This window comes from Phocoena sinus, chromosome 3 (genome assembly GCF_008692025.1).
Source record: "Phocoena sinus isolate mPhoSin1 chromosome 3, mPhoSin1.pri, whole genome shotgun sequence".
NCBI lineage: Eukaryota > Metazoa > Chordata > Mammalia > Artiodactyla > Phocoenidae > Phocoena > Phocoena sinus.
Window position 1 is genome coordinate 6,349,089 of NC_045765.1, and position 279,700 is coordinate 6,628,788.

Consider the following 279,700-nt stretch of genomic DNA (forward strand, 5'->3'; position numbering starts at 1 on the left):
CAGCATCTCCTTCTGCCCAGTCCCCCGCTTCGCCCTCCACCCTCCTCCCCAGGCTCAAAATCTAACTGGTCCGTCCACATCCTATTAGTTTCACCACCTGAGTAGTTCTGGAATTTATCCGTCTCCCCATCTAGTTACTCAAAGACCCCACCATCCCAGGCCTCCCTGCTGCCCTCCTGCCCCCCACGCCCGTCCCCAGCTTTGAACAATCCATGTTTATCCCCAGGCAGGAACGTGCTGGGGTTTCACATATGCGGATGCATCTCTTTCTGAGCCTGGTTGAAATTTACATGGACGTGCATTTCATTGTTACTCTTCCCACTTCACATGTATGTTAGAAGCAACCTTTTCAGCCTGTTCAGTATTTATTTAAAGCAGTTATTAAGGGACTTCCCCGGTGGCACAGAGGTTAAGACTCCACGCTCCCAATGCAGGGGACCTGGGTTCGATCCCTGGTCAGGGAACTACATGCCGTGTGCATGCTACAACAGAGTTCGCATGCCACAACTAAGACCCGGCACAACCAAATAAATAAATTAATTAAACAGATATGAAAAAAAATTATTAAAATCAGGACAGTTGATTCAGGCCAGAATCCTCAATGGATGAGACAGTCAGTGAAAGTTTCATGAGGAAACAGGATATTTGTGTAGTTTCAGTGTAACCACCCATAAAATACACATTCATGACAGAGGAAAAAGTTGTCACTTCACAGAGGAGAAACAGAGAGATAATGCTTCATCAAGTGATAATAGTTAAGATGACCAGGAACGGGGCAAATGGACAAATCAAATCCTAATATACTGCATAGAGAAGGACGCACCATCACTTCTGTGGTATTTCTTCCAAAGATGCTTAACCTGAATCTATTCATGAGGAAAATCAGACAAATGCCATGTCCCCAATGTCCCAGACAGGGACGTTCTACAAAACGACTGGCCTATGACCTTCAAAAATGTCAATGTCAAAAAGTCTACAAATAACAAATGCTGGAGAGGCTGTGGAGAAAAGGGAACCCTCCTACACTGTTGGTGGGAATGTAAATTGATACAGCCACTACGGAGAACAGCATGGAGGATCCTCAAAAAACTAAAAATAGAGCTACCATATGATCCTGCAATCCCACTACTGGGCATATATCCAGACAAAACTCTAATTCAAAAAGATATATTCACCCCAATGTTCATAGCAGCACTATTTACAATAGCCAAGACATGGAAACAACCTAAGTGTCCATCAACAGATGAATGGATAAAGAAGATGTGGTATACATAAATACAATGGAATACTACTCAGCCATAAAAAATGATTAAATAATGCCATTTGCAACAACATGGATGGACCTAGAGTTTATCATACTAAGCATAGTAAGTCACAAAGGGAAAGACAAGTACCATACGGTATCACTTATATGTGGAATCTAAAATACCACACAAATGAACCTATCTACGAAACAGAAACAGCCTCACAGACATAGAGAAGGATTGGGAGTTTGGGATTAGCAGATGCAAACTATTTTATACAGGATGGATAACAACAAGGTCCTACTGTAGAGCACAGGGAACTACATTCAATATTCTGTGATAAACCACAATGGAAAAGAATATGAAAGAGAATATATATATATATATATATATATATATATATATAAAACACTGAGTCACTTTGCCGTGCAGCAGAAATTAACACAACACTGTAAATCAACTATACTTCAATAAAATTTTTTTAAAAAGTCAATGTCATGAAAGACAAGGAAAGGAGAAAGGACATTCCAGGCATGACATCTGTCTACAATGTGTGATCCTGGATTGGACCAGAGACCAGAAAATAAAAATTACTAAGATAGACATTATTGAACCTTTGATAACATTTGAATATCTTGTAGTTCAGGTAGCAAGATTAGATCCGTATTAAATTTCCTGATTGTGATCATTATACTGTAGTTATATAAGCAATGGTTCTCCACTGGTTGGGGGAGGGGCACTGTCTGTCATCCAGGGGACATTTATGTAATGTCTGAAGACACTTTTGGCCGTCACAGCCAGGGTGTGTGTGCTACTGACACCTAGTGGGTGGAGGCCAGGGAGGCTAAAAATCCTACAGTGTAGGACAGCCCTCTACAGCAGAGAATTATCCAGCCTCGGTGTCAATAAGGTAGAGAAACCCTCCGTAGGAGGAGGTCCTTTTTCTCAGGAAATATAAATTGAAGTATTTAGGAATAAGAAAGAGTCATGTCTGTAACCGGCTCAAAAAAGGTTCAGAAAGAAAATGTGTATCTATATCTATACCTCTCTCTCTATATATACACACCTAGATGTGTGTGTGTCTTCCTTACAGCAAATGCTAACCTGTTGCCACATTTGCGTATTTTTTTCTCTGTCTGATTCTGCCCCCAGCCCCCCACCGCCAACCCAAACTTCTTAGTGTTCCTCGAACTCATCAGGAACATTCCTGCCTCAGGAACCTCAGGGCCTTTGCACTGGCTATTCCCTCCTCCTAGAATGCCCTTCCCCCTGATATCTGCCTGACTGACCTCTTCACATCCTTCGCTTCACTACTCACACACCCAGTGAGATGGTTCCTGATCACTCTAGTTTAAATTGCCAACATCCCCCCATTCTGTGTCTCCCTTCTTCGATTTATTTTTCTTTTTAGTACTTATCACCACGTAACATGCTATATATTTTCTTTGTTTACTGTGTCTCTCTCACACAGCCATTGTGCCAGCTCCATTAGGGCAAGGCCTTTGTCCCCGGTGCTTAAAAAGGGGCCTGGGGCTTCCCTGGTGGCGCAGTGGTTGAGGGTCCGCCTGCCGATGCAGGGGACACGGGTTCGTGCCCCGGTCCAGGAAGATCCCACATGCCGCGGAGCGGCTGGGCCCATGAGCCATGGCCGCTGAGCCTGCGCGTCCGGAACCTGTGCTCCGCAACGGGAGAGGCCACAACAGTGAGAAGCCCGCGTACCGCAAAAAAAAAAAAAAAAAAAAAAGGGCCTGACACACAGTAGGCGCTCAGTTCATTGATGAACGGATGAATTGCTGGTAAGTAAAAGAGATGGCCTGAAAGGAGGAGGAAGTTGGGGTCGGGGAGGAGGGGGTAAGAGGAAAGTTGCTACTCATCACCTCCACATCTCCCTTTGCCTCCTCCTTTGAATCCTTCATCTTCTAGGACAAAACCTCGAGGCCACTTCTGGGGGGGCCCTCGGCCCTCAGGAATCGCGCACAGGGGGCGCTCAGCAGCCACGGGCACTTTCCTTCCCTCCCGGGAGCCCGTGACAGCGGAAAGGAACGCGCGTGAGCTGCTCTCTGATTCGCCACCAGGAGGCCACTTCGGGTAAGAATTATTCTTCAGAAAATTTTTAAAAGAAAGAAAGGAAGGAAGGAAGGAAGAAAAGAGGAAGAGAAGGAGAAAAGAGAGAGAAAGAAAGTAAAGAGAGAAAGAAAGGAGGGAGGGAGGGTGGGAGGAAAGAAGGAAGGAAAGAGGCAATCTCTAGCTTTTTCTTATTGTTACAAAAATACTTTCTTAAAATTAGCACATTCATGGGATTTCCCTGGTGGTCCAGTGGGTGAGACTCTGCGCTCCCAATGCGGGGGGCCGGGGTTGGATCCCTTGGTCAGGGAAGTTGATCCCACATGCATGCCGCAACGAAAGATCCCTCATGCCACAACTAAGACTTGGCACAGCCTAAATAAATAAATATTTTTTAAAAATTAGCATATTCATCATAGAAAATTAAGAAACTAAAGAGAGAAATAAAAATTGCTGCGCTAGCCCATCAAAATTGGATCTACCAGGGACTTCCCTGGTGGTCCAGTGGTTAAGACCCTGCGCTCCCAGTGCAGGGGGCCCGGGTTGGATCCCTGGTCAGGGAACTAGATCCCTGATGCCACAACTAAAACCCGGCACAGCCAAATAAATAAATAGTGGGGAAAAAAATTGGGGGACTTCCCTAGTGGTCCAGTGGTAAAGAGTCCGCCTTACAATGCAGGGGATGAGGGTTTGATCCCTGGTCAGGGAACTAAGATCCCACTAAGATCCCAGTTGAGCCCCCGGGCTACAACTACTGATTTTGGAGACTTTTAAACCAAAAATAGTAGCAAAATGTACTTCATGCCACTAAACTGTACACTTCAGAATACTTCAAATGGTAAATTTTATATGATGTATATTTTTCCACAATGAAAAAAAAAAGTAGATTGTATAACATAAACACCAGTTATCAACTCAGTCTTGTTTCATCTCCTCCCAGGTTCCCACTTCCTCCCATCTGGATTACTTTGTTTTTGTTTTTTTTTTAAGTGTTATTTTGGTGAAATCACATACAACTTAAAAAAAATAAACTTATTTATTTTTGGTTGCATTGGGCCTTCATTGCTGCACACAGACGGGGCTTAGTTGCAGAGCTGCCTCCCTTTTGTGATCTGGGCATCAACAATTATCTTAATGAATAAATGAATGTTCTCACAGAAACCCTGCCTGAGATTATTAGTCCATTTCTCTGTTTCTCGCCAGCCTCTTTTCTCATAAACACATTTAAAAAGAAACATTGGAACTGAAACACTTTGCTGTACACTTGAAACTAACACAACATTGTAGACCAACTGCACTTCAACTAAAAAACAGGAACGGAAGAAATATTGGAATGCTACTGGATACACAGTTTGGATTTCTTGTTTAACACACCCTATATTTTTCCTGGGTCACTAAGTACTTCCTTGAAATAGTTTGCAATTTGAAATCTTGTTGCACTTGATGGCTGTTCCTTAATGTTGGAACACTTAGGTTGTTTCCAGACTGTCAGCCAATCACTGTTACAATAAGTCATTGGTTAGGGAAGTGGTGTAACTGATTCATTAAGATGTTGTAATTTCAATCAAATAACTAAGCATGAAAATAAAACCATAAATGTTCTGCAAGGGAAAAAAAGGGAGAATTTTATCTTGCAATAAGGATTTTCTGTGACAAAACCTAGAAGACCTTTTTTTTTGGTCTTTATTTTTTACTTTTTTTTACTTTTTTTTATTTTTTATTTTTTTGGCAGTACGCAGGCCTCTCACTGTTGTGGCCTCTCCCGTTGCGGAGCACAGGCTCCGGACGGACGCGCAGGCTTAGGGGCCATGGCTCATGGGCACAGCCGCTCCGCGGCATGTGGGATCTTCCCGGACCGGGGCACGAACCCGCATTCCCTGCATCGGCAGGCAGACTCTCAACCACTGCGCCACCAGGGAAGCCCTGGTCTTTATTTTTTTAATTGAATTATAGTTGATTTACAATGTAGTGTTAGTTTCAGGTTACAGAAAAGTAACTCAGTGATACATATATATGTATACATATACATTTGTATATATAAATGTATACATATACATTTATATATATATTATTTTTCAGATTCTTTTCCACTATAAATTATTACAAGATATTGTATATAGTTCTCTGTGCTATACAGCAGGTCCTTGTTGGTTATCTATTTTATATATAGCAGTGTGTATCTGTTAATCCCAAACTCCTATTCTATCCCTTCTCCTGCAATCTAGAAGACATTTTTAAAAATTGATTAGTTTGCTCTCTCTCATACACACATAAAATTTCTGTATGGCAAAAAATATTTAAAGCAAAGTCAGAGACAAATGAAAAGCTGAGAAAAAAATTTTGCAATTCATATCACAAAGACTTAATCTGCCTAGTAGAAATCAATAACAGAAAGAACAACACAAGAATTTTTTAATAGGGCAAAGGAAATACAAATGGCTATTAAGCATCTGAAAAGGTCATCTCATACTAAGACAGATGAAAATTTAAACTATGTGAGGTGCCGTTTTCCACGTATCAGAGTGGCAAAACTCCAAAGTTTAATAAGGTAATTTATTGACAACGCTGAGAGAAAATAAGTGCTCTCATAAGTGGTCTCTCATTGTTGGTGCCAGTGTATACTGGCCCAACTCCATGGAGGGCAATTTGGTAAAATTCATCAAAATTACGAATATATATCCCTTTTGACCTAGTAATTCCACTTTGGGAAACTCTTTCTCCAGGTATAATTGCACAGGTACAAAATGACAGTCTGCAAGGTTATTCATTAGTGTATGGTTTGTAATAGCAAAGGATTAGGGACAACGCAGGTCCTTAATAGGGACCTGGTTAAATATAGTACAAACATAAATGGAATACTATTCAGCTACTATATAAAAAATGAGGAACCTTCTATGGGCTGATAAGAGCTCTGAGATTTATGTCAAGTGAAAAAAGATACAAAACAGTGCATGTGACATGCTATCTTCTGTGTAAAGATAGTGGGGAAAATTGCTTATATCTGTATAAATAAATGCAAGAATGACAGAGGAGAAACTATTGACAGTGATTTTGGGTATGAGTGAGGGGAACTGGACAGATAGGGGACAAGAGTGTTAGGGAGATTGAAATTAAAATTTTTAATTAAAAAAATTTTCTGGACTTCCCTGGTGGAGCAGTGGTTAAGAATCCACCTGCTAATGTAGGGGACATGGGTTTGAGCCCTGGTCGGGGACAATCCCATGTACCACGGAGCAACTAATCCTGTGTGCCACAACTACTGAGCCTGCATGCCACAACTACTGAAGCCTGCGCACCTAGAACCCATGCTCTGCAACAAGAGAAGCCACCGCAATGAGAAGCCTGCACACCGCAATGAAGAGTAGCCCCTGCTCGCCGCAACTAGAGAAAGTTGCGCACAACAACGAAGGCCCAACGCAGGCAAAAATAAATAAATAAATTTATTTTAAAAAATTTCCTCCAAGAGAAATGAAAGCACTCTCCTACCAAAAACTTGTATGTGACATTGGATGCAACTAGAGATTATCACACAAAGTGAAGTAAGTCAGAAAGAGAAAGACAAATACCATATGATATCACTTACATGTGAAATCTAAAATATGGCACAAATAAACTTATCTATGAAATAGAAACAGACTCACAGACACAGAGAACAGACCTGTGGTTGCCAAGAGGGAGGGGGGATGGGGGAGAGAGGGATTGGGAGTTTGGGATGAACAGATGCAAACTATTATATATAGGATGGATAAGCAACAAGGTCCTATTGCATAGCACAGGGAACTATATTCAATATTCTATGATAAACCACAATGGAAAAGAACATAAAAAAGAATGTATATATATGTATGGCAGAATCACTTTGCGGTACAGCAGAAATTAACACAACATTGTGAATCAACTATACTTCAATTTTAAAAAATTGAAAAAAAAAGTGTATGTGAATGTCCATAACAGCTTTATTTTTATTTATTTATTTTTTTAACAGCTTTATTTTTAATAAACAAAGACTGGAACAACCCCAATGTCCTTCAACAGATGAATGTATACAGAAACTGTGGTTTATCCGTATCAACGTTAAAAATAAATATACTACTGATACACATTCCAACAGAGATGAATCTCAAAATAATTGTCTTAAGTAAAAAAAAAAGCAGGCAAGAAAGGAGTACATTCTATGTACTCTATGTGATTCCATTTATATAAAATTCTAGGAAATGCAAACTTACCTGTAGTGACAGAAAGCAGGTCATGGTTACCTGGGGAAGGTGGGAGGAGCCAGTGGGAGAGGTTCTTAAGAGGCACAAGGAAGCTTCTGGGTGTGATAGAGATTTCCATTACCTTGATTATGGTGACAGATTCACAGGTGTTTACATAGGTCAGAGTTGATTAGATTGTGCACCTGAAATAGGTACAGATTATGGTATGTCAATTACACTACAATATACTGCCAAGATGCTTTCCCCACCATTTTTGTCTTAGTCCTCTTGGGCTGCTATAACAAAATGCCACAGGCTGGGTGGCTTAAACACAGAAATTTATTTCTCACAGTTCCGGAGGCTGGGAAGTCCAAAATCAAGGTGCTGGTATATTCGGTTCCTGGGGAGAACTTTCTTCCTGGCTTGCAGATGGCCACCTTCTCGCTGTATTCTCATATGGTGGAGAGAGAGAGAAAGCTCTCTTCTGTCTCTTTTTCTAAGGGCACCAATCCTATCATGGGAGTTCCGTCCTCATGACCTAATCATCTCCCAAAGGCTCCACCTCCAAAGACCATCACACCTGGGGATTAGGGTTTCCACATAATGAATTTTAGGGGAACACAGACATTCAGTCCATAACAGTTTTGAAAAGGAAAATGTTTAGACATACAAAAACACTTCAAAAGTGATTATGAATAAACCTGGATAAACATTCTCAAACAAAGTTTTAGGTGGGCACACAATTAGGAAAAGGGGGACTTCTCCAGCTATGGTTTTTATTTTTTTATTTTATTTATTTTTAAAATTAATATTCTCTTTTTAAAAAAAAAATTTATTTGTTTGTTTGGCTGAGCCAGGTCTTCGTTGCCGCATGCGGGATCTTTAGTTGCAGCATACGAACTCTTAGTTGCGGCATGTGGGATCTAGTTCCCTGACCAGGGAGTGAGCCCAGGCCCCTGCATTGGGAGTCTTAGCCACTGGACCACCAGGGAAGTCCTCCAGCTATGATTTTTAGAGTTTTGGGGTTTGGCACAATGCACATGCCTTCCCCATTCAAAATTGTAACTTACAAAAGCAGACAGGATTAAAAAAAAAAAAAAAGATTCATTAGTTTGGAACTAGAGAGAACTAGGTTGAAATCTTGGCCTTTCTAAGCTGTCTGTCTTTGGCCAAGTATGTGAACATCTCAGAACATCACAGTTTTCCCGTCAGTCCAAAAGGGAAAGGAATGCTTTCGTTTTCAGGGCTGATTAAAGGGTGACAAACCGTAGATTATGCACGTGCCTAATGGGGTAAAGGTGAGAGCTAAATTAATGTGCACTGTTATAACTAGTATTCTTACCTGAGCAAGTTCAGGGCCGTTTGCCCTGGTGTCCAAAGGCGGCAGGTTCACACACACGCAAGCTCCCAGGCTGGGAGGACTCTGGGAGACGGGTGGCGATGGGGAGAGTGTCTTGGGCAGAGGCCACTCCATTCCTTTCTGGAGCCCCAGCCCAGAATCTGAGTCATTCTTTCTGCTCTGAGATTCTGAGGCTCCTGCCCTAAAACTGACCTCTCCTGATGACCTGATGTGACTAAAGGCTGACAGGAAAGGGCATGGGCAGTTGCCAGGGGTGGCGGGGGCCACTCCTGGCGGGGGGCCAGCAGCCTTGTTTTGGGATGTCCACATACAATGTCCCTCTGGGCTCGTCTGGGAAGAATCAGTCACGTATCCCACGCTACAATGCATTATTCATGCGCTTCCCCAATCTGGGTCACCCATTCCATATCCTTTTCATCTGGATAATCTTACTGTTCCTCAGCCCCAGGGCCCCTGCCCAAAAAGCCTTACCTGCTGGGATAGGTCCCTTCTCTGACCTCTTCTAGGCCCCTGTGCTTCCCCATTACAGCGCTGATCATCCAATATTAAAGTTAAGTGGTTAAACAGACATAGAGAACGGACTTGTGTTTGCCAAGGGGGAGGAGGGGTGGGACAGGGAAGGACTGGGAGTTTGGGATTAGCAGATGCAAACTATTATATATAGGAAGGATAAAAAACAAGGTCCTGGGCTTCCCTGGTGGCGCAGTGGTTGAGAGTCCGCCTGCCGATGCAGGGGACACGGGTTCGTGCCCTGGTCCGGGAAGATCCCACGTGCCGCGGAGCGGCTGGGCCCGTGAGCCATGGCCGCTGAGCCTGCGCGTCCAGAGCCTGTGCTCCCCAACGGGAGAGGCCACAACAGTGAGAGGCCCTCGTACCGCAAAACAAACAAACAAACAGAAAAAAACACAAGGTCCTACTGTATAGCACAAAGAACTATGTTCAATATCCTGTGATAAACCATAATGGAAAAGAATATGAAAAAGAATGTATATATACATATAACTGAATCACTTTGCTGTACAGCAGAAATTAACATTGTAAGTTAACTATACTTCAACAAAATAAATGTAAAAAATAAAAATGCTTAAAATAATCAAAATTAGGTCAAAAGATACAAACTTCCAGTTATAAAATAAGGAAGTCCTGGGGTTGTAACATACAGCATGGCAACTATAATTAATAACACTATTATATATTCAAAAGTGGCTAAGGGTAAATCTTAAAAGCTGTCATCATAAGAAAATAATTTTTATTTTTTGGCCGCTCCGTGTAGCTTGCAGGGTCTTAATTCTGTGACCAGGCCCTCAGCAGTGAAACCACAGAATCCTAACCACTGGACCACCAGGGAATTCCCAAGGAAAGAAATTTTGTAAATCTGTATGATGATGGATGTTAACTAGACTTATTGTGGCGATCATTTGGCAATGTATATAATGTCGAATCATTATGTTGTACATCTGAAACTAATATAATATTATATGTCAATGATGTCTCAATGAAAGAATTTTTTTTTTTTTTCCTGCGTTGGGTGTTCGTTGCTGAGTGCGGGCTTCCTCTAGTTGTGGCAAGTGGGGGCTACTCTTCATTGTGGTGCGAGGGCTTCTCACTGCAGTGGCTTCTCTTGTTGCAGAACACGGGCTCTAGGCCCGCGGGCTTCAGTAGTTGCAGCACGTGGGCTCAGTTGTTGTGGCACTCGGGCTTAGTTGCTCTGTGGCATGTGGGATCTTCTCGGACCAGGGATCGAACCCGTGTCCCCTGCATTTGCAGGAGGATTCTTAACCACTGAACCACCAGGGAAGTCCCAAGAATAAATTTTTAAAAATCACAATTAACGGTGCTAATATGGGCAAACAGATTTGCCCCCTGGTACTATGCCCGGAGGTCACAATATCACTGCCGAAAAATGCATAGTAATCAGGAGGAAGCATCAGACAGAGGCAAAGTGAGGAACATTCCACCAATAACTAGTGTGTGCATTTCAAAAAAGTCAATGTCAAAAAAAATGGTACAGGGCTTTCCTAGTGGTTCTGTGTTAAGACCCCACATTCCACTGCAAGGGCCATGGGTTCGATCCCTGGTCGGGGAAGTAACGCATGTCGCAAGGTGTGGCCAAAAAAAAGAAAAAAAGGTACAAATGAACTTATTTACAAAACAGAAATAGAATCACAGATGTGGAAAACAAACTTATGGTTACCAAGGGGGAATGGAAGAGGGATAAATTGGGAGACTGGGACTGACATATACACACTACTATATATAAAATAGATAACTAGTAAGAACCTACTGTATAGCACAGGGAACTCTACTCAGTACTCTGTAATGACCTATATGGGAAAAGAATCTAAAAAAGAGTGGATATACGTATATGTATAACTGATTCACTTTGCTGTACACCTGAAACTAACGCAACATTGTAAATCAACAATTTTTAAAAAGTCAATGTCGTGAAGGACAAAGAAGGATTGAGGAGCTGGTCCAGATTATGGAGGACTAAGGAGACACAACAAGTAAATGCACCATGTGATCCTGGATGAGACCCAGAGGGGGGAAAAACAGCTGTAAAGGACATGATGAAACTGGAATCTGGACTGAAGATTAGACAACAGCAATATGTCAGGCTCAAACTTCCTCAAGTTGCTATCTGCGCTGCAGTTACGTAAGTGAAAGGCCTTGTTCTTAGTAAAAGCACTAATCATGTCTGCGGCATACCCTCAAATCATTCACACACAAAAAAGCGTGTGTGATTATCTTTTTATCTATGTGTATTTTATATATACATGTATATGTGTGCATTATACATGTGCATGTGTATAATAGGCGTGTGTGTGCATATTATATGTATATACATGTGTCTTTCTGTATATAAATGTTTCTCTCTCTCTCTCTCTCTCCTCCTCTCTTTTTTTTTTCGGTACGCGGGCCTCTCACCGCTGTGGCCTCTCCCGTTGTGGAGCACAGGCTCCGGGCGCGCAGGCTCAGCGGCCATGGCTCACGGGCCCAGCCGCTCCGCGGCACGTGGGATCTTCCCGGACCGGGGCACGAACCCGCGTCCCCTGCATCGGCAGGCGGACTCTCAACCACTGCGCCACCAGGGAAGCCCTACTCCTCTCTCTTTTGTACAAGAATCATCTCTGTTTTATTTATTTCACAGAGTAATGATTTTAATTGAATACATTTGGGCACAGTAAATATTTGACATGAAAAGTAGTTGTATCAGAATGGGCATCAGAAAAATAGCAACTCATCTTTACGCATAATAAGTAGAAAATATTTTTTCTGTCTGTTCATATAAGTGTTACAAATCCTGAGAATGTTATACACTGAACTAGGTACTACCTTATAATTAAATCTTGCATACATATATATATAGAGAGAGAGAGAGACAGAGACAGAGAAGAGAAATATATATGGAATATATATATATATATATATATATATATATATTTGTGTGTAATATATATATGCCTCTCTTCCTTTATGTGAGGGAGGATCACCAGGGAAAAGAACTGCTCAGCTGAGTCCACTGGATGTGGTTTTGAGCCACTAAGTTTGGGGAATGTTTGTTACACAGCAAAAGAAAACTGATTGGGCTTCCATGGTGGTGCAGTGGTTGAGAATCTGCCTGCTAATGCAGGGGACACGGGTTCGAGCCCTGGTCTAGGAGGATCCCACATGCCGCGGAGCAACTAGGCCCGTGAGCCACAACTACTGAGCCTGCATGTTTGGAGCCTGTGCTCCGCAACAAGAGAGGCCGCGATAGTGAGAGGCCCGCGCACCGCGATGAAGAGTGGCCCCCTCTTGCCACAACTAGAGAAAGCCCTCGCACAGAAACGAAAACCCAACACAGCAAAAATAAATTAATTAATTAATAAACTCCTACCCCCAACATCTTCAAAAAAAAAAAAAGAAAAACCACAGCTTAAAAAAAAATGCTCCTGATTTCTAAAAAAAAAAAAAGAAAACTGATAAACTAATGCTGTTAAATAATAAAATATGTTCTATCCTCCCAGTTTTTAAAATATACCTTCAAAACAATATGAAAGGCCAGATTCAAATTTATTACTTCTTTTTTGTTTTAATGAGATTTGTTTTTTTTTTAGATTAGAGTTTTTAAATTGTGGTAAAACATACATAATAGAAAAAGTTTAACCATTTTAATGTATACAATTCAGTGGCATTAAGTACACATACAATGTTGTACAACTTCTACCTAGTTCTAGAACTTTTCCACCAGCCCAAATGGAAACTCAATGGTCTAAAAGGAAGTCTATGGGCTCCAGTAAATATACCCATTGCTCCCACAACTCCTTGCCTGGTGGAGGCATTCACCCTCCAAAGTGGAGTGCCATAATAGAGGTCCCTCTTGCCCTGGTCTGAGGCTGGCACTGGCAACAGAAAAACATCAGCCCAAAGGCAATGATCAGAGGCTTAAAGGATCTGCAAAAAAACAGAACATGGAATGGCCTGTGTCGCACAGCAGTGATGGGGCGGGAGGGCTTCCCTTGGCCAAAGACGGCAGCTCCCCTTCAGCTTTGGACCGTTGCAAAAAAGCAGGACTGCAGACCACTCCTGTTGGACCTTCCAATTTTGCAAGAGAAGCAGAAATTCTGGATTTTCATTAGAAATCTCCTGATACTCAAAATTCTGGGCAGAACAAACCAAGCATATCTTCAGGTGGAGTTTGGCCTGTGGGGTCCAGCATAGGATCATGCAGGATCTGTGCCTAAAACATGGGGGAGGGGGACTTCCCTGGTGGTCCAGTGGGTAAGACTCCATGCTCCCAATGCAGAGGACCTGGGTTCAATCCCTGGTCAGGGAACTAGAGCCTGCATGCATGCCGCAACTAAGAAGTCTGCATGCTGCAACTAAAAAGATCCCATGTGCAGCAACGAAGACCCGGCTGAGCCAAAAAAAAAAAAAAAAAGGGTGAGGGATGGGGTGCGTGGGAGAGCAGAGCTGGCAGAGGGGGCTTGGCTTCTGTGCAAATTTGAGCAGGAGACAGGATTGCAACTCATGGGAGCAGCGTTAGTTGCACTCCATGTCCGCTACTGGCAGAACTCAAAATAAACACGGTTGGAGCAGGTTTAAGCTCAATAATAATCCTAGTCTTCCTGGAAAACTTTATTCCCCCCACACCTCCTCTCTCAGACTATGTGATCTCTGTGTACCTCTGTTTCCTCTTCTTTAAAATAGAGACCTTACAGGATATATTAAGTGAATGAATATATGTAAAATACATAAAATAATGCCAAGTGCAGGGTGGGCACTACTTAAATGTTGGCTACTGTATTAGCTGCATAATGAGTGGCTTAAAACAACAAGACACATTTATTATTTCATAGTTTTCTGTGGGTCAGGAGTTTGGGAGCAGCTTAGCTGGGTGGTTCTGGCTTGGAGTCTCATGAGGTTGCTAACAGATGCCAAGTGAGGCTACATCATCTGAAAGCTTGACTGGGGCTGGAGGATCTGCTTCCAAGATAGCTCCCTTGCGTGGCAGACAAGCTGATGCTGGTTGTTGGGTGGAGGCCTCAGTTCCTTACCCTGCCGATCTCTCCAAAGGGCTGCTTGAGTGTCCTCACAGTATGGTGGCTGGCTTCTCCCAGAGCAAGTGAGCTAATCAAGAACAAGAAGGAAGACACATGTTTTTTATGACCTAACCTCAGAAGTCACACACATTGTCATTGCAACAACATCCTCTTGGTTATATGATGGAGAGGAACAACACAAGAGTGTAAATATCAGGAAGCAAGGATCACTGCGCTATTACGAATAAAGGTAGCATGGCTGCTAAGAGCAGAGCTGTGAGTCAGGCAGCCTGGTTTCAAATCCTAGCTCTTTCTAGATAACTGTGAGAACTTGGACAAGTACTTAACCTGTCTTTCACTGCATCCTCATTTATAAGATAGAATAACAGTATCTGCTTCATTTGCAGTTGTTATTGGGATTAAGGGAATATATAATCACTTTAGAACAATTCCTGGCATATAACAAGTGCACAATAGTGCAAAACTTTTTGTTTTTACTTGAGTTGTACACTTCATTATTTATTTATTTATTTGGTTGTGTCAGATCTTAGTTGTGGCACGCGGCTCCTTAGTTATGGCACGCAAACTCCTAGTTGCGGCATGCATGTGGGATCTAGTTCCCGGACCAGGGATCAAACCCGGGCCCCCTGCACTGGGAGCATGGAGTCTTAACCACTGCACCACCAGGGAAGTCTCTGCTGCTACTTTTTTATACACAGCCCCTCCAATGACAGATCAGCTCCTCCCATACAACCCACCAGAAGCCCCAATGATTGAAGACTAGTAGAGAGGGACTGAGGGGTCCCCAGTAATCTAGGTCCTAGACATACAGATGGAAAGACACTGTTCATGAGACTGTGTCCTGCTCCAGACTGAAATTTCCCAAAGGCAGGGATTTCCTTTCAGCTGCCCACAGACAGGCAAAAAAAAAAAGTCAATTTTACTGCTTCTCTTTCTGATGAGAGACTCCAGCCCGCATGTCACCTTTCTAATGCCATTTACTTCACCAAGAGTAGCCTACATTGGGTGGAGGGGGCATCTTGCCCACCATTATGGACCCAGCATAGTAACCAGCACACAGCAGGTACCAAAGAAACAATTGATCACGGTGATATGTTATTGCTGGGTCAGAAGTATATTCCACAGAGAAGTTTTTAAAGATATAATTCAGGGCCAGCTCTGGGTCCCTGGACAAATTCTTTTGTAGCCTACTCACTGCAGGTGCCTCTAAGAGGCTTGGGTGTACTTTGTGCCCTCTGAAACACAGCACAGAGGTAGAAGCCCCTTCAAAGTGGATCAGAAAGAGGCCTTCAGGTTGGGAAGGTAATTGATCATTTTTCTCAGTGCAAGAAGCCAGGGAGGAGGAGAGCTCATTCTTGGATAGCTATGTCCTCCACTCAGAAGGAGGCCAGGGGCTGGGGGCTGGACAGGCCGGCTGCCAGGGCAGATGGTGGCTATCTGGATCTATTCCTTGCCAAGGTTTTCCTCTGTGCCCTTCCCACCTGCCTGTCACTGCTGCCGGGATCTGCTATCCTGGCATCTGGCCCAGCCAAGTGTATGGGGCACACAGTTTTGGATTCCAGAGGCTGAGCTGGCTCGGAGCCCTGCTGAGTCAACTCTGTTTTTCTTGCCTGTTCTCTGAGCCATCGTGCCCTGGGTTTTTCCTGGCAGGCAGGTTTTCTATGCCAGCCTCAATTTTCAGGCAAGGTATAGGGAAGTTGGTGGGAATGGAGGGGGAGAACTTTGGTAAAAGTTTGTTGAATAAATGCTTAGCCTTGTGAAATGAAAGTGGTCCACCTCACAGCCTCACTCAGTTCTTCCTCTGTCCCAACTCTGTCCCTACCCAAGGCTCAGAGTGTTGGGGTCTCTCCACCAGCCTGGGAACTCCATGTAGGAGAGCAGAGGACTGTTTATTGAATGAATGAATGAATGAATGAGGGAGAATGGGGAGACCTTCCTTCCATGTATCCCCTCTTTCTGTTCCAAGGTTCCTGCTTTGATTCAGGCAAACACTCTGAAGACCCTGAGGGTAGAGTGTGGGCAGTGGGGAGTGAGGCACCCGCTGGAGACTGAACAAGACAAATCTGGTCCCTGCCACCTGGGCACTAAGTTGTGCGGAGTGGGATGAGGGACGTTAAAGAATCCCACAAACACATCTGCAACGACCAAGCCTTGAGTGGGAAGGAGCGCGAAAGCCCGAGATTGTCTCCTCGGGAGACCAGCCTGGTCTTGGGATGCTCTCCGGGAGGCGTTCCGGAGGCGGGGATGTTTGAGGGGTCCCGGGTTTCCGCCTAGCCCTGCTGGACTGAGCGTACCAGGACCCTCTTCCCCAGCTTTTGACTTGGGGAGGGGGTCAGGAATGCAGCCCGCACGCCCCGTCCCCGCTGACACCAGCACCTTTTCCCCACTGGGCGCGGCGGGGGCTGGGTGGGGCTCGAAATTCTAGCGCTTGGAAAGGGACCGCGGGGAGAGGAAGTCACGTCTCCCACGGTCAGCAGAGAAGGCACGGCTGACCACGCACGTCCGGGCCTGTTGGGAGGAGCCAGAGTTTTGCACCTCCCAGGGCACCCGTCACCCCCAAAACTTCCCGGCCTCCAGCACACTGAACCCCACCCCCGCCCCACGCCCCGTCCCCGGAACTCCACGCGCCCGTCCTCCCAGGCTCCGCCTTCTACTCCCGCACTGTGCTTATAATAGAGGGCGTAGCGGGCACAAGCCAAGCTGTGATTCGAGTCTTTGCTCTCTGGCTTCTGCACCCAAGCGAGTCTCCACCAGGGCCCCCGCGTCTCCACCCCTCTTATCTCGACCTCCGAGTCCCCCTTGCGCCCCCTCACCCCTGCCTCTCCGATCCCCGCGTCCCGGCGTCCACACCACCCGGAAGGATGCGCTGTGCGCCAACAGCCGGAGCAGCCCTGGTGCTGTGCGCTGCCAGCGCCGGGCTGCTGAGCGCGCAGGGCCGCCCGGAGCCTCCCGAGAAGCCGCGCTTCGCCTCCTGGGACGAGGTGAATGTGCTGGCGCACGGGCTCCTGCAGCTCGGCAACGGGCTACGCGAGCACGTGGAGCGCACCCGTGGGCAGCTGGGCGAGCTGGAGCGGCGTCTGGGCTCGTGCGGGGCCGCCTGCAAGGATCCTGAGGGGTCGGCCGCACCTCCGTTCGCCCCGGAGAATCTGGTCCCTCCCGGCGGCGATGCAGTCCCGGAGACCCTCCGCAGCTTTCAGGTACGTACGCTCCTACTGCCCTGGAAGGGTGTGGACGGGAGGGGGCGCATCCCGGACTCCCTGGGCTCTCCTGCCTGGGCCTCAAAGGATGGAGAGATGGGAGTAGGACCGGGGATGAATGGAGAAGTTGGCGGCGGAAGGCCAGATCCTTACCAGGGTTTTATACTCTCCCCAGACTCAGCTCAAGGCTCAGAACAGCAGGATCCAGCAACTCTTCCAGAAGGTGGCCCAGCAGCAGCGGCACCTGGAGAAGCAACACCTGAGAATCCAGAATCTGCAGAGCCAGGTGCCCGATGCTTGCCCCAGGTGGGGAGGGAGGTTGAAGTTGGACCTATGGGTCTGGACGTGGAGCTAAGCAGGTCGAGCAGCCTGAGCCAGCCAGACCTGACCCCCTCCTCCTGTCCTGTCCCAGATGGGCCACTTGGCCCCCATGCACCTGGGCCACGGGGTGGCCAAGCGTGCCAGGAGGAAGAGGCTACCCAAGATGGCCCAGCTTGCTGGCCCAGCTCAAAATATCAGCCGCCTGCACAGTGAGTGTCCAGACCTTTGCTGTTCTCTGGAAACCAGCCCCCCCACTATTCTTGCCCCCCACCCTTGTCAGGTCCACCTTACTGAGAAGGAGAGAGGCCCTGGCCCTGCGTCCCTGTGGGCTGACGGGCCTCTGGTGAAGGGGTGACTGGGACACCCCCTCCTCAGCCCTCTCCCTGCCCCACGGGGCCACCCCACCCTTCTTCCCAGCAAGCCACTGGGATTTCCCACGGGCCACTAACTGGAGCAGCAGGCGGCTGGGAAACAGGGTCCGAGGGGGACTTGAGCTGCAGGGGTGTGGGAAAAGGGGTGGTACAGCTCAGGGACACCTTCCTGGAGGTTGGAACCTTCTAGGAGGGACAGGATGGGGGACGAAAGGGTGCCAGCTAGGGAGGCTGGAGGCTGGAGCCCTCGTTGGGTGAAGAGAGAATGGCGGCCTGGGAGGGGAGGTTCTGATGTTTGGCCACCACCCACCCACCATGGGCTTTTAGAGTGTGGATCTACGAAGGGAGGCTAGGGCAGGGAACCCCCATCTCCTGGGCCGGATGCACCACTCTTGCATCTCTTACAAATCCAGGGCTCCTGACTCACACACCTCTTCCGTCCCACAACCTTCTATTGGCCCGGAAGTCCCTGATCAGCCCTTCCCACGCCCCCACCCCCAAGTTCTGGTTCCTTCATTGTTCATGCCCCATAGCACCCCAGATCTCCTAACATGTCTGTAGGTATCTGACACAGATTCCCAGCTCCCCGTGTCTCTGTCCTACTGCTCCAGAGCTGGCTGGCTTCCTTGTGGTCCTCCTACCCCATCTCCTACCTTGGCTTCAGCAGCAGTCTGCAGCCAACTGGGTGAAAGTTCAGATCTCCCTATTCACACCCTCGGGCTGGTTGCTGGCTTCCCGCCCTCTAGTCTTGAGGGCTCTGGCACCTCCCCGTCCCACCACTTTCCCTCCCCTCCCCAACCAGGAAGGGTCCATTACACCCTCCCAAACCGTAGCCCTGGTATGAGTGGCTTCTGGGTGGGGCCCGCAGGCATAGATCCAGGCTGGGGAATATGATGGGGAAGGGGGGGGTCATGTGTAGGTTTGGGGACTCCAGGCTCGCCCCTGCCAAGTATGGGAAAGTTCAGAGCTGAGGAGACAAACAGCTGGTGTTAATGGAAGCCACATTGGTGGTTTGGCGGGCTGCCTGTTGTGATTGGAAGAGAGGAAAGTAGGGGAAAGGGGAGTTGCTTCAGGGGCCAGAAAATGCCTCCAGTCATCCGGGCCCGCCCCCACTCCCACAGTGTGGACACATTCACCCCGCGACCTGAGCCTTCCCCTCCCCCTGCGACCTTTTCCCTACTTTCCGGGCTGGGCTGGGGCTGGGCTGGGGCTGGGCTGGGGCTGGGCTGGGCTGGGCATGGGACGGGCTGGGGGCGGGGACTTCCCCGGTCTGCCGACGTGCCCTGGCCATCCTTCCGTTTTTTCCTCCCTCCTCCCTCCTTCCCTCCTCAATCCTTCCCCCTTCCTCTCTGATACCTGGGACCCCAGGCAGGGCCTCTGTGGTGTCCCCAAGCCCCATCCAGGCCTGATTCCCCTCCCGCCACTGGACAAAGCAGAGACCCCTCCTGTTTATCGCAGTTCTTGCCCCATCCCCACTCTGGTCCAGTTCCTTCAGTCATTCCTTCATGGCATCTTTAGTAAACACCTGCTGTGGGCTGGGATCAGCCTGGGCACCGGTGCCAGATGGTGGGCAAAGAGCCATTCATCGTCTCTAGCCTCATGGACCTCCTTCAGTGTGGGGAGTTGGAGAGAGACCATCAGATGACCCCAGTGTTGGGGAGTAGGAAGTCCTCAGTGCCCCTAACCTGGTCTGGGTGGGATGGTCAGGGACATGATCCCTTTCAGAAGCTGGGACCTTTAATATGAGGCAAGGAAAGGCATGAGGGAAGTGGGTCTCAGAACAGTAGCACGTGCAAAGTCCCTGTGGCAGGAGGGGGGTGTGGTACCAGGAAGGCTATGTGGCCAGAGGGTGGGCGTGCAGTGCAGGAGGAGGGAGGATGGGTATAGCAACCAGTCCTGGGGTGCCTTGTAGACTGTGTCGAGGAAAGGCATGGGGTACTATGGAAGACTTTAGGCAAGTGGGGGGGTGTCTCATGAGCTCTAGATTGCCCCCTCCCATCCCTGTCACCTGCTGCCCAGCCCCCAGACATGCCTGTTTCCTGGAACCCCCAAGACCGCTCTCTGCTTCAATCCCCCCACCCTTGTCTGCCCTGCAGGACTGCCCAGGGACTGCCAAGAGCTGTTTGAAGAGGGAGAGAGGCAAAGTGGATTGTTCCAGATCCAGCCCCAGGGGTCCTCCTCATTCCTGGTTAACTGCAAGATGACCTCAGGTAGGGATGCTCTGGCCCCCCAGGTACCCCAAATATCATGGGCCCAGTTGTCTTTCTGTCAAATGCAGCTCACCCCCCCTCCCTCCCTTGCTCCCTGCTTTCTCCTTCCCTGCTGGATCCTTGGGACAAAGATCCAGGCAGAGCCCTCCGCCTGCTGACCAGCCCATCTTCCTCCTTTAACCATCTTCCTCCAGTCCTGCTGTGATGGATGAGAGGAACATTGCTCTCCCTTGGTTTAGAGGTGGTTTGGGGTTTGGGAGCCAGATGGGGGAGTCAGGGTCTCTTGTAAAAAGAATCCTCCTGGTGACTTTGCACCTTTCTGGGCAGATGGAGGCTGGACTGTAATTCAGAGGCGCCAGGATGGCTCAGTCGACTTTAACCAGCCCTGGGACGCCTACAAGGATGGCTTCGGAGACCCCCAAGGTGGGTGTTTCCTGCAGGCCAGAGGCACAGGGGGAGGAGGGGGCCACGGAGGTGGGTCGTTCTCACAGATGGGCCTTTCCCACTGTAGGTGAGTTCTGGCTGGGCCTGGAGAAGGTGCACCGCATCATGGGGGAGCGTGGCAGCCACCTGGCTGTGCAGCTGCAGGACTGGGAGGGCAATGCCGAGTCCTTGCAGTTCCCTGTCCACCTGGGTGGCGAAGACACAGCCTATAGCCTGCAGCTCACGGCGCCCGTGGCCAGCAAACTGGGTGCCACCACCTTCTCGCCCAGCGGCCTCTCCCTGCCTTTCTCCACTTGGGACCAAGACCACGACCTCCGCAGAGACAAGAACTGTGCGAAGAGCCTCTCTGGTGAGCAAGCAAGCTCTGTCCCTCCTTGTCTTGCCCTTTGCCACACAGCTGGGACCTCCCCTCCCTACCTTTCTGCATCCGTCCCCTGCCTTCACCTCCATCTATTCCCTCCCCACTTTTCTCCTTACGTGCAGCATACCCTTGGGCAACTGACTTAACACTCACTTACTCCATCTTCAAAATGGGTATAACCATACTGTCCACACCGTAGGATTATTATGAACATATGATGAGATGACGTTTGTGGGATGGTGGCTGGTCTGTGGCAAAGCCATCGAGACAGACCCCATCTTGTTCTAATGAAATCGGAGGCAGAGCCCGGGCCCTGTGAAGCGAAATATATGAAACCGCCTTTTGGTGGGTCAGAGAAGGATGGAATAGTGGTTAATTTCATACGGTTCAATCTAATATAAACTAGTGAGATGCATGACAGTCATAGAGAGGCTTTAATAAATGTTTGCCATGTGCCAGGTGCGGAGAAGTCACTCGCCAGGGTCACAGACATAAAAGCTGCAGTTACCGGGAAATGGGGTACCCAGAGCCCCTGAGGTGCCTTTGTCACAACCTGGGGTTTCTCAGAACACAGTTTGACAACCACTGCCAAAGACATCTCATCTAAAGTGTGTGACATCCAACACCCAGCCTCATCCCCATCCCGGGCCCAGTGGAGGCCCAAGGACCCATGGGCCTAACCAAGTCCCCTTTTTTCTGACCCCGGCAGGTGGCTGGTGGTTCGGTACCTGCGGCCACTCCAATCTTAATGGCCAGTATTTCCATTCCATCCCGCGGCAGCGGCAGCAGCTTAAGAAGGGCATCTTCTGGAAGACCTGGCGGGGCCGCTACTACCCGCTGCAGGCCACCACCATGCTGATCCAGCCCACAGCGGCCGAAGCAGCCTCCTAGCCTCCTCGCTGGGGCCTGGTCCCAGGCTCCTGGAGGACAGGGACTCTGATTCTGGCCCAGCATGTGGCCACTCCCTGCCTGGGCAGGGGCTCCGAGCAGGGGCCACCTGAAACCTCATGGACAGAGAAGATGTCCACGACTGGAGATGCCCCCGCGATGAGTGGGGGGCTGCAGGAAATGCCCTCTGAGAAGAACGGAGCTGCAGGGCTGCAGGACACAGACCCCGAAAGCGTGGGACACGGGGGCATTGAAGCCCACTCCTCGCCCGCCCGAGGAGTATGGGACGCAGAGGGACCATTCAGGGGCAGCCAGGCCGGCCCTTGATGGCGGATTCAGTCACGTTGACTGGCTGGGGGACCAGGACTCCCATAGGCCCCGGGCGCCCTTGTGGTGCTGTAGCGTGTGGGTGCTATAGGCGAGCCCGCGCCGACGGCATCTGGGCTGAGCCCACGGAATTCTTGGAATAAAAACAACCTCAGAACATTTCGTTCCTTTTAGTCCTTTGTTTTTGTTTTAAAAAGTGGACAGTTCTCAAAGTCCACATAAACATGTTCCCAGGGTGGAGGGTGAATGCTTCCGGGGCTCTTGAGGGCAACGCTGGTTATCCCTACCACCTCCCACAGCTGATTTCAGTTTCCCTCACTTATGATTTCATGATGTGTATCTCATTTTTTACTTTCAAAGTTACAAAATAAAACCCTCATTCAGTCCTTCTGGAAGCAGGTAATAGAGAAAATAAGAAGCTTTTCCTGACCATACTTAGGCATATGAATCACTATTAACTTTTTAGTGTCCTGCCATCTGATAGAAATATGATGTGAGTTGTGTGTTTAATTTTTTTTGTAGCCACATTTTTTAAAATATTTATTTATTTTTGGCTGTGTTGGGTCTTCGTTTCTGTGTGAGGGCTTTCTCTAGTTGCGGCGAGCGGGGGCCGCTCTTCATCACAGTGTGTGGGCCTCTAACTGTTGTGGCCTCCCTCGTTGCGGAGCACAGGCTCCAGACGTGCAGGCTCAGTAGTTGTGGCTCATGGGCCTAGTTGCTCCGTGGCATGTGGGATCTTCCCAGACCAGGGCTCGAACCCATGTCCCCTGCATTGGCAGGCAGACCCTCCACCACTGCGTCACCAGGGAAGCCCTGTAGCCACATTTTTAAAAAAGAAAAAAAAAAAAAAAAAGTTTTACAAGAAAGTAAAAAAAAAATTTAGGAATATACTTCATTGAACCCAATATTTCCAAAATATTACTGTTTCAACATGTGGTCAATATAAAAGTTATTGATAACAAAAAAGTTACTGATGAGATATTTGACATGGCTTTTTGTACTGAGTCTTCCAAATTCAGTATGGATTTAACACTTACGGCGCATCTCAGTTTGGACTGGCCGTATTTAAGGGCTTAGTAGCTACAGTGGCCAACGGCCACCATCTTGGACAACCCAGCTCTACTGTGTGACATTAATGCAGTGTTTTGGGTAAATTCTTCCCATTTTTGGCCGTGTCTGCAGAAGTTTTCCTTTAAATTGGCTTTAAAAAAAAATATATATATATATATATATATATATATATATATACATACATATGTATCTTGGGACTTCCCTGGTGGTCCAGTGGTTAAGAATCCGCCTTCCAATGCAGGGAACGCAGGTTCCATCCCTGGTCAGGGAGCTAAGATTGCACATGCCACAGGGCAACTAAGCCCGAGCGCCACAACTAGAGCGCCTGTGTGCTGCAACTACTGAGCCCACGCACTCTGGAGCCTACATGACACAACTACAGAGAAGCCTGCTGGCTGCAACAAAAGGTCCCACATGACTCAACTAAGACCTGATGCAGCCAAAAATAAATAGATATTAAAATATATATATATGTATCTAAAATTCAGCTAATATTTCTTGAGCACCTACTACGGGTCAGGCCCTGTCCCAAGTGCTTGGGATACTCTAGTGAACAGAATAGATCCCTGCCTGCACCAAGCTTGCCTTCAAAGCCCCTCCCATTACAGAGAAGGTGACCTATAATTGATGGTCTAAACTGGAGACACTGTTGAGAGTGAAAGGGGGGGTGCTGTTAATATTGAAGCCAGATGACAGATGTAAAGCAGCTCACCCTCAGGCATATAGGGACTTACTGACCCAGTTTCTAAAAATGTAGTCATATATCTTACAGTGTGTGGAAAACCCTGCCATAAATAGGTTAGTAAAACTAAACTCGGTGAAAACAAAACAATGCAAATGCTTTCAAATTCCAGCTAGAGGGAATTCCCTGGCCGTCCAGTGGTTAGGACTCCATGGCTTTCACTGCTGTCAGTGTGGGTTCAATCTCTGGTGGGGCAACTAAGATCCCACAAGCCCCGCCGCCGGGACAAAAAAAAAAAAAAAAAAAAATCCAGCTAGAAAACTGACCTATGGTGAAAAAAAAACCCCACAATAAACGAATAGTGGTTGCCTCTGGAAGGGTGGGAGGTGGCATAGGGATTGACTCGGAAGGGATATAAGGGAACTTTCCAGTGACGGTGATGTTCTGAACTCAGTAGAGGTGGGTTACTTCCAGATTCACCTTTGCCTTGTGAGTATACACTTAAGAGTTGTGCATTTCATTGTATGTAAATTTCACCTTAAAAAAAAAAACTACAACAGTCATAAAAAGACATGGAACTCTAGTTAATGGTATGCATGCTGAAGTGTTTTAGAGGTGCAGTGAACTAATGTCTTCAATTTTGTTTTTTTAAATTTTTTCCAGCTTTATTGAGATGTAATTAACACACAATAGGACTTCTCTGATGGTGCAGTGGTTGAGAATCCGCCTGCCAATGCAGGGGACATGGGTTGGATCATTGGTCCGGGAAGATCCCACATGCCGCGGAGCAACTAAGCCCGTACTGAGCCTGTGTTCTAGAGCCCACGAGCCACAGCTACTGAAGCCCACGCACCTAGAGCCCGTGCTCCACAAGAGAAGCCACTGCAGTGAGAAGCCCGCACACTGCAACGAAGAGTAGCCCCTGCTCACCGCAACTAGAGGACGCCCGCGTGCAGCAACAAAGACCCAATGCAGCCAAAAATAAATTAATTAAAAAAAAACATAAAACATTGTGTAAGTTTAAGGTGTACGACATGTTGACTTGATACACACATACTGTGAAATCATAAGCACCCTAGCAGTAGCCAACGCCTCCATCACATCACACAATTACCTTTTCTGTTTTGGTGGTGAGAACATTGAAGATCTGCTCTCTTAGCAGCTTTCAGGTACAATATAGTGTTACTTGTAATCACCATGCTGTCCATTAGATCCCCTAAATCTTCAACTTCCTTTGAAATGCATCAAAAAATTAGATGACGGGTGGCTAGAGAAATAAAGCAAAATGTTAATAGTGCGATCTGGGTCTGGGTATTCTCTGTACAATTCTTCCCATTTTTCTAAATGTTTAAAAAATTTCACAATGAAATGTATGTAGGGAAGAAAATCCTGACAAGATCCTGTTGCCTTCTAAAGGCTCTCATCCTTCATCTGAGCTCAAAAAGGGAGATGAGGATTAGATAATGTTGAAGAGATATGAGCAAGAGAGAGTGAGCCTCTCTCCTTAATGGGTAATAAAGGTTCTTCAAGAATTGAAAAAAAAGGGAGAGGGATAAATTAGGAGTTTGGGATTAGCATATACACACAACTATACATAAAATAGATAAACTACAAGGACCTACTGTGTAGCACAGGGAACTCTACTCAATATTTTGTAATAACCTATAAAGGAAAAGAATCTGAAAAAGAATATATATATGTGTGTGTGTGCGTGTATAACTGAATTACTTTGCTGTACACCTGGAACTAACACAAAATTGTAAATCAACTATACTTCACTAAAAAATTTAATTCATTAAAAAAAAAGGAATTGAGGGCTTCCCTGGTGGCACAGTGGTTAAGAATCCGCCTGGTAATGCAGGAGACACGGGTTTGAGCCCTGGTCCGGGAAGATCCCACATGCCACACAGCAACTAAGTCCCTGCGCCACATCTACTGAACCTGCACTCTAGAGCCCGCGAGCCACAACTACTGAGCCCGTGTGCCACAGCTACTGAAGCCCGCGTGCCTAGAGCCTGTGCTCCACAACAAGAGAAGCCACCGCAATGAGAAGCCTGCACACTGCAACGAAGAGTAGCCCCCTCTCGCCACAACTAGAGAAAGCCCATGCACAGCAACAAAGACCCAATGCAGCCAAAAATAAATAAATAATTTTTTTAAAAAATTGAAAAAAGGTAGGACTTTCACAGTATGTGGTTCAATGTTATTTAATGCACTGCTACGACCATCACCCGTATCATATGGCACATTACCATAGGGCACATTTGGGAGAGACAGCATTTGCCTGTGCCCTGAGCCCAGCTGCTGTTTTAATAGAGAACCTATTTTTTTCCAATCTTCCTAGGGGTTCCTTGGGAAGGTAGTGGGGGCTTCTTTCACTAGAGGAGAGCCTCTGTGTTGAGGACACACTAGCTTCCCTGGAGCCCTGGCTGAGCATGGGTGACGATCTCCTCAACACTTGGAGGCCAGACCCTCTTCAGGATCCTTGTTTGGGGGTGCTCTGTATCGGGCAGGCTTGGAGGGTCTCCCTTGAGACCACTGTGGCTGAACTGGTGGGGAGTCCAGTCTGTTGAGGTGGGGGCAGAGCCCTCCCAGTTATGCACTCTTTATTCTCAGGTTCTGCCAAACAGGGCTGATTGCTCCAATGCTGCTGCTGCTTCTGCTATCACCTCCTCCTCCAACACAGTATTTCCTGCCCCTCCATCACTGGGAATGACAGAAAGAGTAACCACCATGGCTGGGAACCAAACAAGAGCCAGGAAGTGAATCCTGACCCAGCCAACTTCAGAGCTGGCACTCTTTTTTTTTTTTTTTTTTTATTTAAATTTATTTGGTTGCGCCGGGTTTTTTAGTTGTGGCAGGCGGCCTCCTTAGTTGTAGCGTGTCAACTCTTAGTTGTAGCATGTGAACTCTTAGTTGCAGCACGCATGTGGGATCTAGTTCCCTGAGCAGGGATCAAACCCTGGGCCCCCTGCATTGGGAGCGCAGAGTCTTAACCACTGCGCCACCAGGGACATCCCTAGAGCTGGCACTCTTAACCATATCACTCCCCTGGGGAGGGGCCAGGACAGGACACTCAAGCTCTGTGGCCTCAGCTCCTGCATCTGGAAAATAGGGATGGTCTGGTACCCCACCCTCCCATCCACACCACCCCTTCCTGTTCTCCAGGTACTGTGAGGATTTCATGTAGCATCACATGAAAAGCAGTCTGAGTAGTGTTTGACTCAAGGTGGGCACACAACATAAACGGGAGCCATCATTACTAACACTATCATTACCATGAGCCATGCTGGATGGGCGCGGGAACAACATGACCCAGACAGGAGAAATGCCTTCATGGTGGAGGTCACTTTTGAGTCAGTTTTTTTTTTTTTTCCTTCTTATTTAAAATCATGTTTATTAAGAAGGGTTTACTTTTTAAAAAAACTTTTATTTTATTGAAGTATAGTTGATTTACAATGTTGTGGGGGTTTTTGTTTTGTTTTTTTTGGCATATGGCTTGTGGGATCCTAGTTACCCGACCAGCGATTGGACCCAGGCCCTCGGCAATGAAAACACGAAGTTCTAACCACTAGACCGCCAGGGAATTCCCTACAATGTTGTGTTAATTTCTACTGTACAGCACAGTGATTCAGTTATACATATATATGTATAATTTATATATATATATATATACATATATATAAATTCTTTTTCATATTCTTTCCATTATGGTTTATCACAGGATATTGAATATAGTTCCCTGTGCTATATAGTAGGACCTTCTTGGTTTTTTGTTGTTTTTTTTTAAGGCCTTTATTGAATTTGTTACAATATTACTTGTTTTACGTCTTGTTTTTTTGGCCCCAAGGCATGTGGGATCTTAGCTCCCTGACCAGGGATGGAACCCACACCCACTGCATTGGAAGGCGAAGTCTTAACCACTGGACCACCAGGGAAGCCCCGACCTTCTTGTTTATCCATTCTATGTATGATAGTTTGCATCTACTAATCCCAAACTCCCCATCCATCCCTCCCCCAGTCAGTTTTCAAAGGAGAAAAATTCTACAAAGATGGGGGAGGGGTGCGGCACCGCAGGAGGAGAGCACTGTTTGAGAGCAAAAGCCTGGCTGCCTTGGAAGGAAGCACAGCTCCTGTCTGGAGAACCAGTGCATTGCCCCACCTGGCTGCAGCGAGAGGCAAGAAGCTTGGGTGGTGAATGCCGGTGGGGTGGGGAGGGGGTTTGGGTGGGAATGTGCTGGGCTTCAAGCCAACAGCCCAGGAGTATGCAAAGGCCACTAGGGTCCTCCCTGGACTGGCTTCCAGCCTGCCTCACCTTTTCCCCTAATCTCATCTCTGGGCCCTTGGACTCAACTCTCCAGCCACTGTGGCCTCCTGGCTGTTCAGAGCCATTGGGCTCTCTCTCACTTCTTTGTTTTGTCTGTCTAAAATGCTGTTCCCACCACCTCCTCCCCCTCCCTCGGACTCAGTGTAAATGCCACCTCCTCCGGGATGCCTTCCCTGCCTCCCTAACTAAGTAGATCCGCTGTCACATAGCCCAGTTTATTCCTGGGCTCACTGCACTCTGAAATTTCTTGTGCGTGCTGTTGTTTACTTGCTTCTTGTCTGCCTGTTCCACTAGACTGTCAGCTCCCCAAGGGCTGGGACTTGGTCTCCTTCAACTCTGCATCTCCAGCCCATAGAGCATTGCCTGGCCTGACTTATGTTTTAAAAGACTCTCGGGGGTGGGGGGGATAAATTAGGAGTTTGGTATTAACATATACACACTACTGTATATAAAATAGATAACCAGGGACTTCCCTGGTGGTCCAGTGGTTAAGACTCTGCCACTCCCAATGCAGGGGGCCCAGGTTCGATCCCTGGTCAGGAAACTAGATCCCACACGCCGCAACTAAAAGCCGCATGCCTCAAAGAAGATCCTGCCTGCCGCAACTAAGACCCGGTGTAGTCAAATAAGTAAATAAATAATTTAAAAGTATATAAATAAATAAAATAGATAGCCAACAAGGGCCCACTGTATAGCACAGGGAACTATATTTAATATCTTGTAACAACCTATAATGGAAAAGAATCTGAAAAAGAATATATATGCCACTGAATCACTTTGCTGTACACCTGAAACTAACACATTGTAAATCACTATACTTCAATTAAAAAAAAAAAATTTATTATTTATTTTTGGCTGTGTTGGGTCTTCGTTGCTGCGCACGGGCTTTCTTTAGTTGCAGTGAGCGGGGGCTACTCTTCGTTGTGCTGCACGGGCTTCTCATTGTGTGGCTTCTCTTGTTGCACAGCACAGGATCTAGGTGCGCGGGCTTCAGTAGCTGTGGCACGCAGGCTCAGTAGTTGTGGCGCACGGGCTTAGTTGCTCCGCAGCATGTGGGATCTTCCCAGACCAGGGCTCGAACCCGCGTCCCCTGCATTGGCAGATGGATTCTTAACCACTGTGCCACCAGGGAAGCACCCCCAATTTAAAAATATATATATTTATTTATTTATTTGGTTATGCCGGGTCTTAGTTGCAGCAGGCAGGCAGGCTCCTTAGTCGTGGCATGTGGGCTCCTTAGTTGCAGCATGCAGGCTCCTCAGTTGTGGCACACAAACTCTTGGTTGTGACATGCATGTGGGATCTAGCTCCCTGACCAGGGATCAAACTTGGGCCCCCTGCATTGGGAGAGCAGAGTCTTAACCACTGCGCCACCAGGGAAGTCCCTATACTTCAATTTAAAAATACATAAATAGGAATTGCCTGGGGTCCAGTGGTTAGGATGCAGCTTTCATTGCTGAGGGCCCAGGTTCAGTCCCTCGCTGGGGAGCTAAAATCCCACAAGCCATGCAGCGTGGCCAAAAAAATTTTAATTTAATTTTAAAAATAAATAAATAAAAGACTCCATGTGGCTGCTACGGGAAGAACAGACTGTGTGAGGTGAGCTCAGATCAGGGAGCTTTGGGAGCAGGAAACTACACAGGTCCGTGAAGTGATGACAGGGCCAGTATAGGGGTGGTGGCAGTGGTGAGGGTGAGAAGTGGTCAGAAATTTAAGAGGGAGGAGGGACAGAGTAAGGCAACTGAGGAAGGGGTTGGGAGAGAGGGGCAGGGGAGTAAAGGATGAGGAGGAGAGGGGAGTCCACCACCTTTGATGATGTGGGTGAATGGATGGAGTCACAGGAGGAGGAGAGGATATGGGAAAAAGAGGCCAAATTTGTGTTTGGGATGCCTGATGGACATCCCAAGGATGAGCTCCAGGAGGCAATAATTATTATTATTATAATTAGCACATGAGCTATACTTACATGATCACTAATCAAACATTTCTGTGACTTTCCTGGTGGTCCAGTGGTCAAGACTCCGCACTCCCAATGCAGGGGGCCTGGGTCTGATCCCTGTTCAGGAAACTAGATCCCTCATGCCGCAACGAAGATCCCACGTGCCACAACTAAGACCCGCGCGGCCAAATAAATAACTATTTTAAAACAAAACACAACGTTTATTGCCCACTGGGGACACAGCAGCGACTGCCACAGAACACAGCCCCTGCCCTCACACGGCTGATGTTCTGTTGGTGGGGACAGAAACTAAATAGGATTGTGAAAATTTAAAAGAGGAAACCTTAACTAAAACTGGAGTCAGGAAGTCTTGCAGAGGGAGCTCTTATGCTCTGCCACTCCTCAGTTACCCCAAACAGGAAGACATCAATTACAGACCCCAACCAGGAGATGTACGTACCTTGCACTCCCAAACAGTAACTGCAATTACTTTACTAAAACTGGAGAAGAGATTTTCTTCCCTCCCAGCAACAAGCCCAGCCAATGGAAACACCACAACTTAGCCAATGAGAAGCTGCCCTCACCTGAACGCTTACTTTCCTCCGAATTAACTTTCATTTCACTATTGTCCATGACTTCTTGTCTCACCGTCTTTTCTATAAAAGGCTTCCATTTTGTACAACCTCTGGGAGTATCTCTGCTTGACAGATGAGATGATGCTTGATTCATGAATCTTTTAATAAAGGCAATTAGACCTTCACACTTAGTAGAAGTTTGTTTTTTAACAGGATCGAGAAAGAAATGCATACTTTAATGTCAAGTAGGGATAAATCCTTGGGGTGGGGGATGGAATAAAACAGGATAAGGGGACAGAGAAGGGCAGACAGTCTGACGCCGAGTAAGGATTTACAAATATTTGTTAAAGACTTAATGACAGTGGGTGGTTGATTTAGTATGTGTTTAGGTCAACGATCTAGTCATACTCCAAAGATTCCATAAGGTGAGTTTCTCCCGTTTTACAGAGGGAGAAAACTGCAACCCAGAGAGGAGAGGAGACCTCTAAGCTAAAAAAGTCCCCACTCCGATGTCCCCCCAGAAACTGCCATTTCTGGGGGGCAGCGGGCGTGGGGGTGGGGGTGGGCGGCCCGCAGAGCAGCGCGCATTGACCTATGACGTCATCGGGACGGTAAATAGCGCAACACTACCTGGACTTAGCCCCATTTCCCCTCCCGGACAGGTCCTCTGCTGGTCCTGTACTGTCTGAATCAAACCCCTCATTGGCTACTCTCTCCGTCAATCCGTTTCATTCTTCCAGTTTTCCGCCCCGCCTTCCATATCTCGCCTGTGATAGGTTGGCGAGGCCGTCACTTCATAAAGGTCCGCATTCCTTCCGCCTTTCTCCAGGAGACCGAGGGAGAAGAAGGTGGATCTCCGGCGGCACCCACCCCGGGGGCTCTGCTTCCGCCTCTTATTGGCTTCTCTGGGTGCCGGTCGCTAAGCCATCTATCGCTGATTGGCCATCCGGCCGCCACTCTGCGCGGCGCCGGCTCCGCCCCCGTCGGGTGTTTGTGGTGGGGCTGCGAAGTCGCCAATCCCGCCGGAAGCGCCAGGACAATGGGGACTCGGGACGACGAGTACGACTACCTATTCAAAGGTGCGGTTGGTGGGGCACAGACGGGCGAGCGGGCGGCGGCGAGGCGCCGGGCAAGCACCCAGGCTGCGCTCCAAGCCTCTGGGCCCAGGCCGGAGCCCGAGGCTTGGGGCCTGGCAGGCCAGGCAGCCGGGATGGCCAGTGCAGGCCGGGCTTGGTCAAGTTCGGGCCGGGATGCGCAGCCATGCGGGTCAGGCTGTCCAGAGAGGTTTGGGGGCCCGGGATGCTCCGAGGCGGGGCCAGGGCCCAGGGGGGTGGGGCCCGGGGCAGTGGGAGAGGCCGTTAGGGGCGGGGCATGCAGAGGGGCGGGGCCGCCCCAGCATTTGGCGGGCCGGGCTGGGTGGAAAGCTCCCTTCGTGATGGGGGCGTGTCCGTTGGGGGCGGGGCTAGGATGTGGTGGGCGTGTCCAATAAGTGGGCTAGGGTGGGCGGGTGGGGGTGGTGCTCTCATGGAGTAGGAGGGGCCAGCCTTGATTGGTGGCAGTGCATCTGGGGGCGGAGCCCGGAAAGGGAGGGGCGGACAATGGGGGTTGAGGTGCGTGTGTGGCAGGGGTGGGGGTGTTTACCCTGGATTGGGGAGCAGAGTCGGAATTGCGTGTAGGGGCACCTGGGGTGGTGGCGGGGGACTGTGTGTGCTGAACCCAGGCCTGGTGGTTAACAGCAATAATTATGTCTTAACTCTTAGAGCTCTTGAGAGCGCTGTCCAAGCACCTGCACTTCTCTAAGCACTTTACACACATGAATTCATTGAAATCCTCACCACAACCCTGTGAGATCCAAATTATCCAGCATCTCTCTTTATGGACCTGGAAAGTGGAGGGACAGTTTAAGTATTAAAGCAAGATTTGAACCCAGACCACTTAAGGAGTGTATCTGGGGGGACTTGTGGCCAAGATCTGGGACTGGGGTTGTCAGACGGTCTCCTCCAACCTGCTGGAGGATCTTCCCTGCCAAGGCAACAGAGGACTCTAGGAGCCTCAAGTAAGGCCTAGGAAGGTCAGGCAGCTTAGGGGTCACTGACTTTCCAGTACCTTCTCTGCCAACCTAGGCTTTGGCCAGGTCCTGTGCTGCTGTGCTGGGCTCCCTGGCTGGCATTGGTCACCCTTGAGAGCTAACCCCTGGATGCACACAGGACACCTTTGCCATGCTGCCTGCTGCGTGAGGGTGTGCTTCCCATGCCAGCCATTGACATCTTTCCCTCGTTGGGGGAGCTTGGCCATCCCTGGGAGTGTGGCCTGTGTGACACTGTGTGTCTATGGTATTATCCCTGGTTGGGTCTGGGGTTCTGGGGACCTTGGGAATGTAGAAAATGGGATGGAGCACTTCCTACCTGGGATATCCACGTGGTAAAAGGTTTCTGGGCAGAGCGAGTCCCCATGCAAAGGTCCGGAGTTGTCACACAGCACCATGGGCTCGAGGAGCTGCCTGCAGGCTGATACGTTGCTGCCAAGTGAGGCTGTGTGGTCGGCAGGCATTGGGCCCGGGCCCTTGTGCCGACTGAACCTTGGGGTCTCACTTTAGAGGCAGAGGAAGCTCTGTCAGGGCCTTGGGGACGGGTGATAGGTGGACTGGACGCCAGTCCTGCTGCAGCTGGTGCCTGTCTCTACCCAGCCCACCCTGAGGCAGCTGCTCCCCAGGTCCTGGCTGGCACCCACCTGGATGTGTTACTACAAGGGCAGGGGGCGTTCCTCCCAGTGTTTCCGTGGTCATTCCCCACTTGTTATTTTCAGCCGTTTGCTGTTGTAAATAACCCAGCTCCAAGTGTTTGCACGAGTCATCGTTTGCCCTTTGGGTTATTTCCTTGAAGTATGTTCCCAGAAGTCCAGTTATTGGGTCAGGGGCAAGGGAGCAGGCTGTGCGCTTCTCAGGATTCATCTCCGGAGTCCTCTTCCTGGAAACACTAGTGCCACGGCGGTGGGGGGGGGGGGCGGTGGGGGGGGGGCGGTGCCTGCCTGCCCCGCTGCCCTCTCCCACTGGGCTCCTTTTCTGAGTAGAGCAGGTGCCCTGCTGACTGTCTCAAGCCAGGTCAGAAGCGAAAGTGTAACTCACAAGGTCAGCGTTTACCAAACTGGTCCTCTGAGACCTCACCTTTACACGTAACGCCTTGTTGGAGGACCCTCTGTTATCTTTTAATATTTGTTTGTTTGTTTTTATAAATTTATTTTTAATTTTTGTCTGTTGCTGTGCACAGGCTTTCTCTGGTTGTGGCGAGCGGGGGCTACTCTTCGATACAGTGCGCGGGCTTCTCATTGCAGTGGCTTCTCTTGTTGTGGAGCACAGGCTCTAGGCGCATGGGCTTCAGTAGTTGTGGCACACAGGCTCAGTAGCTGTGGTGCATGGGCTTAGTTGCTCTGCGGCATGTGGGATCTTCCCAGACCAGGGCTTGAACCTGTGTCCCCTGCATTGGCAGGTGGATTCTTAACCACTGCGCCACCAGGGAAGTCCCCTGATATTTGTTTTTAAATCCACTCAGTTTTTGTCTCACTTAAATAGGAAAAGGAAATTCTTTCTGACTCATAGAAGGAAGGAAGGAAGCCAGCAGGTAGGCAGGCCGCCATCATGGCATCACTGGCCATAAATATGGCAGGTAGACTGAAACGTGAATACACTGCACCCCACAGACCCTCCTGAGACCCCGTGGCCTGCAGAGGGTCAGGCCTAGGCAGTACAGAGGTGTCCAGGACACAGCTGTGCCAGAAGGGTTGACAAGGACCAGAAGGGTTGACAAGGACCGGTACTCTCACCGTACATCTCCCCAGCCCTGCTGCCCGGTGCGGGGAGTCCTTCAGGAGTGGAGGGGGGATGTGATCCTCTCATCCCCCATCCCGTGCCCAGCCTCCCCCAGGCTTCAGTCACCTTCCCCTGGCCCTGCCCTGGGCACAGAGGGGCCACACCTCTCACGTGGGACACTGGCTGCCCCCCCTCTCCAGCCTTCCCACCACTGACTTGCTTTTTTTGGCAGCCACGTCACAGGTTGGCTCCCCTGACCCCCCAACAGAGGCCAGCAGATCCCTCTGGGTGTTCCACCCCCCCCACCACAGTCCCCGTGTGGCTTGTTTTCCTCCCTGCTCATCCCCCCCCAACCCCCCCCCACCCCCGCCAGGAGTGAGGTTGTTTATTTGTACCTAATTATAGATCCTCACATTTATCCTGCTAACATTTTATCCTTTTCAGCGAAGGGCCATTTTCCCAGCCTGCCGATCAATCCCCGGGGGCGCCCCAAACTCTCCTCTGATGGACTGGGCGGCAGGGGCCACAGTGCGAGCAGCTAGGTCCCCAAGGGCCACCAAGGCCTTCCCAGAGCTCCCACCACTCACTCACTCCCAGGGAACAGGCCGGCCCCAGTGCTCACCAGGTGCTCCCGAGGCAGCCTCCTGGCTCTCCAGCCTGAGCAGACCTCACACTTGGCCAGCTGGTTTGGGACCCGAGCACACCAGCTCCCCCCATTATGAATGGTGGCCCTGCCTGTGCCCCGGTTTGGGGCACCTGTCCTCTGCTCTCTGATTCCCCTGGGGAATAGCTCTGGCTCTTCCTCCCCTGCCAGTCCCTGGGGCCTGGGATCTGCAGGGCCTGCTTCCTGGGGGAGGGGTGGAGCCCTGCTCTGCCTGGAGTCGGGGAGCCGAGCGCCCCCAATGGCCACTCGGTGACCTGAGTGTCAGAATGGGGGCCCCAGATGTGCCACGCTGTCGTGGGGCGGGCCAGAGGACCAAGGGCTTCCAGGAGGTGCCAGCTCTTTGTTTTTGCCCACTGGGCTTGCCTGCTCTGCCAGCCAACTGGTGTGCCCACGGGGGACCGTGTCCCGGCCAGTGATGCCACCAACTCCTGTGGAAATGCTGGGGGCTGCGTCCTCAAGGGCCCTTTCTTTCCCGGAGACAACAGATGACTTGTATCTTCGACAATGCCATTCTCATTCCCAGCCTGCACACGGGACCAGCCCGGCCGCTGCCCTGCTGGCCACTTCTGCATTGGGCACCGCGTGCCAGGGACCGTGGGGGCAGCCCCGCCTCCCCGCCATTTGTCTGGGCAGCGGCTGGTGGCCGTTGTTCTGCTCTGGCCTCCAGTGTTCTCACTGGGTGACCTTGGGCCAGGGAACTTGGTCACTCTGTATTGAGCGTCTCCAACTGTACACGATAACGTGAACATCTGTCGCTGGGGTGGCCCTGAAAGCTCCGTAACAAAGCCTTTAGGGCTGGCCCGGCCTGAGGGGCTGAGGAGATGGTTGGCTGGGCCGGGGCAGAACCCCGATGTGGCAAAGGGGACCCCGAGGCTGGACAGCTGGACAGGGCTGGGAAGGGAGTGAGAGGGTGGGGAGGATACAGGCAAGGGCCCAAAAGGACCCTCCTCCTCATTTCCTGTTCTGTTCCTGAGGATATGAGAAGTATGTACAGACCTCCCTGGCTTTGGCCAGCTTCCTGCAGCTACTGTGGGCACGAGGTGACGGGGTGAGAGTGTGGACAGTCAGTCCAGTCATGGCCCCACTGGCATGGCTGGGTGCCCTTGACCCTCAGCCCCAGGCCCAAGTCCATTCACCTCTTTCCACCTTTCTCTGAAGTCAACTTGACATTCTTATGCTGGGTACCCCCAGTGTCAGGGGAGGACGCTGACACTGCCATCACAGGTGTTGTGGGCTAGGCCACGTGGTGGTTTGGGAGAAGAGAAGAAGCCTGCACCCAGGGATTTTGAAGGACAAATAGGAGTTTGCTAGCTACTCTAGGGGTTCAGGATACCCCAGATGGTAGGAGAGGAGGAAGCCGAACCCAGACCCCTGAGCTCAGCCCTGGATCCAGAAAACCTGCATTCACATCCTGCTGGACCACTCTCCAGCTGGGTGGCCCTGGGCAAGTTGCTGCGCTTGGTTGGGGGGTGGGAGTGAGCCTGCAGTCATGCACGGACTCAGACCCCAGCTCTGCCTTTGGTGGCCACGTGCCTTAAGCTGGTCATTCCCTCGTCTGCACCTCAGTTTCTCATCTGTAAAATGGGTCATGTGATGCATATGTGAGATGATGGCACATCCAGAGCTTTCTCAGCACGGGACGCTCTTCCCGTTCTTGTTGTTCTTGGCTCTAAAGCAGCCTGTCCAGAGAGGGTGCTGGGTCCTGGGGGCTGCCTGGCCCGCCCCCTCCTTACTTGTGGCCCAAGGATGGTGACCTGGCCATCTTCCAGTGTCGGGGGAGGTGAGCCTGGGAAGCTCCGCCAGCCACTTTGGCGTTTGTTCATTCGACAGGCATTGCTCAGGTGCGTCCCGTGCGCTGGGCAGTGCACCAGGTCCTGGGGATACAGCAGGGAGCCAGACTGTCTGAGATGGCTGCCCTCGAGGCAGAATGACAAGAAAAAGTCTATAAGGGAAACCTGGTGAGTGTGAGAGGGTAGGGAGAGCTATGGGGGAAAGGTAGGGGAGGGGAATGGGGAGTGTTGGGGGGGTGGGTTTTGGGGTTTTTAAAAATTTATTTATTTATTTGGCTGTGCCGGGTTTTAGTTGCGGCGTGCGGGATCTTTAGTTGCGGCATGCCGGCTCGTAGTTGCAGCGCGCGGGATCTAGTTCCCCGACCAGGGATCGAACCTGGGCCCCCTGTGGTGGAAGTGTGGAGTCTTAACCACTGGACCGTCAGCGAAGTCCTGGGAGGGGGGTTTTAAGAGGATGGCTTCAGGGAGCCTCCTCGATCAAGTGCCATCCGAGGGGCCGCACAGAGGAGATGAGGGCAGGAACCTGGTGGGTACCCAGGGAAGAACGCTCCAGGCAAAGGGTAGCGTTGCAGGGAGGCCTGTTTGTCTGGAGCAGAGTGAGCGGGGGAGAGAGAGGCAGGAGGTGAGGGCAGGGAGGGGACGGGGCAGGTCATGCACGGCCCAGAGGGCTGCCAGGAGGACTTTGGAGGTGGGAGCCCTGGAAGGCTGTAGGCAGAGGAGGGATGGGACCCACGCAGGGTGCTCACAGGCACCCTCTGGCGGCCAAGAGGAAAACAGCCTGTTGGCTGAAGCTGAGAGTAAATTTAAGGGGGGGCACCAGGGAGGAGGCTGTCACAGCAACAGGGAGTGACGGGAGTGATGATGGCCTGAGGTCGGGGAGCAGTGAAAGTGGTAAGAAGCAGCAGGAATCTGAACACATACACGTAGAAGTTCTCATCAAGGAAAAACTTTTCATCGGGGCCTTGGGTGACCAAGTCTGCAGCCCCCGTGGCTCCCCACAAGCCAGAGCCACCCTGGGGTACCAGAGCCTAAGGCCCACACTTGGGGGTCCCTGTGGTTTCCAGCTGGGACGTCCGGAAAGAAAGGCTGTTTCTTCTGCGCCGCACACACACCTATGCACACACTGACACAAGTCCCCATTGTGTCCTGGGTCTGAGCACAGCCCTCCAGGCCCGGGCCCCTCCAGGACCCTCCAGCCTAGAGCTTGGAGTGGCTGGGCCCCTAGAGGCAGGGCTTCTACAGGTGGGGGCAGGAAGCTCAATAAAGGGAGGGATGGAGGGAAAGACCCGCCTATGCCTGCCCTGCTCTGCCCTGTGCTGCTCAGGAGGGCCCTTGTTCCCACCTCCCTATAGGACGATCTGACCCCCCCACCCCCGCCCCGTCTTAGCGTACGAGATGCTGGCTGAGTTCTGATCCCAGGCATTCCCGTGTCCCCCTCCCCGAGGTGGCTCTTGTTACTGTCTCCCTTTTCACACCTGTGGAAAAGGCAGCCCAGAGACGTTAAGTGATTTGCCCAAGGTCACCCAGCCCTGGGGCTTTCTCAGGCATGCCTGGCTGCCCAGGTCACCAGGGCACTGTGGAGGTTTGGGAGTTGATGGATCCCCAAGCTGCCTTCTGCTGGGATGACTGGATCCCTGTGTCCCATCAGAGCAGGGGCAACCCTGCTCTGAAGGACCCTATTCGCTTCTGTACCAGGAAGCGTGGTGCCTCGGGCCAGTGGCCCCAAGACAGCTCCAACTCTGCCCCGTCACTGGCTGTCGCGTGTCTGCAGCACCTGGGGCGCCACTGTGAAGGTTCTGCGGGTGGACGTGGGCAGCGTGTGGGGTCTTGGCTCAGGGGCGCTGCCCCCCTCTGACCCAGGGAGGCTCACTCGTATCCCTCCCCGCCCCCACAGTGGTGCTCATCGGGGACTCGGGCGTGGGGAAGAGCAACCTGCTGTCGCGCTTCACCCGCAACGAGTTCAACCTGGAGAGCAAGAGCACGATCGGCGTGGAGTTCGCCACCCGCAGCATCCAGGTGGACGGCAAGACCATCAAGGCACAGATCTGGGACACCGCCGGCCAGGAGCGCTACCGCGCCATCACCTCGGCGTGAGTGGCGGGGCCCCAAGAGATGGGTAGGAGTTGTGCTGGGGGGGGCGGGGGAAGGGGGGAGCACAGACCCGAGAGCAGGGGGCACACGGTGGAGGGACAAGACCCCCAGGAGCTGTGGGACCCTCTGAAAGGCCAGTGCCCAGGCTTGGTCAGGCTGTGACCCCAGGTGGGCATGTCCCACAGCCCCTCTGACCCCTGGCGTCCCACTGAGGCACTGCAGTGTCGCTGGGTGCTGGCTACACGGTGAGGGCTGTTATCAGGCTCTGCCCGCTCCCCAGCCTGCCTGCTCGGCCCGCCCTGCCCAGCCGTGTTCTCAGCCTTCCTTTTCCAGGTGCAGCCCTGGCACCCCTGGCCCTCCTGTGGCCACCCCACCATCAGGACCCCCTCGACTGCCTCCTTCCTGACCCTCCCAACTCCTGGCCATTCCCTGTCAGTCACTTGCTGTCTTCTGGAATCCCTCCACCGAGGCCTGGTCACCTTCTCGGCTCCTTGATCCCTTGGAGTGGATGTGCGTCCATCCATTTCCTTGGTGCTCTGGGCGGGCAGGGCCACGGCAGGCGTTAGAGCTTCTGCCCTTTCCCTGCATAGTCACTGTTTTCCTCCTCCCCTTTTGATGGCTGACCCCGTGGGTGTCTTCTGATCCCAGATCCCAAACCTCCCTCCTTAGGCCTCCCCATTCCTGAGCTGTATCTGGGGAGTGGAGCCGGGGCCTCAGGACACGCACCCCTCCCTCGAGGCCCTGATGGCCACCCCTCGGGCCAAGGAGCCACTGCCCACAGAGCCTGGGGGGCCCCCAGGGACGCGGGCTCGGCTCATGCCTGGGCCCTGCCCCCATCCCTGCAGGTACTACCGTGGTGCCGTGGGTGCGCTGCTGGTGTATGACATCGCCAAGCACCTGACTTACGAGAACGTGGAGCGCTGGCTGAAGGAGCTGCGGGACCACGCCGACAGCAACATCGTCATCATGCTGGTGGGCAACAAGAGCGACCTGCGCCACCTGCGGGCCGTGCCCACGGACGAGGCCCGCGCCTTCGCAGGTGAGCGCACGCCGGGCCAGAGGGCATGGCCAGAGGGCTGCTAGGTGTCAGTCCGGGCCATCTGCTCTGGCCAGGGCCTCTAGGTGCCACACTCCTGAGAGCAAGACTCTGACTGAAGCATCCGAGAAGCATCTGGAATGCAGGCAGCTCCCCTGCACCAGGTGCATCTTCCCTGGCCGTGCCCATGGCTGCAGGGGTGGGCATCTCCATCCTACCCCTTCGGCCCCAGCCCTTCATTTCCTGGGCCAGGTGAGCGGACAGGCAGCCACGGTCCCCAAGAGGAGGGTATAGGGGACCACCCTCCCCCCCCCCCCCCCACCAGCTGACTCACCTGGGCAAATATTCTCTCTTTCAGAAAAGAACAACTTGTCCTTCATTGAGACCTCAGCCTTGGATTCCACCAACGTAGAGGAAGCTTTCAAGAACATTCTCACAGGTGGTCATAGGGCCCAGCTGGGATCACAGAGGGTGGGCGTGGGAAGGGCACCAGCCACACGGGTCACGTGCTTCAGAACGCAGCCCCTAAACCTTCCTTCCTTAAAACTGCTGTTCAGTCTGGACACGAGGACAGACAGGGCACCTTCCACAGCGTGAGGCCAGATCCCACCCCTGCTGGCACTCAGGGCACAGAGACCCTCTCAGCCCAGCTCCCGTAGATGGGCACTGCCATGGCTTCACTAGAGAGCAGCCCACAGGGTCAGCTGGGGAGGCAGGTGGCCTCAGGGTCCCAGAGCCGCTGGGCTTCTGGGAGTTTCTCCTGAGGGAGGAGGGCCTCTGATCTTAAAGAACGAGATACCTGTGCTGGGAGTTACATCTGCAAACAGATATGGGTCCTTCCCTTGCTGAGTACACAGCCAGCATTGGGGATGGGCAGGGAGCCTCCAGGAGCCCAGCCCATGGCATGGCTCCCCCTGACGTGATGGGGGCGCACAGGGCACAGTGGGAGCCTTTGGAAGGGGTTCCAACTCAGCATCCAGGGCGCTACCGTGAGGAGGTGACATCCAGATGAGTCCTGTGGGAAGGGGAGGTAACCGAGATTGGGGGCACACAGTGCATTCACCCTGTGCCGTTCTCCCCGCCCCCACCTACCGCAGAGATCTACCGCATCGTGTCACAGAAGCAGATCGCGGACCGCGCAGCGCACGACGAGTCCCCCGGAAACAACGTGGTGGACATCAGCGTGCCACCCACCACGGACGGACAGAAACCCAACAAGCTGCAGTGCTGCCAGAACCTGTGACCGCCCCGCGCCTGGTCTCAGCGTGCGTGCACGTCCTCGTCCTCCGCCCACCCCTCACTGCCCTGTCCTCCCTGCCCACCCCCTCCGCCCCTCTGTGACTGGCTCCTGCCCTCCCATCGAGCTCCGCACGAAGAACAGGAGTTGAGCGGCATCTCCTGTCCCGCCCAAGGAAAGCTAGAAGCCCCGGCTGCTGCACCTGCTGTCCTTGGGTCCCAGTGGGCATCTCAGCGGGGCAGGGAGGGGAGGGTGGCAGGATGGACCGGGCCGGCCAGAGGCCAAGAGGATGGGCACACCGAGCAGGCTTCTCCAGTTTTCCACGGTAGCCTCCGGGGAGCAATCGCCGCCCTCCCTCTCTGGCCCAGCTGGCCCCCGGTCCCCACCCAGAGCCCCATTCCAGGCTGAAGCCCGAAGAGCAAGGCGCCAGGGGCCAGGCAGACGGACACTCTTGGCTCTCGGCATCCCGCTCCCCCGCGCACAGCCAGCAGCGCACATGCCTTCGACCTCTCCCGTGCGTGCGCAACTCCAGCTCCTGCCTGTAGATTTATGCTGGGAGAAGACCCTCTCCCCACCTTACCCTCCTTTTTGCACGCGGCGCGCTCTCCGCCCACCACCCCCTCCCTGTGCCCTTCTCTCTGTCTTGTCTCCCTGTCTGGTCAGGAACCTGTTTGCAAGTGAAGCAATATCTCCATGTTTTGTATATACAACCGCTCTTGTAGCCTTTGGTTTTTTTGTTATTGTAGAGAAACACAGATTCTTTATACACTTTGTAAGATTTATGCCAAACCCTAGCTCTCGATCTCTTATTCTTCCTGTGGCCCCTGCACTGTTGCCCCGATGCCTCGTTTCTCTCGCCCGGTTACTAAAACGTATAATCCGACTTCCTGTACAGAAACCTGCCGCTGCGCCTTTGTCTTCTTTCTCTCCACCAGGCGGCGCTCCCGAGCCAGGGTCCCTCGCTGCAAGCTCCAGCAGCCCTGGCTCAGCCCCAACCCCCCCCCCCCCCCCCCCCCCACCGCCGACAACGCGGAGCACCCTGAGCTGACCACGGGGTTCCTGGGGTGGGTGAGGGTGTGGTTGGGTGGACATTCTTCTTGCTGCCCGTGTGGCAGGGAGGAAGGGAAGGCGAGGGCTTGGGCAGGTAAACTCCCTGGCCCTAGACAGCCAGCCCTAAGACTAGAGGGTGCCCCTTGGGAAGGGGTGGGCTGTGCCCGCTGCTCCCTGTTCTCAGCCCCCCCGGTTGGGGTTCACTGCTTTCATCCACTGCCCACCCACCTAGCCACCACCTCACCTGTCACCTTGCCCAGGGAGGTTGGCGATGCCAGTCCCACCCCAGCTCCCTCCATCCCAGACTGACCTATGAGGAGGGCCCACGGTGGGGGGTGGGGGGGACACACTGGTGATAGAGGAGAAGTGCACAGGCCGGGGGGCAACTGTTGCTCTGCCTCTCCTCAGGACCCAGCTTCTCCCGCTGGTCCGGGTGGCAGGGCTGGCTTGAGGGCCACTTGCCACTGCAGAGGAGGCTTATAGCCATCCCCCCAGGCCTATATGGGCCCTCCACCCTACCCTGCACTGATCACATGACCCAATGTGTGTTTCCTCTCACCTGAGTGCCTGCAGCTGTTCTCGAAGCTCCAGCCTCTGGCTAAAGCCACTTGTGACCTTGACCCCTAGGAGAGCCACCAGAGAGGGGGATGCACGCCCTCCAGGCACTGGCTGCCCTGCCTGGAGGGATGGGTGAGCCCAGACGCATCTCTCCCGAGGAGCTCAGAGCCACAGGGAATGTTCCGAAAGGGGTGGTGGACTAAGTCAGGGTGTGTGGTCCAGGCCAAAGGGGTATCCTGGGCCAAGGCCGTTGGTGGGAGAGCTGGGGGTCTGGTGGGGGCCGTTCATAACAGCCCTTGGGGGCGCTGACTCCCCTGGGTTTGGACGGGGCAGGGCGTGGAGAGGGCGGATGGTGGAAGGAGAGGTCGGGGGGGGGGGGGGGGGCCAGGAAAAGTGGTGAGGCACCCTGAAGGGTTTCAAGCAGTCAGAAGATGAAATCTGGGACTTCCCCGGTAGTCCGGCGGTTAGGACTCTGCGCTTCCACTGCAGGGGGCACGGCTTCATCCCTGATTACGGGAACTAAGATCCCGGATGCCCCGCAGCGTAGCCAAAAAAAAAAAAAAAAAATCAAATCTTTCTGGAGCCTCTGTGATTGGCCAGCCCTGGGGCACATACCTGAGAACAAGAATGATGTGACCCTGTGCCCTTGGGGGTCACAGTACAGAGCTGTTGTTTCAGTTACTCTACATTCAGTGATTTACTAAGCACAGCGTGTTCTCTCTGTGCCAGGCACTGTTTGTTTTTTTTTAATATAAATTTATTTATTTTATTTATTTTTGGCTGCGTTGGGTATTCATTGCTGCACGCGGGCTTTCTCTTGTTGCGGTGAGTGGGGACTTCTCATCGCAGTGGCTTCTCTTGTTGCGGAGCACGGGCTCTAGGCGCGCGGGCTTCAGTAGTTGTGGCACACGGGCTTAATTGCTCCACGGCATGTGGGATCTTCCTTGGACCAGGGATCAAACCTGTGTCCCCTGCACTGGCAGGCGGATTCTTAACCACTGCACCACCAGGGAAGCCCCAGGCACTGTTCTTAAGTCTTTTTTTTCTTTAATGGTAAAATAAACATAATTACCATGAAGTATACATAACATAAAACTTACCATCTTAAAAACAAAACCATCTTAACTATTTAAGCGTACAGTTCAGTGACATTAAGTGTCATATTGTTGTGCTAGCAACCGCACCATCCATCTCCAGAACTCTTCATCTTGCAAAACTGAAACTCTGTCCTCATTGAACACTAACTCCGCCTCCCCCCTCCTCCAGCCCCTGTCAGCCACCATTCAACTTTCTGTGCCTATGAAACTGACTCTTCTAGCGACCTCCTATAAGTGGAATCAGACAGTATTTGTCCTCTCGTGACTGACTTCATTCACTGAACATCATGTCCTCAAGGTTCATCCATGTTGTAGCAGGTGTCAGACACTCCTTCCTTTTTAAGGCTGAATAATATTCCATTGTGTGGATATTCCATTTCATGCGTATCCATTCATCTGTTGATGGCCACTCGGGTTGCTTCCATCTTTTGGTTATCGTGAATCATGCTGCTATGAACATGAGTATGCAAATATGTTTGAGTTCCTGATTTTATTTCTTTTGGGTCCATAACCAGGAGTGGAATTGCTGAATCACATGGTACTTCTGTGTTTAATTTTTTGAGGAACTGTGTTAACCTAAATAAATTATGATACATAAAAGATAAGAACATGATTCCACACACATACACACACACACACACACACACACACACACACACACACACACACACAAAAATAAGTTTTGGACTTCCCTGGTGGAGCAGTGGTTAAGGATCCACTATAGTGACTTTCTTTTTGCTTTTTTAAAACTTCGACATAAAATTCATATAACATAAAATTCGCCATTTAAGTACCACTTTAAAAAGTACATTCAGTGGTTTTTAGGATACTCACAGTGTTGTGCAGCCTTCACCACTCTGAAAAGAAACCCAGCATCCATTAAGCAGTTACTCCCTCTCCCCCCATCCCCCAGCCGCCGGCAACCACTAATCTGCTTTCTGTCTCTATGGACCCAGGGTGACATTTAACGTGTCCCGTTTTCCCCTGAATTTCCTGTAGATGCATAGTTAGATCTAGAGATTGATCGGATTTAGGACTGGACACTTCATAGGTGATATCGTGTACATAACCCCAGGAGGCAGGTAATGTGAGCGCATTTCTCATTCGTGGTGGTTAGCGCCTGCCGATAAGCATCACCTAGATTCATAATCCATTAAGAGTTACAAAGTGGTGAGAGTCAAATCTGCCAGTTCTTCATTTACTTTTGGAATAGGTCTATAAAGAGAAATTTCCCCTCATCTATGTGGTTGCCCGGAGGTACAGATGGCGGTGTAAGTCAACATAAATACTTAATTCTCTCTTTTGCTTGTCAATTTTCAACTTCCATAATTTTCAAGATTTTGAGTTGGTTCCCAAGTAGCCTTCAAGAGTGACTGTTTGGACGGGGGAGGGATAAATTAGGACGTTGTGATTAACATATATACACTACTTACATAAAATAGATAACGAACAAGGGCCTACTGTATGGCACAGGGAACTATACTCAATATTTTGTAATAACCTATAAGGGAAAAGACTCTGAAAAAGAATTTATATATATACATATATATATCTGAATCACTGTGCTCTACATCTGAAACTAATATGACATTGTAAGTCAACTATACTTCAATTAAAAAAAAATACATGGAAAACAGTAAAGTAAGCAAAAAATTTAAGAAAAGATAAGCTAGGGATAACTGCCGATCAGTTTTTGATTGACATATGATAACCAGTGTTACTGATTTTATATATAATGCCATAAAAATTGAACAAAACAAAATGAAAGAAAAAAACAGGTTTTCCAACCTGTACTCCTGTAAAATAAAATAAAAAGGAATTACTAGAAAAATGATAAAAAGTTGCTGGTTATTTATTTTTTAGTTAAAATGCATAGATTTAGCTCCTCTGTCGGGGCCAAGCTTTCAACCAGTGTGCCCAGTGGGGGTGGAATTAAACAGGAAGTTTATATCTGGGACTGGGCCTTGGCCAGGGTGTCTAGGGTATGGTTACAAACTGGGTGGGGGTCAGGGGTGGGGTGGGGTGCTGGGGAATGAGCACTGAGTGTCACAGGAACCAGGTTTTTAATTTTATCTATTTTATTTATTTATTTATTTATGGCTGTGTTGGGTCTTCTTTTCTGTGCGAGGGCTTTCTCTAGTTGCAGCAACCGGGGGCCACTCTTCATCGCAGTGCGCGGGCCTCTCACTGTCGCGGCCTCTCTTGCTGCGGAGAACAGGCTCCAGACGTGCAGGCTCAGTAATTGTGGCTCACGGGTTTAGTTGCTCCGCAGCATGTGGGATCTTCCCAAACCAGGGCTTGAACCCGTGTGCCCTGCATTGGCAGGCAGATTCTCAACCACTGCGCCACCAGAGAAGCCCCGGGAACCAGGTTTTTCACGGTCACAGAAGGACTTTAGAAACATGTAAAGGGGCTGGGATAAACCTTGGTGTTGAATTCGAATTACAGATATTGGTGTGCACTCGTGGGTTTAAAGACATAAGATAATATAGGGACATATTGTAACATATTACAATGAGAGAAGCAAGAAATAATGACACTGGCCTTCCCTGGTGGCGCAGAGATTAGGAATCCGCCTGCCAATGCAGGGGACGGGGGTTCGAGCCCTGGTCCGGGAAGATCCCACATGACAAGGAGCAACTAAGCCCCTACACCACAACTACTGAGCCTGCGCTCTAGAGCCCCGTGAGGCACAACTACTGAAGCCCGCGTACCTAGAGCCTGTGCTCCGCAACAAGAGAAGCCACCGCAATGAGAAGCCCGCGCACGACAAAGAAGAGTAGTCCCCGCTAGCCGCCACTAGAGAAAGCCTGCGCGCAGCAACGAAGACCCAAGCAGCCAAAAATAAATAAATAAATTTGTTTTTTTTTTTAAAAAAAAACTTTAAAAATTTAATGATACTGTGGTAGCAATGAGCCCACCTGGCACCCAGATCTTGGTTTCTAAATATCATTCCCCACTTAACAGAAGGAAAGCTCCTTGGAGAAAGGGTGGAGTCCAGAGCTGGGGCCGGTAAAATTTCAAGAAAAAACCACTCTGGAACATCTTGTTGAGCCAATAAGGAAGGAAGTGCCAAAGATGGAATTAGAAAACAATCATCATTTAGCAACCATTATCTGATAGAAGAGACAGACATGGTGGACACCTCTGTGCCACTCCCTTTTTCCTGCCTTCATTGAGGATGTGCTGCCTGGAGCCACAGCAGCCATCTAGCTACATGAGAAAAAGGCCAAGAGAATCTAGGTCATTAACCCTAATATCATTTGACCAAATCAATGCCAGCAGCCATCCTCCTCCAGAATTCTTGTAAATAAAAATAAAACCCTCTTTGCTAACAACAGCAACAAAATTTAATTCAGGCAAGAATCATCAATGAATATTAAATCTGGTGGGTGAAGGTGTGTTGAGGAGCAGATATTTAATCAGTTTCATGGTATTTTCCAATAAGGCACTTACTGATAAGTGCAACATTAACTCATGTTGGAGAAACCTGGAAGACACCATTTAATTAATTAATTAAAAAAATATATATTTTTGATGTGGACCATTTTTATTTTTATTTTATTTATTTATTTTTGGCTGCGCCGGGTCTTCCTTGTTGCGTGCACACTTTCTCTAGCTGCGGCAAGCGGGGTCTACTCTTCGTTGCAGTGCGTGGGCTTCTCAGTGCGTTGGCTGAGCACGGGCTCTAGGCACGCGGGCTTCGGTAGTTGTGGCTCGTGGGCTCTAGAGCGCAGACTCAGTAGCTGTGGCGCACGGGCTTTGTTGCTCCGCGGCATGTGGGAACTTCCCGGACCAGGGCTTGAACCCTTGTCCCCTGCATTGGCAGGCGGATTCTTAACCACTGCAGATGTGGACCATTTTTAAAGCCTTTATTGAATTTGTTACAATATTGCTTCGTTTTATATTTTTGGCCGCCAGGCATGTGAGATCTTAGCTCCCTGACCAGGGATGGAACCCACACCCCCTGCATTGGAAGGGAAAGTCTTAACAACTGGACCTCAGGGGAAGTCCCTGGAAGACACCGTTTTAACATAATCAGGTTAATATAATTAGGGTAGGTTATAAGTAGTGGAAGAAATCAACATTCTTTGCCTCCTGATACATGCACTGAGAATACAACATCACTTCTGTGGTTTCTGTCCTAAATGCATGTCATGAGGAAATATTAAAGAAAAGCAAATTGAGAGGCTTTCTACAAAATAACTAGCCAGTAATCTCCAAAAATATCAAGGTCATAAAAGACAAGGAAAGAATGAGGAATTGTTCCAGACTGCAGGAGACTGAATTAGACAGCAAAATACCACATGTGATCCTGGGACGGATGCTGGAGATTTAAAGAACTTTACTGAAACTCTGAATGGGATTTGGGAATTACCTGGTGATATTGGATCCATATTAATTTCCTGATTTTGAAGATCATACTGTGATTATGTAGAAGAATGTGCTTTACTTAAGAAATAAACTGGGGGGCTTCCCTGGTGGCGCAGTTGTTGAGAGTCCACCTGCCGATGCAGGGGACATGGGTTCGTGCCCCGGTCCGGGAAGATCCCACATGCCGCAGAGCAGCTGGGCCCGTGAGCCATGGCTGTTGAGCCTGCGCGTCCGGAGCCTGTGCTCTGCAACGGGAGAGGCCACAACAGTGAGAGGCCCGAGTACCGCAAAAAAAAAAAAAAAAAAAAAAAGAAACTGGGACTTCTCTGGTGGTGCAGTGGTTAAGAATACGCCTGCCAATGCAGGGGAAACAAGTTCAAGCCCTGGTCCGGGAAGATTCCCCCATGCTGTGGAGCAACTAAGCCTGTGCACCACAGCTACTGAGCCTGCGTTCTAGAGTCTGCGAGCTACAACTACTGAGCCCACGTGCCACAACTACTGAAGCCTGCGTGCCTAGCGCCCGTGCTCTGCAACAAGAGAAGCCACTGCAATGAGAAGCCCGTGCACCGCAACGAAGAGTAGCCCCTGCTCGCCACAACTAGAGAAAGCCCAAGGGGAGCAATGAAGACACAACGCAGCCAAAAATAAAAATTAATTAATTAATAAATTTTAAAAAGTTAAGAAAACTAATCGGTTAAAAAAAAAAAAGAAAGAAAGAAACACTAGGGACTTCACTGGTGGTCCAGTGATTAAGAATCTGTCTTCCAATGCAGGGGATGCGGGTTTGATCACTGGTCAGGGAACTAAGATCCCACATGCCTCGGGGCAACTAAGCCCGTGCACCTCAACTACTGAGCCCACTTGCCACAACTAGAGAGAAGCCTGCCTGCCTCAAAGAAAGAAAGAAACACTGAAGAATTAAGGGTTAATGAGACGCCATGTGTGTATCTTATACTCAAAGCATTCAAAAATGTTAACAATTGGGGAATCTGGGCAAAGTGTTTATGGGAGCTCTTGCATTCTTTCTGCAACTTTTATGTAAATTTGACATTATTTTAAGATAAAAAATTAAAAACCCAAAATGCACAAAGTTGAACATTTGATGCATTTTGATCTGCAATCATTATCCTTATTGAGGATCAAATTGTCCAGTTTGTGGCCAATGGAAGCTTCTTATTGGCTCCCATTGACATTATCTTACCAGGTAATGTCTTTGATAACTCCCTTTCTGGTATATCAAGATGTACCATTTTTGTCTGTACATTTCCTGCCCCTGACTCAGAATCAGATTTTTCCTCAGTGTTCCTGGCTTCTTTCAATTGGAAATGGTATTTAGAGACCACGATCTGGGCTTATGGGGTGCTTATTAAGAAGGTTGGTCTTTGTTTCAGACTTTTTTTCAGTGGACAGAGGTAGGAAATGTTTGCTTTTTATAAAGATAAAATATATCATGATACTCCCAATTCAAATTCAAGACCACAGGGTTTTTCTTTAATGTGATCAATCTTACATCTGTACCTCCTTCACTCCCTCTGAAAAGCTCAGTTCTTGACACCAACATAATCACTCCTTTTCTTTGTCCCAGACTAAATGTGCAACAAGCTCAGAATAACAATTTTAACACCACCACCACCAATATAGTGGTATGTACAATCAAACTGGAGTTTTAAAGTCACTAGTTCATCTCTGTGTTGTTTTGTCACCAACTGGATACACAGGTTAATTCGTTTTATCTTATTTTTGTTTTTAGGGATATCTTATATTTAAAATTTTGTTTTAAAGTTATATAAAATATTTACATGGTTGTAAAGTCAGATATCCAAAACAAGGTACAGTTTTAAAAGTCTAGCTTCTATCTTTGTCCCTTCTATTTTACCCCTTCCCTCTATAGGTAACCTTTTAAAAACTGTTATGATTTATTGTTCCTTTTTTTTTTTTTTTTTGCGGTACGCGGGCCTCTCACCGTTGTGGCCTCTTCCCTTGCGGAGCACAGGCTCCGGACGCGCAGGCGCAGCGGCCATGGCTCACGGGCCCAGCCGCTCCACGGCATGTGGGATCTTCCCGGACCAGGGCACGAACCCGTGTCCCCTGCATCGGCAGGCGGACTCTCAACCACTGTGCCACCAGGGTAGCCCTTATTGTTCCATTTTTGAAAAATGTAAGCTAGTACAGCACAGAAGAATTTGATTAAGGTAATTGAGCTGATCTACATATTCAATAAAGGCAGGGGAAGGGGAAGAAAGGATTATTGAGGCCATTCTCCATCCCACCTCAAGCTCTTTGCATCCCACCTCAAGCTCTTCACCATTGTCAGTTCCATTGCTTCTTTAGGGAAATATTTTTGGACTTTCCAAATATTCCATGATATGCCTCCCTCACTCGCTATAATTTATCACCTTTGTAATTAAGAATTACATAATTGACTGCTTAATGTCTATGTCATTCCCTAGACTGAGGTCCATGAGGGCAGCAATATTTACTCAACATTGTGTCCACAGCGCCTAGCACAGTGCCTGGCTCATAATAGGCCCTCTTATTGATGCTTATTACATCTAATGAATGAATGTGAATGATAAATAAATGATGTTGGCTTTAGGCTCTTCCACGGCCCCTTAACCTCTCTAGACTTCTGTAGTTCCTCTCTGTAAAATGTAATCGGACGGTTCATCCCTCCCCCAGGATTGGCGAGAAGCCTAAGAGAGGTGAGGAACACTTACAAATCCCTTCGCTAGTGTCGCGTTGAATTCTTTTTTTTTTTTTTTTAACATCTTTATTGGGGTATAATTGCTTTACAACAGTGTGTTAGTTTCTGCTTTATAACAAAGTGAATCAGTTATACATATACATATGTTCCCATGTCTCTTCCCTCTTGAGTCTCCCTCCCTCCCGCCCTCCCTCGCGTTGAATTCTGTAACGGTTTTTTTAATTAACTGGTCTTCTGCAGGTGGCGCCACGTGCCCCGCTCGTGCCCAGAGTCGGTATGGGGCGGGGCCAGGGATGGGGGCGGGGCATAGACTGGGGTGGAGCCAGGACGCAGCAGGGGCGGGGCCAGCAGCTGCGGCGCCGCCGGGCCTGTGCGGCCCAGGACGTCCCCGTCGCCTCTGGCCCCGCCTCCCAGGGCGGGACTTCTACGGCGATTGGCCAGTGTAGGCGAGAGGCGGTCGCCATTGGTTCGTGGCGCCGTCTGCTTGGCGGGCGGTGTCCCGACGCAGGTGCCGGCCGGAGCGGAGCTAGAGGCGCTGACGAGACCGGCCGGGCCGGGATCAGGGCCCGGGCAAGCGGAGGGGCCTGCGCGGCCGCCCGGCCCGGCCGCGGATCAGGTAGGCACGGGCGGGAGGATGGGGCCGGAGGGTGCCGATCCGCGGGCTGGCCCCGAGTTTGAGGCCCGAGCCCGGCCCCCAGGCGGGACGGCCGGGCTCGGACAGTCGGCCTCAGCCTTCCCAGGGACTAGGTGATCGCAATTTCCGTCTTTGCAGAAGGCAGGAGGTCCTCTGGGGGCCGGCACACAGTAGGTGCCTCTCTGAGCCTCGGTCTCCTCATCTGTGAAACCGGGTCATCCTAGTACCAACCTAATTGGGCTGTTGGGAGGAATCAGGAGGTGGCAAATGAGGAAAGCGCTCTGCACACACAGTAGGCGGTCAGTAAATGACCAGTCACCTTCCCCAACCTCCTCCTCAGAGGGGCTCTGCCAGGAAAATAGTAAATATAATGACCCAGGCACTTGGTTAGCAGAGTGCCTTGCTGTTCGTGGGTGCTCAAAACGGGGTAGCCAGAATTTATAGGATTAGGTCATTTAGTCCTCTAGCGACAATATTAAGTGGAAGTACTAGAAACGTTCTCTGCTATACGGATGAGGAATCAAGGCTCAGAGAGGTCAAGCCTTTTGCTCAGGGCTACACAGCGAGTAATGATCAGAGCTGCGATTAGAGCCTGGCCTTCAGTGCAGGGCCATTCAAGTACTGAAGGGCATACAGGAGCCTCTCTGTGGTAAGTGAGGAGGAATGACTGCATTTCACAGGCTCCATGTTTATCCTAAAAAATAATAGCAGTGAGCATTTGTTGAGCGCTTACTGTGTGCCAGGCACTGGCTGTGCCTTGTTTCATCAAACCCTACCAACAGCTCTGTAAGCTGATGACGGTAATTATCATAAGAGCTAATATTTATCGACTTTCTCATATTTATGCATGTATGAGCTGGGTTTCACTGGGACCCCCATTATACAGAAGAGAAAACTGAGGCCCAGAGAGCAAGGCAGCTGGACTGAGATGACACTGTGGGGATCTAGGGCCCTCTGACTCTTCTTCCCTTGGTTTCCTACCCTCAGAAAAAAGGAGTCTGGGTAGGTGTGGAAAGGTTGTGGTTCCCCAGCGCCACCCCAGACGAGCCTAGCCAAGGGCGAGCTTCGCTGGAGGAATTGAGCCTGGCTGCTCCTTCCCAGGAAGCCCTCAGCAGACACAGTCCACTAGCTTCATCAACTTATTTGACAAAGGAGAAAAATGAGGCCCAGAGAAGCCAAGTGTCTTGTTCCAGGACAGACAGCATTAGTAACAGAGTCAGGACTTAAAAGAACCCAGATTTCTTGAGTCCCAGACCCACTCACTGGACTAAGTTCAAATCCTGGCCCTGTCCTGACTTAGCTGTGTGATCTTGGGCAAGAAGCTGCCCCTCTCTGAGCCTCAGTCTCCTCACCTGTCAGATGGGGGTAATTATTGGACTTATGTCATAGTTTTGTTGTGAAGACTCAGTGAAATCCATCTCTCAAGCACTGGGCCAAGTTTGCTTGAGGCATTGGCTCGCTCTGCCATCCCGGCAGCCCCAGAGCTGCAGCCACCCTATCCTTGCATCCAGCCTCGAGTTTGGCCTCTTGCAAGCCCAAGCCTCTGTGCTTTGCACAGATCTCTAGCCTCTAAATATTTCTGATTCCCATCATGCGTGCTGGCCGACCAGGGTCTGGGGGGCGGGGTCAAGAGACCTGGCTCTCCCAACCCTGCACTTACACAGAGGAGGAGCTGAAAAATTAATGCAGGAACTCTGTACTAGACACAGGGCCAGGTGCTGGAGACACTGATGAGTGGAAGACAGACGTGGTTAAACCAGTAGATGAAGAAATAAGAACATTTCATGGGAATTCAATGGCGGTCCAGTGGTTAGGACTCTGCTCTTTCACTGCTGAGGGTCCAGGTTCAATCCCTAGTCGGGGAGCTAAGATCCCACAAGCCGTGCGGCGCGACCAAAAAAGAAAAAAAGGGAAAGAAATAAGAGCATTTCAGGCCCGTAGGCAGAGAGTCTTCCGCGCTGTTCCTAAGGCCGCTGAGTCACTGGACCCCCTGGGTCTGGCCGTTGCCCGGTTCTTGAATGGATCGAGAGGGAGCCCACTGTGGCCGTATGCCTGAGCACTCTCTCCAGTAGCTGCTGACTCAGGAGTAAAGGCGGCATTGGCCTCTCAAAAAAAAAAAAGGAAAGAGCATTTCAGAGAGGGGTACATTCTGTAAGGACGATCATGTGGACACCAATGGCACTTTGACCAGAGTGGTCAGGGAAGGCCTCTCTGGGGAGGTGACCTTTGAAGGGGACACTTATAACAACTCTTTGAGTTCAGTAAGCTTAGCACAGTACCCGGCTTGCAGTAGCTACTTAATAAACAGTAGCTGCTATTATTATTTTGGTGACTTGCAGGCCTTGCATTAGCAGATTTTACCAGTGTTTTTGTTTTTCCCCTGACAGTAAAAGAAATGATAGAACTTAATATACAGTAGCTGTGATGTTTCTTGTGATGCCCAATTACTTGCAGAAATGTGAAGGCCAATCCTTGGAGGGGCAAGAGGAGTGGATTCCCCTCTGCCTGCATTCCCTTGGGTAACCCAGCGACTTCCCTGCTGGCCTCTGAGCTGGAAGTTCTGGTTGCAGGCACTCGGAAGGGACAGCAGTGTACACAACATGGCAGGCCTGGCCACTGCCCTGAGGATGTTATCTCAGTCATGCAGCCTTCCTCCCAGCCTCCTCCTGCCTCTGGGCTGACACTTGCTTGTGTGGCCAACAGCAGCTCAGCTATAGAGGCTCAGAAGGGCCTGCTGAGCCTGGGGGTCTTCTGGCTGAGCTGTTCAGAGACTGTTGATCTGGCAGCAGACTGTCCTGGTGCAAAAAGTTAGCCGGTGACTTACACTGCTTCCCTCCCACCCCTCTTTGGGTCTCAGAGTTTGACTGGCAAGGGTTGGTAAAAAACAATTGTGGGGGGACTTCAGCGAGTGTTTCAGGGGGTCTCTGGATCATAGTTCCTAGGGACAAACGGTGGAGTATGAGACAAGTTTGGGACAGAGATCCTTAGCTCCAGAGCACCTGTATTGGCTTCAAGAGGCCTCTGTTACTTTCATGAAATTCTCGAAACACACAAGACTCGCTGGCTGGTTCTGTGACGGAAGAAGAGCTTGCCAAGGGTTCCTTTTGTCAGGTCAGACCCTGGGATGGGGGACAGAATCCTGCTGAAGTCTCCCACCCAGAGCAGACTCCAGATTGCTCTGGTGGCCTCTCCTTGGGGACAGAGGCATGGGTTAGAGCAGCTGCTCTGGTGGGTGGGGACAGAGACTGCCATGGTCCTCCCCAGCCTGGGCCACTTCCTTGATAGCCTGAGTTATCAAGGAGTTCAGAGCCCCACAAGAGGCCGTCAACCAGGAGGGTCAAAGTGACTCACCATCCTGGTCTGCTGGGCCAAGTTTCTAGCTCAGTTCTGGCCCACTCGAAGGTGGGCATGAGCCCAGGCCCAGCAATCCAATCCATGGAGAACAGTCTCTACATGGTTGGCGGGCATGGTTCTGTTCCTGGAAAGCGCCAAGCACAGGGCCTGCTACACAGAAGGTGTTCAATCACTGTTAGGTGCTGTTATTATGTCTGGAAAGGTGATATTGGGAGTGACCTGCATGCTTTGCAGGCTGGGCCAGGCTGGCCTTTCTTAGGAGGGTCAGAGGTAATATAATCAAGCCCCTGAGATGTGCCAGGCCTGGGCTGAGCTGCATGTGTGACCTTATTGAATCCTCACAGCCCCCTCCAAAGCCCCATTGTACAGATTGGGCAACCGAGGCTCAGAGAGCTGGATTCGGTGTGTGGCTTGCTAACCTTGTCCTTAATCTTCCTGCCGGCCTCTCCCCAGGCTCCTGGGACCATGGGCCTCGGGCCCTGAGGACGCGGGGCTCCCTGTGGCCATGACGACGGGTGACTGCTGTCACCTCCCTGGCTCCCTGTGCGACTGCTCCGACAGCCCTGCCTTCTCCAAGGTCGTGGAGGCCACGGGCCTCGGGCCACCCCAGTATGTGGCACAGGTGACTTCAAGGGATGGCCGGCTCCTCTCAACTGTCATCCGGGCCTTGGACACACCGAGGTTAGTGGTGGCCAAGCAGGGATCTTTGCCTTCACTCACGTCGCTCTCGGGCCCAAGGGATTTCCTCCCAGCCCTGCCTGGGGTCAGAAATCCAACTGCGGGAATTCCCTGGTGGTCCAGTGGTTAGGGCTTGGTGCTTTCATTGCCGGGGCCTGGGTTCGATCTCTGGTCGGGGAACTAAGATCCCACTAGCCGCGGGCCAGAAAAAAAACAAAAAAGAAATCCAGCCACCTAGAGGGGCCAGGTGGGCAAATAAACCAGTAATCACCACGTGGAAACTGGCTAGCCAGGTCTGATTCTTCACGAAAAGCAGAAACTCCAGATTACTGGGTAAAATCTGAAGGTCCGATGTTGGTGAGTAGCTCACGTCTTGGGGAGGCTGCTTGAGGAAATGGCTGGCTGTGGACTCAGGGTGCCTGGGCTCAGGTCTTGAGTAGAAGCCTCTCTTCCTGTACAACCTGGGAAAAGTTGCTTCACCCCCGTAACTTTAAACTGGGGACACCTTCCTCACTGGGTTGTTTTGAGAGTACGTGGCCGTGGTCCACATAAAGTGCCCGCAAGGGGCTTTGCCACCTCATAAGCATTTGATAAATGTATTTAAACCTCAGTGCCAGCCTTCCAGACCCACGTGTGAGCTGAGTCTGCCTGGTTCATCAACTTGTCACCAGTTCCAAGGAAAAGAGATTTAAGGAAACCCCACACAAATTTAAATCCACTTTAACTCATTAAGATTTAATCTGGCCACCAGTTTTTCAAGTTTAATGTATTTTCATGATGTTTACTTGAGACAATTTAATTCATAAGCTTTTCTTTCCAATTTTTTTTTATTGTTACGATATAACACAATTTAGCTTCTTGGCCATTTTATTTTTACTTTTTTAAAATTTATTTATTTTATTTATTTATCTTTGGCTGTGTTGGGTCTTTGTTGCTGCACGCGGGCTTTCTCTAGTTGTGGCGAGCAGGGGCTACTCTTCGTTGCGGTGCGGGGGCTTCTCATTGTGGTGGCTTCTCTTGCTGCAGAGCATGGACTCTAGGTGCGCAGCTTCAGTAGCTGTGGCATGCAGACTCAGTAGTCGTGGCTCGTGGGCTCTAGAGCGCAGGCTCAGTAGTTGTGGCGCACGGGCTTAGTTGCTCCGTGGCATGTGGGTTCTTCCCGGACCAGGGCTCGAACCCGTGTGCCCTGCGTTGGCAGGCGGATTCTTAACCACTGCGCCACCAGGGAAGCCCTCTTGGCCATTTTAAAGTGTACAGTTCAGTGGCTTTAAGTACATTCACAGTGTTGTGCAACCATCACCACCATTCAACCCCATAAATGTTTTGATCTTGCAAAACTGAAACTCTGTCCTCATTAGACACTCACTCCCCAGCCCCTGGCCCCCACCATCTACTTTCTGTCTCTGTGGATCTGACTCCTGTAGGGACCCCCTGTGAGTGGAATCAGACAGTATTTGTCCTTTTGTGATGGCTTTCACTGAGCATCATGTCTTCAGGGTTCATCTGTGTTGTAGCAGGTGTCAGAGTCAATTCATAAGCTTTTCATTCAAAACATAAAAAGAAGCAGATGGAAGCCTTGCAGTGCTTTGGAGGGAGCCCACTGCCAGTCACCCTTTAAGTCTTTGCCTGGCATCACTTCTTTCAGGAAGCCTTGCCTAAGCCCAGATGAGATTGGAGTTCTCCTTCTGGGCTTCCTCCAGGGTCTTGGTTTTTATGTCTGCATCTCCATCAGACCCCCTGAAGTCAGGACAGGGTCTGTGCTTCTTGAGCCAGGCTGGGAGCAAGGGGACCCTTGGTGGGCCTAGGGGCCTCCTAGCCAGAGCTGCCGGGGTGGGGGGCAGGGAGGAAGTCTCCCTCCATGGGGTTCCTGGGGGCCAGTGAGTGAGTTGACGTCACCTTGCCCCACCCTCCCTTTTTACACCTGGGGAAACCGAGTCCCAGAGGGAGCTGGACCCCTGCCAGTGTCACTGAGCAGAGCTGAGGCTTGAACCTAGGGCTCCCCCTTGGGTGTGGGGGGAAGGAGGAGAAGCCTGTTCGGTCCCATCAGCCTCCCCTGCAGCCCTCAGAGACCCAGGCAAGCAGCGGTACCAGAGTGGCCCCTCTGCGGGCAGCTGGTGGTCAAGACAGCTCTGCCCACTGAGACCCACCGCAGGGCCCTCCCGATCTACCCCTCTGCCATTTTTTATTTTTTTGGCTGGATTGTATGGTAGTGCTATTTTTTTTTAATTTTTAAATTTTTAATATAATTTTTAAAGGTTACTGTCCATTTACAGTTATTACAAAATATTGGCTCTATTCCCGGTGCTGTACAATGCATCCCTGTAACCTATCTTACACCCAATAGTTCGTACCTCCTGCTTCCCGACCCTCATGTTGTCCTTCTCCTCCCTCTCCCGTCTGGTAACCACTAGTTTGTTCTCTATATCTCTGAGTCTGCTTTTTGTGTTGTTATACTCACTAGTTTCTTGGATTTTTCAGATTCCACACATAAGCATATAGTAATTGTCTTTCTCTGTCTGACTCATTTCACTCAGCATAACACCCTCCAAGTCCATCCATGTTACTGCAAATGGCAAAATTTCGTTCTTTTTGACGGCTGTCTCTTCTGCCTTTTTGTTTTGTTTTGTTTTTGGGCTGCACCGTGAGGCATGTGGGATCTTAGTTCCCCCGCCAGGGATCGTACCCGTACTCCCTGCAGTGGAAGCACGGAGTCTTAACCACTGGATCGCCAGGGAAGTCCCCCCTCCGACTTTTTTTTTTTTTCTTGCGATACGGGGGCCTCTCACTGTTGTGGCCTCTCCTGTTGTGGAGCACGGGCTCCGGACGCGCAGGCTCAGTGGCCATGGCTCACGGGCCCAGCCGCTCCGCGGCATGTGGGATCTTCCCGGACCGGGGCACGAACCCGTGTCCCCTGCATCGGCAGGCGGACTCTCAACCACTGCGCCACCAGGGAAGCCCCCCTCTGCCTTTTGATGCAGCTCAATCCCAACTTGCCCAGACTGAAGGCCAGGGCAGAACAACCCTTCCCAGAGAGAGGGCTGCTGTTTTCCCAAAGGGTTGTCATCATCCAGGGACGGGGCCCTCTTTACAGCCTCCTGGCCGATCTCCCCAGGAGGAAATGAGGATCCTCCTCTGCCACTGCTGGGAGGCGCTGGGATCGGCAGAGGCCACACAAGCAGGTCACTGTCCCCCTCCTTCTCTTCACTCACCCTGTAACTCCTCCTCCCAGCCAGCCTGTACCATCTGGGAGCAGCAAGGGTGGGGCTGAAAGATACTGTCCCCAGCACCTGGCTGGTTCCATGACCATAAAATCAAGCCTTCCATTTAACTTCAGAGGAGACCCTGATTCCTGGGGGCGCATGGCACCCCAAGTGGGGCAGAAAGTTCTGGACCCTGAAACCTTCAGAGGACAAAGAGGAAGGCCCGGGAGCTATCTCCAGGGCCCAGGACAATCCACAAAGCCTCAGGCTTGAGGGCCAGCATCTGGGGCCCCTCTGGCCTCTGTGAGGCCTCCGTTCTCTCCGCCCCCTGGTCTGTGAGCCAGGCCCTCCCGGAAGCTGCCCTGAGCATTTCCACACCCCCCAGCCCTTCCACCTGGCCTCCTCCCGCTGCCCGATTCCCCATGGCTTCCGTTTCCATCTCCCTTCTGCCCATGGAGCATGCTCTGGGCAGCCCCACTGGGATCTGTGGATGTCTCACCCGCTCCCCCGTCCCATTTCCTCCTCAACTGTATCATTTGCATGATTTTCCTGCCAGAATTTCGGGAGTAAAGCCCATTTCTCTTGCCCTACTATCGGTGGCAGGCAGCCTAGTGGCTCAGAGTATACAGGCCCTGGAGTGACTTCCTGGGTTCCAATCCCAGCTGTGCCCGACGACTGGCTGTGTGACTTCTGCACAAACAGGTTAACCCCAGGGCTTCCCTGGTGGCGCAGTGGTTGAGAGTCCGCCTGCCGATGCAGGGGACACGGGTTCGTGCCCTGGTCCGGGAAGATCCCACATGCCATGGAGCGGCTGGGTCTGTGAGCCATGGCCGCTGAGCCTGCACGTCCGGAGCCTGTGCTCCGCAATGGGAGAGGCCACGACAGTGAGAGGCCCGCATACTGGAAAAAAAAAAAAAAACACAAAAAAAACAAAAAACAGTTAACCCCTCGATGCCTCAGTTTCCCTGTCTGTAAAACAGGGGCAAAAAGAGCACCTTCCTCCCAGGCTCCCTGTGAGAATGAGAAAAATTAACCCAGATGTTGCCCTCCAAATTGTGCATGGGACCTCATCAGTGCTCAATCATAAATCAGTGTGTGCTTTGTTTTCTTGTGTTTTGTTTTCTCTGAACTTGCACCTCTGAAGTAGGGTTCTTCAGGGACAAACCCCAAAACCGACGTGGCTCTCCCTCAAGGTCCTCGTCACTTCCACTTCCCAGCTTGGTTTCCGGAGCAGGGATCCCTTTCCTGTTCACTTGATGTGTGTGGGGAGTGTGGGAGCAGAGGGGAGCCGGGCATGCCCTTTTGACCTTGGAGGAAAAAGTAGCAGCCCAGGCACAGGATTGAGGACCAGAAAGCAGACCTGAGGGGTCAGCTCAGCTCTTGGATTTCAAAGCAGCCAGGCCCCGTCCCACAGCAGGAGACACTGAGAAAAGGATAGAAAGTTTCTGAGGGGAAACTGGCGTTATCTGGAAAACAGCTCTCCTGCTCCGCCTCCTCCGTGTGTTCCCGCAGTCCTCTCTCTGGGCAGAAATGTCTGGAAAACAATGACTCATGTGCTGGACAGCCGCTGGGGCCACCAAGGCCACGCCCCTGGCCTCCTGAGCTGCCCCAGGAAGGACCCAGCATCCCCAGAGACCAAGCTGGGGCTGAGACTTCCCTGAAGCAGCTTCCTGCAGACGCTTTTTATGTCTGTTTTCCGAGCCTCACTAGAGCAGAAGAGCCAGGGAGCTGTTCTCCCTGGATGCACAGGTTTCTTAGGTAGCATGGCCTTCAGGTGCGGCTGGATCCAGAGCTTCTGATGGTGTCCTTGAGACGCTGCTTCTCCTTATCTCTTGGCTCCACCTTCCTCTGTTTCCCTCTGTTTTGGCATCATTTACAGACTCCATGTGGGGACCAGGCTGCTGCCAGCAGCTCCAGACTTACATCAGCCATGCTGCCTGTAGTTCTGGAGTTTAGGGGAAAAAAAAAAAAAAAGAATTTCAGGAATCAATTCCCAGTGGCTCTGATTGCATCACACATGCTGTTCCCTGAATCGGCCCCTGTGACCAGGGACGTGTGGTGTTTTGATTGGTCAGGCCTGAGGTCATTAGGGGTGTCGTCTTGAGGACCAAGAGTTGAGAGTGGATTGGTTGCCCAGCACAATCAGGGTGGCATTGTAGGAGAAGGAGGAGTGGACGCTGGGCAGGCAGGTACAAGTGATGCTCACCCTGGGCCGAAAAAGGTGCCATGGGAATCTTGGGGAGGGAGCACATCACTCCACCTGTGGGAGTCTGTGAAGGCTTCTCAAGGGAAAGGATATTTGGAGCCGGGCATTGAAGGATGAGTAGGAGTTTGCCAAGTAGCAGCATATAGGGGCGATGCTGAGCTTGTGATCCAGTGCATGTGAAGTAGGCATAGGCAGGAAACTTGATCGTTACTCATGTGTCCCATCTCTGTGTCTAGCGATGGTCCATTCTGCAGGATCTGCCATGAGGGAGCGAATGGGGAGAGCTTGCTGTCTCCATGTGGTTGCACCGGCACACTGGGCGCCGTGCACAAGAGCTGTCTGGAGAGATGGCTTTCCTCATCCAATACCAGCTACTGTGAGCTGTGCCACACGGAGTTTGCAGTGGAGAAGAGGCCCCGGCCCCTCACAGAGGTATGCTTGGGAGCCTGGGGTCGGAGTGGGCAGAGGGGAAGAAGGTAGGTGTGGGGCCGGAGGAGGGAATTGCCCTGGAGGATCCTTGGGGGCTGGGGAAGCAGCTTCTCTATAGGGAGGAACCTCTCTCCTGTCCCCGGGGTCAGTTCTGCTGATGGGGGTGGGGAACCGGGCCTGAGGTTCCAGACCTGACAGACCCTGTGCCTCCTCCCTGTTTTGGTCACTTCAGGTGACCCTAAGGCTTAGACCTGAGGAATGAGAAGGGAGGGAGTGCCCAACCTGAGGAAGGGCCGTCCTGGCGGAGGGCACAGCAAGTGCAAAGGCTCTGAGGCCAGGAGAAGCTTGGTGTTTTTGACAAAGCCCACGTGGCTGGAGTGGAGCTAGTTAAAGGAGGAGGAGAGTGGCCCAGAAGGAGGGGTAGTGGCCTTGCCAGGGGACTTTGTGGGCCAAGCCTGGGAGCTTAGACTGTAGCCTGAGTGTGATGGGTGGGGGTTGAGATGGGATATTCCCAGGCATGACGGGAGCCACATGGCTTTCCAGAGCATTGCTGGTTGCCCGGGTGCCCTCCAGGCTCCTCTCTGCCCAGCTTGGCTTGGCGTGGGGCAGCTGAGAGCTGCAGGGGGATGTCACTGTGCCGAGGTGTGGGCTCCTGGAAATGCCCCTGGCCCACCCGGGACATTGGGCCCTTAGGAGAACAGTTGGAGGGAGAGCCAGCCTGCCTGCACCGCTCCCCCCCACACGCTCCCACCCCAGTGCCTTTGCACATGCTCTTCCTGCAGCCTCGAGCGCCGTCCCCCCCATTCTTCACCAGGCCCCTTCTGCTCATTTGGTCCTCTGTGGTTTCACCTCCTCGGCATAGCCTTCCCCATCTGGATCATTCACCGTGTTTCCCGACTAGCGTGGGAGCTATGGGCAGGGACTTTTTCTTGCCATCAACTGTGGCAGGCAGTGTAACATAGAGGCCAAGACACACAGGTCCTGGAACAGGACTTCCTGGGCTCCAGTCCTGGCTTTGTGGATGACTAGCCATATGAGTTTGCACAAATGGGTCAGCCTCTCTGTGCCCTCAGTTTCCCCCATCTATAAAACAAGGTCATGGGACTTCCCTGGTGGTCCAGTGGTTAAGACTCCATGCTTCCACTGCAGGGGGCATGCGTCTGATCCCCTGCATGGCCAAAAAAACCCAAAGAACCAAAAAACAAAAAACAGGGGCAGAAGTGCCCCGCACCTGTCCGGGCCTGGCCTGTCATCGTCATCGTCTCCATAAATATTTGAAAGAAGGAACGAACGCAGGGAGGTGCCAGACAGGAAGCTGGTCCTGCAGGGCCCAGTGATGAAGATGGACGGCAGCAGAGGGGGCGGAGGGCCTGGCGGTCCCGCACCCCATCCCCCCGCAGAGGCTCGAGGGAGGGCGGTGCATGACGGTCTCTCTCAGCGGCTCCCCCTCCCTTCTTCCCCGCAGTGGCTGAAGGACCCAGGGCCTCGGACAGAGAAGAGGACACTGTGCTGCGACATGGTGTGCTTCCTGTTCATCACGCCTCTGGCTGCGATCTCAGGCTGGCTGTGCCTGCGTGGGGCCCAGGACCACCTCAGGCTCCATAGCCGGCTGGAGGCGGTGGGGCTCATCGCCCTCACCATCGCCCTCTTTACCATCTACGTCCTCTGGACGCTGGTGAGTGGCTGCCCGCCAGAGAGCAGGCATCTGTGAGCAGTCAGGCCCGGGGTTTGGTCAGTGGCTTGGAGGGGGTGGGGGGCGCCCTGCCTGCCTCGGTTTGTGGCTGGCCCTCGGGTGGAAGCAATTCCCAGCATCTCATGGAGCTCCAGATTCCAAGTTGGTCCAAGGTCCAGGGAGCCAGGCGTGAACCTTCTGCCCCAAGGATACAAGGGCACGTGATCACCTCTGCTGAGTGCAGGCCCCGCCAGCCACGAGCTCCACCAAGACTGTACTGGCGGTGGAGGGGGAGTGAGGGGGTGGTGGGGGGAGAGGCAGAGGGACACCAAAAGGCTGCGGAAGAAAGAGCAGGAGAAAGAGAGACAGAGAGAGAGGACCATCAAGAGACAGAGAAGGGACTTCCCTGGCGGTCCAGTGGTTAAGACTCCACGCTTGCACTGCAGGGGGTGTGGGTTGATCCATAGTCCGGGAACTAAGATCGATCGCCCCACACGGGGGTGGGGTGGGTGCTGAGAGAGAAAACGACTGGGGTTGAGAGAGAGGGAGTGTAGTGGGGTGTTGTCCCCGGCTTCTGGCAGGCATGAGAACCCTCACTCAGAAAGGAAAGGTCCCCAGAGTCTGGCCCCTCAGACAGAACCACTGGCCTCCAGCTGTGGGGCACTCCCTCCTCAAGAATTGTTTCCCAGCACATCCACCAAGCAGGTTTTTTTTTTTTTTTTTTTTTTTTTTTTTTGTGGTAGCGGGCCTCTCCCGTTGCGGAGCACAGGCCCCGGACGCGCAGGCTCAGCGGCCATGGCTCACGTGCCCAGCCGCTCCGCGGCATGCGGGATCCTCCCGGACCGGGGCACGAACCCGTGTCCCCTGCATCGGCAGGCGGACTCTCAACCACTGCGCCACCAGGGAAGCCCCAAGCAGGTTTTTTAATACAAGTAGGATGAAATCATAGGTCCTGCTTTGCAGTCTGCTTGTTTTCACTTTGCTAATGTCCTTTAAAAAAAAAAAAAGGCAGCCACCCAACAATCCTTGATTGTATGGGCATGCTGTATTTTTTTAACTAATCCCTTTTGATGGATGCTGGGATCATTTCCAATGTTTTTTTTGTTTGTTTGTTTGTCTTTTTGTTTCCCTTTTTTTTTGCCATTATAAACTGTGCTATGGGTGCCACCTGTGCAAATGTTTCTTGGAACTGGCTTGGTTAAAGAGTATGAACCATTGACATTTATTGGAAAAAAATGTTTTTTTTTAAAATAGATTTGACTCATTAGAGCAGTTTGAGGTTAAACAGCAAAATGGAGCAGAAAGTAGAGTTCTCCAAAATCCTCCCCCACACCTACAGAGCCTCCTCCACGATCAGCAGGGCACCAGAGCAGTGCATTTATCGCAGTCGATGAACCAACACTGACACATCATCACCCCCAGCCCATAGTTTACATTAGGGGTTCACTCTTGGTGTTGAACAATTTGTGGGTTTAGACAAATGTATAATGACATGTATCCACCATTAAAGTGTCATACAGAGTATTTTCACTGCCCTAAAACCCCTCTGTGATCCTCCGGTTCATCTCTCCCTCCCCCAAGCCCTGCTAACCACTGCTTCTCTGACTGTCTCCATAGTTTTGCCTTTTCTAGAATGTCCTATAGTTGGAATCATGCAGTCTATAGCCTTTTCAGTGAAAGCACCGAGTCCTAACCACTGGACCGCCAGGGAATTCCCTGTAGCCTTTTCAGATCTGCTTCTTTCCCTTAGTCATATGCATTTAAGGTTCCTCCATGTCTTTTCATGACTTGATAGCTCATTTCTTTTTGGTGCCAAATAACATTCCATCGTCTGGATGTCCCACAGTTTATTTATCCACTTACCCACTGAAGGACATCTTAGTTGCTTCCACATTTTGGCAGTTATGATCCACTGACGTTTGGCCCCTTCCAAGAGGCTTTATCATTTCACTGCCACCCTCTGAGAGACAGAAGGGGATGCCCCCCTTCCACACACACACAGACCCTCTCAACTTTGCAGGGCCCTCAGTGCTGGTGGGGAGGTTCCCCAGGTGAGGGAATGGGTGTGTGTGCACTGTCTGTGTGAGAAATGCCCGGATGCTGCCCCTGCTTCTGCAAGCAGGAGCCTGGTCCTGGTTAGGTCGAGGCAGATGCCTCAGGGGCCCACTTTTCCTCTCTCGGGGGTAGAGGCTGTATGGCCAGAGGCTGGCCCTCCCAGTCATCTCCACCCTGCCCTGCAGGTCTCATTCCGCTACCATTGCCAGCTGTACTCCGAGTGGAGAAGGACCAACCAGAAAGTACGCCTGAAGATCCGGGCCACCGATGGCCCCGAAGGCACTCAGCACTCCCCTCTGGCAGCTGGGCTCCTGAAGAAGGTGGCAGAGGAGACGCCTGTGTGAAGGACGGGCTGGCAGGGCCAGAGGCAGCTGGCGATGCCCTGGTGTTTGGAAGGACAGAAATTGCCCGACACTTCCGCACGGCTGGAATGCTTCTTAGGCCAAGAGATGCCAAAGTGGAGCTGATTCCGAGATTCCCGTGTGAAGCTATTCTCAGATCATTTTGCACACTCTTACACACGAGGAGAACAGACGGACGTGGTCCCGAGCTTCGGATGGAGCAGGCATCCTGATCTCATTCTGAGGTCTACCTGGCCCCTCCTGGGCCAGCAGCCATGGCCAGAGGCGAGTCGCGGGCACCCATCGAGCTGGGAGGTTCCGCAAGCTTCTTGCACTTTTCTGCACCTGGCAGGCTCACATTCCCGGCACCCTCAACTTTATAAAGTTACACCGTGTTTCAAAACCCACCCCCCTACCCCACCCCACCCCCAATGAATAAAAGGAGCCCTTGCTGGTCAAAACGGACCTGTCAGTCATGTTTCTGAGGCCTCAAAGTGAGGGCATGGGGACCAAGGGGAGTCAGGACCACACAGAGCTAACAGCAGCAACAACCAATGCTCTCGGCTGGTTTGAGGGATCACAGGGCTAGAAGCAAAGTGCGAGTTTTCAAGTGAAGAGCAGGTAGCAGGGCTATGTATTAAATGATTTAAAATAAATATACATAAGAATAGCGTCTACTTCCTGTGTGTCTCCCGTGGGTCAGATACCCCGCTGGGCCCTTTACACTCACTAACAAGTAATGTCCACACTTACCGAGGGTCACCCTGAACAGGGCCCAGTACTTTTTTTTTTTTTTTTTTTGGCCACATCATGCAGCATGTGAGGTCTTAACTCCTCAACCAGGGATCGAACCCTCGCCCCCTGCATTGGAAGCACAGAGTCTTAACCACTGGACCGCCAGGGAAGTCCTGAGTTGTAGTTTGGTGCTAGGCTGACTTTCATGACCCTTAACCCTAGCAGAGAGAGAGCAAGTCTTAGACTCAGATCCTTTGGCAGAGCGTATGACTGAATTTACACTTTAATAGCATCATTCTCTTATTTATTTTTTACAATAAGCTATTTATAGTAGGGTTTCAATGTGCGCTGTGAGGTAAAGCAACATTTTAACATCCTTTTTTTCTTTGACTGCACTGGGAGGCTTGCAGGATCTTAGTTCCCCAACTAGGGATCGAACCCAGGCCTTGGCAGTGAGAGGGCAGAGTCCTAACCACCAGACCGTCAGCGAATTCCCAAAACATCCTTCTTTTAAAGAAAATAAAGTGTCAGTTACAGGAAAGAGTGAAGGAATTAATAGTGCAGGCGATGGCTAAACCCAGGAATCTGGGCAGTGTTGGATTAAATCAACCAGCCCATAGAGGAGCACAGCCTAGTAGAAAGTTTGTCTCCTCAGCCTGGGCTTGGCTTGTGGCTGATCTCCAGTCACACCCACTGCCAGAGAAGGGATCAGAGAAAAGGTGGCTTCTTGTCCCCGCTGCTTTGTATTCAGCCTCCTCTCCATGATTCTGACAGACTGCTGTGGCCTCTTCTGCTATTTCTGAGCCCTGTTGGGCAAGGGAATTCAGAGATTCATGAGGCTTCTTCTGGTCCAGGGGCCCCTCTGGTCTAGAGAGATCTAAGGGGGAGGGGGGAACTTCCCTGGCTGTCCAGTCCAAAAAAAAAAAATAGAGAGAGAGAGAGAGAGAGAGAGAGAGAGAGAGAGGTCTAACAGGGAGGAAAGGAAACTGAGATTCCAGTGGGACCATGTGAAGAAGGTTGGTGTGCACAGGGGATTTTAGTAGATCAGAGATTTCTGGGGGGAGGGGGCGGGGTGGGTGGGTGGAGATGAGAGGAGGGGCTTGCAGATGGGCAAGAGAAAGGAGTTCTGAGACAGGTGAGTCTGGGAAGTTCTTGGGAATGGGAGCTGGAAAGAGAGGGTGGGGCCTATCCTCTGCCTTAGCCTGGGCTATTGGACTTATTCTCTGGGCCTGGAGTTCTCAACCTGGCTGGATTAAGTATTTAATTTGGAGGAAGGTGTGGCAGGTGAGATAGTTCCTCAGAGCCTGATGATATGTGGTTATTTTGTGAGATAGGGGGAAAAAAACCCATTTTTCCCATTGTGAGCTTAGAGTTTGGTGGTTAGATGGGAACTTCTTCAAGATCCAGTGAAGCATTTATTTCAAAGTACCAGAGACAACAGAGACCAGGGGTGGCTGCTGGCTAAGGGAGCCTGAGACCTCTGAATGCTGGGGGCTCTGGCCTCTTCCCAGGCCACTGTGGCTGTCCCAGGACATGGTCCTGTAACAGCCCTGAAAACCCATTTGGGGACAGGGCCAAGCTCTCAGGGCAGAGGGACCCACGGTCAGGCAGGAAGGAGCCTCCATCGTGTGATTTCTATCACCATGTTTGGCTTCTTGCCTGTTCATTCACTCAAGAAACATTCATAAGCACATTCAAAGTCCCCAGCTAGGCGTCTGGTTGTTGACGGCTGTTAGTGAGAGAGACCTAGGCCATGGGCTCTGCACCCAGGACTTCTCAGAGTGGTGGGGAGACAGGTCGGATAGAGCCCAGATATTCTTGGTGCAGGACGATACTTGCTTAGAGAGAGAGCATTTTACACATTTGTCCTACGGCCTGGTCCTTCAGTGTCCTACCCTTGCCTGCCTAACTCCTTTCTAGCCTAGTAAACAGAACTTTCGCTGCCCTTCTGCCCTAGCTCTGATTACAGAAAGCTGGGAGTGACGAGATCCACGTGTGGGGGGGTGGAGAGATGGTGCCTCTACGAGACCTGGAGAGCGGATGGAGTATCCAGTAGGCGCCAAACGCAAGTTAGTTGCGAGAATGAATTAGTAACAGCTGACGGTGCGCGCCTGCGCGCGGCGGGGGCGTGGCCCGGAACAGGGGCGTGGCCCGGGGCTGGAGGGAAGGAGGCGGGAGGCCGCCGCGGCGCGAGCAGACGTTACTGGTCGAGCTGGATCACGTGAGCACGCAGGCGCAGCGCCGCGCATCCCGCTCGCTCACACAAAGCCCAGACGCGGAGAAAATGGCGGCAGGGGTCGAAGCGGCAGCCGAGGTGGCGGCGACGGAGCCCAAAATGGAGGAGGAGAGCGGCGCGCCCGGCGTGCCGAGTGGCAACGGAGCTCCGGGCCCGAAAGGGTGAGTACTCCACGGCTCCTTGTCCCTGGCCGGGCACTTTTGCGGCGGCCGGTGGCGGCTCTGTTAGGTCTTGGCGGCTTCCCACCGGCGCGGCCTCGGCCGGGCTTTCCCCTCAGGGTCTGCCGAGGGTGGGGGCCGCCTAGGCCGTGAGGGGTGAAGCCGGGCGGCCCCGGGAGCGCCTCTAGGACAGCTCCTTCTTCCCAGGCCTCGGGCCTCAACTCCCCCGGTCCCTCCAGGCCGGGTCCGACCCCGACCCCGACGCAAAGGCCTCAGGCCGGGCCTCTGCGCGCGGGGATGATGGCGCGCGGGCCACGGAGCCGATGAGCCCCGGAGTCCGCGACCCGCTCGCCTGCCGGGTGACCTTGGTTGGGCGCGTGGTTTCACGTCTCTCCGCAATGGCCCGGGGCCTCAGTTTCCCGATCGGTAAAGTGGGGGGAGGGGAGGGATTGCGCACGCAGGATCTCGCCCGTTGTCGGTCCGGGTAAACGGTAGCAGAGGCGGGTGGGTATCGGGAAGGACCGCGAGGCCGGCTCCGGGAGCCTCCTCCCCCCCCTCCCGCCCCCCGGCGCGCGCCGTTCCCCTCCTCTCCAGCCCCCCCTCCCCCGTCCCCGCGATAAGTGCCTCTGTCGGAACCGCCCCTCGCTCCACACTCTGGCCACGGCTCAAGTCCCTTACCTCCTCCCCAGGTGCGCAGTAGGTATTTGTGGAGAGATCGGACTTGCTGCTCAATGTTTAGCCGTAGAAACAAACTGTAGGGGAAAAAAAAAAAAAGGAAACATTCTCTTCCGTGTTCCAGGGGAAGATTTTTCCATCATCAGGCGGGTTCACCCATTTCCAAACTCCGTCACCCTTTCAGTCCTGTTTAGAGGTCTGTCTCGGGTCCTCGGTTTTTAAAGTTTCCGTAAAGCTTTAAAGCATCACCTTATGTCCCCTTAAACCCCATTCATTCTGATTACAGGCGCCTGAAAGATGGAGAGACGTTTTGCCTCCTCCCGGCAGCTGTCGGGGGGAGGACAGGGGAAGGCTGGGCACACATTTGATTTACCACATACGTTTTTTAAAAATTGTGGTAACATACGTAAGGTGAAATTTACAGTTTTAGCCATTTTTAAGTGTACGATTCTGTGGCATCAACTGCATTTGCGGTGTTGTGCAGCCATCACCAGTATCCACATCCAGAACTTTTTCATCATGCCAATTAAACAGTAACTTCCTCTTCTCCCCCTCTCCTGGTTACCTGTGTTATACGTTCTGTCTCCTATGAATTTGCCTTCCCACAAATTTTTAATTGGAGTTCGTGGGGACTAAAAGTGAATGTAGTTAAAACGCTTTGTTAATGAACACTCACTAAATACTAGCTATGTTGTTGAACTTTCTCTCCTTAGGTGGGGAGGAACAAAATACCGTGGTTACTGGTCCTTGGAAGTCAAGAGAAAGGCATCTTAGAAGTATTCCCAGCCCTTTATTATTGAAAACTCTGGAAAGGGATGTGTTCATTTAAACTTTTTTCATTACCTATTTCCTTTATTTCTTTATCACAGGATGGAGTGCTGCTAGAATCGTGCTAGGTGAGAAGTTATTAGTTATAGATTATAGCATCTGGGGTACATTTTTCAAATTTCCCATTTTCCACTGTCCATTTCCAAATAGTCATTTTGTGACGAACGTTAACACATGGGCTATTAGAAAGAATCTGAAGGTTTCAGAGCTAAAAGAACCCTTGTTGGAAAGAACCTCAGAGTCTAGGACTGCTTAGTAGAGACTATTTTAGAAAGTTACGAACGCTTAGATCTGTTTGGGAGGGCCATTGGAAAAGTTTGTGTTCGTGGTGTTTTTTTTTGCATCACAGAGTTTTTATAAAGCAGAGTTCTTTAGAAAACAAAGCCCCCCCACCCTCACAGGGAAGGCCAAGGAATATTTTTGTAGTAAAGTAATTGTTCTGTGGTATTAGTAAAAGGAGTTACTAGGTAGGGAGCATGGAGGGGCTCCCCTCCCCCCAACCTAACCTGCTGGGGGCAGTTAAGAGGTGTTCCTCTAGGGGGAGGAGGATGAAAGATGATGGAGAGAGGCACAGGAGAGAGTCCAAAGACTAGGGATTTTTATATATTTGATACGTATTTATAAAGAACCCAAACTGCTGGAGCACTGGGGGCCAGCTGGTGGGCAATGAATTCCAGACTAAGGAATTTAGATTTTTATCTTGAAAGCCTTTGAGGGATGGGAAATGAGTGAGACTGGATTCTTCTTACCTTTGTCTCCACCAGGAGTGGAGTGTGCTGTAAACCAAAAAGGCAGTGAGATAGCAAGCTTGATGAGGACCCCAGATAGGACAGCTTGTTTTGCAGTTCCTTTTCTTCTGGGTATAAGAGGAGGATTTGTTTTATTTTGATGAGAAATCTGTTCCATCTAAAGACAGTCAAGGGACTTCCCTGGTGGTGCAGTGGTTAAGAAGCCACCTGCCAGTGCAGAGGACATGGGTTCAATCCCTGGTCTGGGAAGATCCCACATGCCGCGGAGCAACTAAGCCCGTGCGCCACAACTACTGAGCCTGTGCTCTAGAGCCTGCAAGCTGCCACTGCTACTGAAGCCCGCGTGCCTAGAACCCGTGCTCTGCAACAAGAGAAGCCTCCACAGTGAGAAGCACGCTCACCACAGCTAGAAAAGCTTGCATACAGCAGCAAGACCTAATGCAGCCAAAAATAAATGAATAAAAAAAAATAAATTAAAAAAATAAATTCTGAAGTTAAAAAAAAACAGTCAAGATTCAGAGTTAGAGTATATTAGTCAGGAGGTAAAAGCGTTTATTTTAGAGGACTATGTAGGCTTAGGTTTGATTTTTTTTTTTTTTTTTTTTTTTTTTTAATTTAAAATTTTATTTTTTAAAAATAAAGCTTGCACTGTCCATTTAAAATCAGTGACTTAACCTCCACTTTCAGAGTAACCTTGTGGCTGAATCAGAAAACTGAGAGAGAGGCTATTTTAAAAATGAAACTTTGTATTTAGTATAAATTCCTGGGGATGTAATGTTAGTGTTGACACTGTTTTACAGTCAAGAAAAACTTTTTTTTTTTAAACAATTGAGAAGACCCAGGTTAAGGAAATTGACCCAAAGAATCTGGGGGAGGCCATCTTGACTCCAGGTCCTTTGCTGCTTCCACACACCACCCTGGTAACCTCTCACTGAACACAGTTATTTAAAGTGTTTTTTTTTTTTAACCAGATTGCTTTGCAATGATTTGAGTGTTTGCTGTACTTTAAAAAGTGATGGTATACTTGATAATAATTTTGAGGCACATTTGATTGTGAGCTCAAGATTAGAATAGGGGCTGTAGGTTGTTTGAATGCATGCTGCCAGCTCTTTGCTTTCACTTTGCTCTTTGATTTTATTCATGGCTAGGCAGGGAGATGCTAGTCTGCAAAGATTAGGTTGCTTGTTTCACCTAGGAGTTCGCAGATGGTCTCTCCCATCACCATGTTTTGCAGTCACAGAGGTGAAAGCTGAATTGCTCCTTTGGTAGTCTAATGAGTACAGTGCCTAGGTTTCCTCAGCCACGGCCCCAGTGGGCTTATTTTAAAGCCTAATCAGTAGGTGCAATGGTAGAAGACAAGGAGTGAATCATTCTCCAGAAAATTTTTGGTACAAAAATATATCATTGCCACAGTTAGTGTGCCAAGTCTCTCCTTTAAACTTGTCGGTGTGGATAAGTAACCTCCTTGCACAGATGAAGGAACTGAGGCCTGATAAAGAGTTGGTGACATTGGGGTTCAGACCTAGATAACCCTACCTCTTAGTCACCCGTAGTACTGCTCCCTTAGGTATTGTGCTTAACATTTACCAACCTGCTTTTTGTTAGGCTGATTGTTGATTCTCACACATCCCTGTGAGCTACATGGATACAGGTTATGCTGGTTTTGCTGGTAAAGAACCAGAGATGGAAAGAGCTTAAGTCACGTGGGTAGTGAAGAGGTGGACCTGGAGCTAGAATAGTGCTGTGAATAGTGCTCTCCACATCTTAAATGCATTAGGGGAAACTCAGGATTGAAAGGATTTCTGTGAAGAGTCATTTTACATAAGGGATGGTTCTCAAGGGAATATGGGGGGTGGGGGAGTCTTTTCCCTCAGGAGATGTGGTCAGGATTTCAAGGTATCGGGGTTGCTGTTTCAAACTACACCCGATTGAAAAACTGAGAATAATGAGAGTATTATACGTGAGAGGGAATGCCATGGAGGCGTAAGGGAGGGTAGGGATTCACTGTTTTACATGGTGAATGTGGCAGCCCTTGGTGAAGTAGGCAGGCACTCAATCTTTTTACTTGTGATCTTTATGTACAGTATAATTCTAGTATGGTGGAGCAGTGACATGTTAAATTATCAGTTTTCAAAGAATGCAGTCAGTGAAACAATTCCAAAGCCATATTAAACATACTTAATCTTATTTTAATGACTTGAGAGGTTCTTGCAGATACTTTGGCCTTATCTTTGTTGATGTATCATGAATTAGGTTGATAGAATGTCAGAAAAAGTTTTTTAACGTATTGGGTCTATTTAGAACTTCAGGTAGATGATTGGGTGCTAGAATCAGATGGGGTGTTCATTGGGAATCGGGAGCCACTTAGCAAGGAGAATATTGGTAAGGCATTTAGCTTGCTTAGGTAGCTTCAGTTTCTTTGAAAGATGACAAATTTGTTACTTTATATGGGAGTTACAAGTCAAGTTATATTGGGGTTAGGTTTGAAATTTAAGAAACTAGTGGAAACTTAAAAAGTGTATAATTGGGGCTTCCCTGGTGGCGCAGTGGTTGAGAGTCCGCCTGCCGATGCAGGGGACACGGGTTCGTGCCCCGGTCTGGGAAGATTCCACATGCTGCGGAGCGGCTGGGCCGGTGAGCCATGGCCGCTGAGCCTGCGCGTCCGGAGCCTGTGCTCCGCAACGGGAGAGGCCCGCGTACTGCAAAAAAAAAAAAAAAAAAAAAAAGTATAATTGGCACAATAAACTGCATAAGTTGGAAGTGTACGATTTGATACCTTCACTGAATCAAGATAATAAATACAACCATAACCCCCTTTGCTCCCCCTTTGTAATCCTCTGAGTCTTTTTTTCCCCACCCCCAGGCCATCAGTATGCATCAGTGGTTCTCAGTGGGGTGATTTGTTCTTTCCCTTCAGGGGACGTTTGGAAGTGTCTTGGAGATATTTTTGGTCTTCATTTTCAAGTCTGAGGAATGGGGCTGCTACTGGCCTCTCTTGGGTAGAGGTCAGGGATGCTGCTGAACATCCTACAGTGCACAGGGCAGCCTCCCACAACAAAAGGATTATCTGGCCCCCAAATATCAGTAGTGTTGAGGTTGAGAAAACCCACTATAGGTTAGTTTGCCAGATTAGATTTTCTCAAATATAGTTGTATATGATGAAATATTACCATGTGTACTCCTCTTTTGTCTGATTTCGAGTGTAAGTATTTTGAGATTCATCCACGTTGTGTGTAGTTCATTACTTTTTGCTGAGTAGTATTTCAGTGTATGGATATACTATAGTTTGTTTATTCATTTACCTGTTAGTAGACATTTAGATTTCCAGTTTTGGGATATTACAAATAATGTTGCTATGAGCATTCGGGTCTAAATTTTTGTATGGATATATTTTCTTCTGGGTAAGTATCTAGTTGTGGATAATGTATGGTAGGTGTGTTTTAACATTTAAGATTCTATAATCTAAATTTGGGGTATTTAGGATAAAGCAGTTTATTTCATCAGTGTAGCTAAATTATAATCTACCTATAAAAATGTGCTTCTAAAAGATTTTCACAGTTAAGTGTTATATGTATTTTAGGGCTAGAAGCATATTCCCCTAATTTTATCCCGAAGGTAAGTGAGAAAACTGAATTAAACATTTAATAAATGGGCTTTTCTTAAATGTCACATCATCTATACTTGAACACGTGTCACGTGAGGTTTCTTTGAGGGTGGTTTTCTACAATTCTGTCAAGAATAGAGTTGATGGTGATTATTAGAGTTACAAAAAGGTCAATTTTTTAAGAAACTGGAAGTGATGAGATAGGAGGAAACTTCTCAGAGAGAGGAAATGATTAATCAGAGAAAGACTTGGGTGCAGTAGTGCTTTGCTCACACCTTGGCCATAACCCATTTGAGCTGCTTTCTTGATGATGAGCCGTGTGATGTGGATTAACTCCAAACCAAATCCCCAGCTTCTGGGGTTAGATTGGGTAGTTTATTCTTAGCAGTAATGATGCATGGCAGAATATGGCCTAGACACTTTGTTACCTACTATGTCTTGTAATTCGTTATTTATACATTTTGTAACTAATAAGGTGAGCTGGGCAGTCTTTGAAAACCCAGGCTGGAAGCATTACTGTGTCATAAACCCTGTGTCAGAATAATGTTTTTTAAGGTAGATTGTAGAATATTTGGGTTTCAAAAGAAACCAGTTCTAAAATATATTCTACCCACAGACCCTCTATGAAATGTAGGTTGATCTACATTTTATGAATTGTTGTAACACACTTACTCCTTACGTAGGGAGGGTGAGATGCATGCTCTGTCTGGCAGACGGGTGCAGGGCTTTCATATGGAGTGGATGGGTGGACTGTGCTTGCTGTGTGCAGTCAGCCTGAGGAGGGTCTGTTGTGAGCCTGGGTAGACAGAGTGAAGAATTCTAGGAATCTGGGGATTGGTGTGGCCCTACTCCCCCTCCCCCATCTGCCAGCCCAAGTGAAGGAGGTCTGTTTATTGCATGTTGGTATAGTTCAGATCATAGAGGAAGTTGCTTTCCTTAGTTTTACCTAGGGTGATAACTTCACTGGGTTACCACTTGGCACGGCTGTGTTTGGATATGAGGGACCAGTAGAAAAAAATACTTTGGGGACTACAAAAGGTTGCTGACTTAAATTTTTCCAAGTACACTGAAAATCCTCCAGCTACCAATGATGTTTGAACAGTACCCCTCCCCCACACAGGGAAGACATATCCTAGAATAAAGATCAACCCTTTACGTTAAAGAAGGTGGTCTTATAAATCATCAATACTGTAATCTTGACTTTTTGTTTTCTTTCCGTTTTTGTTGTGGATCACAACGTCTCTGCTAGAATCTGTAGTTTGGGAGTCCCTTGATTCTCACTGGTGGAAAGCATAGGGCTTGGGAAGCAGAAAGTGCTGGACTTAGTGCCCTGAGAGGACTTCTGTGGCTGCTGCCTCCCCAGTTGTTCCTGGTCAGCTCTCACAGGTGTCTGCCTATGGTCAAAGGGGGCTCGGAACAGCCACACGCAGCCAGCACAGGGCCTTGCCCCGCTGTGCACACCCTGTCCGGTTCCTGGGCTATGGACTGGGTTTCCAGCCTGTCTGGTTCTGTGCTTTGGGAGCCTGCATTTCTTGTGAAACTTTTCCTGCCCACTCTTAAGCCAGATTCGTACCTGCAGAGCTTAGAAATGTTACTCCATGGAAGCACCTAACACACAAAGGTAAAGAGTATTACAGGAAAGGCCATGTCAGAAAAACAAATCCACCCTTCTTTGCCAAAGGTGGAATTGTTTGTGTGCTGTCTTTTACCTACCAGCGTTGCTCAGACTTCAGTTTCCCTAGCCTCAAAGTAATAGGGTTGAGTAGAGAATGGTTTCTTTCCCTTAAAAATTTTGTTTTTAAAAATTGTGGTAAAATATATGTAAATTTTGCCATTCTAAAATGCTTACGTGTACAGTTTAGTGGCATTAGGTACAGTGTTGTACGCTATGCCAATAGCCACTCGCCATTTCCAGAACTTTTTTCTTTTATCATCCCAAACAGAAACTCTGTAGCCATTAAACAGTAACTCGCCATTCCTACCTCTCCCCAGTCCTTGGTAACCTCTATTCCTTTTGTCTCTATGTCTGGCTTATTTCACTTAGCATAATGTTTTCAAAGTTCATCTGTGTTGAAGCATGTATCAGCACTTCATTCTTTTTTTATGGCTGAATAAGTAATATTCCATTGTATGGATCTACCACATTTAGTTTATTTCATTCATCTGTTGGTGGACACTTGGGTTGTTTTCACCTTTTGCTATTGTGAATAATGCTGCTAATGGTGTACAAGTACCTGAGTCCAATTTTTTTCCGCCCACAATGAAAGACACTTTTATTTGTAAAGCTAAGATTGGTTGGACCTATGTGTACCACCTCATTTCTGTTCCATGAAATCTTATAAATCTTCCTTCTCTTTTCCTGTTTCTGTCTTGGCGTTAAAGCACCTTGGGCGGGGAGTTGGCCTGTCTCCCCCACCTCTGTTAGAGCCCCACAGGAGTGTGTGAAGGCCTAGGAAAGCACACTTGTCTTCGGAATGATTTTTTTTTGATAGGTGGGTTTTAAGGAGCGTACTACTGCACTATTCTGCTGTATGGACCACTTTAGTTTGTCTCAAATCAGAATCAATATTAGTCTTGTGTTACATGTAACTTTGGGATTGTAAACCTGGAAAATCAAATATTGTCTTTAGTATTGTGCTAACATATGGACTTTTTTTCCCCCTCTCTTTTGAATTCAGTGAAGGAGAACGACCAGCTCAGAATGAGAAGAGGAAGGAGAAAAACATAAAAAGAGGAGGCAATCGCTTTGAGCCGTATGCCAATCCAACTAAAAGATACAGAGCCTTCATTACAAACATACCTTTTGATGTGAAATGGCAGTCACTTAAAGACCTGGTTAAAGAAAAAGGTAATGGTACTGGTGGTTGAGTAGGGTCAGAAGGTTGGTGTGTCATCTTCTCTGTGGATAATTCCTTGGTTATTTTTTTGTCAGTGAAGCTGTTCTGGGTAGAGCATGTGTTCTCTCCAGGCTTGAGAGTGAAGCCCCCCCATCCTACTTTTTTATTTTTACTTTTTGTGGTCATGCACTTGTGTGTCAAACAGGTTGTTTGTTTGATCCCTTGGCCTACGAATGATTTTACTGGCTTAATATGGTTAATAGGGCTTTGATTAAGCTTGAGGGGAGCCTCTTTGTGTTAAGGAAATTTTTTGAATTCTTCATATGAGGTGGGAGAAATTTTTTCTTTTTCCTTTTTGTTTTAAAGTTCTGGCGGGAAGGTAGTTTGTTTAAATTTTGTGGCTGTCTTCCTGGGATCAAAAGTTGGTAGCTGGAACTTGTGCTGCTCAGATCCTAAATTATAAAACCGTAGCTTGTATTTAAACTGTTAGGCTTCCCCACCCTGGGGAGGAAAACACAGAGTAGATTGGCAATTGGATAGCTCAAAATAAAGCATCTGCTGTGTAATTTGGTGCCTTTAGGCACACATCGGTCACAGCCCTGGTGTTAAAGTCTGGCCTAGGGCAGAGGAAGCAACTGAATGAAGCTCTGCTGCCACCAGGAGGTCCTAGGGGGTTGGTTGCCCCCATGGTCCTCTGCTTTACCCACCCCCCAACCCCCATTCCCACCCCCACCCCCGTGCACACCACGTGTGTCTTTCTTTTCATACTCTTGTTCTGCTTCTTTTGTCGTCTTTTCCTGATTCTGGGCCCTGCTGGTGGCACACAGGGCTAAAGAGATTGCTCAGCCCAGGTTTAAACAAAATTATTGATAGAGAACCATTTGTGTAATGCGTTGAGGTCTCCCCTCACCCCTACCCCAAGGGAAACCTAGAATCAAATTATTCTTAAATGGAGTCTTTTTGAAGGACTGAAAGGTACTGGTTTTTCTGGAGCATTCATAATGAAAAGAGATTTGAGCTTGATTTGTCAAATGATTAACATTTCAGTGACAGATGCCACTTGGATAGGCCATTTTGGTATGTGTACTGGTGCTCCCAGCATTGGGTTTTGAAATTATGAATGGCCCACTGCCATCATTGTCCCATCACTTAATTCAACCATGACATGCCAGAAGCACTAGGCACCATGAACCTCTGTACAGTCATGTAGGCTGCTCCCATGTAGTATTTCTCCAGGTAACATGGATGGAAAAACGTTTTGGTGTGAGATTTGTTTTCCTGCCTTGATCAGCCAAATCATTCCTGCCAATGCTCCTAGGGCAAGAGTGAAGTTTCTTCTTTTTGTCTGAAGGGCGTGTCATGTGGCATCCCAGATGCAGTGTTCTTGGTTTTTGGGACTGCTGCTTCAATAAAGCTTAGAATTTCTGTACAGTACAGTTGGGTCTCATTCGAATTAGTTTTTGGAATAACCCCCAAATTTGTGTTCTCGTGATTTGGTTGAACCGCTGAATTGATACTTCCATTGATAATAAGGTATAGTAGTTCCAAGAACCAGGAATGTGGCTTTGAAAATGCAATTGTTAGAATTTTGTAAGAGATTGCAGGCCAAATTATTTTTCTATTTTTAGGAGTGTGTGAACCAGTTTTGGGACATGATGGATAAAGTAGGTGACATTTTTACTGCTTTACCATTCAGTAATTCAGTTTTGGAAGCCTTAAAGCTGGTAGCAGCAGCAGCCATGACGTTTCTGGATGTAGAAGCAGTTCACCTCAATTTCCTATTTTGCACTGTATTAAGTGTGGAGCCAGCCTGGTGGTTTATTCGGATACTTCCAAACTGGTTCTCATATTCCCTTGGCATACTGCTATTAATGCCCTGGCTCAGCCCTTTCAGTGTATTTTTGGTGGTGTAATTTAGAATTACAGGTGTGCAGTAAATCAGTTATTCTTAACAAACCTTAAAATGTTCTTGTTTAGAGCTCCCCTGTACAGGTTAAATTAATTACTTTCCTGTTTAATTAAATTATTAGAAGTATTGGATTGTGGTTAAAGGGATGCACAAGAGAAAGGTAATCTTTTTATGGTAAATCTTATACTCAGTATGTGAAGTCTAAAGAAATTTACTGTTTACATACGTATGGTTTCTTAAAAATGTCCTTATTTTCATTATGTGGTTTTAAAAAATATTTTAATTCATGTCTTGGTATACCAAAAATATGTTTCAATTATTATTTGAAATCTGAAATATTTACTTGAAATGCGTTGCACATGTTTTAAGGTTTTTGAAGACTGTTGTTGCATAGGAAAACAAAGTTGCAGATAGAGGCACTCACACTCTAAAAGTATTAGTCTCAAGATAGTCTCTGAAGTGGGCAAACCACAGAGATTTGGGCTGTTATAATCCAACCACTCTTTATCAGTCTGCATTTCAAGAATCTATTCCTGATGAAATCATAGTCCTGTTGTTTCAGGAAACTAGTGGAAGAGCTAGAATTAGTTGTCCTCGGCTTAAAGATCTGAAAAATGCTCTGTCATTGCAGCACTGCCTGTAATTGCTGCCTGTCAGAACTCAAGTAGTAGCTTTGAGATGGCAAGACGAGATTTTTTCCTAAGGATAATCATGCCTGAGAGTGCCTCATGTACCCCTCCCTAGTTCCCGATCTTTTCCCCCTCCTTGGACACCAAGTATATATTATATTCTCCATGTTTGTTAGCATTTAACAGCCTTCTAGGAGATCCTATTAATAACGCATGTATTATGTGAACAGGCCACTTATGCCTTTTCCCCTGGATGGGATCACAAAGCTTGTTTGGTGGCACTATCATGAAATCAGCATTGCTGACTTTAAAGAGAAAAGGTACTGAGAGCTTTGTTCAGTTCTGTGCCAGGGTGCTTCCCCCGCCCCCTCCCCCATCATATCATTCAGGGGACAAGGATTAAACAGCCTGCAGAATTGAGCTTGAGCTTTCCCTGAGCTTTCCCCTTCCTGCTCTAAGTGTCTGATGGAGCAAAGGAAAGGTTTCTATTGTCCGTCCTTTTGATCATGCTTATTTTTAACGGAGATACTACATGGAACGAATGACTGCTGTGAACACTGAAGAGTGGATTTGAAACAAAAATTGAGAGCCAGTGTAATAGGAAATTTGAATTGGAGATTGCCAAACCAGGTTTGAAAGTAAACAGTCTCAACAGCTACCTTATTTTGATCACTGGATCGATATTGGGATACACATCTCAAAAGTGTTTGACCATAAGGTCTGGGTGCAATATTAAGACTTCTGTGAACAAAAGGTGATTGATCTTGGGAATTCTAAACTTAAATAGTGTTGTGCTGCATTACTGAGAAGTCCTGTGTGGATGAAGAAAGCTCGTCGTCGGGCTGTTGTTCTCCTGGCGTAACCAGGGAGCCAGCAGCATTGAGGTGGGGCAGCTGCAACCTAGGCAGGACTGAGCTGCACGAGCAGTGAGTAAACATGGAGAAGAACAGTTTGAGGAGGAAAGAAAGGAGGGTCAGTGATACAGCTTACTCTCAATCAGTCTCAAGTTTAGCAGCAGTCAGTTTAACTTGTGTAAGCAAAGATTTCTTAAGAACTTAATCCTTCTGTTTTTATTGAGTACATCACTTTAAGTCAGTTTCAAATTCCAGCTGACAGAAAACTGAGGCCCAGAGGGCAAGTATAGTCCAATAGTAAGTCTCTGTTGGCTCTCGAAGATCATCTACATTGTGGGTCTGTGGAGCAGAACTTTATTTTCAATTTAAGTAAAAATCCCTACCCAGTCTGTTTGGCTCCTTCATATTTTCCTTTGTTGGAAATTCAGCCTGCGTTTTGGAAAGGCCTGTTGATGCTAAAGCATTCACATCTGTGGGTACTTGGGTTGAACCTTAATAGTGCAGCCTGCCTGGCTTATTTGTTGGTTTTTGGTCGAGTTAGAGAGGCAGAATTCTGTTCTCGTCCATGGAATTAGGAGCAAGAAGGTGCTTAATCATTTTCTAATTTTTCCATAAATTGAGTAATCGTTGTATAGTATAATTATTTTGCCGTGTTTCAAGTTGTCTGTATATTAAAGAAACAGGCTTTCCAAGTTAAAATATGCATTTATTCCATGCACCCCTCCATTAGAGCATGCCCTGCTTTGGAGCTACTCCCCCACCCCCCCTTTGAATTCTTTTCAGTGAAGCTCTAGCCCCTGTACTAGTGTGTGTGTGTGTGTGTGTGTGTGTGTGTATGTGTGTGCGCGTGCGCGCACGTGTGTGTGCATGCGCGTGTTTGTTTCAGCCTTGAGCAGTAAATGAAATGAGAATACAGAAACAAATACTCTTTGTGATATAAGTATGTGCAGGAGTGTTAAAGTAGCTCCAAGGGACTATGTGAATTCTTTTGGGGTTGCTCATTATCTTACCCTCATGATATGTTTTATTCTTGGGGTAGTATTTTTAATAATCCACCTAAATGTCGGTTAATTTTCTTTGAGCATTTTAAAGTAAAGGTAGGGACTTCTTGGTGGTCCAGTGGTTAAGACTCTGTGCTCCCAATTCAGGGGGCCCGGGTTCGATCCCTGGTCAGGGAACTAGATCTAGATCCTACATGCCGCAGCTAAGACCCGGAACAGTCAGATAAATAAATAAATAAATATTAAAATATCTTACCTTAAAAAAAAAATAAAATAAAGGTAGGTGATGACATTTGGCATTAGATTTTTCAGTCTTAGTTTTTTCATTTAGATATTTTGATGTTTAAAGCTGCAATAGAATTTGTCTTAGTAGCCTGCTCTTGGGATTCCATCCATGTTCAGGAATGAGAGGAGCAGCAGTATTTTTCATTAATACCTGTGAATTCCATGTCTATGAGACTTGCTACTGCCAATTTGTTAACTCTGCCTCAGTCCTAACTGATCTGCTCTGGTTGATTTGCTCTTTTAAACTTCATTTCATTGAATGTGACCAGACTATGAATAGTTGGTAAATTTTGCCTTCAAAGTTTTGTTGATAGTTGTACTGACTATACTAAACAGGTCTTTGCTTTAATAATGTAGAACTAAAAGAGAGGTGGTGTTTTAAAGGTTTTATTATTCTCTTCCTGTACGGAAGTATGACTTGGCAACTGTTGCAGATCCTGTAACAGTGATTTGCTTACATCTCTGACTTGATGTGGTCTCTCAGGGTAGAGATCAGAAAACTACGAATTCATGAGGAGCATGCTCATTACTGATGATACTCGGGAACAACACTGCTCGTGGTAGAGCCGCAAGGCTTGCCTAACCTATGGCTAAACTGATAGGTTGGAGGCTTTTTTAAATGTAATTTTTTGTTTTTAATAAACTATACCATTTGGGGAAAAAGAGGGAACATTTTAAGAAGAGTATTGGTGCAGAGGATTGAAGTTGGATTTGTGCTGTCTCTAGAATGTTAAGTAGAAAAAGTCCTAATTTCTAAACCTGGCTTTTTATAAAAATGGTTATGACCATGGAAAAAAGTTTGGTTTGGACTTGCTTGGTTTCTGGGTTGCAATGACAGCTTTTTGATATAAATCAGTGTCTTTACGGGCACAAACTAGAAACTTTGAAAATGCAACAATATTTGAATTCTGACAACATAGTTACAGCTGTCAGTTAGATACTGTGATTGTTTTAGTTATTTTTAAGGTTATTAGGCGGTAGTCATAGCTCTAGGAAGTAAACTTGGGGTTGGGTCTCTTTACTGTCTTGACACTGCTTGGCATTTTCATCAACGTGGAGACAGGGGCTGTTGGTCCTCAAATGGCTGCTGCTGTTGAAACAAATGGCTTTTAACATGGCCTCAGGAATGACCACAACATTTTGGGAATTGCTTTATTTTTGTAAGGATAACAGAAAGCCAATTTGTATGACTGTCCCTTGGTTGTGATCATTTTTCAGTTGTACATAGTCCAAAAGTTAAACTATACCAGTCCCTCCTAATTCGTTTCTTTGCACTGATTCTCCTTCCTGTTTTGTGCAAAGTGCTGGTTTGGTTTGTAATATTTCAGGAAAGGACAAGGGAGGTGAGGCTGTACAGTTAAACTTTGAACACTTGGCCTTCTTGCTGTCAACTGCCATGCAAATATACTACTAATAAATATGCCCTTCAAATTTTTAAAAATACTTTTATTTTACATTTCAGTCTTTCCTTGGTGTATTAATTTTAAAATCTTCATAATAATTTTAATATCCTTTGAACAAAGGAATTAGACTAGGAAGGACTTGGGCCCATTAAGAGGGTTATTTTTACCCTTGGCTGCTAAACCAAGTTGAAAACTGAATGAGAGAAGGCTTTACCATCATAAAAATAATCGTTAAAAAAGAAAAAGTATTTCTTAGAACAAAAGCCCTTTCTTGACTTTGGAGAGCCTGCTTAGATATTGTTTCCACAAAGTTAACACTTAAATTTCTGGGGGTTTTTTGGTGTCTGTGTGCCATCTTCAAGTTCAGCAGCCATTTTGGTGGTTGTCTAGGTGGGTTCTAACATCTGGTTGTGGTGGTCATGAATTGGCAATCCAAACCTTGAGGAAAATCTGCAGAATCTTTTGAAATGCTTTGTTTTTCCCCTTTTGTATAGATTAGCATCCTAAGTGAGTCTGTGTAGCTGTTTAGATGCAAACTGAGCTCTAAGTTTGCATTTATCTGTGTCCTTAAATGAGAAGGTTGAGAGAGCAGCAAGAATACAGCCTGGCTTAATTTTAATTCACTGAAGAGAATCCAGATGCTGCTCTGGTTTTGTGATAGAGTATTCACACATCCTACTTGTGACGGTTGTGGAGCCTAGTGCTGTGTGCAGGACCAGCCACAGAATCTGTGGGGCCCAGTGCAGAATGAAAACACAGGGCCCCTTATTTAAAAATTACTGAGAATTTCAAGACAGCAACAGAGCATTAAACCCAAGTGCATGGCCCTCAGTGCAAAGTCCCATGCGATTGGACAGGTTGCACACCCACGTAACCGGCCATGCCGTGTGTGCGCCTTTGAGGATATATATTATACATATACGCATCTTTGTAGTTAGCATTTGAGCTCAGTTCAGTGGCATTGCAATTTGTGTGCTGTTCACCTTCTTGCAATATTAAGAGTGTATTTGTAAAATTGTTTTCCTCTTTCCCCAAAAAAGTGAATCACGCAGACTTCTTTCCTGTAGATTTGGATTGCCTCTAGTCATGAATGAGTATTTCAGACAGGGAAATTGATATGGAAATCTGTGGAAATAGCTTGTTTGAGGTGGGAGGAAAATCAAGGACATTGTTAACAAGTTTCACCTACTTTTACTGCACACCTGTAATGCCTAGTGTGGTGGTTTAGAGAATATGGAGTGTTTCTGGGCTTTCTTATAAGGCAGAGGCTCCATACAAGGTTGCTGATGATTGTTCTAAATTCCCATTGTTTTCTTGGCTTTTCTCCCTTGGTTTATGTGTCGTCTGGAAACTGATTTGTAGTTGGTGAGGTAACATACGTGGAGCTCTTAATGGACGCTGAAGGAAAGTCAAGGGTAAGTGTCTGAGAGAATTTCTTCTGTGGATTTACTACATGAAAAATGTAACTGTATGGTGGCGTGGAATCGAATGAAATCAGGAAGGCAGTGAGTGCTCATGTTATAGTAGCTATGTTTGATTTTGCCAAACATTCGAGTGGGGCGGGAGGGGATTTGCAAACGGGAGTCCCGCTTTTCCAAATGGCTGGGCAAAGAGCTTTTTGGTATTCTGTTTGGATGCCCAATTTGGATAACTGGGGACCAATAGCAGCATTGTCTCTTTGTTAACAGAGGAATTGGCTGTGTGTGAATTATGCATGGAATTTTAGCGGTGGTATATTAATGTAAAACGTGTGTTCTTGTCTAGAAAATGTTACTTTTGGTTGTTTGCTGTATTTGAAAGTTGTGTGAACCAAAGATTCTGAAAAGTTGCCTTTGTGCCAGTAAATTGTAAAACAAATACTAAAACTTGAACGTTTAAAATTGGCCTAGTTTAAAGAGAAAATTAACTATTTTCTGTCGTGCAATAGAATGGCTTAGAATAATCAAAAGGATGAGCTTAATTTATGGAAGGGATGGATTTAGGAGGAGTATGATAAGGAATTGATTGAGTACAGAGAGAAGCAGATCTAAAGTTTGTGTGATTTCTCGGAGAACCTGAATTTAGGTCTGCTCATTATAACTTCAGCAGCTATAGTGCAATGGTAATGTGAAGGAAGAGGAGATACCAAGGAGCTGAGCTCTTAACAAGGAAGGCTAGGCAAGACACTTCTGTCAGCTTCCCCTTAGAAGGGTTAATTAAAAAACTGTTACATAAATCATATTTTAAATTTATAACTGTCATTGAAATTTACTATTTTTTTCTTTTCTTTTTTTTCCCTTTGCTCTTCTGACTGTCTGTGGCTTCTTCCAAAGGGATGTGCGTAAGTATTGTCTAGTTACTTATTGGCACTTGAACCTTCTAAGTTGTAGGACTGGTTTCACTTATTTCCTTTTGACTCTTCATAGCGTTGTTGAATTCAAGATGGAAGAGAGCATGAAAAAAGCTGCTGAAGTTCTAAACAAGCATAGTCTGAGTGGAAGACCACTGAAAGTCAAAGAAGTAAGCTCATGAAACACCGTGGATACCATTTGTAGTTGTCGAGTGTCCCTGTTTCGAGTTAGGAAAAGACAGAATAGTCCTTGATGACATTTTACGGAGCAGAACAACCAGTTGTCGTTAACGAGGAGGGTCAGCCACAGGCTTCAGCAGTCATTCCTGTAAGCACTTTGGGATAGTGGCTGAGCACATCTTGAGCCACTGCTGACTGCCTTCCTAACATCTCTGATTTGTATTAGGCCAGCCTGCCTTGGTTTTCTCAGGGGCAGTCAAACTGAGTCCATGGTTTTTTTTTTTTACTGTGTGTGTGTGTGTTTTTTTGTTTGTTTGTTTTAAGGTATTCTACATCTACAGTTTTACTCAGTCTGAACCCTGTTCTTGGCCCATCTTTTTTCTTTTTTAAAATGAGTTTAAATCCTTTTTCATAGCTAATCCAAATCAGGTATCTTCTCTCCCTGGAGGGAAGTGGGAGACTTTTTGTTAATTCAATCCTTCCTTGACTTATTTTTACCTCTTATTCTTGGAGGAAGATCAGTATATGCGAACTCAGAGAGGAAAGCATGGTAGCGCTTAAGTTCTCTTGTGTCAAGGTAGCACGCAGAAGGGCAAAGAGTTTAAGAATATTGTCAACACCAGAGATGCATAAACCTTTCCAGACTTTACACATGAGTCAAATGCCTGAATACTTGAAGGATGGAGTACCTTGGTGGTCTAGAGCTGTGTTTTCAAACTTTTGGGAAAATCACCAGTTGGGTTTGCAGAAAGTATAAAACCCCCTTGAGTTAGTGAGATTCAACTGTACCAAGCCCTTGAAGATCTTATTTCAACCTGGAAGTTTTAATCATGTCATCCCCCTGCCCTCACTTTTTTTGTTTTTTTACTTAGTTAATTGAGAGCTAAATTCTGCACCCTTCCTTTCTTCCTCATTCTTTTGGCTAGAATTGTTCCTGGCCTGGTGGTTTAGTTTTAACTTCATTTGAATTTTTTGTTACAGATTTTGAGAAATGGTTTCCAAACAACCTCTCAATCTCTGAAGTTTTGGGGGTATCACTTACTGTGGGAGCATGGTTTTGATTGTCACTGGGTCAGTTAAATGTAACCCTTTTGTGCTTGTTTTAGGATCCTGATGGTGAACATGCCAGGAGAGCGATGCAAAAGGTGATGGCTACGACTGGTGGGATGGGTATGGGACCAGGTGGCCCAGGAATGATTAATATCCCACCCAGTATCCTAAATAATCCTAACATCCCAAATGAGATTATCCATGCATTACAGGCTGGAAGACTTGGAAGCACAGTATTTGTAGCAAATGTAAGTAAATGGAAACATTGTTTCATAAAGTTTGATTTTCTACTTTAGACAATCTTGTCAATGTGTTATAAAAGTAGTTCTGACATTTGAGAAGAAAAACTTAAAAGAGGGTTATGTTATCTTCTTGATTTGTTTAAAAAATCATCCTTGGGCTTGGCTTTGTCCCCTAATGACCACTGCAGTCATAAGTCACACAGGCTTGACCATGGTCCTCTTGGGGCCATGTTTATGGAGTTTTGCTGGTGTGTATAAAAGTAGGTGCAGGGTAAAGCGTATGAGCAGAGATTGTGTATTGACATTTCCCTCTTCCTGTTAATGTCTGGGTGAATGGTAATACTTTGCCATTTGCACAAGGAAGTATTTTTAAAAGAAAGTGGATTGGGGAGGAGGATGGTAAACCTTATCTGGGGAACAGCATTTTTTAGTGTTCACAAAATAAGCATTAACTTGAAAGGTATGAGGTGACTTAAATTGTTATTTCAGAGAAAAGAGACAGTAAGTAGTAGAAGGCAAACCTTTGTAATCCTATTTGAAAACTTATACTGACATATTTTTGTGACATTATTTTTGTGACATTTTCTAATGCTTGTTTTCCAACCAGAGCATGTCACATTCATGTAGTAAAAATGTTTACAATGAGATTTTCCTCTCCTTTCTCTTGATTAGCTGGATTATAAAGTTGGCTGGAAGAAACTGAAGGAAGTTTTTAGTATGGCTGGTGTGGTGGTCCGAGCAGACATTCTTGAGGATAAAGATGGAAAAAGTCGTGGAATAGGCACTGTTACTTTTGAACAGTCCATTGAAGCTGTGCAAGCTATATGTATCCTTTGATCGGAATTCAACTCCTGGTGAATTTAGTTTAGCCTAAATGTTGTATTAGTAAGACAGGTTTGTGTGGGGAAGTGGTAATTTTGTGTATGAGTATTTCCTATGTGACTAGAGAGAATACATTACTATGGATATTACTAAGGGAATACAAAGTATCTACATAGTATTGTACTTATGTAGATAGAAGAGATGGTTAGAAAACAGGCACATATCCATGAGTGGTCTTTTCCATTGTCTCTTTTTAGAGGAGACTGGTTTGAAGGGAAAAGTCCAAAGAATGTGCCACTGGAGAGAAATTCAGTGTTATTTCATATGTAAGCCCTTATTGGGCCCTATCTCTTCAGTGGATTGACATTCTGGAAGAAGCACTTCTCTCTGACCCTAGGCTGCTCACCCTACTCACCCCAGAGTTACATCTTTGTAGTCACAGGGAGAATACCACACATGAACGCTGTCACTAAACTCAGGCAAGATTGTCACTGAGTGTATTACCCGGAAAACATGGTACTCCAAAAAATGGTAGAACACCTGGCTTATTGGACACATACAGAAAACTGATGTCAGTGCTTAATTTACGAGGAGGATGGTTTGGTGAGAAGTGTAAGGTTTTATGAATGGCGCGCCACACCTAAGGAGTAAGCTGAGGTTTCCTTTTTTTCCCCTTGAGTGTTATTTATTGTCCCTTTAATGCTTACTGTAGGAATAAATACTTGAAAGTATAAACAGGAATCAAAATTGCTCATAAATTCACCACTTAGAGGGACTGGTAGCAGCAGTTGGAGTATTTTTCTCTTAGGTATTTCTGTTCTGCTGTGCATGTTTCTAGAATTGCAGGAAATAGCCTTAATTGTAATATCAGCTATGTTTAATGGCCAACTGCTATTTGACAGACCAATGCACGTGAAAATGGTAAGTTAATAGGATCTTTCCTTTAATATACTCAGATAAGTTTAGCAAAAACATGGGTTTATTAAGAGTATACATACACATAGCCACTGTACTTTCTTTATGGATCAGTCCAAGTTAAAGGGTACAGCACATTGAGCAAATTTATGACAAATAACTTTTTGCTCATGCACCTCTTCAGATAGTTTTGCCTTTGCACAGTTACTGGCATGGTCAGGAGGTCACTTGCGTATCCTGCTTGAGCAAGTGATCAGTTTCACAGAATGGTTTTATATATATAGGTTGCCAGTTTTCAGAGTATTGCAGTACGTTTAATTAGCATCATATCTACTGTGAACATAATTAAGTCTGATTCAGAAAGCCTTTAAAGTTCTGTTGAAGGGTTTCAGTATAAACATTAGCCCAGCTGTGGCTGTGCCCAAGATGCCAAAGATAACAGTATTAATACAAGCATGACCGGAACGTGCTGAGGGCAGTCTAGTTAGTTAGGGTTCCAAATCAGGAAGGACATAAAAGGAGCTCTAAAGGAATTTTTTAGTTCCTGTAAACGTTCAGTTTAGTTTTTTGAATAGATAATTGCTTCACATGATTCAAAAGTCAAAAAGCATGAAAAATTCAGTGTGGGAGTCTTGCTCTTACTTTATGCCCAGGTTCCATCCATCCCCCACAGTGATATGAATGTATATTTTTTACATCTTTCCCCCTGTACACAAAAGGTAGCAACTAACTCTCACATATTCTTTTTATACTTGCATGTTATTCTATGGCATGGGTGTATCGTAATGCATCTAACCCGTCCTCTGTTGATAGAATTGGTTTCCATCTTTTGCTGTTGCTAACAGTACTGCAGGGAATACTGAGATTTATTCATTTTCTCTTTCAGGATGAGAGGGCCTTACCAAAGGGAGATTTTTTCCCTCCTGAGCGTCCACAACAACTTCCCCGTAAGTGTCTCAATTATCATGGCTAAAATTTTGAGTTTGATTTATTCTAACCAGAAAACTGCAATTACCTTTGAACTTGTGCCATGTCATTCTTGTGCTGTCTCAGTTATCTTGACCATTCTTGAGTAAAACATTCAAAAAGGTCGTTTGTTTGTTTGCCCTGTAGATTTTTCTGGGTGAAAAAATGAGTAGAGAGATTCACAATTTAGGAAGGATTGTTAGGATTACACTGTGGTGTGAGGCAGGCTACTCAGGATGTAGAGGCTGTAGTTGGGAAGAAACAAACTGCAAAGGGAATTAAAGCCAGGTTGCACTTTGGTTCAAAAGAGATTGGTTATTACCATGTGGCCTAGCAATTCTACTCCTAGGTATACTACAAGAGAGCTAAAAACTTAACATCCACACAGAAATTTGTGCACAGATGTTCATGGCAGCACGATTCCAGCTGATGAATGGGTAAATAAAATGTGATAAATCCACACAGTGGAATAGTACTCAGCCGTAAAAAGGAGTGAAGTACTGATACATGCTACAGAATGGATGAACCTTGATTCCATCTCTGAGAAATGTCTAGAATAGGCGAGTCCACAACAGGTGGATTGTGGTTGCCAGGGGCTGGGGAAAGGGGTGAGTGGAGAGTGACTGCTTATGGGGATGGGATTTCTTTTGGGGGTGATGAAAATGTTCTGGAATTGGATAGTGGTAATGGTTGTATAACTCTGAATATACTAAAAATCACTGAACTGCACACTTTAAATGGGCGAATTTTATGGTGTGTGAAGTACAGCAATCAGAAGTTTCACATAGTGTTATTTGCAACATGCAGGTGAAAATCTATCCTGGGACAGGGAAGGCTTGTTGGTTGGTTGGTCACCGCGTGGGAGGAAACAGCACACAGTAGTGAAGTCCTAGGCACTCCCTCTGGCAGGCCCACAGAGAGGAGCAGAGCCTGAGCACAGACAGCCCAGGGAGTGGGGGTGAGGGCCTGCTGTAGCGTGAGGGTTGGGGAATCTGCGGTGCGGGCAGGGCTAATCTGTAGAAGGAAGACTGGGTGGTGGGTAAGGGCAAGATCTGCTTGTGCTGTGCTAGGGAGGACTTCCCCCGCTGAGGCTGCTGGGGTGGAGCTGTTTGGAGGGCTGGCCAGTCCCTCCTGTCTGGAGCCGTGGCTCAGCTGTGGGAGATTGAACGGAATGGGAGCCTAGACTAGAACACTAACTCTTCTTCGCACTTCAGGATTGTAGAAGCATCATAGAGGCAGAGTTTGAGCGGAGATCTGTGGTTTCAAGAATAGGAGATGGCTTATCTGTTGAAAGTTAAGGACCCCATTTCCTTGTCATAGTCAGTGTGATCACTTGCAGTAATTACCCAGGAACAGGGCGATGGCTCTTGTTGACTTTGGACCTGGAGGGAGGGGGGTGAGGGCTGCTTGGCAGCCTCGGCTGGCACACTGGGCTCCAGGGAGCCCATTATCTGTGGCTTTTGGTCTCCCCAGCACATTTCAGAGGGTTGACTTCAAAGTCTTCAGTGCTTTGGGGAGTAAGTAACCTTGGTGAGCTCTTGCTGCTGTTTCTATGCAATTTAAGAACAGGGATTTTAATCAGATTAAATATTTGGGAACCGGTGTCAGGTTGTTTTAGTGAACTTTGTTCCTGTTTCAAAAATCTCACCTGGTCTTGGTTTAAGCCTCCGACCCATGGTGCCCCAGAGCACTGTAAGTGTCTTAGGCTGTCAGGCCTTGTTGGCTGCTCCCTGTTTGTGGAACAGGGAGTTGAAGGTGGTTTGGGTACAATGCACGCCTTAGGAAGCTTTCTGGGTAGAAGATATGTTCTTTGAATACACTAGCTTCATTGTTGTTAAAACCGCCTGCAGCGGAGTCAGAATAGTGTAAGCCCAGTGTGTTAATTGGCTGGTTTATGACATTGTTTATCGTGAGAAAAGTCCTTTGGGTCTGCAGGTTGAGAGGTGTGGGTTGGGCATATGTGTACCGCTTGCCACCTGATGTCTCCAGTTGCCTGTTTTGATTTTAAACATTTCTCAGTTCACGATTTAGGGAAACAAATCGGTGCTCACAATTCTCGTTGAGTGGGCTGTTCATGGTTCTTCTCTGTAGTTTTCACGTGAACTGATTTTTAGTTGCCCTTGTTTTATTTTTTAAATTTAATTTAATTTTTTAAAATTTATTTTTCCTTTATTTATTTTTGGCTATGTTGGGTCATTGTTGCTGTGCATGGGCTTTCTCTAGTTGCGGTGAGTGGGTTTCTCATGCGGTGCAGAGCACAGGCTTTCGGCGCATGGGTTTCAGTAGTTGTGGCACGTGGTGCCCTTGTTTTATACATAACTCACACTCTAATCCGTAAAGTTGTATAAGAGCTTATGCGTTAAAAGAGAGAGCTCCTACATGCGCCCTTGTTGACTCATGGATTAGACCCTGGATTTGCTGGTGGAGGTGAGCGGTGGGATAAGCGTGACAGCTACACAGTAAACCAAGGCTCTTTTTGGCTTTGAAACCATGAGAGTCATGGTTTCCTGAGTAAGTGGAATCAATACTCTGACTTTCTCTTCTCCTTTCAGATGGACTTGGTGGTATTGGCATGGGGTTAGGACCAGGAGGGCAGCCTATTGACGCCAATCATTTGAATAAAGGCATTGGAATGGGCAACATAGGACCCGCAGGTGAGAAATACGGTGTACCTCGACTGGGGATTTCTGGGCAAGTTAAAGTTATTAAAGTTAACAATTGGGATAATTGGACATTGAGTAGTTCAAATGGAATGAGGCTTTAATTGGGACAGAATTAATTCCCTCCTTATTTATCTTCGATGCATTTTGATAAAAACCGTATTTTTACCAAGTTGAGTGTTCTTTTCTAAAGCTATTATGCTTTGCATTTTATCCTCACGAGACCTTCTGAGCTGAGGTACTCAGTTAAGCATTTTGGTAAAAGGAGGCAAGCCAGAGGGGTGGTCTTGCTCAAGGTCACACTATCAGTTAGTGACAGAAACTGTAGGTCTCCTGATCCTGGGACCACTGCACTGCCACAGTCTATTACCCAGACCCCCTTGGGTTCTCACATGGTGTTGACATGGCTTCTAGAGGTAGGGGCACTGGTGGATGCAGAAAGGTATGGAGGGCCTCATTGCATGACCGCATAGCTGTCATAGGCCACAAGGACGAATGATGCACAGTGTTGTCTTTGTTGAAGAAGAAAAGAAATAGCTAATGAATAAAAGCTTTGGCGTGTAGAATAAACTTTGAACTTCACTTTTTAGCATTTTCGTTTTCATGCAACGAAGCATTCGTATATCATTTTAAAATATTTCATTTTTATAATCTCAGGCCTATGTCTTTCTTGAAATTCTTTGAATTACAAGATGGATGCCCTGTACCGTACTACTGTCAGTTCTGCATATCCTTTGACTCCCTCCCAGATTAAACTCTGGGGCTGACTAAAACGTCTTGGCCCATCACCTTGGGTGGCTATACCAGTCTGAACACCACATCCCCTAACTGATACCTCAGAGGAAAGGCTGCGGGTGGCGGGGAGGGAAGCCTCAGCGTTTTGAGGAACTGCTTTTTATTTAGAGCGTTTTACCTTTAAAAGGGAGTTTTAAATCTACTTCTGTTCCCTAGTCTGTACCTGATATTTATATTTCATGTTTAAAACTGTCTACCTTGGGCATTTAATGAAACTATGTGGACACTATAAAATTTTGAGTCACATGGTGATTATTTTGTTAAAGGCTTAAAGTTTTCCTGGAATGTACTAGTTTGACAGTTGAAATGAAAGAGCCCCCACCCCATTTTTTGCACTTGACAATTAAAATATATTTGTAGTCAGGGATATTTTTGCTCATTTGCTGGTGTGGAATTTCTTGTGCTTTTTAAGTTCAAACTTTACTGCTTTGACATAATTTTAGTTTGCATTGACTTTTTCTTTTTAAGGAATGGGAATGGAAGGCATAGGATTTGGAATAAATAAAATGGGAGGTAAGAAATTTAAAATGAAGTTCAAATGTAATTACTTTTAGGTATGGTTTTCCCTCTCCCCCCCACCCCCTTCCTTTTCTCTTAAGCCCTGCATGAAATTCTCACTTAGGTTTCCAAAAAGTTTGAGTCTAGAAATAACTTTTACCTGTTGATCCTTCTAGTGGGTGTCTTGGCCTTTGGTTCTGGCTTTCTCACTAACTAGCTCTGTGACCTTGGGCAAATGACTCCATCTCTCTGGGCCTTCTTTGCTTGTCTCTTCATTGAGGGGGTTGGATCAGATCAGCCTTTTGAAGATAGTGATTTTTAAGTAAAGGCACTAGCCTTTTTTCTCCCAAAGCCCTTAAACTTGGTGAGTTTCTGGCAGACAGTGCCGTAGGTGAAACTTGTAAAAACATTTTTCTTTGCTTGTTCAGTCTGAGTCTTGTTAGGCTGGTGCTAAAATGTGAATGTCTTTTTCAGGCATGGAGGGACCCTTTGGTGGTGGTATGGAAAACATGGGTCGATTTGGATCTGGGATGAACATGGGCAGAATAAACGGTAAGATTTGTGTTTCCTTCCTGCTTATACCTACCTTTGTTGGCTGTTGGCTCTCAGGTGACCTTTAGGCAGCAGACCCATTTTTAATAAGTGATTTCTCGCTTCCACTTCTGTACGGAATCTGATATCTTTGAATTGCCTTAAATAGTTTGTATTCCAGAAGCTAGACTTAGTGGCAGGGAAGTGTTATTTCTCTTAGTTACTTAATTCTTGAGGTTTTCTGTGTTTCAGATCTTCCCAATAATTGTCCAATAAAACTTTAAAGCTTTCCTGTTGCCTCCAGCACTTGTCTCCCCTGGAGTGCTGGACTGGGTGAGTTCTTGACCATCTGCTCTGATGTCTCCATATTGTGAGCAGAGGCATTTGTTTAATTTAGCATTTATATAATGCAAAATTTGGCATACTATTATTTAAATCTTCCAGCCCTCCCAACTTAATAACCGAAATATAATTATATCACTTGCAGTAGTAACACTGTGTTATTTCATTTAGTCCTCGCAAGAACCGCATGACGTGTAGGTACTGTTATCCCCATTTCATTGGAAACTGAGGCCCACAGTGACTTGCCTAAGGTCCGATGGCTAGTAATGGTGGGATATGGACCCCGGCTGTCTGGCTCCAGAGCTTGGCTCTTAATCACACTGAGATCCTGCCTTTTAGAATTGCCTTCAGGCGTCACCCCCCTGCCCCGCCCCCGCCCCCCAGCAGGGCTGTAAAATGCCAGGAGAAACTTGCTGTTATGAAAGTCTGTCTTTCTGAATCCTCTGGGTGTGGGTGGACTCTGACCCACACCTGTGGGAATGCTGCTGCTTTTATACACAGACTTTTCTGGAATGGGAAGTTACTAAGGACTTGGGGTTTCTTTTGTTTTTTGTTTCTACCTTTTAAAATTGAAGTATAGTTGATTTACAATGCTGCATTAATTTCTCCTGTACAGCAAAGTGACTCAGTTATACACATAAGGACTTGGGTTTAAATGTTTCTTTGCTGGTCTGTAGTAACATATCATGTGAAGATGGTACAGAGCAAGCAGGAACCTTACTAGGATAGATATTAACTGTCAAACTGCAAAGAGCGACATTCCTGATGAATAAGCTGCCCTTCTTCATGGAGTGCCTTTTTCTAGATGATGATGAAAAGATTCAGGAAGGTTCTTACGATTAATGAGGAATGAAGGGACAAAGGTCTGTGTTTCCATTGTGCTTTCAGGCTTGCCTTTAGCTCATGTGTGCATGGAGTTTTTAATAAAAAGTGAGAGTTGGAGAGGTCTGGCTTAATAAAGTGTTTGCTCGGAACAGATGAGCCATTAGGAAGGAGATTTGGGTTGCTGCTCTGAGGAATTTAGTGATGCGACTTAGAAGTAGATGGAAACGAGGGTGGGAGCTGTGCTGAGCCACGGGGACAAAGTCTTTGGTAATCTGGCAGATGGAATGCAGCAGTCACGCTTCTGAGCCTGGTGATTCAAGGTTCAGAGTGCCGATTGTCCTGAAGAGCCACAGTGGAAGATGTGTTCTTACACTGTGTGCTTATTAGTTGCTCTCTGATACAGATAGATACTCAAGAGTCCTCCTTCTCCATCCTCTACAGCAGAGAACAGGGCCTTCCTTGCCCTGGAGCTGTTTTGAGATTTGGGTGGAATTGGCCCTAGAGCCCTTGGGTGCTGTGTCCTAGGAAGGTTTTGATCACTGGGAAAAAGTTGATAAGGATGTTTCAGATTTAACTTAATGTTTAGTTGATTATCATGATGCATCGCATTATAGTCACAGGTGCTGACAACATAGACTGATTAGAAATCAGAATCTCAGGGCTAGTCAACCAACGAGTAGAGGTCAAATCTTTACAGAACGGGTACAAAAATTTTTAATTGAAAGATCATCACATATTAAATGATGACTGGTTTGATGCAATATTTGACAATGAAAATTCTTTCTCTGTCTCTCTTGCTCTCTTTTTTGTGTCGGTGGGGGAATACATTGGATTGGTTCCCTGTACTCTACACTCTGTTGACAGTTGGGAAGATAAATTCTGAGGCCTTTGCCAACACATTACTGCCTTCATGTGACTTCCTAATGTGTGTGGGGGGGTGTCTTCTTCACGGGCTTACGGTGAGGATTAAAGGAGTGCAGCAGAGCCCTCATCCATTACGGTGCCACAATGGGATTTCTGTTCTGCATATACAGGCTCGCACAAGTTAGATATATTTCCAGCAGATAGCATGCCACCAACCTATGGGATTCAGTTGGGTGGATTCAAGCTATGAATGTAAAGTCCACCATTGTCATCTGCTGCATCTTCTTCTTAATTCATAATGCTAGTCCGCTTCCACGTTTGTAATAGACTCATTTACTTCTTTCAAAGTATAGGGGCTCCAGCTGCATATTTTGTAGTTGTGCAGTAAAAGATGTCCATTATGTAGCACATGTATACCTGATATTTCTAAGGAGCAAGATTAATTAACTGGGTTTTCCAGGGACCTCTCGGCATGGAAAGGAGACAAAGTGTGATGCACATTTTAAGTCTTGCTTTAGATGAATATACAAGGAAAGAAGTAGCCAGTGACAGGAGTCATGAAAGGGTTTCTCAAACAGGTGACAGCTGTGGCGGGGCTTTTCCCCCACAGAAGCTAAGACCTTGTTGTTGTTGTTTTTAAATAAATTTATTTATTTAATTTTGGCTGTGTTGGATCTTCGTTGCTGCGCACGGGCTTTCTCTAGTTGCGGCGGGCGGGGGCTGCTCTTCGTTGCGGTGCGCAGGCTTCTCATTGCAGAGCATGGGCTCTAGGTGCGCAGACTTCAGTAGTTGTGGCTCGCGGGCTCAGTAGTGGTGGTTTGCGGGCTCTAGAGCGCAGGCTCAGTAGTTGTGGCGCACGGGCTTAGTTGCTCCGCGGCATGTGAGATCTTCCCGGACCAGGGCTCGAACCCGTGTCCCCTGCATCGGCAGGCGGACTCTCAACCACTGCGCCACCAGGGAAGCCCTAGTTTTTTGTTTTTAATGTCTAAAACATAATGGTATTCTTGGAAAGGCCTAGGGTAATATTTTTTTCCACAGAGATGGAGCGTGGCATGGGTGGAGGATTTGAGAGAGACTTTGCCAGAAATGAAATGGGAATGTCTCGAAGCTTTGGAGAGCCCCTTGGCAGAGGAATGGGTAAGAAGGCCCCATGGGCCCCTATGTGGGCGGGGTCAACCCCCCGGGGGTGCAGGCTCACCCTGATGTCGGGAGGTTCTTAGGCAAAGTCAGCTATTTTTCCTTAGGCTTTAAAAAAAATTGTATGTTTTCTAGGTCTAGATACGAACTTTTGGTCCTTGAATTTTTTTATTGGTATCAACAGCACCATTTTTCTTTAGTCTTTTCAGATGGCTGCTTTTTTCACACTGGCATAAGGTGTTTTCTTGCTGTGGAGTTAAAAACTGCTGTGTTTACATGACGTTGTGGCTCTGTAGTCACGGTAGAGATCTTCAAGGCCCTGCTCAGTGGGGGTGTGAGTCTCCTTAGTCCAGGGGCCTCTGGTGTTCCAGTTAACAAAGGATGACGGTGTGCTTGCTGATGCAATTGAAAGAGATCTTGGTGAACAGGGAAGTTTCCTAATGTTGGAAGGCCTGGAGTATTGGGTCTGTCTAAATGTAGTTTTGGTTAGTTTGCAAAGTAGTTTCTTCTTTACTTTTCCATGGATGTCTTGCCCTGTTTGGAGTTTAGACGTTTCTGAGAATCTGTCAGCCGGATTCTTAATTAGTTTGGAACAAGGAGATTGTCTGTTCCTGGGCTCTGAAGTTTGTTTCTCTCAAAGGAGATTTACAGCATGGATAACTCTCTCCCCAACACCCCCTCCCCCATCTTCATCAGCTTCTCACCCTGTGCAGATAGGCGGCTACTAGGTGATAACCTCAAAGAGTGTTCAGCCTGTCTTTATGGGACACCTTGGGCTAGCTGTGAGGATTTTAAGCTTTTTTATGTCTAGTTTGTATGAGCTGAGCTGTATTTATCTCCAGGAATCCTATCTTCTTTGTTTCCTTCATGGAAACCAGGAATTATTAGGAACTGTTTCTCTCAGAGTAGACTGTTGGCTTTTGTTTCATTTGTCCCCCTGACCATGGTTAGGATAATTGATTTTTTCTTGCATCAAAACTAGCTTTGCTTTCTTCTTTAAAAAAAAAGGACAAAAAAAGAGGAAAAAAAAAGTAGCTGGTACTGAAGATTTACTTTTTCTGTACTTACTTGATACGACTGTAGCTTTATTCTAGATTGTTCCAGAGCTTTAGAATTTGGGGGTGAGTTCATAATCTGTATGTGACTAGGTCAGTTAAAAGTTTCTTGTTGCCATGACTGGCTTTGTTTTTTGTGTCTTGAAATGGTAGGGTATTAAAAATTTATTGTCATTTGGCTGCAAATACTAATTTGTGGATGGATACCTGTGGTGAGAAGAACAAAATGGCACGTGACTTTCCTCCCACAGGCACTTTGTGCTGCTCTTGAGCCTTCAGTCCTTTGCTGCTCTGGGTCCTCTCACCTCAGCTCTGTGGTGAGGCTTGTCAGCCTTGTCCCAGATCCTGTGGAGGCACAAGAGGTGGACAGGTGAGGTTATTTCATGTGGCAACAGGAAACACGTCCTGTCCTGACCTGAATATAGGAAGGTCATCTGCAGGCCTATCTCCTGCTACTTTGGCACCTTCTTTCTGATTGAGACCATGGTCTCTTTGTCCTGAGGCTTCCCAGAGTGACCATGGGCAAGAGCAAGGAGCTTTTGTTCTCCTGCTACTTATGATCAGACTCAGGTTAGTGAAACGGTCTTTGTACCAAGTAAAATCTTTAAGTCAGGTTTTCAGAGTAGTTGCCTGGATTGTTTTTTTTTTTTCAGATTCAGTTCTTGATCTTTTTTTTCTGTATTATTTACTTGACAGTTGGATCATTTTGGTGTGCTACTTTTGTAGTGCTCTCCCTATTCAGTATCCCTTCTTTCCTATCAAGGCAATAGTTCTTTGTGCAAACAACTGTACTTGGTGCTCCAGGGCTATAGATAGTTATGTGATCCTTAACTTTGAAGGATGTGGTGTAGCTGAGGAGACGGTGCTCAGAGTGGCTTGGGGCAGCACCAGAGATCAGCACGTAGAAGTGGCCTAGTTGAGGGAGCCAGTGGAGATGTTGATTCCCGGGCTCTCGGCAGCTATGTGAGCACCACACAAAGGCCATCATTTTCTGTGTTAAGATTTGAAAAAGCACTGCTCTAGATGCTTGATAGAAGTGTTTTGCTCAGAGAACACAGGATCCAGGCAGGGGTGTAAGAAGACCATGCAGGAGATGCAGTTCACGCTGGAGGGGCTGGACTTCAGCATAGGTAGAAGTGGAGTACTGGCCCACAGAGAGGGCGGACAGCATCAGGTGCAGAGGCTTGGAGATGTCAGTCTTTTTGGGGTGGGAAGAACAGAACAGATTATAAAGTTTTAAGTCAGAGCAGGGGGCCCTGTGAACACCCATGAAAATAATTTGGCCTTTCTCTTCAAATCGGTGGTCGGCTGATTGTGAAGTCTTTTGCCAGGGAATGGTTTGATCCAAGTGCTGTTTTAGGAACTAGAACCTAGGCCTGGGCATGCTGAGTGGGCTCCCAGGCATCATGGAAGAATAAGCCCCGGTCTTGCTTCCTGGCTGGAGGTCTATTTTCTTGGTGTACTTTCCCACCCCCTTTCTTTAGCGGGTAGTTGTAATACTTGAAACAGCTGCAGGGCTAGGGTTTAATCTCTCACGGTCATGGTCAAAATATGATATGTGCTCTGTGGCTGTTGTCCATGTTGCTCAGCACACTTCAGGACCAGAGAGGGGGTGGGTACACGTTTTATATAATGAAAGACCCAGAAGAAACTTAAAAGCTAACACTAATGATAGCATTAGACAAACTTAATAGAGGTTTGAATGAACTGCCAGCAAGCAAGCAGCAGTATTGCTGTTTTGGAAAGCTGAGTGTGTTGGGGTTTTGTTTACCTGAGGCTTTGTCTGTCACTTGGTTACCATCACATTTAGCTCCTTCCAGGCAGGGCTCGTAGGCTCAGTTTGCTGCAGTCTTCCCTTGCCTGGCTCGTTGATTAGGTCATATTTCCAGCACTGCATGCGGTTGCTGCTGGTTTTCTGGGGTTGGACTCTAAGTGTAGCTACAGCAGTAGTTTGTTGAAGGGTAACTGTGAGGTGCTGATTGGATCTGGGTGGGTGAGTGCATGCTTCAGTCTGTGAGTACTGAGTGTCTGGACCAGCTTTAGAAAACTGTGCTACTGGCCCCATTCTTGCTCTAACCTTCCAAGTTCAGCTCGTGGGTGCAGTACCAGAGGCCCTGCCAACTGGGCCTCAGACTCTGGAGCTACATGGGACTCTAGCATCATGACCCATCATCAAGGACCCTTACAGTTTTCCAGTAAAATGACCTTGTCTGTGTGTATATTTCTCAACCCCTTCCCCTTTCCTTTTTTATTTTTTAATTAGTAGTAGTCCTGCTCTGGAATCTGTAATAAATTTCTATTACCATAGAGGAATTTGGCTAATTTTTTTTTCTTCCTGATTTCCTTAGAAATCCTAAGTAATGCACTGAAGAGAGGAGAGATCATTGCAAAGCAGGGAGGAGGTAGGAAACGCTTAGTTTTGATGTTTTGATTTTTAGAATAGGCCTGTGTTACCGGGGATAGCAGTGTAGTGGTGAAAGCATGGGCTCTAAAATAGACTGCCTGGGGTGGGGAACCAGCTCTGGCTCCTCCTAGCTGTGTGACATTTGGCAAGTTACTGAACTTCTCTGTTTTTCGTACTGTAAAATGGGGATATAATGGTACCTACCTCATAGGGTTGTTCTGTAGAGTAAATGAGTTAATGCATAAAAGAGGACCTACGTATGTGCTACGTACACGTTAGCCATTGTCAAAATGTCCGTGTAATCTGGGGGCTTTCTTGTTTCTAGTACTATAAAATTGTAAATTGCTAAAAGTAAATATTTCACCTGATTATAAAAGTGTACACCACCTAATCATAGCATATGTTTCGTATGTACACGTGTACTCACAAAAATTCAGAACATTATGAAGAAAGTAAATACCTGAAATCTCACTGCCCTGCGATGAATGCTGTAAATATTTTGGAATATATTCTCCCATTAATACACTTTTTTTTTTAAGGGGTACCTAAAACTAAATGTACTTTAATTCAGTCTGATTTTTTTTTTTTTTTTTTTTTCCTCATGGCTCTGAGCATCTTGGCATTTCCTTGGTAACTCCACTTGCTGGATTTATTTCTGTGGTGGGCTGATTCTAGAACTCCATGTGGGTACCGTTTCTTCCTAGTTCTCTGCTGCTATTGGCATCTGGAGTGTCACCCTCATTTTTGGTACTTTTGGGTATGCTACCCACCCTCTCTAGGTCTCTTAACATTTTTTATAGTTGCTGAGATACTTCTGCTGTGAAAGCTTAATATTCTTAAAATTGTGTTTATATTTTGCCACTTGGTGCACTGTTATTCAGCCAAGGAAACAGTCACCGAGAAGTGGCATGACTCGTGCAAGGTCACAGCTTTGGTCAGTTAGAGAATCAAAGAAACGGCTGAATTTCCTCTTCTGGAATTTGCATCTTGGCCTGGGCTGCTTGATTCAGGAATGGGCTGACTGAGGGCTCAGCTGCCCATTTTTCAGAGGCAGGTGGTGGTAGTCGTGAAGCTTGAGTGAGGGGGACTCTCGGGCTCTGCATGTGGAAAAACTTGGTGGCCAGTGGCCTTGGTGGTGGAGCCAGACCCTCCTTCTCCAGAATTGTAAGCATCACAGGGTCGGCTGTGCACTGCTGACCTGCCAGCATGTGTCCAGCTGAACCATGACAGTGAGGGACTGATCCCAGGCCTGTTACTAAATCTACTCTGCAGTGCCATCAGATTTTTTTCCTCCAAAGCTAGCAAAGTTATACACGGCAAAGTCGGTTGGCGGTTTCCGTGACAGAGTAAGGTTCCCTAGAAGTGGCTGGCTGTGTTCGTTTGTACATGAGGATCTGTATTGGTGTTGGTGTTTGTTTTCTTTATCTCTGCCTGATTACATGGCTGTGTAATAACTTACTTATGCCGTGGAGGTGCTAAGGAAATGCAGCCAGACTGGTTACCAGCAGGGCATTGTAGAGGGACAAGTTGGGAGAGGATAGAGGATGTGAGCAATTTTAATTGTCCCCATTATAATCCATTATGTCGGGTGACCATCTGAGTGCGGGGTTTCTGTCCCTCGCGCCCGCCGCCCCCCAGAGCCTTTATCAATGTTTGGTGGTGGGGAAACTGCAGAGTTCTCAAGGAGTTGATGCCTGTTGCTCACAAAGCTTGTCACAAGTATTAGCACTTTCAAAGTAATGTGGAGAACATTGTTGATCAAAGTTCTCGGGGTGGGTTTTTTCCCTCTTTAAATTTTATTATGGAAATTAACTGTGGCACAGAAGTAGGAAGAATGATGTACTCACTACCCAGCTTTAACAGTTGTCAACATTTGCAGGATATCTAATGATAACTTATTGTGGGACTTAAAATTTCTGAACCGTGGTTGAGCTTGTGAAGTGCCCAGGCCTCTGCACCCAGGGAACCCTCCTGGCATGGTGTGCACACAGATCCTCAAGTACCTGACATATGCCTGACACATTTCATGTCTCTGTTTTAGGTGGAGGTGGAGGCAGTGTCCCTGGAATTGAGAGGATGGGCCCCGGCATTGACCGCATTGGGGGTGCCGGCATGGAGCGCATGGGTGCAGGCCTGGGCCACGGCATGGATCGTGTGGGCTCTGAGATTGAGCGCATGGGCCTGGTCATGGACCGCATGGGCTCAGTCGAGCGCATGGGCTCCGGCATCGAGCGCATGGGCCCACTGGGCCTCGACCACATGGCCTCCAGCATCGAGCGCATGGGCCAGACCATGGAGCGCATCGGCTCTGGTGTGGAGCGCATGGGTGCCGGCATGGGCTTTGGCCTGGAGCGTATGGCCGCACCCATTGACCGTGTGGGCCAGACCATCGAGCGCATGGGCTCTGGCGTGGAGCGAATGGGCCCTGCCATCGAGCGCATGGGCCTGAGCATGGAGCGCATGGTGCCCGCAGGCATGGGGGCAGGCCTGGAGCGCATGGGCCCTGTGATGGATCGCATGGCCACCGGCCTGGAGCGCATGGGCGCCAACAACCTGGAGCGCATGGGCCTGGAGCGTATGGGCGCCAACAGTCTCGAGCGCATGGGCCTGGAGCGCATGGGCGCCAACAGCCTGGAGCGCATGGGTCCCGCCATGGGCCCGGCCCTGGGCGCTGGCATTGAGCGCATGGGCCTGGCCATGGGTGGTGGTGGCGGTGCCAGCTTTGACCGTGCCATCGAGATGGAGCGTGGCAACTTTGGAGGAAGCTTCGCAGGTTCCTTTGGTGGAGCCGGAGGCCATGCTCCTGGGGTGGCCAGGAAGGCCTGCCAGATATTTGTGAGAAATGTAAGTGGCTCTTCAGGAACTTCTCAGGGGTTGTATGCACAAGGGAGGAGGGGGCAGGAAGCCAGCAGGACCGAGTGGTAACAGGTCGAAGTCAGAGGGAGAGCTGAGTAGCGTGCAAGGGCCCTTTGCCACTTTCCCCGAAGTTTGGTGTTGGGAGAATGAGGAGGGAATGTGAGAGCTCGTGAATACTCGTGCAGCAGAAATAGTGGGTTTTGTGAAATCCTAAGCTTCTCTGACTACTGGATGGAAAAGCCAGTGATCTGAAGAACTTGAGTTTCTTGAACTCTCAGCTTGATGAGCTGCTAAATGACATGGCACGACAGTTCGGGGGTGGGGGGGAACGGCTGTACCTGAATTATCTTTACCAGATTGACCACCTTTAGCTACTATTCAGTGGTTCTGTGGGCTGCTGTGTGTTCTGCTCTGTGCATGGTGCTCCCACAGACAGATGCAGACAGGAGGGAATGAACTTGCTGTGCTAGTTTAGAACCTCACGCGGACAGACTCTTTGTTGTCTGCTGATCATCTCAGTGTGAAGGTCAGCCAGTTTCTCTGTGTGATAAGTTTTAAAGGCACTCTGAGACAATTGATGTTTGTGCATTAGGATTTGGTTGAGTCACTCACCAGTCTCCTTTTTCTCCCTCAGCTCCCATTTGATTTTACATGGAAGATGCTAAAAGACAAGTTCAACGAATGTGGTAAGTATTTGAGAGGCTTTCTAGGTGCTTCCTTGTGTTGTGCCTTGTTGGTGCTGCATTGGAGTCATGCAGCGAGGCTTCCATCCTCGTCTTCACAGACACCTTCCGTGACTCTGGAGGATGGATGGGACTTGCCATTTTTCTGCCTGTGCAAATATTCAAGCAGGTTGTTGAGTTTCCTTTTATGTGTCAGATACTTTTTCACCTGTGTTCTCATTTCATCTTTGTTTTTCTCTTTTTTTCCCCTTCCAGTTTTTGAAAGGAGGTAGTGTTGACCCCATTTTACAGAGTCAGGCCAAATCATGTTCCCAAGGTCACATGGCTTCTAAGTGACAAAGCTAAATAAAATAAATACATCTGAGACAAGGTTGTTTTCCACAATAGCACTATTGGTTTGCGCCTCAGAGAGCACTCGCCCAGCAGGTCCCTTGGGTGAGGTTTCACAGGCTCTGGGCACACAGTAGCTTGTGTGCGATGAAGCTAAGGGTCTCTGATAGAGGTTTCCTGGCACACCAGGCAGCCATTCTGGAAGGGTCACTTTGTGGCCAAAAAGAAGTTGTCTCCGGTTGAGGCCCTGCCCCTCACGCCTACCACCTCTTTTCTTTTAACCGTGTCAAGTTGGGAGCCCCAGCCCTAAGCCAGAGGTCTGGGTAGCTCCCTGGATCAAGGCTTCCTCAGTGTTTTCTCATTTCCTTTTGCTGCAGTGACTCAGATTTCACCACTATTGCTACTTCTCCTGGTTCTTCTCCCGGGTCAGCTGTTGAGCCATAGCCTGCCTTCTTGCCCTGTTCTTGTCCTCTTTCCACTCCTTAGTTCCCAAGTTGTAGTGGATATTCTGAAAAGTCAAATTGGATCACTTCCCCCTGCCACAGATGCCCAGAGGTGTCCCTCTGCTGTCAAGAGAAAGCCCAAACTACGATCCCCTGTATGACTTAATGTCACCCTAAGCTGTTTTAGACCTTTCCCGTGGGAAGCCCTCCAGGATGTTGACCTCTTAAGCAGAGTTGATGGCCCTAGAATTGTGAGTGCCAGCACCGGTTACACTGTGTGTTCTTGGCCCTGTGTTTCTGTGGCTCTTCCCTTGTAGATTGTTTCCATGGTGCTTGACACATACCTGGATGCTTAACCGGAGTTTGAATGAATATTTGTAACCTGTTTGCCAGTTATTACAAAGCTTGTATTTGGACAGTACAGAAGTGTCCACGGTATTGGCATTGGCCTTGTAAATGCGGTGGAGCAGTGTATTACATAAGTGAAGCCTCTGTAAAATTTGCCTATAAAGCTGGCTTCACACAGCGTCTTTTTATAACTCTTGAGAGTAAAAGTGTGCATTTGAAGCCGCCAGGAATGCTCATGGTGGGTCAGACTGTTGTCCCGTTGGCAGAAGAATGGCAATGTGGCTGAGGGCCACAGTAGCTGGGTTCCAGCCGCGGTGTTCTGAGCATTCATGCGCCAGGCGCGAGGGCCACCCTCCCTTTTGACTCTGTCAGCCGAAATCCAACAGGTGATCTGGACTCAGTGGAGCCCAGACTGAGGGCTGTGCTCTGGGTTTGCCTGATGAGTTGTGGTCTCTTCTTCCCTCCCTGTGCCCAGGCCACGTGCTGTATGCCGACATCAAGATGGAGAATGGGAAGTCCAAGGGGTGCGGTGTGGTTAAGTTTGAGTCGCCAGAGGTGGCTGAGAGAGCCTGCCGGATGATGAATGGGATGAAGCTGAGTGGCCGAGAGATTGATGTTCGAATCGATAGAAATGCTTAAGCAGTTGCCTTTTTTAAACATCGATACCAGACCTCTGAATTTGTATTTTTTCTTGTTAACCATTTTAATTTGTTGGCTGGATGTATAAAGATGTTTAAAAAATTCAGTTGCTTTTTGGGGTAATTTGAATTACTTTTTTAATGACTGGGATTCCATTTGACTGTTTGCATTGAGATTGCAATGTGCGCAATTTTTTTTGTAGTTGTGGCATCTTGTTGACATCGAATATGACTTTGATAATAAATACCAGTTCCTGAAAGCTGCTTGCTTTTGTGTGTGTGTTGTGGGGTAACTGCCCGAGTTTGGGGGAGCTAGAGCTGCTCAGTCTCCTTTCTACCCTTGGAGCTATGGACCCTTGGGGTGGGAGGCCACTGGCCCCAGCCACTTCAGAATAATTTCGTGGAAACGGAATCCTGAGTGGACCTCAATCCCCTAGGGCTGGTTAATGGTGCATTTGGCTGTCGGAGCCATCCTGTCTCCCCTGGTGCAGTTCTGTAGGGCACAGATGCTGCATCAGGCTCGTTTCCAGTTAGACTTTTGTCTCAGTCTGCTCTGGCTGCTGTAACAAACATTTGTTTCTTACAGTTCTGGAGGCTGGGAAGTCCAAGATCAAAGCGCTGGGAGATTCAGTGCCTGGTGAGGGCCCGGTCCTAGTCCGTGGATGACACCTTCTAGCTGTAACCTCACATGGCAGAAGGGGCCAGGGAACTTTCTCAGACCTCTTTTATTTATTTTTTAAAAAAATAATTTTTTAGCTTTATTTGTTTGGCTGCGCCGCACGGCTTGTGGGACCTTAGTTCCCCCACCAGGGGTTGAACCTGGGCCCTCAGCAGTGAAAGTGCGTGCAGAGTCCTAACCACTGGCCTGCCAGGGAACACTCTCAGACCTCTTTTGTAGGGGCACGAATCCCATTCATGAGGGCTCTGCTGCCACGACCTGATCCCCTCCCCAAAGGCCCCACCTCCTAGTACCATCACGTTGAGGGTTAGGTTTTCAACGCAGGAATTGTTTTTGGCAGCAAGGACACAAATGTTCAGTCCATAGCAGCTTTTCTTTGCTAAAACAGACCAAGTAGGGTGAGAGTTTCTGAGCATATTTTGTCCTGTCAGAGGTTTAGGCTGAACTTGATACCTGGACTCTTATCAGAACTGGGTCACATTCCCCCCAAGATGTGATCTCATACGTAAGTCCACTTGGGCTGTGTAGCCTGTGAGAAGCTGCAGCTGCTGCTTGTCACGTTGGATGTGGAGGGTCTTCATTCTGGCTGGTGGCTGACACGGGGTACCATCACGGGGACTCCCACCTCTAAGTCTAGCAAGGTGCCAGCTCCCTTGCTACCTTCTCCTGCCCTACTTTTCTCCTTTCTGGCCTATATCCTTGAGGGGTGCGACCTTGGAGAAGGGGGGTGACCCCACAGATTCCCCCAGGTGTCTGATCATGGCTCCAGTGTGTGGTGCCCATCAGGAGGGAAAGACAAGACAAGAAGCAGGAATTGCTTTAAAAGAGGGGCTTTATGTGGTCTGTGTCCGTGGTCAGACAGGAGCCTGGGCAGTTCTGTGACGGCCAAACTGGGATCCAGGGCTCCTTCGGTTAAGAGGTGGCTGTGGATTGGTGGGTTGTCCTGGGTCCCCATCCCTGTAGGCCTTATCGTCCCCCGGAGAATGGTTGGTTATCCAGAGGATCTGCCGAGGAGGGGTGACTTCCAGTGACCCTTGCCCCATAAGCAGGTAGCCAGCAGCCCCTGGTGGAGTGGGATGGGACCTTACCCCCTCCCAAGACACTGTAGTCCCTTCCAGTCCACCCGGAGCATCCACATACATACCCCAGGAACCGACGTCGTCATACACCTCTGTTTCCCTGGTTGAGAGCACAGTTAAGGTCAGTAAGGGTCACCCCACCCCTCCCCCCTAAATCCCCCACCCCATCAAGGCCAGCACTCACAGGGGCAGTAGAGCTGTTCTGGGTATGTAGCCATCTGCGAGGAGAGAGCGGGGGTGGGTGAGTTCTCCACCCTCCCTGGTGTTTGGCGTCTTCCCAGGGCTGCCCCTGCTGGGCTCACTCACACTTGCCCTTGGTGTCCCGGCACAGCATCTCCTCCGTGCTGGTGAACTCGATCACCTCCAGGATCTCCCCACGCCGAACCGCCAGGTGCTTGCCACCCCCGCGACGGGTCTTGGCGTTGGGGTCAATCATCATCCTTGTCTGAATCACAATCTCCCCCTCAAACTGGGGAGGAAGACATCAGAGCTTTTGGTCATGCTGCCACCCCGAGGACCCCTGCCTGGCTTCTTTCTGAGGATGGAATTTGTGGGGCTTTGGTCAACTGGGGCTGAGCGCAGCCCTCCCAGGACTCTTGCTTTGCTTGGGGTTCACACCTTGAACTTCTTCCGGAACTCCCGCTCAGCTTTCTCTGCCTTCCGGATCTGCTTCAGAGACTTCAGGTCCGTGGGCGGCAACTGCTGTGGCTGGGGGCCCTTCTCCTTCCTGAGCCCCCGGGGAGTTGGGTGCTCATGAGCAAGACGTGCTTCTCAGGGACCCCCTTTTACCGTCCTCCCAGAGCTCAGCCCCACCCTGTCCCACTCCCTTTGCCCTCTGGTACCTGGGCTCTTGATCTTGTGGTGGCCTCCTGGGGGGTTGCTGGGTAGACAGCACTTCATCTGGGACAGTCAGAATGCTGAGTTAGGGCAGGGACCATTGGTTCGGCCTCTGAATCTGGCGACCTGCTCTTTCCCTTGTCAGTTCTCAGGACCTTGGTCCCCTCCCCACCCCGCTGCCCAGGCCTTTCTCATGAGTTGTGAGTTCTAGTGGATTGCCTTTCATTTTCTTAACTCCTGTCGCAGGACAGGCGTGGCAGAAACCGTTACCACTCATTTCAGCTGTCTTGACTGTCATCCCAAGTTGCTTGCCGAGGAGGACCTAAGGGTTCAGAGAGGTAACGCAGCCTGCCCCAGGTCACCCAGCTGTTAAATGGTAGAGGCAGGATTTCTCTGTAGGCTTTTGAGGCCATTTCACGCCTGCCTTGTAGAGCAGGTGGGGTTCTGGGAATTGTGATGAGATTTGGGTCAAAAAGTAAGGCGAAGAAAAATATTTCCAGGAAGCAAAGAAGTCTGCCTCTGAGAAGGGGCTGTTGGGCTGGGGCTCTTGCCTGGCCTGGCTGATGATGAGACTGGACTGTGAGGGGTCTCCCAGGTGAGGACTGACTACCCCGCAAACGACCAGCTTTCCAGGTATGAGCCCTGCTGGCCAATGGTGTGGCTTACAGTGGGAGCCTTGTGAACACAAGGGGAGTGAAGGATTCAGAACCTGAAGCCCCTAGCTTTTTGCAGTCCTCTCTGAATGACTTGAAGTGCTGCTCTGGACATTTCTAGGCCAGCAGACCCTTCCATCGAGCTGCCCGAGGGGCATCTGCATGGTGCCCTTCCACCCCTTCAGACACTGAGTTTGCCTCCAGCCTCAGCTGGGTGGTGCTCGGGTAACGGTGCCACCCAGAGGCTGCCCAGGCCGGAGATGGTCACCCGGCTGGGAGCAGTCTTGACTTCACCCCAGGGCCCCTACAGACCTGCCGCAGCCAGAGAGTGCAGCCCTGGGCACGGCAGTGCGGGGCAGACCTTGGTGCCCTGTGTCCCCAGCTTTCTGGCAGTGTGATCCTGAGCACGCCACCCTCAGCTCCTGAGAAAGAGCTGGGCCCGGCCCCTCCAGAGGAGCCCCCAGCTGTGCAGGGAGCCTCTAGTGGAGCCGCCACTGCTCTGAGTGAGGCAGAGAGTGGGAGCGGGGAGCCCAGAGTCCTTCCAACTGGGGACAGACTTGAGAAGGGCAGAGCTGCCTTTGGGACAATCACTGAGCCCCACTCAGTGTCTCGAGAAGGGGGGAGATCTGGGGAAGCATGTGGTATTGGCTCAGAACCTTGAAGAATGACTGGCGGTTGTCCAGTGGCTGGGACGGTGAGCAGAGGGAGGGAAGTGCCTGGTCTACTTGGGGTTGGGGAAGGGGAAGCGAAGCGGTGGGCCACGCCTGCGGAGCTGCTGGAAGTGGATGGCCAGAGGTGCTCCCTCCCCACCCACGTCCACATCCCCAAGAGAGGCCCCCCAGACCCAAGCCACAGAGCTTAACTGGAGCGGAAGCAGGAGGGGCCCTGTCAGGAAGCTCTGTGCTAACAGGGGTGTTGCAAGCAGCCCCTGGGGAAAGCCCAGGAGAAGCAGAAGGGGCTGGGGAAGGAGTAACAGCTGTATAGGCAGCAGACTTTGGAGGGTGGCCTGGTGAGGAGGGAGCGGTAGCTGGGGATCCCAAAGGCACCTCTGATGAAACGTTCCCCTGCAGGAGACCCTTCCAAAGACAGGACAGGGAAGCAGCCTGGGAGCCTAGGGTCTGGGCTCCTGTGTATCGGCTGTGCGCCCTGGGGCAAGTCACTTCTTGCCTCAAGCTTGTCCTCAAGCTTGCACTCCTGTAAAATGGGCAGGACACTGCCTCGGGGGTGGTGGGCTGTGCACATTCGGTGAAGTGCTGGCATGGGAGCCTTGGTGTTTTCACATGGGGTTGGTGAATGCATCATCCCCGAGCTGGGCCTGCTTGGCCTTCATCCTGCTCTCCAGGGGCAGAGGTGTGGAAGGGAGAGAAGAAGCGTCCTTGGAAACCCAGAGCACAGAGAGAGAGTTGCCTGGGACTGCAGGCCTGGAGGGTCGGCCACACCCTGTCTCCAGCCCCTGCCTCTGAGTTCAGGCCCAAGTCCTGCCTGGACATCCCTCAGGCACCTCCAACACCATGGGTCCCTTACTCAGGTGCAGGCTCAACATTTGGGCCTCAACCCTGTCATGAGCCCGCTCTCGTCCCTGGTGATGCACCACCAAGTCCTCTTGCTGCTTTGTACCCGATCCTTCCACTGCTCTCCATGTCTTCTGCCACCACCCTGGCCCACACCCTGGTCAGGCTGCTGGCCTCTGGGCCGCCCTTACTCACATTGTTCCACCCACCAGGAGCTGGCGTGACCTTTCTGAAAGGTCCCTCCTCCTCTCTGCTTCCTCCCCTGGCGCTGCTTTCAATCCATCAGGGATATGGATTGCCACTTGGCGTCACGCTAGCAACATGGCAGAACACACCCTTGTGACAAATGTTCCCCAGGTGCCTTGGCAGACTGGTCTGGCTGAGGGCCTGGCCCCGTCACCAACAAACCTCTGCCCTTGGGGCTGGGTCTGGAGTTGTCTGTGGGCTCCACGTCCTCGTACAGCTCGTAGGTCTCATCTGGGTCCCTATGGGGATACCTGAGATGAGGGACTCTTTCGGTCCCGTGACCCACGCCTGTACCCCCTGACTCCCTACACTCACTGTGGGGTGTCTTCAGGCTGTCGAGCCAGGAAGCCAGCAGAAGAGCTCCTCGGCAGAGCTGTGGAGAGATGAGAACAGGAGGGAGGGAGGCGGGCACTGCCAGGGAGCCTCCACACCCTCCTTTCTGCCTGGGCCGCCCTCACCCACCTGTGCTTGCTGCCAAGGTCCTTCGAAATCTCTGGACGTCCCTGGGGCCTGGGGGCAGTGGGGGCTTGGCTGGAGGGGCGCCCAGGCTGCTGACTGGGGGGAGAGGCCTCCGCCGGGGTGGGTGGCCAGGTTTGAGGCCCAGCCTCGAGCCTCCACCGCGAGCGAGGGCTCCAGATCTCTGCTGCCTGGCTCCAAACCCTGGGCTGAGTGGGAACCTAGGGCTGGAGCCTGCAACGGCAGTGGGCAGTGAGCTCTCTGAACGGGAGCCAGGGAGTGGAGGCTTTCTAGGGAGGTCACCGAGGAACTCAGCCTGCGGGCGCTTCCTGGGCAGAGATCTGGGCTTGGGCTGCGAGGACTTGCAGGGCGGCCCCCGCCACTCAAACTCCTTGGGGAGCAGGCTGCACTCGGGCCCCGAGGATGTCCTGGGGAGGTCACCACACTCGGGCCGCGGGGCCTTCTCGGGGAGGTCACTCGGCGGAGGCTGTGGCATCTTTCCGGGGACTGTACTGAAGTTGGGCTGTGAGGAGTGAGGCTGGGGCTCACTGGACTCGGGCTTTGAAGGGGGCATTGGGGGGACCTCAGTGGACTCGGGCTGCGGCAGGGACTTCTCAGGGAGACCACTGACCCCAAGCTGCGGGGGCTTCTCGGGAACGGTACTGAACTTGGGCTGGGGGTGCTTCAGGGTGACCTCATTGGACTCAGGCTGCTGGGACTTCCTGGGGAGTGCACCGAACTTGGGCCCTGTGGGGGGCCTTGGGGCGTGGCTGAGCTCAGGCGGCAGGGGCTTCCTGGGGAATGGAGTGGCCTTGAGCTGTGGGACCTTCTTGGAGAGTTCACTGAACTCAAGTTTGCAGGGCTTCTTGGGCAGATCAGTGAACTCGGGCTGGGGGTGCTTCTTGGGATGCTCGCCTAGCTCAGGCTGTGGAAACTTTTTGAGGAGTTTGTTGAACTCGGGCTTTGGGGATATTTGGGGGAGTTTGCTGGTCTCGGGCTGAGAGGCCTGGAACTTTGCTTGAAGGCTCCGAAAGTCCTGATGACTCCCCTAGGGGACACGGAGTCAGGCAGGGACTCAGACACATGCGGGTGGTAGAGAGACGGACGTGGGACAAGCGGACATGGTCACGGACACGCACCCCCTTCCCCTGGCTCCTGTTCAGTTAGCTCCTCTCCCCCACCTTCTGCCCTTGGCTTGCCATCTCTGTTGGCCATAGACTCCCACGTTTTTGTGTCTCCAGCCTCCCGGCGGGTTGCAGGCTCTCCTAAACTACCACACCCTCTGACCTTGCCACTCAGGACCAGGATGCGCACCCAGCCTCACCCCACTCTTGACCCGAGCTCCTGGGGCCCCTGGGGCCTGCTGCTCCCATAGCCCGCCCCGCCCCCTCAGTCAGGGGAGCATCCTCGAGCTCCTTCCCCCCCCACCCCCCGCACGCCCCCAGGCCCTTCTTTTCTCATTTCAAAATACATCCGGAATCCAGCCACTTCTCACTGCCTGTACCACTGTCCTGGCCCGGAGGAGCCCAACCGGGGAAGGCAGTATCCCCTGTTGCCTGGATCATTTAATAGGCTCCTCCTTGGTCTCCTGCCCGCCCCCGCCCCCGACCCCCGACCCCGCGTCCCCATCCCTGGTCAGTCCCCTCACAACAGCCGGAGGAGGCCAGTTAACCCAGAGTCGGTTTGTGCACCTCTGCTCAAAATCTGGCCGTGTTCCTTCATTTCCCCACAGTAGAAGCTAGAGATCTCACGAGGGACTTCCCTGGCGGTCCAGTGGCCAAGACTCCGCACTCCCAACGCAGGGGGCCCGGGTTCGATCCCTGGTCAGGGAACTAGATCCCGCGTGCCACAACTAACGATTCTGCATGCTGCAACCAAGACCCAGTGCAGCCAAATAAATTAAAAAAAAAAAAAAAAAAAAATCTCACAAAGGCCCTGAACGGTAGATTCGACCTCTCCTACCCAGTCACCTCCTTGGCCTCCCCTTCTCCCATCTCCTGCCCTCTGCCTGGGACACTCTCCCCACTGCATGGCTCTCCTTCTCCTCTTCCAGGTCTCTGCTCCCATATTCCTTATTAGAGAGGACTTCCTCCCAGACCACCCTAATTAAAAAAAGAAGATTGGATTCCCCCTTCCCAGGATTCTCTATCCTCCCCAACCTGCCTGATGTTTCTCTTAGTTAGTACCTGACACCTTGTATCATTCTATTTATTTTACTTAATACTTTTTTTTGGGGGGTGGGGTGGGGGGGGCGGCGGTGGCCATGCCTCGCGGCATGTGGGATATTAGTTCTCCGACCAGGGATTGAACCCACGCCCCCTGCATTAGAAGTGCAGAGTCTTAATCACTGGACCGCAGGGGAGGTTCCAATACTTGTTTTTAAAATGTGTTTTGACTATTTGTGGGATTTTTTGGTTTTTGTTTTGGTCTCTCTCCTCCTCCTTTCCCCAGCCCCTGTGGACTGTCAGCGCCCCAAGGGCAGCAGCTTGTCTTGTGCATTGCTGTCCTCCCAGTGCCTGGCCTGTGCTAAGATGCTAAGTAATTCTTTGTTGAAATAACGTACAGGACGCAGAGACAGGCATGTGGGCGGCCTGACCATCACGTTCTCACACAGACTCACGTGGAGAGACACTAAGAGACCTAGAGGCAAACCTGAGGGCAGGGCCCCACAGTCCCAGACACCCTGACTGATGGTCAGGGATGCCCACCAGGCCCGGCAGGCAGGCTCCCGAGCGTGGGCACGCGCACCAGCCCTGGCACAGGAAGTCCGTCCCAGGTATGGTCTTGACCAGCCCCACATCCTTGGTCACGGACACGGGAGATGCACAAATAGGCCAGGCCTGCTCTGACCGACAAGTCACCCCAGAGGTGGCCCTGCCACAGCTCCCAGACCTGGCTTCACCTGGGGTCGAGGAGACCGGGGAGGGGAAGGGTACGACCTCGGGGACTTTGCCCCCGCCTGTGCCTCACTCTGCCCTGATCCAGAGAACAAGGAAAGGTGCCGGGGCCTGAGACGCCTCTGTGGAAGCCCCGCTAACTGGTGGGTTGGGGCAAGGCTCCCACGTGACCCAGGGGGCCAGAGAAGCCGGGGTCAGCAGGTCAGGCCTTGGGGCGCTGCTGGGGTGGGGGGTGGGCAGCGTGTGCGTGACCCGCTTTGTCGCCCCCAGGAAGGCCCTGCCCCTCACCCTGGATGCCTGTTACCGGGTTGCTATTCATGGTGGGGGGGTCGTCTGGGCAGTGCCACCCGTCCCCCTTCTAGTCGCAGCCTCAGCCTCTGCTACAGGCCCCTCGGGAGCCTGAGCTGTCCCAGAGGTGGGTCCTGGCTGCCTCCTACCTCTGGGCGTTTGGGTCGGTCACAACCCTGAAAACCTGCCTGCCCCTCTGCCGCCCCGCTCTTGGAATGTGCCTTCCAGTTTCCACCCGTGGCATCCCCTGCCTCCGGCCAGTGGGGGGCTCTCCCAGGGCTTGGGGGCTCACTCACCATGGCTGCAGGCGGGTGACGGGCCACAGGGCGAGTGGGACCTGAGCCAGGGCTGCTGCCTTCAGGAAGTGACTGTAGCTTCTGCTCCACGGGCCCCACAGGGTGGGGTCTACTGGCCAGGCGGGAGGGCAGAGGAGGAAGGGGAGGAGGGGGGACAGCCCCAGCCTGTCTTCAGGTCCTGCTGGGAGCTTCTTGAATTCCTGTCCTGCGTTGCGCTTTGTGCATTTCTCAGCAGACACCCAACGGTCACTCGTTTCTCGACTCTGCTGGCCCCCTCTCTCCCACCCCATGCCCTGCTGTGTGCTGACCTCCGGACTCCAGGAAGAACTCATGCCAGGCCCTGAGGACCTCCTGCCGACAGAGGCAGGCCAAGGCCAACTCCTCCCAGGGCCTCTGTGGGAGGGGAGTGGTAGTTCTCAGCGGGAAAGGGGCACGGCCAGTTCCGGGCCGTGAGACCCCAGGAATCGAGCGAGCCTGACGGGTGAGGCCCTCCTGCTGGCTCTTGTTGCCTCAGTCCGCCTTCCTCATTTCAACACTTCCCTGTAGCCTGATTTCCAGCTCTGAGCAGGACTTAGCACTTCCCTGTTACAGGGGCAACTGTAACAAGGGCTGAGGGCCCAGGTGGGATGGCACGTTTGGTGGTGGGTGGGTGGGGAATGTCCAAGGCTCCCAGAGGACAAGAGAAGGAGGAAAATGGGGACAGCTGGGAGGCCAGCAGAGAGGGGGTGAAGGTGGTAGGCAAGATTAGAGCTGTGAGGGTGCAGGGTGCGAGGCCAGACAAGGGAGACCCTGATGGCAGGGCTCGGTCCCCAGGAAGTCAGTGACCTCAGGCTCATAGAGAAAGGGAGAAAACAACCAGTGGGAGAGTGCAGAGCCCCGATTCTCAGTTCAGCTATGCCACCGGCATCCTTTGAGTTCACAGAAAGACAGAAGCTCCAGGAGATTTTGACTTAATTGGTCTGAGGTGGGGCCTCAGCTTCTGAAACATCCCAGGTGATGCCCATACTGCTGGTCCAAGGATCACAGCAAGAGTAACAGAGATGTACTGAAGTCTCCAGAAAGATCCACATGAGACAGGGACGGAGGCTGGGCATTGCATTCCCAGCAGGAGCCCTTCACTTGCCTCTGCCATGAAGGCCACAGACTGCAGTCGGCAATGACTCCGCCTGCGTCTGCTCTTAAGAGCACAGCTTGGGGATTCTGGAGCCTCTGTGCCCGTGCATCCCTGTCCTTGAACGGACAGACATGCACGCTGGGTCACATTTCCGGATGTTGGTCCGCCTCCGAGTAGGAGGCTGGGGATGATGAAGAGGTCTGGGTCCTGGAGCGGCTCAGCCTGTTCAACGTGAGCCTGCAGTCTCAGGCCAACCTGCCCCCTCTGGGGCGGCTGTGTAAGGTGGGTGCCTGCTTGGACGCGCCGGCCCCTCATTCATTCTCCCTTCAGACCGACACTCTTGGGCGCCCTCTGCTGGGCGGAGCCGGGGCCCTAAGAGGACTCAGCTTTCAGGCATCCTGGAGTTGGGGTGCGGTGGAGGGACCCTCTGTGGGGCTCCCAGCTTGGTTGGCCAGAGGGAGGTCAGGGGCTGCAGGAGCCCAGAAGGGACAGTGGGAACAGTAAGACTTCCCAGGCGAGCAGACAAAGGTTGGATGGGAGTTGGGAGGGGGTGAAGGTAGGGGTCAGTTTTCAGAGTGACCCAACTCCCTAGGCCTCAGGGCAATTTCAGCTTGCTCCAGAGGGCAGCGAGGGGCCCAGGGGGCACTGTGGACCCACTGTACCCATGGGAGGGGCTGTTGCATCTTTGTGGGTGACGCGGTTGGGGGGGCGGCACCTACCTGGACCAAGATACCTGGGTCTCTCTGGGAAGGTCCTGACAGACTGCGAAGTGGCACTGCCTAGATTCGGGGGTGCCTGAATGAGGAGCTTGATGGGGAAAACTCCAGGGGCTGGGGGACCCTGGTACGCTGGAGATGGGACACCAAGCCCTGAAGATGCAGGAAGGGATGGGCCTAAAGCCATATTCCCAAGGGTGTCTAGGGGCCTTGTGAGTGCAGAAAAAGGAGAGTGTGCCCTTTGGGCCTTGCTGCCTGGGTTTTCTCATCAGTGGTAACTGCCCCGCTTCTGGGGTGGTGCAGAATCGGTGACTTGGAACCGGGCCCGGCTAGAGTCAGGGCTCAGTCAGCTTACCCTCCTAGCCTCACCTCTATCTGTAAAGTGGGCCCCTGGACCCACCTCCTCCCCAGGTTCCTGAGAGGGTCCCAGGCAGCCGGCCACAGGCTTGGTGGTTGGAGTGATGTCAACCACCTGCGAACATTTCCCAAGCCCCCTCCCTCGCTCCCCATTCCTCTTTTGAATCCTCACAAGAACTCCAAAGGATGAGCATTCATGACACTCATTTTAAGGAGTAAGAAACTGAGATGCAGAGAGATTGTCTTCCCCAGGATCACCCAGCTGTGGTTCCAAGGCTTCTGGCTGAGAAGGGGGAGGGGAGCTCACAGGGGGCCTGAGCCCCAGGGTTCCCTGACGGCCCATCTGGCCCTACAGCAGGTGCTCAGTGACAGCCGCTTCTGTGGGGGCCTGGAGGTGCTAGCAGAGTGGGCGCCTGGCCTGAGCCACCTGCGACTCAGCTGCAACCCCATCAAGGACACTGGAGCCCTAAAGCCCCTTGTGAGGCTGAGGGCAATGGGGCAGGCAGGCGGGCAGGCCGGCTCCTGGGTCCAGGTGGGACAGGTCCAAAGGGTGCCCAGATCTCCCTGTTGCCCTTCCCAGGAGAAGCTGAAGGGCCTTCAGAACTTGGAGCTGTTCGGCTTCGAGGAGTCACAGCAGCTGCGCTAACGGAGCAGGATTTTGAGTCGTTACCCGAGCTCGGCTACCTGGATGGCTTCAATGCTGGGGACCCTGCTCAACTCTGAGACTGAGGCCAACATGCTGGGGGACGAAGATTCTGAGGAGGACTAGGGGGAGGATGGTAAGGGGGGCGAGGGGAAGATGGGAGGCTGGTGAGTGAGGGGTGTGAGGCCTGGGGACTCCACCCAGGGGGTGACTAATGTCTTGCTGGCCGCAGATAAAGGACAACTCTGATGACTTGGAAGATGGAGGAGATATGGAATGAAACAGGGTGGGCTGGGGCTGGGGACCTGGTCCTTGGGTTCTCGCTCACAGGATGTCTATGTTCCCCAGGAGGAAGAGGAGAGAGATGCTGAGTGTGGTCCTGAGAAGAGGAGGTGGAGAGGTTCAAGATGGGGCCTTGTGGGCTACTAGGAGAACAGGATCTTCATCCAGAGAGCTGAAGGGAGCTGTGGGGAGCGGTGGGGGTACTAGGCAGGGGAGGAGCACGATCGGAAGAGTTCCCTGTTTCCAGAGGTGTTCAGACTGGGGGGAAGGGCGGGGGGGTGGTTGCCTCCGGTGCTCCAGACGGGGTGGGGGGGTGGCGGGCGGGCGGAATCGAAGCTTGGGCTGGAAGGGAGCAAGATGCAGGAAGTAAAGCCGGCCCGAGGGGTGGCTGCCAGCAATGCGTGGGACTTCCATACCCTGGAGGCTTGACCCTCAGGGTTCTGGTGACAGCAGTGTGGGACCAGATTTTGAACTCTGCCCCCAGCCTGACTTCCCAGGAAGGAAAGGAAGAAGAGGACCTATATATGCGGGAGAGGTGAGAAGGGAGGAAGCCCAGGCTCTCCAGGGCTGGCCTCGACCCACCCTCCTCCTCAGAGCTGGGGCAGGGGGAGGAGGGGAAGTGGGCAGCCGAAGACAGTGAGGAGGATGACTATGAGGCCTGAGCTCCCGCCTGCCAGAGTGCCCAGCCCTGGGGGCCCTGGCACCTCCCTTCTACTGCTGGGACTGCCCCACCACCCTGTCACCTCCCTGAGAGTCAGTGCTGGCCTCAGGACCTGGGGGGCTCCAGCTGGGCGGGCGCTCCTGACTCCCGGAAGTTTTTAAATAAAACTGGAAAACTTCTGTCTCATATGGTTTCTGGAAGTGGTGGGACAGGAAAGAGGACCACCTACAGCTGTCCCACTGCTGAGGTTGACAGGGGAGGTGGGACACAGGTGGGCTGTGAGGGGGAGGCCTGCCCCCTTCCGCGGTGGGAGCGCCCCAGGACTGCACTGGAGGGGCATGGGACCCAGACACAGCACAGGCTGGCTCATCTGCCTCCTTTATTGTCCCGCCACCCCGCCCATCGAGGCCCCCCTAAAATTACAAAACTACCCACAGCCCACCCGCAACGCGGCGTGGTTCAGAGCGGCGAGAAAACCGGACACTCCCCCTCTGACAGCAGCGGCGACACCTTGGGTGCCAGCGGGGCCGGGTCTGGGTGGAGCAGAGGAGGGGGCGCCTGAGCTTCAGCCCCGCCCCTCGCCTCAGGGCCCCCTCCCTCCCCACCCGCGCGCTCCCGGGCCTTACCCGCCGGCGCGTCGGGGCGCGGCTGCCCGGGCGCCGGGGCCGCAGGGGCGATGGGGCGGTGGTCCTCCAGGTGTAGGGTCATGGCGGGCCGCGAGGCCGTGGAGAAGGCGCACTGCATGCACGAGTAGCGGCCGCGCGTGTGCTCCCACACGATGCGGCTCGGGGCCGCGTGCCCTGCGGGCAGGCGGGACCCCGTCAGCCCCGGGCCCTGGGCGAGGGCGAGGACCGGGGCGAGGGCGGGTCGTACCTTTCTCCCCGCCTCCCCCTCAGCTCCCAGGCGCCGGGGCTCTGGAACGGCTGATCCGTTTCTCCCGGGCGTTTCCCCATGTATTTGGGGGCACCAAACTTGACTTATCTGCGTTCCCCTCTCCGATCCTCTGAACCAACGTAGGGGGAAGGACTCGGGAACCGGGTGAGAGTTTTACACGGAAACGCCGGCGCAGATAAAGAGCAGGGGCCGTAATTTTTTAAGGCAAAATCCTGTATTTCGGGGGTGACATTTCTGGCCACCTGGGAAGGGGGTGGGCACCGCTGCCTCCCAGTATTCCCTATGCCCCGCAGGGGAGAAATCCCCTCCACCCTCCCCGGTGATCACCTGCACGCACCTGAGGGCGTATCGGAGCCGCCCTGGGGTCTTCGCGGGCTGCCGCCGGCACCTGCGGTAGATGGGCGGGTCAAGGTCAGAAGTTAGAGGGAGCCCAGCCCACCCTTCAGGCGTCCCTGCCCCCACACTCACCTTGGCTCTTTTTCCACACTGCGGCGCTGGAGGCGGGCGGCCCGGGAGCGGCGGCCAGAAAGGGGCGCGGGCGTGGGGGGCTTAGGCCAAAAGGCGCAGGATTCAAGTACGGCAGGAAGGGCCCGGTGGGGGCAGGGGCAGGGGTCGTGAACGGCTCGAGCAGCGGGAACTGTAGCCCAGGCGCCAACGCAGGGTCGGACTCCGGGGGGCGCTCGGGCGCTGGTGGCTCCTTGTCGAGGGCGGGGGGTGGCGGCGGGGCTGGGCTCTGCGCATGCTCGGCGCAAACATGCAGGTGCTTGAAGAGGGAGCGGTGCGTGCGGAAGCGCAGGAGGCAGTTCTCACACCTGGGGGCGGCACAGGGCTGGGCTGGGTCTCCTGCGGGACAAGGGAGGGGCCTATCCGTAGTAACCTGCGGAGCCGCCGCTCGAGGGTGGTAAGGGAGCCCGGGCCCAAACAACAGATCCCCCATCTGCGGGGGAGGAGTCTGCCCTAAGCGTCCCCCTACTGTGGTCGCGACCCTTCCGGACCCCTCCAGGTCGGAGCCCTGGGAAGATGAGGAAGGAAGTCTCAATTGTGACTTAGGTGATCCCTTTTCCTCTTGGGAGGTAGAGGGCTGGGCGGAGCCGCGCCAAGAATGCCGCCCCCCAAACCCCTTCCGAGCCCCGCCCTCGGGGTCCCTGGAACTTGCTCTAGCGACCAGTGTCTCTTCTGGGCAGGTTAAGGGCAAGGCTTGCCCTAGTTCATGCCCACTTCCCCGACCCAACCCCCTGGACTAGGAAGGGAGAAAAGCCCCGACCCCCGGTAGTGGCTGTCAAACCAGTGGTGGGGGGAGCTGCCTGGTCACCGAGCGCCAGCAGACGTGGGGGTGGACGGGGTCTCACTTGAAGTAGCGATTGGGTTTGTAGTGCAGCTTGCCGTGTGCCACCAGTTCCTGCATGTTGGGGAAAGTCTCGGTGCAGCTCAGGGCGGAACAGCGGAAGAGCTTGCCTGGTAGGGCAGGGATGAAGGACAGAGGAGTGGAGAGGGGTGGCCAGTCGGCTCTGCCTGCCTCCCGCCCTAACCTGCCTCCCCACCACCTACCCTGGCCCTACCTTCCAGGGACTGTGTGGGTGGGCAGTGGGTACGCAGATGCTGTGCCAGGTCTCGAACGCTGGGGAAACTGAGGCAGCAGCCAGGGCTGGAGCAGGGTATCTGCTTCCCTGCAGGACGCACAGAAGCGAGGGGAGGGGTGTGTCACCATCCCTTCTCCATCCACGCTGTCCAGGGCCCTACCCCAGAGAGGCATGTATGGGGTTGCAATTACCCTATGGTCTCTTACTGGGGCCTTCACCCTCTGCCTCCCCCAACAGAGGGTTGGGGCTGAGTTGGCCTGGCTCACAGCCTGGCATACACCTGGGGCTCAGTAAGTGGTGATTCCCTCTAGATGGGCCCCAAGTCTGGAGATACTCTGTATTCTTCACTTCTATCGTTCCAGGCCTGTGATCCCCCAGAAGGCCCCATCACGGGTCACCTGGTGGTGGGCGTCGTCTGGGAGGCCGCAGGTCCTCACTGGTTCCGGAGACAGTGCTGGTCAGGCCAAGGCCGGGTCCAGGGCCAGCATGGCCACTGTCTGGGGCTGGGGAGGCACCCTGCTGGGTCCCTCCAAGCCCTCCACGTTCCCACACTGGGGGTGTGGCTGCCTGGTCAGAGCCTGGCTCCTCCCCCATGGAAGAGGAAGTGGCTACAGCAGCCACAACTGGGGACACCTCCTTGTCGGTCTCACTGGAGCTGGGCTCTGCAGTGCCCGGCATGTCCGGGCTGGGACCCGAGGTTTCCTCCTCCTGGTGGAAGGAAGAGGTGGGGAGAACCCCTCTGGGCCCAGGGTCTGCCTGGGCCAGCCAGGGGAACTCCACCCCGCCAAGACCACTGGGCATTCCTGAAGCAGCAAATGCCCCGGAGACGTCACCCAGTCAGCCCCCATCCTAAGGAGTGGCAGGGGGTGAGGTGTGGATTGAGCTCCTGCCTCCTGTGTCCCCATCCTCTGGGAGGGAGCTTGGAGGTGTTCCAAATGTAGAAGGGGGTACCTTTTTAAGAATCATCTATATGAAAGAAGCATGCCTTTGACCCTAACTTGGTAAGGTGGGAGGCCCCCTACAAGGCAGGGGCGTGGCCCATAGGGAGTGGGCGGGGCAAAGGCGGGGATCTGAACCGGGCGCGGATAGGAAGATGCTGGAGGGGCCAAAAGTGGCCGAGGGGTTTGTTCGAGGACGGAGATATGTCTACCAGCTGGGCTCGAGCTGTGCAGGCGAACTGGAAGTGCTGGGGCCCCGGCCGTATGAAGATCTGGGGCGGTGCCCGAGCCCTGTGGGCGTGGCCCAGTCGAAACCAGGCCCAGAAGTAGGGGGTAGGGTGCTCCCCGAGTGACAGCCAGCGGCGGGCGAGTGCCCGGATGTGGGGGCGGGGTCGGCCGGAGGCTATGTGCGCTACAGGGCCGCTCCCCGCCAGTCCCCGCTGGTTCGCCGCGTCCGCGTCCCCGGCGCCGCGCTCACCATCCTCGGCCTGGTTCGGCTTCTTGTTCCCGCGGCTCCGGCGGCTCCAGCTAAGGCTGCGGTGACTCCTTCCGTGGCCGCAGGCTCGCGCTCACGTCGGCGCCATTTTTCGCCTCCCAGGTCTCGCGAGAACGGAGGAGGGAGCCTGTGCACAGTGCTCCGCGAAGAGGCGGGGCCTGAGATCCGGGATTGTCCTGGACGGCGGAGCGTGCGCCGTGGTGGATTTGCAAGCCGAGGGCAGTCGTAGGGTGCAAAGAATCTGCAGGTAGAGATCTAGGATTAAAATCTCCCCGGGCCTCTGTGTTCTCCTCTGCAAAATGAGCATCTTCATCCTCTCCAGTCCCGTCACCATACCTCGAAAGGGGATAAACAGCGGTTCTCTTTTTTGAAGAGGTCGTGTTTAGAGGGCCTCCTCTTTCGAGGGAAATTGGCAGTGGCCGTCAAAATTTTCAATGCACTTAGTTCTGACGTTGGAACGGGTCTGCTGAGATAGCCAAGGGCGGGAAGCAAGACAACTGTCCGTCCTCGGGACACCCGGAACGGGTGTAGCCTAAGGATGGAGAGGTGCGTGTTTTCAGGAGGATGGATGGAGAGCCTTGGGTATACCGGCGTGGAATGAGTTACCTATCCAACCTACGTTTCTTTTCTTTTTTTTTAAATACAGCCTCACTAAGTGTCACTACATCTCAGAAAGTCACTCTAGAATTTAACACTGCTGCTTTTTGTTGTTTTTATTTATTTATTTATTTATGGCTGTGTTGAGTCTTCGTTGCTGCGCGTCAACCTACATTTCTTGAGTGCCTACTCTGTGCTAGGCGCTGGGGACCCAGAGATGAACAGGACAGACCAACATCCCCACTCCCAGAGTCCGCTCACGGTTTAAAATGGGGAAACAGACAATGAATCAACACATGCAGCAAACGATCTTACGTTCTGTTAAGTGCTACAAAGGAAAAACAAAACAAAACAAAACCCCAGAAGGATGTGATGGTGATGGGTCAGGAAAGTTGCTCTGTGAGGTGACTTCTTTTTTTTTTTGCGATACCCGGGCCTCTCACCGTTGTGGCCTCTCCCATTGCGGAGCACAGGCTCCGGACGTGCAGGCTCAGCGGCCATGGCTCACGGGACCAACCGCTCCAAAGCATGTGGGATCCTCCCGGACAGGGGCACGAACCCGTGTCCCCTGCATCGGCAGGCGGACTCCCAACCACTGCGCCACCAGGGAAGCCCTGTGAGGTGATTTCTGAGTTGTCACCTGATGGTCAGGAAGGAGTGAGCCAGTGGAAGGTCAGGAGGCCACAGCACTCTGGGAAGAATGGATAGCTGGTGCAAGTGGCCTGAGTTGGGGAGGGACAAGCTTGTCTTTTTCAAGAAACAATGAGGTGATCAGCTCACTGCTGGAGCAGAGTGGAGGCAGGGAGTGGAGGTCAGAAAGTGGACATGGTGCAAGAAAGGTCATGCAGGGACCTTGTGAACCATGGAAAGAGAGGCATGTGATCTCTATTCTAACCTTGAATCTTTAGCAGGGGGAGGTACACCATCTGATCGCCGGTTGTCGTTTGGAGGATGGGTCATTGTGGGGACGGTAAAGTGGATCTTTGATCTCAGATCTCTATAATACATTATTTAACCGTTCAGGAAGTATTTCTTGAGTTCTAGGCAAGTTTAGGCTTTACGTACGGTGTATTTCCATCTATATATACATAAGATGTACCTATCTGCTTTTATACGCTAAGAATACCACTGGAAGGAGATGGACATTAACAAATTGGGGGGGACAGGAATTTTCGAGTGAGGGGAAGACATTTTTCACACTCTTGGGCTGTTTGAATTTTTTTTTTGGCCACACCATGCAGCTCGTGCATTGTGGCCAAAAAAGTCCCTTGTGTCTTCGTTCCCCGACCAGGGATCGAACCCGGGCCCACCACAGTGAAAGCGCGGAGTCCTAACCACTGGACAGCCAGGGAATTCCCATGGGCTGTTTGAATTTTAAAGAACTGTTTTCTTTTGATTATCATTAATACAGTTAAAACTCATTAACTGTATTAAAAACTCCTTAATTAAAAAAACATCATTTTGATACAGGGTGGAGGTGTGTGTGTGTGTGTGTGTGTGTGTGTGTGCAGGGGAGGTTGGTGCAATCTGGGGAAGGGTGGGGCGAGGTCCCAGAAAGGACAGGGAACCAAGAAAGAGAGAGGAGGGGCCCAACTTAAGAAATTTTGTAAAAGAGTCAACAGGATGTTGCTGAGTGAGGGGGACCAAGCTGACTGAGGTTTGCAGTCCGAAGATGCTATAACCTAGATGTGAGATGCTGTCTGTTAGAAGATGTCAAACCCACTCCCTTCTTCATCCCCAGTGCCTCACCCAAACCTCACCCATCAGTCTTGCCCGGAAGGCCCCACTTCCTGCAAACAGGGTGCCTGCTGTGGCAGTGGGGCCACAGGGCTGTACCCCAAAGTGCCAGGAGGGGGGGCAGCCTGCATGATGAATTCTAGGGCAGAGAAGGGAGACAGAGGCCCTCATTCCCCTTCAGCGCCAGGAAATGCCCAGCTGATGAGGTTGTGGCTCACACAGTCCTCCCCGACTCTGTCCCCCAATCTAAGTCTTGCAGAGAGACACTCACAGTGGTGACTGGGCAGTGGAGTGGCAAAAATCAGAGATGCAGAGAACCAGGGACATTCAAGGGACTGGTTAAATGCTTTTGTATAGTGATTGGCTAATAAAAGGCTGTTGAGACCCAGTTGCAAAATTGGGATTTTTTTTTCCCAGCCACGCTCAGCTTCCCAGGTAGGTGTAGATTCTACAGAAGGCTCTGCTGACCAGTCTTTCTTTGATACCTCATCTCCCATCCCCCAGGTGGGTAGGTGTCCTCGGCCTGGAGTCCTCCCATCACAGCATAGATGACTCTGTGTGGTATTTGCCATCAAGATCTGCTGACCCAGGGCTTCCCTGGTGGCGCAGTGGTTAAGAATCCGCCTGTCAATGCAGGGGACATGGGTTCCCAGTCCTGGTCGGGGAAGGTCCCACATGCCGCGGAGCAACTAAGCCCGTGCGCCACAAATACTGCAGCTCGCATGCCTAGAGCCCGTGCTCTGCAACAAGAGAAGCCACCGCAACGAGAAGCCCGCGCACCGCAACAAATAGTAGCCCCTGCTCACCACAGCTAGAGAAAGCCCGCGCACGGCAACAAAGACCCAACGCAGCCAAAAAAATATATGTAAATAAATAAATTAAAAAAAAAAAAGGTCTGCTGACCCTTTCCATCCTTCTTGGCTCCTCCAGCAATGTCCACACTCTCTCTGCATCTCCCTCCCCTGCTCCAAGCCCTGTCCCTTCTCTGGCACAGTCCTGACCCCACCCATCTGGCTCCATCTCTCCCAGACTGACTGCTCTTTGTGGGGCTGAGCACAGAGCGGTTGTTCATTTGGAAAGGTCTGAAAGGCTCAGACTCTGGCACTGGTTTGGAGACAGCTGCGGGACCCAAGAGTCAGCTGGAGGGGACTGGTAGCTAGGCTGACCCCCTCTTCACCATGACAATAAGTGCAGAAGGCCAGGGCCCTCGCATGTCAGAACTGGTCCTGACGCCAGGTGAGTGAGGGCTAAGAAAACACAGACATGGGGTGGGGGTCAGGGTTCAGGGGTGATTCAGGGTGAATTATGGGGGGCCATGTGGGACCTGCCTCCTTTGTCAGGGTCCAGTAGGGTCCCAGTTTGTTTGGCAGGGGGGTGCAGAGTCAAAGCTGACAGGACCCACTGGAACATTTGCTGCAGGAAAGCTAGCACGCAGCTTCTGGAAGCTAGCAGGTGAGACAAACTCAAGCTTTGTGAGGGGCAGAAGCATATCTGAGTTCAAGACTTGGCTCTGTGCAATCTTGGGTGAGTGACTAAACCTCTCTGAGCCTCCAGTTTTCCATCTGTAAAATGGGATATTCACTGCTACCACCCCACAGGGTTGTGAGAAGGTGGTCCTTGTTGGGGCTCAGTAAGTTAACTCATGTTTTCACTCGGCAAACATTTATTGCCTCAGTGGTGAGAAAAGGAGGGAAGTCAAGCTTGTCAAGGTCCCCCAGACTGTGCCCGGCACTTTGCCTGCAAGACACAACTCATTTCCTACTCACAAGGCAGCTGGGAGGTAGGTTCTGCTGTTAGCCCTGTTTGACACAGGAGGAAACAGGTGTGCCTTGGGGGAAGCCAGGGCCCGGGGGTGGCTTAAGTGGTGATCCCTAGACCCAGGACCTGGGCTAGGCTGGGCTGGAGGCCACAGGACTGGACCTTCTGGCCAATGCAGCCAAGGGAAATGAGACCCGCATTGCAGGGCCTGGCTCCTGGCAGGATCCAGGCAGGCAGGTGGGATGGCAGGATCCCAGGCCCCTGTCCTGCTCAGATCTTCTCCACGTAGTTTCCTGGGAAAAGGCCCTCCTGGCCATGCAGCCGGCCTTTCCACCAGCCTGAGGAATCTGTGGGAGAGAAGGAAGAGTGAGGCTGAGCCCAGCCCGCTCTGGAGAAAGCCTTTCATGCTGGCTCTGTGTCTGTCTTTCTGTCATTTGTCTGCACTGGCCTGGCATAAGGCAGAAGCTGAAAAGAGAAGACAGAAGGGCAATTCCCCAGCGGTCCAGTGGTTAGGACTCTGCGGTCTAACTGCCGAGGGCCCGGTTTTGATCCCTGGTCCGGGAACTGACATACCATGAGCTGAGCGGTGCGGCAAAGAAAAGAAAAAACATGTCTTTTAGGGGACTTCCAAAAAAAAGGAGAAGACAGGAGGAAGGGAGGGAGCAACGCATGGGTTTTCCCTGCCACTGGCTCACACTCTGACATTTTCTAGACCATTCACTTGTACTCGTCCCTCATCCCTCTCCTCCTATAGGTCCCTCCCCATAATCCCCTTGGTGGAACCAGGAATGACCCCTAAGGGTTCCCCTACCCACCTGCAGAGGGTGCTGTTGAGTCCCAGGCTCCTCTAGGGGCAACCCAGGGGCAAGGTAGGAGGTCTGGAGGCCTGGGCCATCCAGACATGGCCCATTTCCTACTCACAAAGTAGGTTCTGCTATTAGTCCTAGTGCTTGACAGGTGAGAAGAATGAGGCTGGGGTACAGGGTGCGATACAAGTGAGGCCAGGCTCCCAGGGTGGCTTAGGAGGTGACCTCCAGGCCCTGGCTCCTCCCATTTCTGCCCTGGCACACACACCTTCCATGAGGATCTCGATGACTTCGTTCACGTTGAAGCTCAGCTCGTCCACATCTTGGCCCACGTACTGGTACAGTGCCCGGCACCTTGGGCCATGTGTCCGTGGCTGGGGCTTAGGTCGGCCCACACCGGGCACAGGTCTCTGCCCTATGCTGCGCTTCCTCTGCATGCTGTGGGCACATGGAGGCACTCGTCATAGCCCCAGACACTCCCCCACCTCCTGGGGCTGCCCTCCCACACCACCTACCCAGCCATGCCCTGGTCAGGAACATTGAGGAATTCTGTGTTGTGCTCCGAGGGGGGCCGTGCCCGTTGGCGTCTGCTGGCCCCCAAGGCTGAGGATGGAGGGCCCTGTGGTGGCTTCTGGGAGCCCCGTCTGGATGTGAACTCCAGGGGTAGGGGGCCCCCTCTGGCAGAGGGAGGCACCCCATTGCGATCCAGGCCTGCAATGAGATGGGGGCATTTGTCAGGGTGATGCTAGGAGGATTTGGGGGGACTTGGCTCCAAGTTCCCTGTCTGAGGGAAGAGGCAGCTACTCTTAACCCAGTATGGTAAGGAATGGCCTGGAGAGAGAGACCCTGGGGCTAGGAGGCCCTAGAGGGAGACTCTGAAGGGGTAAGATTTTCCCCTACCCTCTTCTGTAGGAGGGTTTTTGTGGGTGGGTCTTGGAGGATGAATAAGAGCTCAAGTGGAGCAGGAATTTGGGAGACAGGCAGAGCAAACAGCCCAAGCAAAGGCCTGGAGGTAAGAACAAATTTGGTAAGTTGGCAAAATAAGATGTAGCTTGCATGACAGGAGCGTAAGGTGGGAGGAGAGAAGAGGTCAGTGGTTAGCTGGGTTCGGATTCTGAAGGGCTCTGAATACCAAACTAAGCTTTGGCTTTATTCTTTGGGAGATGGGGAGCTATGGAGAGTTCTGGACAGAAAAGAAGAGCATGGTCATCTCTGCTTGTTAGATCCTGTCGACAAGAGGTCTGGCTTAGGCCTTGGAGCCCACAAGAGGCAAGGAAGACACTTAGTGGGGGGTGTCTCTTCACCTCTAGGGGGCCCGGGAGCTGCCCGGGTAGGGGCCTGGGCCGACCTTCTGGGTTTTCCCTGGGCCATTCCCTTCCGTGTAGGCTCTGAAAGGGAAAGGGGAAAAGATGTAGGGATTTGAGTGATGACCAGACAAGGTTCTTGGCCCCGCCCACAAGTCCAATCCGCTCTGTGGCTCCGCCCCGGTCCCCGCTCCCCCGGCTCACCGGCTCTCCCATCAGGAGGGAGCCCCTTAGTTACTGGAACACTGGTTCCGCCCAATAATTGGCTCCGCCCCTCCGGGAACCTATCTCTCACTGGCTCCTGGGTCCACCCACTCCAAGGCTCTCCCCATTCATAGCCGGCTCAAGGGTGGACTCCCTGGCCTCGCCCCTTCCATGTTTCTCGCCCACTCATTGGTCACCTCGCGAGCCTTGCCCTCTTCACGGCCGCGTTCTCTCTTTAGGTCTCTCAAGTCCCGCCCCTCCATGGCCTTCACCCACCCTTGGCCCGCGCCACTGGCTCCGCCCCCACAGCCTTGATTGGTCCCTATGGATGGTCCCGCCCCTAGGGGCCCGCCTCTTCCCGAGCGCCTCTTAGTCTCCGTCTCCCGGTTCGGCGTAGACTCACTGGAGCTTTTGGGCAGTCCATCACCCACGCTGACCGAGAGGGTCCGACTGCTAGCCTTGAGCATCGCCACGTCGCCGGAGCCACGGGAGAAAGTGACGCTGCGGGTGCCACCTCCGCCCCAGCCCTCCTTCTTCACCCGGAACTGTAGTCTGTGAGGAGAGGAGGAAGCTGTGGGGGTCCCCACCTCCCCCCGGACCCGGGGTGGGAGGGGGCGAGGCAGGGCGCATTTCGGCCGGTCCGCGAGGCGGAGGAGGAAGCACTGTGCCCAGCCCGAGGATGGTGCAGGAGGTGAGTGAGGGTCGTACGTGTCGCTGAAGGTGAGGGGCAGGGGCCTCCGCACCGCCTCCTCGAAGCGCTTGCACAGGAGGCTGACGAACTCGGTCTTGAAGACGCTCTCCAGAAAGCTGTCGGCCGCGTCTTCTTGGAGGATGAAGAAGTCGTCCTGCCTCGTGCTGGGGGAGGGGTGGGAGGAAGGGCAGGTGAGAGTGACAGGTGAGGCTGGCAGAAGGACTGACATTTGAGATGCGACAGGGTAGGGTCAGGGGTCAGGTAAGGGGCAAGTGAGGGGTTACACAGGTTGGGGGAAACGGGAGAGGTGGCAAGGAGCTGGAAAAGGTGGTAAGGGTCAGGTGAGGGGACAGGTGCTGTTGGCAAATAAGGATCATGAATGCGAGGGCAGGTGAAGGTGATGGGTAGGACCAAGTGAAGGTTGCAGGTACAGCAGCAGGTAAGACGTTCAGGGTGACAGATGGGGTAACAAGTAAGAGGGCAGCTGAGAATGAAGGGGGCTGGCAGGGGTGCCTGTGGGAGCCCCACCTGAGGGAAACTCCCCGTAAGGCCTGGATCTCCAGCTTCTTCTTCAGGACCTCACGCACCTGGCCCTTCTCAGGTCCCTTCTTCACCTTCTCCCGCCCGATCACATACACACACTTGGGCGTCAGGATCAAGTCCCTCTTGATGGCCTATGAGGATGCAAAACCAGAGAGACTGGTGGCAGGAGCCCCGGGCATCGGCAGCCTGGCCCCAGGGGATCAACCCCAGGCAGAGAGGTAGCGCTGGCAGGTCAGGTGAAGGACAGGTCAGGTGAGGGTCCCTCCATGTGAAGCTACATGAATGGTTACTTTATATAAGAAACAGGAGGTTAAGTAAGGGTATATTGGCTAGAAAGGGGTTTCTGGGCAGTGAACAGGTACAGGGTAGGTGAAGGTAACGCCTGCTGGACATGGGCGCCCAGGACCGATGAGAGTTTACCTGTGCACAGGTGTATTTGAGACAAGTGAAGGTGTGTCTAACTGAGAGGTCTGTCTAGACTGGGTGAGAATGTACCACCTAATGGATAGGTATGTCCAGGATAAGTGAAGGTGAATCTGTGGTCCGGGCTTCTGAACAAGGTGAGTGTGTAATTATGGACAGATGTGTCTGGCCAGGTGAAGATGTATCTGATGGACAGGTGTGTCTGGGCTACACGAGGGCGTATTTGATGGACAGCTGTATCTACATTAGTTGAGCCTACACCTGTGGGCAGGTGTGTCTGGGCCAGGGGAGGGTGTACCTCTGGTGGGGGGTGGCCAGGCTGGGGTCAGGGTCCCAGATGTGGCCGCCTGCTAGTGCCTCACCTTGAAGCGGCGGTCATACTTGTTGACCGAGTCAGCAAAGTCCACTCGCTCCCTCTTGCCCAGGAACTGACGCAGCTCCGGCCGCTCCTCCAGCCCCAGGTAGTCCCCAACGAAGTTCCTATTGATGCTGTTCCGTCTCCGCTCCTTCTTGTTCAGCAGGATGTTGGAAGCTGTGGCGACACAGGGTGAGGGGCAGAGATCACAGCCTGGCCCCTCCAGGCCCCTCTGTCCTCAGCCCCAGCCTCCCACCCGCAGCCTCTCACCTTCCTCCCGCATCTCCTCATACTTCCGGACTGCCACGTGGCGCCGCCAGGCCTTCTGGATGGTGCGGGCAAAGCCATCGAACTTGCGCTCTCGCATCTCCTCCAGAAGGAAGAGCTGGGCAAGAAGGAGGGCCGGTGGGTCCTGGCATCTCCCCGGGGAACACAGTCTCCAGTTTCCCCCGAGCCCACCCCACCCACGTGCTCTTGCTGACAGGCACCCGCACACATGCTCTTACACTGTGGGCAAAAAATTTTGTCTTTCTCCAAATGACCGGCCCCAGGGTCCCAATATGGGGCACAACCTTCTGCATTAAATTATAACTGCAGGTTTGTCTTGCTGGGTTCACATCCCAGCTCTGCCACTTACTAGCTGTGTGGTCTTACCGGAAATGGTATAACATCATGGTTTCTCGTGCTAATTAAGCTATGGCACGTCATCCATGTGAGGTACACTTCAGTTTCAGAGACGTTAGAAATGCAAACCAGTGTGCATCTTGGAAAACCAACAAAGTACTGCAGATGTGAAAATCTGATGGATAGGACTGGGATGTGACCGGCTACCACATGGTTGTGTAGTATACAACCTGCACACCCATCCATGGCAGCCCTGGAAAGGAAGCTTTCATAGAAAGCAGAGAAAAGGCTTTTGAATTTTATTTTTCTTCTTTGCGGTACGCGGGCCTCTCACTGTTGTGGCCTCTCCCGTTGCGGAGCACAGGCTCCGGATGCGCAGGCTCAGCGGCCATGGCTCACGGGCCCAGCCACTCCGTGGCATGTAGGATCTTTCCGGACCGGGGCACGAACCCGTGTCCCCTGCATTGGCAGGCGGACTCTCAACCACTGCGCCACCAGGGAAGCCCAAGGCTTTTGAATTTTAAGAGTCTCCACCCACAGGGGACTTAGAGAATAAACTATATTAGAGTAAGTCATCTGCAATAATAACTGGTGATTATATCAGGGAAAGAAACCTACTGGATATGAAAATATTACAAATCTACAGTAATAAAAACAATGGGGTGCTGGTCAAAGAATAGAACAACTAGTTGGACCAGGATGGATGATGGGGAAATGTCATAATTCAAATGGAAATTTAGTGACACAAGGGACAGCATTGTCAATCAGTGAAAGTGGGAAAAGTATTGAAAATGAAGTCGTTCTTTATTTAGAAAAATAATTGACATTTCACCCAGAGGGGTTTCTCAAATACACAAATATCACATCACTGCTGAAAGCATGGCTGCCACTTTGCTGACCAAGGTGGCTGATGTCTCCCAGAAACCCCAGGCTTCCCTGCCAGGACTAAAAGAATTCTCACTTTAAAAATATATACCTTGAAGGACTTTTAAAGCTGTGGGTGTTTAATAACTGTTCATAAAAAGTGGAGAGTTCTCACCAGGAAAAAAAAAAAAACATCTCAGGTTCACAGGTTGCCGGGAGTTGACTAGCATTTACATCTTCTTTTGATTCTCAGACCAATACTCTGTGGGTCCATGGGTATGTGTGCAAAGCATGTTCAAGTAATGCCTTGTATAGGGTGTCTGGAGGGCAGGTAAATGCATTCTGGGGTTTGCCGAGGGAAGGACAGTTACGAGTAAAGGGAGACCAGCCATGCAGAACTGGGGGTGGGCCAGTCAACCAGGACAAGTGTCCTCCAACCTTGTGATTTCTGCCCAGTGAAGAGGATGTGTTTTCAGTTTGGAAAATGAATCTTCCTGTCTCCAGAGTTTTAACGGCATCTCCTTTACACTGGGACAGGCAGGGGTGGGCGTGCCCCAAATCTGAGCTTGGCCCTGGTGTACTGGGTTGAATAGCGTTCTCCCAAAACTCCTATCCACTCGGTGGGAACTTACGATTGTGACCTCATCTGGAAAGAGGGTCTTTGCAGATGTAATCAAGATAACATGAGGTTATACTGGAGTAGGGTGAGCCCTAAAACCAGTCTGATTGGTGTCCTTATAAGAAGAGGGAAATTTGGACCCAGACACACAGAGGAGAAGGCCATGTGATGCCAGAGGCAGAGACTATACACTAAGGATGTAGAGGTGATACGTCTACACACCAAGGAATGCCAAGGATTGCTGGCAATCGCCAGAAGTTAGGGAAAGGCGAAGAAGGATCCTTTCCTGGAAACTTCAGAGGGAGCATGGCCCTGCTCTTGGTTTTGGATTTCTAGCCTCCAGAAATGTGAGAAATTAAATTTCTGTTGGGTTAAGCCATCCAGGTCCTTTGTTATGGTAGCCCTGGGAAACTAATACACCTGGGATGATGGGCCATGAAGGCCGATAGGTGTGTAAAACATTCAAGGTATTTTGAGTCCACGTTTAGAAGAAACAAAACCCAAATCTAACATAAGTGCATTTTTAGTTGAGAAAGGCTCCAACTGCATTAAGTAATTTAATTCTTTGATCAATTTTTGATCTAGCACAGTTAAATTGTTTCTGTTTTACTAAAATTATTCTCATCAGGATCAGGTTTTTTTTCCTGTGCAAAATTTCAGTCTTTTTCCTTATAAAACTTTCCCAGCAAGCTTTTAACCTTTGTGAATTTCATCATTTCCAGCTGGTTCACCTTCTCCACCTCAAAATGTGCAGACTGCAATTTTGGTCAAAATTTGATTTTACCTTCTATCGTCTTAGGCAGCGCTAGCTTTATTTTGTCTGGTTTTTTTCAGTGTCAATTTTTATCTTTTCCTTTCAGAGTCAGATATTGCAATCCGCCAGTAACCAGCAAGATGGATTCTCTTTCTCTCTCTTTCGCTCCCATTTTCCTTTTTTTTTTTTTTTTCCTTCTGCTCCCTCTTCCCTTTCTTTCTTATCTATTACCACTTAAATTCTTCCAGGTGTGCAGTTTTAGCCTTGGACAATTTTGGTGTGTGCTGAGTTTCTACTGCTAACGATATCTACATTGTATGCTTTGATTCCAGACTTTTTATTTCTCGGAGCAAAGTGCCTCCGTAGGGAAAAGCTCTAGGAGGTAGATGCAGACACGTTTGGGGGATGAAGAATCTGGACCTCCCAAGACAGATTATTTTTGTAGCTATGAAATCTCTAGAGGCTCCACCCCACTGTGTTATGTTTTTGCTTTGATGAGAGAATAGTTACTTGTAAGTTACAGTAACATCAAGGGAATCATGCAGACAATCTCCTGGTTGTCTTCATAAAGTCCCTGAGATGCTATAGAGCAGGTGCCATGATTATGCAGGTGATGGGCACCCAGCTGGGCCTGGCCCACGTCCCCAGCATACCTTTCCCTGGTGCTACAGCTTGTCCTGGGCTGGGGAACCTAAGATTCCCTTGGGAGTCTGGTGAACCAGTACAGCTCATTGAGATGACCATTTCCCTGTGTGCCTTCCAATCCGTGCACTGAAGCAGGGGGCCAGATGGGCCCTTAGGGGATTCCTAGCCTTGTTTTTTCGTTATTCTTGTCATTGTTGCTTTTTAAAAAACTTCCCCCACCAGCTTTATTGAGATATAACTGATATATAACACCGTGTAAGTTTAAATGAGTTAATTTGATGCACATATATGTTGCAAAATGATTACCACCTAGGTTAGCTAACCCCTCTGTCCTGTCACATAATTACCACGTCTTTCTTGTGGTGAGAACATTGAAGATCTACTCTTAGCAAATTTCAGGTATATAATGCAGTACTGTCAACCGTAATCACTGCACTGTACATTAGCTCCCCAGAACTTCTTTGTCATTGCTGCTTTGTTTGTTTCCTTTTGCCCCTGGAAGCAGAGGTGGCATAATGTCAGTGGTGCTTCTAGCCTTTTCATAAAAGGCTAAGAGCTGGGAATTCCCTGACGGTCCAGTAGTTAGGACTCCATGCTTCCACTGCGGGGGGCACGGGTTCAATCCCTGGGGGGGAACTAAGATCCTGCAAGCTGTATGGAACGGCCAAAAAATATATATAGAAAAAGACATATTCTGGATAAGCTGTGAGTTCTTATCTCCTCCAAGGGGATGTCAGCACAGGCGGCCATGCGTTTCTTCACCTGCTTCCTGGCCACCATGGACCGTTCAGCTAATTTAGTTCTTTTTGAGCACCTACTACATGCCAGGCACCATGCCTCGGACTTTCTGTTTTGTCTAATCCTCGCCCTGATCCTGCGGTGTGGCTATGACTCTCCCCACTTTCCAAATGGAGAAACTGAGGCTTGGAGGGGAGAGGAAGCATGCCCACAGTCGCACAGTGGCCTGAAGAGCAGGACCATGCAGGTGATGCTGGTGTCTGTCTGTCTGTCTCTCACACATACTTACGGACTCAGGGTTCTTGACGAAGACCTTGGTGCTCCCCATCTGGTACTGGTCTGGCTCCATGTTGACCGCCCGCAGCAAGTGCTGGACCCCCTGACGCTCGTCCCCACGCCAGTGAGGCCACGTCTCCGGGGTCAGAATAGCGTATCTGGAGGGGGAGAGCAGGGGAGGGTTTGAGCAGCTAGCAGGGCGGCTGGGTGTTGGGGCCAGGGTGTGTGTGGTGGAGGGCGCCTCACCTCTGCAGGAACTTGGCAAACTGGCGGCGGTAGGCGAAGCCTGCCCGGCGTACCCTGATGTTCTCCTTTAGGCCCAGATACTCCACCTGGTGCTTGACCCTGGAGGGAGGGCAGCCTGAGTCCCCTGGTGGTCCTGGGAGTTGGGGGGGGGTGTCTGGATTCGTGTTGGAGGCAGTTTAGGGGGTGAGTTCTGAGGTCTAGGGAGGGAGGTTCACTGCTGGACACAGGGGCCTGCTTGAGAGTTAGTTTTGTGCATTGGGGGAGCCTCGGTTCTGGGGGATCTGTGTTCGGGGGTCAGTTTCAGTTTCAGGGGGTGGCACGTGGGGTTTGGGGAATGAGGAGGACTGTGTTAGTCCCTGGGGCATCCTACAGACAGTCTGGGGTCCTCCCTTGGGGTCTTGATCAGTTTTAGGTATAACCCTGGGGCCCTGAGGGGTTTTGCACTGGTCCTAGGTGTCGGCTTGGGTGAGCCCTTTGATGGGTCCCACGACCCTGGGGGGGTTGTGGAGGGAGGGTCAGCTGGTGTGTACTGGCCCAGGTGGGGTGGGGGTGTCACCTGTTCTCCTCCCAATCACGGGGCCTCTTGGTCTCGTTGGGCTTGATGCAGCGGATGTAGTGGGGGGTGCACCTCTTCAGCGTGGATACCAGGTCGTTGGCTTGTTTCTAAGGGAGCGGGGAGAAAGTGGAGGTGGGGAGCACAGATGGGACCCTCTGGCCCCTCTCTCTTCCCACCCTGAATACAAGAGACAGGACACACTGGCTGGGTGTGTGGCACCTCACGGACCACGGGCTCAGGTGTCCCCGGTCCATTCCATATGTGACTCTGTTAGCACATATCGCATGGGGTTGATATCGTGCGTCTACCTGGCCCTCAAACCGAAAACCAGGAGCTCACATGTCTGCCATATTCACCACTTAGCCTGGCACATAAGAAGTGCTCAGTGAACTTTTTTAAAAAAATTAATTAATTTATTTTTGGCTGCGTTGGGTCTTCGTTGCTGCATGCGGGCTTGCTCTAGTTGTGGCGAGTGGGGGTTACTCTTCGTTGCGGTGCGCGGGCTTCTCCTTGCGGTGGCTTCTCTTGTTGAACGTTTGTTGATGGAGTAACTGAGCACGCGGGAGCATGTTGCCCAGAAATTTCTGCTCGTCCTTTGGGGCACAGTACTTTGGAAGCAGAGAATCACGTGTGTGTGTCTGAGAGGCTAGGGTTGTACGTTTTAGTCCCTCAGGGGAGACTAGAAAGGAAATCATTCCAGGTGGGAGGATCGGGGGAGCGGCAGGAGAGACCCCGGTGTGTGATCCCAGCTCTGGGCCAGTGACTGCGCCTCTCTGAGCCTTGGCCTGCCATCTGCCAGATGGGACTAGTCCCACGTCTGTAAAATGTCTTGTGTTTGCTGCCAGCACTGATAAGTGCCCCATATATGGTTATTGAAATATTATTAGGATGGGCAGCACTATTCACAATAGCAGCACTATTCACAATAGCCAAAAGGTGAAAACAGCCCAAGAGTCCATCAGTGGAGGAATGGGTAAGAAAAAATGGTATATCTGTTAATGGAGTATTATTCAGCCTTAAACAGGAAGGAAATTCTGACACATGCTTGAACCTTGAAGATATGTTCAGTGAAATAAACCAGTCGCAAAAGGATAAATGCCGTCTGATTCCATTCCATAGAAGGGTCAAATCCACAGAGACAGGAACTAGATGGTGGGGGCCAGGGGCTGGGGGAGGGGATGGGGAGTGAGCGTTTCATGGGGACGGAGTTTCAGCTTGGGAAGATGAGAAAGTTCTGGAGATGGATGGTGAGGATGGTGGCACGAATGCAAACGTACTTAATGCTGCTGAGACGTATACTTAAAAATGGTTAAAATGGTAAATTTTATGTATATTTTACCACAATGAAGAAAAAAGTGACATGACCAAAATACCAAAAAAACAAAAAACATTAGGATGATGGTTCACTTCTGGATTTAGGGAGTTAGGAGGACATTAAGGAAGCTGGTCCAAGCTCCTTAACCCCAGAGCTGGAAGAAGGCCCTGGTGAACAGAGGGTGCCAGAGGCCCTGGGATGGGGGAGGGATTGACACTGGAATGAGGGAAATGGACCCATCCCTCCCCATGCCCACCTTGATCTTGGAGCCGGCTGTACTGGGGCGGCCCTTCTTTTCTACATCCAGCTTCTCGGGAAAGAGCATCCGGAGGAAGGCCCTGGGCAGGGATAGAGGGTAGGTCGGAGGTGCAGCTGGAATTTGGGTGCTCTCCCAGAGGTGGGCTGTCTAGGTGCCTGGGGCCCAGAGGACATGCTGTACAGTACGGTTCTTCCTTAATGCTAGGGGGTGTGATGGTGAGAATCAGAAGGTTGGTTTTGTCCTTCTGGTTCCTTGATTTATTTGTACTGTTACTTTTTCCTCCATGACCATGTATGACTTGGGTAGCAAGTAAAATAGAACAAAGTTAAGCTAAGTGATGCAGCATCTCGGGCAACAGGGGCAGGTCCCCTGGGAGGAACCGTCTTACAGGCACAGGCTTGCACGTGTGTGCCAAGAAATATGGACCAGGATCTTGTTGCTGTAGCTCTGTTTGTGATAGCCATAGATGGGCACAACCTAAGTGTCCATCAACAGGGGATCAGTTAAATTCACTCTGGTGAAACCGAGCAGGACCCTGTGGGGCCTTCCTGGAGACAGAATCCCCCACCTTGTCCCCTGCCTCTTGTTTGTAGAAAAGCTTTAGCCTCCCAGGCCTTCTCTGAGTTCCAAAGAGCAAATTTAATCAGGAAAGTGAGAAGATGCAGAAACAAAGGAAAGCAGCCAAGCAAGACAAAACAATAATAGTTCAGCCGTAAAACAAAGTTAAGGACTTTTAGTTCCTCCTCAAGGGCCATAGATAATATCCTGAGCCATATCCTTGAGTTGTTTTGCAGATATTAAAACCCCCATCAGGTAGAAGAAGCTAACTGTATGCTGACCACCAGTGCATAGACCCCAGATTGGCTGGAACCAGAAGGTTGATGATGGAGATTCCAGAAACATCACTCTGTTACCTCATCATCAGCCAATCAGAAAATTGTGCACGGCCTGATCACACACCCTGTGACCCTCTCCCTCATGCTGTCTTTAAAGACCCTTCCCTGAAAGCTATCAGGGAAGTTTGGGTCTCTTGAGTATGAGCTGCCTATTCTCCTTGCTTGGCCCTGCAATAAATGCTGTACTTTCCTTCACCACCACGCAGTGTCAGGGGGTTGGCTTTGCTGTGCATTGAGCGAGGGGCCCGAGTTCGGTTTGGTAACATTGTTCCATTCATAGCTTCTTCCTCCTTCTCAGTGAGATCTTCCCTAACTACCATAACCCAGAAGAAGTGGACTGCTTAATAGATGCAGAGTATGTGTTTAGGGTGATGAAATGTTTCTGAACATAATAGTGGTGATTGTTATACAGCATTGTGAGTGTACTTAATACTTAATGCCACTGAGCTGTATACTTTAAAACGGGTAGAAAGGTAAATTTTATATTTTGTGTATTTTATCACAATTAAAAGAAAGCAAAAAATAAAAAAAGAATGAAGGATGCCCTCCTCACTGTCTACCCCTTACCAACTTAGTTTTTCTTCACACTCGTCCCAGTGGTTCTCACACCTCAGTGGGCACCAGAATCACCAGGAAAGCTTGTTGAAACACAGATAGCTGGGCCTCGCCCCTGGGGGTTCTCATTCACAGGTCTGGGCTGGGGGCCAATAATTTCTAACAATAATTTCTGGTGATGCTGAGGGTGCTGGTCCAGGGACCCCACTTTGTGAACCACAGCTCTAACTCTGTGCTTTACAATATGGCAGCCATGGGTCACACGTGGTTCCTGAAGCCCTTATAACGTGGCCTGTCCAAATTGAGACACGCTGTGAGTGTTGAAACACACACCGGATTTCAAAGAGTATGCAGTATGGAAAAAGAGAATGTAAGTATTTCATCAATAATTTTTTAGTACTGATTGCATATTAAAATGCTACTTTGGGTATACTGAGCTAAAGAAAACATTAAAAAAATTTCATCTGTTTTACTTGTTCACCTTTTTACTTTCTTAAAAAAATTCTTTCACCGTTTAATATTCCACAGACAATTAGTTCTATGGTAAATCTCTTACTACAATTCTGTTTTTTTAAAAAGAACAAACCCTAGACGAAATCTGACCAGCAGATGTGTTTTGTTAGGTACACAGAGCTTTCTTTTTTTCTTTCTTTTGTTTTGTAAAATACACAAAACAACATACAATTTACTATTTAAATCATTTAAAAATGTACTATTCACTGGTATTAGGTACATTTACATTGCTGTGCAACACCTTTTTACTTTTTAAGTGTGCTTACCAGAAAGTTTAAAACTACACGGGTGGCAGGAATGGGGATTGACTGCAATTTGGCATGAAGGATCTTTTGGGGGTGATGCACGGTGTCCCAAACTGGATTGTGGTGATGGTTGTACAGCTCTGAACATTTATTAAAAACCATTTCTTAAAATGGATGCATTTGGGCTTCCCTGGTGGCACAGTGGTTGAGAGTCCGCCTGCCGATGAAGGGGACGTGGGTTCGTGCCCTGGTCTGGGAAGATCCCACATGCCGCGGAGCGGCTGGGCCTGTGAGCCATGGCCGCTGAGCCTGCGCATCCGGAGCCTGTGCTCCGCAGCAGGAGAGGCCGCAACAGTGAGAGGCCCGTGTAACGCAAAAAAAAAAAAAAAAAAAAAAAAATGGATGCATTTAATGGTATGTAACTTATACCTGAATCAGGCCATTTAAAAATAACTACATGTGTGGCTTCAGTTCTATTGGATGTGGAATAATATTGGACAGCATTGCTCTAAATCAATGGTTCCCAAACTCTAATGTACACGTGACTCCTGGGGTCTTGCCAAAATGCAGGCTTTGATTATTCAGTCCATCTGAGGTGGAACCTGAGACTCTATGTTTGTAATCAGCTCAGAGGATGCTGACGTTATTGGTCTAGTAACCACACTTTCAGCACTATACAAACCACTGTTTTAGAACTTTCACTCATGCTATATTCTATTTGCCTTTTTTTTTTTTTTTTTTGGTGGTACGCGGGCCTCTCACTGTTGTGGCCTCTCCCGTTGTGGAGCACAGGCTCCGGACGCGCAGGCTCAGCGACCATGGCTCACGGGCCCAGCCGCTCCGCGGCATGTGGGATCCTCGCGGACCGGGGCACAAACCTGTGTCCCCTGCATCGGCAGGCGGACTCTCAACCACTGCGCCACCAGGGAAGCCCTCTATTTGCCTTCTTTTTCCTCTAGTTCAATGTCTGTCTCGCCATTTGGCTGTCAGCTTGATGAGAGCAGCTGTGTTCTCTGACCTGTTCAGTCCTCTACCCCCAAAATTTCAAATGATGCCTGGTACACAGCAGCGCTTGAATAAAATTTTGAGGTATAAAAAGATGGAACCCGGTATGCTGCTGTGATCAGGGAGATGGATCCATACATATTAATACAGAAAAATGCGTAGCGAGATGTGTTTTCACTGCGTAAAAAGGGAAGCTGTCCACACCAGCACAGATGCTTGGGTTTGCAGAGGGCAGCGTTGGAAGGACCATAAGGAACTGCTGCTAGGGCTCCCCCTGTGGACCTCGGGCTACTGTTTAATCAGAACCAGTCATTAGAAACACAGCCACCCCCCGCAAAGTTTATGGCGTGATGGGAGCTCTGGGGAAGACGGGGTGGTCTCTGGGCCTCCCTCATCCCCACAAGATGTTGCCCAGAGGCTCCCGCCTGGGACCACTCACCGCTCACTGGTCTGCATCAGCTCTATGAGGTCGGAGAAGAGGACATCACGGTTCCTCTCACAGAAGCCGTTGACATCGTAGGATACCTGGAGGAAGGCGGCGTGGCGGGAGTGAGGGACTTAGGCAGAGGGTCGGGGGGGGGGGGTCCTGTGGGGGCCTGCTCTGGGGTGAGAGGACTGGGTGGTGTCTACAGTTCAAAATAGGGGGTCGGGGGCAGCATGGACCTGGGGGCCCTGGAGGTCTGATGTTCAAGGTGGGGTTGGAGGGTTAGGGCTACAGTCTAGGTCAGAGGTGAGGGAAGATGGGGGTTACAGTCCAGATTAGGGGGCGGGGGCTGCAGGCTGGATCCGAGGGATGGGGAGGTGACAGTTAGAGCTCAGACTGGGGGGTGAGGGGCTGCAATCTTGGCAGGGGTGGGCCCCTGGGTTCCACGACTGAATTTGGTGTCAAAAGGTCAGATTGAGCATCTGTATTGGGGTTGGTTGGGGGGCAAGGGGGCTGGGGGACTGTGTCAGGAGGGTTACAGCACTGGCTGGGGGTTGGTGGTGGTGGGGGCTTTGGCCAGGCTTGTGGGCTGGGTCTGCCATCCCCAAGGGTGGGGGGCCCTGCATAGTTCCTGTCTGGGCTACTTCCTGCTGAGGGAAAATGGGAGCTCCAGCCCATTTTAGGGATTGGTGGGCTGCAGTATGGCCAGGGGACCCCTGAGGTTCTTTGCTGCCCATGTTAAGGTCAATGGGAGAGACTTCAGTCTTGTAAGCTGGGGAGGGGGACCATGGCCAGGGTCGGAGGCCAGTGGATTTCTAAAGCCTTGGCTAGGGGTCTGTGTGTAGGGGGCTCCAGCCTATCGTGCAGGCGGTGGTTGGCAACGTGGCCCTGGGGACTCCAAGTTGAGATCAGAAGGAGGGGGGCTGTGTCCTGGGTCAGGGGGATAATGGGGCTTACAGCTCAGATTGGGGCTTGGGGGTCTGCTGCTTAATTTGGGGTCGATGTGGGGGGAGTTTGTGTCCTGTAAGGTGGGGGGGACGCTGTCCTGTTAGCTGCGAGAGCTGTGGGCTTGATCAGGGGCCAGTGCCCCCGCTGAAGGGCCATGGGTTGGGGTGACAGGCCAGTTCTTGGGGGTCAGTGGGAGGGGGTCTGTGTTTCTGGCCAGTCGGGGGAGGGCTGGAGAAGGGGGTCGGTGGAGCTCTTCAGCCCTGGCTGGGGGTCTGGGCGGAATCCCCCTGGGGTCCATGGGGCAGAGGTGGGGCGCACCTTGCCCGCGTAGTGGTGGATGACGAAGCCGGCACTCCAGCTGTTGAAGTGCTCGTGGGTGCCCACGGCCGCCTGCAGCTTCTGGAGCAGCGTCTGGTCGGCGCCGCCGCCCGTGGCGTGCATGGTGGCGCACACGTCGTCCAGGACGCTCATGATGCCCGGTGGGTTCTGCGGGCGCGGGGGCGGGGCGTCGGGTCGGGTGGGCGGGGCAGGGATCAGCCTGGCCCGGCCCTGCCCCATCTCGCTCATTGGGGAGGGAGAGGAGAGGCTTCCAAATACAAGAGCAGAAAGGCGCTGGTGGGGGGCCCAGATGTATGGGGGCTGCTGTGGAAGCTCGCTGGTGCAGGATAGGGTGGGGGACCCCATAAGGGATCCATGCCTATATCCCTTCCCCAGACTGAGATGGTGGGGGGACCCGTCAGCTTTGACCCCTCTATCCCCAGCAGCCTGCCTGGGGGGATGTTTGTTGAGTGAATAAGTGAAAGGTGAGCAGGTAAGCAGAATGAATGGGCAAGGTGGCCGACAGGTATCGTCAGTGGGGCTCCATCTGCCCAAGGGGGAGCATGGGTGAGAAGGGCCTACGGGGGCTGGAACTGCCCCGGCTCTCCCAGCTCTCCCAAGCCCAGCTCTGGGGCCCAGTGAGAACCCCCAGATCTGCCCTGGCCCTCACCAGCTTGTTTTCGATGAGGTCACAGACGATTTTGTTATTGAAGTACTGGATGGGGGTCCAGCGGATGCCCTCCTGTACGTACTCCTCCTGGTGGCGGCAAAGGGGGAAGGGATGGGACCAGGTGTCTGGGCAAAGGTGCCTGTGTTTCTAGAATTTGAGCTTCATGAGGATGGGTGAAGGAGGTGTGACAGATGTTCCCCCCCCACCCCCCATATAACTCCTCTTCCCATCTCATCACTTAGGACTGTCTCTGATAACAAAGCCCATTCCCCCGTGTGGGCCAGGTCGGAAGTTTCCCCAGGGGTCCAAGAATTGAGCCCCAGTTGCCTGAAGTGTGACCTTCTCATGAATACATCCTATTTAGCTCTTTTAAAAAAAGTCCCTTTCTGGGGACTTCCTTGGCGGTCTAGTGGTTAAGACTCTGCGCTTCCACTTCAGGGGGCATGGGTTTCATCCCTGGTCTGGGAACTAAAATCCCACATGGAGTGGCCAAAAAAAAAAAAAAAAAAAAAAAAAAGAATGGTGGTTTAAAAAAAAATCCCTTTCTCACTTCCTCAGTCACGTCCTGGTATTTGCCCTGAAACCTAGTCTCAGGCTCTGCTTCTATGGGACGTGTTGAATGAAAACAGCAGGGATTTTTGTCTGTCCTGTTCATGGAGGTCTCCCTAGCACTGCAGACAGTGCCTGGTACACAGCAGGTGCTCAATAAATAATTGAGGTGTGAAGGTGTGAACAAAGAAGCTATTCCCTAGCCCTTGTCAAACCTTCAGAGGCAGAAAATCTCTCCCGAAGGAAGGAGCTTGGACAGGTCAGCAGAGACAGATGCCAGTGTGGGGCTGGGGTGTCCCCTGGTTGCTTGGCAACCTTCACGGTCCTACCCCCACCCCCAGTGTCCCCTGCTCCTGGCCACTTGGATGCCCTTGCCCACCTGTTCAGCCTTCAGGGTGAGTTCGATAAAGATCTGCTGTAGCTTCTCGTTGACGAAGTTGATGCAGAACTGCTCAAAGCCGTTTTTCTGCCAAGACAGGGAAAGAATGCTTCCCTAAGTGGGCTGATACTGGAGGCTCCGGGGCCGCTGGGCCAACCTAGAGTGGCCGTGGGCCGGTGGCAGTGTCATACGTACCTGGAAGATCTCAAAGCCATAGATGTCAAGCACACCGATACTATACTCCTCCTGGGGCTTCTGCATGGCACGGTTAATGGCCTGTGATGCGGTGGGGACACTAGGTGAGTGGCCTGCCACTCTCTTGAAATGCTCTTAGCCGTGTTCACGGGCTGGGTACCCTCCCACCAGTTTCTCTCCTGCCTTCCCCACCTCTGTGCCTACCCATACCCCCATCGGTCATTCCTATGAGAAATCCAGGTGTTAGAACATCCGGTTCCTGCCTTGGGAGCTGGCTCTGCCCCTTAACCACTCTGCACCTCTACTTTCTCATCTTTAAAATGGGTAATAGTAACAACTCTCTTAGAGGTCTATTTTCTAAGAATTAAATAAACTGATGCATGGAAAACAGAACCATAGCGGACACGCATTAGGTGATATGGAATATTGGCTACTGCAGTCACTATTCTTGACCTTGACACGTCCCATTCTCATCTACCCCCGTCTAGTCCATCACTTTGTCCTCCTGACAGCCCCCCCACCTCGTGGCTCTCAAATGCACCCACCCCTGTCCATCCCAACAGCCCCCATCTCAGTCCAGGCCTGGACGTTTCCAATAGACCCCTCCTTCCTGGGCTCCACGCCACAGCCAGGAAGCCCCTAAATCTCCCATCAGATCACCTCCTGCCCTGTTTGATGCCTCCTACGGCTGGGCATTGGTGAGGTCATGCCCACCAACTGGTCATGACAGTCCAGACGCCGCCCGCGCCCCCCCCCGCCCCGCCCCGCCGCCGCTGGGCTGGTCCAAGCCCAGGGCCTGGTGCTGTCCCCGAGCTCCTCTCCCACCCCCAGCCCCACTTGCCTCTACGAGGAAGTCGAAGAGACGGGAGTAGAGCCCCTTGGCCAGAGCGTCCCGAGTGTAGGCCGCCTGCTCCACGTTCAAGGTCACGTCAATGGACTCGCTGCGCCCGCCCCAGCGGCTGTCCATCTTGCGGCTGGTCAGCTTCTCCTGCAGCCGCCCGCTGTCAATGCCCAGGAGGTAGGCGGGGAAGGCCAAGACTGCCAGGTGATGGGGCGGGTGGGGGGAAGGGAGCAGTCAGTTGGGCTCTTGGGTTTCGTGTGAGCGTCCCCATCTCTCCCCATTTTGCCCAGGGACACCAATCTTGTCCTCATGGGACCTTACCCCCAGGGGGCCACCCAGGGAGGAAGCAGGTCACACATGCATACACGCCTCCACCCCGCCCTCCACAGCACCCACACTCACGGTCTGCGCTCTCCACCCGGGCATAATTCCCATCTTCGCAGAAGCTGATGTTTCCCAAGTGCAAGATCCCCGCCACAAGCTGCAGGACCAGCTGCTGGACATTGGGCGGGATCCCGATGACCTGCATGGCGCTCTGGGGGCACAACAGGGGCAGAGCCTGTGCCACAAATCCCGACCTCCAGCCTGCCCCCTGGCTTAGGTTTTGGGGGCCATGCCACAGACTTGGGGAGTCAGGACACCTGGGCCTCTGTCCTGGCTCTTTCACTCATTGGCTCTGTAACCTTGGGCAAGTTCCTTCCCCTCTCTGGGCCTTGGTTTCCCAATTTGTAACACGGGAAGTTTCCCGGGGCTGGAGGGGCAGCTGGCGCTCACCAGAGTCTCACTGAAGTCGCTCCGGTCATCGGTGCCTTCGACCTTGTAGGTGTCTGCTTGGTTGAGGTAGTAATAGTAGTCGGGGGTCATGAGTCCCAGGTTCTGCCGCTGCTCCTGAGAAGCCCCTTCCAGCAGCTGGAGGGCAAACGATCCTCATGCATGTGGTGATGGACCGGCACAGCCCTTGTAATCCCCGAGGCTCACTGTCATGGGCTTCCAAATGCTGACCCTCCCACTGTCTCCCCCCGGGCTCCAGGCGGGGCTCCCTCTGCCCCAGCCCCACGGCCCCCTTCCGTGCACCTGGTAGTAGATGTGGAAGTTCCTCTCGTTTTCATTCTGCATGACCACTCGGGATTTCTCCAGCAAGAAGTTGGAGATCTTGCCCCCATCTGGCTCCCCACCGCGGCTGAACTGGATCTCAAAGTACTTGCCCTGAACCCGAGAGAGCCACATCAGCCCTCCCAGGGTCCCAGGGCTGCAGGTGAGGAAGGATTGGGGATCGGTCTTATGAGCCTGGCCTCTTTGTAGCTCTTCGCCACGTGACCTCAAGTTGCTTTCCTCTCCTCACCTCCCACTTATTGTTCTTTTCACCAGCTCTTCCCTCCAGCCTTTGCTTAAGCTGTGTCCTGGGCCAGGAATGCCTTTTCCTCCCTCTCTGATGATTCAAGCCCTCACTTGGGGCATTTAGCCCTGTGCCTGGCACAGAGAAGTATCACAGTTTATTGACAGCTCCCCAGTCCCTTCACCGTAACACAGAGGCCTCCATGTCTCTGTGGAATGCTACTGATTCCAGTGATCCTGGGTGTATCCCATATGTTGTCCCTGAGCCCAGAGCAAGGGACCCACACCATCTTTGGTCTCTGACACCATCTGGGTTCCACTCTGGCTGGAGGTTGGAAGGCAGACAAGCCCCTTATTTCTCCTTTCTGCCACCTACATCCAATTACAATACAAATGACATCATCACACTACACAATTAAACACCTATAATGTATGACAAATACTTATTCTATTGTATAATAAAACTATATAAAATAAAATAGAATTACATATTTTTGAGATTCATTCATGTTTTGGTGTGCATTAGTAGTTTGAAAACACAGACTGCGTGATTCCATTTATACGGAGTTCTAGAACTGCTGAAACTAATCCACGGTGAAAAAAGAAAATATCAGAGTGGTTGCTTCTGGGGTAAAGTAGGAGTAGAGATCAACTAGAAAGAGACAAGAGGGAATTTTCTGGAGAGATGGTGATGTTCTGTATATCAGTAGGGGTGTGGCTTGCACAGGTGTATGAATTTGTCCAAACTCAGTGAATGGTCCCCTTTAGATTTATATATTTTGCTGTTACTTTAAAAGAAATAAAAGAGAACTGCAAAATTATATTGGACTATAATTAATGATCTACATGCTGAAGTGTTTGGGGGGAAAGGTATGATGTCTACAGCTTAGTTTGCAGTGCATCAAAAAAAAAAAAGGATGAATGGAGATATGATTAAGCAAGTATAGTAAACTATTAGTGGTAGAATCTAGGAGATGGGCGTACAGGCGTCCACTGTAGTATTCACTCAATTTTTCCACGTATACGAAAAAGTTTACAATAAAATGTTGGGGAAGATACTTCAAATATAATTATATTATAAAATATATTAGAAAATAAAAATAGAGCTAATAACTATAACTAATAATATTTAGGGAAATTAAAAAAATATCATTAGTGTTGTAATTCATTAATCCAGTTCCATGTTCAGGCATTTACTGAAATTATTGAGGTCTATGAGACGGATATTAACATCATCCCCATCCCAGCAGAGGAGTCCCACAAGGTTACATTGTTTTTCTTTGTCCAAGCCACTCTTCTAAGCCGTGACAGAAACTGATGACAAATCCAAATCCGTTTACCTACTCTGTCCTCCATTAGGCTCAGCATGGACCTGACACAAAGAAGGACTCCAGGAACCATATGATGAAAGAAAGAATGAATGAGGGAATAAATGGGACCTGAAATGTGAATAGGAACAGACGTAGCCTGGTTGCAGCCGGGGGAGGAGTGTTCTTGAACACTACACAGACATGTCATGGCCTCCACAGATATGCTGATGGGGGACTCTTTTTCAGATGAACCATGAACAGGAAATGAGTCTCCCAGTAAGGAGCAGTATTTCCTGTATTCTTGAGAATACAGGTGGGAGAGAGAGAGAGAGAGAGAGAGAGAGAGAGAGAGAGAGGGAGGTCAGTGAGTCAGTGTGGAGGGAGCATCTGCTCCAAGCAGGTTGCAGAGACTCACAAAGCGACTGGAATTATTGTTGCGCACAGTCTTGGCATTGCCAAAGGCTTCCAGCAGTGGGTTTGATTGCAGGATGATGTCCTTCACATGCTGGGGAAAGAAGCAGGTGGGGTGGGAAGAGGTCAGACTGACGGGGGGTGTGGGAGCTCAGGGTGGGGGGGATGAAATACCGTGCAGAGTGGGGAAGACTCAGCCCTTCTTTCTGTTTCGCCTTACCTGGACCTTCTCGCCTCCGCCCGACACCTTGGAGATGTAGCCCATGATGTATTTAGCTGCCACCGTCTTCCCAGCTCCACTCTCTCCGCTGGGGATGGGTGAGGGAAGGAGTTATGAGTGACCAGGGGTGGGGGAATTGCTCTTTCAACTGTCTGATCAATCATTCATTCATTCACTGAATGAATGGCACCTACTGTGTACCAGGCAATAGTCCAGGCACTGGGGATACAATAGTGAACAAGGCAGATCCAAGTGTCTGTCTTCCTGACATTTAGATGGGACACATGGGCGATAACAGAATGAATACATAAAATATATCATGGGTCAGAGGGTGACAAGAAAAGTAAAGCGGGGCCAGAGGCGGAGAGGGGCAACAAGGCTCTGTTTGGATCAGGAGTTCCAAGTACCCCGCCCTGGGGTGATGATGCTGTTTTAGCGGGACCTGGGCACGAGGGTCTGGGACCCCCACTCCGTACCTGATGATGACACACTGGTTCTCACAGTCAATGAGCATGTTCCGGTACATGTTGTCTGTGAGGGCATAGATGTGCGGGGGATTCTCGTACTGGGCCTGGCAGGGGAGGTCTGGGCTCAGCCTAGGGCTAGGGCCCCCAGGGTCCTGGGGCTGTGCCTCCCACCCAGCCCCAGCCTCACCGCGCCCTGGTAGAGGTCGATCTCACGGTCAGTGAAGTAGGGCATCTGCTTGAAGGGGTTTACGGAGATGAGCACGGAGCCGATGTAGGTCTGGTTGGGGGAGGGTTAAGGGCCATGCAGTGTCCCGGCAGGCTTTGTCCCTCAAATGCACCCTGGGTCTCTTAGGAAAAAACTGATCTGGATCCAGAATGGGGAGAATAGGATATGCTGTGGCTGAGCTACCCCTGGGGCAGAGGGAGCAGTGAGGGCCAGGGCCACCCCCAACTGGGGCCCTGCTGTCACTCCGCTGTCCCCTGTCCTAACACCCAGCGCTCTTACTGCCCATCCCCCCCACCCCATTCCTGTGCTCAGTTATGTGTGTCCCTTCCATGCTTCGGTCCCTCTGCCATCCTTCTCTGCTCTCATCCGCCCACCATCTCTCCATCCATTGGTCAGTCGTCCTCCTGTCCCTGTGTCTTTCGCCTGCCCACCCCGCCCGCGGCCCAGGGTACAAAGATGTAGTCGTCCATGAAGCGCTTGCGGAGGTTGCCCACGATGGCGTCCTCGGTGATCTGGGTCAGCAACACCATGTCGTCCACACCACTCTGCTTCACGTTGTGGCTCTGCCAGTGGAAACGCTCCTTGCTGCCCTGGGGGTGGGGCCGCGGGGTGGCGGTGAGCCGCTGCAGGGGGCGTGGCGGGGGATGGTGCCTCAGCACCCGCTCCTGGCTCAGCTCCATCATCAGCTGCTGATGCTGTCCCTTTCCCCACCACCTCCCTTCCTTCTTCTGCATCTCTGGGACACCAGGAGAGATAGGCAAGGTCTAGTCCCAAAGGAGGAGGCCAGACAGAATGGCAGCTCGGATACATCCCTCAACCCTCTCTTTTGGTCCCGCCATGCCTCCACTTAGTATCCCGTTGCCATAGAGGAGACAGTGATGCCTGGCCCAGCAGGGCAGAGTGTGCTTGGGACTCTGGTGGCTGTGGGAGGAGAGGAGGGTATCAGAGAAGGCTTGATGGCGGAGTCCCCACCCTGCTTCTCACGTCCCCAGCCCCGCTCTCCCTGCCTTGGCCCAGGCTGAGTCCCTGACTTCTCCGTGGCATTTGACCCGCTGCCACCCCTTCCACCTGGAGATGGACTCCTTCCTCCCATTCCCATCCTCCTCCCTCGGGGTCATCCTAGCCCATCCCTCTGAGATTCTCTCAGCCGCCATGTGTCTGTGATCTCTGCCTCTGTGCCTGGCTGGGACTCTGGTCCTCAGCTCGCACAGCCTTCCCACCACCCCTGCCGTGGGCTTCTCCATCCTCAGAGAGTCAGCTCCTGCACCTTCCCAGGCTCCCACTTTGCCTTCTCATTTCCTCCCTCAGCTTTTCACCAGATGACACCTTCCTTAGGCCCCAACGAGGAGACTCAGACACAGGCGCTCCTCAAAACCCTTCCTCCAGGAAGCCTGCCAGGAATGCTCTCTCCTTTCAGCCCAAATGAACTCATCCAGTGCCTAAAACGCTCAAGCACACTGGCTCTCTCAGGCCCCCTCTGCCTCCGTTCAATATACCCCTGTCATGGAGGAGTCCAGCACACAGAGTGATGGTGGCTTGGAGCTCTCCTGTCTGGTGAACTCATGCTCAGACAAGATGTCCCTCCTCTGGGAAGCCCCTTACCCGCCCCAGACCTGGAGCTCCTGGAGGGCAGGGATTGGGATTGAGTCCTTGCTAGTCCCAGCAGGGAGGACCTATCGAACAAACAAGGGACAAGGGCAAAGAAAGAAACCCAGCTTCAGGGGAAAAACCCCCAAGAGCAAAGATGCTGGGAACCAAAGTCAAGTCTTCAAAGATGACCAGGGTTTGCCAGGCAGATTCTGGGGAATGGAGATGGTGCGCTGGGCCCATCTGGGAAGGAATTCAGGCAGGGATCGAGCAGGAGGGTCAGCATGGGCAACTGTAGGACAGAGGTGGATGAGAAGCCAGTCTCACCTGGGGGCACTGGGGAGCCACAGAAAGTTCCTGAGCAGGGGGAGGTGTTTGCTCAAATTCTGGACATGCTGACAACCCTGGGGGCATTCGTGGAAGAATACCCACAGACACTAAATGAGCCCAGTCTTTGGTGTGGAGTAGATCTGGGTTCTAATCCTGGCTGTGTGACCTAACAGTGCTCAGAGCTGCAGTGGCCTCATCTGGAAAATGTGAGAAGCAGCCTCACTCCCCAGGGTTAATGTGAGGGATTAACTGCTTTGGGGAAAAAAGTGGGGTAGGAGGATGATCCCCGGGCAGAGGGACACTTGACAGAATTAACATTCACCAAGCATCTACGACATGCCTGTTGCTGGAGGCAGATGTCACCAGTATGACTGGCAATCCTCACAGCAGTTCAGTGTGGTGTAGGCTAGGGGGGAGACTGGGACTTGAGAAGTATTTGACCCTTGACCAAGGATGCAGCTAAACTGTTTCCAAGGATGTGGGATTCGAATCTGGGTCCATCTGACAGCAAAGGCCAGGTTCTTGCATCCACGCTCATGAGTGGCTGCGACCCAAGTGGTGTTTGGGGTGGGATGTGAAAGCCGAGAAAGTTTTTTTTTTTTTTTTGCGGTACACGGGCCTCTCACTGTTGTGACCTCTCCCGTTGCGGAGCACAGGCTCCGGACGCGCAGGCTCGGCGGCCATGGCTCACGGGCCCAGCCGCTCCGCGGCATGTGGGATCTTCCCGGACCGGGGCACGAACCCGTGTCCCCTGCATCGGCAGGCAGACTCTCAACCACTGCGCCACCAGGGAAGCCCCGAGAAAGGTTTTGATCAAGAGCAGGGAGAAAGGGTTCACCAGGCAGAGTGAACTGCCTGGGCAAATGTGCAGAGGTGTGACCAAAGCAGGAAGAGAATTCAGAGGAGGGGTGTGGGCAGGGCTCAAACCCCTGAGACTGCTTCCAGCCTGAATATTGACAGTGAGGTTTTCATATGACAAATACCATCTTATTTCTCTGTCTATGGCTTCCCATCATTGCCACCTCCATGCATCCACTCTACAAAGAATTCCTGAGTACCTACTTTGTGCCAGTAACTTAGGACTTTGGGAGGAACTCTTTCAGTTCCTCACCGTGTTGCCTCTAAGCCTTTGCACAGGTTGAGCCCTCTGCCCAGAACACCCTTCCTGCCTGGCTAATGCCAACCCATGCCTTAAGCCTCGGCTCAGGTGATGCCTCCTCCGAGAAGACCTCCCTGACTCCAGTACAGGTCAGGTGCTCCCTCGGAACCCCCCAGCCCCCAGGCATCCCTCACCATAGCCCCATCCACGTTCTGGACGTCATGCAGAGTAGCTGGGCTGTACTGCTCCTGGGGGCACTTTAAGAATTGTGGGGGACTTCCCTGGTGGTCCAGCGGTTAGGACTCCACGCTCCCACTGCATGGGGCACGGGTTCAATCCCTGGTTGGGGAACTAAGATCCCTCATGCTGCAAGGCGCGGCCAAAGCAAAAAGAATCGTGGGAGCATATTTGGTTGTTCCAGGGATGGGGACATGGCTGGGGACATGGCTGGCATTTAAGGGGGCCATAGGTCCCCTTAAGTTTGCACAGGTACCTAATTACACTATTTTAAAAATACATAATTGTCCTGCCCTCAGCTCCCCACCCCAACCCAGCAGAAGTTCATGTAAGTGACAAACCTGTTTATAATCATTGGAACCGAGAACCAAAACCTATTTTATGTATAAACAGAAAACCTATGTATTTTTTGCATGGCTGATACCGACTGCATTTTACAGGGAAGTGGCTATTGCGTAGCAAGGGAGGATTTAGTTTTGTTCAGATTTCACTAAGAAATGTCCAGCGTTCGGAAGCTCACGCTGCTAGTGAGGTTAACGTGTCCTGCTTGTGGCGGGGGGGCTGTCTCGCTCACTGAGACGCACCTGTGTCCAGGTGTGAGCACCTGGCCACTCCAGTGGACGTTCTTGGGCCACTGGCCTGAGCACTTTCATCTTTCCATGCACATTTTATTCCAAATAACTTTCTCCTCGCCTTGCAGGGGGCCACATTAAATGTTTTCGGAAGATGGAAGTCTGTGTGTTTCACTATTCCATTTCAGCATTTCAAGGGCACCTGCCAGGATGCTTGTTATAAGAAGGGGATGCTGGATGTGATGCTCTGAGAACCCCAGGGTGCAGTGGGAAGGGTGGGGTGGTGGGAAGACAAGGTTGTGAGAGCAGGAGGACGGAGGTGTTGGCAAGTGTGCCCAGGGCAGAGGCTGAGGTTGGAGGAAGCCAGGACCTGGGGAGGCCTGGAGGTGACAGGGGCTGGTTGGGAGAAGCAGGGAACTGTTGACCGGACCCCCAGCTGCTGAAGAACTTCCACGCTCACTGGAGACTCAGAGGGACCCCATGGAGAGCGTTGTTGACCTCAGGGTCAGAAGTTGGATCTAGAGGTCAGGGAGAGAGGACTGCTTTTGGGGAAGAGGGAAAGAGACTTCGGGGAGAGGAGGGGTCAGGGGAGTGTATTTCCTGTTTTCAAGATGGGGAGGCTCTCCAGTGTGTTGGTGAGAGGAACCCATGAAATTCGAAATTCAGGGGTGAAGTGGTGTCATTCACGGACCTGGTGGGGTTGCTCTTTCCCTGAGTTGGTGTGGGGAGGTTGGGTAGGGGTGTGTAGGGGGAACTGGAAGTGGATTCTCTCTCTGGAGACCTCAAGGGGTGGGGCTTGGGTGGTAACCATGGTAACCGAGAACAATACATAACAATAGTTCACACCCCACTGGCACTTATTCTGTGCCAGACTCTGGTTTAAGCTTTTTTCAGTGAATTACCTCACTGCATCCTCTGGGCACATGCAGAGGTCAGTACTCTGATTAGGTCCATTTTGCGGAAGAGAAAACTATGGCCCAGAGAGGTTAGGTGTCCTCCGCAAGGTCACACAGCAGGAAGGGAAGCCGGGTCTATGTCGGGGCTGGGGGGTGGCCGGGGTTGGTTCTTCAGGTCATATGAGGACAAGGAGAAGACAAGATTGGTCCTGTCCACGGTTTCCCCTTTGGGGTCACCCCAGTCCCCATGCTCTTGGGACCCTCAGGCTCTCCTGAGACTCAAGACCACTTCCTTTCTCTGAGGTCAGAAGCCCCGAGGCTGGCTGTGTCTGGCTGGCTCTCCTGACCCCGAGGACTTGGTTCCTCTTCCTGTCCCTTCCTCCTTCCCCCACCCAGCTGAGTGGGCCTCTGCCTCTAGTGGTCCCTGTTATCTCTCCTCCTGTGTCCCGCCCCAGGCACCCGGGACCCCCAGATCCATCCTAGCTCTATGCGATCACAAAAACCACGGGGTTGTTTGTGGCAGAGGGAGAGGTTTTCCTCAAGAGGGTACAGTGTGAGGGAGGAGAGTCAACAATTTTGGCAAGGGATGGATTGGGTGTGAGGCCTGGCTTAACAGTCGGCCCTGTTGACCCCAGGGAGGCCACTTCATTTCTCCAAGCCTCCGTTGCTCCATCTGTAAAATGGATTCCATAATAAATCTCCTCTGTGGGTTTGCTAGGGGAAGTAAATGAGCCAGTGCTGAGAAAAGATGCACTGGGGTGCCTCAGGAAATGGCAGCCGGTGGCCCCAAGAGCATTTAATAGAAGTGATCAGTGGCTTGACAGGATAGAGGAGCTGGTCGATGTAGACTCGTTGAATGAATCAGTGGGATGAGACTGCCCCCTGCCCTGTGTCATGGGTGTCCATCTCTCTGTGACCCCCAAGTCTCCAACCGTCAAGTTGAAGCTGTTTGTTCCTTCCTTGGAGGGTGAGGGTACCACAAAGAGGTTGTGGTCATAGTTGACCACAAGCCAAGGATGACTCAACTGGCTGGGGTTCTTGTGAAAGATAGTCAGGGGTCAGAGGTGGCTGGGATGGGAGTGGGGATGTAGATTCTAACTTCAGCTCTTCAGAGAGGCTCCCCTCAACCCACGGCAGAGGGTATGGAGGGGTGGAGCTTCCCTGGTGCCAAAGGAGGGAGGGCCAAGGTGATGGCTCCTGTAGGGCTGGGGCATTGGGGCCCTCTAGTGAACACACTTCCTGAGCCCCTACTGGGCACGGAAGTAGGTGGGGACCAGGCCTAGACTCTGCCCTTGAGTAGTTCAGAAGCGAGTTGCCCAGAGGAGACAGTGATCCTAATCAGATGGTGCTAAGGAGAGCTGAGGCAATCGGAGAAGGCTTCCTGTAGGAGGCAGGCTTTGCAACATGAATGTCCCAGACCATGTCAGTGGTGGCAGCAGGAGCCATGGGCCAGGAAGGCCTTGGGTGTGTGTGGGACACCAGGATCCTAGTTTCTTTGGAATAGAGAGTCCAGGTCCAAATGAGGCAGGGGTGGGCAGCCTGGAGAGTATGGGGGTCAGCCCACACCCCCAGGTGGCCTCTTACCTGGCAGGAGGAGGAGGAGGAGGAGGAGGAGGAGGAGGAGGATGTAGTTCAAGGTGGCTGTTAAAAGTGTGACCCTGGGGATCACTGAGTTGAAATCCTCTGCTATTTTGGGTTGTACGGCAGCTCGCCTAACCTCTCTGCCTCTGTTTTCTCATCGGGCAAATGGGAATATTGAGGGCCACGGACCTCACGGGGCAGTTGTGCAGATTCAACAAGGCCAAGCTTGTCAAGAAGAAGCACTAGCTTCCCTCCATTGCCAGCAGCAGCAGCAGCGGCAGCCTTAAGCTGGCCGATCCCACAGGCACGGGGCACGGGGTCAGGAGGAAGGGCTGGATGAGGGTTTTGCAATTTGCCCTAACTGCTCTGGCCTCCCTGCTCCTGGGTGGTGGTGAGCAAAGCCCCAGACTGGAGAAAACAACGAAACAGCCACTTCCTTCCTCGCCAGGGTCCTGTGCACTGTGGCTGCCAGCCAGCAGAGAGGCAGAGGCGAAGCTGCTGTGGCAGTGGCTGCTGGAGCTGCTCTCCACCCCTGGCCATGCCCTGGCCCCCCGGTGTGCCCCTGGAGCCTTGGTCCTACTCAGTGGCATTCTGGGGCTACACCCTGTGTCTCTATACCATGCAAAGAACATTCTCATCTCTAAAGGCTCTCAGGTCTCCCCCTGCCTTGGGAGGGGTGTCTCAGTTTTCTTTTGGCCTAAACAGAGGCCGTTCTCCAACATGTGGGGACCCTTGTCCTTCTAGAGTCTTTCTTCCTAGCTCTCTCTTGACCTCCCAGCCTTTTCCGTCCATCCCCATGGCCGCCGCCCCTCGGCCAAGCAGCGCATCACTGGTCTCCCTGCTTTATTTCTGTACTTTCAGAGCAACCACGATTACCCTCAGGTCACCACCATTATCAACCGAGGACCACAGATCGCTGCCTTTACCTGCCCCCCAACCAAAGCCAAACGGAAACTGCTGATAACCTCGATGCCAGCACCACCAGCTAACATCAGACAGAGAAACACTGACGGATTCCACCACCTGTTTCCCTATCATCACTCACCACCATTACCACTTATTATCACCAGCACCAACAACCCATAATAACCAACCACCATTGACAATAACAACCGCGATCGCAACACTAGCCATCAGCAACCACACATGACCCATCAGAGCAGCAGTCAACCATACCCCTTTCCAAAACCAGTGATGCACCACCACTAGTCCCAAGACCGTCACCCAAAATCAGCAACGAACCACCGACAGCACACAAACATTATCGTGACCAGCTAACTTCAAATGATGACCAGCTGCCATCGTTCCACAGATCAACCCTCCAGCTGAAAACAACCAACCACCAACCACCAACATTCAACACTCGCTGGCACCAAAAGCAACCATTACTATCACCAGCCCACCCACAAGAACCGTGGTCACCACCAACTTGGGACAACTGACAGCAATGACCACCATCACAACCAATGGCACCAACAACCCAACTCCTCTACAGTAACCAAGAATAAGGCACATCCATCCACCACCACCGCTAACCCCCACCATGAATGAGCGTCACCCACAGCGGCAGTTACCGTGTATTGAGCACATATTATGTGCTCTTTAAAGCACTTTACGAACATTGTTTCACTGAATCTTTCGACACTCTTCCTGGCACCCATTACACCTCCAGGAAGATGTCAGCACCCTTAGACAGAGGTATTGGCCTCGTGGATGGATTCGACTTTTTTTCTCTGTGGTCCTCTTGCATGAGTTTCTCCCTTCCCAGACACGGCTGGCCAAGCAAATCATTGACTAAGCATTTCACACAGCTTCCTCGAGAGGGGTTGCTTTTCTCTCAAGTAGCAAATCATTTCCTGTGTTCTTTTGATCAAGGAGTCTACCTGGGTTGGCTCTGTCTGGGAAGAGTTTCCATCCCAAGCCCAGAGCTCTAGCTGGTGGTTTGCTTGTGAATTACTCAAAGGGGTCCTTGGACAGTGATGCCCAATTTATCACCGACTTTCTGAAATAAGACGTTCTCTCTCAGGCTAAGGCAATCCTTGCCTCCACCTTGTTTAGCTTCTGCCGCAACTGCCAGAAACACTACAGCTGTCACCACCAGCTCTGTGACTGTCCCAGCCACCCACCCTCATTAACAGAATGACAAAAAATGAAAGCTGAAGTGGTTTGCAGAGGCACGGAGTCGTGGAGTGACACGGCCAGCCCAGGCTCCCTCTTGACGTGTGTGACATGGTGCTACTGCATAGACCCAGGACCATGACGGTCTCCCCAACCCTGTCACCACAGTCATCATCAGACCTCAGTCTCCCCAGGTGGCAATGCTTCTGGCTGCAGTGTTTTTCCCTGCCACCCTCCCGGAGAAGGGTACCGGTGGTGGTACGGACATGCTGCATCTCACCAACTCCTGCTTCTGTGACTGCTACAGCCAGACCACCCCGTCGCCCACAGCAGCATGCTGTCACGCCACCATCACTGCAACCCACCGCCCATTTGACCCATCTGACACAGCTTCCCCTCCCAGCTGTGGACGCAGAGGGGCTGAACCCCAAACCCTCTGAACGTTCCAGTGGAGAGATTCCCCCAGACACCTTCCACATCTTGACAAACTTCCAAATATGACATATGTGGGAACTGAGACTCACAGAGGGGAAGTGACTTGCCCAAGGCCACACAGGGAGGTGAGGCACCAAACTCGGCTGGGAACTGGGTTCCCTAAGCCCCAGGAGAGGGATCTGTCCCTGTCCCTGCAAGCACCGTGTGATCCCTTAGGACCACCTTCTGTCCTCCGGTTACTGCTCCGTCCTTTGGTGCCCCATCCTCGTTCCGGCATCCTGTCCACCAGCCGATGGGAGTTTGGTCCCCTGTGAGGGATGCTGGCAGCACCTGAGCTGCACAGAGGGACCCCAAAGGGTCTGCTGTGCCCATTCTCATCATCCCACTTTCTGACGGTGGCCTCTAGGTGCCTCCACCTGGCTGGTGCCGCCACCCCTGCACTTGAGGGCCCACCCTGAAGGACTTACCATGGTGGGGGCTGGTGTCTGGGTCCCTGGGGGATGTCTGAATGGGTCGTGGCAGGGATGCAGGCTCAGGGGGCTCCAGGGGGCGGCTTGGGCATGGCCCTGTTCCTGCTGCTTCAGCGGACTCCCAGACCTAGTTCCTCTTATGACAGCCCCCTTCTCACTTCCTTTGGCGGGAGGGGCCGCGACTAGAGGGGAGGGAAGCTGGGCCTGGGGGGCGGGGAGAGAGCCCAGGCAGGGCCGAGGGAGCTGGTTGTTTGGGGCTCTGAGCCTGAAGGGAGAGGTTAAGGATGGATGACAGCCGCTGTCAGACCCCAGAAAGCCGCTTCTCCAACTCCTCTGGGATGCGGCTGCAGCAAACTGCACTGCAGGTCAGCTGGCTGCAGGACTGACTGCTCCTTCCTGGGCTTCGAAACCACTTCAGATGTATGTCTCCTCTGGGCATCCCCGAGCAAACTCCCGCCTCCAGAGCCGCTTCGGCTGGTCCTTCCTCCAGAAGGGACCTCGGGAGCCAGGTGTGTCTGTGTCAAGGGGAGGGCAGCGGGAGTGGCGGGTACCAAGAACTGAGAGCACCTGGAAGGTCCCAGACCTCGGATGTCACACCTGGAATTAATGACCCCCAGCTCTGTTACTTCCGGATCTCCCTATTTTGTCATCGTAGAACGGCGGCACCTGGCACACGTGGGATCCAAGTGTCGGCCCATCTCCGGATCTTTGAGAGACCAGCAGGAAATGGCAGTTCCTAGAGGCTGTCATCTGATACACATCGAGGAGGTGGCGGGGGCAGAAGCCGACCCTGGGTGAGCCAGGGAGGGCTGTGACCAGGGGGTGTCCCTGGGCTCCCGGCAGCACACCACACCCTGCCTAGAGGCTGGCACGCCTCGGCGCCCCCTAGTGGCCACATCTGGGGAGAAGCCCGTTTCTCCCTGGACCTCCTGCGCAAGTTTGTGCTCAACCGACTGGCTTGGCTTCCGCAAACCTCAGCAGTGCTTCCAGCCACTAGGAGTGAAGAGTCTGGAGGACCCCCACCTCGTTGAGGGCGTCAGGGGAGGCTTCTGGGAGGAGGCGATGTTTGTGCTGAGAGGTGAGTTGGAGTTAACTAGGTGAACAGGGACGGGGAGGGTACACCTGGCAGAGGAAACAGCTCTAGCAAAGGTCCCAAGATGGGAAGATGGTAGGGAGATTGAGGGACTTCCGGGAGTCCAGCGTGACTGGAGCCTGCAGAGTGACAGGGAATGCGGTGGCTGCAAAAGCAGGCGCCACGTTGTGTTGCTTTGAGCGCCTCCGTGAGAAGCTGTATTTTTGACCTAAAATCACTGGTTTCTAGTCTGTGTTGGAACAAGTCCCCTTTGGCCTGTTGGGGCCGACCTGCGGGGGGCTGTGGTCGCTTGCAGGGTTGGGGTAGGGGACAGCTGAATGTGACCCAGTCTCACTGACACACACACCCCCCCCCCCCCCCACGCACGGAAATCTACACAAGACAGAACTTTATTGATGTAGGGCTTCCTGGCGAGGGGTGTGTGGGCCCCAGGGCAGGGCCTGTAGCACCATGATGGGGGTGGCCTGGATGACATGGTCCCCCTGGGGCAGGCAGGGCACAGGATGGGGTGGATCTTCCCAGCTCTGCCTCCCCCTGTAGCTGGTCTGGTTAGGTGGAGGGTGTCAGGGAGGTCGTGCTAATCCCCTCCCCCGTGGCGGACATAGATTTCCCCCTAGCTCAGAGTGGAGGGTTAGGGCAGTGCTGGGGCGGGGGGCAGGGCACCGGCTGACCCCCTCCCCACCCCCACTCTTCACAGTACATATTCCGATCAAAGGCGGGGGTTGTGCTGGGGGTCTCCCTAAGGGTGGGTGGCAAGAGCATTAGGGCGAACAGTTGTTCCCACCTCAAACCCACCCTGGAGGGGGTCTCATTCCGAACTGGGAGATGGGAAAAGGAGGGGCCGTGGGCGTGGCCAGCCCCTCTCCATCCCCCTCAGCCAGGAGCCCCGCAAGAGTTCCCAATAAATAACTTCCGGCTCCGTCTCACCCTTCACTCCCAGCTCCTGCCCCCCTCGGGCTCCTTCAGGCTGGCCAGCTGCAGGCCTGGTCGCCCCACCCCCATCCCCAGCCGGCCCCCAGCCTTGACTCCGAGGACCGTGCGCCCTCTAGCGGCCTTGACAGGTTTTGCAGCACATTTGGCGGAAGTAGGCTCGGCTGCAGAACTGAAATTTCAGCACCAGGGGGCAGTAGGCGACCTTGTTCACATCCTTGCACTCTGGAGGGGGCGGGAGAAGAGTAGGTGAGGGGAATCAGGTCTCAGCACCCCTTCTGGCAGCGGCGCGACCGCAGGCTGCACAGCGCTTCCTAGCTCCTCTGTGCCTCGGTTTCCTCACCTCTCAAAGGGGGCTTATACCAGTAACTATGTCATTAGGTTGTTTTGAGGATGTTGGGAGGGAAGTGCAGGTCTGGGGCTTGGACACCGCGCTACACCACGAGAAAAGTGTTCCTTTTCCAATTATCTGTTTGGAGCTGTAATCCTTGCTCGTTTCCCTTTGTAACAGACTGAGGACCTTGAGCTCCAGAGCAATCACTCCTCTCAGGGTATTTGTGTAGTTTGTGTTCAGGGTAATTGACAGTCTGTTCATGACAATGGACCAGGGTTCCCCGTTAGCAGTTAATGATGTATGACAGGGCCCGGTGCTAATAAAGGGCTTCACGTGGATTATTTTAGTCCCTCTCCCTAACACGGCACTCCCTCAAGTCAATATATTAAACGCCTCTTGATGGATGAGAATACGAAGGCACAGAGGTGGAAGGTGAATCCAGGCAGTTTGGTTCCGGTGCCCTCAGTAAGTAACCTGTTGCTCTCTATGAAACATCAATTTACTTAGGTAGAAAAAAAATGGGTATATTTAAAGCAGTGGTTCTCAAGGAGATGCGATTTTGCCTCCCAGGGGACATTTGGTGATGTCTGGAGACATTTTTCAGTTTTCACCACGGGGAGGAGGGGTACTACTGGCATGCAGCAGGTAGCGGTCAGGGATGCTGAGCCCCCGACAATGCATAGGGCAGCCCCCGTGACAAGGAATCATCTGGCCCCAAACATGAATAGTGCCTGAGGCTGAGAAACTGATTCAAAGAAAAATATCGGGCAGATAATGTTATACATGGAGATGATCAAGGTGAAGGTCATGGAGGTGTCTGGAGGAACGACCTGAGTTTGGGCCCCCAGAGAAATCAGGTGCCCGCAACGCCTGGCACACAGTGGCACCTAATGCATGCTGGCAGGCAGGGAATGGTGAAAGATGGTCTGGAGAAGACAGAGAAAGGCATTTCCGTGGTTGCAGAAGCTCTAGGGCCAATGGTCTGGAGCCCCAGCTCTCCTATCTACGGCTTCCTCTGGACAGGACCCTCCTGGTTCCTTCCCCGCCTCACATACCTTCCAGGCCGTCGCCGGGGGGCGCGCTGTCACACTTGGCCTCGCACTGCTGCGTGGCGGGGGGCCGCAGGGCGTCCGCGCACTCGCGTGAGGGCTGCCCTGTGTGGCTGGAGCAGCGCACCGGGCGCTGTTGCTGCCCGAAGCCGCACTGCGCGGAGCACTGTGGGGAGTCGCGGATGAGCCGCAGCCCAGTGCGGCCACCCACCCTGCCACCCGTGCCCTGGTTCCCGCCCTGCAGGGCGCGCCCGCCTACCTCACCCCACTCTCCCGCCACCCAGCGGGCCGGCGGGCAGCGGCGCAGGTTGCAGCGCATGGTCGCCGGCGGCTTGGCCGCGGGCGGGCAGTGCGTGGGGGGCAGTGTGGCGCGGTGATCTGCGCTCTTACAAAGGACGACACGGTGGCGGAGGCCCGGCCCGCAGCTGGGGGTGCACTGCAGTTGGAGGGGGCGTTTCACGCTCAGTGGGCGCCTCCCTCCCCGCTCACACAAGGAGTAGGAAGGATGCTGGTCCGCTGGGAGGTGAGGACGGTACAGCTAACTTTGGACCAGTCACGGTGGGCGGGGGGGCTCACTAGGGCTCGCGGGAGTGGGGAGGCGCCTCAGTGTGCACCCGACATGGGCAACCCAGGCCCCTCCCTGCTCTGCACAGGGCGGGAAGGGGCGGCTGACCTCCGACCAGTCGAGGGCGGCCCACTCTGGAGGGCAGGCCGGGCCGTGGCAGGCCTCCAGCACCGGTGGGCGCGGCTGCGGGCAAGCGCTGTCGTCCAGCGCCTTCTCCTCGGCGGCCGAAACGCGGCGCTGGCACACGACGGAGCGGCTGCGCACGCCCGCATCACAGCTGCGGCTGCAGCGCGACCAGTTCCCTACGACCCAGCTGTGGGGGGAGGGTTAGTCTGAGACAGGACGCCGGGCAGGCCACCCTGAGCTTGGGGCACGAGCAGATCCTCCTCCTTGCCAACAATTAACATCGTCGTGGAAGCTGGCACCGGGATGCCTGCTGCTCCCGTGCCCCACACCTCGAACTCAGAACAACTTTATTCTGCACCCACATTGGGGGCTGGGAGGCACATCATCCCCAGGGGAGTTCACCTGGACCTGGCCAGGGAGCACCACTGCTCTGACTTTGACCTCCCCTTAGGGAGCACCCACTCCTCTGATCCCAGTAGCACCGTCACTCCAGTGCTTGCCATCCCGACCCTGCACCCTGGCAGGCACTCACTCGGGTGGGCAGGGCTCTGTGTTGCAGGCGCGCTGCCTCTTGGGTAGCTTGCTGTGGGCGCTGCAGTGGTGCGGAGCCACGGCTGAGCTGTCCAGCTGATTGCGGCACTCCACAGCCTGCACCTGGCTGCCTGGGGGCGGGCGAGAGGTCTGCTCAGCCCTGCCCGACCCAGAAGGTCAGCCTGGTGACCAGGACCTGCCCCACCCCGTCCCACCCCGGCCTCACCGCCTGCACACTGGGCCGAGCACTTGGTCCAGGGCGCGTAGTGCCAGGAGTACGGAGGCAGTGCATCTCGGGTGATGGGTGCATTGAAGCGGTAGCGGAGGACCGGCAGCTCAGTCCGGGCCAGCACCTGGGGTTGTAGGTGGGGATCAAATGGAAATCAAGTTCGAGGCCCCGCAAGGATGCTAATGTCCTCCTGCACCTTGCTCCCAGCCCTGCTGTTACCATGATGATGAGAGATGCGTTAATGGGTCCCAGGGCTTCTAGGCTCTGGGTCTGATCCGGCCCTTGTCGCAGCTGAAAGGTGGTCCCGGCCAGGGGCAGGCGGTGGGGCTGGGGGGTCCCAGGCAGCCCCTCCAGCAGCAGGGACTCCTGGTCCCCCTTCAGGGCTGGGGGACAGCATAGGGGTCAGAACCCCAGCCACACTGACGCCGCCCCTGCTGACCCCCCCGTCCTCATCCTCCCACCTCTGGCTCACCCAGGTGACTGAGGGAGAGGTTCAGGTCCTGGATGAAAATGTGGACGGAGCCTTTGGGGATCCAGACGACTTCCTCGTACCCTGGACAGTGGAGCTCAGATGTCACCCACTTGGCCCTTCCCTGCACCTGCCTGTCTCCCCCATTCCTGGTCCCTGATGATAACAACTAACCATTACCATGCTAAGCACTTACAGAGACATGCCACCTCATCCGCAGCTCTGACCCTGTGAAGTTAGATGTGTCATCACACCCACTTTACAGATGACAAAACAGGCTCAGAGAGACAAAACAAATTGCTCAGGTTCCACAGCTAGGAAGTGGCTGGCCTGGGATTTGAACCCACACTTTCTCACCTCTCAAACCATCAAAGTGGTCTGACCCGCCCCCCACCCCCCAACAAGCAGCAGGGCTGGGCTTGGGCAGAGGGAAGGGGGCACCGCGGGGCCCTGACCCACACAGGGTGACTTGGCGGTTTTAGCAGTCAGAGTCAGGTTTGCAGTGAGCTCCATCACTTACGACCTGGATGATCTTGGGCCCCTGTGAACCCTCTGTCCCTGCCCACCTGTGTCCCCCCTAGTTTATCTGTACCCCAAGACTGTCCCCTGAACTCCACACTTGGCCCTCAGTGTGTGTTTGGTCCCTTAAGCCCACCTCCCCTCTCCCACCTCACAGGGGTCTCTTCCCTTCAGCCCAAGGTTGGGAGGCATTCAAGTTCACCACACCCTGCAGCTATCCCCACCCCTAGTAAGCTCTGTGCTTTAGCACAGAGGGTCCCTCAGCCTCCTTGGAGGGTCAGGCGCCTGCCCCCTCAAGACCCAGTTTGAGGCCCTCAGGATGGGGCAGGGGAGAGATTTAGGCCTCCACCCCCTTGGACACTTTAATTGCCGAACCTTAGGCACCGAGAACCCAAGCCAGTCCCTGACCCTGACCTGGGGCATCATGTCTGGGACCTTTTGGGGTCCCTTACACCCCAGTGGGCCCTCGGCTCTGAGGAGTTGCTGATCTTGGCTACTGTGGTGGGGCGAGCCCCGCCCCCAGCCACCAAGTGGGGAGTGTGAAAGGGAAGCTGCGGCGGGGGGGTGTCTCTCACCGGCTCCAGGCCAGGCTGGGCTGAAGACCCCCTCGATGGTTTCGCAGGCGCTGCCATCACCCCCACACACTCTGCACTTGTCTTCCCGCAGGTCAGAGCCCAGGACCCGGTCGCAGCCCACGTGCTGGGGAGGGCAGTGGTGTGCGTGGGGGAATTCAGGGAGCCGCCCCCCTCCACCTCCGGCCCCCTCTCCCCTCCCCTCTCGCGGGGAGTCCCCTCCACCTTGCACTCGCCGCTGACACAAATGTCCACTGTGTCTGGGCGGCAGGGCGTCCCGTCCACCACAGCCGCCGCCCTCTCCGTGTAGAAGTTGAAGCCTTCTGCTAGGCACGTGAGCGAGCAGGCCTTCACGCCCCCTGGGGGGCACGGCCCCATCAGACTGAGGGCCAGACCCCAGACCCAACAAGGACAGGCAGGTTGGGCAGAGGGAGCGGGGCCTCCCGGTGTTCAGTCTAGGCGCTGCTGAGCCACATCCCGGGCGCTCTGGCTCCTTGGGTGAGGGGAGGGCTCAGGGCAGACCCCATGATATGGTCTCCACCTGCGGCTGTCCCGTTACTGCCCCAAGGCCTTCTGAGTCCCCTGCTCACCTCCCCGGTACGTTTTCCACGTGTAGAATTTTCCACGGAAGGGGACACTGTCAAATTCAGAGCACTGCATTTCCCTGAAGTCCTGGGAGCCTGGGGGACAGTCCTGGGGCACAAAAAGGGAGAAGTAGGGAGGCCAGGTGTTGGGGGGGATGCAGTTAGGGCAGAGGCCTGGGGATGGAGAACTAATGCTCTGAGCAGGGGTGGGTTGGAGGAGTGAGGCTGGAGGCAAGGAGGCCAGGGAGGAGGCCGGGGAGGGGGGGTGGTGTCTGAGATGGGAGGAGGTGACTCATTAGAGTTTGTGGGCAAGCTGAGGATAACACCTGGGTTTCTGGTCTCAGACCATGGAGCCTTGACAGAGCTGGCTTAGAAAGGAGCAAAGCCCACTCTTTGCGAGTGTGGGGGATGTGTGGACGGAAGTGTTGGACAGGAGACTGTGGTCTTTGGTCAGAAGGCAGTGCAAAAAGGGGACGAAAACTTGGCCACTGGATTTTGGGGCAGGGAGCTCGGGTCAGCTTTGGGGCAGGAGCAGGGCTTTTGGGGGGAAATTGGACAGTAAAGGGAGGAACGCGTGTAGCTGGAGAGGGTTGTCAGGGGCCAAGCAGTTATTTCCAGGTGGGAGACGCATCTACTGCAAAAGTGTAAAGAGTTGGAAGAAGACAGGGCCCAGGGCTGGTGTAGGGAGGTCCGGGAAAGGAGGGGGGTGGCCGCTGCAGGTTTCCAGAGGAGACGGTGGCCAGCTGGCCCAGGCTCGTTGGAAGCTGATGCATGCCTTTCTTTTCCCGCGTGTAAGAGGGGCCAACGGTACCCGGCTTGGGATCCTGGGGGGGACTCACATCGGTGTTGCAGGAACGGTGCCTCCGTCTCTCGCCCAGGCAGTACTTGCCCCCGATCGTCGGCCTGGAAATGGGGGTGGACGGCAAAGAAATGGGGCAGGGGGAGTAGGGGGCGAGGACCGCCCGCCCCTCTCCCCCGGCATTGGGGCTTGGGGGCTGACCTGGGGCTGTCGCAGTGACGGCTGGAGGAGGACACGCCGCCGCCGCACGTCCGGCTGCAGTCGCCCCACGGGGTCCACGGGCCCCAGGCGCCGTCCACGCCCTCCGGCCGCGACCCGAAGGGGACGCAGACCCGCTTGTAGCACCACTGCGGGTGGGATGATGGGGAGGGGTGAGTCGGGCTTTGCGGACTCTCTGGGGCTCGGCGCTCAATCCTACCCCCACCCCAGCCCCCCAGCCGGAAGTCTGAGCCCTCCTGAGGTGGAGCGAAAGCGGGATGGGGTGGGGGACGGAGGTGGGGTCTGAAGACCGGGATTCTGCCCGGTAATATGGGGGCGTGGCTAGGGAGAGACACTGTTCAAAGAAGGGGCGTGGCCTAAACTTAGGGTCCGGAACGGGTGGTGAAGCTAGTGTTGGGACGAGCGTGCAGGGCACGGCTTGAAAGCGAGTGTGGCCTCAGGCCAGGGGTGGGGCTTACAAGCAGTAGGCGTGGCCAAAGCCGATGGAGGGGTCTGGGGGTGGTGGGGGGGTGTGGAGGCTCTTGGCCTGCGCTCACCCCCTTGTCGATGGTGTGCGTCTGGCACAGCGTGCCCTCGGCGGCCGGGATGCTGTTGGTGATGCACCGGTTGCTCTTGCTCAGACACCACAACTCGCTGCAGACCTCCTGCGGGCCAAGGCGCCCGCTCAGCCTCGCCCCCCTCCCACCTGCCTTGGGAGGACCGAGGCGACCCGCTCACTGCCGGCGGACAGTGGGGCCCCAGCGTTCCTTTCCTGGGTCTCTTTTTGCAACCCCTTGTGGGGGCACGGGCTGGGACCTCTCCTCCGCCTGTAAGCAGCACTTATAAAACATCTAGGAGTGCCGCAGACTCCCTTAGGCACCACAATCTCCATTTTACTATGAGAAAACCAAGGCTCAGCCAGGTAAGGTCACTCGCTAGAAGTCACACAGCTCCTAAGGGTTAGTCTGGATCCTAACCTAGAACTTAGATCGCAGCGTCTACGATCTAATCCTTCTACTGTTCAACCCGTGGCACCTCCCAAGTTTCTAGGAGAAACCTTGGGACCTGCTGAGAAATGAAGAGGAAGGATTTTTAGAATGGGCAAAGCAGCCCACCCAAGAGCAGTGGTTGAAAAATCAGGCCTGATGGTGGCTCAGGTCAAGGGCCCTGTCTCTCATTCTTTTTCCGGCTGGTGGTTCTCATTGTTTCCCCCACCTAAACTGGGGAGGCTCCCGAAGCTTTTAATCTATGGAGGGTTGAGAGGGGATAAGGGCAGGCTGTGTTTCTGTGGAAAGTTCCTCTAATTCTCCCAGTGAAAAATCAGCCCATCTTCCTCCTGAGTCTTACATGGGCTGGCCCAGACCCTGGCATCAGGTCCCGTCCCTGGCAGGAGGCTGGACCAGTCCCAGGGAGTCACTCAGAGCCTTTAGGTTCAGGTTAATTAATACCCCTGGACAAGCCCCACTGGGTTCAGGCGTGGCCAAAGTCGACCCTCTGGCCTACATCCCGCTCCATATCCCAGGGTCTTTCCTCTGAGAAGTGAAGATCCTTCTGTCCCCTTTTTACCATCACATGTAATCTTCTCTTAGAACCTGATCCTTCCAAACCTTGAAGATTTGGGATTGGACTGAGCAATGGCTGTAAGAAGGAACTTTCCTGTGTTAGCCTCTGAGAGACACCTGCACACACATGAGAAGTTTGGAGGGTTGTTCTCAAACCTGCTCCCTCAGAAGATACTTCTCATCTAAAAACAGCCTGGTTTGCTGGCTTCACTTGGCTTATGTTCTCCTGGCCACATGTAAAAATATCACAGGCCCTGATCCCACTTCTGACACCTCTTAAAGAGAACTGCCTAATCCAGTCCTGCTCTTCCTTCTCTCCACAAGGAGGTGCCATGGTATATATGAATGAGACCTGGGCCACTCACGGAGACTTCAACTCCACCACTGACTTGCAACACATTTCCCCTCTCTGGGCCTCATCTGTTAAGATGGGCCTTGTCTACATATGGCTGAGGGGCATGTAACAGAGTAGATATGAAAGGGCTTGCATAAACACCCTGTTATTGAGTACTAAGACCACAACTATCTCTGGACCAGGCACCAGGCCCAGCTCTTTACACATATTAACTGGTTTACATGTAGTCAATAATTTACCCCTTTGCCGGGAGGGCCAGGAAGATGTTCCTCGGAAAAATAAAAGGAAGAATCAATTCAACATACAGCCAGTAGTGGTCCATGCTTGATAATCTGGCACTTTCTCCACTTACCCACCCCTTTATAACATTTAGATTCATAGAGAAACCTAGATTCCAATCCCAGCTCTGTCATGTTCTCAAATGGTGACTTTGGGCAAGGCATCCTCCTTATGCCTCAGTCCCTTCTTCTGCAACGTGGGGGCAATAGGGTTGTCAGGAGTTTAACTGAGATGATACATATCACATGCTTGGCATACAGTGAGCATTCAATGAATGTCAGCCATCGTTGTCACCGTTAGGATACCTGGGACACAGCAGATGCTCAAGAGTACCTTCTGAATTCTTTAGGAATTCATTAGAGGGAGCTGTAGTTAGTTACCAGCCAAGTTGGGTGGGGCGGGGTGCTGAGAGTGGATTAAACATGAATTGATCCAGGGTTTGTCTCCTTGTCTTGCACTGGAATAAAGTGAGGGCATTTTAACAGCTGCCTGCTCCCTGTTTTGAGTTAACATGGCCTTAGCTTGGACAAGTCATTCAAGCTGATCTTTCTGAGTCTTGAGGGTGTGGAGAATTGGGACTGCGTCTGGGCTACCAAGGCTGAGGCTGTGAGGAGTTAGGGGGTGTGTTCAGGGAATTGGGGGAGGTAGGCAACGGAGGGGCAGACCCCAGATGAGCCGGTGGTCCCTGGTGGCTGAAGAGGGTCACCAGCTTCCTCGGGGGAGCTGGGAGTGGCATCCCCAGCTCACTTCTCTACGGGTGGATGGGGCTTTGGGAGCTGAGTATAATCCTCAAGAGTGGGGAGTGATAAGGAGGCTCGGAGCTTGTCCAGCTAAGGATTGGGGCCAAGAGATCTTGTGAACCAGTCAGTGGGGGAAGGAGGGAATGGAGACAGGGTATCCCTAGAAGGATCTCTCCAGCTTTTTGCCAAATGGGGAAGACGGTTCATCCCCAGGGAAACTATTTCCACCAAATCTGGATGTTTCGTTAAAGATGGCCCAGTTAGGGATCTTGGGACTTCAGTCCTGCTGCAGCAGAAGGGGGACCCCCAGGCTTTCCCCAGCTCAGTCCCCGAAACAGGGGTCTGGAGAACCAGGAGAGCCCATTCTTGTTCCCGAGCATTGTGACTGTGTGTGACACTCGTATAACCCCATGCACCTCTGTCCTCCCGTCCCCCACTGAGGCCCACTTCCCTTCCCAGCTCTCCCTCCCCCACTGCCTGTGTGTGGGGTGCCCACATGGAGTTTCCCTGGTGGTGGTGGCCCCCTCCCCTCCCAGGAAGGAAAGCAGGAAGGCTCTCTCTACCCCGTATTTACACTGACGCGATTTGACTCCATGCTGGAAGCGGCACTGTTCATCGGCATCATAGGCCTGGCCGGGGGCCACTGTTGGGTACACGAAGTCCTGTCTAGGCGGCCGGTTGTTCAGGCAGAGTCCCAGGCCCAAGCTGTGGCGAGAAGAAAGCAGCTGTCACGCTGGAGGGCTGCAGGCCAAGAGCTCAGAGGCCCCAGCCAGGTGGGGGTCCCGGGGAGCAGCCCTGTGAGCACATGACCCTTCTCAGAAGCAGCCCTGATTTCCAGAGGTCCTCCCCTCCCCCAACGAGAGTGTGTGTCCCTGGGTGGGACAGGCAAGTAGGTCCTCACTCCAGAAAGCTGGTGATGTAGTCACGGCTGCAGGAGGACCACACAAACGGGTTGGTCTTCATGGTGATGTGTGCGGCCATGAGTTTGGCCGGGTCCTGGCCACGGGCCCCGCAGCTGTTCCCCACGCCGTCGTGGTTCATGCCAAACCTGGGGAGAGGAGCGGCGGCTCTGCCGGGTGTCGAGGGACCTGCCAGGCTCCTCCCGCCCGTCCCCTCCCGTGTCCCCGCCTCACGTGTGTCCGATCTCGTGGGCAATGGTGAATGCTGTGGCCAGGCCGATGTCTTCGTTGATGCTACAACTTCTCTCTCGCTCACACATCCCGCCCACGGGGGCCAGGCCTGGGAAATGGGCGTGTGGGGCTGCAGCTGGGGGCTCGGGGCTGCGTCTTCGACCCTGTCCACTCTGCCAGGTCCCCACCCCCACCAGGGCCAGTGTCACCCAGCCCACTGCCTTCAGATGTGCCTGAAACCTAGGGGACCCGGGTACCTAGTGTGCCGCAGGGTTTGTTCTTGTAGATGCAGATGTCATAGCTGTGAAAGGAGAGGGGGGCCGTGAGGGAGCTGGGCTGACTCCCTAAGCCCCGCGGCTACCATCCTGCCTGTCTCTGGTGGCTGAGTCCTGCCTGGGAAGCGTTCCCTGCCTTGGAACTGAAGTCTCATGCTCTTGCCCCAGCCGGCCTTGGAGATGCTGGGGTGCATCAGTGACCGACTGAATGAATGACAGAGTGAGTGAAGGATGCGTCAGTGTCCGAACAGCCCCACACCTGCCTCCCCACATTCTCAGGCTCCCCAGAAGCCCCTCCCCCTCCCTGGCTCCCCAAGGGGGATGGCTGCACAGTCTCGGCCTCTTCCATCTCTCAGCAGAAGTGATCCCTGCTTAGACCTGGACAGTCCCCCGGGCAACTCGTCCCCCGGCTCAAGTCCTAGTGGAGCCGGCCCCGCCCCTCACCGCGTGATGAGCACCGCCGTGTCATGGTTGGCCACGCCGTTCTCTGGAATGGCATTGCCATGGCCGCTACGGTTCACGATGGATTTCTGCCACTTACAGAAGCTGTCCAGGGACTTCCCAGCATGGTGGGTGATCTCCAGGGTGGGCTGAGGGTGGACAGAGAGAGGTACATGGGTACTAGCCACCCAGGGGAAGGTGGGCAGCGCTGGCGTGCAGGGGAAGGTGGGCCCCCCCGCACCCCTCACCTGGTCCTCTGTGAGCAGGATAAGGCGTGTTACCAGGATATTAACGATGTTTCCCAGACTCGAGTCCTGGAAAAGTTTGGCAACCTGACCTCCAAGAAACAAGAGAGACCGAGTCTTAAGAGGGGCCCAGAGTGGAAGACAAAAAGTGAAACGATGACAACCGCTTGCTTCAATCTAGTACCTAATGTGTGCTGGGGCTCAGGCTAAGCCTGCTGCGTAGATCTTCACAGGAGTGCGTATTACCATTCCCGTTTTACAGATGAACTAACTGATGCTCAGCTACTTAGGATGCGCAGCTGGCAGGCGCTGGAAGTGGGATTCAAGTCTGGCTAAGCCTGCCTGCCAGTGCGTTTCTTTCCAACTCACCCCTACCCTGCTCAGCTTGTCTACTTGTCCTCCTTCCTCCCTGCCCACCTGCCGGCCGCCTCTGCCCAGAGATGGCCTAAAGGATGTGCACATCTGGCCTCACTCCACACTGTCCGAAGGTACCAATGTGAGCATCACCACCGGAAGGTGGAAGTGTGGGGGCAGGAAGCTCTGGAGACAGTCATCAGAGGGGAGGAGGAAGTGCCCAGGGGTGAGTGGGCACAGATGATGGAGGCCACTCTGTGCAATGACCTTGGAGCCCTGAGCCATCACGGTCCCATGTGGAAACCCCCAGAAACCCTGGCAGGTTTTAGGGAACTTTGGAAGCCCAAGGGAGGAAGGCGGGTCCTGGGCAGAGAGCAGGGGTATCAGATATGAAGTTATGTCAACATAACGGGCCAACTGTCTGCGCTAAACTTCTTGTCTTCCCTTTTTGCTTCAGTGGAACGACATTATCACTTGTCAAGCCCTTACTATGTGCCAAGTGCTCTAGCTGGCTTCCCTCTCACTATCTCTTACCCTTTTGTGATAGATACTAGTATAGCCCCATTTTACAGAGGCAGAAACTGACGCTCAGAGAGGTCCACCGTCTTGATCAAGATCTAGGATGGGTGCTGACTCTGAGCGTGGGTCAGCCGGGTCAGCCTGTGTGAATTTATAGGTAGGCGCTTGGGCGAGCCCTGCATGAAGACAGATGCGCCCCAACGTGTGTACTGCTAACCTGGGCAAGTACCTGCAAGTCACCCATTTATTTTTTTATACAGCAAATAATTGCAGGGCACCTTACTGTGTGCTAGGTGCTGTGTTAAGCTTTAGCAATTCACTGCATCCACCTTAGCCTTATGAAGTCAGTACTATTATTATACCCATTTTACAGATGGATAAACCAAGGCAGAGAGATAAAGTAACTTGCCCAAGGGCCACACAGTTCAAAAGCGGCACAGCTGAGATTTCAGGCCAGGCTGGTTTGCTCCCCGAGTCCATGCTTCTAGCCACTGTGCTAGGCTGCTTCTCCTCCTTCCTGGCCACAAAAAGCCCTCCTTTCTCACTTACCCTGTCCCCTCTCCATTCTCTTTCACTGGCCTCAGGCCAGGGATGGGGGGGATGGTGACACCCCTTTTCCTAACCTCTGGAGCGAGCTCTATGTTCTTGGGGCTCCATGCCCAGGGAGGGGGAGGCACTTACAATGTTCATGATGGCCAGCACATACTGTTCCACGTCTCGGCGCCCGTGGTAGGCCACCATCATCTTGTCAGCCACCACCAGGGTCTCCACATAGCGCTCTCGGCTGACCGAGCGCTTCAGGCCTGGCTGGCCGCGCTCTGTCTCATTCCCGAGGGGCCAGGCAGGTGGCGGTTTCAGGGTGCGCAGCCACCAAGGCCGCCCCTTCCACGGTTTCTCATCTGGGTGGACAATTTCTGGTCATTCTGCTGCTTGCTCTGATGGTCCAACTCCCTGTCCCATGATTCATCTGGCTGTCAAATAGCTCATTCTTTTGCTGCTGGTTCTACAATGATGTGGCTCTCTCACTGCCAGACTGGTTGGTTGAACAGCCGCCCAGCATCCCATGACAATCAACATGACCGTGCAACTTCCCGACAATTCCACGGCTCAGATGGATGTGTGTAGCAGCCTGCCTCACCGCCAGAACTGTGCGCTTGTACGGCTCCCTGGCCTTCTGACTGTGCAACTTTTTACTCACCCTGCGGCCAACTGTCTGGCTGTAAAACAATCCACCTGCCTGACGGTCTTATTGCTTGGCTGTCCCAGTGACTGTCCAATTGTGACACCATCCACTTTTCTGTTTTGACAACCCGCTGCGGTTGTGTGTCTGCCACGGTGTGCTACTCTGGGACTCTCGGATTATGCAACTAATTCGATGTTCCAGTGGCTCTGCCTTTCCACTGGACAGAGATCATTTTTTTTAGCTGTACGATTGTCCTGGGGAATCTTCTGTTGTCTAGCTAGTTTCCTTACTTTCCCATTCCCTAAATGTCTGATGTTACAACTGTCCTCCTGCAAGTCGGGTTGTAAATCTGATCCTCCGAATGGGGGCTGAGGTCTCCTGGTGTTTTCCTTGTGCAACTGCCCCAGTATTGGTTACCACCATCCCGCTGCTTAACTGTCTGATCAGACAGTAATCCTAGAGGTGCGTGGTTTTACACCTGAGCACCTGCCTGGCTGTCCAGCTGCCCGTCTCACTCACTGTTGGGCCATCGGACTACGGCAGTGACGGATGCGCTGTTCCCTTGTCTATTGCCCTGCTGACTGTCTGCACTGCTCCCTGAGGTAGCTGCCTGCTGACCTTCTGGATGGAGGGACACTGCCATCTACCTCTGCCTCAAGGCAAAGATGTTGTGCACCCCCTTTGCCCAGCCCCAGAGAGAAAGATGTATGTACCTCTCACTCCACAGGCTGTGTCCAGGTGGGGGTGACGCAGGGAGGAACGCTTGTACACCACGTGGGGACCACTCTCCTCTGGGCCCCGGTGCCCCTTGGGCCCTCCTTGCAGGGGCTCGATTAAGTATTCTTCTTCATCTGCCACAATCAGGCCATGCTGGGGGTTGGGAAGTGGGACAGAGGGCTCGGGTCAGGTTCTGGTTCCCAGGACCCCTGGGACCCTATCTCTGTCTTTATGATTTAATGCCTTCCATTTTCCTGGGTTTATGTTACTGTTCCTTTTCCAGTTTCTTCGACGGTCAGCTCATTAATTTTTAGCCTGACCTAAGGCTACACATTTTCTCCTACGTACTGCTTTAGCTGCATCTTAAAATAGCTAATCCTTTCGATTAGCTCGAAATGTTTAAAAAAACTTCCCCTGTGATTCCTTCTCTGACCTATATAAGTGTTTTTCTTAACTCCCAAACTCGTGGGCATTTCCCCCTACTGCCCAGAACCCTCCACTCACCAGGCCCCCACAGGTGCTGATGGCCACGTGGGAGCTGCTGGCCTGGCCCTGCAGGTGGCCGGCGTAGAGGCAGTGGGGCCGGGCGGCCCTCTGCCAGGCCAGGCCCTCTCGAGTCCAGTACTCCACGGAGACATGCCCCGCCAGGAGGCGAGGGCTGCGGGTCAGGTTCAGCAGGAAGTGGGTGCTCGGTGCAGCCACCTTGTAGAAAAGGCGGGACTCTGCTTGGGGCCCTGTGCCCCGACGCTGCCTCCTGGGGGTTGGGGGTGAGAAGGCCAGCAGTGCCCCGTTGTGGTCCACTCGGGTGGGGAAGGCGATCTCATAGCTCTCCAGACTGGACAGGAACTCATCTGTGGGTGAGGGTCAAAGGCTTGGGGATGGGCCCTGGGAAGGACCCCTGTGTCCTGCCTGCTTGGCTGCAGGGTAAACGATGCTGGCTTCAGTGAATCCTGAATCCAGGTCACCTGCTCCAAGACTCTGGTCTCATTGACCCCAGGGCCTACCCCACCACGACCACCGTCCCAGCTGCACTGACCCCTCCTCAGTTCCTTGCTCGGTCCCCCACCACTACTCCCGAGTCACCCCTACCTTGAGACCGGAAGGCGTGCGTGACCTCGAACGTGAGGCCCAGCCCCAGGGCGAGGGCCCAGCGGAGGATCTGGCAGGCAGGAGCCATAGAGGCCACGTGTCCACATGTCTCTCCCCAGCCCCGGCTGCCAGCAGCCCCCACAGCGCTGCCTTCCCTGTTCACAGCCTGGGCAGCATCACCGGGATCCTGGGATGGGAGAGCGGGGTCAGCGGGGCCTGGTCCTGCTGCGGGGCAGAGCCAGTGCCAAGGTCCCCCACCAGGCAGACAAAGACACCTGCAGCCAGCCCTTCACTCCCAGCCTCAGGGATGCCCATGGCATTCCCCCCTCCACGCCCCTGGTTTGAAGACTCTGAATGCATTTCCTTACTCAGTAGCCTCTCTGTCCCCCCCCTCCCCCCCCCGCTTCCCCACTATCCTCCATATGCTCTTAGGACAGGCAGGGAGGGACCTTGACTCCATGAGCACTTACTATGTGCCAGCTACTGGCCAAGCACGTTCACGCCATCTCATTTCATTTCTGCAATAACCCAGGGGATTCGTTCATCGGGTGGCGACTGTGTGTAATATGGATACAGTCCCTCTCCTCCCACTCCCCCCCGCCCCGTGGGGCTCAGTCTCACGGGAATGACAGACGACAGACAAGTAAACGAAAAGACGTGTAATTCAGATCAGGACACGTTCTTCATGAGAAATAAACAGGAGGCTTGGAAGCAGAGGTGGGAAGGATGAGAAGTGAAGAGACAGGAGACAGTGCAGTGGTCCAGGCAGAGGAACAGCAGGGGCAAAGGCCCAGGGGCAGGCAGGAGCTTGGTGTGGACCCAGGACCACACTTGAAGGCTGGTCAGCGTGAATTTTCAACCCATATTAAACCCGAGGCCAGTGCTTGGAGCACCCCTTCCCCCGGGGGCCCTGCCTTCAGATTCTGTGTCACGGGTAGCACCACTCACCCCACCAGCGGGGCTGCAAACCCCTGCATCGTGGTCTCTGCTCCTGTGACCTCTCCTCCACCCAACATTTCCAGCCCGGCCCCTAGTCCTGCTTCCTCTCATTTCTCCTCGAAGCTCCAGGCCTGCCGGGCAGGTCTGTTTCTCCAGCATCTGCCCCAGGCCAGCCTGCCACAGACACCACTCTGGGCCACCACCCTGTGCCAAACCCTCCACCCCCCTCCTGTCTCCGCCCTCCTTCTCCTACTCTGTGCAATTTCCCCCTTAATCACATACTGTCTTGTTTTCTTTGCAGCCTGGCCAAGTCTGAGAGTCGATCCCCAAACAGGGCAGTTCAGCTCCTGAGAGATGGAGCCAGGTTTCCTCCAAGATGCTGACTTAGAAGCTGACACCCCGCCCCCCTCCCCGGCCACTTCTGATTGGACCCCTCCAGCTATGGGGAGCTCACTCCCACTCTATGACTGTGGTGCTCATTTCAGATGGGCTGATGCTTGGGTTTTTCTCTCTCTCTCTCTTTTTTTTTTTTTTTTTACCTTTTGGGGTCTTCAGTTGGTGGTGCGGTGTCGAACCTGTGTGTGAGTCTCTCTGGGCCTCAGTGCCTCTTCTGGGAGCCTGGACAGGGTGGGAGGGGGCAGTGAGGAGAGCAGAGCTGGGTCTGGAGTTCAGGGGTCACTGAGGACACCCTGCCCTTCTCCCCAGCCCTGGTGATCCTCCTTTTGGCTTTCATCCTCCCTCTGTTCCTAGTTCCCCACCCCCACCTCCCTCCTCCCAACTTCTGTCCCCTCCCATCCCCATCCCCTCCCCTATTCCATCCTTGACTAGCTCTGGGATCAAAGCCCCTTCTGTGTGTGTGGGGGGGGTCCCTCGAGCCCCCACCTGCCGTAACACCCCTCCCCATGCCAAGGCGGCAGCATTCTCATTGCAAGTGAGGCTGGAGCCCCCCAGCCCCCCAATCCTGCCCCTTTCCTCCTTCCCATGCTGCCAGGCCTGGTGCAGAAGCTCAGTGGCTCTGTGGCTCTCTGAGTCCTCACCTCGGTCCTCTGAAGCTGGGCCCCTCCCCCCTACAACCTCTCCCATGCCTCTGGTGCTTCTAGCTCAAGTGGGGTGTGGAGAGGGCAGAAGGACCCAGCACAGGTGGTGGGTGAGGTGCAGGATAGGAGGAGTCTGGAGGGGGACGTACAGGTACAGGTGTCTGCCAGGGTGAGGCCAGGGGGAGAGAATCTGGAACAGTGGTACAGCCCACAGTGGTGCTGGGAGGTATGACCTGCTCTGGGCATTGGGGGGACCACGAACAGATTGGTGGCTCTGGCGGGGGGGGAAGAGAAGGCTTGGTTGGGGGTGGGTAGAGGATTACTGGGCCTGAGCCTGGGGGTGGGGGGCCACAGGATGTCGGCTGGGGGTCTCCCCTGGGATGTGTGCGGGTGACTACACATCCATGACTGTGCATGGCTGTAACTGTGTATACGTGACTGTGTGTGTGGTGTGTGCCCACGTGACCCTGTGTGTGACCATAAGAGTGTTTGTGTGTGTGTACCCAGGCCTGGCCATCCCCTCCAGCCCCTCCCTCCTACAAGGCAGGAGGGAGATGGCCAACGTGGGGGAGGGTGCCAGCCCGCTGGAGGTGGGGGAGGAAATACCGGCGGAAACAGCCTCTGGAAACAGAGGCTCCATCCCATCCCCGGGATCCTGCAGGGATCTGCCGCTCTACACCCAGATGTCCAGGGCCGGGCTGGTGGACAGGGCCGCGGAGCCTCCCTGCGGAGGCCAAGGCCGAGACTGCCCAGGCAGAGGCCCGGCCAGTCCAGGCTCTGCACATCTGGCTGGGCAGGCAGGAGAGGCGGCAGCCCCTGCCCGGAGAGCAGACAAAGGCCCGGCCTGCAGGAGGAGGGGGCCCGGCACCCGGCGGGTCTGCAACCAGCCGCTAATTAAAGGCCCTGAGCTGATGGCTGGAGACACTCGGAGACAGACGGTTGTGGCCCCGATGACCAACTCAGGGGAAATGGGCGGCGCCACTCCCACACCCAGACACACAAACACACATTGGCAACGACGTGCACGCACACACACTTGAGGGTGACCACACCTGTGAGGCTGGGGACCAACTAACAGACACCGCAGACCCACAAAGGACCCCCCAACACTCAGTACACACTCACACCCTGAGACAACATCCGAGACACACAACTACACATTCCCCAGACCTATGTGCATACATACACACACAACCCAGAGTTACACACCCAGGCTTACGTGCACAGACACGTACACACTCATTTCCACACTCACAGCAGACCAGGAACAAATTCACGAAGTCCTCCAAACCTTGAGACCCACCAGATGCACGTTCACACAGGCATTTACACGCTCATGAAACTCAGACACACACGGAGACACACCGGCAGATGTTTGGAGAGACACACTCATCCAGACGTTTACACCCAGGAGATGCTGACCTACGTGCACACACTGGCTTACACTCACACTTCCGCAGACACATAACACCCAAATCACACATCACACACAAATTCAAACATAGCCAAGCACTTAAATTTTCATACAGCCACACACGCGCAGACACACGGCATTTATACAGACGTGGATGTCCACACACACACACACACACACACACACGCAGCAAACAAACGCAGACAGGCGCTCCCAGGAACTCAGGGGCGCGTTGTGTGTCGCACACGCGTAGGGACATCGCACACCGCCACAACCCCCATGGCCCGACGTTCATCGTCCGGCGGCCCACGGCCATCCCCGGGCGACGACGCGGACACACAAAGTCCCCCTTAGTCCCGCACCCCCGCCCCGCCCCGCCCCGCGCCGTTACCCGCGGCCGGCCGCCCGCCCGGGCCTCCGCCTGCAGTCCCCGCCGCCGTCTCGCCGGCCCACGCGCAGGAAGGGAGGGAGCGAGCGCGGCGGCGTGGCCGGGGGAGGGGGCGCGGGGACGGCACTTCCTGAGCAGCCTGCCAGGGTTATAAAAAACCCCCAAACCGCGCGCCGCCAAGACCCCGCCCGCCGCCGCCGCCGCCGGTGCAGGGCCGCGGGCTGGACCCGAGCCAGGGACCCGGGAGCTCGGGCGGCCCCGCCCGGACAGGCGCCCAGTCGTGGGGGCGGGGGAGGGATGGAAGATGGGGGTGAAATACGGTGGGGGCGGGGATAATGGGCGGTGGCGGGGTGGGGGGGGCGGGGAGAAAGAGGTGGAAGGGTGGGGGGAGGGGAGAAAGACTAGGGTAGGGGGCTAGAGAGGGAGGGAGAATTGGGTAAGGGTAAGGGAAATGGAGGAAGAGGAGAAGGGGGTGGTTGGGGGAGGGGGAAGTTGGAAGGGAAAGAGGCGGGGCAAGGAGGAGGAGGCAAAGTGAGGGGGGGGCGGTAAGGGGCAGGAATGGGGCCAGAGGGGGATGGGGGAAGAGGGTGGGGGAGGGGAGGGCCCACTCCCTCGCCGGCATCCACAGCGTCCACAACAGCTGTTATTTATTGAAGGCGAGTCCTCGCTCAAACAAGCATTTATTGGGCGCCTCCCGTGTGCCAGGCACAGTGCCCGGGGAGGCTGAATGCATCTCAACTCGCCCCCGCCCTCCCAGCGCTCCCCTCTGGGAGTTTGACCAGGACGGAGCCAGGGCTTGGCCTGGCTGGTCCCATTTCACAGAAGAGGAAACTGAGGCCAGAGAGGGGGCGAGTGAACGCTCCGTGAGAGGGGGTGGCCCTGTGGGTTTTGGTTACCCCTGGAGCAATGCTCATTAGATGTGGAGCTGAGGCATGAGTAGGGGTGACCTGCACAGTCAGGGCCGGGATGGGATTTGAACCCCACGTGGCCGGCTGCCCCCCAGGCCTCTGGGTGCCTGTCTAGGGCCTGGTGCTCCGGGAGGGGCAGGGCGGTGACCCGCAGACCGCAGGATTCCAGGCATTTTCCAGGCCTGGCCCCCAGGGAGCTAGGCAGAGGCTGGCCTGGCCTTGCCCTTGGCCTTCTCATCTTCCTCATCCCTTGGTGGGGTAGGGGGGGTGGGGGGCGTAGTAGCCTTTACAGGGCCAAGCGGGGAGGGGTTCAGCCAACAGCAAACATTTGTTTTCTTTGCCTTGAACTTGGAATGACATGTCAGGGCTCCTGCATACAGAGTCCTCCTGGAGCTCCCACCGGGTTACAGCTCCACCTCCACCCCATCCTCTCCCCAGGCCAGGCCAGAGAGGCAGCCCATTCTCATTTGCTACCCACTTTCCACCCCCCCAGGGCGAAGCAAGTCGAAGTAAGCCCTCTCTGCCTCTGCCAGCCTGTCCCTCTGTTCCCGGCATGGGCCTGTTGGGAGCCCACCCTGAGCTGCCTTCTGTTTACTTCTTTCTCCATGGGAGGGGTGGCTGCCTTTGCATTCTCAGTTTGCCCTGATGCTAAAACCTCCTCCTTAGAGCCCAGTGTCTGCTCCAGCCACAGGTCCTTAGTCTGGTGATGGGTGGCCACCAGACAGCACTGAGAATTTCAGGGCTGCTTTGAACAAGGAGCTCCCAGCTTCTGCCACTTACTAGCTGTAAAACCTCCTATAATCGTCTGGGAAACTGGCTCTTTGCATCCATTCCCCCTCCCTGACGTGCCACAACCCCAGATGTCCCTTGGGTGCTCCCTTTCCCCGCTAGGTGTGGTCTGGGTGTAGGGCATGTAACTTGGCCCTAAGCCACACCCACATCCCATCTCCTGGCCTCCTGGACTGATTGGAGGATGGGCACATAACCAACCCGCAATGAGCTGTGTCAGGGCTTTTGCAAGGAATCCTGGGAAAGAGACTTTTGCATCTTGAGTAGCATTTGAAGCTGAGTCCCCATCTTAGACGACAGGGAGAGACCTCTAATAAGACTGAAGCCAACAGACTTGTGGTTGCCAATGGGGAGGGAAGGATTGGGAGTTTGGGATTAGCAGAGGCAAACTATTATATATAGGATGGATAAACAACAAGGTCCTACTGTATAGCAGAGGGAACTATATTCAATATCCTGTGATAAAGCATGATGGAAAAGAATATGAAAAAGTATATATATATAACTGAATCACTTTGCTGTACAGCAGAAATTAACACAACATCGTAAATCAAGTATACTTCAATTAAAAAAAAAAAGATGAAGCCACCCAGGTGGAGGAGGGCAATGGCCCCAAGGCCATCATTTCAGCCCTGAGCCAGCTGTTCCTGAAGCCCATAGCTGGGCTTTCATTCATGCAATCTTTACTAAACACTGTTTTGTGCCAGGTGCTGGTACAGGTACTGGAGACACAGCCAGGAACAATGACAATCTCCATTCCCAGAGGTACTTGACCTGCCTCAGGGCCTTTGCACTTGCTGTTTGCTGTGCCTGGAATGCCAACTGCATCTCATTCTTCAAGTCTAGTCTCAAACATAGCCCCCTCAGTGAGGCCTGCCCAGCCACCCCCCCCCCCCACAGTTCAAGATTACCGCCCCCCCCAACACACATACCTCCTCTCCCATTTCCTGACTTGTTTTACTCTCAGCGTGAGTCACCACCTGACTTACTCTGTGGAATACTTGTGTTTGTTGATTCTGTCTTTCTGACGGGAATGTCAGCTTTGAGGATGGAGTCTTCATCTGTGAGGTCCACAGCAGTATCCTTAGTGCCTAGAACAGGGTCTGGCACAGAGCTGGTGTCAGTATTGAATAAACAGGGAGCTGTCAAAAGGCTCCCTGTGGAGGCGGCATCGACATCCTGGTTTGAATGTTAAAGAAGGAGGAAGTGAGGGGCGGGGCGTAGTGAGGGCATTCTAGGAGAAGGGCACAGCAAGTGCAAAGGCTGTTATGGCCAATACATTATCTTTTGACTTAAACCAGCTTGGACTGATTTAAAAGATTTTTTTTTTTTTTTTTTGTAATTTGCAACCTTTAGAACCCAGAGTGATGTAATGAGTTGTGCCTGGAGGGATGCAGTACTCCAGGGCTGCCACAGGAGGGTGCAGCAGAATCTCATTCTTGCCCTTGGACTGTAGGAACTGGGAAAAGAAGAGAGACATAATAATAATAATAATGACCACGATGCTGAAGCACTTGCTTTCAGGCCCATTTTAACTTCACATCAGTCCTATGAAGTGGGCACCATTATCATAGCCATTTCCCAAATGGGAAAACTGAGGCACAGAGAGGCTCAGTAACTTGATCAAGATTGCCCAGCAAGGAGTAGCAGAACCAGAATAGAACAACCAAGATAAAAGTCACAGGTTATCTGACCACCTAGGGGGAAGGCAGCTGAGCTTCGAGGTGGAAGATCTCCCAGAGTGGGAGAGAATCCCTGAGGTGCCCTGGGATCATTGTGTTGCGTGGTGATCCCTTTCTCAGGGCCTGGAGCCCCCATCTGTAGCCCACCTGCCAGATATTTTTCCCAGCCAGGGAGTTGGTATCCTCTTAAATGCTGAGACAAATCGCACCTGCTCAAGGTCAGGTGAAACTGACAGAAAGGCCATCCTCTTCTAGTTGGGGGTCAGGAAAGGCTTTCTGTAGGAAGGTTAGGAGAGGCAAGGAAGAGAGTTTCAGGCTGAGGACTCATCACGGGCAGAGACCTGGAGTGGGAGAGGGAAGGGCGTGTGGTCAGTTTCCTTTCAGAGAAAGACAAATACTCTATGACCTCACTTTTTTTTTTTTTTTTTTTTTTTTTTTTTGTGGTACGCGGGCCTCTCACTGCTGTGGCCTCTCCCGTTGCGGAGCACAGGCTCCGGACGCTCAGGCTCAGCGGCCATGGCTCACGGACCCAGCCGCTCCGCGGCATGTGGGATCCTCCCGGACCGGGGCACGAACCCGCGTCCCCTGCATCGGCAGGCGGACTCTCAACCACTGCGCCACCATGGAAGCCCCATCTATGACCTCACTTTAACGTGGATTCGAAGTGGAATGGTGGTTGCCAGGGCCTGGGGGGTAGGGGAAAGGGGGGATGTTGGTCAAAGGGGGCAAACTTCCAGTTAGAAGATGAATGAGTCCTGGGGATGTAATGGACAGCATCGTGATTACATTACTGTATTGTATAGTTGAAAGTTGCTAAGATCGTCAATGTTCTCACCACAAGAAAGAAACGGTAATTATGTGTCATGATGGAGGTGTTAGCTGATGATATATAATTGTATCACGTTATCACAGTTGTACACCTTAAACTTACACAGTGTTATATGTCAGTTATATATCTCAACAAAGCAGGGGAACAAAAAGCAACTCAAAACCCCCAAAGTCTGCGTAGCAAAGGTGACATAAACCACCTCGTTTCCAACCTCCTGCCTTCCCCCTCGTTTCCAATGAGACCTGGAGGTTCCCCGCTCCCACTGCCTCCCCAACTGCCCCAATGAGACCTGGAGGTTCCCCGCTCCCACTGCCTCCCCAACTGCCCCTCCCCCTCATCACAGCACACACAGATCCCCTGCCCCTCCTCCCCGGTTTGGGGCCAGCTGTTGGAGACATCACCCCCGATCTCAGAGTGATGATCTGAGCGCTGGCCTCAGTTTCCCCTCTGCTGCTGGGACAGACAAGGCTCAGCTGTCCCCCTCTGCCACCCCGAGAACCCGTGGCAGGCGATTTTCTTCAAGCCCAGCACTTTGTGACTTTGACGTAAACTTCAAATGTGGTTGCCTTTCTTGTCCTGCCCTGCCTGGGTCTCGGTGCTGCCCCTGGCTTATCCACATGAGCGGGCGTCATGGGGCGACTTAGAACAGGACCTGGCACCCAGTAAGTACATAATAAACAGGATGATGGTGACGACAGTGGTGATGTTGGTGATGCCTCTGATTGCCGACGTCATTTTCAGCCTGATGGGTGATCGGTCCAGGGATTCTCACCCTTAGCACTACTGACATTTTGGGCTGGAGAGTTCTTGCTGGTGGGGGATAGGGGGATATCCTATGCATTATAGGATGTTTGGCAGCATCTCTGGCCTCCACCCAGCAGGTACCAGTAACACCCTCCATTTCTGAGGACCAAAGTCATCTCCAGACCCTGGCCAGTGTCCCCTGGGTTGGGAGGCAGAATCGGTTGGGTGAGAACCACTGATCTGAGCCTAGGTTGTTTTCTGTCTATACCAGATCCCCTAGGATGAGCCGTGTCCCTCCCAGCCCCGGGTTGTTAATTCTTTTCAGTATCCTGACTTTAGACACATGAAAGCCTTTTTCTTTTTTATGCTGAGACAGCCTCTCTCTAAGAGACAGTGGAAGCTGACATACTGGCTGTTACTTAAATGAAGGAAGATCCTTGGTAACTGGAAAACCCCCATCATCAGACAAGCATCAGTGAACACTTAAAATCCTGCCCCACTGGCTTTCCCAGTGACAGCCATTAGCAGACAGGGACCCGGAGTCTCAGAAAGGCTAGTACATAGTGCGTGACAGTGTGAGTGTCTGAGTGGCTGCGCTGGCCTTCCTGCTCGAGCTGGACAGACACCCCCAGAACCATGTGTTTGACCATCCCCTGGCCTGTGTGTCCACCATCCAGCCAGGCTGGACACCTACAGCCTCTGTCTCGCGGTGAAACTCCCTGGCTTGGCCATCGGTGGGAGTCTGGCCTCTTCCAGGCCTGAGTTAGAGGCCACACATTTTCATCCACTGATTGGTACATAACCTTGTGTGGTGTGTGTTGCTGTTGAAAGATCCCTTACTTAATATACACTGTTGATTCATTTCCACTGAATTCATGGCCAGCAGCTTTATAACTCCTGTCCGAATCGACCCCATCTGGGACTGTGCACCCCGGGCGCCCTGCGTGGCCACGAGAGTCCCACCAGCATTGATTCCGCGGTTACCCATACACGTCAGTGAGGCAGCAAATTTGCGGTTGTGGGATCTGCGAATCCTGAGGACAGACTGTGTACTGTTTCAGGTGGTAACGAGTGCTGAGAAGAGACTCCTGGATTGGGGGGATGAAGAGGGAAGATAGGGGTATGTTAGTTTCCTAGGGCTGCCCTAACTAAACAGAAGTTTATTCTCTCACAGCTCGGGAGGCTGGACGTCCAAAGTCAAGGTGTCAGCAGGGCTGTGCTCTTCCTGAAGCGTCCAGGGAAAAATCCTTCCTTGCCCCTCCCTAGCTTCTGCTGGTTGCCTGTGACCCTGCGAGTTCCTTGGTTTGCAGATGCATCTGCCTCCCTTGTCACATGGCTTTCTTCCCTGTGTACATGTACCCAATTCCACACCCCCCCCCGCCACCTTTTATGATGTATTTAGGGCCCAGTATGGCCTCATGTTAACTTGATGACATCAAGACCCTGTTTCCAAAGAAGATCACATTCACAGGTTCTGGGTGGATGTGAATTTGGTGGGGGGAACCCTATCCAACCTAGTCCATGGGGCTGTTTTAGCGTGGAGACATCGTGGGTGACCTCCTGGAGGAGGTGACATTTGAACGCGACCCGATGGAAGTGCAGGAGATCTGGGGGGAAGAGGCAGAGGGAAGAGCCGGTACAAAGGCCCCGAGGTTGGGCTGTGCTTGACTTGTTCTGGTATCATTCAGAGGCCCACGTGGCTGGAGCAGAGTGAGCGAGGGGGACAGAGGAACGGGGGTGAGGGCAGGGAGGGGATGGGGGCAGGTCGTGCAGGGCCTTGTGGGCCTTGGGGAGGACTTGGGCTTTTACCCCAAGGGAGATGGGAGCCCTGGAGGGCTGTGGGCAGAGGAGGGGCAGGAGACTCCAGAAAAGGACAAAATAGCACAAGAGCAGGCCAGGTCTTGGGTTCCATATCTTACAGAATCCCCGGCATCATCCAGTGATGGACTCATTTGCTGGCCCCATTTTCCAGATGAGATCTGGTGAGTTTGATTCACTGCCCCAGGATCACGCAGCTGCTAACTGTTCCCTGATCGACCATGTTTGATCTATGGTTCGAATTCTCACCCGTCTGTCCTCCTGGTGTCAGGAATAATAGATGAAGGTGTTCATTAAAGTCTAACTCCTGTCACGAAATTGGGTCATTTGTAGACACGTGGATGGACCTAGAGACTGTCATACAGAGCGAAGGAAGTCGGAAAGAGAAAAACAAATACTGTATATTAACGCATATATGTGGAATCTAGAAAAACGGTACACATGAACCGGTTTACAAGGCAGAAATAGAGACACAGATGTAGAGAACAAACGTATGGACACCAATGGGGGAAGGGGGGTGGTGGATGAATTGGGAGATGGGGACTGACACGTATACACTAATATGTATCAAATAGATAACCAATGAGAACCTGCTGTACAGCACAGGGAACTCCACTTCACTACACAGTAGAAACTAACACAACACTGAAGAAAAACTATACCCCAATTAAAAAAAAAGTCACTGCTAATCTGATAAACAAACAACAAACAAACAAAGTCTAACTCCCGTCATCGGTCTTTAGAATGTGGCCGCGTGGCATTCAGTTGGCTGACAATACCTGTGATGCCTCTGTTAGAGCCCTGTGGGTGGGTACAGTGGCCCGCGCCATGGCCACATGGTGGTAGCAAGAGCGGGAGACATGGCTCTGGGGGAATCTGAGGTCTTGGGTGCAGGAATGGGGGTTTGATCAGAGAGCCAGGAGCTTGAGCAAGGAGCAAGATGGTGGCAGTGAGGGCTGAGCCCCCTTCCCGTGCTTTGGGGATGTTTCTGGTCTCTAATCGAGGGTGGCATGCAGGGCTTTTGTCCTCCACATCCCTTCCGTCCAGGTTCAGTCGAAATGACTTACTCCCTCTGTAGGGCCCCCCTTACCCCTCTGGGCTGTCACAGTGGGCATTTAATTGGGGCCTTGGATGCCCAGAGCATGTTCCGTGGAACCAGAGCCAAGTGTGGGGATTAAGTAGAGCTAAATGGGGCCGTTCCGTGCGGGTCTTCTCAGAGCCTTTCATGTGCTCAGAGCTTTCCAGAACTTATGTGCCCCCCTTGACATGTTTTCCCCTCCGAAGCATTTTTTAGGGGTCTAGGGGGGTCCTGGAATACATAAAGGAAACAGTGCCTTAAACCAAAGGGGAAACTTGAATGGTGGAATTTCAGGCAGAGACTTCTGGCCGAGCATCAAAGATTTCCTGCTTTTCCCCTTCCTCTTCTTCCCAGAACCTGGGCACTGAGAACAAGGCTGGCGTCCCATGGCCCCCTCTGGGGTGGCCCAGTGGGGTTGCAAACTCTGGGCAACCCAGCCAAATTAGGAGCTCAGGATGAGGCTGGATGGGGTCAGTCCAGGCGGGACTGAGGGGCTGGGCTTGTGGGGCTGACCGGGCTCCTGGGGGCGTGGAGACGCAGGATTCCTGAACCCGGATAATGTCTCTTGATGTCTGAGGGTTCTCGAGGTGGGCGTGTCTTCTGGGAAGGCCAGAGAATCCCCTGGGATGAAGCCCAGAGATTAGCTCAGGAGAGAAACATCTGATTCCCCGCGGACCCCTGAGTCCAGGGTCACAGTGGGAGGCCGCAGATTGGCCCCTCTCTTCCTAAAGTAAACACGCACTGCTGGCCAGGCCCCCTCGGTCCAGCTGCCAGGCCTCTGCCCAGCCTCCTTCGGCGGCCCCTCCAGCATGCCAGCCCCTGGCCTTTCACCCTCTACCTCCTTCTGCCCACCCGCTCTGGCCTCTCCCAGCATCTCTGGCTGTGGGGACCCCAGGGACTCGGTCACTCCAGGCCTTGCCCCTGTGTGTCCCTGATGGGCACGGTCTAGAATGGCACAGGGAAGTAGAGGCAGATGCAAAGCTGGCTGCCCCCGGGCTGTTATTATTACTGTTGTTGTTGTCACTGCCAATGAGACAGGGATGCCGGGACATAGTTGAGAACGCAGAGAGAATGCATCATCTCTGGGACATCTTGACCTTGGGGCCCTTGACAGGGGTCCGAGGGTCCGCCCCCTACCTCTGTCTCTGCCTCCCCTACCTCTGGCTTCTCAAGCTGTGCCTGCAGCTGCTGTGGGGAGGAGCTTCTCTAGCTCTACTAAGGATGGTTTCCTGCCTCAGCTTCCTGAACCGAGACTAGCTTAGCTATTCCCACCTGGTCTCGGGTCCCAGGACAAGCCCCCTACCTTGCTACCTTGCGCTGACTCTCCACGGGGGAGCGTGTCTGCGAGTCTGCAAGGCAGGGCTGGTGGATTAGGGGAGACAGAGAGGGGTGGAGACAGTGCCCCCAGTGGAGGGCATCCCATGTATAAAAGTGTGTGAGGGTGGGTTAGAGGGAAGGCCAGGGACCCAGGCCGGCTGGAGCAGAGGGCTGAGATGTTTAGGTTCAATGAAGTAGTAAGAGGGAGCTATGCAGGCTCTTTAAAAATGTTTAAACTTATGGTAAAATAACATAACATAAAATTTACCACTATTTTTAAGTGTGCGATTCAGTGGTGTTAACGTACATTCTCAGTGTTGAGCAACCATCACCTCCATCCATCTCTGGAACTTTCTCATCTTCCCAAACTGAAACTCTGTCCCCATGAAACACTCACTCCCCCTCCCCTCCCCCAGCCCCTGGCGCCCACCATCCCACTTTCTATCTTTGTGAATTGGACTCCTCTAGGGATCTCATGTAAGTGGGGCCATACGATATTTGTCCTTTCATGTCTGGGTTCTTCCACTTTACATGTTTTTCAAGGTTCATCCATGATGGAGTATGTGTCAGAATTTCATTCTCTTTGGAGGCTGAATAATATTCCATTATATGGATGGACCGCATTTTATTTATTGGGTCATCTGTTGATGGACACTTGGGTTGTTTCCAGCTTGTGGCCAGTGTGAATAAAGCTGCTATGAACACTCATGTACAGATACTTGTTTGAGTTCCTGCCTTACATTCCTTTGGGTATATACCTGGGAGTAGAATTGCTGGGTCCTATGGTAACTCTCAGTTTAATTTTTTGAAGAAACACCAAACTGTTTTCCACTTTACATTCCCACCAGTAACACAAGAGGGTTTCAATTTCTCCACATTCTCACCAATACTTGTTATTTTCTGTTTTGTTTTGTTTTTGTTTTTAATTGCCATCCTAGGGCTCCCCTGGTGGCGCAGTGGTTAAGAATCCGCCTGCCAATGCAGGGGATGCGGGTTTATGCCCTGGTCAGGGGAGATCCCACATGCCACGGAGCAACTAAGTCCGTGCGCCACAACTACTGAGCCTGCGCTCTAGAGCCCACGAGCCACAACTACTGAGCCCGCGAGCCGCAACTACTGAAGCCTGCACGCCTAGAGCCCATGCTCCGCAGCAAGAGAAGCCACCGCAACAAGAAGCCTGCGCACCACAACGAAGAGTAGCCCCTGCTCGCTGCAACTAGAGAAAGCCCGCACAGCAACGAAGACCCAATGCAGCCAAAAATAAAAATAAATAAAATAAATAAATTTATTAAAAAAAATAAATTGCCGTCCTAGTAGATGTGAAGTAGTATCCCACTGTGGTTTTGATTTGCACTTCCCTAACGACTAATGCTATTACACATCTTTTCATGCGCTTATTGGCCATTTGTATACCTTCTTTGGAGAAATGTTTGTTCAAGTTCTTTGACCAGTTTTGAACTTTTATTGTTCTTGCCAAGTTGTAAGAGTTCATTATATATTCTGGATATTAATCCCTTATCAGGTATATGATTTGCAAATATTTTCTCACATTCTGTAGGTTGTCTTTTTGCTTTATTAATAGTGTTTTTAAAAATTTATTTATTTTATTTTTGGCTGCGTTGGGTCTTCGTTGCTGTGCGCGGGCTTTCTCTAGTTGTGGCACGCGGGGGCTACTCTTCGTTGAGGTGCGAGGGCTTCTCGTTGCGGTGGCTTCTCTTGTTGCGGAGCACAGGCTTCAGTAGTTGTGGCTCGCGGGCTCTAGAGCGCAGGCTCAGTAGTTGTGGCACACGGGCTTAGTTGCTCCGCGGCATGTTGGATCTTCCCGGACCAGGGCTCGAACCCGTATCCCCTGCATTGGCAGGCGGATTCTTAACCACTGCGCCACCAGGGAAGCCCTAATAGTGTTTTTTGATGCAAAAAAGTTCTCAATTTTGATGAAGTTCAGTGAATCTATTTTGCCTTTTGTTGCCTGCGTTTTTAATGTCATATACATGAAATTGTTGCCAAATTCAACATCATGAAGATTTCTCAAACTTTTATGAAGATTTTCCCTAATGTTTTCTTCTAAAAGTTTTATAGTTTTAACTCTTTTTTTTTTTTTTTTTTTTTTTTTTGTGGTACGCGGGCCTCTCACTGTTGTGGCCTCTCCCGTTGCGGAGCACAGGCTCCGGACGTGCAGGCTCAGCGGCCATGGCTCACGGGCCCAGCCGCTCTGCGGCATGTGGGATCTTCCCGGACCGGGGCACGAACCCGTGTCCCCTGCATCGGCAGGCGGACTCTCAACCACTGCGCCACCAGGGAAGCCCCTAACTCTTAAATTTAGGTCTTTAAATCCCACGGAACGTTCTTGAACAGGGCAAGTTCAGGGAAGTCCTGCCAAACAGTATCTTGAGACTTCAGAGCACAGGTCACGTGGGAACCAGACTGGGGGTTCGGCCAACTACAAGGCACAGTGTGAGTCAGATATGGATCCCAGGTCGTATTCATAGAAATATGTCATGGAAAACTTAGGAGGTGATGTTACTGCAGATCAAAGTTAAGAGATGCCTGGGTGGGTGGCGGGAACTGGGTGTGGTTGACATGTTGGCAGCCTGTGAAACCACAAGCAGGATGGCCCAGCTGGGGGGGGGTGAGGAGTTAAGGGCGGAGACAGAGCAGGAGCCATCAGAGCTGGAGATGGGGGAGGCAGGCTGGAGAGGTTGCGTAAGAGAGAGCTGTGATTCTCAAGCAGGAGAGAGTGCTCCCCAGCATCCAAGGGACTCAGCAACAAGAAGCGCAAGGAGAATGAACAGGGCGTCGTTGGGGAGCTAGCCATTTGCCTGATACTCAACCAGCCAAAGGAGCAGGGTCCCATCAGGGAGAGAGTTCGAGGCTGGATGAGAGGATGGGAAGGAGGAAGTGGATCTGCAGAGTATAGACAGCCTTTCCTTTCCTATTCAGCTATTATTTTTACCGCATAGTGTGTCTTTTCTACTGGCTCCTTCCCCGCTCTCATGAAAAAAATAAGGTATAATTTACATACGGTAAAATCCAATTTTAGCATACAATTCAGATTCTTGGCAAATGCATACAGCTATGCACCCGCCACGCCGATCAAGATACGGAATATGCCCCCATCCCCAGCCTCTGGCAAGCACTGATCTGTTCTCCGTTACTACAGTTTGCCTTTTCCAGAATATTGTACACGTGGAATCATATAATATGTAGCCTTTTGTGACTGGCTTCTTTCACTAAGCGTAATGTTTTCGATGTTCATGTGTAGTATGTATCGGTATTTTAATTATTTGTACGGTTGAATAATATTCCATTGTATGTATATATATATATATGTATGTATTTTTTAAAAAATCTATTCATCCACTGATGGGGATTGCGATGTTTCTGCCTTCGGCTATTGTGAATAATGCTGCAATGAACATTCCTGGGCAAATTTTTGCTTTAATACCTGTGTTCAATTCTTTTTGGTATAATTTCCGGGTCATATGGAAACTCTATGTTTAATATTTTGAGGAACCGCCAAACTGTTTTCCAAGTGGCTGAACCATCTTACATTCCCCATGGCATTGTATGAGGGTTACGATGTCTCCACAGTCTTGCCAACGCTTGTATTTATTTGACTTTTTGATTCTAGCCATCCTGCTGGGTGTGAAGTGATATATCACTGTGGTTTTGATTTGCAATTCCTTAATGACTAACGACATTGAGCATCTCTTCATGTTGGCTGTTTGTTTATTTTCTTTGGAGAAATGTCTGTTCAGGTCATTCGCCCATTTTCAAGCTGAGGGACGTGCTTAAAACAAATATGCTGGCTCTTCCTTTGGCCACTCCGAACCAGCCCTCACCAAATTCCCACTCCTGTGTCTTCCCCATGGCCCCATCTCCATCCCTGACTCTCCTCCAGCACCCAGGGGACCAACAGCCCATCTCGACCTATGAAAGCTTCCTCATATTCCCCTTACACTTGCAGGACTAAGAAAGACCCTCAGGGACCCTTCCTCAGCACAGGTCTGCGCCAGGGGTGCCTTGCTGGGCCCACTTTAATAGAAAAATGACCTGTAGCTTCTGTGGGAAGACAAATTTTCTCAACATTATAAACATTTTCATACATACAGGAAAACAGAAAGAATTGTACACTGGCCTGCCCACCCTTAGATTTGACAATTAACATCATGCTATATTTGCTTTATCAGATATGCCTGCCTCCCTCCCCCTCTCTCTCCATCCATCAATCCACATTATTTTTAGGATGCGGCCATCAGCACCCATTACCCCGAAACACTTCAGCATGGACATCACTACCTAAGAGTTCAATATCTTATGTTTCTTTGCTATTGGGGAAGTGGGTAAAACAGGCAAGAAACAGACAAGTCTTCTGTGTACATCCCCTGACTTTGGAGCCGTGCAGACACCCGTGTAATCCAACCTTGATCAAGATATAGAACATTAACGTCATCCCCAGAAAGTGGAAGGTAGGCAGTTTTAAGTTATCTGCCTTGCTAGATATTAAAATACCTTTCATCACCAGCCCCCCAAACAGGGTCATACAAACTTCCTATTTCCCTCCTACAGATAGATGTTTCGATCCCAACCCTGAATCATATATCTCATTCCAATCCCCTGTTGATAGACATTCAGGTTAGCTCATGCTTTCTAGAAACTTGTCCATGATGGGGGGATGGGGCGGGAAGAGGCACGGCAAGAAAGGGATTCTCAGGACGATGGAGAATCTCTGAGGCTAAGGGGGAAGAGTCAGTGGAGAGGAAGAAGGGAAGGCTGAGGAGCAAGGTCCTTGATGGCAAAACTTGTTCCAGCCTCAGGGCCTTTGCACCTGCAGGATCCCTTGCCTGGTGTGCTCTCCCCTGGCTTTTTGAACTGTGAACTCCACCGTCCTTCAGATCTGAGCTCAAATGCCACCTCCTCAGAGAAGATGACATCCCAGCTCCAATCACTTGTCTTTTCTCGCGCTGTTCCCTGTTTATTTCTTTGGTGGCCCTTACCTCAATCTGTCATTATGATTTTTGTCTCTTCCTTGCCCATCGAGCTCCCCTCTCTCCCCTAGAGTATTAGCTTCAATAGGGCAGAGACTATGGTTGCTTCTTCGTCCCCGTATCCCCAACACTGGGTCTAAACACAATAAGAATTCAACACGTGTTCATTCAAGGAATGAATGGCTCCAGGGGTTGGGGCGTGGGGACCAGTGGAGGCATCTAGGTGCTCCGTACAAGGTCTCTAAAAAGTCAGAGGTAGGTTTAGGGGTCCCTGATCTGAGCCCAGCAGGCTGGCGCTCCTCTGGTTTAGACCAGGTTCTCTAGATGGATCTGCAAGCTCAGCTACTTCTGCCCAGATGGATGGTCAGGAAGGGCAGTCGAGGGCTTGACTTGCTTCAAAGCCCCCTCTGACCCCGCAGGATCCAGTGAGGCTCAGGGGTGCGTATTGTGCGTGGGGAGGCGGCGGCGACTCGGGGTCCACACCTCCCCTTCTTCCTGGGCAGCATCTTGCAGGCCGAGGCCCAAGGGAACCTGAGCTGGTGGGCAAGGCCCGCGCGCCCTTCCGGCTGCGCCAGGTCCTGCACTCGGGGTGGCTAGGTGCTCTCAGACTGCACCGGAACGCGGACGGATGCCTGCACTCTGCGCAGGCCGTGGGGCGCGATGCGTGCAGGGCAGGACGCGGGGCAGGTGCGGGCGTGGCCTGGGAGGGTCCGGGAGCGGCTGAAGGGACCATGATAGCTAGGTTGAGCCGGGCGTCTTCGCCAGCCAGTGCGTGGCCAAGAGCATCGCACCCTGAAGCTGTAGGTGACTGGGCGGGGCCAGAGGGCGGGGCCTAGGCTGGAGTGGGGAGGGGCCATTGGGGGTGAGGGGGCCACAGTTCGCCCTTCTTGGAGGCTGGAGGGGTGGGGGTGGGACTGGCTGGGGTGGGGACCTGGAAGGAGCCCTAGGAGGCGAAGTCTTCAAGGTGGAAGGTCTTCTTGCAAAGCCTCAGTGATGCCTTGGTGCCGACTGTGCACCTGTCCTGGAAGGCGACGTTGTACTTGAGGCCGGGAGGGGGCAGGGCTTGGGCTGAGGGAGGAGCCTGAGGGGACCCCGGGGTTCAAGGAGGATGGGAGGCAAAGAGGGGGCGGGCGATAGGGAAGGCTGTGCTCTTCTGCAGCCTGCCCTGTGCCACGGTGGGCGGCTACCTGCCTCAGACCTGGAAGCTGGAGAAGCACGGGGAGCCGGGCTCAGATGAGGGCCTGAGTTGATGGGAGAAGGGACATAAAGACAGTGGGGTCTCAGCAGCCTGCACTACGTGCCCTAGGGGCGCCAGGGTGAGGGTGCTATGGGGACACGGCTATTGAGAAGGCACAGAAGATGGGAAGGGGGGTTGTGTGGCCGCGCCCTTGGCCACACCAGCAACTCTCCTGGGTCTTCCCTCCCCAGGGCGAGGCGCTGGACCTGGCCACCATCAGCCCGGATCCCAGGTGGGTGGCCCGGAGCCGCTCACGCACGGTTGCCCTGGTAAACAGCAGCCTGATGCCCTAGGAGGCTGAGCTCAAGTTCTCCAGGGTGCAGACCGAGGGCTCTTCCCTGCCTGGGGTGTTGGGGCGAGGGGCTTGAGGAGGTGAGCGCTGGGGGCCAGGAGTCTGGGGGCTGAGGGTGGGCCTGAGTGAGGGGGTGTGCTTGTGGGAAAGCCAGCCGTGGATGCACCTGGCGGTAAGCAGCATGCATTTACGAATGTGTTAGCCATTGTGTGCGTTTGTGGCTGTGCACAGGAATGTGTTTAGGGGAAAGAAGCGCAGTGACTAGGAAGCCTGGGAATTCAACTGTCTGGGTTCGAGTCCAGCTTCTAAGGACTGTGGGCCTTGGGTACGTGGCCCAATTTCTCCCTGTCTCCATGTCCTCTTTCATCGGGGATTATTCACTCTGCAAATACTTGCCGAACACCCACCGTGCGCTGGGCACTGTTCTAGGCACTTCAGGCACAGCAGTGAACAAAACAGACACAGATCCCTGCTCTGGTGGGTCGTGCTGACAATAGAGATGAGGAAATAAAAGTATACAACATGCTAGATGAGGAAATAAAAGTATGCAATATGCTCGATGGTGTTAAGTGCTGTGTATGTGCATGTGGGGAGGGGGTTGACATTTGTGGGTAAAGAATGGAAGGAGGCGAGGCGAGAGCTGTGCAGTGCTTCAGTGGGGAGAGCCTCTTTGGCAAAGGGAGGAGCACGTGCAAAGGCCCTGGGGCAGGAATTTACTTGGGGAGTTCACGTGACCGGAACAGAATGAGCGAGGGGGAGAGAGAGAAGAGGTCAGGGCAGGGAGGGGATGGGCCAGGTCATGCAAGGCTCTATGGGCAAGGATGGGGGTGGCTTGCGCTTTCACCCTGGGAGGGTGTTGAAGCAATTCCCCTGCCTGCTATGGGAATGAGGATAGCATCGACCCCAAGGAGTTGTTATAAGAATTATATGAATTACTATGTGTAAAGTGATAGTACCCTGTCTGATGCATACTGCCCATGCATGAGATATTGGGCTATTATGATATGTGGCGGACATGTGTGTCTCGGGGTGTGTCCATGCTGTAGCTGAGCAGTGGCTCTTAGTGAGTTTGTTGTTGTGAAAGAATCTCTCTAAAGCTATTAAAAAAACCCTGCTGGGTGTTTGAAAGCCCTGCTGGGGTTACTGCTCCCTGGCTGGGACAGGCTCTTTTGTATAACAGCTGTTCTCCAGATGTCAGCTGGGGTTACTCAGGCCTCGGAGCTTTGGCGCCTGCCTCACTCCCACGACCTGCGGGAAGCCCAGCGCCCTCCCCGAGATGTCTGTAAATTCCCAGGGCCTGTGTTCTCATGCTTGCTTCTTGGCCTGAGTTCCTGCCCGCTGAACCCTCGCTCTTACCCACCTTCCCGGGGCCAACGCTTTGGGGAAACCAGTTCTGTCTCCTCGATTTCCCCCAGGCCACCCACGCACGAACTCTTGCATACTTACCTGATCGCCTGCGGGTGCCCCCCTCCCTCTGCCCCCCCAAGATGCGGTGCTCTCTCTAAGGTCCTGCCATCCCAAAGGCTTTCGCGTTGTTTGAGTTTCCGTAAGATGTTGCTTGACAAAAATTCCACCGCCCAAAGGAAAAGTTTGCATACTTGCACCACATAGCAAACTTTATGACCAGCTTAGAGTGAACTGGGCTGTCATGGGAAGGGGATCTCGCTCGGGACACCTGAGGCCAGTGGCTGTGAACAGCTGTAGGTGCTTCTGACGTCAGGCTGGCGTGCAGATTTGGAGGCAAGTAGGAGGACCTGTTGGCTGTGGGAACTCAAGACAGGGGCAGATAGGAGCTGGTACAGAACGGAGAGGAGGCTGTGGGGTGAGCAGTTGTGAGAGACAGCAGCTCATTCTGGGGAAACATCAAGCCACCAGAAACAGTTACAATGAGTCAGACTCCCGGAAAATTAGGCAAGGGCTGCTTCAGACAGAATTCGCTGTAGACTATTTTGGTAGTTCCTGTAATCATCACTAACTGCTTTCTCAGGGTGTGGATAGGTAGGGCTCAGAGGTTAAAGCTATAGCAACAGGACCTTGCCTGGGGCAGGGTGAAAGCACGCCCCCCACCCCCCCCACCCCCCCCCCCCCCCCCCCCCCCCCCCCCCCCCCCCCCGGCAGGTCGTGACTCAGTGGGACAAGCTCATAACTGGTCTAGTTCCAAGATAAGGGCACAGGGTGTGTTAGAAAGAGGCATTCCATTCAAGCTTGGAATTAAGACCAGGGTCATGCTTAACCCTGACCACGGTTCAGTACCGCTGCATTATGGGCCACATTGTCCCTGAGACTGTTCTCTGTAAGGCTTGCACGGTTTCTGCACAGTTGTGATTATAGCATTTGGTATCAACTTGAATAGGAACTTGATTCCTGGAATAGGTCTTCTGGAGGATATTATACAATGTTTCTTAACCTTTTCTGGATCATAGACTCATTTGGGAATTAACTGAATTTAAAGACCACCTCCAATCCATTGCCCTCAACTCCCACCCCCCCTCCAAATATATTTACGCCCAAGATTTTTTTGGACAGTTATATGGTATCATAGCTGTTCAGTCCAGGTTAGGAACCTTTGGTTTTAGTTCAGCTCTCTCATTTTACACGAGATGAAACTGAGGCATGAGTGTAGCGCCTTGCTCGGGGTTACACAGATAATCCGTGGTAGAGCAGGGTGTCAGTCCAATGTAGTAATTAATTGTAGAGTCAGCCTAGATGCAAACCCTGGCTTCATCCCTCACAAGCAAGAGATGTAAATCTCCTCATGCCTAGGTTTCTTCATCTGCAAAATCAAGATAATGATTGCAAGGTAAAAGTTTTTTTTTTTTTTAAGTGGAAACACAAATTGATTCCTTAGCCTGTACTTCTAGCTTAAGTGGAAGTTTGAGCCAGATGAAGAATTCCTGCCACCTAGTGGATGCCACCTAGTGGATGGCAGGATGAATAAATTAGAATTTCTGGCACTGAAACGTACACGTTGACCGCACCAATGTCTTTGTGTGGTTATTGTTAAGAGAGTTACCGGCTGCACGTTAGAGAGCTTGTGTGTCTCCTTTCAAAGAGACTGTGTTTCAACATTGTAGCAGTTAGCCTTTGCTGTGTAACAAACTACGCTAACATGTAATGGCTTAAAAGATGGTCATTTATTAACACTTGATTCTGTGGGTTGGAGATTTGGGCTGAGTTAAGCTGAGTGATACATCTGTTGGTCTTTCTTGGGGTCACTCATGGGACTACAATTAGCTGGTGGGTGGGCTGGGGCCAAATGCCAGATGATCATGGAGGGCTCCCTGCGTGTGTCTGGTAGTCACAGGCTGTTGGCTAGGGTGCCTTGGTTCTCCTCCATGTGGTCTCTCCAGCAGGTTAGCTTGAACTCATTTCCACTGTAGCTGCAGATTTACCAGAAAAAGCAGAGAGCCTGCTAGCATTTTTGCTCCCCATTGTGTCATGTTTGCTAAAGTTTCATGGGCCAAACAAATCACATGGTCAAATACAGATTCAGGAGGAAGAGAAACAGAATCCATAACTTCTTGATGGGGGAGCTACCAAATATTGTGGCAATTTTCCCCCTTCAATACCCCACACGCGTTTGCTGGTGAGTGACTGGGCATTGAGTTGTCAGTTTAAAACTTAAAGGGTTTGATGCTAAGAAATATTTTCACTTCTCAAAAGAAGCGAACTTATGGTTAGAGACCATAACCTCCAGGCTAGCCCATCAGTCTAGTTATGGAAATTGACCTCTTCCTTATGGGACATTTCTCTTCCTTACCTGTCTGTGCTCCCCCTGTCACTTCCCATCTATCCCATCACTTTCACCTGCCGTATGGGCTAAGTAGACTACTGTGGGCTAGCTTGGGAACTGTATAGCTTTTCCCTGCATTGTTTTCAGTAGAATATGCTGTTCAGGAATGGAGGGATGGTCATGGCCACCCTCTTGTCCCCTAACGTGGTGATCTAGGGACTGTTTCTCTCTTCCTTGGCTTAAGAAAGGGCCCACTGGCAAGGTGGGCTCACATCTGTCTTATCCACCACTTGCCTTAAAACAGTGCCCGGCACATGGCTGACACTTGATAAATGAATGTCTGCAGGCAGGACTCAAGCCTCCTCCGAGACTTTTCACTTCTGAGGGTGTCCACTCTCGCATCATCCCAGTGGCCATTTCCTGTTGCCCGCCATCCTCCAGCCCTTCTGTAACTCTGTGTGTGACCCCTTAGCAACTGTTGGTCAGCTGTCCACGATGTCCACAGGCTCCCACAGGACAAGCTGTCCACCCCCCTCCATTGGACATCTTCACTTAATGCTAGACTCCACACTTGCACCAATGGCTCAAAACCAAACTATTTAAAAATATATATGTTTATTCATCTGGCTGTGCCGGGTCTTAGTTACAGCATGCGGGATTTTTTTTTTTTTTTTTAGTTGTGGCATGCAGGATCTAGTTCCCTGATCGGGGATGGAATTTGGGCCCCCTGCATTGGGAGAGCGGAGTTTTAACCACTGGACCACCAGGGAAGTCCCCATACCAAACTCTTTTGTGAGCTATGTCAACTAGTTTCACTGTGGGCTGTAAGTATGCAAGTGTTTGACTAAGTTGGTTTGTATGTGTTTTCTCCGCACTAGGGTGCCACCTTTGAGGGGTTTCCTTCACAGCAGAAACACGGTCGATTTGTCTATTTATTTTGACTACTTTCCAGCAGAGGGCAGTCAAGGGTCTCATTCTGTCAAAGTCAGTCCATTGTGATGACTTTGAAGTCTACTGTGATGACAAGGTGACTTGTTCTAATTTGCATACAGGTACAATTTGCTAGCCACAGACCTGTACTTACCTGTGTGGTGTCCATGTGCATATAATGCCTGCCTAACCCAAAGTTGTGCACGTCCTAATCCCCAGAACCTTGAGTATGTTCCCTACATATTCGTGGCAAAAGAGATTCTGCAGATGTGATGAAGGTTACTGATTTTGAGAAGCGGAGGTGGTCCTGGATTATCCAGGTGGGCTCACGCTAATCACATGGACCCTTAAAGTCAGAGAACCCTTTCTAGCTGGGTCAGAAGTGAGATGGGAGAAGAGGAGGGGAGATATGAAGGGTGCGAGGGACTTGATCTGCTGCTTCAGGCTTTGAAGATGGGAGGGGGGCACGAGCCAAGGAATGCAGGTGCCTCTAGAAGCTGGGAGTGGCTCTCAGCTGACAGTCAGCAAGGCAATGGAGAACTCAGTCCTACAACCGCAAGGAAGTAAAATCTGCCAATAACCCAAATGAGCAAGGAAACAGATCCTCCCCAGGAACCTCCAGAAAGGAATACAGCCTGTGCACACCTTTTTATCCTGGTGAGCCCTGGGTGGGGTTTCTGACCCCTGGAACTGTAAGATAATAAATCCGTGTTGTTTAAGCTGCAAAGTTTGTCGTAATTTGTTATGGCGGTTAGAGGAAATGAATACAGTGTGGAAATGACTCTCTCCCTTTCCCCAACAGAATGGTTTCAAGCCCACCTGTTGAAGGCAGTGTGTCCCTCTGTGAGTGGCTGAGGGTCCAGCATGGACGGCCGGGCATCTGGCTGTGGATGGTGAGTGACCACCATGGACAACTGAGTGTTTGCCTGTGAACACTGTCATTCCCCTGTCCCCTGCTTCCTCCCGCCTGTTACCTGGGGTTGTGGAGGCTAGGTGGGATCTGCCGTGCCTCCCCCATCCCTGCTGCTTCTCCATGAAGCTTTGGTGTGTGGATCCCAAGTATGTTTGGGAAACTAAGGCCCAGAAGGGGGGGGGACACGACGGGAGGGGGTACGGGTGGCTGCAGTGGTGACACCCGTCCCTTGCTCCTCCACTCCTAGACTCAGGCCCCAGAAAGAGCAGGGCATATATAAGTGGTCCCTGATCTGTGGGAAAACCTCATCAGCCAGGTGGGTTCATACTGCTTTTCTGAGGGGCTGAGCTTGATGCTCTCCCATCAGCCCTGTGCTTGGAGGGTCGGGCAGACGCTGTGCAGCAGGACTCAGCGTCCCGGGGAGGAAGGGTGACCCTACTCTGATTCCACTGCCCCCAGAATGGCAGAAGCTTGCCCAGTGTTGGAAGGGTGACCCTACTCTGATTCCACTGCCCCCAGAATGGCAGAAGCTTGCCCAGTGTTGGAAGGGTGACCCTACTCTGATTCCACTGCCCCCAGAATGGCAGAAGCTTGCCCAGTGTTGGAAGGGTGACCCTACTCTGATTCCACTGCCCCCAGAATGGCAGAAGCTTGCCCAGTGTTGGAAGGGTGACCCTACTCTGATTCCACTGCCCCCAGAATGGCAGAAGCTTGCCCAGTGTTGGAAGGGTGACCCTACTCTGATTCCACTGCCCCCAGAATGGCAGAAGCTTGCCCAGTGTTGGAAGGGTGACCCTACTCTGATTCCACTGCCCCCAGAATGGCAGAAGCTTGCCCAGTGTTGGAAGGGTGACCCTACTCTGATTCCACTGCCCCCAGAATGGCAGAAGCTTGCCCAGTGTTGGAAGGGTGACCCTACTCTGATTCCACTGCCCCCAGAATGGCAGAAGCTTGCCCAGTGTTGGAAGGGTGACCCTACTCTGATTCCACTGCCCCCAGAATGGCAGAAGCTTGCCCAGTGTTGGAAGGGTGACCCTACTCTGATTCCACTGCCCCCAGAATGGCAGAAGCTTGCCCAGTGTTGGAAGGGTGACCCTACTCTGATTCCACTGCCCCCAGAATGGCAGAAGCTTGCCCAGTGTTGGAAGGGTGACCCTACTCTGATTCCACTGCCCCCAGAATGGCAGAAGCTTGCCCAGTGTTGGAAGGGTGACCCTACTCTGATTCCACTGCCCCCAGAATGGCAGAAGCTTGCCCAGTGTTGGAAGGGTGACCCTACTCTGATTCCACTGCCCCCAGAATGGCAGAAGCTTGCCCAGTGTTGGAAGGGTGACCCTACTCTGATTCCACTGCCCCCAGAATGGCAGAAGCTTGCCCAGTGTTGGAGGGGTGACCCTACTCTGATTCCACTGCCCCCAGAATGGCAGAAGCTTGCCCAGTGTTGGAGGGGTGACCCTACTCTGATTCCACTGCCCCCAGAATGGCAGAAGCTTGCCCAGTGTTGGAAGGGTGACCCTACTCTGATTCCACTGCCCCCAGAATGGCAGAAGCTTGCCCAGTGTTGGAAGGGTGACCCTACTCTGATTCCACTGCCCCCAGAATGGCAGAAGCTTGCCCAGTGTTGGAAGGGTGACCCTACTCTGATTCCACTGCCCCCAGAATGGCAGAAGCTTGCCCAGTGTTGGAAGGGTGACCCTACTCTGATTCCACTGCCCCCAGAATGGCAGAAGCTTGCCCAGTGTTGGAAGGGTGACCCTACTCTGATTCCACTGCCCCCAGAATGGCAGAAGCTTGCCCAGTGTTGGAAGGGTGACCCTACTCTGATTCCACTGCCCCCAGAATGGCAGAAGCTTGCCCAGTGTTGGAGGGGTGACCCTACTCTGATTCCACTGCCCCCAGAATGGCAGAAGCTTGCCCAGTGTTGGAGGGGTGACCCTACTCTGATTCCACTGCCCCCAGAATGGCAGAAGCTTGCCCAGTGTTGGAAGGGTGACCCTACTCTGATTCCACTGCCCCCAGAATGGCAGAAGCTTGCCCAGTGTTGGAAGGGTGACCCTACTCTGATTCCACTGCCCCCAGAATGGCAGAAGCTTGCCCAGTGTTGGAAGGGTGACCCTACTCTGATTCCACTGCCCCCAGAATGGCAGAAGCTTGCCCAGTGTTGGAAGGGTGACCCTACTCTGATTCCACTGCCCCCAGAATGGCAGAAGCTTGCCCAGTGTTGGAAGGGTGACCCTACTCTGATTCCACTGCCCCCAGAATGGCAGAAGCTTGCCCAGTGTTGGAAGGGTGACCCTACTCTGATTCCACTGCCCCCAGAATGGTAGAAGCTTGCCCAGTGTTGGTGCCTTGGCAACTTGAGGTGAGTTGGGGGGGGCGTAGAGGGCAGGCGGTAGGAGAACTTGTCCCTCACAACTCTCCCTGTCCCTCTTGCTTGCCCTGGGTCTGCTCCTCTCACACCCCCAGCCCATCTGTCCGCATGGGTCAGGTGGACACCTCAGAGGTGGGGGAGCTTGTGGATGGAGCCACATGGGTGGGGGAAGAATCCTGACCCCAGGGGGGACTGGGATGGAGGGGAGGAGTCTTCTGTGGAGCTGAAGAAGGTCCCTTCCCAGTACCGTTCCTGTGGAATCCTCAAAAGAATGTGGGTCTCCTTCTCTATATATGTATAACGGAATCACTTCGCTGTACACCTGAAACTAACACAACATTGTATATCAGCTATATTTCAATAAAAATTTTTTTAAAAAGAACGTGGGTCTCATGGGAACAGCAGGGGACCCCAAGCTGGGACCCTGCTGACCTCATCACCTTTAGCCTCAGAGATGGATGGATGCCCTCAGCTCAGATAGAGACCCCATTCCTGAGCCAGGTGAACTGGTGGGGAGGGGTGGAGCTTGTCCCAGGCTGGGAGCAGGGTCTCTGGGCATCAGGCCTGAAGGGAGGAGATTGGGGCCAGGCCAGGCCCAGAGTGGTTGACATGTTTTGCCTCTGTGTGTGTGCCATGCCTGCAGATGGACACACAGGTGGGTGGACACACAGGTGCACGCCTGCCTGTGTACACACACATCTGGGTAAATGGCACCTGGCCAAGGACCCCTGGCCATCCATGGTGGACCCTCAGCCATGCGCTTATTGAGCATCTACTGTGTGCCAGTCACTTTCCAAGCGCACCATGTGGGTAAGCTCATTGATGGTGATGATTATCTCCACTTTCCAGATGGAAAAGGTGAGGCCCCAGGAGGACAAGAAACTTGCTTTAGATCGCAGCTGCTGGGCAGAGGTGGAGTTGGGATTTGCTCCCAGGCACCTGGGTCTGCTCTAGACATTGGGGACACAGAGGGGACCCATCTTTGCCCTCCAGGGGATGTCATTGTAATGTCATTGTAATGGCAATGACAGACACTACACAAGTCAATCAGTCAGTAACAAGATGGGAGGTAGTGATAAGTGCCCTGAAAGCAAGAAACAGAGAGTGAATTGAGGAGGGGGTGTGGTCATTCAGCCTTGGGGTCAGAGGAGGCCTTTCTGAGGAGGTGACTTTGAGGAGAGACCTGAGGAGGTGATGGAGGGAAGTGTGTGACATCTGGGGGAAGAGTGTTCTAGGCAGAGGGAACAGCCTGTGCAAAGGCCCTGGGGCAGGACTGTGCCTGGTGTGTTGGAGGAACAGTGAGGAGGCCCGTGTAGCTGGATCATAGAGAGTGAGGTGGAGAGAGGGAGGAGGGGAGGGCAGGGAGGGGATGGGGCAGGTGGTACAGGGCCTCCTGGGCCTTGGGGAAGACTTGGGCTTTTAATCTTGAGGGAGGTGGGAGGTAGGGGAGAGGGCGGGGCCTGACTCAGGTGCTCACAGGCACCCTCTGGTGGCTGCTGCAGGGAGGACAGACTGTGGGGGCGAGGGCCGGAGCCGAGGGTTGGACCTGACTCAGGTGCTCACAGGTGCCCTCTGGTGGTTCTTTTGGGGAGGACAGACTGGGGAACGAGGGAGGACTAAGGTGGAGGTGACTGTGCCCGTCTAGGTGAGCGATGATGGGACTGGACCAGGTGGAGGCAGCACGGGTGGGAACAAGTGGGTTGATTCTGGCTAGATTTTGAAGCAGAGCTGCCAGGACTGGGTGTGGGGTGTAGAAAGAGGAGCTGAGGGCCACTCCAGAGCTTCTGGTGAGTAAATGTAAGAACAGATTTGTCTTGGACTGAGCTGGCTAAGACAACCGGGGTCATATTACCTTTGAGATGTTCATGAAACCCGCACAGAGGCCAGCGAGGATGCAACCAGAGGTATCGACGTGGGAATTGTGGCACAAGGGTGATTTTTTTTTTTTTTAAGTTTCAGCTTGGCTTGAATAATTCCTTGGCCAAATTTCTCTCATTCCTTTAAATGTGCAAATGTTTCAAACCTGTGAAAAGTGTCTAGATAGCCAATGCATTTAGTTTTTTTTAAGCACTGAAGATAACTTCTGCCAATAATTGTTAACAGTGAAATAGTCATAACAGTTAAGTGTTTCTTGAGCAGTCCAATTTTAGTTGGTGACAAAACAACAGGGAAGGACTTCCCTGGTGGCGCAGTGGTTAAGAATCCACCTGCCAAGGCAGGGGACACCGGTTCGAGCCCTGGTCCGGGAAGATTCCACATGCCCTGGAGGAACTAACCCCGTGTGCCACAACCACTGAAGCCCACGCGCCTAGAGCCCGTGCTCCGCAACAAGGGAAGCCACAGCAATGAGAAGCCCGCGCACCACAATGAAGAGCAGCCCCCGCTCGCCGCAACTAGAAAACGCCCGTGTGCAGCAACGAAGACCCAACGCAGCCAAAAATAAATAAATAAATAAAAATTATTTTTAAAAAAGGGAAGAGAGTGTATACCAAATATTTAGTGATAGCGGGAAAGATCCTCACCCCAGACACGAAATAGTTTAAATATCAGAATGTGGTCCCTCTCTTATTGTCATTGGTATTGAAAGAAGTTCCTGAAATTGCATATTTATTTTGTAAAGTCTAGGGCTAAAACACAATGAATTTTTAAGTTGCATCCATAGCAATTGATCCTAAGATAGCATCTTGTCAATCAGAGCAAGGGCTAACACAGTGTATATGCTATTCAGAAATCTTATCTTTTTCTCCAAAAGAGACGTGGCATTGTGTTGTGTTTCCAAGTATTTTAGTTGGGTTTCTTCACACTAAGCAAGTAGGTGATTCTGGGAGTAAGATATTATTTTTATTTAAATGTTTTGTTTGTTTGTTTTTGGATGGATGTTTGGATGGATGTTTGGATGTTTTTGGATGGATGTTTGTTATTTAACCAGTCAGCTGTTGTTACACATTTACATTTGCTTTTCCCTGAGGTTAATCCTTCCCCTGCCCCCCATAGCTTTATTGAGATATAATTGATATGTAACATTGGGTAGGTTTAAGGTGTACAACGTGTTGATTTGATACACTTACGTATTGCAAAATGATGACCACCATGGTGTTAGCTAACCCCGCCGTCCTGTCACACAGTTACCATTTCTTTTTTGTGGTGAGAACATTGAAGATTTACTCTCTGAGCAAATTCCAAGTATATAATACCGTATTGTTAACTATAGTCCCCATGCTGTCCAATAGACCTCCAGAATGTGTTCATCTTCTAACTGGAAGTTTGTACCCTCTGACCAACGACACACAAATGATATTTAAAACCATGGGGTGGGTGAAATCAACTGTAATTTTCCCGTTTTGTTTTTCTCCTTAGCACTCATCACCGGCTCATGTAAGACATATAATTTCCATATTTATCTTGTTTATTTCCCATCCCATCTTCGAGGGCAGAGATTTTTGCCTTTTTTTTTGTTTGTTTGTTTGTGTTCCCAGCTTTCAAGACAGTGCCTGCACCCATTCTGTCCTCCCTGGCTGGGGGGTGATAGAGGAAGACCCGGGGAAGATAGATCTTCTCAGACTTTCACAGGCTGTGTAGACCTGGTCCCATGCTGGTATCTTGGGGTCCCTACGGAGCTGGAGCGGGGGTGTTGCTTATGTTGAGGAAGCCCCTTCCTCTGGCCACTGAAGGAAGAAGACTCCAGGAGTTCCCAGGTAGCAAGTCCTAAATAGCCAAAGTAAACTCAGCCTCTCTTTTTTCTGCACTGTTTCATCTGTCCCTGGGGCAGGGGGCTGAGGGTGGGAGCTGGGAAAGGGTGTGTGGGTCACTCGGGGGCGGGGGGTGTCGATGGAAGAAATGTCCAAAAATGATCCCTGGGAGGGTGAGGCTGGTTTCCCCACGTCTTTGCTCTGCAATCAACTTGATGTAGCACTTGGGGGCTAGGGGCAGTGTGGGGAAGCTGAGGCAAGGTGGTGATTCTCTGCATCCAGCACAGAACCCAACAGTCCAGGCGAAGTGGAGTTAGGACCCTGCATTTCTTTTCTGACCATGCTCCCCCATCATCATCTGTGACTGGCTCTAGCCCCAGCTCCCAACCACTACCTCATCTTTTTGGGTACAGCGATTGTCTCAGGAGTGGGCATGTAGCCCACTTAGAGCCAATGAGAGGCAGGGAGACTTGGTGGGGATTCTGGGGAGGCATATCTTCCTTCCATTGGGGCAACCAGAAGAGACCCCCAATCTGGCCCTAGGTGGTGTGGTTTGAGGATGGGAGAAACTGCAGTAGCAGTTTTGTGGACCACCGGGTTGGGACTGGGGCTTTAGCTGCTATGTGGAGCCATCATATAAAGCCTAGGCAGCCTGTGATGGTAGAAGGAAGACTTGGTGATATCATGTGAGCACCTGGATCAAACCTCACCTGAAGCTGTCAGGCTCTCAGTTATGTGAGCCCATATTTATTGTGACAAGGAATATAATGATATGTGACCTTATGTAGCCCTTACTACCTGCCAGACCCTTATTCTAACCACTTGTTATGTATTAACCTATTTAATTCTCCTTCTGTGGTAGGTATTATTATTATCCCCTTTGCACAGTTGAGGAAACTGAGACACAGAGAGGCGAAGCAATTTGTCAATGGTCACACTGCTGGGGTGGGCAGACCCAGGATGCCTAGACCCCCTCATCCTGTGTAAGATCCTGCCTCCTGCTTCTGTTGTTTACACCCAAAAGAGCCCTAATTCCTCGTGGTGCCAGATGTTGCACAACAGAAGGGAGGAAATTAGAGTCACTCCTCCTTTGCCTAGAACGTTTAGTGGTTCCCTAAGGCCCTTCATGATGCAGCCCCTGCTGTCATCTCCCACCTTATCTCCCACTACAGCCCCCACCTCACTCAGCTCCAGTCCCACGGACCTCCTCTCTATTCCTCCAACTCATCAAACTTATTTCTGCCTCAGCGTCTTTGCCACTGTCATTCCCTTTTACTAAAATGCCCTTCCTCTACTCCTCCTGGTTAACCTTCCATGTTCCCAGGGAAGTGGTCCTTGACCACCCTCCTGTTGACCCCAGTCCACTCTGGTACGTCAAGAACACACATCCTGGGCTTCCCTGGTGGCGCAGTGGTTGAGAGTCCGCCTGCCGATGCAGGGGACGCGGGTTCGTGCCCCGGTCCGGGAGGATCCCACATGCCGCGGAGCGGCTGGGCCCATGAGTCATGGCCGCTGAGCCTGCACATCCGGAGCCTGTGCTCCGCAACGGGGAGGGGCCACAACAGTGAGAGGCCCGCATACCACAAAAAAAAAAAAAAAAAAGAACACACATCCTACAGGGAGTCGGCCTGGGTTCAAATCCAGTTCCATTACTTCCTTGCTGTGTGACCTTGGGCCATGACCTTGATCCCTGTGCCTTAGTCTCCTCATCTGTAAAATGGGGTAATAATAGTGCCTGCTTCACAGGTTTGGGGAAGGATTAAAAGAGGTTATGATGTGTAAAGCGATTAGAACAGTGCTGGACGCTTAGTAGTCACTCAGATAATAATAATAACTTTCTGTGACTGTTTGATTTTGTTATGCTTATTAAAACAGCAAAGTATTGCAAATCACGAGTTACAATATTTTTTTTGTTGGCAAGTGTAAGTGTTAGCTCGTCCATGAACTGTAGTGCTGAATTTGAATAATATCTTTTTAAAACTTTTTTCTACTTATTTAAATTTATTTTTTCAGCTTTATTGAGGTATAACTGACAAATAAAATTGTAAGATTTAAAGCGTATGAAACCTGGGAATTCCCTGGTGGTCCAGTGGTTAGGACTCCAAACTTCCTTCGCGGGGGGCACGGGTTCGATCCCTGGTGGGAGAACTAAGATCCTACAAGCCATGCGGCGCGGCAAACAAACAAAAAAAGTGTATAAAATCTTTTTATATTGTTCCTTTGTTTTTTTTTTGTTTTTTGTTTTTTTTTGCGGTACGCGGGCCTCTCACCGTTGTGGCCTCTCCCGTTGCGGAGCACAGGCTCCGGACGTGCAGGCTCAGCAGCCATGGCTCACGGGCCCAGCCGCTCCGCGGCATGTGGGATCTTCCTGGACCGGGGCATGAACCCGTGTCCCCTGCATCGACAGGCGGACTCTCAACCACTGCGCCACCAGGGAAACCCTGTTCGTTGTTTTAACACTAAAGAATGAATCAAGAAAATAAAATGGTACATCAATGGAACGATTTTGTGGCTTCCCAAATTGTAGTGTTTGCAGATATTCCAGTTTTATTAAAATTCATGTAGTTACCGGACAGTTATTTACATAAAATATTAATTAAATTTTCACTGCCTGCATTTCTTTTACGGCCATTATTATTATTTGGTTCATTACATGATTATTGCTTAAAGTGAATTTATTGTATAGGAAGGAGGAATTTAAAAATATTTTAAATTAAATAGATAAACAACAAGGACCTACTGTATAGCACAGGGAACTCTAGTCAATATTTTGTAATAACCTATATGGGAAAAGAATCTGAAAAAGAATATATATATGTATGTAAGTATAACTGGATTACTTTGCTGTACACCTGAAACAAACACAACTTTGTAAATCAACTATACTTCAATAAAAATAAATAAATAAATAAAAACCCAAACCCAACCCCAAAATAAATAAATAAATAAAAACCCAAACCATATGTCTATGGCTTATAAAATTATAACAATATTCATAACTTTGAAAAAAAATATTTTAATACACCGGGAAGGCCGCTGGGCTTGCAATAAATGTCTGTTGAAGGAACCCATGAAGGAGGGTGCAGTTCTACACGGCGACCACCAGGGGCCGCTGTTTCCAACAAGACCCGCTCAATCCCACCTCGGAGTGATTCTTCGTCAAAGCAGGCCAGGTTTTGGGCACCGACAGAGGATGCGCAGCGTGCCTCAGGCTCTTCCCCACCTCCAGGTCCCCGTCCCGCCCCTGCAGTCTGTTCATCCGCCTCCCGGGGTTATGTGTGGGGTTTTTCTTGCAAGGAGCTCTGCCCACGTCCCTCCTCCTTCCAGAGTTCCCTGAATGTATAAATGCTGATCCTTACCTTTGAGCCTTTGCATTGCTGTTTCCTCTGCCTGGAAGGCCTTCCATTCCCGTTTACCGATGTCCACTCAAAAAACCCGTACTGTAAAGATTTAGACCCACTTTCTCCTGGTGTTCTGTGCCTCAGTTTCCTCTTATGGGAAGGCTGTGCAGAGAAGGTATGTTCAGAGTGAGGGGTCAGAAGATCTGCAAGGCAGTGGGGAACCACAGAAGGTGTTTGAGCGGGAGAGAAAAGGCCCTCTTCCTTTTGCCCCTGGATCTATCTAGAAGAGTCTTGAGGGGCTGGAATGAGACGCTGTAGCTTTGGCCAGCCCTGACCCTCTCCTCCTTGGGTCCCCAGTGGCTAGATCAGTGGGTCCCCCTCCCCATGTGCCCTCCTGGTGGGGCTGTTTGCTCCCCCGTGACCCCCTGAGCCTGAGCCAGCCCACAGCACCTACTCCCTGGGTAGACACAAGGTGGGAGGTGGGAGATGCAGCCCTGCAGGGAAAGCCACGAACTACAGGCGGGGGCCAGGGTGTCACCTCTACAGAAGTGCTGGTGACTCCACCACGGAGGAGTTTGAGGCCTCATGCGGCTGATGTGGATCACGCAGGACTCGCTGGGGGTACAGCCACCCGGAGGTGAGCCTTGCAGGCAGGTAGAGGTCCAGCCAGGCTGGTCAACATCCAGGGGGCGGGGGGCCTCGGGAACCCCACACCCAGTCCACCTCCCCCAGCCCATCTCAGCCCCTCTCCTGACAATGTCCCTTCCCTCTCGCACTGTCTCTGAGTCTTTTCTGCCTCTTACAGTTCTCCCACCCTGGTGCTAGCACTTTCTGTGTCTCTCTCCCTGTCTTAGATCTCTGTCCCTGGGACTCTGGCTCTGAGGGTCTGCGGCTCTTGGGGTTTCTCTCTGTGTGACCCCGACCTGCGTGTCTCTCTGTTTGCCACCGTCCCTGCTGCCCCATCCGATCCCCACGCGCTGGCCGGTGGGGGAGGGGAAGAACAGGCTTCTCCACCTTCCAAGGGTCCCCTTCCTCTCCCTTCTTAGTTTCTGCCTCCTTTGACAATGTTGCCCTGAGGGGGAGCAAAGGGGAGGGTATTGCCCTAGGGAAGGGGCCAGGAGGGCTGCCTGGTGGAGGTGGCATCCAGGACCAGGCCCCATGCAGTTGGGTGTGGGAGCACCAGCCTTCAGATCCCGATACTGACATTCATTTCGGGGGCCCTCCTGCGGCTGCCTTCTCCCCGAGCCCACTCTTCTCCTCACTTCTTGCCCTTTCTGCCATCACGGGGCTCCCGACCTCCTGCCGTGTGTCTCTGCTCCTTCCGTGGGTGTTGCCCCATGTGGGGGAAAGGGACCCGGCCCCTGTCCCCCACGTGGAGCAGCTGCTGGTGGCTGACGTCCGGCTAGTTGTCACCTGGTTGGCACTAATGGGATGAAAAAGCACAGGCTCCATGCACATCCGGAAAGGATGCAAGAGCACCGGTCCTTAAGGGAGATGGCAGCCCCTGTGGATGTTGGGGGGACTGGGAACTGGATGGGAGGTTGAGGCCTCAGAAGAGGCTGTTTCAGGGACCAGGGAGGGCCTGCTGTTGGGTGCTCTTCTAGGGGTCTGGTGTAGGGGAGGGTCAGGTTTGTTCCTCAGGAGTCCAACTGTGTTCTGGAATCTGGTGGTGAAGCAGTTCCAGCGGCTGTGTAGACCTGTCTGTGTTTGTGCAGGGTCGGTATCTTGTGGGGTCTGACTAGATAATTACCGTGGGGAGCCAGTTATCGTAAGGATTTGGGGGTCGCTGGGGTCTGGCATGTTGGTGGTGAAGTTCCAGCGGCCATGGAGGATGAGCAGGACTTGTAGATCTGGGATGTCGTTTGCTGGAGTCTGTTGAGTGCGGGGTTGTAGTTTGTGGGGTGGTGGCCATCAGCTCTCTCTCTCTCTCTCTCTCTCTCTGCCTGCCTCTATCCTTCCCTCTCTGACCTTCATGCTTCCTCTGTCCATCTCTTTCTCTCCCTCTCCTCCTCTTTCTTTGTCCCACTAGAGTCCATGCTCATCCATACGTTTATTGAGCAATTACTTTGTGGCTGCCATCTGGCTGCAGCAGGTGCCTGGGGGCTTATGGTGGGTGCTGAGGGTGCCACCTCAGGTGAGCAAGCCTCAGTTTCCTCACCTGTAGAATGGGAGTCTGGGGGAGAGGCCAGGATGCAGTACACTCATTCATTCAATGAGTATTTATCAAGTACCTACTGTGTGCTAGGCCCCGGGATGGAGGAAACACTGGGGAGAAGAAACACAGGCCCTGGCCTCATGGGAGAAAGAGAGATATGAGTCAGTTAATTACACGAGTGAATGTAAAATGACTTCCATAATAAACGTTAAGAGGCAGAAACACCCTGTGCTCAGTAGAGATGCAGAGTAGGGGCACTTGATCTATCCTGGGAGGTCAGGAAGGGCTTCTCGGAGAAGTTGCAATCAAAGGATGAGAAAAAGGAATCTAGGGGAACGGAGGAAGAGCATTGCAGGCAGCAGGACTGCACCTGCAGAGGCCCTGTGGTGAGTCTGAATGGTCGGAAGGCCAGAGTGGTTGGGGCTTGGAGGGGACCAGCTCCACCTGGACTGTGCTGGGTCCTGTGGGTGGGGCAAGGGAGTGTGGTGTTGATCTGTTGAGGATTCTAAGCTGGAAAGTGGCATAATCTGATTTGTGTGGTGAACAAGATCTCTCCAGCAGATAGTGGCTATAAAGTGCTTAGCACAGGCAGGGCTGGGTTCCCAGATAGGGCCCAGATGACGCCAGTGGGGGTTTTGGGGACCCAGAGAAGTCACAAGGTCCAGTCCCTACCCTTTGAGGTCCCCAGGGACAGCTCTGGCCTGTCTCCAGGAACCATTGTGTCTCTGGGCTCTGGGAGTTGCAGGGGCTGGGAAAGTGGGATGTTCCTACTTTAAGTGTAGCTGTAGAGATAGGGGAGGGACACCACCCTTGGGGGTGGAGGACAGGGCTCCCAGAGCCGGAAGCTGCTACTCCCAGTAAGCTCCTGGGCCCGGCTCAGAAGGGAGACTGAGGCCCTGGGGCTCCATAAACACTGAGCCCTGAGCCAGGAGCTGCGTCCTGGCCTCAGAGTGTCTTTGGGACCTGCCGCACCTCCGGCTGTATCTCAGGACTCCAGAGAGTGGGCTCTGGGGTCCAGCTGCCCAGGTTCCAAACTCACCCGTGACCGGCTGTGTGACTCTGGGCAAGACACTGTACCTCTCTGAGCCTCTGTAGCAAAAATGGGACAACCTGACTTCTAGGGAAATTGTGAGAATTCAACAAGATTGTTCATGCTGGTTCATTCACTCAACAAATAATTAGTTATATGAATAGTTATTAAGCAATGGGACTTCCCTGGTGGTGCAGTGGTTAAGAATCTGCCTGCCAGTGCAGGGGACACGGGTTTGAACCCTGGTCCGAGAAGATCCCACATGCCACGGAGCAACTAAGTCCGTGTGCCACAACTACTGAGCCCGCATGCTACAACTACTGAAACCCATGTGCCTAGAGCCCGTGCTCCACAACAAGAGAAGCCACGGCAACGAGAAGCCCGCGCACCGCAGCGAAGAGTAGCCCCTGCTCACCACGACTAGAGAAAGCCCATTGTGCAGCAACGAAGACCCAACACAGTCAAAAAAGTAAATAAGTAAGCGCCTACTGTGTGCCAGTTGCTATTGTAGGCACTGGGGACACAGAGGGGTGATGTGCCTGCCCTCCGGGGCTGGTGTTCTAGTGGCAGAGACAGACACTAAGCAAATCAGTCAGTAATTAAAAAGTAAGGGAGTGATAAGTTCACTGAATAAACACAAAACAGGATAAGAAGGAGAGGAAATGAATGGGGTTGTGGGTGACAATTTAGCCTAGGGGTCAGGGCAGGTCTTGCTGAGGAAGTGAGACCTGAAGGAGGTGAGGGAGGGGCCATGTGAGTGTCTGGCAGGAACAGCATTCCAGGCAGTGGGAACAGCCTGTGCAAAGGGCCTGAGGCAGGACCGTACCTGGTGTGTTAGGGGAACAGTGAGGAGGCCCATGTGTCTGGAGCAGAGTGAGCCAGTGGAGTCATAGCTGTTAGGCTGTTTGTAGGGCCCAGGGGAACTGGATGGGGTCCAGCCACCTGCAGGGCATTTGGGGACTCAGGTGCCTGGAAGAGAGATCTTCCTGGCAGGGGCCTGAGTGGGAGCAGAGGCTGGCTGGGTCCTGGCGTTGGTTGGACATGGGTCACCTCTGAGCTTCCTTCTCTAGAGTCTGAGTGATGACTGGGGCCAGGTGCCCTCAAGCCCTTCCTGGTGACACCACCTCGGGGCTGGGTAGGGGGCCTGCGCTTCTGCCAGGCAACTGGACCCCAGCCTGCCGGGAGGATCAGAGCCTCCTCTTGTTTTCAGGGTTGTTCTGGTTTGGGCTGGAGAGAAGGCAAGGTAGAGCCTGAGCGACTCGTCTGGCCGGGGGTGGAGAGCTTAAGGTCCTGGAGATGAATTTTTTCCATGGGAGTTGCAGGAGGTGAATTTCCATTGAGCTGACACTCATGGGCAGGCGACATGAGCCTGCCATTGGATCAGACCCCGTGAGCCCTGGAGGCCTCCCTGAAGTTCTTGGAGTTGATGAACAACACCCATAACCTTTTGTGACTAAGCATGTACCTGGGTTACTTACCAATCCAGGCACCAACCTTGTACCCATTTGACAGGTGAAAAGACTGAGGCTTGGAGAAGACCAGGCATTTGTCTAAGGTCACGTAATATGTCCTTGGCACAGCAGGGATTGAACCCCTGGCCTGGCTCCTGACACCCCTCGCCTGCCCACCCGGCCCCTTTCCTGCCCATCAAGCCTGTTCCTGGCTCTGGGAACTCCAGCTGGGCTTGCGGGCTGGGCACAGACGTACCAATGGCTTCCAGCCACTCTCTGTGCTCCGGGATGGGGGGAAGGGAAGGGCCGGCGGCAGACCCAGAGCGCCTTGCATTTTTCCCCTCGAAATCTGAGTTCCCGAACAGGGTTCTCAGTTTTAGAGGTCGGTTTCACTGGGGTTTTATGAAGTAGAGGTTCGCTCAGAGTGAGAATGCAGGGCCCCGAGGCTCACTTGGGCGCCTTGAACCAGATGAGAGTGTAGCCTCTTGTGCCTCTGAGGCTTTTCCGTGGAATGGGCTGGGCTGCGCTAGACAGCCTCTGTGGATCCCCTGTTTTCCCTGGGCTTGGGTTGCCTTCTGAGTCAGAGGAGAACCACGTGGAACAGCTCGGGGAGGAAGGCACCTCCTTCACCCCGGGCCCCCTGAGTCTGGGCAGGGAAGGATGGAGAAGTCAGAGAGAGAGACTGGAAGAAGTGGTTTTTGACCGCCTACCACCACTTGCATACCTCCTGTGATGGGTAGCTCATTAACTATCAAGGTAGCCTCTGCTGGGTTAGTGAACTGGAATTTTTATAACATTCTTTCAGATGCTGGCCCCCAGCTGCACCTCCATCCCCCTCTCTGTGGTCCTTGCTCCGCCTTCTGGGACCACACAGAGCACACCCCTTCTCCAAATATTTCACTCCTCCTGTATTTATTGAGCACTTATTCTGGAGACCTGTGGACATGGGGAGGCAGACCCAGAGTGATCACTGTGGTGGTGATGGTGAAAACCCCTGGGCACAGGGAGCCCAGAAGAGGCCTCTGGGCTAGCTAAGAGGGGTCAGTCTGGTGGGCTTCCTGTAGGAGGTAACATTTATGCTAAGTTCTGAAGGATGAATAAGATTTGGCTGGGTAATTGGTGTGGGAAGAGGAAGAATGTTTCAGGCAGAAGGAACAGTATATGGAGGTGAGAGAATATCTTTTCAGTAAATGAAAGAGGTTCTAAGTGGCTGGAATTGTGTGTCTGAGGAAGGATATCGGGGCTGCTGAGGACAGGTGCTTGAAGCAGTGATCTAGATGGGAAGGACGGGACACCTTTACTCCTCAAACAGGTATGGGTCCAACTTTGTTTCATATTGTCTAATTGTTTTGCCAGGAAGCAATTTACGCCTCCACCTTCTAGATATAGAAGTGCCCATCTCACCACATCCTTTTTAGTACTGGGTTTATCATTTTTTAAATCTTTGCCAATTTCAGCTAGAAAAAACGAGTATCTCACTGTGTAAATGAAAACAAGTGAGTATTTCTCTTATAACGGATGGGGGCAAACAATTTTTCCACATGTCCATGGCCCATATGAACGCCACCTCTTGTCTGTGACTGTTAAGAAGTCTCACACCCACTGAAGAGTCTGTGTCCATTTTTAGCTCCCCACTCAGCACGGAGCAAAGGGAAAGCTTGTGGGCTCACACATGGGTGGGGAATTTGTGAGGCAGCCTACCCTCTCTTCTTTGGTTCATCTTTTTGTTTTCCTCACCTTTTTTTTTCCTTTCAAAGTTTTAAATTTCTTTCTCCTTTGTTGGTGGCTGAGACTCCATTGACTGTAGTTTGTCCTCATCTGGGGTATCTTTGGGCTCAAAGAAGGGATTTGCTAAACCCCAGGAAGGTGTGCCGTGTGAGACCACCTGGACGTGCCAGGTGTCTTGTACACACAACTTACTATTTAATTCTCAAAACATCTGCATTTGATGGGGACCCTTGAACCCATTTTATAGATGAGGAATCTGAGGCTCAGAGACCACCGTCAGCATCCCATGGCCAATATTGGCTAGTCCTCTTAGTTTCACTCAGTCATTTCCTCTTCTGACATTAAGATTCTGTTTAATTAAATTCTAATTTCGGAGGAGAGGGCTGTCCATTTCTCCATACCTCTTGTCCAAGACTGCCCAGTCAGGGGATGGAAGCCCAGTTTCTCATCAGGGAGGAGCTTTGGAGTCCAGCTCAGCAGCAACCTTATTATACAGGGAAAGGAAAGAAAAACAGAAAAGAGAGAGGGGGAAGCCACAGAACACCCTTGGAGAGCCACAGATGGCTTCAAGGCTCAGGTCCTAAGCTAGATTTTACTTCTGGGCTTTGAAAAACTGAGCTTGGCATACTAGTTCCCCCTCAGCCACTAAAATTCCATGTGAACTTGGTAAGTCTGTCCCCAGACCTGGATCTCAGTTTCTGCTTCTACTAGTCAACCCATCTCTTGAGCTTTCTCTTAGTAACTATCTTTTTCATATCTGAGCAATCAGTTCTTTTTTAATATCTATGTGTTTTTGTTTCATAACCTCCTGTTCTTGTCTTATGGCTGCTATCCCTTCCTTTATCTTTTTGAATCACTTAATCTATTCATTGTAAACCTCTTTGAAGATTGTACTAATTATCTCTATTTCCACAGATGTAAATTCTTCCATTTGGGAAGTTTGTGGCAACTTCATGAAGTGATTGTAAATTCCTCATCTCTTTAGGTTATTTTCCCCTGTCTTCTGAGTCTTCTGAGAATGTGTCCTTGGTGATATATATTAAGGGGCCCTACATTTCCATGGGTGGGGGCATCCTTGTCACTGGGCACCTCTGCTTTGGTCTCTGGTTCAAGTTGGCACTTCCCTGTCATTTCCAAGTGTTTGGGGGTGGAACGGGGGAGGTCTCAGCATGTCCTTCATTTGCCATCTTGAACGGAAGTCCAATCTCATCATCTGTAAACTGATACCATTGTGTTGGGTGGTCTCTGAGGGTTCTATGGGTATTTTAAACGCAGTTAACCACTGGGTTCTGGCAGCAGAAACCTAGTGGGAGAGGGTTCTAGCACCACCACCAGATAAAAAGTAGCCATGTGGCTCATTTTATACTATTATTGTGTACTGGGTCTTTCTATTTATTTATTTATTTAGGTTGCGTTGGGTCTTTGTTGCTGAGCGCAGGTTTTCTCTAGTTGCAGCGAGTGGGGGCTACTCTTCGTTGTGGTGCACGGGCTTCTCATTGCGGCAGCTTCTCTTGTTGTGGATCACGGGCTCTAGGCACGAGGGCTTCAGTAGTTGCAGTACGTGGGCCCTAGAGTGCACAGGCTTCAGTAGTTGTGGCTCATGGGCTCTAGAGAGCAGGCTCAGTAGTTGTGGCGCAGGGACTTAGTTGCTCTGCGGCATGTGGGATCTTCCTGGACCAGTGATCCAACCCGTGTCCCCTGCATTGGCAGGCAGATTCTTAACCACTGCACCACCAGGGAAGTCCTGTATTGGCTCTTAACACATATGATCTAATTCTTTACAGAACCAGTGAAGTAGGTACTGCTATTACCCTCATTTTAGATGAGGGATTGGAGGCTCAGAGGACTGGTGGGACTCATCCCCACACACTCATTTGGGAAGGAGAATCTGAGCCCAGTTAGAGGTGGCTTACCTCTTCACTCTGTCCATCCTGTACATCATCCTGACAGCCAAGGTGTTCATCTCAGCCCTGCCCCATTGTCAGCTATTCGGCTTCTGGACCCCCTTTCCCTCTGTGGACACTGACGTCTATTCCTCAGAGGTGCTAAATGAACTCAAAACTGTGTTCTCAGTGGAAGAAGTGGGGAAAAGCCAGGAAGGTTTAGCTGGTGTGTTAAAGTGTGGGCTCTAGGGTCTGTTGCACTTGGATTCTGGCTGTGTTGGCTTAGGCAGGTCACTTGACCTTTCATCTGTTTTTTTCATCTGTCAAATGAGGATAATGACTGAACATTTCTCTTTGAGTGGTGGTGAGTACAGAGTGAGACTTTGCATGTGCCTGGAACATAGCAGGTGCTCAGTAAACATTACCACTGTCCTTAGAGACTGGAATAGGAATGGAGGGATATGATCATTGAGCTGTCAAATCCTCAAAGAGTCTTAGGGGCCAGAGAGAGGAGAAGTTTTTCATGGACTCACAGAGAGAATGCATTCTAACAGGGAAAATTCTAGTGAAGGTGGATTTTGCTCCACTCCAGGAAGACCTTCTTCTCCTTCTCCTTCTCCCTCTCCTTCTCCTTCTCCTCCTCCTTCTCCTCCTTCTTCTTCTCCTTTTCCTTCAACATTTTACTGAAGTATAGTTGATTTATAATGTTGTGTTTAATTTCTGCTGTACAGCAAAATGACTTACATATATATATACATATATATAATTCTTTTCCATATTTCTTTTCCATTATGGTTTTTCACAGGATATTGAATATAGTTCCCTGTGCTATAGAGTAGGATCTTGTTGTTTATCCATCCTATATATATAATAGTTTGCATCTGTTCATCCCAAACTCCCAAATCTTCCCTCCCCCACCCCCCTTGGCAACTACAAGTCTGTTCTCTATGTCTGTGAGTATGTTTCTTTTTCATAGATAGGTTCATTTGTGTCATATCTTTTTTTTTTTTTTTTTGTGGTACGCGGGCCTCTCACTGTTGTGGCAGCTCCCGTTGCGGAGCACAGGCTCCGGACGCGCAGGCTCAGCGGCCATGGCTCACGGGCCCAGCCGCTCCGCGGCATGTGGGATCTTCCCGGACCGGGGCACGAACCTGTGTCCCCTGCATCGGCAGGCGGACTCTCAACCACTGCGCCACCAGAGAAGCCCCATTTGTGTCATATCTTAGATTCCGCATATAAGTGATAGCATATGGTATTTTTCAGGAAGACCTTCTTGACCATGAGAGGTCACCCAGCCTCATAGCTGCTGGCTTTAGTGAATGAGTTTCACATCACTCAGGGGAACCAAGAAGAACTTTGATTAGCACCAGTCAGTGAGGCAGCAGAGGCTGATGGGGTGGAGTTGTGCTGGGCCATCTCTGAGGGAGACCCTTTTCCGGTTTCCTCATACCCCGCCAGCCGCTTCACAAGGAGAGTCCCCTGTCTTGCCCACCCTCCACTGGTGCCACGACCACAGGAAGGCCCAGCCCAGCACTTGCTGCATCTTCTCTAAATAAACTCGGGCAGCCGAGCTATCTACCTCCCCATCTCCCTCTGGGTTTCTGTGGAGGTGTTGGGATGGTGGTTAGGGGTGGCTCAGGCTGAGCCACAGAGAGGAGGGACTTGGGCAGGGAGCTGTACAGTGAGGCTGAGCCCTTGTCTGCTTCATGGGCTTGGCATGAAAGCCTACTGTTCCTGCTCTAGCTGACCTCTAGCCCATGCACTGCCTTCCTCCCTGGGCATCTGCTGGCTTTGACTCAGCCTTAGAGGACCCCTGGGCTGTGTCCTCCTCCCTTTCCAGTCCAGCTGGTCCTTGGGATGTGCCTTTGACACCCATCAACTCTTGGCTTTGTGAGGGCAGGGATGTTGTTTAATTTTCCTCTGCTGTCCCAGTAACCACCTTAGAACCTGACACAGTGTTGTATGCGTGAGTGAATAAATATGCATCCCAAGGTGTTTCGTGAAGTCGATATTTTGTGGCCAAATACATTTGAGAACTTCCAAGTCAAACACAAGTTAAACTTTTTTTGCAGGACTTCTCAGAGCCTTTAATGGTTCTCATATCTTTGTGATTTTCATATCAGGAACAAGAAATGCAATATTTCTCAAATGTATTTGTATCTTTTTTGGGGGGGTGGGGCAGAAAACACTGTTGCTACCAGGGTTCTTGAGAATATACTTTGGGAAATGTGGACCTAGGATCACGGTCAGAATTCCTAGGAGTGTTGTTATTTGACCGTTTATGCCTCTACCCTTTTTCAAACATGACCTGCATTAGCTTATGCAGACACAGACACTAAAGCCAAGAGCTGTTAGCACAAAATAAGACTAAATTCAAACAATAATATTGGAGAAGAAAAACTGCACTCCCAATTCAAGAAAGCTACCAGAGTTCATCTCAAAACAGAGTGCCGAGTTTCCTGGTGGCCAAAGCAAACAGGGTGATGAGGTGGGTTTCATAGTTTTAGGAGGAGAAGGGCCAAACATTCTCTATGTACGAACAAGTTTCGGTTTTCATTCGTCTATGTGTCTACTCACTCATTCAACAAATGCTTATTTACCAACTACTATCTATGAGCCCAATGCCAGGCACAGGGATACAATGGTAGACAAAAAAAGACACATACCTGTCCTCATGGAGGTTAGTCAATGGTTTTTCAGAACAAAGATGCCAGCCCTCAATGTCCACTTTTCTCTGGATCCCAGTCTGAGTTCTCAGGCAGAAGCCTCCCACCTTACTCTAGGTTTTCTTTTTTCTTTATTTAAAAAAAATATTTATTTACTTATTTGGTTGCACTGGATCTTAGTTGCGGCAGGCGGGCTCCTTAGTTGTGACATTCGAACTCTTAGTTGCGGTATGCATGTGGGATCTAGTTCCCTGACCAGGGATCGAACCCAGGCCCCCTGCATTGGGAGCGCAGAGTCTTATCCACTGTGCCACCAGGGAAGTCCTGCTCTGGTGTTTCTCTCCACCTGCTTTGCATCAGAATCACAGAAGGTGATGACATCCTAGGTGCAGGGAACCCAGGTGGTCAGTAGCATCAGACCGTTGTGTGAGGATTTTCAGGAAAACCAATGTGGGAAAATGGGCCATGGCAAAGGAGGTGGTCCCCCATCCTTGGGGGATGGGTATCCCTGGGGCCCTGGGCATCTTTTCTGAGCTCCAGCCTAGGAGTTGAGAATCTAATGACTCTGCTTCTTTTATCTGCTCCTATTCTTAATATTCTGGTTCTTCAACACTTTGCATGTGGGAAGTTCTTGTCAATTGCTTTTTTGTTGGTTGAATGGATGGATGGACTCATGGAGGGATATATAGATGAATATATATATATATAGATGAATGAATGGATTTGTGGAAGGTTGATTGGCACATAGAAAGGAACTGTTGGTTGAATGGAAGGATAGAAGGTGGATGAGTGAAGAGACCAATGAATGAATATGTGGATGGAAAGATGCCTGGCGCTTAGTAAAGGTACAGTATTATTATCATTAAGATATTCTTAGTGTGGTAAAATACACATAATGTGAAATTTACCATCTTAACCATTTTTAAGTATACAGTTCAGTGGTATTAAATACATTCACATGACATGTATTGTGCAACCATCACCACCATCCATCTTCAGAACTCTTCTCATCTTCTAAAACGGAAATCCTGTATCCATTAAACGCTAACTCCCCATTCCCCTCCCCAGTCCCTGGCAACCACCATCATACTTTCTGTCTTTATGGCTTTGACTACTCTAAGTACCTCCTATAAATGAAATCATACAGTATTTGTCCTTTTGTCACTGGCTTATTTCATTGCTCAATGAAATAATGTCCTTAAGTTTCATCCGCATTGTAGCATGTGTCAGGATTTCCTTCCTTTTTAAGGCTGAGTAATATTCTACACTGTGGATGGACCACATTTTGCCGATCCATTCATCTGTTGAGGGACACTTGGGTTGCTTCCACCTTTTGGGTACTGTGAGTGATGCTGCTACGAGCATGGGTATACAAATATATCTTTGAGACCATGCTTTCAATTCTGTTGGGTATATATCCAGAAGTGGAATTGCTGGATCATATGCTAATCCTATTTTTAATTTGTTTTGAGGAACCATCATAGTGTTTTCCACGATGGCTACCCCATTCTTTACACTCCCACAAACAGTTCATAAAGGTTCCAGTTTCTCCACATCTTGGCCAACCCTTGCTATTTTCTGTTGCTTTGATAGTAGCCATCCAAAGAGGTGTGAGGAGGTATCTCATTGTGGGTTTGATTTATAGTTCCCTAATTATTAGTGACACTGAACATCTTTTCATGTGCTTTTTGGCCATTTATATAGCTTCTTTGGAGAAATGTCTACTCAGGTCTTTTGCTCATTCTTGAATTGGGTTGTTTGGTTTTTGTTGTTGAGTTTTAAGAGATTTCTATGTATTCTGGATATTAATCCCTATGTAATCTGGGTATTATATCAGATATGTAATTTGCAAATATTTTCTCCCATTCTGTGGGTTGCCTTTTTACTCTGTAGATAGTTTTCTTTTGATGCACAAAATTAAAAAACTTTCATAAGGTTCAATTTGTCTATTTTTTCTTTCTTTTCTTCTTTTAGGCCACGCTGCGCGGCTTGCGGGATCTTAGTTCCCTGACCAGGGATTGAACCCAGGTCCACGGCAGTGAAAGCGCCAAGTCCTAACCACTGGACCACCAGGGAATAACTCCCTGTCTATTTTTTCTTTTACCTGTAGGCACAATATTATTTTTAAAATGAAGCTATCAGTGAATGAATGGACAGTTAGATGGATGAGTGAGTGGGTGGGAGATGGACAGAGGATTGTACAATCGGGTGGGGGATGGATGGGTGTTTGAAGGAGTGGCTGGATGGATAGATGGTGGATGGGTGGATCAATGGATAAATGGATGGAATGTGAGTTGGTTAGGTAGGTGGGTAGAGGGACGGAGAGATGAGTGAGTGGGTGGGCGAATAGAAGACCTTATGAATATATAGGTAGGGTGGCTGGGCAGGTGCAAAATTCTGGCCACAGATGGAGGACATCTTGGTGTACAACCTTGGCTCTTTTCAGATGAGTAGTAGCTTATCTTCTGACCCCACCTTGGCTCCGTTTAACTCCATGGGCACACTCATTCTCTTCTTCTAGGTTCAGCTTTCCTCCTATGTCTCTCTGGTTCTCCAAAAATCTTACCCTGGAGCTCAGATTGAACTGAGCCCTTGGCCTGTCTGCTGACCTTCTTAGTGGTAAGAACTCCTGGAAAAGAGCCTGCATCCCCCTGAGGATATGGTACCCAAGCAGCTCTCCATGACGACTGTGGTCTGCTTTTAAGCCTTATCCCAGTCAACCAACCTCTCTCTGCAGCCTCACCCACTTCTCCATCAGGCACTAAAGCATCCCACCGGGTCCTCACTCTCCCTGCTACACCTCTTTCTGCTTCCACCCTGGTCTCCAGCCCAATTCCCACTCCACCCGCGCCCCTCCCCCTGGGGATGGCGGAGACACAGGATAAATTAGAGGAAGGAGTCACCCAGGTCAGCTTCCTACCTCCAGTCCAAGAACTTTTTTCTCCTCCCCAGGGTCCCCACGCAGCCATGGATGTGGGTCTCTTGGTCCCGCCAGATGTACCCCAGGGTTGCGGCAAAACCCTGAGGCGACCGTGGGGCCGGCGTACGGCCGTGCGTCGGCAGCGGGAGTTCATGCCAGAAGAGAAGAAGGATACGGTTTACTGGGAGAAGCGGAGGAAGAACAACGAAGCGGCCAAGAGATCCCGGGAGAAGCGACGTCTCAATGACGCGGCCCTAGAGGGCAGGCTGGACGCATTGCTCGAGGAGAACGCTCTGCTCAGGGCTGAGCTACGGGCTCTCAAACATCGTTTTGGCCTCCTGCCCCCCACTGGTGGTACCTGGACCCTGCCCACTCTGCTATGGGAGTCGCCCTGGGCTGGAGACCCCCACCCTAGGGCTGAACATCTCCCCTCTCTTCCCGCTTCCCATGGCTGCCTCTTGAGACCGTGTTCCTTGGACGCTGGGGTTCCAGGATGCTGGGGCTGCCTGGTGGCTCCCAGCTGGACTGGCCTGGCCACTTCCCCCAGGTCCCTCCAGGACCCTGCACCCCCTACCCCCAGGAGAATGGACATGGCCTTGCAGAGTTCTCTTCCAGCCGCCTTCTTCAGCTGTCACCCCCTGGATAGACATGAGGGGCCCAGACCGGAGCTCAGGCCCTGCTGGGGGCTGTGGTCACTCATAACCACTGGTTGCCGGGCCTCAGATGTGTTGCTGACGCCCAGTGTCGATCCCGTGGGGTTGCCTCCCGGGGTGGCCTTCCCGGTCCCTGGGAATGATCCAGAGGATCTGGCTCAGCCCTCCCTGCCCCACAAATTGCGCATCAAGTCCCAAGCCTCAGGCAGAGTACCTTGGAGCTGGGGGGTGGCTGGGCCCCCATCTGAAAGCTTCTCCTGGGCAAGGCCAGGCCTGCCAGATTGCAGTGGGGACTGATCGTGGGTTTGTCTGGGGGTATGAGTGGCTTGGCCTTGACCCAGCTCCCAAGACTGGGAAAGGCCTGTGGTAGGCGGTGGGTGCCCTGGCTGGGGGGAGGGTCCACTTCTTGGTGTCCAGACCAGACCTTTAAGAGGAGAGGCTGGGGTACCTTGGATCGTACCATGGCTCCTATCCTGCCTAAAACATTTGTTTTGGGTAGTCACTTTTTTTTCCTTCTTCCATTCATCCATTCATCTACCCACTCATCCATCCATCCACCCACCCATCTACTCATTTGTCCATCCATCCATCCATCCATCCTTCCATCAGTCCATCCATCCATCCATCCATCATCCATCCTTCCTTCCATCCATCCATCCATCCATCCATCCTCCATCCGTCCTTCCATCCATCCACCCATCCATCCTTCCATCAGTCCATTTATCCGTCTATCCATCCACCCATCCATCCATCCTCCATCCATCCTTCCATCCGTCCATCTATCCATCCATCCATCCTTCCTTCCATCTATCTATTCATCCATCTAACCACTCAGCCATCTAACCACATCAACTCACCCAGCCATTCTCCCTTCCTCCCTCCCTCCCTCCCTTCCTTCGTTCCTTCATTCATTTGTTCATTCGTTCGTTTGTTCATTCATTCGTTCCTTCCTTCCCTCGATCTATCGATCCATCCTCCCAACCACTTTGCTATGAATCTACACACCTATCCATTCATCCATTTATCTATCTACCCATATGTCTATCCATTTGTCGATTCTTTTATTCATTTAATCACTCATTCATGTGCTCACGTGGTTATTCATTCATTCATTCTCTCACTCATTTATTTACAATTCATAGTGCCCAACTTAGTAACAAGCGTGAGGACACCTTCCTGGTTTTGGGGTTCCTGTTCTAGGGGGGATGATGGGGGGCTGGGAACAGACATACTGAGGGCCATACTTGAAGGAGGATGTACTGTCTCAAGATGTCTGACCCCTCATTTCTTAGGGTCCCCTTGGGGTGCTTGCTTACCACCCAGTTTGGGGATCAGACTTATCCAGTTCAGATGGCTTTCTCTGTGTGTTGGGTCAGGGCCTTGAGCCACTGGAACAGGCCAGCAATATCTGAAGGGGGGTCAGTTTTCTCTCTGTCCCCAGCTGCTTGCGCCCCTGAAGACCTCTCAGCCCCAGCATACACAGTCCCAGCTGGATGGGAGAAAAGACCACTCTCCAGGTACCCTGGAGCCCCCAGAGCTCACCAAAACCCCTTCCCTCATCAGTCCTCACTCAGAACCCTCCATTTTTTTTTTTTTTTTTTTAAATCATTTCAGAGCATTTGTTAGATTCTGGTTAAAAAAAGATCCCAGCTCCAATTGTGGGGAGAGCTGGGGTGGGGTGGGGTATGCCTCTGGGCTGGTGCAGCCGCTGAGCACTGGATGCCCCTGGTCAGCCAAGTCATTGGGCCACGGGTGCACCCTCCCCACTCCGCCCTTACCAGGTTTGGAGGCTGGGCTAGTTCTCAGCCAGCCCAGGTTTATCATGGTCACAGCACAGGGCACCCTGCATATCACGGCCTGACCCTCCTCTGCCTGTTCACTCCTTGTTCTGGTCCCTCACCCATTCTCGGCCCTCCAGTGGGAGAAAACAAGTACCCAGCCAGGTCTCCCATCCTGCTTGTCACAGCTGCAGCAATCAGCCATGGGAGCCTTGGTGGGCACCTGCCCTTCTGAGGACCTGCACTGCCAGTTCAGCTGCACCCCTGAGCGAGGGTGGGGGGGAGCCCAATGTCCTGCCTTCTCCCCCACCTTTGGGCTGGGATTGGAGACTTACATCTCCCAAGAATGTCCTGGGGAGGCAGGAAGGAGGGCTGCCTGGAGGAGGCAACTCTGGCCTGTCCCTCCTCAGCCAGCACGCACAGCTGGGAGGGGGTAGACTGGGGGTGCAGAGGAGCCAGTTCTCAACACAAAGATGCCACACAGGGACTTCTCTGGTGGTCCAGTGGTAAAGAATGCACCTTCTAATGCAGGTGACGCAGGTTCGATCCTTGGTCGGGGAACTAAGATCCCACATGCTGCGGGGTAACCAAGCCCAGGCGCCACAACTACTGAGCCCGCCCGCCTCAACTAGAGATCCTGCATGCCACAAAACTACAGAGCACACGTGCTCTGGAGCCTGCGTGCCACAACTACAGAGAGAAAAACCTGCACACCACAACTAGAGAGAAGACTGTGCGTCGCAATGAAAGATCCCACGTGCCGCAACTAAGACCCCCCCCCCCCCAAAAAAAAAGATGCCACACAGTTGTGGCTGATCCTGCATAGAGGATTTTAATGCAGCCCTGGCCCTGGAAATATTAAAAAAATGCTAAAAAGGAGAGGGAAGGACAAAGTGGGGGCATAGCATCCTGCTGCTGGGAGATGTGGGTAGCTTAGTGCTTCCTCTTGGTGATTCCACCCACCAGGTGTGTCTAAAGTGTCTGGGCCCAGCTTACTCACACCCCGTGGACTCGGGGGTGGGGATTGGCTGCCTTGGGTGACTCAGGCCCCTTTTAACCTTCCTGCTCCAGTTGGAAAAGGCTGGAGAAGGATCTGCCTAAAACAGGTCATAGAATTTTGCCATCAGGAGGGGCTCCAAGAATCTAGTGATGAGTGGTCATCCAGTCTCTACTTGAATTCCTCTAAGGATGGAGAGCTCACTTCCTCCAAAACCCCATCACCATTCCTTCTCTAGAGCCAGAACCCACTTCTTGCAAACTTCTACCTCTGATCCTATTCTTACCAAGGGGGAGCCACTCAGACCCCCTACTCTCTACCTGGAGGTGGCTGGTGGAGCCTCCTGCTCCTCTTCTCCAAAGTAGAGACCATCACACCTACCTCAGATGGTTTGAGAAGTTTAAAGCTCATTTACTGTGTGCATAGCATTTCATACACAAGTGCCTGACAAATATTAACTCCTCTCTCCTTTTCCTTTTTAGAAAGCACTCATGCTCCCAGCCCCAGAGTAGTGCTGTCTTCAGGGGAAATGAAACAATCAAAATTGTTGGGGCTTCCCTGGTGGTGCAGTGGTTGAGAGTCCGCCTGCCGATGCAGGGGACACGAGTTCGTGTCCTGGTCCGGGAAGATCCCACATGCCGCGGAGCGGCTGGGCCCGTGAGCCATGGCTGCTGAGCCTGCGCGTCCGGAGTCTGTGCTCCGCAATGGGAGAGGCCACAACAGTGAGAGGCCCGCGTACCGCAAAAACAAACAAACAAACAAAATTGTTTCCCTTCACTCTGGCCTGGCTCTTATTAATTTTTTGTCAATGCTGTTTATATATGATTGCTCTTGGAACTGAGTGTGAATCATTTCTGCATTCATCACATACATATATTTTTTCAACAAATATTTTTGGAGCTCCTACTGTGTGTAAAACAGCAACTGGATAAGGGAAAAAGTACTCCACACTGAGGAATTTGCAAGTGGAAACTTGCACAAATGTCTAGAATGTTTACCCAAGACATGTTGATTACCGTCCTCCTGTGCTGGGCTCTGGGACCACAGGTGTGTCTTCTGCCCTCTGAGAGCCAGTGGGCATCTGGCAAGCTTGTGTGTGGCTGCCTGGGAGCTGCTGCTATAAGAACTATCTGGTGCCATGTTCCACCCTGGGGCATCCATGGGTCCCTTGGGTCATGTCTGTCACACCATGATTGACTCGGGGACTGGATTTTAGGACCCTGTGCAACTACATGTTATGTTTCCTCTTCCACCCATCCTTGAAGGCTGGGGAGATTTCTTTGGCTATCAATGCACGAAATTCCCTTCCTGCTTCGGGTGTGTCTGGCTTAGGTTGAGATTGCAACAGATGTTGAATGAATGAAAGTTTCTGCCCACCGAGTTGGTGATTGCTGGGGGCAGAGATAAAATGAGTTGAAGATGCTGATCAGACCGTGTTTATCTGTCTTGTCTGCAAAGATTCACAGACACATCCTGGCTGAACCCTGTGCTACCTGGATCTTTGACACTCAAGTCACGATCCACGGACTAGCAGCATCAGCATCACCTGGGAGCTTGTTAAAATGCAGACTCTTAGGCCCCTCCCAGAATAGGTAAATCAGAACCTGCATTTTAATAAGATGCCCAGAAGATCCACATGCACATTGAAATTTGAAAAGCATGGATCCAGAGTAGGGGGTTGGCAAACCCTTCCTGTACAGAGGGGCCACAGAGTTAATATTTTTGACCTTGTGGGATGGCCACTGTTGCAGCTACTCCATCTTTTCATTGTAGCATGAAAGCAGCCGTAGACAATATGTAAATAAGTGGGCATAACTGTGTTCCAATAAAACTTTATTTCTCAAAACAGGTATAGCCAGATTTGGCCCATGGGCCATAGTTGGCTGTTGGTGTACAACTAGGAGGGAAACTGCAGATCCTCAGAGTGTTTGTCTTCAACCTGGATATTGCCAAAGTGTTCCACCGAGTGGTATTACTAACCTACAATTTCTTGCATGTAAAGGAAGTTCGTGTTCTGCCAAAACATGGTTTTTATGGACTGTTTGATTTTTGCCAATCTGGTGACTGTAAAATGAACTTAACCTGCATTTCTCTGTTGAACATTTTTGCCAAAATCTGTTGGCCACTTGGGTTTCCTCTTCTATGAATTGCCTGTTCTGCTGGGATATTTACTTTTTTCTTGTTGATTTCTCAGAGCTCTTTGTATATTCCAGATATGCATCCTTTGTCACATATGAACATCTCAGCATTCTCACCTAACTTGTCTTTTCACTTTGTTTCTGCTGTGTTTTGTTGAACAACAGTTTTTAAATCAGATGTTGCCAAATGTATCCATCTTTTGTATTATGGTTTGTACATCTTTTTCTTAAGAATCCTTCCATGCCTCAAGGTCATAAAGATAATCTCCTAAATGTTCTCATAACTGTTTTAGAGTTTTGCTTAGTCCATCTCTTTGTGTGTATCTCTCTCTCTCACCTTGTAGCATGAAGTGCCATTACTCAAACTTCTTTGATCAAAAGAATCACCCACAGGTGCTTGTTTAATTACAGACCTTTTGAATTCAAACTTTCCAGGAGACAGGCCTTGGAATCTTTTTTACTAGCACCTAGGTGACTCTTATAATCAGACCAGTTTGGAAAAAGCTGGCTTAGTGGTTAACAGATGGGTTTAGGAGCTGGGCAGGACCAGCTGTGATCTGTAAATGGGTATTCTGAACAGCTCATCCTGCAGGGATGTCTTGTGAAGATTAATTGAGAAGTACATAAATGGCTGGGCACGCACCTTTCCCTGGGAACTGGATTGTTTCATCCTCATAGAGAATATAACTAATCCTGTTTCCATTTTTGTTTTGGCCACCGTGGGGCTTGGGGCTAAACTTATGGCTCAGTCATAATAACTGTTCATTCACTCATTTAAAAAATTCCTTTACTCATTTATAAAATGTTTATCGATCACATACCATGTTCCAGGCACTGGAGAAAGAGCAATGAACAGAACAGATATGGTTCCTGCCTCTGTGGTGCTGGCAGCCTAGTGAGGGAGGCAGATGAAAAAATAAACAAGAAAAACGTATAGTAGGATCACTGGTGATAAGTGTCATGGAGAACAAAGAAGTAGGGGGCTTGGGAGAGGTAGTTTTGGGTGAGTTATAAAAATTGAAATCGAGAGGTCAGGTAGGTCCTTGTTGAGAAGGTAACACTTGAGCAGAGACTTGAGGGAGCTATACATGGGCTGGGGGAAGAGCCCTCCTTAGGCAAAAAGAACTCTCTGTGCCAAAGTCCTGAGAAAGGACCATGCCTGCTGAGTTGGAGAAACATAGAGGAAGCTCATGTGACTGAGGCCATGATGGAGGGAGGAGAGTGGGAGGAGGTGGGGACAGGGAGGTGATGGGGGGCAGGTCACGCAGGGCCTGTGGGTCGAGGTGAGGACTCTGGCTTCCCCTCTGAGTGAGACGGGGGTGCCGGGGAGTTTCTGAGCATATTTCTGCTGTAACTGTCCTTCCTCCCCACCCCACTCCATCCTGTGGTGTGTGAGGCTGAGTGAAAATAAATAAAGCCACCACACAAGCACAAGAGAGCTGGCTCATTGTCTTGAGAAAGGGGGTGACTAACCACAGGGTTGCTGTGACTAATCTTCCCACAGGTGGCCACACGTCCCCTGCCCTTAGAGCCAGGGTGCTTATCTTATCCCTGTTTTTAACCCTTTCTGTGATATGAGGGGTGAAGCAGGTAAAGCTGCTCCATGAGGCAGATTCATGGAAGGTAAATGCACATGTTTTTCTTTTCTTCTTTATAAAACTGCCTTCCAGAAAAACCCATTTTGGACAAGTGTGGGAGGGAGGGCTGTCAGGTATGTGTGTATTCGGCCTGAAAGTTGCAGGGCATGCCAAGGCTGGGGGGAGGTCAGCGAGTTAGTGAGCAGGACGAGGTGAGGTTGAGTGGGCTCAGATAAACTGGAAGAGTTGGAGATAAGCTGGAGATAATTGACTCCACCTGGCAACAGTGGGAGGGCGGCTATGCAAGACCGTGGGGTGAAAATGAGGTGGAGGTTTACATCTGCTCTACAATTACTGTGACCCCTGAGGGTCTGTCACCCAGGACAAGTGGGCTCATTTCCCAGCTGCCTGGTTTGAGCCAGTCCCTCTGCCTTGGATTTTGTTTCACCTTCTGCAAAGGCTTCGTTATTATTATCCTCATTAACAGACAGGGAAACTGAGGTTTGGAGCAGTTATACACGTTGCCTAACATCAAACAACCAACACCAGATGGGCCATTTCACCCCCTCATCGCTGCACTGGTGTCATGGCCAAATGTCTCTTCCTTGAAATCCTTTTCTGCCTCAGGTTTCTGTCCTTGCTGTTCCCTCTGCCTATAATGCTTTTCCCTCAGTCTTTAAATGCCTCTCCTGGGGACTTCCCTGGAAGTCCAGTGGTTAAGACTCCGTACTTCCACTGCAGTGGGCATGGGTTCAATCCCTGGTCGGGGAACTAAGATTCCCACATGCCATGCAGCATGGCCAAAACACAACAAAAAAAAATCCCCCCCAAAACCAAAAAGCTCTCCTTTTCCATTTTGAGGTCTTGGTTCAAGCACTACTTTCTTAGGGAAGGCTTTCCCTGAACACCCACTCTAAAATGCCTCTGCTTCTTTACGTCTATCCTACACACAGTAGGTATTCCATAAATATTTGTTGAATGAATAAACGAACTGGATAAGAACAGTTGATCCTCCTAGTAACAACTTCAACTGCAGTTAAATCCTGTGTCACCAGTTTTGTCTGCCTCCACCTCGAGGATGAAGGTGCCATGGGAATAGGGGGCCCGTCTGTTGTGTTCCCTGAAGGAGCCCGAGTATCTGGGACAGGATCTGTCAAAGAGCTTGTGCGTGATAAATACTGTCGAATTGAATCTGAGGATTGACAAGGAAATTGAGGCCACGTTATGGGGCAGAGAGAGACAAGGAAGGACAGTGTCACGTGGGTCATTCATTCAGTCACTGACAACTTTTCAGAGAGGATGAAACCAATCCTTGCCCTTTGGAGCCTGTGTCTTTGAGGAGAGGGACAGCCTTTGAGTGAACAAATAGATGGTCAAGATTATGTCAGATGCTGCTGAAGGCTGTGGGCTGAGGCATTTGGGGGCGGGGGGAGGTCAGGGAAGGTCCCTCGGAGGAAGTGACATTTGAACCAAGATCTGGAAAACATGAGTGAGAGAAGCCGGTCACCAAAGGCCATGTGTTGTCTGATTCCATTTATACAAAATATTCAAAATAGACAAACCCACAGAGACAGAAAGCAGGTTGGTGGCTGGTTGCCAGGGGCTGGGGGGAGTCAGGAGGGACTACTTAATGGGCACAGGGATTCCTTTTGGGGAGATGAAAATATTTTGGAACTAGAGAGAGGTGGTGGTTGCATAACCTTGTGAATGCACTAAATACTCCTGAACTGTTCACTTTAAAATGTAAATTTTCACCACCTAGAGCGGTGGGATAGGGAGGGTGGGAGGGAGGTGCAAGAGGGAGGAGATACAGGGATATATGTATACGTGTAGCTGATTCACTTTGTTATAAAGCAGAAACGAACACACCATTGTAAAGCAACTATACTCCAATAAAGATGTTGAACAAAAAGAATAAAATGGAATAATCCTGACACACACGAAAACTGTTAATTTTCACCTCAATTAAAAAAAAATGCCATTGAGTCTGCCATGCACAGAGGACAGATGGGCCCCTGAGAGATGGAAAAGAAGAGATTGACCAGGGAACTGGGCACAGAGTGCAGAGGGGATGTGGAAGGACACGTCCCCTGTCGGGTCCCAGCCTGGGCACACCGCCCTCAGGGAGATGGGGGAGGGGCTGATCTAGGGTGGCCTTGGCCTGTGGCAGCTTGAAGCATGATTTCCGTCCCCCGGCCAGAGATTGATGTCAGGCCGAGGCAGTGAGAGGGCTGAATCCTAGCCACTGGACCACCAGGGACCAGTGGCCAGTGACAAGGCCCTGGCCTCTCAGCGCTGTAGAAGTAAATTTCCACAAAGGGACAGAAAGTGGTGAAACAAGTAAAGTGTTTATTAGGAGGAAAAAGGGTATGTGTGGATAGACACGTGGGCGGACTCAGAGAAAGAGCTGCGCCCTCATGGTAGTTTGAGTCACTCACATGGGGCATTTCTTCCGGGTCTCCTCTGGCCCGTCCTCTTGCTTTGCCTGGTTCGGAGTCCGAATTTGGTTTATCTCAGGGTCCTCCCATGTGTGAGAGCGCATCTCTTAGCCAAGATGGATTCTAGAGAAGAGGCCTATGGGTACGTTGACATCAGTCCCTTTTCGACCTCCAAGGAGCCTTTCTGCACATGTACAGTCAGGAAGGTCTCCTTGACCTCAAGACTGAGACATATGTGGTCTCTGTCTGTTATCTGGGCAGGACCCAGCCTCCTCTCTGGCTCCTGCTATTTTGGAGTATCTGTCCACAGGGGACAAACTCCAGCTGCTCAGTCTGGGGCCCATCTATCTCCTGCTTCAGGGGAACTCCACCAGCCCCCCACTTTGTGGTATGCCTGGGTGACTGGGGCTGAAACGCCTGGGTCTGCCTGAGTTGACTTGTGTATGCGCGCGCACACGTGCACACACACACGCACACACACACGCACACACACACACGCACACACACTGGCCTGGGTGTGCACGTGTGATGTGACAAATGCATGCACATGTGTGTGCTAGGGTCTGTGTAGGGACATGAAGCACACACTTGCACACATATGCTAGAGCCTGGTGTGCAGGGAGCCCCTCGAGTCTCCGCATACGTGGCCCCCTAAGCCCTCTTGCGGGGGCTGAGGCTCAAAGAGGTGGGGGGATGGAGGAGAGCGGAGCCCTCTCCCATAAGGCGCGAGCTGGGCCCCCTCGCCACGCACTCTCTCCCGCCGCCTCTCCGCCTGTGGCTCCGCAGGTTCTGGGGGCGTCCCCAACCTCCCCTCCCCCCATCATACTGTAAATTCTGAGAAATCCTGTCCGCGGTTTGGCCCGGCCCCTCCCCCGCCCTCTAACAGGGCTGTCCTGGCCACTGTCTTCCTGTCTTGGGGCCTGGGTGTGCGGCTCGAAGCGAAGGAGGGCTCTGCACTGCTTCTGGGGCCTTTGCATCACCTCCCTGGGCCTCAGTTTCCCCTTCTGTGGAGTGGAGATAATAATAGTTCTAACCTCAGAGGGAGAAGAGGAGGAGGTAACGCGCCCTGGGCGGTTAGCGCAGCAGCGTCTGGTAGGTAGGAAGGGCTGATACTTGCTAGTGGTTATTATTCTCCACTTCCTGCACCTTGCTTTCCCGTGGCTTCCACACCGCTACCTTTGCTGTTCCCCTACCCAGCATGCCCTCCCTCCTGTCCCCCTAGTCAAACCCAGGAATCATTCAAATTTCAGATCCTCAGGAAATAGGGGAGAGCAGTGAGACCAGCTGGATTCGGGAAACAGGGAACCTGGGTTCGAATCCGGGCTCTGCCAGGGGCACGCTAGATGGCCTCAGGTTCCCTTGTCGGGTCCTGATGCTCTGTGGTTCTAAGCCTTCCCGATGAATGATCTTCGTGGGGAACCCTCACCTTGTATCCTGCCCCGCCCCAAGCTTATCTGTCCTCTCCCGATGCTGAGCCATCTTCCTGGGCTCTTCTTGCCACAAACGATGAAATTTTTGGAATATATCATATTGGAATATCACGACCTGCCCTCACCCCCTCCCTCTTTCTCCCCACTCACTCCATTGTGTTCTCCAAACACACCAAGTGGGCCCTGCCTCCAGGCCTTTACCCTTGCAGTTCCCTCGGCCTGGAATGCTCTTCCCTCATCTTCTTGGGTCCTTCCTGTCTGATCACCCATCACATCACCCTGTTTAATTTTCTTCAGGGCATATTGTTTTTATTGGAGTATAGTTGATTTACAATGTCGTGTTAGTTTCAGGTGTACAGAAAAGTGAATCAGTTATACATATACATATATCCACCATTCTTCAGATTCTTTTCCCGTATAGGTGATTACAGAATATTGGGTAGAGTTCCCTGTGCTGTACAGTAGGTTCTTATTAGTTATCTATTTAATATATAATATTGTGTATTTTTACCATCTAAAATTCTTATTTCTTTTCGTGTTTATTATCTGTTCCTTCTACTGGGCAGAAAGCAATCAAACTGTCAAGTAAGTGTTGGTTGAGGACCTACTATGTGCCAGTTTCCAGACCTCCTGGAAGTCACAGTTCACTGGAGGAGGCTGACCAGGGCTGCACACATGCACAGACATAATGTACAATCCTGATAAATGTTAGGTTGGACTGATGCCTGGTGCTGGTGGACCTGACCCACCTGGGCAGTCATAAAGGGCTTCCCAGAGCTGAGATTTGAAGCAGGGATATAGGCATTAACTAGGGAAAGACGGGAGAAAAGAAAGTGTTCCAGGTGGAGGGAACAGCTTGTGCAAAGTCTCTGAGGCGGGAGGGAAAGTGCTGAGTTCCAGGGAATGAAAGAAGCATTTGGGAATGGAATGCAGAATGCAATGGGGAGCCATGGGGGGTTAGCAGGGCTTTGGTCCAGGCTTCATTGGGGTTCTGGGAAAATTATTTAGCCCCAGGGCCATGGGGAGCCATGGAGGGATGCTGAGCAGGAGAGGAGTGTGATCAGATTTGCTTCTTGCAAAAGAGATTCATGGGTTTCTAAGGGGGGTGGCGGTCAGAATGGAGGAGAAGGAAAGGATGCTGGGTGCCCATCGTGAGGAAGGGGGTGGCAACCCGGGTTGGGGGAGGCGTGGACTGGTGAGAAGTGGGTGGAAGATAGTGAGACCCTGGAGCTGACTTGCCCCCTGAGGGGTGATTGCCAACCAGATGGGCTGGGCTTTTCCACCCATTGCTTGGTGACTTGATCAACTGTGAGTGGGGTTCCTGGAAAATCTATTAGCCCCTGGTCTGGAACCCTGTCCCCTGGCCCAGTAACCCCTCCTCCACCTTTCTTCGGCACATCTGACAGCCTTATCTGTCCATACAAAGTTTCAAGAGTCCCCAGGTGATAGCTGGGGTAAGGGTGTGTGTGCGTGTGTGCGTGTGTGTGTGTGTGTGTGTGTGTGTGTGATTGTGTGAACAATCCTGCTAAAACCAGAATTCCCTGTCTGTCGGGAGTTAAGCTTCCCTGTTGGGTTTAACTTCACTGTGCTGGGATGGGGTGGGGTGTTGGCTGAGTCCTTCATTGGTCCTGGGGCAGTGACCTGGCTGGGGGGTGCAACCAGCAGCTGCGGGTACCCAACTGGGGGTGGTCGGTGGTGGTGTCGGTGATTTCCTGGAAGGAAGCAGGCCCTGCGGCCAAGGTCTAGAGGGGTCTGATCTTCGCGTGTCTCTTCCTGGGCCAGTCTCACGAAAACCACCTGAGATCCTCACCACCTCCTAGTGTCCACGCGGCTGGGATTAGGGTGAGGTGAGTGGGGCATTCTCACGAGCACATTTAAGGGGGCTCCCGACATCTCAGTAATCAAAGTGAATAAACTTTGAAACATATTTCACACATAACATTGTGTAAATTTAAGGTGTACAACACGCTAATCTGATACATTTATGTATCGTAACGTGATTGCCACTGTAGCGATAGTTACCTCTGTCGCGGACCATTATTATCATTTGTCTTTAGTGGTCGGAATCATTAAGTTCCAGTCTCAGCAGATCTGATGATGATAATACAATATTGTTATCTATATTCACTATAATGTGCATTAGATCTCTAGGGCTCATAAAATAAAGAATATTTCAGTGCAATGCTTTTAATCGAGATTATCTCCCATACCATACAATTCACCCTTTGAAAGTGTACGATTCCGAGGTAGTTAGTACATTCACAGGGTTGTGTAACCATCACCCCTGTCTACTACAGAACAGTTTCATCACCCCAGAAAGAAACCCTATACCCATAGGCATCACTCTGCGCTCGCCCCCTACCCCCAGCTCCTGGCATCAATGCAATATGTAAAAAAAATAAAAATGAATGCAAAAAAATTCCATGATAAACAAGTGGTCAAATTTTAAAAGGAAGCCAAGCTCTGATGCTGTACTTTTCGGCCGTGCAATATTCACTCCACCTTAATCTCCAACTGGTCTGTGATTTACCTGGCGGGATGACCCCACCTCCTCCAATGTTAAGTCCATTTTATGCATTACTCAAAATGGTTTGAAGGAATTATCTCTATGGAGGCATCTGCATTGTAAAACATTCAAACAATGCATTGATATACAGAGTAAATGCAAAAACTCCCGTCCCTCCTCACAGCCCCAAAGACAATGGCAGTTTGACATGTATCCTTCCATACTTCCCAGAGCACCTGTGTGATCTGACTTACTCCTTATGAAACCTCCCTGCCGTGAGCACTGATGTCACCCTCACTTTACAGGTGCGTTGAGTGAGACTCAGAGAGGTCTGGTTACTTGTCCAAGGTCGTACAGCATGTGAAGAGATGATGCTAGAACCCTGGTCTCTATGACTCCAGTGTCAGGAGGAAGAGAGGAAGAAGGGTCCCTATGTAGGAGGATTCCTCTTAGCTCAGCCAAAGTCACAGGCTTATTCATTTAGTCATTCAACAAACGTTTATTGGGCATGATTGTGTGCTGGGTACATGATACACATGGGGCCTCTGCCCTCCCAAAACTCAAGGCTGAGGCGGGAGACACCATCCATTGACAAGGAATCAAACAAATCAGAGGATCACAGCTAGGGAGAGAGAAAGAAAACAGAGCTACCTGGGTGGACACCAGAGGAACCTAAAATAAATCTCCATATTAAAAAATATATATTCATAGGGACACACAGTTTTGAGAACATTAGCCCCCTGTGGCCCCCTTCACCTGGCAAAGCAATAAAGCTGTTCTTTTCTACTTCATCCCCCAAAACCCCCAAAAACATATTTACATGTTTCAAAATTTTAATACAGTAAGTCCCTTATGTACAAAGGAACTTTCAAAGATGCAAACGTGCGTTCTCATGTCCAATCACGTAAGTTCGTTCACGTGTCTGGCGTACATTGTCATGTGTGTTCATTCAGGTGTGTTCATTCTCTACAAGTGCTTTGTGTACTTTACTGTACAGTACTGTATCTTTATTTCAAGCCCAGGATGTCCGGAAGCAAGCGTAAATGTAGTGGTGATGAAGCTGGTACTATTGTACTTTTCAAGGGACTGTACTGTAAGATTAAAAATGTTTCCTTTATTTTGTGTGTGTGTGTTTGTTTTTTATGTATTATTTGTGTGAAAAGTGTTATAAACCTTTTACAGTATGGTACTGTACAGCCGATTGTGTTAGTTGGGTACTTAGGCTAACTTTGTTGGACTCACAAAAGAATTTGACTTACGAACGTGCTCTTGGAACGGAACTTGTCTGTATGTAGGGGACTTACCGTACTTCACAAGGGCAGGCAGTGAGCAGTCTCCTCCCCACTTTGCAAAGGCTCCCTGGTCACCTCCCCAAGAGCATCAATCCTCAGTGGAGATGATATTGTCCCCAAAGGAGTGAAAACTGGTTTAGGGTTGTGTGCAAAAGAACCTGTTTATGTATAAAGCACAGGTATACACAGACCAAATATGTATAGATATAGTATAGATACATAGTATCTCTGTTGTGTTAAACTTTTGTATGGGACAATTAAGAAAAAAAAATGTCTAAAAATGATTGTTCCTTGAAGCGTAATAATGAAATAAAACTTGAAAAAATCTGGTCTAGCAGCAGCCACCACTCAGATTTCTTGTGAGATCATCTAGAGATATTCTAGGCATTTCCAAGCAAATATCTACATATCCCTTTAATCCTTTTTTTTTTTTTACGTAACATACCATTCTGGGCCTTCTTTTATTTCACTTAAAATATATGTTGGCTTGCAGTCCATGTCAGTGAACAGAGCTTGCTGGTTCCTTTTTAAGAGCTGTGTAGTATTACTCTATGTTTGAATGACATTTATGTAACCAGTTCCCATGGATGGTCACATAACGTTGGCAACACATAATGTTTTTTCCTATGTTTTGCCACAATAAAGTGCTGCACTGTACAGTGGATAACTGCACTGATGTCATTTCACATACGAGTGAGTGTATCTGAAGGAGAAATTCCTGGAAGTGTGATAGCTGGCTTGGAAGGTGTGTGCATGTATCATTTAGGTAGATATTACCATTTGTTCTGCGTAAGGGTTGGTACCAGTTTCCTTCCGCATCATCAGAATAAGAGAGTGCCAGTTTCCCCAGAGCCTCACCAACCTGGGGAGTTATCAAACCTTTTGATCTCTGCCAATCTGTTGGATTAAACATGGTCTTGCAGTGTAGTTTTAATGTTCATTTCCCTTATGAGATTGAGAATCTTCTCTTGTGACTAAGAACCATTTGTGTTTCTTTCCCTGTGAGCTCAAAGTTAATATCCTTTTTTAACTTTTCCATGGACTGTTGTAATATTTTTCTTATTGATTTTTTCCAAGAGCTCTTTATATATTATGGACACTGTCCCTTTGTGTTATGAACTGTAGTTTTCTCCATTTGTCATTTAAAAATTATTTATAATTTAGTTAATTTATTTTTTGAATTGTCATTTGTCTTAACATTGTTCAGGGTGAGGAGATAAAGTAATTGAGTTACGTTTACCCTTCTCTTTGATACCCTAATTTAAATACTATGATGTAAAGTGAACAATATTTAAATACTATGCTATAAAGTCAATACATCTTATGTTACATGATATGGAGATAAAAGAGGGAAGAAAACAAAGATATTTGGTTTATATATATATATATATATATATATACATATACATACATATGTGTGTATATATGTAATATACACACATATTCATAAAAAACAAGAGAGAAGTACTCATGACAGTTATAGTCCTCATTTCTGTAATTGGCCACATGGTTGTAGCTGGCATTATAACTACCTTCCGAACCACACTTGGTAAAATCTCTCTTAGTCTACTGGGGTTGCCATAACAAAATAGATTACAGACTAGATGGCTTATACAACAGACATTTATTTTCTCACAATTATGGAGGCTAGAAATTCAAGATCAAGGTGTTGGCAGGGCTGGTTTCTTCTGAGGCCTCTCTCCTTGGCTTGTAGATGGCTGTCGTCTTGTTGTGTCCTCACATGGCCTTCCCTTTGTGTGCGTTGTCATAATTTCCCCTTTTTATGAGGACACTTGTCATATTGGATTAGGGCCCAATCTCCAGCATAGGAATTCTGGGGGGGACACATGCAGCCCGTAACAGTATGTTTGAGGAACAGAAAGGCAACTGGTGTGTTGGGGGTGAAGGTGGTGGGAGGGAAAGTCAAGGAGAAGTCTGGAGAGGTTGGCAGAGGATTCAGAGCTATCATAAGAACTTGGGTTTTGTTTTCCACCAGAGGGTTCTAAGTTATGCTTTGCAGAAATCCTCTGCAAGGGCCTTCCAGAGGGTGAGAGAGGTGACCAGGGTACCAGGGAGGAGGCTCCCACGATCCTCCAGGTGAGCAATGAAGAGGCCTGGGCTGGGGTGGGAAGGAAGTGGGTGCTTTTGAGGCCATAAGAAGGAAAGGACTTGTGGGTCAGTGAGTGGAACAGATATCAGGCAGTTGGAAGTTGATGGAAGAAATGACCTAATCAGACCTTCCGAGGAGGGTCTGGGAGGCTGAGACTCCATTTCTTGTTCACTGTGGTTTCCTGAGACCCCATTTTTTTTTTTTTTTTTTTTTTTTTGGCGGTACCCGGGCCTCTCACTGCTGTGGCCTCTCCCGCTGCGGAGCACAGGCTCTGGACGCGCAGGCTCAGCGGCCACGGCTCACGGGCCCAGCCGCTCCGCGGCATGTGGGATCCTCCCGGACCGGGGCACGAACCCGTGTCCCCCGCATCGGCAGGCAGACTCTCAACCACTGTGCCACCAGGGAAGCCCGAGACCCCATTTTTTGATCACTGTGGCTTCCTTAGATTTGAGCATGGTGCCGGGCATGTAGTGGGTGGCCAATGAATGTTTGTGGAATGGGTGCGTGAGTGACTTAAAGCCAGAAATGGAAAAACTTGAGGATGTTGGGTTTGGGAGAGAGTAGAGTCCAGGGGTGCGTGTGGGCTTGAGTGGGGGGCTCAGGGTCTCTGGTGCTCTCAGTGCTCTGGATGGGGGGTGGCAAGCAGACTGCAGAGGTTTACCTAAGACTCCTGGGATGACTTGAGATTTTTAAAAAATTAATTAATTAATTTATATTTGGTTGTGTTGGGTCTTCGTTGTTGTGTGCAGGTTTTCTCTAGTTGCAGTGAGGGGGGGCTACTCTTTATTGTGGTGCACGGGCTTCTTATTGCAATAGCTTCTTTTGTTGCGGAACATGGGCTCTAGGTGCGCGGGCTCAGTAGTGTGGCGCACGGGCTTAGTTGCTCCATGGCATGTGGGATCTTCCTGGACCAGGGCTCAAACCCGTGTCCCCTGCATTGGCAGGCAGATTCTTAACCACTGCGTCCCCAGGGAAGTCCATGAGTTGAGATTTCTAACACAGGCTTGAAGTAGTGAGCTCCCCATCCCTGGGAGTGTGCAAATGGGGGGGGGCACATTTCCAGAGGGTTGCAGAGGAAATCTTTATCCCAGGGAAGGTTTGGAGCTGGGGGAAACTTAGTCTGGTCTAAGTGAGTGTCCTTTGGGTTTCCCAGCAGCCCAAGGGTGGCTAGGGGTTTCTGCACCCTCCTCACTTCCTGTGACTTCTGAGACTCAGCCTGTCCCACATCCCTTCTCTGTGTGTGTATGGCTGGCAGTGCCCTGACATCATGGTTTGGGGTGGGTCTGGGATGCCAAGTTTGCTGCAGCCATCGTGGTTCTAAATTCGGCTCTGCCCTTAAGGCCTTGTGCTTGGAGGTGCTGCCCCCTGGTGGGAAGAATGAGCAGTTCCCCTCACCACTTCATAACCTCCTGGGAGATCTTGCTGATTCTACAGGTTGAGGCTGCCTGCAGGAGGGAAGGCAAGGGAGGGGGTCCAACCTTGCATACTTGTGATATGGGGATCTGAGCCTGTCTGTGAGGCTGTCTTCTCAGCTGAGGACCACCCACTGGCCTGTGAGGGGGCTGGAGCCACTGCCCAGGACACAGTGGTACAGGGTGGGTGGGGATGACCAGGGCCTTCACTCCCTCCCATTGCCTGATGGTAGATGAGGGAGTGGGGTGGGCTCACACGCTCCATGAATACAGGAGTTTCCACGCTGGAAAATTCCTGCATAAGAACTAGTGCTGGCAGGTGAGTCAGAGAGAAAAACACATCAAGTGAACAAATAAAAACCAAAACCAAAGAGACACACAGGAAGACTCAGGGAGAGACAAAGCCTGTGAGTGAAGCTCAGTAGCATTGACTGTTTGAATGAATGAATGAATGAATGATCCCTTGGACCCAGCATGAACGTGGATAAGCTCTGGCAGCTCAGGCTTATTTTGTTGCTACATTGGGAGGATGTGTCCGGGCTGCTGGCCAGGGGTCCTGACATTAACTGGGCTGGGCTAGATGGCATAAAGGCAAAGGGTCCTGCCTCCAGCAGGGGCCTCGGTGGCTGAGGATAAGGGCAGAGCAGGGAGAGGGGACTGAGGATACCCTGCGGGGAGAATGCCCAGCCCCTCCACCCTTCAGGTGGGGTAGTAGAGGCTTCATAGGACATCCTCAGGGCAGGTCCCAGAGAAAGCCCCTGGGGTGGCATAGTAAGAATATGCCGAGAGAGGTCTGGGGAGATGGGGTGAACTTGGAATGAAACACTAGTGGAATGGAAGGTGGTGGGGATGGACAGCCTAGGACAACTAGCCCTGGAGACTTGTGTGGGGTTGGCAGGAGGGAGCCAGTGTCCAGGGGGACCCCCTTCACCTGGGGTATCTGCCTCAGGGTCACATTGCACTGGGCAGTCCTTGTAAATGTCACTGGCTGTTGGTGTCTCAACTAATGGGATGGGACCTTGTGGCTGGTCCTGGGGGTGAGTTCCGGGAGCCTGAGAACACCAGAATGGGGTGTCCTGGGGTTCACCAGAGGGCAACCCTCGGAAGATGTCTTTGGGGAGGGAGCTGGGGGATTCAGAACACAGGTGCATTACTGGGGTCATCACTTGATGGTCCTGGGGGCCGTAGCCTTCCTGAGAGGATATTCCAGGAGCTGAGGAATGGGGTCAGGAGATGCACTGAGAAATCACGTGGGAGTATTTCTGGGGGAGTTACAGAGCGGGGGGGGGTGGGGTGGGCTGAGAGCAGAGGGGGCCATCCTGGGGGCTTTGGGGGTCTCAGAACTTGGTGTTCTTTGGGGGTAAAGATGGGGGATGGGTTGTGGGAGCATCTGGATGGAAGGAGTTTGGGGAAACAAATCATGCGGGGAGGTCAGAGCTTTGGAGGAGGGTGGAACTTGGGGGATGGACTTTGAACACTGGGGGATCCTTTAGTGTGCTGTTGTTAGGGGAGACCCTTGAGGGTCAGATTCTGGATCTTTGTGGTGGTGTGGGGATGCAGCACTTGTGGGGGGATGTTCAGAACATCAGGGTGTCGGAGAACTTTGGATAATCAGACCCGGGAAACCAAAGAGTGGGTGGATTTGGGGTGCTGAGAACCAGGGATAGTTTTGGAGTGGGCTTGGGAAGGAGATCCCAACCCGAGTGTGGTGGGAGACTAGGATTGTGGGAGATGGGTTTGACAGGGATAGCACATGGTGGTGTGTGTGTGTGTGTGTGTGTGTGTGTGTGTAGGGGGGTTGATCGTGGGGGACGGACGGTCAGGGCGTCAGAACTGGGGTGTCTCAGGGGATGGCTCCTGGGAGGTGAGTCAAAGCAGGGCAGAACCAGGGATGTCTTGGGAGGTAGCCCACCAGGGCGGGTGTGTCTGTGGGGTCACACAGACAGGTGCATCTGGGTGGGTCCAGCAGTGGACTGGGCCTGGCCTTGGCGGAAGGCAGGACGGAGCCGTCTGGGTAGCAGAAACTTTACTGCCCATAACTCGCCCCAACCCCGCACCGCCCACACCCACACCTGGCCGTGTCAGCAGCATTTGCGGTACACGACGTGGGGCCCCTGCTCTTCGTACTGCTCCCGCAAGACCCAGCAGAACTTGAAGGCGCTCAGCGAGGCGAGGATGGAGCCGCCGATCCACACGGAGAAATTCCTGGTGGGCTGGGCCGCCACTACCACGTGGGCCTCTGGGGGCAGACCGCGCAGCAGCTCAGCGCGGAAGCGATCCTCAAACCCGGTGAAGAGTGAAGAGCCCCCGCAGAGCAGCACGTTCTGGGCCACATCGGTCCGCAACTCCAGCGGCACCTTCTGAAGACTCTGTTTCGCCATGGTGGGGACGCCCACGGGCGACAGCCCTGGGATCTCGGGGGGGCTGAACAGCAGTTCAGGGCACCGGAACAGCTCTTTGCCCAGCGTGACCATCCGCCCGTCAGGCAGCTTCAAGGTCTGGCGGCATTTCCCCTCGGGCCGGGCCTGTGCCTTCAGGAAGTCGGAGGCCACATAGCAGTAGCGGCGCTTGATGTTCTCCACCGTGTCCAGGTCCTGCTGCCCCAGGGGCAAGCCGGACCCGAGCAGCATCTCCGCCAGGAAGGCGGTCAGGTGGGTGCCCGCCAGGTCCAGGCGCTCTGTGGCGTGAGGCAGGTTGTAGCCCTGGAAGACGGGCACCGTGTAGGTGACCCCGTGGCCCGTGTCCACCACCAGCCCGCTGACCCGCCCGTGCGCGTAGGCGGACAGCACTGACTGGGAAGCCACATACATGGCGGGGGAGCTCAGCGACTCGAAAGCCACCTCCACCAGCTTCTCGCGGTTGGTGGTGGGGCTGAAGGGCGGATCGGAGAACAGCAGCGGGTGGTCCCGGGGGTTCACGAGGAGGTCGTGTTCCAGCATGTGGCGCCAGATCAGCTCGGCTGCGTCCCAGTCCACCACGATGCCGTTCCGCACGGTCTGCACCAGCATCAGCTCAGGGCGAGTGCGGGCTGCTTCGCCGATGAACGCCTCCAGCACCGGCGGCCCGGTGGTGGTCGACTTCTTGGGTTGGCAGCCGACGACGGTGGCCACGGTGTAGGTGGGCCGGGCCTGCCCCGCGAAGCCCACCTTACAGGTGCCTGTGCCCATGTCGATGACCACCGCCCGGGCCTTTGGGGTCAACCTGTCGCCCACCATGCTGGGGGGTTCTTGCGGCATGGTATTTTTCGCCAGGATTGAGCAGGGGTTCAGGCTAGGCTTGGGGGCCTCTGGGGAGGTCTGGGGCCCCGGGGGGTTGCCCCGATTTGGATCCATGGCTGTAAGTGGTCGCGTGGGTTGCTTGGCAAGGCAGACCACTTTCCTCTGGGGTGAGGGGGTTGTGGAGAGAAAAGGCTGAGGCCAGGCCTGGGGCAAGCACAGGCGGAGAGAGGGAGAGGGGGCGGGGCCGCTGGTCTATGACGTCATTTTGCTGCTCACAATGCAGGAGTGCGGTGGTGGGGTGTAAGGGTGGGCCCTTCCTTGCTCCAGAAAGCTCCCAGAGTATTTAATCTGGGTTCCCCTCTCCCCTCTCTTTTTAAATTAATTAATTAATTTTTGGCTGCGTTGGGTCTTCGTTGCTTCATGCTGACTTTCTCTAGTTGCGGCTAGCAGGGGCTATTCTTTTGTTGTGGTGTGCAGGCTTCTCATTGCCGTGGCTTCTCTTGTTGTGGAGCATGGACTCTAGGCGCATGGGCTTCAGTACTTGTGGCACGTGGGCTCAGTAGTTGTGGCGCATGGGCTTAGTTGCTCTGTGGCATGTGGGATCTTCCTGGACCAGGGCTCGAACCCATGTCCCCTGCATTGGCAGGTGGATTCTTAACCACTGGGCCACCAGCGAATTCCCTGTTATCTCTTTTCGATGCTAAGTCATTCTAACAGGTATGAGGTGGTGTCTTGTGGCTTTGATCTGCATTTCTCTGATAATTAGTCATGTCGAGCACATTTTCATATACCTGTTGGCCACTTGTATATCTTTTTTGGAAAAATGTCTATTCAATTCCTCTGCTCCCATTTTTTTTTTTTTTTTTTTTTGCGGTACGCTTGCCTCTCACTGTTGTGGCCTCTCCCGTTGCGGAGCACAGGCTCCAGACGCGCAGGCTCAGTGGCCATGGCTCACGGACCCAGCCGCTCCGTGGCATGTGGGATCTTCCTGGACTGGGGCACGAACCCGTGTCCCCTGCATCGGCAGGCGGACTCTCAACCACTGCGCCACCAGGGAAGCCCCCCTCTGCTCCCATTTTTAAATTGGATTGTTTGTTTTTTGTTATTAAGTTGTATGAGTTCTTTATTTTGGATCCAGCCAGTTTTTGGACTGTTCACAACAACCAGAAATATACTAAAGGACAGCACCTTATTTATTGTTTTCAAACTTGGTTTTCAGTTTCACGTCTTAAATCTAAAAAGGCAGAAAAACACAGCCTGAGAAGGTGAAATCACCCCTAATTTCATCACTTAAAACTTATGTAAAGAAAAAAGTTAAGGATTCTGCCTCTGATCTTTCGATGTCTCTGCTCAGAGGTGCCCCAAGTAACATATTGGTGCAGAGCCTTTGTTTTCAAGTGTTTTTAAACTAAAGGATAAAAATAGGCATTTTGGCTGGAAGAGTTTTCCCCCCTCATGTTTATAAAAAGAGCCATAGTACTATGTAATCAATTTTTTTTCTTTATCCTTCAGAGGGTTTATTGAAATCACACTTTAAAAAATATTTTAAAGAAAAGTTTAACCCAGCAATCCCACTACTGGGCATATACCCTGAGAAAACCATAATTCAAAAAGAGTCATGTACCACAATGTTCATTGCAGCTCTATTCACAATAGCCAGGACATGGAACCAACCTAAGTGTCCATCTATAGATGAATGGATAAAGAAGATGTGGCATATGTATACAATGGAATATTACTCATCTATATAAAGAAACGAAATTGAGTTATTTGTAGTATGGTGGATGGACCTAGAGTCTGTCATACAGAGTGAAGTAAGTCAGAAAGAGAAAAAAAAATACCGTATGCTAACACATGTATATGGAATCTAAAAAAAAAAAAAAAAAGGTTGTGAATAACCTAGGGGCAGGACAGGAATAAAGACGCAGACGTAGAGAATGGACTTGAGGACACAGGGAGGGGGAAGGGTAAGCTGGGACGAAGTGAGATAGTAGCATTGACATGTATACACTATGAAATGTAAAATAGATAGCTAGTGGGAAGCAGCTGCATAGCACAGGGAGATCAGCTTAGGGCTTTGTGACCACCTAGAGAGGTGGGATAGGGAGAGTGGGAGGGAGACACAAGAGGGAGGGGATATGGGGCTATATGTAAACGTATAGCTGATTCACTTTGTTATACAGCAGAAACTAACACACTATTGTAAAGCAATTATACTCCAATAAAGATGTTAAAAAGAAGAAAAGTTTAATTATACTCCAATAAAGATGTTAAAAAAAAGAAAAGTTTAATAGTGGTAAAATAAACATAACATAAAATTTACCACCTTAGGGACTTCCCTGGTTGTGCAGTGGTTAAGAATCTTCCTGCCAATGCAGGGGACAGGGTTTCAAGCCCTGGTCTGGGAAGATCCCACATGCCGCGGAGCAGCTAAGCCCGTGGGCCACAACTACTGAGCCTGGGCTCTAGAGCCTGTGAGCCACAACTACTGAGCCCACGTGCCACAACTGAAGCCCACGTGCCTAGAGCCCATGCTCGGCAACAAGAAGCCACTGCAATGAGAAGCCCGCGCACCGCAACGAAGAGTAGCCCCCGCTCACTGCAACTAGAGAAAGCCCGTGCGCAGCAACGAAGACCCAACGCAGCCAAAAAATAAATTAAATAAATAAATTTTTAAAAATTTACCACTTTAGCCATTTTTTAGTGTACAATTCAGTAGTGTTAAGTACATTCACATCCTTATGCATCCAATCTCCTAAACTCTTTTCTATCTTGCAAAAGTGAAACTCTAAACCCACTAAACAACAACCTCCCCTTCCCCCTCCCTCTAGCCCCTGGCACCCACCCTTCTACTTTTTGTCTGTATGAATGTGACTCCTCTAGGGACCTTATATGAGTGGAATCATACAGTATTTGTCTTTTTGTGTCTCATTTCTTTCATTTAGCATGTTTTCAAGGTTCATCCATGTTGTAGTGTGTGTCAGAATTTCCTTCCTTTTAAAGGTTGATTAATAGTTTGTTATATGTATATACTTCGTTTTGTTTTTCCATTCATCCACCCATGGACACTTGGGTTGCTTCCACCTCTTGGATAACGTGCATAATGCTGCTGTGAACGTGGGTTATGAGTCTGTGATGCCAAATCTCGGCTCCCTGTGCACCGATGCCGAATAAAAGTACGGAGACAGAGATTTGGAAGATAAGAAATAGAGAGGCATTTTATTTTCTTTGCCAGGCAAAGGGAAGACACGGTAGGCTAGCGCCTCAAGAACGGTGTCCCCCTGTCCTGGGGAATTACAGGGGATCTTATAGGTGGAACTCACAGTCCAGGGTAAGTGATGAGGATAAAAGTGGTGAAGGTCTTGCATTCTTTTTATTTTTGCAATATTTTAAAACAGTCACTGCTGGTGTCAGGGGTCCTGGTAATGGGGTTCAGCAGCCTGGTAGTTGGGGCCGTTCATCTCTGGGTTATCGGTCTGTGACCTCCTTTCTGAAATGCAAACAGCTACAAGGGGTAATTTGCACCAGAGATTATAGGGAGAGTAAAGAGTAAATTCCAGAAAGAGTCACTGAGATGGACAGTCGGGTGTAGAAAGTTTATTAGGAATAATCCCAAGATGCACCTGTGTGGATGTGGGAAGACTGGATTGGGCGGAAGGAGAGGATAAATTCAATATAGTTATAACTGAGTCTCAGCAGATCCTCCAGTGTGGTCCCAGATTGAGAGCACGTATCCAGGCCTTTGTATCCCCATATCTGCCAATCATTGGTCTCTAGCTGTCCCCTGAGATAGGTGTAATCTGGAATGGGGCAGTTCCCCTGGCTGTGGATATGTCTTAAGAAGCACACAGCTGTCAGATGTCAGCAGTCAATATTCCCAGCAGCTGGGGAATGGAAACAATGGCCCTAGGCAGGAATCTGGATTGAGGCTCACAGCATCAAACACCCCCCACCCCCAACACACACTCAAACACACCCTGCACTACCCCTTTCCCTCTTCCTCCTCCTGTCACAGTTCATCATCTCACAACCTGAGGATTTCCCTGGGCTACATTTTAAACTTTCATGGGGTACTTAAACCTAGCTTCTACATTTCCTTTTGATCAGATGAAGGAAAATGGCACTGATGAAAATCCAGACTTTTCTCCTCAGAATTAAAAACCCACTCACCTGTGGGCTTCTGTAGAGCTCCAGAACTGTTCCAATCTTGGCTGAAAATGCCAACGTGGTTCCTGTAACAATGGCCACAGATTTTCTCTGTGTCTGGCAGTTGTAGTTAGGGAGAGTCTGATTTCCTCCAGAGAGCCCAAACAGGGCACTCTCCAAGGTCCTCTGGTCACTGGGAAAGGCATTGTAGAGGTTGAAACCCAAGGACAGATTGGGGAGCAGATGGGAGTCCTTATTGATTTCCTCAATGGCAAAGAGAAATGTCAGGACGTATTGGTAGTTCTTCCAAAGCCACCTAAACAGGGGGCACAGCGTTAGGGAGAATGGCCCAGTCATGTCATTTAGGGGCAACTGTCTCTGATGTACTACTCAAATCCCCAAAATTATTGCCATAAAATGTTTTATTCCATATTTTGGCTAAATGATAGAGAAAGAGACAAAAGAGGGAAGGACACTTGAGACGCAACAGCTAGAAAGGATACATACTGGGCAGGCAGAAGTCCTCACACAAAGGAGAGAAAAAAAAGCTGAAATCCCATCACAAAGATCACCAGCCCTGCTATCACCGTTCTCCATGGCAAGGGTACCTGCTGACATGACCAGAGTTAACCACAAACGTAACTGCTAAGGATAGACACGCCCCATGGAAACAAATTGCATGTTGCCTAACCGTCTTCTGAGGACGTGGGCATGGTGGTCAATTTAATGCCTTGGAAGCCTAGTCTCCCTTGCAAAGTATGCACAGGGCATTAATGCAGTTTCTGCATGCCACCTGGAGAAGTTAGGGATCAGGGTAAGAGAAAAGGACATTAATTCCCTCTGAAAGATGATCTCCTTTTCTTTTTTTGACTTTCCAGATCTTGGACCAGAATGCCTCATGGCCCATAGGATATAATTACTGGTGTTTACTGGGATATGTTCTGTTCAAGGTAGTAGATCTCAAAGACCCATGGCGTCTCCAGGAGGCTCATGTCACAAAGCCCCTGTGGGCACAGGACACCCAGACTGAGCCCCTGGCCCCTGATGCAGACTTCAGGCCAAGAGGGTCAACATTTCAGGATGCTTCTGTACCCTAATCTATGGGACCTGGCAGGAGGAGGGTGTGGTGTCCCACCAGTCTCACTCATTCTAAGCCATCCAGGTACTGATCAGGGTGATCAGACTAATGGAATAGACAGTAAAAGTTGTTAAGTTCTCTATTCTCTCACAAAGGTACTGAGGGAAAAAGGAAGAAGAGCAGACAGACCCTCATTAACCACTCGTCGGCATTTCTGCCATCTCTGTGCACACTTTACATAATTATCAAGGAAATTAAACACCCCCCACCCCCAACACACACTCAAACACAGACACACAGACACACACACACACACGAACTTACACATTAGGTGTTACTTGCTGTTTTGGTCTGAGTGCAAAAGACACCCGCATCTGTCTGGTTCCTGTTCCAAGGAATAAAGGGGGAAAAATACATCCATCACCAGGTCCCCATCTCTATAGACACTTGGCTTCATGTTTCTAAAACATGTCCAATTAGGCATCTCACATGGAATATGTAAAGCCTGCAGGAGCAGAAAGTGACTAATCAGAGAGAACAGGGGCTTCCCTGGTGGTGCAAGTGGTTGAGAATCCACCTGCCATGCAGAGGACACGGGTTCAAGCCCTGGTCTGGGAAGATCCCACATGCCACGGAGCAACTAAGCCTGTGTGCCACAACTACTGAGACTGCACTCTAGAGCCCACGAGCCATAACTACTGAGCCCGTGAGCCATAACTACTGAGCCTTAGTGCCACAATTACTGAAGCCCGCGCGCCTAGAGCTCGTGCTCTGCAACAAGAGAAGCCACCGCAACGAGAAGCCCGCACACCTCAGCGAAGAGTAGCCCGGCTCACCGCAACTAAAGAAACCCCATGCCCAGCAACAAAGACCCAGTGCAGCCAAAAATAAATACATATATATATATATATAAAGAGAGAGAACAACATGACAGCATCTGTCCAACAGGGGTTAAAAATACCCTGTGTCTAAGTTGAACTGAGGAGAATTTGGAGCTGGAGCAAGTCTACAGGTTCTGCCCTCTGAAGGGAAAAGTGATCTCTGTGTAGGGCTCAGCAGACTCCCACCGCCAGTGTAAGCCTTCAGCCTGGAGCCTGTGCCAGGGCACAGCTAGAGCTGCAAAAGGCATGTATAAGGGAGTCGTGGTGTTGAGACCTCGCCCTTAGCATCCCTGTGATGAGAGCAGCCTGGCTTCCCCTTCTTTTCCCTGCTTCACTTCAGTCCCATCGTGGAGCTCTGGGGATGCCCTGCCTTGGGGCTCGGCACCTGTCCCTCTCCATCCTGCTGAAAAACAATGAGGAAAAACATGTTTAGAACTCTCCTCTCCTGGAAACTATGATTTCATTATAGTCCAGGTAGGCTTTGGGGACCACTGTATCCTGGGACAAGAGGGCTCTGCAATCCTGTGCCCAGAGGGGGTTGTAGGTAGTTATGACAGAAGACTGCTCTGAGGGCTCAGGCAGAGTTCAAAAGAGCTGGTGTTGAAATCATCAAAAAAGCCTAGAAACATATCCCATATGATGCTTTAGCAAAAGGAAAACACCAGCATCAGTTGTTGATGACCACCTGTACCATCAACAGAGGGCACTTCATCACCCTGACCTAACATTGCTTCCAATTCTGTAAAAGCATCCTGGAAGAAAAGGGGCTCATGATTTACAGACCAGTAGTCTACAATCCAGAGACCATTAGGTCATTTCCTCCCCACAATTAAACTACTTATCCCTCAGCCTGATGTTCTGTGCTCTGCCTATTTATAATTCTGGCACCAAACACTCAGCATTAAATGGTTTAATGTGTCATAACTGAAAAGAACTGTGTTCTTCACCCAACATGTTCTTCCTGCTGTCATAGCATTTTTCTACCATGTTTCACTGAAAATGTTCTCGAAAAATTTTTTTCTAAGAACACACTTTCCACCTTCCATTCTCTCATGAACATCTTAAATCAGGCTTGTATTACCCCCTAACCACTGGAGTCCAAAACGCTCTTTTCAAGGTTATCAAGCTTCTCTTGTATTCAGTAGCCTTTTCTGTGTAAGAAACCACTACATGATTTAGTGATTAAAACAGTTATTAACACAAGTTTCTAGAGTTCAGTCATGTGATCTGGGCTCAGCTCTGTGGTTCTTCTGTAGGTCTTTTCTCACCCACTCTTGAGTCTGCCACCAGTGGGTGGATGAACTGGGGCTGCCGGGTCTAGGATGGCATCACTCACAAGTCTGGTGACTCATAGGCTAGCAGCATGGGTGTCTTGGTTTTCTTCCCCGGGTCCTCTACAGCAGGATAACTCAGACTTGTTCATGTGGCAGTAGCACTCAAGAAGACAGGAGAGGAACATGCAAGTTCTCTTGAGAACTGGGCTCCGAAATTGTACAATGTGCCACATTTTGTTGGCCAAGCCAAGACCATCCCAGATTCAAGGGGTTTGGAAGAAGATTCCAGCTCTTGATGGAAAGTAGCTCTTTGTAAGGTACCTCAACTCTATGTGTCCACATCCTCTACTTACTTGATCAGTTAGCATGATTTGACACCATCAGCCACTGAACACTCCTCCTCCTTTAATACAGCTTTATTGATGTATAACTGAAATATGATAAATTGCATCTCTTTAATGAGCACACTCTCATATGTTTCATCTGCAAACAGTGACAGATTTACTTCTCCTTTCCAGTTTTGGATGCCTGTAGTTTCTTTTACTTGTCTGCCTGCTGTGGCTAGGACTTGTAACACTATGTGAAGCAGAAGTGGGGAGAGTGGGCATCCTTGTCTTGTTCCTGATTTTAAGGAAGAGCTTTGAGCTTTTTGCCATTGACTATGATGTGAGCTGTGGGTTTGGCATAAATGGTTTTTATTATTTGGAGACATGTTCCCTCTATACAAACTTTGATATTTTATTATTTTTTATTTAAAAAACTTAAATTGAAGTATAGTTGATTTATAATATTACATTAGTTTTAGGCATACAGCATAGCGATTCAGTAGTTTTGCAGGTTATACTCAATTATAAGTTATTAAAAGATAATGGCCATAATTCTCTATGCTATACAATAAATCCTTGTTTCTTATCTATTTTATACATAGTAGTTTGGACCTCTTAATCCCAAACTCCTAATTTGCCCTTCCCTTTTCCCCCTCCCCTAGTTTGTTTTCTATATCTGTGAGTCTGTTTTTGTTTTGCATACATACTCATTTGTATTATTTTTTAGATTCCACCTCTAAGTGATATCATACAGTATTTGCCTTTCTCTACCTGATATATTTAACTAAGCATAATATTCTATAGGTCCATCCACGTTGCTGCAAATGGCAAAATTTCATTCTTTTATATGGCTGAACAATATTCCATTGTATATATATACCACATCTCCTTTATCCATTCTTCTGTAAATGAGCATTTTGGTTGCTTCCATATCTTGGCTGTCGTAAATGGTGTTGCTATGAACATTGGGGTGCATGTATCTTTTTGAATTAGTGCTTCATTTTTTTCTGTATATACCCAGGAGTAGAATTGCTGGAACATGTGGTGGTTCTATTTTTAGTTTTTTTGGAACCTCCATACTGTTTTTCATTGTGGCTGCACCAATTAACATTCCTACTGACAGTGTTCAAAGGTTCTCTTTTCTCCACATCCTCTCCAACATTTGTTATTTGTAGATTTTTTGATGATAGACATTTTGACAGGTGTGAGATGATAGCTCATTATTTTGATTTGCATTTCTCTAATAATTAGCTATATTAAACATCTTTTCATGTGTCTGTTGGCCATCTGTATGTCTTCTTTGGGAAAATGTCTATTCAGGTCTTCTGCCCATTAAAAAATTTTATTTTTGATATTGAGTTGTAAGAGCTGTTTACATATGTTGGATATTAACCCCTTGTTGGTCATATCATTTGCAAATATTTTCTCCTATCTCGTGGGTTGTCTTTTCATTTTGTTAATGGTTTCCTTTCCTGTGCAAAAGCTGTTAAGTTTAATTAGGTCCCATTTGTTTATTTTTGCTTTTATTTATTTTGCCTTAGGATACTAATAAAAAATATTGCCATGATTTAGGTCAAGTGTTCTGTCTTTGTTTTCTTCTGGGAATTTTATGGCTTCAGGTCTTATATTTAGGTCTTTAAACAATTTTGAGTTTATTTTTGTATATGATGTGAAGGAGTGTTCTAATCTCATTGTTTTATGTGTAGCCGTCCAGTTTTCCACTAGTTGAAGAGACTGTCTTTTCTCCATTGTATATTCTTGCATCCTTTGTCATACATTAATTAACCATAGGTGTATGGGTTTATTTCTGGGCTCTATATTGTGTTCCATTGATCTCTGTGCTGTTTTTGTGCCAGTGCCATGCTGTCTTGATTGCTGTAGCTTTGTAGTATAGTCTGGAGTTTGGGAAGGTGATACTTCCAGCTTTGTTCTTTTCTCCCAAGATTGCTTTGGTAGTTCAGAGTCTTCTGTGGTTCCATATAAATTTTAGGGTCATTCTAGTTCTCTGAAAAATGTCATGGGTATTTTGATTGGGATTGCATTAAATCTGTAGATTGCTTTGGGTCATATGGCCACTTTAACAATATTAATTCTTCCAATCCTAGTGTATGGTATATCTTTCCATTTCTTTGTATCATCTTGAATTACCTTCACCAATATTTTATCATTTCCACAGTATAGGTCTTTCACCTCTTATGTTAAGTTTATTCCTATGTATTTTATTCTTTTGATACAATTTAAATGGGATTAAAAATTTTCTTTTTCTCATAGTTCATTATTAGTGTATAGAAATGCAACAGATATTTGTATATTATTCTTGTATCCTTCAACTTTGTTGAATTCATTTGTTAGTTTAATAGTTTTTTTCTGTGTGGAGAGTTTAGGGTTCTCTAAAGTATCATGCCATCTGCAAGTGGGCAGTTTTCCCTCTTCCTTTCCATTTGGATGCCTTTTGTTTCTTTTTGTTGTTGGATTGCTGTTGGTCAGGACTTCCAATACTATGATAAATAGAATTGGTGAGAGTGGGCATCATTGTCTTTTCCTGAATTTAGAGGAAAGGCTCTCATTTTTTCACTGCTGAGTATGATGTTGGCTGTATGTTTTTCATAAAAGCCTTTATTATGTTGAGATATGTTCCTTCTATACCAACATTGATGAGAATTTTTAATCATGAATGGACATTGAATTTCATCACTTGCTTTTCCTGCATCTATTGGGATAGCATGTGATTTTTATCCTTTGTTTTGTTAATGTGGTGTATCATATTGATTGATTTGCAGATATAGAACCATCCTTGCATCCCTGGAGTAAATCTTTCTTTCTATTTTTTCTTTCTTAAGGACTTCTTTAATAGTTGTTTAAAATTTAAAAAATTTTATTTACTTATTTTTGGTCGCATTGGGTCTTTGTTGCTGCATGCAGACTTTCTCTAGTTGCAGCGAGGGGGGTTACTCTTTGTTACGGTGCGTGGGCTTCTCATTGGGGTGGCTTCTCTTGTTGTGGAACATGGGCTCTGGGTGCATGGGCTTCAGTAGTTGTGGCTCGCAGGCTCTAGAGCGCAGGCTCAGTAGTTGTGGCACACGGGCTTAATTGCTCAGCAGCATGTGGGATCTTCCCGGACCAGGGCTCAAACCCGTGTCCCCTGCATTGGCAGGTGGATTCTTAACAACTGTGTCAAGAGGGAAGTACAGTAAATCCTTCTTGATCATGGTGTATGATCCTTTTTATATAATGGTGAATTCGGTTTGCTAACATTTTGTTGAGGATTTTTGCGTCTATATTCATCAGAGTTATTAGTCTGTAATTTTCTTTTTTGTAGTGTCTTTCTGGTTTAGGTATCAGGCTAATGGTGGCCTCATAGAATGAATTTGTGAATGCTCCTCTCATCTTTAATTTCTTGGAATAGTTTAAGAATGATAGCCATTAGCTCTTCTTTATATATTTGGCAGAATTCCCCTGTGAAGCCATTCAGTCCTGGACTTTGTTTGTTTGGAGTATTTTGATTACTAATTCAATTTTAGTACTCGTAATTGGTCTGTTCACATTATCTATTTCTTACTGATTCAGTTTTGGATGATTATTTACAGAAATTTATTTTTTTCTTCTAGGTTGTTCATTTTGTTGGCATATAACTGTTTGTAGTATTCTCTTATAATTTTTTGTATCTCTATGGTATCAGTTGTTATTTCTCCTCTTTCATTACTTTTTCCCCCAGACATTTTCAGCTTTTTAATCGTGGTAGTCTTACTGTTACAAGAAGAATACAAAATATGGCCTTGGGATTGCTTTAGGTTATAGCATCACCACCCGTTTCTAATTTTCTAGTCCTGTGGTTTTGCTGTGATACCCAAAGCATTTTCAGCTTTTCTATGTAATCACTCTTCGGATTTGTGAGGGATTTCTCCATGCACATTCTACAAAGTGCTGATTTTATGGGGATGATAGGATACACGCGGTGGCTTTTAGTGTTGGACAGATTTTGTATTATACACTTTGCTCTAAATTAAGCCTCTATCCAACTGAAAAGAATGAGGTTACAGGCATTGGTGCAATTACCATGGGATGTGTGTGTGTGTGTGTGTGTGTGTGTGTGTGTGTGTGTGTGTATTGGAGAGAGGGGTGAAGAGATTGAGAGAGAAAGAAAGAGTAAGAGAGAGAGAGAGATGAGAGAGAGAGAGAGAGAGGAATATGAGCAACAGGCTGCCTCAGGCACATGTAATCAAAAAGACTATAGATAACAGACCCAAGAGGCTGGATTAGAGCTTTCTTTAGTGGACAAGAAGACAAGGCTTAATTGAAAATCTTAACTGGAGGATTAAGTCTCTCTGCTCATCAAGTTCAAACTGCTAGGGTGAAGGAAAGGTCTATGTCAAGCCCTAGCCAAACTAAATCCAACGCAAGCTTTATGGAATGGAGGCATACACCCAATTCCTTTTTCTCTTGCAAATACCCTTCACATGGAGGAAAATCTAAGAGCCACCTGCCACAGGCACACACCAAAGGCGGGAGAGAGCATTGAGGGAGGGTGTTGGGTTTCAGTTGGAGAAGTTGGAAAGCAGGCAAAAGACTGTAGGACAGGGACTTCCCTTGTGGTGCAGTGGTTAAGAATCTGCCTGCCAGTGCAGGGGACGTGGGTTCGAGCCCTGGTCTGGGAAGATCCCACATGCTACAGAGCAACTAAGTCCGTGCACCACAACTACTGAGCCTGCGCTCTAGAGCCCCTGAGCCACAACTACTGAGACCACATGCCTAGAGCCCATGCTCCGCAACAAGAGAAGCCACTGCAATGAAAAGACTGAGCACCGCAGTGAAGAGTAACCCCTGCTCGCTGCAGCTAGAGAAAGCCTGTGCGTGGCAATGAAGACCCAACTCAGCCAAAAAAAAAAAAAAGAAAAAAGAAAAAACAGACAGTAGGACCGTCTCAAACACTGAGAGCATAAGCTACAGCTCTACAGGTGAACAGAGCCACATGCACTCCATGGTGTGCGACACCAGGCACCACATTCTCCACGGCTCCAACGTTTCCCAAGCCCTCCGCTGACCTCAGCCTTAGTACAAACCCAGAACAGCTCTCCCCTCAGGACACACCTGACTTCTCTAGCAGCCCCTGATACTCATTCTCCCATACCTGACATACCAAGAGGCAAGGAGACCCACCAGTATTGCACAGTTCCCCACTTCCCCTTCCAGGGTGTCATACCCTCCAATTCCCTTCAGAAGCCCTTCCTGGCCAGGGCTCATCATCCTGCCCCACAGACCTGCTCTCATTTATCATATCTCCTCCCTGGGAGTGACGCCTTCCAAGCTAGGGACCTGAGAGACATGTTAGAGGCCACCCTGGTCTAATACAGCCCATATCCAGGTGGTCACATGGTCCTTTGAAGTCTACCCCTACAACTCTGGAATACCTTCCACTTAGCTCTCTTCCCAACGGTTACAAACAAGGTCCTTCAGGTCTTATGCTTAGGTCACAGTGGGAAGAGACTTGGACCCTCTTCCAGGCCATGACTACCTTCTAACTTCCAAGGCTTCGTTTGATCAAGTCTCCAGCAGATGAAACGTGGTGAAAAAGAACTGTGGACATTGTCTTGTCAGCCAATAAGCCCTAAAGACCCACAATCAACTGGATCAGTGTGTTATATTGTCCTAACGTGTGAAACTAAATCAACCATGGTGGACAGATATGGCCAAGAGAACAAAGAAATATCAGGTTATTGAAAATGTTCAAAGTTCCATACCCAACAAGCAAACCATTTATAGAAAAAGCACAGACTTCATAAATATTCAAATACTCTGGCCTTACCTCATCCCAACAAAAACAAGACTTAGCCTTGCTAGGAGCTTCCCATGAACTAGTGCCAGTAATATATGATGAAACGATATTTTAAATGTGCCAATTTCTAGAAATATAATATCGACCAACTTCGAGCAAAACTGTAAAGCAAGCTTCCTGGACCAGGTCAAAGCTTCAAAATGAGAATGCTAATTTCCGAAAAGATGTTTTCCTGGGCCAGATCTAAGGAAGACAACATGCAAATTGACATGCCAGGAAATGACCTAAACATCCTCTGAAGGCAAACGGGGGCAAGTCGATTCAGCTCTGAGGTATAAAAGCCAGCCCCAAGAATGCGATTTTAATGGCACCAAAGATAGAACATCCGGGCCAGCACTGAGAAACACGCCAGGAAAAGAGAAGTGACCAAGAGAAGGATTCTGACCAGTCCCTGTTTCTATGTAGCATCTGCAGAAAGATTTGCAGCTCAGAAAAGAAGTAGTCTCGGGCTAAAATAGTCATCAATTAATCAAAAGCTCAGACTTAAAAAAAGTGATAAAAAAACCCCATAATTATTGAGCATTTTCTATGAAAAAGGCTGTAATACCAAAGGACTGCCATCAGACTGTCCTCTAAAGGGGAAATGGTTAGTCAACCAACCAGCTGTTTAATTAGCACAGTGCCAAGCAAAAAGGGCTGACAAATCATTTCTCTGAATCAGCTTTGTTAACATTCTGGCTCTGCTCATGTATGAACAAAGTTCAGGATGAATTTCACAGACCCAGGTTTACACCAAAAACTCGACTTAATGAAACTTAAATGAAAAAGATATTATCTTCCCTTATTTAGAAAACAAAAATTTAAGAAACATCTCAAAGAAAAAAGTCAAATATAAGAAGTCAGGTATTGGGCTTCCCTGGTGGCGCGGTGGTTGAGAGCCCGCCTGCCGATGCAGGGGACACGGGTTCGTGCCCTGGTCCGGGAAGATCCCACATGCCGCGGAGCGGCTGGGCCCGTGAGCCATGGCCGCTGAGCCTGCGCGTCCGTCCGGAGCCTGTGCTCCGCAACGGGAGGGGCCGCGACAGTGAGAGGCCCGCGTACCGCAAAAAAAAAAAAAAAGAAAAGAAACTCAGGTATAAAGCAGTCAAATTAAAAGGAAGTCATCAAAGAACCCAGTCCTGGACTTCAAATAAAAGGAAAATCAAATCTAATGGACCAAAAGTCAGGACATCAAGAAAAAAGATCAATTATTAACCAAATCTCCAAATCCAAAGAGAAGAGAATTTTTTACCATTTGATTACCTAAACCACTAAAGTGGTCTCTAAAATCTGTTTCCTGACAAGATCATGTGAGCCCTGGATTGATCACATGTCAATCAACACCAAATAGTTACTGACCTGTTTCCACACATATGACAAAGTTTTTGTGGTATACCGAAAAAAAACCCTCTTACTTGAAATTTTACCACTTTTAAAGTAATTCATACTCTATTTGGTTTATCACAATATTTGCTCAGCAGCTACAAAGGCACTTAGGCTGCTAATGGTACCTGGCTCTTCTGGAATGAAAAAGATGGGCAAATACACATGTTTTAATTATTTACTTCATTTTAACTCCCAGGTAGAAAGGAATAGAAGTGGTCACAAAGATTGTGTCTGGAAATGACCTAAGGGGTCTACCTTGCCAACTTGATACTTCTTGCACCTTTGAAGACCTGACCTTCTTTCTACAGTGAGTCAGTCTGCATTAGTCCTAAGTCTGGAGCAAAACCCTCAGACAGAGACACTGAGCGCAAAGACAGCTGAACAGTTTGCCTGAATCATGATGTTGGCAAGCTGCCCCGGGGCCCCCCTTGGAAAGCAGCATTTGGTCAGCAACCCTGTGCATCACAGAGAAATATTTTGTAGGGGAGGAAAGAAAAGGAACTGAAATCTTTTACAAATAACATCTACTCTAAATGCTGCCCTGACAGTAACCCATTTTCATTTTTGAATTAGAGGAAGAGGAAAAAAAAATAGAAGAGGGAAAGACTGAAGAGAAAAAGAGACAATAACAAAGAGCAGTACAATATAAAACATTGGTTAACCGATTCACGTTGCTGTACACCTGAAACCACAACACTGTAAATCAACTATACTCCAATAAAATTGAAAAAAAAAAGTTCTGGAGTCAGAGAGACCCGGGATTGAGTCCTGGCTCTGACGTTTAACAAATTTATGTTACACCTTGGCCAATCTGCTTAATCATCATGAACCTTTGTTTTCTCATCTGTAAAATGGAGTTAATAATACCCTACTGGGTAGTTGTGAGGAATAAAAAACAAATTATGTAAAGCACTTAGCATGCTGCCCGCCACAGGGTAGGGGGTCAATATAAAGTAGCTGAAGAGGGCTTCCCTGGTGGCGCAGTGGTTGAGAGTCCGCCTGCCGATGCAGGGGACACGGGTTCGTGCCCCGGTCCGGGAAGATCCCACGTGTCGCGGAACGGCTGGGCCCGTGAGCCATGGCCGCTGAGCCTGTGCCTCCGGAGCCTGTGCTCCACAACGGGAGAGGCCACAACAGTGAGAGGCCCGCGTACCCGCAAAAAAAATAAAAATAAAAAAATAAAGTAGCTGAAGAAAGAAGAGGGGAGTGGAGAGGAGGGGAGAGGAAGAAGTTCTCCAGGGTTCAAAAGAATAGCCTAAACTCACTCCGGCCTTATACTCTTTATAATCAGTCTGAAAATACTTCCTAATGACTTACTACATAATGAGCACTGTGCTTCATTCAGAAATGAATGTGTCCTTCTCCTCTTCCTCTCAAGGTGCATACAATCCAGCTTCAGGAAACAGAAATCACACACATGTAATATGTAAAAAATAACCTAAATTGTGCTAAGTTGTTAAATATTCCACATGTAGTAAAGCAAGCACTGCAGCCATTTGGAGAAGGGGGCAGGTGAGCACTGGCTTCTTGGGGAAAGCATCCGGGAGTGGATGGTAGAGATGTGAATGGACTTACAGGAGAAGGAGGGGGAATGTCCGGCAAAGAAAAAGTCACATGTCCCAGCCTGAGTTTTGTCACTGGAACACTGAGAATCCCAGCAGTGAGTTGTGGAGTGAGGAGAGCCTGGGTTAGGGAGGGGACCGGCAAAAAGCAGCGAGCGTGGGAGCCATTCAAAGCAAAAATGGACAGGGCTTCAGAATTAAATATGAAAAAAAAAAAAAAAGAGAGAGAGAGAGGTCTGCCTGCGTCTCTTCTGGATTTCTCATTCCTATTTGAGGCTGGGTGTGCTTATTTCCACCTTCCCAGTATTTCTTTTTTTTTTTAGTTGAAGTATAGTTGTACAATATAAGTTACAGATGTACAATATAGTGATGCACAATTTTTAGGTTATACTCCATTTATATTGGCTATATTCCCCGTGTTGTACAACAGACCCTTATAGCTTAATTTTTTAAAGTTAATTTTTATTGGAACATAGTTGCTTTACAATGCTGCATTAGCGTCTGCTGATTCACAGCAAAGTGAATCAGCTATTTGTATACATATATCCTCTTTTTCAGATTTCCTTCCCATATAGGTCACCACAGAGCATCAAGTAGAGTTCCCTGTGCTATACAGTAGGTTCTCATTGGTTATCTATTTTATACATGGTAGTGTATATATGTCAATCCCAATCTCCCAATTCATCCCACCCCACCCTTCCCATCTTGGTATCCATACGTTTATTCTCTACATCTGTGTCTCTATTTCTGCTCTTCAAATAAGTTAATCTGTATCATTTTTCTAGATTCCACATATAAGCGATATTATATGATATTTGTTTTTCTCTTTCTGACTTACTTCACTCTGTATGACAGTCTCTAGACCCATCCACATCTCTGCAAATGGCACAATTGCGTTCCATTTTATGGCCGAGTAATATACATGTACCACATCTTTTTTTAAAAAAAAATGGAGTATAGTTGCTTTACAATATTGTGTTAGTTTATACTGTACTGCAAAGTGAATCAGCTACATGTATACATATATCCCCTCTTTTTTGGATTTCTTTCTCATTTGGGTCACCACAGAGCACCGAGTAGAGTTCCCTGTGCTATATGGTAGGTTCTCATTTGTTATCTATTTTGTACATAGTATCGATAGGGTATATATGTCAATCGCAATCTCCCAATTCATCCCACCCCTCCTTTCCCCCTTGGTATCCATACATTTGTTCTCTACATCTGTGTCTCTATTTCTGCTTTGCAAATAAGGTCATCTATACCATTTTTCTAGATTCCACATACATGCATTAATATATATGTTTTTCTCTTTCTGACTTCACTCTGTATGACAGTCTCTAGGTCCATCCATGTCTCTACAAATGACCCAATTTCATTCCTTTTTATGGTTGAGTAATATTCCATACATGTACCACATCTTTGTTATCCATTCCTCTGTTGATGGACATTTAGATTGCTTCCATGTCCTAGCTATTGTAAATAGTGTTGCAGTGAACGTTAGGGTGCTTGTATCTTTTTGAATTATGGTTTTCTCGGGGCATATGCCCAGTAGTGGGATTGCTGGGTCACATGGTAGTTTTATTTTTAGTTCTTTAAGGAACCTCCATACTATTCTCCATAGTGTCTGTATCAATTTACATTCCCACCAACAGTGTAGGAGGTTCCTTTTTCTCCACACCCTCTCCTCATCAAATAGATTTTTTTGATGATGGTCATTCTTATCAGTGTGAGGTGATACCTCACTGTAGTTTTGAGTTGCATTTCTCTAATAATTAGTGATGTTGAGCATCTTTTCATGCTTGTTGGCCATCTGTATGTCTTCTTTGGAGAAATGTCTATCTAGTTCTTCTGCCCAATTTTTGATTGGATTGTTTGTTTTTTTTCTGATATTGAGCTGCATGATCTGTTTGTACATTTTGGAGATTAATCCCTTGTGTGTTACTTTGTTTGTAAATATTTTCTCCCATTCTGAATGTTGTCTTTTCATCTTGTTTATGGTTTCCTTTGCTGTGCAAAAGTTTTTAAGTTTCATTAGGTCCCATTTGTTTATCTTCATTTTTATTTTCATTGCTCTAGGAGGTGGGTCAGAAAAGGTCTTGCTGTGATTTGTGTCACAGTGTTCTACCTATGTTTTCCTCTAAGAGTTTTATGGTGTCTGATCTTACATTTAGGTCTTTAATCCATTTTGAGTTTATTTTTGCATATGGTGTTAGGGAGTGTTCTAATTTCATTCTTTGACATGTAGCTGTCCAGTTTTCCCAACACTGCTTAGTGAAGAGACTGTCTTTTCTGCATTGTATGTTCTTGCCCCCTTTGTCATAGATTAGGTGGCCAAAGGTACATGGGTTCGTCTCTGGTTTCTCTCCTGTTCCATTGATCTATATTTTTGTTTTTGTGCCAGTACCATACTGTCTTGATTACTGTAGCTTTGTAATATAGTCTGAAATCATGGAGCCTGATTCGTCCATCTTCATTTTTCTTTCTCAAGATTGCTTTGTCTATTCATGGTCTTTTGTGTTTCCGTAGGAACTGTAACATTTTTTGTTCTAGTTCTGTGAAAAATGCCACTGGTAATTTGATAGGGATTATATTGAATCTGTAGATTGCTTTAGGTATTATAGTCCTTTTTACAATATTGATTTATAGTCCTTTTTACAATATTGATTCTTCCAATCCAAAACATGGTACAGCTCTCCTTCTCTTTATGTCGTCCTTGATTTCTTTCATCAGTACCTTATAGTTTCCTTTTTTTTCACTTTTAAACAAAAGGGATTTTATTTTATTTATTTATGTTTTTTTTAACATCTTTATTGGAGTATAATTGCTTTACAATGGTGTGTTAGTTTCTGCTTTATAACAAAGTGAATCAGCTATATGTATACATATATCCCCATATCTCCTCCCTCTTGTATGTCCCTCCCACCCCCCCATCCCATCCCATCCCTCTAGGTGGTCATAAAGCACCAAGCTGATCTCCCTGTGCTATGCGGCTGCTTCCCACTAGCTATATATTTTACATTTGGTAGTGTATATATGACCATGTCACTCTCTCACTTCGTCCCAGCTTGCCCTTCCCCCTCCCCATATCCTCAAGTCCATTCTCTAGTAGGTCTGTGTCTTTATTCCTGTCTTACCCCTAGGTTCTTCATGACATTTTTTTCTTAAATTCCATATATATGTGTTAGCATACAGTATTTGTCTTTCTCTTTCTGACTTACTTCACTCTGTATAACAGACTCTAGGTCCATCCACCTCATTACAAATAGCTCAGTTTCATTTCTTTTTATGGCTGAGTAATATTCCATTGTATATATGTGCCATATCTTCTTTATCCATTCATCTGATGATGGACACTTAGGTTGTTTCCATCTCCTGGCTATTGTAAATAGAGCTGCAACTAGGTTGCAGACAGCAGTAGATTTCACTCCTAAACGTCTCAGCACACGTATTAATTAGACTTCAAAATTTGACTGGGGCTGGAAGATCTTCCAAGGCGGCTCATGAAATGGCCAGGAATTTGGTGCTGACAAGCTGGTTCCTCTCCACGTGGACCTCTCCACAGGGCTGCTCATGACATGGCAGTATCCTCATGGCATGGCAAATGGCTTCCCTTAGAGAGGGAGCAATCTAAGAGACCAAGGAGGAAGCTTCAGTGTGTTTTATGATGTAGCCTCAGATGTCACAGCCGTTTTTACAGCATTGTATTGATCCCGTGGGTCACATCTAAATGTGGGAGGAGACTGCACAGGGCATGAATAACAGGTGTTTAGGATCATTGGTGACCATTTTGGAGGCTAGCCAACACACCCTTTTCTCCAGGCTACATCTCCACATCAGCCCAGAATTTCTTTTATTCTGCTTAAGTTTGCCCCTGAGTGACTGGTTTGATTGTAGCTCTTCAGGGCCTCTGGAATTCATGGCTGGGGCTGGGACAACTTGGAAGGTCTCCTTTTCCCCTTTATTTTACTCCTCTCCCCTCTCCATCCTTCTCTGCCTTACTCCAGCTCCAGCCTTCCTTTTCCACGAGTCCTCTTTGAGCAGTAGAAGATGTTCTGAGGGCCAGCTGGGAATGCAGCAGATCAGAAGGGTCTGCTGGGGCAGGAAATGTTGAGGGAAGGTTTGCTTCCTGAGCTTCTGTCACCTCCTGTGTAATGGGAGCTTGGAGCATCAGTTGGTTTGTCAGAACTGCTGCTGTGTTCCTTATTCTGAGACTGGGGTCCTCAACATTTCTTAGGGCAGGGGACACTTGCGTTGATTTGGCTCTACCCACTACAGTTGGGGACAGAAATATCTGCACTGCAAGAGGAGGCTGAAGAGTTGCGAGCTGGCGTTCAAAATATGCCTTGTGTTTGGGATAAAGGAGGGGTTACGGAAAGGGCAGGCATCTCTCCTGTTGGGAGGAACTTGAGAGACTTGCATCCTGGGGTCCCGTCCTCACTTGTCTTGAAAATGTTGCTTACTGATGCTTCCTCCATCAACTCTTATTTTGCGATACTGAGAAGAGAGGTACTTTTCTGGGGATCTATTTGACATTCCTTTTTTTTTCTTTTTTTGGCAGCACCACGCGGCACGCAGGATCTTAGTTCTCCAACCAGGGATCAAACCTGGGTCCCCTGCAGTGGAAGCACGGAGTCTTAACCACTGGACCACCAGGGAAGTCCCGACACTCATGCTGGAGAACCTGGTGAGTTGCCTGTTGAGACTCTCTGGTCATTACTGTCCTTGGGGGACACGGGATACTCTTTGCTGGGAATACTTTTATATCCAGTGTTGGGGAACCAAGGGAGGCAAGCTGGGGTTTGTGTTGGGTGAGAATGCTGTGGAATTTTGGGGGTGTCCTTTCTTCTTTAATGTGTAGGGAGTTGTAAGTTGCTCTTTGGGGTTTCCATCATCTATAACCTTGAAGACATACAGGGGGGATCTCTTGCTGAACGTTCCACCATGAAACCATTATGACGTTGGAGTAACTGGGTGGTATGAGGCAAGGATTCTTGTTTCTCTGGTGCTGGGAGATTGACTACTGTCTGGTGCACTCATTTTTCAAGCGTCGGTGTGACAGGGAGGGGTTCACTGAATGGAGATCCCATTGTCTCTAACTTTGGAAGAGAATTGGAGTGACAATTGCATGGGATTCCATTTATCTCTAGTCAGGGGACTGGGGGGTCTTTTACCTAGAATGGAGGGGGTGACTAGAAGAGTCACTTCCTGGGCCTCCCCTTGTCTATATTGTTTGTATAGTTGGGGTCGGTCTTTGAGCTGGGGTTGAGAAGCGGCTGAGGGACTCATTTATGGGGCTGCTGTCATGTGTATTATTGAAGTGAGTGGGGAGGGGTGCTTGCTGGAGTTCCCATCATGTCTAGTTTTGGGATGATGCAGGTCTTGTTTGCTTGGACTCCATCATTTGTGTTTGGATGACAGTTGTTGTCTGAGATCCTGATGCCTCGTGTCGGGGGTGAGGGGACAGGTGGTCACTTCATAGGGCTTCTGTGGGCTCTACTGTTGGATGCAGGCTGTGAGCACCACCTGCTGAAGCTCCCATCATGGGGGTGGACTGGGGTGTTGCTTGCAGTCGTTTCCATAATCTCTAGTGGGGTGTCGGTTTCATGTGTTTTTAAAGCATCTTTCTTTGACAGTGAGAAATTAGTTCTCATTTTCTGCTGTATATTTACTTAGTTGTTCAACACTAGTATACACACAAAGTAGTTTCAGAAGTGCTAAGGCGTGTCATCTGAAAAACAATTTTTTTTAAAACTAGAGTACAGAATTTCTGGACAGTTCTTTTTGTATTCAACCTTACAGTATCCAGTCAAAACAGTCTTCTAAAGTAAATCTGGTTTCCTTTTTGCCCCATTCGTTGTGGTTATGTTATTCGTTTGTCATACAGTTAGGTTCACTCGTTATAGTTTGCATTCCCTCCCCTATCTGGGGGATTACTTTTTCTTTTTAAACCCACAGTAATATTCACTCTCTGCGGTGGTTGGCACAGTTCTGTAGGTTTTGGCAAATGCTAGCGTTATGGATCAATCAACACAGTCACGACTGAACACGATACACACATGAACATCAACACATCTGTGACAGAACGATTTCATCACTCTCAAATCCCTTTGTTCTGCCCCTTTGTGGTCACCCCCCTCTCTTACTCCTTGCCCCTAGAAACCACTGATTTGTCCTTCCCTGAAGTTTTGCCTTTTCCAGAATGTCATACAATGGAATTATACGATAAATGTCTTTTTGTCTCTGGCTCCTTTCACTTGGCACAAATCTGATTTAAATTGAGGTATGTTACTTACAGTACAATGTAGAGACCTTAAGTGTACAGTTCAGTGTGTTTTGACAAATGCATATACCTATGCTGCTACTAAGATACAGAACACTCTCCTCACCCCATAAAGTCCCTTCCTGTCTCCCCAGTCAATCCCTGCCCCTCCCTCACAACCTGAGCTTAAATGCAACCACTCTTCTATTTTCCTATCACAGATTTTTTGCTTGTCCTTGAAATTCATACAAATATAACTGTACAATATTTACTCTTTTGAGTGTGGCTTATTTTGCTCAGTATAATCCCAGTGAATTTTAATTAATTCATAATAAAAGATGAAATAAATATACAATGTTTCTTATATACCAGGAAGTCTCTTAAGTGTTTTACATGTATTGATTGAATCCTTAGTATATGTCTAAAAGAGTAGGCACTCTTGTTTCCATTTTACAGATGAAAAAACTTTGGCATGAAAAGTTTGTCACTTGCCTAAGGTAACTATCTCTAAAGTAGAGAACCAGGATTGAGTAGAATAAGAGACTGAACTGTGATAGCTTAAAAATGAAGACTACCCTTGATCCCATGGGGAGTTCCCGAGCTGGGGCTGACCCTTCAGGGGTGTCTCAAATTGAGGCAAAGTAATTGTACCTCTGTACCCCCCAAATGAACCAGTCATTGGAAGTGGACTGGCCCCTGGACAGTTGCCATAATCAGGTGTGGCACTTTTCTTTGGCCCAAGGGAATTCCCAGAGAGGCTGTCAGCATGAGCCATTAGCAGCCAACACTTCCAGCAGCTGGGGAAGTGACTTAGTCCTAAAAGAAGAAACTGGGAAATATACTGGTCTCCATTATGGCCCTCCAATTATGCCACTCAGATGTACTTGCTTCTTACAGTGAATGCACATAGGATTCTGGTTGCTCTTGTTGCCTGGAGAAATTTCCAAGAGAAAGATAAATGGGATGAACTACAGACAACTGTCCACAGCAGCGATTCTCAGCTCTTCTAAGCGTCAGCTGCAACTGACACTTATCATCACGTTCCTCTACTACCCTACCCTACCCTACGTTCCTTTCAGCCTTGACTAGCATCTCCGCTGGTCTAGGTGGCTTACCTGGCAGGATGATCCAGATCATCGAGGAGTCTGAACACCTGGTCACCGTACCTTTCTCAGGATAGAGCTGCTACACTTGTTCATCAAAAAAATTGGGAAAAGGATATCAAGAGACATCTCATTGGATTACCTGAATTCCGAATGTTTTCTTCTTTGCCCTCACTGTGTAATAGAAAACCCACATCTTCTGGGTGACAGGACTAAGTACCCATGCCAAAAGCCATGGTGACGTCTTTCCTTGTGTGCTGGCCTCATAACAGCCATAAAGTTCAATGGGGCTTACTTTGCCACCCAGTGGGAGTGTTCGCCTTCTGGGAACCAGGACGTTTAGGTTATTTTTTGCACTTTCCTCCCAAGAACCCCATAACCATCTTGAAGAACACTTGTGGAGGAGACTAGTTTAGACCACAGATGTGAGTATATCAGCACTTTGACAGCACCCAGGATGCTAGAGTAGTTGATGGAATTCCTGGGTAGGGACATGAAGCTTCCACACAGTTGACTGTTAAGAGTAGATTCTAAGCAGCAAAAGGGGACAGCAGTTCTGGTTTTCTTCCCCCGCAGAGAACCCACTTACTCTACCTTGCTGCACCTTAGAAGGTTAGTCAGTATGAACTGTATCAACGGGCTTTCTTGCCTTATGGCTTCTGGTTGGGTTTAGTCAATGGGGAGCCTGGGCATGAAACAGGAGGATGAAATAGACTGAAGTCTGGCACTGGCTATTTCTTGCAGAACCTGGGTCTGGACACCACCCCTGTCATCCTCTCAGCTCCTGGAATATGATTCTCTCCTCTCTTATCTCTGGATTTCAATAATCATTCCCTCCACTTGCCCCTTCAGGCTTACAGGTGTTAGAGCACTGCCTTTACCAGCTACTGGATACCAACCGCCTTTTGTGGTCTTTCTATTGATACATCCTTCCTACACTACTCTGTAAGTAGCCCTTTTATGAAAACTCTACTTGATCTGCCCTAGTCTGAACGTCTCAGCTGTTTCCTGTTGGGGCTCTAAGAGGCCAACTCATTGAAAGTATAAGGGAAAGTCCTAACAATAACCCATAAACCCCAACAAGAGCAGGATCCACCAAGTTTTTTCTGCCAGTCCATCTTCTCCCACCCCCTCACCATCTCCAGCTTGTTCACACTGGCCTCCGTGGTGTGGGCCTCGGCATACGCCAAGACGGCTCTTGGCCACACGAATTCATGTGACTCACTGTTCCAACTCATTAAGGTCTCTATGCGAGTGCACCTTAACTAAGAGACTTTTCCTTCCGATTCTACATAAAATAGCAGGATCCCAATCCCCTTTAACTATCTTACACTGCTTTAGTTTTCTACATCACACTTATAACAACATACTTTCTTGATTTTTCTGTAGGGAAAACCATTAGGATGTATTTTAATGGCAAAACTTGAGTTTCATTCATTGCTATAGACACCAGTGTCTCAAACAGTGCTTGGCATATAGAATACACTCAATAAATAGGCTATTGTTTAAGAGCACAGACTGTCTGGATTCAAATATGGGCTCTACCATTTACTAGCCAGTGAACTTAGGCAAGTAATTTAAGTGTACCAATACAGTTTTCTCATCTGCAAAATGGGATATTAACAGTCCACCTTTCTTAAGCTTATACTGAGTACTAAGTTAATATCCATAAGGCATTTAGAAGAGTGCGTGGTCTTTGCAAAGAGCTATATAAATGTTCAACCATTTATTATTATATTTATTATTATTTTTTGCGGTATGCAGGCCTCTCACTGTTGTGGCCTCTCCCGTTGCGGAGCACAGGCTCCGGACGTGCAGGCTCAGTGGTCATGGCTCATGGGCCCAGCCACTCCACGGCATGTGGGATCCTCCCGGACCGGGGCACGAACCTGTGTCCCCTGCATTGGCAGGTGGACTCTTAACCACTGCGCCACCAGGAAAGCCCCAAACCATTTATTATTGTGTTGAAATACGTTGCTATGAAAAAATACAGCCCCTACATAAAAAAGAACAATTCACAAAACAATACCTAACCATTTATGTACGTATTTACATCAAAATACATAAAGAAAAAATGACAATTACCAAGAAGAATTTGTCAATCCGTAACAACGGTGGAAGACTTTAATTCACATCTATCACTAAATAAGCTTGAAAGAAAAATAAAAACCAACCTGAATGTACATACTATATCTGAATATCATAAAGTCCACTTACTTGATAAAAATGTCATTAAATTAGAAAAAGGTATGTAGCAAATATAGTCTAATTTCTACTAGGATAAACTAAATCACTCAGGAGATAATCAGAAATACCTTTATGAATATGCAATGTGTTAATATTTTTAGAGTAAATGATGATAAACATATTACATATAAAACTATGGAACATAATTTAAGGTTTATCTTAGGGTATAGCTATAGATATAAATGTTTATACTTAAGCAAAGACTGAAAATTAAAGAGCTAGTTGCCCCACCCTAAGGATGAGACACTGATAAAGGTAATCCCATGCTCATAATATTTACACTTTTCATTCCCAGTTTAAAGTATTCTGTGGCCACTCAGAGAAGAGCTGAGGCAATCTCACGTTGACTATCTTCTAGGGTTCCCCACCTGCGTGACTTCTCAGAAGTCAACAGACAGGACTCACCGAAAGATTTCCCAAAATTAATCCACAGGTTTTGCATCCAGGAATTTCATAGCTTTCCTAACATAAGAGGTATCATTAAAGGCATTCCCTCATTCTTTATACTCACAAATTTCTCTGCAACAACTTTTCAGTTTAAGGAATGTGGGAAAATGGAAGGCTTTCCAATACTGATGCCATTCAATGGGACATTCTCTCCAGAATAAATCATCATATCTCTTAAAAGTTGAGAGAACACTGAAGGCTTTCCCATAGTACTTGCACTCGGAATCTCTTCATCTTCTGTTCAGTAACGTAAACTCTTGTGCTATAGGGTTTTCCACATTCCTTATATGCGTGAGTGTTCCTCTGTAGTGATTCCTCATGTGTGTTCTAAGGGATGAGTGTCCCTGAAGACTTCTACATTCTGACGATATTCATAGGACTTTCCCCTTAGTGTGAATTGTCACATGACTCCCTAGATATCACCACTGTATTCCTCAGATTTATCCACAATACTTAATCTTTTGTGCACATTAGGGTGAATTTGAGCTGAAAGCTTATCACAAAGACTGGACTCATGAGGTTTCTTTCACGGGTGAATTAACATGAGTTATTAAATATTATTTCATACTGAACAGACTGAAAGAATGAGGGTCTCCTGAAGGCCTTACATCAGTGATTTCATGGAAAACTGCTCAGATGGTTCCCAACAATCTGTTTCCTGGTATTCATACTGAGTATGGTCTCTTCCCACACTGTATCAGGATTGGTCTGTGTGACCGTTAAAATACGGAAGAAGTGATGATATGTCCTTCTGAGACTAGGTCATAGAAGACACTGTGGTTTCTGCATTAGCTCTTCTTTAAATCAAATGCTTTGGGAGGAACCTGCTTTTACGTCATAAAGACACATAGCCCTGTGGAGAGTCCTACATGGTGAGAAAATGAAGGTTCCCTGCCAACAACCAGCACTAACTTGCCAGGCATGTGACTGAGCTATTCTCGAAGTGGACTCCTCAGCCAGCAGTAAAGTAGATGACAGTAGCTCCTGCTGACATCTTGACTACAACCTCATGAGAGTTCCTGAGCTAGAACTACATAGCTAAGCTGGCTCTGAATTCCTGACCTATAGATAATAAATGTTTGCTGTTTAAAACTATGATGTTTTGAAGGGAAATTTGTTATGCAGCAACAGATAACTCATACATCTAAGCGTGAGTTATCACAAGTTGTCTGAGAGATAAGAAATCAGTGAATGCTTTCCCAGTTATTGTAGTCATATCCACCTATTATGGATTCTCTTGTGCACAGAAAGGTAAGAGTTAGTGGTGAAAGATTTCCCACAATGATTACATTCATAGGGTTTTTCTCCAGTGTGAGTTCTTACATGTTTCTTAACAGCTGAGAGATTATTAAAGGCTTTCCCACAGTTACTGCATTCATAGGGTTTCTCACCGGTATGAATTCTCTTGTGCACAGTAAGAGAAAAGCTACTGCTAAAGGATTTTCCACACTGATTACACTCATAGGGTTTTTCTCCAGTATGAGTTCTCATATGCTGTGTGAGATATGAGCTCTTCCTAAAGGTTTTCCCACAATCACTGCACTCATAAGGTTTCTCTCCTGTATGAATACTGTTGTGCCCAGTGAGGGAGGACCTTGTGCTGAAGGCCTTGCCACACTGATTACATTCATGGTGATTCTCCCTCGTATGAATTCTCTTGTGGCTTTTGAGGTTACAACTAGTGCGGAAGACATGAAAACACTGGTTACATTCGTAGGGTTTTTCTCCAGTGTGGATTCTCACATGCAGTCTGAGGGAGGAAGGATCATTGAAGGCTTTCCCACAGTCATTGCATCCATAGGGCTTCTCCCCATTATGTATTCTCTTATGAATAGTGAGGTAGGATCTACTGCTGAAGGATTTGCCACACTGATTACAGTCATAGGGTTTTTCTCCAGTATGAATTCTTTTGTGCTGAGTAAGGTTAGATTTTGTGCTGAAGACTTTAAAACACTGATTACATTCATTGAGTTTCACTCCCAGATGACTTCTCTCCTGTTAAGAGATGAATGAAAACTATAATTTATACTATTTTTTAATATTCAATGCTGTTATACAAATTCTCTCTCCCAGGAATTCTGTTACATTATTATAATTGATGTTTTGGTTACCTATTTTAAATGCCTATCAAACTGGGCTTCTGCCCAGTTTGAGCTCTTAGAAGTTAAAAAAAGAGAGACAGACACATTGCCACAAGTCCTTATCATATTCACAGAGCATTTTCTGATAAACTTAAGACCACTTTATATTTCGACAGTCAATATTTTAATCACATTTAAGGAAATATTTACTTGTGGAAACTCTCACTAAAGAAACAAGTCTGGAGTTAATTTATAGTTTTCTCCAAATTCACAACTGATTTACAGTATCTCTTCTGAGACACCATTATCTCATATGTAAATAACATTTCCCTTTAATGACTCTCCTGTTTATTCTGTGGCTTTTCTAACTTATGGAATTCTCCTACTGTGAAAAAACAGCAATCAACCATGTTAGTCTTACCACTTTTACACCATTAGAATGTTCTTTTCTAAAAACATGCTTCTTAGGAGTTAACCATTTTGCTTTAAGTACCGTCTCCAAATCTGAAACAAATTGAAAAGAAATTTAAGCTGACGGAGAAAAGAAACACAAAAGTACACACGAGTATAGACAGACTGAGGGATTAGGGTTTTTGAGCAAGTTTGCAATGAAAGGGATATGAGTATTCAAATTACAGGTATTAAAAAAGGATTCTAGGGGCTTCCGTGGTGGCGCAGTGGTTGAGAGTCCGCCTGCCAATGCAAGGGTCATGGGTTCGTGCCCCGGTCTGGGAAGATCCCACATGCCATGGAGCGGCTGGGCCCGTGAGCCATGGCCGCTTAGCCTGTGCATCCGGAGCCTGTGCTTTGCAACGGGAGAGGCCGCAACAGTGAAAAAAAGGATTCTAAAAGGATTAGGACTGATCAGAGATTTACAAAGGGAGGAATTATCAGGAAGGTAAAGTAGGAAGGAGTTGGACAAAGAGCTCATATGAGACTTAAATTTAAAAAGGAAAAGAGACGTCTTTATTTTTTCCCCGAGTCCAAAGTAAAGTATGAGATGTTGAACAGAAAGTTAAAGAGGAAAGAAAGAAGGTGCATGAGGAAGCTCATAACAAATGTTCATGGCCATCTCTGTCAGAAAAAAAGGACATTTTATAAAGTTCCCTGATTGCCATTTCCAAATGTAATACTCCCATGCCCTGAATCACTGGCTAGAGCTATTCCTCAAAAAGACTATTTCTCATATCTTCCTAGTGCTCACCTGGACAGGTGCCTGGAAGAATTCCTCTTTCCTCTGTCATCACCTTGTCTTCTTGCTCCAACTGGGAGATCAGACTGGGTTTATCAACATGATACCCTATTTGCGGAAAAAAGCCGTGTTATAGGGGGGCTGTGCAAGTGACAAGCAACTGCATGAAACTGAAGCCAAGAATTCTGAAGACGGGCAAGTGTGGCTTTGGGAGCAATGAAATAATTACATCTAAATTCTAATGAATATAGTAACTCTCAGGAAACAAAAATACAAGCAACTCATTCAATATCCAGGTGACAGGGCACACATAGGCCCAAAGTCCATGCCCAAGTTTTTTTGAAAATTTATTTATTTTGGAGCAGAGAAAGGTTTATTGCAAGGCCATGCAAGGAGACGAGGTGGCTCATGCCCTAAAAAGCCTCGAGCTCCCCGAAGGGTTTTGGCAAATCATTTTTAAAAGTCAGGTGGCGGTGGGGGGGGGGGGGGCAGGGGAGTTGCAAGGTACATGATCAGATCGTGTACAATTCTGATTGGCTGATGATGAGGGAACAGGGTGGTGTCACAAGGGTTAACTTTATCAGTCCTTAGGCTCCAGGAGGCCTGGGGCTATGTGCTCATGGTCATCAAGTAGTTAATATCTTCCATTTGGTGGTGGTGGTGTGTGTATGGGAATCATGCCCAAGTTTAAATACACACTTCAAAAGCTATAAAGCTTTTACATATGGAGAATATAAAGTCAGGGTAAGGAAATATTCAGTTCATAGGGAAGGAATTAAACAGAAAGCTCTATGAGCATGGGGACCATGTCTGTCTCCATCACTGTATTCCTACACCCCAGTAACGGACCGAGAAACAGACACATGCTTGACGTCTTGTGAGAAATGATGACAATGAAAATCATGGAATATGGAACTTCAGAAGTCCCCCTCTCTATGAAAACAGTGAATAAACTGGCAAAAACTGTCAGAACAACTTTATCACAACTCTGAAAACTTATCAAAAGTCTACAGCAACCAGGAAAATGCTTAATCAAAGACAAAAAACAGCTGACATTTTAACTGACCCTTGCCTCATCCTCTACTCCTTGCTTTGGCTGTGACATTGAAGACAACTCCTAGTACTAGAGGGAGTAGGATGGACCTTATTCTCAACAAGCTATGGTTGTTTGTTTTGACCTTTCTGGTGGCTCCCTGAAGGACTGGCTCAAAGGGCTTGCCTTTACTTATCTAACCCCAAACTCTCCGAAGGCTGAGCTGGTTACCCAGTGGGCATGTGCTGAAGACATTAAAAGGCAATATATTAGCCACTACTGCCTGAGGCAAGTGGAAACAGCAAAGGAAAGCAAAAGGCAAACCAAGAAGCCTGGAGGAAAAGTATAGAATAAAATGCTTTGGGGAATTTTTGAAAAGCTTTCTGAAAAGCTCCCTCATATTCCTTTGCATCTAGAAAGCCATGTGCATACCCAGGCTTGGGCACATGCTCAGAAAAGACATGAGAGGGCACTAAGTCCTCACCTTTGGCAGACCTTCAGGCTCTGCACAAACAGGAAGTGAAAACTAAGGCGGAGTTATAAACTGCTTGATTTTGAAGGTATGCCCCTGTATAGAGAGACTAGGAGTTTTTTATTTTTTGTTCCAAGTGTTCAAGGAAATCTGATAAATCACTAGCTAACCATTAAGATAACAGAACAGAGTCTTCAGTGGCCACATACAGCAAATACTGACATTACAAAAATGAGTTCAGAAATATCACTAAACATACATACCACAGCAACAACAACAAACTCTAGGGATGGGGGAAAATGTGATTCCAGAATTACTATGTTGTAATATTCCAAATGTCTAGTTTTCAACAACAAAAAATTATAAGGCAGGCCAATACGCAAAAGTATGGCCCATTACAGGGAAAAAACCGCCCAAATTTAGTAGAAACTATCCTTCAGGAAGTCTAAACATTGGACTTGCTAGACCAATAATTTAAATCAACTGTTTTAAATATGCTTAAGGATCTAAAGGAAACCATAAGGACAAATTCTGACCAAACAGAAAACATCTTAAAGAGACAGAAATTATAAAAAGAAACCAAACAGAAATTATGGAATTGAAAAGTACAATAACTATAATGAAAAATTCAGAAGAGTGGTTCAACAACAGATTTGAGCAAGAAGAAAGAATCAGTAGCCATGAAGATAGGACAACTTATATTACTCAGTTTGAAAAACAGAAAGAAAAAAAGAATAAACAAAATATGACCAGCACCTAAAAGACCCACGGGATACCACTAAACATACCAACATACACATAATAGGAGTCCCTTAAATGAAGAACGGGCAGAAAGAATATTTAAAGAAATGATGGCTGAAAACTTCCCCAAATTTGATGAAAGGCATAAATGTACACAACCAAGAAGCTTAACAAACCCAAAACAGGATAAATTCAAAGAGTCAGAATCCATCCTGAAACACATAATCAAACTCTGGAAAGACAAAGACAGAGTATCCTGAAAGCAGCAAGAGAGAGGAGATTCATCATGTGCACAGGATCATCAGTGAGAGTAACAGATAATTTTGAATCAGAAACCACAGAGGCAACAGGCATTGGGATAATATACTCAAGCTGCTTAAAAACAAAAAACAAAAAACAGTGAACCAAAAATTCTGTCCTTCGAAAATAAAGAAATGAAGACATTTCTATAAACAAAATCTGAGTGTTTGTCACTAACACATCTATCCTACAAGAAATGCTAATAGGAGACTTCCAAGCTGAAATGAATGGGCAATGAATACTGACTCAAATCCACACAAAGATATAAAGAACACCAATAAAGGAAAATAAATAGGTAAATATAAAAGTCAAAAACAATTGTTTATTTTTGGTTTGTAACTCATGTATGTTTGGCTATGACTCCTCTTTTTTTCTAATATGATTTAAAAGAGAAATGTCTGAACTAAAAATTATAAATCCATGTTAATGAAACAATGTATAAAGTTATAATTTGTAAAAAACAAACAAACAAAAAACAGCATAAGGAGGGGGCACAGCTATACAGGAGCTAATTTTTTGTATACTGTTGAAATAAGTTGATATGAAATCAAAATAGATTGCTTAAAATTAAAATGATAATTGCAATCCCTCAGGCAACCACTAAGAAAATAACTAAAAAATATAAACAGAAATGAGAAGGGAATCAAAATGGTCCACTAGAAAATACCTAACACAAAAGTAAACAATAATGGAGGAACTGAGGAATAAAAATGATATAAAGCATGTAGGAAACAAACAGCAAAATGACACAACTAAGTCCTTCTTTATAAGTAATTCCATTAAATGTAAACAGAATAATCTGTCCAATTAAAAGGCAGATTTTGGCAGAATGGATAGAAAATAATCAATTATACGCTATCTATAAGAGACTCACTTTCTATCTAAAGACACTAACAGGTTGAAAGTCAACAAGTGGAAAAAGGTATTCCATATAAACCACAGCTAAAAAAGAGAGAATGTGACTATACTAA

The 279,700-nt window shown here is 50.2% G+C and overlaps 11 protein-coding genes across 48 annotated transcripts in view; 5 read left to right on the forward strand and 6 right to left on the reverse strand.

Annotated features, from left to right (window-relative positions):
* The first annotated feature begins 17,077 nt into the window (after positions 1-17,077).
* Positions 17,078-22,691, forward strand: ANGPTL4 (angiopoietin like 4). The gene is made up of 7 exons (XM_032629030.1): positions 17,078-17,607; positions 17,783-17,893; positions 18,020-18,137; positions 20,396-20,509; positions 20,837-20,932; positions 21,021-21,302; positions 22,024-22,691. Exons 1-7 carry the CDS (start codon positions 17,272-17,274, stop codon positions 22,203-22,205), a joined length of 1,239 nt encoding a protein of 412 aa, XP_032484921.1. The 5' UTR covers positions 17,078-17,271; the 3' UTR covers positions 22,206-22,691.
* A 9,082-nt stretch (positions 22,692-31,773) lies between these two features.
* On the forward strand, positions 31,774-42,644 carry RAB11B (RAB11B, member RAS oncogene family). The gene is made up of 5 exons (XM_032628631.1): positions 31,774-32,202; positions 39,277-39,472; positions 40,319-40,512; positions 40,868-40,948; positions 41,607-42,644. The coding sequence occupies exons 1-5, from the start codon at positions 32,163-32,165 to the stop codon at positions 41,750-41,752; spliced, it is 657 nt and encodes a 218-aa protein (XP_032484522.1). The 5' UTR covers positions 31,774-32,162; the 3' UTR covers positions 41,753-42,644.
* Positions 42,645-52,007: 9,363 nt separating this feature from the next.
* MARCHF2 (membrane associated ring-CH-type finger 2) lies at positions 52,008-66,563 on the forward strand. Its single transcript, XM_032628523.1, has 5 exons — positions 52,008-52,145; positions 55,971-56,198; positions 61,838-62,033; positions 63,496-63,705; positions 65,943-66,563. The coding sequence occupies exons 2-5, from the start codon at positions 56,023-56,025 to the stop codon at positions 66,099-66,101; spliced, it is 741 nt and encodes a 246-aa protein (XP_032484414.1). The 5' UTR covers positions 52,008-52,145; positions 55,971-56,022; the 3' UTR covers positions 66,102-66,563.
* Positions 66,564-69,028: 2,465 nt separating this feature from the next.
* Positions 69,029-107,178, forward strand: HNRNPM (heterogeneous nuclear ribonucleoprotein M). Of its 20 annotated transcripts, XM_032627657.1 has the most exons (18): positions 69,076-69,230; positions 77,762-77,931; positions 85,364-85,416; positions 86,314-86,321; positions 86,407-86,500; positions 87,617-87,655; positions 87,773-87,808; positions 88,475-88,628; positions 89,496-89,545; positions 90,426-90,486; positions 93,058-93,159; positions 94,429-94,473; positions 94,933-95,010; positions 98,059-98,157; positions 101,561-101,614; positions 103,658-104,460; positions 105,107-105,158; positions 106,752-107,171. In XM_032627657.1, exons 1-18 carry the CDS (start codon positions 69,118-69,120, stop codon positions 106,913-106,915), a joined length of 2,175 nt encoding a protein of 724 aa, XP_032483548.1. In that variant the 5' UTR covers positions 69,076-69,117; the 3' UTR covers positions 106,916-107,171. The 20 variants fall into 20 exon arrangements, with proteins under 20 accessions (XP_032483558.1, XP_032483547.1, XP_032483548.1 ...); XM_032627650.1 differs by having other exon boundaries at positions 87,617-87,808; positions 106,752-107,178; XM_032627651.1 differs by having other exon boundaries at positions 105,107-107,178.
* A 1,229-nt stretch (positions 107,179-108,407) lies between these two features.
* On the reverse strand, positions 108,408-116,391 carry PRAM1 (PML-RARA regulated adaptor molecule 1). The gene is made up of 10 exons (XM_032627669.1): positions 115,857-116,391; positions 112,382-113,423; positions 112,235-112,292; positions 112,082-112,158; positions 109,515-109,572; positions 109,291-109,399; positions 108,979-109,141; positions 108,857-108,890; positions 108,738-108,772; positions 108,408-108,597 (listed from the first exon to the last, which is right to left on the reverse strand). Exons 1-10 carry the CDS (start codon positions 115,857-115,859, stop codon positions 108,560-108,562), a joined length of 1,617 nt encoding a protein of 538 aa, XP_032483560.1. The 5' UTR covers positions 115,860-116,391; the 3' UTR covers positions 108,408-108,559.
* A 2,907-nt stretch (positions 116,392-119,298) lies between these two features.
* Positions 119,299-126,571, reverse strand: ZNF414 (zinc finger protein 414). Of its 5 annotated transcripts, none has more exons than XR_004349297.1 (9): positions 123,874-126,571; positions 123,520-123,778; positions 122,502-122,811; positions 122,083-122,190; positions 121,873-121,978; positions 120,992-121,335; positions 120,861-120,911; positions 120,256-120,735; positions 119,299-120,162 (listed from the first exon to the last, which is right to left on the reverse strand). XR_004349297.1 is itself a non-coding variant. In XM_032627672.1 (9 exons), the coding sequence occupies exons 2-9, from the start codon at positions 123,520-123,522 to the stop codon at positions 120,089-120,091; spliced, it is 1,170 nt and encodes a 389-aa protein (XP_032483563.1). In that variant the 5' UTR covers positions 123,523-123,778; positions 123,874-126,571; the 3' UTR covers positions 119,990-120,088. The 5 variants fall into 5 exon arrangements, 4 of the variants coding, with proteins under 4 accessions (XP_032483563.1, XP_032483561.1, XP_032483562.1 ...); XM_032627672.1 differs by having other exon boundaries at positions 119,990-120,162; positions 120,256-120,429; XM_032627670.1 differs by having other exon boundaries at positions 119,992-120,162; positions 120,256-120,429; positions 122,502-123,778.
* A 940-nt stretch (positions 126,572-127,511) lies between these two features.
* On the reverse strand, positions 127,512-160,042 carry MYO1F (myosin IF). 2 transcript variants are annotated; one of them, XM_032626922.1, is made up of 28 exons: positions 159,681-160,042; positions 150,811-150,981; positions 150,320-150,409; positions 150,142-150,236; positions 149,666-149,753; positions 149,450-149,539; positions 147,464-147,595; positions 147,164-147,298; positions 146,792-146,924; positions 146,390-146,586; positions 145,549-145,629; positions 145,354-145,440; positions 144,426-144,512; positions 143,756-143,923; positions 142,505-142,590; positions 138,849-138,930; positions 137,278-137,384; positions 136,722-136,820; positions 136,489-136,633; positions 132,226-132,340; positions 131,963-132,132; positions 131,163-131,308; positions 130,652-130,798; positions 130,347-130,495; positions 129,740-129,823; positions 128,951-129,146; positions 128,704-128,873; positions 127,512-127,976 (listed from the first exon to the last, which is right to left on the reverse strand). In XM_032626922.1, the coding sequence occupies exons 1-28, from the start codon at positions 159,681-159,683 to the stop codon at positions 127,900-127,902; spliced, it is 3,330 nt and encodes a 1,109-aa protein (XP_032482813.1). In that variant the 5' UTR covers positions 159,684-160,042; the 3' UTR covers positions 127,512-127,899. The 2 variants fall into 2 exon arrangements, with proteins under 2 accessions (XP_032482813.1, XP_032482814.1); XM_032626923.1 differs by having other exon boundaries at positions 150,811-150,948; positions 159,681-159,932.
* On the forward strand, positions 159,970-205,334 carry LOC116751260. 3 transcript variants are annotated; one of them, XM_032626925.1, is made up of 4 exons: positions 159,970-160,103; positions 160,339-160,761; positions 201,496-201,586; positions 201,974-205,334. In XM_032626925.1, the coding sequence occupies exons 3-4, from the start codon at positions 201,558-201,560 to the stop codon at positions 203,931-203,933; spliced, it is 1,989 nt and encodes a 662-aa protein (XP_032482816.1). In that variant the 5' UTR covers positions 159,970-160,103; positions 160,339-160,761; positions 201,496-201,557; the 3' UTR covers positions 203,934-205,334. The 3 variants fall into 3 exon arrangements, with proteins under 3 accessions (XP_032482816.1, XP_032482817.1, XP_032482815.1); XM_032626926.1 differs by having other exon boundaries at positions 160,032-160,761; positions 201,974-202,035; positions 202,096-205,334; XM_032626924.1 differs by having other exon boundaries at positions 160,032-160,192.
* ADAMTS10 (ADAM metallopeptidase with thrombospondin type 1 motif 10) lies at positions 161,148-184,165 on the reverse strand. 7 transcript variants are annotated; one of them, XM_032626918.1, is made up of 27 exons: positions 180,352-180,381; positions 178,049-178,127; positions 177,041-177,088; positions 176,571-176,757; positions 175,986-176,332; positions 175,478-175,634; positions 174,263-174,480; positions 172,712-172,795; positions 172,467-172,612; positions 172,005-172,048; positions 171,751-171,856; positions 171,519-171,665; positions 171,181-171,322; positions 168,239-168,346; positions 167,685-167,830; positions 167,524-167,587; positions 166,691-166,793; positions 166,326-166,459; positions 166,104-166,227; positions 165,013-165,093; positions 164,760-164,923; positions 164,538-164,664; positions 164,313-164,442; positions 163,763-163,967; positions 163,349-163,525; positions 163,096-163,255; positions 161,148-161,931 (listed from the first exon to the last, which is right to left on the reverse strand). In XM_032626918.1, exons 4-27 carry the CDS (start codon positions 176,656-176,658, stop codon positions 161,822-161,824), a joined length of 3,312 nt encoding a protein of 1,103 aa, XP_032482809.1. In that variant the 5' UTR covers positions 176,659-176,757; positions 177,041-177,088; positions 178,049-178,127; positions 180,352-180,381; the 3' UTR covers positions 161,148-161,821. The 7 variants fall into 7 exon arrangements, 6 of the variants coding, with proteins under 6 accessions (XP_032482809.1, XP_032482807.1, XP_032482806.1 ...); XR_004349223.1 differs by lacking the exon at positions 177,041-177,088 and having other exon boundaries at positions 164,313-164,438; positions 180,352-180,635; XM_032626916.1 differs by lacking the exons at positions 177,041-177,088; positions 180,352-180,381 and adding an exon at positions 182,978-184,165.
* A 39,848-nt stretch (positions 205,335-245,182) lies between the features above and the next one.
* On the reverse strand, positions 245,183-246,610 carry ACTL9 (actin like 9). Its single transcript, XM_032628808.1, has one exon. It carries the CDS (start codon positions 246,501-246,503, stop codon positions 245,253-245,255), a length of 1,251 nt encoding a protein of 416 aa, XP_032484699.1. The 5' UTR covers positions 246,504-246,610; the 3' UTR covers positions 245,183-245,252.
* A 25,700-nt stretch (positions 246,611-272,310) lies between these two features.
* ZNF558 (zinc finger protein 558) overlaps positions 272,311-279,700 on the reverse strand; it is a 19,256-nt gene continuing 11,866 nt past the window's right edge. For all 6 annotated transcript variants that reach the window (XM_032628885.1, XM_032628887.1, XM_032628888.1 and 3 more), the window contains 3 exons: positions 276,196-276,291; positions 275,413-275,495; positions 272,311-274,905 (listed from right to left, as the gene is read on the reverse strand). In XM_032628885.1, the coding sequence (XP_032484776.1) occupies positions 274,123-274,905; positions 275,413-275,495; positions 276,196-276,291 (962 nt within the window). In that variant the 3' untranslated portion in view covers positions 272,311-274,122. The remainder of the gene's footprint in view (positions 274,906-275,412; positions 275,496-276,195; positions 276,292-279,700) is intronic.

Excerpts from the sequence above, each read along its gene's own strand:
- MARCHF2 (XM_032628523.1), top strand. The coding sequence starts at position 56,023 with ATGACGACGGGTGACTGCTGTCACCTCCCTGGCTCCCTGTGCGACTGC. Across the intron at positions 56,199-61,837 it reads CGGGCCTTGGACACACCGAG|CGATGGTCCATTCTGCAGGA; the intron begins GTTAGTGGTGGC and ends CTCTGTGTCTAG. Across the intron at positions 63,706-65,942 it reads TCTACGTCCTCTGGACGCTG|GTCTCATTCCGCTACCATTG; the intron begins GTGAGTGGCTGC and ends CCTGCCCTGCAG.
- ADAMTS10 (XM_032626916.1), bottom strand. The coding sequence starts at position 176,658 with ATGGCTCCTGCCTGCCAGATCCTCCGCTGGGCCCTCGCCCTGGGGCTG. Across the intron at positions 175,635-175,985 it reads TCAGCACCTGTGGGGGCCTG|CATGGCCTGATTGTGGCAGA; the intron begins GTGAGTGGAGGG and ends CCCAACCCCCAG. Across the intron at positions 167,588-167,684 it reads CGTCACTGCGACAGCCCCAG|GCCGACGATCGGGGGCAAGT; the intron begins GTCAGCCCCCAA and ends CCCCATTTCCAG.
- MYO1F (XM_032626922.1), bottom strand. Across the intron at positions 145,630-146,389 it reads TCTTCGACTTCCTCGTAGAG|GCCATTAACCGTGCCATGCA; the intron begins GCAAGTGGGGCT and ends ACCGCATCACAG. Across the intron at positions 128,874-128,950 it reads CCTGACCAGGGCATGGCTGG|CATGCAGAGGAAGCGCAGCA; the intron begins GTAGGTGGTGTG and ends ATGTGCCCACAG.
- RAB11B (XM_032628631.1), top strand. The coding sequence starts at position 32,163 with ATGGGGACTCGGGACGACGAGTACGACTACCTATTCAAAG. Across the intron at positions 32,203-39,276 it reads GTACGACTACCTATTCAAAG|TGGTGCTCATCGGGGACTCG; the intron begins GTGCGGTTGGTG and ends CCGCCCCCACAG. Across the intron at positions 39,473-40,318 it reads TACCGCGCCATCACCTCGGC|GTACTACCGTGGTGCCGTGG; the intron begins GTGAGTGGCGGG and ends CCATCCCTGCAG.
- HNRNPM (XM_032627647.1), top strand. The coding sequence starts at position 69,118 with ATGGCGGCAGGGGTCGAAGCGGCAGCCGAGGTGGCGGCGACGGAGCCC. Across the intron at positions 86,501-87,616 it reads GACCACTGAAAGTCAAAGAA|GATCCTGATGGTGAACATGC; the intron begins GTAAGCTCATGA and ends TGCTTGTTTTAG. Across the intron at positions 93,160-94,428 it reads GGGCAACATAGGACCCGCAG|GAATGGGAATGGAAGGCATA; the intron begins GTGAGAAATACG and ends TTTCTTTTTAAG.
- LOC116751260 (XM_032626925.1), top strand. The coding sequence starts at position 201,558 with ATGGACGGCCGGGCATCTGGCTGTGGATG. Across the intron at positions 201,587-201,973 it reads CGGGCATCTGGCTGTGGATG|CCCTGTGCTTGGAGGGTCGG; the intron begins GTGAGTGACCAC and ends CTCTCCCATCAG.
- ANGPTL4 (XM_032629030.1), top strand. The coding sequence starts at position 17,272 with ATGCGCTGTGCGCCAACAGCCGGAGCAGCCCTGGTGCTGTGCGCTGCC. Across the intron at positions 18,138-20,395 it reads AAATATCAGCCGCCTGCACA|GACTGCCCAGGGACTGCCAA; the intron begins GTGAGTGTCCAG and ends TCTGCCCTGCAG. Across the intron at positions 20,933-21,020 it reads TGGCTTCGGAGACCCCCAAG|GTGAGTTCTGGCTGGGCCTG; the intron begins GTGGGTGTTTCC and ends TTCCCACTGTAG.
- ACTL9 (XM_032628808.1), bottom strand. The coding sequence starts at position 246,503 with ATGGATCCAAATCGGGGCAACCCCCCGGGGCCCCAGACCTCCCCAGAG.
- ZNF414 (XM_032627670.1), bottom strand. The coding sequence starts at position 122,904 with ATGCCCAGTGGTCTTGGCGGGGTGGAGTTCCCCTGGCTGGCCCAGGCA. Across the intron at positions 122,191-122,501 it reads CAGACGACGCCCACCACCAG|GGAAGCAGATACCCTGCTCC; the intron begins GTGACCCGTGAT and ends TGCGTCCTGCAG. Across the intron at positions 120,912-120,991 it reads AGTGTGGAAAAAGAGCCAAG|GTGCCGGCGGCAGCCCGCGA; the intron begins GTGAGTGTGGGG and ends CATCTACCGCAG.
- PRAM1 (XM_032627669.1), bottom strand. Across the intron at positions 108,773-108,856 it reads AGAACAGCTCTACTGCCCCT|GGAAACAGAGGTGTATGACG; the intron begins GTGAGTGCTGGC and ends GCTCTCAACCAG. Across the intron at positions 108,598-108,737 it reads TGACGACGTCGGTTCCTGGG|ATCCTCTGGATAACCAACCA; the intron begins GTATGTATGTGG and ends CCTCCTCGGCAG.